This window comes from Lissotriton helveticus, chromosome 1_1 (assembly GCF_964261635.1).
Source record: "Lissotriton helveticus chromosome 1_1, aLisHel1.1, whole genome shotgun sequence".
Taxonomy (NCBI): Eukaryota; Metazoa; Chordata; class Amphibia; order Caudata; family Salamandridae; genus Lissotriton; species Lissotriton helveticus.
The window spans coordinates 30,859,150-31,147,507 of NC_136057.1; the positions used below are offsets into that span (position 1 = coordinate 30,859,150).

A 288,358-nucleotide genomic window follows, 5' to 3' on the forward strand; every position below is an offset into this window, starting at 1 on the left:
AGTATTACTAGGCTTCAAAGCACCAGACAGGCCAAGGACACATGTAGTACAGAGGTGATGTGAAAATGTAACAATAACGTGTGCATGATTCGCATTCCAAAGAAATGTGGTTAGATGTTTTTGCAGAAAGTATTACCTTTTGATATTAAAATATACTGTTGTGCTTGAGCAAACATTGATTTAATATGAACATGTATGACGTATCCGTGATTACAAAGGTAATAACGAAACTGTCCGCCACATTGTAAGTTGAAGCTCAGATTCCAGTTCCACGGAGGTGACTGACCTTCCGCAGGCTTTTTATAAACTCAGTGCTATATTGCCAGCAGAAATGGTGTCGTCTTTTTCTTTTATTCGGCAACATTATGATGAAAATATGGAAAAGGAAGGGAATCAATTAATTAATATTGCAATATATTAAGATTGTACAAATATTAAATAGTGCAAGAAGGAGGGATTGTGGACAAGGATTAAAGCGTTAGCCTAACTATAACCTCCTTCCGTCATGTGTTCAGCACGTGCTACCAATGCCCAAATGAAGTGTCCTTCTCAGAAGTTGAACTATGTCAGCAAACAATGTATACTTACTGTATGATAGTCACTTCACCCATTATTCAGATCTCATCCTAGGCATTTGTTTGCATGTTTTTTTTAATGTAACCAGGTACCTGACTATATTCAAACGTTGCTAGTGTACAAATGGGTGCTTTGCTGTTACACCACATGTTTGCACCACACCACTTTGCAGGGGATTTGGACTCACAGTTTCTGTGATTCACAGATTATTACATTTTCTTTTGTTAATAAAACCTTTCATACTTCAACTAGCATGTGTGATTTTCTTCTACATGAGTGAATTGCCAATCCAGTATTAGGTATATGTAGGAAGCTGGTTCTGTATACACTATACCAAAGTGAGGTATAGTGTGCACAGAGTCCAGAGGAACCCCAAAGGTAGGCAGAGGTAAAGCTAGATAGCACCTCACTCTCTATTTGTGGTAGTGTGGTCCAGCAGTAAGGCAGCATCAGAGGACAATGTTAAGCATGTGTTGCACACACTCAGTCAGCAAATGAATTCACACACTCAAAGACTGAACTTCAGACCAATTGCTTTTGTATAAAAATATTCTTTTAGTAAATTTATTTTCTAGAACCAAGCAAGCCTGGCACAGGTGAGCAATAAGTACTTTACAGTAGTAATGCAAATGAAATACAGTTTGAATGATGATTGTATATGCACTTTGGTTTGATTTACAGTTATGGATGCAGAGAAATGCAATACTTAGTAAATGAAGTACATAGACTTTAATAGGCGTTTTAGTAAAATACCAGGTAAGTAACTTTTGAGATTACTAGGCTTACACAGAGTAGTATACCTAGATACTGCGACATTTCCTGAAAACAGGTAAGTAAAATCGTTATTGTTAGATTATGGAATTTTAAAGAATTTCTTTAGTTTCTCAAACTCCACACTTAAAAAACTTTTCACAGAAAAACAGTCAATGTTATCCTATGGAGGAAAATAGTGTTATCGATTTTGAGGTAAGTATTTGGTAGTGGAAGTTGAGGTTCGGTGGGTAGACTCCGGGGTCCTCCAGGGTCAAGGATGCACTCTTGTTACACCCACAGCGGCACTTGGGCGGACGGGTGCAGAGTGCTGAGGCCCAATATTATCCAATGGTTTATAGGGTGTCTCCGGTTGGTGGCTGCTGGCTAGCAGTCCACTTGGCTGTGGGAGCAAAGCTCTGGGACTTTAGCTCAGGGCAAATGGGGAAACACATTAGCACGAAAGGTGCACCCTCACCGGCACTAGGGCGGACGGGTGCAGGGTGCTGTTTCGACGTCGGACACCCTGTTGGTTTCAATGGAGAACCTCTGGTTTGCAAAACAACTACAGGCAGGGAGACAAAGGTCTTCTGGGTGGGCAAACACCACTTTGAGAGATAAGTTAGGAAGTTAGGGGTTGGTTAGGCACCGTCCGTTTGGGCACACAAGGCCGTGTGGCGTCAGGTGCAGGGGTGCCTTTTGGGGTTGGATCTTCTTAACAGCTCCTGGTCGTGGTTTGGGGGACCTTAAGGATTTAGACTGCAGGCGTTGGCTGTAGGCAGGTCAGGGGTTGCCGGATCTCGGGTCAGGATTTCCGGGGTGACCTCCTCATGGTGTTTGCCCACTCGAGCACGGGCCGTGGACGGCGGGTGCAGAGTGGTGTGGATTCGCAGTTTCCGGCCAAGGCCAGAGGTTGCAGATGAACAAATTCTGTGTTCACAGGAGACAAAGTCTTTGGGGTTGAAGGCAGGCAGGTCCTCCGGGGTTTTCGAGGTTGCTGGCTGCAGGACACACTGGAATTTTGCAGGAGCAGGTTTGAGGATGACAGGCCGGTAGGCAAGTATTTGAAGCTTCCTCTTCATGAACCCTGCCCATCCTGGGGGAGGAGGCTTGGCACCTCGTTCCAGGATGTGCATTGTTTCAGGCCCCAGAGAGCAGCAGGCTCTCGACCCGGGGGTCCAGGAACATGTTTGGCGGTGGCAGCTGAAAGCGGCCACTCAGCCTGGACACTAATGGTAGGTTACTTTTCAGGGGGCATCTCTAAGATGACTTCTGTGTGCATTTTTCATTAAATCTCACACTGGCTTCAGTGTGGGTTTAATGTGCTGAGAAGTTTGATACCAAACTTCTCAGTTTTCAGTGTAGCCATTATGGTGATGTGGAGTTCATAATGACAAACTCCCAACACCATATACTCTTAATGGCAGCACTGCACTTACAATGTCTAAGAATGGACTCAGACACTGTAGGAGTACAGGGCTCTTGCACCTGTACCCACACCAATGGTATAGTGCACCCAGCTAGAGGGGTGACTGATCTATGCCAGGGCAGGGGGTTGTAGGCATGGCACACAGGGATGTGTGCCATGTCGACTCTTCACTTTGTTCTGTCCCAAGATACGCGGACTGCAAAGGCAGTGTGTAAGTGTCAGGTTACAGGGCATCTAAGGGTGCCACAATAAGTGCTGCAGCCCTTAGAGGCCTTCTCTGGTCACAGTGCCCTGGGTACCTGGGTTACCAGGGGCTTACCTGTGGCCAGAGATGCCAATTGGGTTTAGGCTTCAATGCAGTTTTAGGGAAAGAACATAGGCCCTGGGTCCCTGATTACCAGGAGCCTAGGGCACACCCAGTCAGCAATTCAGCAAAAAGTGTAAGAAACCATGCAGAAAGAGGGCCCTTTCTCACAGTATCGGTGTGTGAAGTTCCCATAAGTTGCTTTTGGGTACTTATGGCAAAATTTCACGAAATTAAATTTAGTTATGTAAAAATCAAATCAGCCATTTGGCGCTATATTTTAGCACAAAATTTGTTTTAAGGTCAGTTTGTGATTCAAGGATGCATTTTGCATGAAAAAATAGTGGGGGAAAAAACAACGTAAACAGCCACTTGAGTTCTGTTATTCCCATGTGTTCACTGAAGTGCTTAATTTATATTTAAAAAATAATAATAATAAATAAGTGCAAGGGCACTCACCAGGAGGCCAATGCAGCTTGCCACCACTTCCAAAGAAAATTCAGTCTATGCCAGGCCCCCCAAAGCTATAAGAATGGCTTGGGTGGCATTGATTGGTAATTTTTAATATACATTATATTGAGATGAAACTGTTCTTCTGTTCATCTCTAAATCATACAGATAGCGCCATCATGTGGCAGCTGTTATAAGTGCCGTTGTTGACAATTTAGTTCCGTGCGGAGCACCGGAAACCATTGGCTCAAATTAAGCACTGGTTCACAGTTAATTTTTTTACATCGAATTGCTCACGCCTGATACATTTTTAATTGGACCATAACTGTGTCATTTCAGGAAATATAAAATTTATGAAAATATGCAAATTACACTTGCGTAATTTAAATTTTGCTGAGGCGTAGTAATAAGTCAGGTCAGCGAAAAGCTCCTCTTATACCACTGCCAGAGGTTGGGGATCCTTTTTAATGATTATGAATTGACTGTCAGGGAGCAAACACTCTAGATAGTGGAGTGGTGTGGCTCACTGGTTAGAGGCGGCAGACCCGGAAGCAGAGAACGGCCCGGGACCAGAGTTCAATTACCGACGCGGCAGGGTCGTGGACCAGGGTCAGCGGACTCAATAATTCTCACCTCGGTGCCTACTCTAACTCGGCAACTCTGGGCATTAGCTTGCCTCATCTCCACAACGGCCCCCCACATGCGCCGGGGATGCCTGGTTTCATCTTGGAGATACCCAGTAGGAACCATCTCACAGGGATAGCCAGGACGGGTTCCCCAGCGGTCTACAGTGCCACGACGCCTCAGGGCAGCAGTGCGATTTACAAGACATTTACATTTAGATACTTTTTGCGGCCACATCCCAAGATATACTGCGACTGTGTGTATGAGCGGCACTACTGTCCGACTGCGGGTAGAGGTTTCATTCAGATTGTTTTTTTATGTTCCAGTGCACTGACGAAGCACCCAGCTTCATGGTCACCTACACGAAGGACGAGTCGGACGACTGTGTGCAAAAGTACCATTTCCTTACCCCATACATCATGAAGTTCCAATCATTTAAATTTCAGCTATTTCAAACCTGGGGCGGGGTAAGGGTTGCGGGTTCCAGTCCATCAAGGAGGAGGTCTGTCGAAGAGCCAGATTTTGATGTTTCTAGCAAAGATGGGGAGAGATGTGGTCTGTCTGAGGTGGAGAGGGAGGCTCTGCCCGCGAGGAAGGAGAAGGAGCGGCCTCCCGATCTGGTCTTTCTGTGTCAATATTTCACTGTCCCTGAGCCACTGTGAGTCTTCCCTTGAGCCATCCGTGCTTCCAAACCCCCTGCTCACCTGACCCAGGGAAATCAGTCATCTTTAACTTCCTTAGCCATACACCTAAAGCATTAGACGAGTAATCTGAAAACCTACTTGAACTCACACTTTTTTACTTCAACGTTTTAATGATCCTTTTCCTTATTTTCAATTCAATATTAATTGTTCAACTTTTCTTAGTGTATTAGCTCATAAATAACTCGCTATTTTTCACACTAACTTTTCTAACATGATTTCAGTGAATGTTAGCCTTGCATTGAATTCCACTTTACACTTTAAACTTTCCTCAGCTGGAAATATTGCTTCCAGCCATAGCTGGGTCCTTTGGAAGGTCTGCACCTCCCAGCTGCCAGGTCCTTGTCTCGCTGCCTGTGATCCTGTGTAGTTGTGTCCTTGTTGTCTGTGCTCCTGTGTAGTGGTTCTCCTTGTGCCATGTCTGCCTACAAAGGGTTTTGTCCTTAAATCTCTGCACTTTGTAAAAAGTAGCTTCAAAAACTTTGCTACTTCAAGAACTAGAAAACTACCTTATTCCAGGAATTTCAACCACAAATTCAGGAGTCCCAGGGGCTCCATGCACCATCTCTGTGTATTCATAATTGTGAGTGCAAACTAGATCTCTGTGCTGGGTTTCCTTCCCCTACTTCAAGTAGCTGCTGGTTGGGTGTTAGTTGAGATGCCGCAGCACTGCCACCTCTGACGTCCACCAAAGGACATAGTAGTTGTCCTGTGTGCTGGGCAAAGGAGAAATAATACAATGTGTAACAATACACCCCGGTACCTTGCAATGGGAGAATAATGCAATGCGTACCACTACAATCATGTACTGAACAATGAAGGAATAATGCAATGCGCCACACCCCAATCACATACTTTGCAATGAAGAAATAATGCAATGTGCACCGCTACAATCATGTACTTTGCAATTAGGGAATAATGCATTTTGTAGCTACAATCATGTATTTTGCAATGAAGAAATAATGCAATGCTGGCCGCTACAATCCTGTACTTTGCAAAGGGTGAAATAATACAATGCATAGCGCTGCAATCGTGTACTTCGTTATTCAGAAATAATGTCAGGTGTCATAAGACAGTCCGGGAGTTCGTTAGCAGCAATATTGGCAATGTGTATCACGACAATCAGCCTCTTCGATAACAGTTACCCCCCACACGTAACAACAATGACATAAAGTACAGCTTCTCACTCTGGCCCCAGTACTTCCACTCCTTTGGTCAGTACGGGCCCCAATCTGAGCCGAAGCAAAGGCTCACGTCACCGGAAGGAATGAGAGGCCGAGAGAGTGTCCCTCCAAGCCTACACCCTGCCCAGGCAGTGATCCACGATACCTGGGGGGCGCGACCTCACTCTCCTCTCCTCCTTCAGCGAACGGGCCTTCCGTACAGAACTTTCTCAATGGGCCTCAGCAGCTCGGCAGCTCAGCTCCTCCGGGGCTACCAGTCTGGGCCATGACTATTAGGAAGGTCTCAGGCAGCCGCAGGGCACACATACCCCAAGCCTCTGAGATTACTCCGGGTGCACGTTCACCACAGCACCCTCCGGGTCTCCTCTGGCATGAAGCCACACACACAATGCTGATGGGACTTCAAGTCGACTCAGAGTGTACGTTCACCAGACACTCCTTGCTGCAGTTTCAGTTGGCACCAAGACACGCCCACCGCGCTGCAGAGACTCATTTTCTTCCGGTGCACATGATGATCAGCCGATCACCTCCACAGTTCCAGGTTGCACCAAAGCACACACACTGCTTCACTGAGAATTAACCCAACTCCGGTGCCCTGATATCCAGGCGCGCACATAGGGCACCTTAGAGGTGCCTCCTGAAGACCTACTAACAACTAGTGAGTTGACTGACTGGTCTCAACCGCCTGCCACCACTAGACATGTTATGTTAACAGGTATTTATTAAGCGCACGGCTACTCCCCGGAGTGTGCCGTGCTCAAAACAAAAGACCTGCAACACTGAACCAAAAGTGCTCCAGTTTAAGGCTGCTGTTGGAATAACCAGGTTTTTCATTTCCGTCTGAAGGTGAGGAGATCCTGGGATTCCCTCAACGTAAGAGGCAGGTCATTCCAGAGGCGAAAAGCCATCCCTTGGAAGGATCTGCCACCCCTCCGAGTAAGCTGGATACGTGGGGTTATGATCAGTGACTGGGTCGAAGACCTCAGAGTAAGACACGGAATATAGGGTTGCAGTCGATCCCCTAGGTAAGGGGTACCAATTTTATGAAAGGCCTTAAAAACCAGCATCAATGATTTCAAGGCGATCCGATTCCTAACAGGTAGCCAGTGCAGGGAGGCTAGAAGAGGTGTGGCACGGATTCTCGGCCCGGCCAAGAAAATAGCTTGGGCTGCCACATTTTGGATCACCTGGAGGCGACCAAGTAGAAATTCAGGAAGGCCAAGATACAAAGCATTTGCATAATCCAATCTCGACACCACCAGGGCTTGGACTATCGTCTTCCAGTGGGGGACCGGGAGAAGAGGCAGGAAGTTCCTCAGCATCCCAAAACAGGTCCCGGCCACTGATTGAAATTGGGCCTTCATTGAGAGAGAGTCATCAAATTTGATGCCCACATTTTTTACGGTCTGGATGGCTGCAGTGGGAGGAGACTTGTCTTGCGGCACCAATGATGCCAGAGATCACAGGACCGAGAGCCGAAGAACATTATCTCTGACTTCTCAGGGTTGCACTTCAGTTGGTTTATCCTGAGCCAGTGCAAAACCTCAGATGAGCATGTGTTTATTTCCTTACTGTTAAATTCTGAGCTCTTTCTGCAGGTGAACAGCAATTGTGTGTCATCAGCATATGACACTATCTCAGCCCCGTATTTCTCTGCGAGACGAGCTAAAGGCGCCATATAAACATTGAACAAAGTGGGGCTAAGAATTGAGCCCTGAGGGACCCCCACATTCATAGGGGAAATGGGTGCCGAGAAAGGTGAGCACCAAATGGTTTGCAGGCGGTTATTCAGGAAGGAATCAAACCATCTCAACACTGTGTCTCCGATCCCGCCCTCTTGGAGCCTTCGTAAAAGTTGTAGTAATCAGGACAAGGCAGGTGTGAAGAAGTCAACGTAGCTTTATTGAAGAGTAGATAAACAGGTAAGTATCTTCAATATATCACAAGTGTAGATCTCTGTTGGCAGTCCCACCGGAAGCAGCCTGCTAGATGCTCAGCCCCTCCCATCCAACCGTCCCCTCTCACTCAGTCACCCAAGCATTCCACACACGGCCCACACACCAAAAATTCCACTCAGAACACTAACACAGGCTAGCAGCAAGTTATCGTAAGAGATAGATAGTAATAGGAGAATACTACAAAAGTCCACTGTGGGGCACAGTATCTCTGCCCCCATCACGTTTTCAACAGGGCCAGTCCAATCATCGCTCCCCAGCTCCGCTCCGTTATCAACAGCTCCTTCGACACCGCCACCTGCAACTCCTGGAAACACGTCGAAGTAACCGCACTCCTCAAGAAAACCAAAGCAGACCCGGATGACAACACAAACTACCGCCCCATTTCTCTACTCCCTTTCCCCGCCAAGGTCGCTGAGAAGCTAGTGAACGCCCGCCTGTCTCACTTCCTCGAGGAAAACAACGCACTCGACACCTCCCAGTCTGGATTCCGCAAGAACCACAGCACTGAGACTGCCCTCATTGCCTGCACTAACATCAGAACAAGAGTTGACAAGGGCGAGACCGTCGCACTCATCCTCCTGGACCTCTGCCCAGCCTTCAAAACGGTCTGCCACCAAATCCTCCGTACACGCCTCTTCAACGCAGGTATCCGACACAAGGCCCTGGACTGGCTCACCTCCTTCCTCGCCGAAAGAACCCAGAAAGCTCACCTCCCCAGTTCCAGTCCCCAGCAACCAAGCTCATCTGCGGGGTCCCTAAGGATCCTCCCTCAGCCCCACCCTTTTCAACATTTACATGGCCCCACTCGCCAACATCCTCCGCCCACACGGAAACACCATCATATCCTACGCAGACTACACCCAGCTCATCATCTCTCTCACCAGGAAACCCACCACCACCAAGACAAACCTCCACGCCGGCCTCCTCGCCACCTACAACTGGATGACAGCAAGCCACCTCAAATTCAACTCCAACAAAACGGAAATCATCATCTTCGGACCCAACAGGACAGTATGGGATGACTCCTGGTGGCCCACCGTGTTGAAAATGGCAATGTATGTGTACATAAGCGGCGTTCATTTGTGTTCACTGTACCCCTTGTTAGCAGAACGAATAATTACGAAACACTGACTGTGTTATCCCGCCAACATAAGACCCATGCACATATGTGCACGACAGCTATTTTAGGCACCATGGCCTCTCTGACCGTTTGCTAAAACCCCCTACACCCCTCCCCGTGCGCACTGCTCATGCAACGACCACAAGACCCTCTCCCTCTGCGTGACCCTGCTCTGGAAATAGCACTCCTGCTTGACCCACACCCCCCCCATTTCCTCCCAGGAACACCCTTCCCCTCAGCTGACAACCCCCCCGGCTGCACTTGACCTCTCGACCCGGTCCCAAGTCCTAAGACCAAGCCTCGTGGATGTACATCCCCCTTTTCCCTGCCCAGAATAACAAAACCGTGATACACCGACCGAAGTGTCCGACCTTATCACCTGACCAACCTTTGACCTGATCATCCCCCTCCTGCCCTCGTGCCCTGTAGGAATGTCCAGCTGAGAGGTCACAATCTCTTGTTACATTCAGGAGAGGAGGATGACATCTGAGCGACTGGTATGGGAATAGGCCTGAAGCTGGGATTCCAAGCATGCCTTTTTCTACTTTCAAAGCGTCTTTATTGTAATTACTCCCCCTCGGCTAAAGCTCTGTTTAGACTCGCACTGAGAGGTTACAAGGAGCAGATCAAGCAGACCAAGACGTCTTTTATACAAACATCCTTATTACAGGCGCCTAATAAATCTCAAGCCTTGTTTAAGATTGTTAAAGACTTGTCCCATCCGGTCTGCGCGGCTAACTCCGTGCGAGCCTCTCAGGCTTTATGCGACTCGCTGGCGCTAGCCTTCGAGGAGAAAACCGCTAAGATTCTGGCTGGCCTAACACTTCCTGTAACTGAGGAGGCCTGCCCTGCGAGCCCTTCTGACAGGGGGCGGGGAGCTTCGGGCAGCCAACCCCAGAGGGACATCAGGGTTCTGGATCTGGGCGCTTTGAGCGGCTCATCCAGTCGACCCCAACCGACGGCTTTGGGAGCTCCGGATGAGCAGTCCAGTCGTCCCCAGACAAGCACTGCTGTCTCGGTTCTGGGAGCTCCGGTCAGTTCACACAGTCGACCTCAACCGACGGCCTTGGGAGCTCCGGATGAGCAGTCCAGTCGACCCCAGACAAGCACTGTTGTCTCTGATCTGGGAGCTCCGGTTAACTCACCCAGTCGACCCCAGCCAGTTGGCGTGGAAGCTCCGGTGGAACAGCTCAGTCGACCCCAGAGAGGCACCAGTGTCTCTGATTTGGGAGCTCCGGCCTGCTCACCCAGTCGACCCCAGCCGGTTGGCGAGGGAGCTCCGGTGGAGCAGTCCAGTCGACCCCAAGGGAGCACAAGTGTCGCCGATCTGGGAGCTCCGGGCAGCTTATTCAGTCGACCCCAGCCAGTCGGTGTGGGAGCTCCGGGGGGGCAGCCCAGTCGACCCCAGCAAGCCGGCGTGGGAGCTCCGGGCTGTTCACCCAGTCGACCCCAGCCATCCGGCGTGGGAGCTCCGGGCTGTTCACCCAGTCGACCCCAGTCGGCCGCGGCGGCCTTTGGGGCGGGTGATCTGATCATCTCACCACCGCGGTTGGACTCCTTCCCTCTCCCGTCCTTTGAAGACTTTTGTAAAACGGCTTGTTCGGTGTCATCCGGTTCTCCGCTCGATCCACTGCCCCCCAAATTTTGGAAAACTTTTCAGGAAGAACTGTTCCCGCCTCTGTTTTCAATCTGTCGCCAATCTCTGGAATCGGCTTCTGTTCCGGGCTGCTGGAAATTAGCAGTGGTGTCGCCTCTGCTAAAAAAGTCAACCCTGGATCCAGCTGTCCTTTCCAACTACAGGCCGATTTCCTTGCTCCCCTTTCCAATCAAGATCTTGGAGAAATGGGTAACTCGCTCTCTCTCCGGCTATCTGGAACACATTGGGTGGTTCGATGAGGCCCAGTTTGGCTTCCGACCTGGTCACGGGACGGAGACCGCACTTGTGACCGTGTTGGATAACCTGCGTTCGCGTGTTGACAGTGGTCGGGCAGCCTTTCTGGTGCTGCTCGACATGTCGGCCGCGTTCGACACGGTCTGCCATCGGACCCTGGTTCAGAGGCTGGAAGAGTGCGGGATTTGCGAGGGGGCCAGAGACTGGCTAATGTCATACCTCGAGGGCAGGCAACAGTTGGTGTCACTTCCGCCTTTCAGCTCGGAGCCAAGGAAAATCGGACAGGGGGTGCCACAGGGCTCGGCCATCAGCCCGTTATTGTTTAACCTGTACCTCCGTCCACTTGTCCAGCTAATAAAATCTTTTGGGGTCTCGGCATTTAATTATGCCGATGACACTCAGCTGGTGTTTTCCTTGGAAGGAAGCAATGCAATCTCGCTGAACACCTTCCATCGCTGCATGGCAGCTACAGCGGATTGGCTTCAAGCAAATTCTTTGCAATTTAATAGCTCGAAGACGGAGGTGCTCCACTGTTCCACGGATCGGATCCCGCGGGCTTTACCCACCGACTTCTGGCCCAGCACTTTTTCCGAACCGGTGTCGGCATCGGAGTCAGCCCGTAATTTAGGGGTCATGTTCGGCCCTAATTTACAACTTGACCTACATGTTAACAAAACCACGGGAACATGTATGATGCTGCTCCGCATGCTCCGCAGAGTTTTGCCTCTGCTTCCTGCTCGATCCAGGCCGGAGGTAGTCCGCGGGACTATTTTAAGTCGGCTGGATTATTGTAACGGCCTCCTTTTGGGGGCCCCAAAAAATCTGATTGGGAAACTGCAGAGGGTGCAGAATATGGCTGCCAAACTGGCCCTTTCACGTCCCAGATCCAGCTCCTCTACTCTGGCGCTTCGTGACTTGCACTGGCTCCCGGTAGATCTACGGGTCCAATTCAAAGCGGCCTGTTTGGTATTTAGAGCGGTTCACCTTTTAGGCCCCCTTCCACTACAGAACATGTTTGCATGGTATTCTGCCCCACGGCTTCTGCGGTCGTCATCGGCTCACCTTCTAGTGGTGCCCAGGTTTCAAAGAGTGAGGATGGGCGGCCGCTCATTTAGAGTGGCGGCAGCTAAATTGTGGAATTCTCTCCCACTCACTCTCAGGAGCTGCAAGGACTATCTTCCATTCAGGAAAGCCTTAAAAACTCATCTCTTTCCTAAGTAATGGCTGCGCGTCTGCTCTAGTCTTGTGCGATGGGTTCTCTGATCAAAGCGCCAGGATGCCCTCTGGGTGACAGGTCTGCGCTATAAAAGTATGCGAAATAAATAAATAAATAAATAAATAAATAAGGAATGTTTGTGCATCATAAACATGTGTATAAAAGACGAAGCTTCAGAGAACTTGTTAGAGCACCTCCTGAAGACACTATGCGAGTGTCCGAAATGACAGGCTCTCCTCATGAGAAATAAAACTCTATTCTTGTCTTCCTGCTTCCAGCGCCCGTCTCTTTATTTGGTAATTGTTCAAGATGGGAACTAAGAGGCGTCCTGCGCCAGCAGCCTGGGCATCAGGTGTGTTATGGGCTGACTTTTCCTCAACCGCCCTAGGAACACCCCCATCACCATCCACCCACGCACGCAACCTTGGCATTATCCTAGACTCCTCTCTCTCCATGACCCAGCAAATCAACTCTATAACTTCCTCATGTTTCAACACCCTCCGCATGCTGCGTAAGACCTTCAAATGGATCCCCATAGAAACAAAGAAAACCTCACCCACGCACTCATCAGCAGCAGACTAGACTACGGAAACACCCTGTACGCTGGCACCACAGTCAAGCTCCAACAGAAACTCCAGCGGATCCAGAACGCAGCCGGCCAGCTCATCCTCAACCTCCCATGCCATGAACAGATCTCCGCCCACCTCAGACTCCTTCACTGGTCACCCATCAGCAAAAGGATCTCCTTCAAAATCCTCATCCACGCCCACAAATCCCTCCACAACACTGGACCAGTCTACCTCAACGAAAGAGTGAACTTCCACACACCCACTCGTCTCCTCCGTTTGGCTGACCTCGCCCTCGCCACAGTCCCCCGCATCCGTCGCACCTCCTCCGGAGGGAGACCCTTCTCCTACCTTGCCTCCAAGACCTGGAGCTCCCTCCCCACCAAACTACGCAAGACCCAGGACCTCCTGGCCTTCAGAAAACTCCTCAAGACATGGCTTTTTGAACAGTAACTCATCACATCCCCCGCACCCTCCCCCCCCCCCACCTCCTCAGCGTCTTGAGACCCTTCCGGGTGAGTAGAACGCTTAATACATTTGTTGACTGATTGGATCTCTCCGCGGCCTTTGATCAGCAGCACCAGAGATGCCCTGCCCCCTTGCCCAGAGTGATTTTAATAGTTTCCACGACTTCCAGGAGGGCAGTCTACGTGCTAAAATTGGCTCCTAAGCCAGATTGGCTTGGGTGGAGAAGGTTGGCCTCAACATTGTCCCTGGTCACCGAATTAACATAGCTCTCCAGGACTTTAGAGAAATATGGTAGTAAAGATATCGGCCTATAATTACTGTCCACCAAGGGATCAGCCGAAGGTTTTTTGAAAAGGGGAAGGATTTTGGAATTTTTCCAGATTTCAGGCATTTCTCCTGCCTGGAGGGCAGTATTCAAAACTGCATTGACTGCCGGATTCATTACCTTCGCGATGGCTGCCAGAATTTTGGCCGGCCATGTGTCGGAGGGTGACCCGGATTTGAGGGTTTTCATCATTGCCAGGGACTTATCCAGTGATATGGGGGGAACTAGGACAGGGCAAATCTCTGTCCCTTCCAACTACTGGTAGTTGAGCCGCAAAAGAGTCTTGGATGATCTTAATCTTGTCGTAGAAGAAACAGGCCATCTGATTAGCCCAGCCCTCACTGGGGACAAACGGGCTGTTAATAGCTTTAGGGGAAGGAAAAACCTTTAACAATATTGAAAAGTTGAAGTTGAGGTAATTTATAAAGCGCACGTACACCAAAAAGGTTTCATGGCGCTAATCAGACCGGCAGCAAAATAGGGCAACAATACTAAACCTCAAAAGCTCTAGTGAAAAGCCAGGTCTTCAGGTCTTTACGGAACTCCAAGTATGATGGGAAGAACGAAGGTTATCAGGAAGAGAGTTCCAAAATAGAGGGGGCTGAAAAGAAAAGCTCAGCCCCCCATGTTTCTTCCTAACAAAACGTGGAACAACCAGAAGGTTCTTGGAGGAAGAACGTAAGTTTCTAGAGGGAGTGTAGGTTCTAAGCCTAGATGCTACATAGAGGGGAGCTAAGCCCGCCAGTGATTTAAAAATGAGACACCCTAGTTTAAATAGGCATCTATGGGCCACCGGTAACCAGTGCAGTTGCCTCAGAAGCGGAAGAGCATGATGGTATCTAGACTGACTATAAATCAGTCTAGCCGCCTGATTTTGAATAAGCTGTAATCGGCGTAGTTCATAGGCAGGGATACCGGTGTAGACAGAATTAGCATAGTCAACCCGAGAGATGACAAGGAATGGAATGGAAAGAGAATTTATAGAGCGTGATGGCTACCCAGAGGCGTCCCTGCGCTGCAGAGGGTATAGGAGAGCAGGATACACTAGATTGAGTGAATCTGGAAAAGATTAAACAGATGTTTTATTAAAAAGCCAGGTTTTAAGAAGCTTTCGGAAGGTAAGCAGATTTGGCTCTGATCTAATTGAGGGGGGGGAGAGAGTTCCAGATTTTGGCTAAGTTATAGGAGAGCGATCAACCTCCACACCTGGCTCTTCTAATTCGTGGCAGGGGGCGATTAGGGAGATAGGCATTTACCAGGGTGCAGTTGATGGAAGGGCTAGTTCCCCAATAGGAACGGTGGGCGATACACATGCTCTTGAATTCGATCCTAGCTTTCACAGGGAGCCAGTGGAGATCTTTCAGTCGGGCTTTGACTGAAACTCGGCGAGGGATATCGAGGAGCGTTCTTGCCGCGCAATTTTGAATGATCTGAAGTCTGTTGAGTGTGGACTGTGGGGCCCCAAGATATAGGGCGTTTCCGCAGTCAAGGCGAGATAGGATAAGTCCCTGGACCATAATCCGTCTTGAGTGAAACGGAAGAAGGGGGAGGATTTTGCGGAGTAGTTGTAGAAGCATGAAACATGTGGCAGCAAGCTTGGTTGCTTGATAGTTAAATGTAAGAGTTCGGTCCAGCCAGATGCCGAGACTCTTGATTTGTTCTTTGGGTTGCGGGGGACTACCTAAGCAGAGGGGCCAGATGGGAACAATAGATTTACTGATGTTGTTTCCCAGGAGCATAACCTCTGTTTTCTCCCCGTTTAATTTCAAACAGGAGCCCGACATCCAGGCGGCAACTGCCTCCAAGCATTTATGTAGGCTGTGATAGGAGTTGAGAGGTGGATCTAGTGCTACCACCAGCTGTGTGTCGTCCGCATAGGTGACTATTTTCACTCCAAAGGGGCGGACGACATCAGCCAGGGGGCTGAGGTAGACATTAAAAAGAGTGGGGCTCAGGGAGGAGCCCTGAGGCACTCCGCAATTGAGGGGTTTACTGGAGGAGGTGGAGTCCTTCTCAAACACTTGGAAGGATCTATCTGTGAGAAAGGATCTCAACCAGGTGAGTGCAGTTCCTGAGATTCCTATCCTGCAGAGGCGGTGGAGTAGAGTGTTATGATTTACAGTGTCGAAGGCGGCACTAAGCTCGAGTAGGACGATGGCCGCTGACCCGCCACCGTCCAAGATCCTTCTTGCCTCCTCCGTCACTGCTATCAAGGCCGTCTCAGTTCCATGACGGGCCTAAAACCAGTCTGGGTGGGGTCAAGTATGTTGTTGGATTCCAGGAAGTGTGTCAGGACAGAGTTGACATGCCTCTCAAGAAGTTTGCTGAGCCAGGGTAAAAGGGAAATGGGTCGGTAATTGGAAGGATTGTTTTGGTCGAGGCTGGGTTTCTTTAGTAGTGCCTGGACCATTGCTTTTTTCCATAGAGGCGGGACGATGCCGGTCTGGAGGGAAGAGTTGAGCAAATCCTGGATGGTGGGGGAGATCTGACTGGTGATTGGGGGTGCGCACCCGTGGGGGAGCCGGATCAGTGGGTGATCCGGATTTAACCTGTCGCATGATACTTTCTAGATTAATGAGATCTAGCGGCGGGATACTATTAAGAGAGTTAGGTGGAACTTTTGTAGAGCCTATGTCGGCAATACCACTAGGTGAAGTGGTGGTGTGAGGAAAAGAGGAGTTAATGACTTCTATTTTATGGTAGAAGAACTCCGCTAGCTCCTCACAGTGGGCCTGGGTATTGATGTGGTCTTTTGGGGCCTCGGAAAGTTGCAGAAGGGATTTAGCTATCCGGTAAATCTCCTTAGGTTTTGAAGCTGCCTTGTCGATCTTTTCTTCGTATTATTTGGCCTGAGCTAGTTTGATGTTAGATTTATAGCTTTTGATAGCTGTTCTGTAGGCTGTTTTGTCTGCTGGTAGAAAGTCGAGACGCCATTTCCTCACGGTTCGTTTACAGGCACGTTTGGCCTCCCGGAGATCAGTCGTGTACCATGGGGCTGTCAGGTTACTCCGCTTAGGGTGAGTGCGTTTTAGTGGAAGTACCAGATCTAAGGAGTTGGTGATCCATTTGTTGTAGTTCTCATTGCCCTGGGTGGGATTAGGAGTATTGACGGGTTTAGTGAGCTGTAGGTTGTCCCGCCATTCTGGCTGGGGAATTTTGGACCAGTTGCGTGACTGTTGAGCAGTCGGCGGTTTAGGAGGGGGGTGGTTGGGGAGGGTCCAAGTGAAAGGAATGAGGAAGTGATCAGTCCAGGGAAGGGGGGAAGGGTATCCAGCATGGAGATTAGGACAATTACTGAATATAGGGTCCAGAAGGTGACCCTTTAAGTGAGTGGGCCCAAGAACAAGTTGCTGTAATTCGAGGGCACCTAGGCTGGAGAATAATTCTCTAGCGTTTGAGTCGTTCGGGACGTCCAGATGGATGTTGAGATCACCCAGAACTGTAACATTTGCGGAGCTGAGTGCAAGGTTTGCAGCTGTAGGGGCGAGGTTAGAGAGAAACTGCCCTTGCGTTCCTGGCGGGCGGTATATTAGCATACCGGAAAAGGTATGTGTGGGGCTGAATTTTATAGTGAAGGGAAGACATTCACTATCTGGAAGATGAATGGGGTGCTGGTGACTTCGTATCCAGTTCTATAGATCACCGCTAGCCCACCTCCGATTCCCGTTTTTCGGTCAAGGCGGAGTATTTGGTATCCAGGTGGTAAGGTTTGTACCAAATCGGGTTCCAAGTGTTCTTGCAACCACGTCTCTGTGATAAAGAGGATATCTGAGTTTGTTTCCTCTATCAGTAGAGAGATTTCCATGGAGTGCTTGGGAAGTGATCTGCAATTAAGCAGGAGCATGGAGTATTGTGTAGGTTTAGTTTTAGGGTAAAGTAAGAAATGAAATCCGCATTGGTTACAGGCGGGGTGTTTTGTGGATGGATCCCATGCATGTAGGCAGGGAGGCCCTGCTTCCTGCTTTAGTTGGCGGAGAGAGTGGGAGCTGTAGGTGATAACCTGGCGTAATGATCGGGCAGGGGTGTGGCCCCTTGCCCCGGTCGGCCGCAGACGGGCTTGCCTTAGGCGCGCCCGCTGCGCTCGTCCGCTGCGCGGCCGGAAGATGCACATTTTTATACGGGAGAGAAGGTGGTGACGGGGGGCGTGGCCTCTCAAAGGGGCGTGGCCTGTGTGCTCGGCTCGGTAATGGTGGCAATAGGGTTCTAGATTGTCCCGCAGCAGCGCTAGAATCCGCTGCGCGGGTTTAGCAGAAGTTAGATGGAGCCCTGAGCAGAGTGCAAGAATAAGGACAGGTAGGTTTTAAAATACAGAAAATATTGTGACACTCAAAGTTTACAAAGTTTTAAAAAGCGATCGTGCAGTCCTTCTCCCGGCTTCCGCCTCAGGGGCAAGTAGAATACATTTTAGAGCGTCGATGGTGAAGAACTGGGAAACCTTACGAATAGTGCGAAGACACAAAAAGCAGGATGAAACGACCATACTAATCTGAGAGTGCATTGAAAGGTCGTCACTGATTTTTATGTCCAGACTCTTCACAGATTTAACGGGAGAGGGGGCAGAGCCAAGAGAGGGGGCCAAAAATTAAAAGACCAGGGATTGGATGAGCCTCCGATTAAGACTAATTCCGTTTTATCGGGATTTAATTTAAGATGGTTTGAGCTCATCCAGTCCTGGATAAAAATCGTAATGTTCTAGAAATGAGAAATAGAATCAGGAGAAGAAGAGAACGTGAATATGAGTTGAAGGTCATCAGCGTAATTGAACACTGTGACCTCCCGGTGACGGAAAGCAAAAATGAGAGGGAAAATATAAAGATTAAAAAGAAGAGGGGAGAGGGCAGAACCTTGAGGAACACCACAGGTTACTGCCCGAGGAGTAGAAGAAAAGGAAGAAAGATGAACCGCCTGATGACGGTTCTCCAAGAAAGAGGAGACCCAACTCAGGGCTACCCCCGAAATGCCAGCAAGCCGGACACGGTCGACCAAAAGAAGATGGTCGACCATGTCAAAGGCGGCCGACAAATCAAGAAGTACCAGGGCCTGAGTAGATCCATGATCGGCACTAACTCTAAGCTCATCCAAAACTGAGAGGATGACTGATTCCGTCGAGTGAGTAGGACGGAAGCCAGCTTGGTAAGGATCAAAGTAATCAGAGGCCTCAATGAAAGAGCTAAGGCAGTGAGTAACATATCTCTGTAGAACTTTGCCTAAAAAGGGGAGCAGGGAGATAGGTCGAAAATTGGATGGAATAGTCGGATCGGCTCCTACCTTTTTCAGAATAGGGACAATCTTTACTGATTTAAAAAGATTAGCATCTATTCCCCACATGTTCAATTTTAGCAGCTAGAAAGAGTTTTTCCCCCTACGCACATTCCTATAGTGCTCCTTAAGGGCATGTTTGTAGACAGTTTTGTCTGACAGCTTGTAGTTAATATGCCATACCATTTCCAGGCATTTACAAGTGCTCTTACTTCTCCTAAGTGCCTCCGTGAACCAGGGGGCTGAGGCTCTATTTATTTTTGATTTCCGCCTAGCAAATGGGGCTAGTTCTAGGGCGAGAAGTTGGAGCCAAACTCCAACGCCAGTACATCCTCTTCCAAGCTCCCACTGAGGGGAATAGGATGGAAACAGAGAGCCATTTGCAAAGCCTCTGGAGTGATCAAATGAAAGGGCCTGTAGCTACCCTCCTGGGGCAGATTGTGTGATGGAAGGCTGCCACAGTCCCCGTTAATTCTAAATTTGAGCAAAAAATGGTCCGACCAGGCTAAAGGTAACGGGGTGTCCAATTCAATCTGTTTAGAAGAGAAGACCTGGTCCAATGTGTGGCCTTTTTCATTGGTCGTGAGATGGACATATGGGGGCATCTTAAGAAAGTCTTAGGCGTCAAACAGACCTCTAGACTCTGGTTCCATCAAGTTATTCATGTGAATATTAAAGTCCCCAAGTAACAGACAGTGACTATATTTCACCGCAATTGGAGCGATAGTGCAGCGGATTGATTCTAAGAACATCCCGGCGGACCCAGGAGGGCGATAAACAACTAACGCTGCAACGGACTGGGCAGAGATCGTAATAAGGAAGCCCAGGCTTTCAGCCCCCTCTATCTTCCCAATAGTTAATGGAGAACAATTGAGAGGGCTCCGGGCAATGATTGCAACCCCCTCCCGTCCCCGAAGGGCGGTCTTTCCTGATGATCTGGTAGCCCGGCGGGACCGCCATGGCAATCGTAGGATTGGAGGCTTCTGTTAGCCAAGTTTCTGTTACAAACACTAGGTCTGGGGAGGAGTCTGTTAACAGATCAATTAATTCAAGTTGGAGCTTCTTTATTGAGCGGGCATTGAGAAGGAGGGCATTCAACTGCCTACCTCCCGCCGCATTCGGTCTAAAAGAGTCTTAGTATTGTGGTTCGAACATGGGCTCTGAGCAGGTCTGCGAGGCCGTCCAGTTGCAATGACTACACACAGTGCCCTTCATAACCATCCAAGTCGGGAGGTGAGGGGTACAACTAATATTCTTACCTATATTTGCAAGCACTTCCCTATCGTATTTCAGATGTCCCCTCGTCTCCATAGTCAGACCAGCAGCGTTTCCAGCTCCGGACACCTCCGGGACGCTGACATGTGCAGACGGGCTTGCCTTCGGTGCGCCTGCTGTGCGCTAGCGCAGCCTACCGCTTTATGTGTTCCAGAATTGACAGCAACTAGACCGCGCAATCTCGTAAAAACGGCGGCGTCGGTACTGAGGGATGCAAGGATCAGAGTTCGATTTCCCCACCACACCCCACAGTTCAAGAGAACCAAATTCTAAGTGCAGTAGTTAAAATAAGATCATGTTTCTGGCCTACTGGGGTGAGAGCCTTCGCCCTCAAAGGTCGAGAACAAAATCTGAGGCGCTGAACCCAAGAACTCAGTGCCTGCCATTGAGTTTTGACCGAACCCCTGCTATCCGCTTCAAAACTTGACAATCGAGGTGAACGGTCTCGTTCTGCTGCTGGGTGGCCTCTAAGAACCCCAGAGAACACCCAGCCTGTGCAAATTGCCCAAGAACTCCTTTGGAGTAGAGGAGCTACTTCCCTGCATACCGCAGGCACTGAAACCGCAGAGTCCAGTCCACCGACTTGCAGCTCTCTGGTCTGACCGGTGCAGCAACCGATCAGGAAGAGGTACTCGTACTCTGGAAGGTCAGATGTGTCTCCCCACGAACGTGGAGCCATCAGGACTGACCGGAGCCATGCAGTGTCAATCCCCAGGGTACCGGATGCCCTACAACCAAGACCGACATCGAAGACTTCAGTCTGGACTCCAACTGTACCAGAGGCCAGAAGCCGCTGAGGGACATCATGACCCTCGAGACCCACATCGAGAGTGGCCCAGCAGCCCTGAATTTGCCTTTTAGCTGTTGTCCCCCGACAGCGAGGAGCACCTTTACAACCGTGGCCAGCCAAACTACCTGCTCTGCCCACAGTCCACCCGGCCTGGGTAATAACGAACTGTCTGTGCTCCCATGACCCTAAAGCCCTTGCAACCCTAGCCCCCATTTGGGAGGTCTTGGACTTGCCCCCAAATCTCTTTGTGCAGCTGATCTTTAAAGGGCCCCCCTTCTCTGTAGTGCCCCAGCTGCCAACTCCACCAACACCCTGCTCCCGGCAGAATTCTAGACGCACCCGACAAACTGTTGGTAGTACGTGGGACCTTGGCTTTCTGCTATCCTAAACCCGGAAGGTGAACCTCTACAACGGACTGTGCTGTGTGCAATATCTACCTTTTTTTCCCCCCATGGGATTGTATAGCGTGTACTTGCTCACAACTTTGAACTATTTGCTTATCTTTGAAAATTCATAATAAATACAGTACTTAACTATGACCACAGTTATTGGATCAAAAATAAAAAGAATTGTTATTTTTAGGTCTCGCCTAGGCAGTGTTTGCGCTGTCTCTTCAAGACATGCTGTATTCAAATATGTGTTTTAAGCTCCCTCATTTTCTAACCACTTTTACAATTGGCTCCTCGTCCTGTCCTTTGTATATGATGGCTTTTGATTCGTGAATAGGCTTAGTAATCCCTCCTTAGTACCTCCTTCTCTTCTGTTACCTCCAATAAGGATAGCCCCTCTTACATGTGTCCCTACACTCTAGCTTTCATTAGCAGGTAGAAAGCACCATTTACTCAATTCAGGTCTTGCTGAAGCAAGCACAACAGAGCGCATAGCCATGGAACCATCTCTATTATATTTGCAGCGCGTCATGCTCGCTTTCACTTTAATAATGGCTACCGCTTATTTTAGCTGCCGCCCCACACAGCACTCGCATCCTGCAAGTGCTGTGTGGTGGCAGCAGCTATTCTTAATGTGAAAGCGCTCATGGGGAGCTGCAAATACAAACAACCAGCCGCCATTGCCAAACAGACAGGGAGCGAAAACAGAACACAGGTTCGGCAATGGAGGCCGCCCAACACTGCACCCGCCTTGGAGTGATCGGTTTCACAGTGCTGCTCGACACAAGGTCCTTGTTCATTCATTCATGCATCCATCCATGGAAGACCCTTCGGGGGTCATGAGTGCCGAGAGCTTCCTCGTCAAGATGGTGAAGGGCCAGCTGGTGGTGATCCGCTACAACACTCAGCAGTGCCACAAATGGTGCTTGGGGTGGCTGGTATGTCCTTCGCAGCGCTAGCTGGAGCCACTGTGATCTTGGCGTTGTTTGTCTTCAATGCAATTCTCCCTCGCCTCACAGCTCGTTGAAGCACGCAAGTTATTTTTTCATGTTATTCAACTTAGCTTTATTCTTGGTCTCAATTCCAAAGGGTTGGGCTACAGTTGTTAAAAACCTTTATTTGTTGTGGTTGTCTGAGGGACCTGGGAGTTACGTTTTGACATAGAACGACAACCACCTGCAAGGACTGAGGAGCGATGTGACCGCTATTACTTAGATATTCTATAACTCTAGGAAGGATTTCACCTTTTGACAAATTTGGTTACATTTATGTGTAGTTTGTGCAAACAGAGCTTGTGGCGTAAGAGCCAGAGCTGCCGACTTTTGAAGTGGGGATCCAGGTTTGCGACTTGCAGTCGGCTCAACACCTTATGATTCTGGGCAAATTACTTGATCTCTCAGTGCCTCCCAAAAATGAATGTGTCCTTGCGGAATGTTTCTGGTGCTCATGTAAAGCACTTTACTTCGTTTGGGTCGAGTTTGTGCAATATAAAACTACAACAACAAAAACATGCATTTGCAGTGCAATAGGTCTCACATTTGGGAGAGTTTGAGCTACTGGCATTGTAAATGATAATGCCTTTAATTTATGTGTTCTGAAAACCTGCAAGTGGTGTGTTTACTTGCACTTTGTACTTCTAGTCCTTGCTTACGAGAAGCAAGGCTGGCAGTAAATGAGGCACAGATGCTGCCAGCCTTGCTTATCGTAATCAACAACTAGAAGTACAAAGTGCAAGTTGACGCACCACTTGCATGTTTTCAAACCACAAATTAAAGGCATTGTCATTTACAATAGCTCAAACTCTAACAAATGCGAGAACTATTGCACTGCAAATGCTGGTTGTAAATTGGTCTTCGATTTATTAGTGTGGGTCTCGTTTATTGCCTCTGTGAGTACAAATGCTTAACACTACCCTCCGATAAGCCTAACTGCTCGACCTCACTACCACAAAAGAGAGCGTTAGTATTATCTACTTTAGCCTCTGTAAATCAACTGGGGACCCACTGGACTCTCTGCACAGTGTACTTCTTTTATTACACTATATAGAAAGCCAGCTTCCTACAGTTAGCAGATGACAAAATGGACTGCCTTAAACTCTCAGGGACATTCATAAGTATTATTTCTCAAAAAGTTGCTAAAGGAGTACCCTACAAGTTGGTGATTCGAGTTCCAGATTTTCCAAAACCTATTAAAGAAAATTCCATCCTGGCAGATTCCATCAATGTATTCCACCAGATCAAAACATGGGGAGGGGGGGTCCTACCAAGTCCTCTTTTAGCAGTGGAAAGACAGGCACTACGGATTCCGGTCCGAGACATCTCAACTTGTTAATACTGAACATCATGTTGACCTCCTCTTTCACCATTACAGGGATTGACATGATCCCACTGCTTATTCAAACGCACATGGAAACTTTGTGAACTATGGTGAACGAAAAGGGTCTGAAAAGTCATCAATACGCAGATGATACCCAACTTTAATTGAAAATCTCCAATTCATCAAATAGTGAGTCTCTAAAGTCCTCCCTGGTCAAACTAAAAGGTTGGTTGAACATGTTTTCTCAGACTTCACCCAATCAAAATAAAGTCCCTGCTCCTATGTGTAAAAGATCCCTCCCCCATACAGTCTTTGATAATTTACTCTCCCCTCTTTGTATCTACTCAACATTGGTCCATTCAGCTACATCACTTGGATTTACCAATAACCCAAAAATAGCTCTGCGACCACACATGTCTAAAGTGTCCAAAAGTGCTCCTTTCTAGCTCTCCCTCCTCAGATGCTCAAACCTTCTACCTTGGAAGCAGATTTCAGAACAAAAAGGCACACTCTCTGACTGTATCATGTCTTGATGCTGGCAAAGCCATACTAGCTGGCATCCCCAACACCTCTTTGGCACCATCCAGAGGAATCTTACACAACACTGTATGCTTTGTCAACAAAACACAGCAATCTGACAACATTACACACATTATAAGAGGCGTACACTGCCAATGAGGGAAGAATTGACGTCAAAAAGGCCGGTCTCACTCACAGGGCAATTCTGCCTACCATTCTAACGAAGAAGCAAATTCCACAGCATGGGAGGCAGAGAAACAGCAGAGGAAAGAAACACTACTTCCTGAAACCCACAGAACAAAGACCAGGCAAATCAACACTACTTCCTGAAACCCACAGAACAAAAACTAGGCAAATCAACACTACTTTCTGAAACCTGCAGAACAAGTACTAGCAGCCAACTTTCTCCTGCAAACCTTTCAGATCTTGAAACAGACTACCCGAGGAACTTGGATGGGATTCAAACCTCCCAGCCTGTAGTAGTGCTCTAAAAAGTCACCTATTCAGACTCCACCTGCAACTAGAAAATGGGTTAGAAGTTTGCATTGAAGTATTTAATGTTCTTGCTTTTTTGGTGTTAGTGCAGCCAGTCAGCACCACACTGGAAGCCTGTGCATGGCCAGGCTGGAAACAAAAATCTGCCATTAAAGAACACCAGATAGAGAGGCCTTCTCGGTCTACACTCCCAGGATCTGGAACAAAATCCCCATCATAAAAAAAAAAAAAAAAATGTAGTGCTTATATAGCGCACGAATCACCCCCGAAGGGGTCTCAAGGCGCTGTACACATACCGCTGTGGAACTCTTCCTGGCCTTTCCCTGTGAAGTGCCCACTCCTGGGCACCCCCTAGGTGAAGCCAGGCATCCTAGCGCTGTTGGGGCCGTTGTGGAGATTAAGCAAGCTATTGCCCAGAGTTGCAGAGTGGGACCCATGATTAGAATAGGCACCGAGGCGAGAATTATCAGGTCCGGGGAAATTGAGCCCAAGACCCGCCGAGGCAGGAATTGAACCCTGGTCCCAGGCCAGACCTCTGCATCAGGGTCTGCCGCTCTAACCATTGAGCCACACTTCTCCACCAACAGCCTAACCCATGTGTAGTTCAGAAAGGATCTTAAGGTTCCTGTGATAAGAGGAAACTAGAGTTGTACACATTAGGATTTCTTACCTTGAACATTGTGCCTTTTGGTAAACAATCCTTGAATAGGTTATATCCCCGACCAAACATCCTTTTAACCTATTCAAGGATTGTTTACCAAAAGGCACCCGCTTCAGGTGAACAAAGGATTATTGGCAAAATTACCTGTGACCCCACCACTTCCACTTAAAGCATTCTAGGCCAGAAGCACCAATTACGTCAAAGACGGACTATTGCATCTGCACTAAACTTTTAAAATTAATTCAGACAAAAGAACCATGGACAGCTGGACATTCAAGACAATGCTGTGGAAGAAACTGCAACCAACGCTTGAGGACTTAACGCACCAAACATCTATATATTCAAGAAAGTCCAGACACTAGTTCCTGTTCAGAGTATTTTGGTGGCTGATTCAACACATAAGGGACACTTCTTCACCCCTTCTTTAGAAGAGACAGGAATGGACACTCAACCTCTTAATCTCCATTGTGGACCCATCAGACACCTAACCCCAGAAGGCTGCAGGTGCTACACTTAGGGATGATTTAACCAAGAGAAAATACTGTGACAAAAGCCCTATAAGGGGGACTCAAGTAAACACATTACACGTTAAGGTAAGAAAAAAGGCACATAACCTCCAACAATATAAGTCAACTTCAAATACAAGGTTTTTTTAGAAGAAGGATTGCATGCTTGCAACCTTCGGAAGTATTATTAAACGGGGTGGCATGGTTTTTCGCCTTTAAATTTTTATCCGGTCTCTCAACTCCTCCAAATCAAAAAGGCCACTTTGTCATCCTCTCTGGTCTCAGAGACAAAACATGTTTGACAGGTGGGCTTCCTCTGGAAGATCACTGACCTACTAACAGTTTTGTCTCTGGAATGCATTTATTCCCTACATTTTTAGAATTGGAAGTACCTAAACGTAAAAGAATTATGGACATTCCAACATTTTAGACGCAGAATTGAATGACCAACTCACCGACAAGTTGAAGGCCTAATTCAACACCATCTCCCACATCACCAAAGAGGCTGGCCTAATGTGCACGGGCTAAACTCCTTGATGTAACTTCCAGTACCCAAACACTATGACATCACCTACCAAAGCTGATGGACCACAAAAGATATTCTGCGTTTTTATAACCAGTACTCCCAAGCTGCCCTGGATGCAGATCTAAATACATCAGGGCAGCCCTATTCTTCCAAGGGGACCTGGGTAGAAGAGAGAAATCTATAAGACAAGGTTATCCAGGAAATTATTCATATGAAAAAACAACATTGACACGGTTTTTGTTGTTTCCTCCATTTTCGGTACCTCTTCTACATTGATTGTAGTCATAACTGATATAGATATATTCCACTTGAAGGCGGAAATGCCGAAACGTGTTGGTCGTCTTTCTCGATCTGAACAGGATGGTGATTTTGTGACGCCAACACAAAATAAAAGTTACCTTGGTTGTGAGCCACTTTCTTCTCCACATCGTGGTTTTTGCGAGAAGTTTGATGATGTGTATGTGTGCATACAAATATATATATTTAGTTAGTTATTTGGATATTACAGCCTATGTCCTAGATTAACCTTTACATTTCTTCATGTGAATAACGCCTGGGAACTATTGTTCACACATTTTGCCCTATAAACCGGTATAATTTCGTAATTCCTGCAACAAGCACGATTGTCCCCCACCAGTAATCACCGCTGCACCCACCGCCTCCTTCTGCCTCAATAAGACCTTTGCAATGCTTCAGTCTGCCACCAGCGCATGACAAGAAATCTCAAATGCTACAGATGTGATAAAATTGGGCATCTCGCAAATGATAGAAGGTGTCCTGCGGGAAGTCACAAAAATTCAAGAAGGGCCTTTTTGAGTCAGTATGCAAGAGTAGATTGGATTCTAGAATCAAAAAGGTAGATGTTTATGAAGAGGAAAATTCAGACGAGGTTTATAAGGATTTCGAATGTGGGCAAATTATTCTAGAAATTGGAAGTGGAACTGGTAAATAAAGTATCCCACTGATGAAATTCTTGTTGATGGTGAACTCGAGTTCTATTTGATTCAGGAGCAAAAATTACAATATTTTCAAGTGATTTTTATATGAAAAAGTTGAAACATAAAACTGTTGTTTAAACCAGACATAATTCAATTGGCTTATGGAGGAGAACCAATTAAATTGCAGAGACATTTTGTAGGTTTGATTGAGTACAAGGGCAGGATGGTCTCAATTCGAGTTATGTCTCCAAGAAGGAAGATAGTATACATAGTTGGATGCATCGAGGAGATTTAGGTGTATATCTTGATCCCAATTCTGATCCACCTATTTTCTTAAGAGAAAAAATATGTGCTGTGGAGACGGTAAAGGATGAGAACTTTATTGGTGTGTTGATGAGTGATTTTCCATAAGTGTTCAAAAAGAATCTTGGTTGTATGAAAGGATACCAGCCTAAGATTGTATTAAAAAAATGTGGTTCCTGTTGCATGTAAAGTTAGGAATGTGCCATTGGCAGTGAGAAGTGATATGGAAAAAGAAATAATTAAACTTAAGGACAATGCTACTTCATTTACCTTGGTTGCTAACTAATGTCATTTCTGATTTCTATGATTTTGGATTTTTGATGGTGGCACTACCCCATATATATATCTGGTTGATCACCAGTGACACTGTTGTACTCTATAACCTATTGTAACCTATTGTATGTATATGTTTCTCTGCACACTCTTACATTTGGGATACGCCGATTGATCACTAGTACTATTCTTACACCGTGTAACCTACTGTATGTTTTTGTTTTTCCTGCACATGTGTACCACTATAGTGCATTCTCCTAGTCCCACCTAAACCATCATCGCAACATGGATCCCCCCCACCCCCCCGCATTCTCAGTCCCCATTACCCTCTCACCTCCTTTCTTAGTATAACTCCCCCTCCCACAACATGACCACTCCCAATCCCATTTCCCCTCCTACTCTCAGCCCCCATTATCCTTCCTGCACCCCCACCTCGACTATCAGTCTCCCAGCATACACCCTGACCCACCCACCTACCATCATTGCCCTCACTCACACCACCAACCCCCTCCCCACCTCATCCACACCCCTCCCGCCAAAAACATCCCTTCTCCCTAACACCCTCCCGTACACCAACACAACGCACACCTCCTCGAACACCAGCCCACGCTCCCACCTGCACACGAATTTCCTGGTCAGCCATTCCCCTCAGACGGCCGCCCCCACCTCCACCACCTACCCCACGGTGGACAACATCATGGCCACCCTTGCTCAGATCAAAGATGACTTACACAACATCAAGGAAATACTCTCCACACACCCCTCACCCACCTCCCCTCCCAACTTATTCCCTACCCACCCGGTTGACTCACTCACTCAACACGCCCCAAACCGGGCGTCAATCCCCGCTCTTAGACGCAGCAAATACCCTCGTCCCCCTCGTCGGCCCTGCAACACCTCACACAACTACACCTCCCCGCCCAACGGGTCCTCCATCCTTCCGTCGAACTCTCTCACTCAACCTTAATCATTTTTATTAATTGTCTGATTCCCACATGTTTAACTTTGTAGCCATTTACGTGTGCCATTTATTTGTACTATTTTGTACATAGGTTGGCTTGTAGCCACCTATTTGTACCATTTATACTATGTGACCTATTGATTTATCCGTCTGACTATGCGTCCCCAGGTACTCCTCTTTGTAAAGCGCTCTGATATCCGCAAGGATCTTGTCCGCGCTATATAAAACTTTCAAAATAAATGACATTATAAAAGTGGTTGAGGGAACGGAGTGGTTAGCTCCGGGAGTTGCTGCGTGCAAGGCCAACGGATATTTGCGCTTATGCATAGACTTGCGCCAGCTAAACAAAAATGTAGTTGTAGACAGGTATCCACTTCCGAATATTGCTGAACTTCTTGTCCTTTTGGGTGGTGCCAAAGTTTTTAGCACGCTTGATTTAACTTCTGCGTACCATCAGATTGAATTAGAACAGTCGTGCAGAGATCTGACTGTGTTTATCACGCAGTTTGGTACTTTTAGATTTAAAAGGATGCCCTTGGGTCTGGTTTCAACTTCGTGTGTTCCAGCGTGCTATGGAGAGAGTTTTGAAAGGTTCCCTGGAGTGTGCATCTATCAAGATGACATACTAATTTTTTGTGACAATGTTGACGAACATGATGTACATCTTAGATCGGTTCTTTCAAAATTGTGTGGAGCTAATCGCACTATAAAAAAAATCGAGAAGTGCAAATTTAGATCAAACTCCATAGATTATCTTGACCACAATATTTCAGGAAATGGTGTCAAACCCAAAGAGAATTTGTTGTCCACAATTCGCAACATGCTTGCTCAATCCTCGAAGGAAGAACTTATGAGTTTCTTTGGAATGATAGAACACTATGCATAATTTGTTAAAGATTCGCAGATTTGACTAACAATAAGAGGTCTTTATTGAAAAAGGGTGTACATTTTGTTTGGTCTGAGGTCTGTATACAAACATTCTTTAGCATCAAAGAGAATTTATGTAATGCCCCTTTCTTAAAGAGTTTTGATACCAGACAAATCAATTCTCACCACTGATGCAAGTGAGAAAGGTTTGGGGGCTGTTTTACAGCAAGAGGGTCCTCAAGGAATGAAAACCATTAGGTTTCCTTCTAGAAGCTTAAAAGATCCTAAAACGCGATACTCTGGTTGAATGAGAATCTCTCGCAGTTTTTTGGGCTGTTAAAAAACATAAGACATTTTCATGGGGTGTAGATTTTGAAGTAAGAACTGACCACAAAACTCCAAATGAAATCTTTGACAAGAAAGGTCTGGATTTTATTTCGAGTCGCATAACCAAATGGATCATAAGTCTTCAAGAATATTCTTTTTCCCTCAAATATATCCCAGGGGTTGATAATGGAATAGCTGATTTTTTTTCGCGTCTAGTTTCGTGTGAAGATCATAAGGATGATGTTTATTTGGGTTATGATTGGGTATGTGCGTTAGATTCAGATCACATAACTGAAGAAAAGTGGCGCAATTAAATGGAGCTTGGTGTAACTCTTAAAGAGGTAATGTTGCTTTTGTTAGGTAATTGGTCAAGTATCAAGAAGAGATCAGAAGAAACTAGACCTTTTTGGTATGTAAAAGATGAATTGTCAGTTGATAAAAACATTTTATTTTGTGGTACCCAGTTAGTACCTCCAACGAGTCTCAGGAAAGATTTATTAGACCTAGCTAATGTCACACACCTTGATATCACTAAGACAAAAGTAAGATTATGCTTGTCGTACTGGTAGCCAGGAATGGACAAATTGATAGAGTGAGAGATACGAGAGTGTGTAATATGTCAGACAAGTCTAAATCGTCTAGGGTGCAACCCATGATATTGAGAACATGACCTACATATCCCTGGGAGGACATTGCGTTGGATATTCTGGGTCCCATTTTAGCAATGGTTCTCAGATGTTTTTATTGGTAATAATAGATATGTATTCTCGCTGGTCAGAAGTATTTTTTCTATCAAATGTGGATTCTGCCAGTGTTATCAAGTGTTTGAAACTTGAAACTGTTTTCTAGAGAAGGATTTCCTAAGACCATTTTAACGGATAATGGTGTTCAATTAGTCTTTAAAGAGAAAGAATTTTTTTGTTATCCAGTGGAATCATTCATAAAACCTGCTCTCTCTATCATCCAGAAGCAAATGGTATGGTGGAGAGACTTAACAGAGTTTTGAAAGAAACGATTACCTTGGCAAAGTCTTTATCCCTTGAATGGAGGGGAGAAGTACTTGGAAAGATTGAAGAGTATAGATTGACTCCTCATTCCACTAGTGGGAAGACTCCATTTCTTCTTTTTCGTAGCAGAGTACCCAACACTCATCTTGAGCCATTTTGGGAAAACAATTATTGTTTTGCCGTAGGGAAAGAACGTGAGTGTGATGGTAAACGGGTACAATTGAGAGAAGATAATAAAGCCTTAAGGAAGAATTACTTTGTCAAAAAAAAAATCTGTCAAGTTGTTGGTGGTAGAAGTAGGGGACGTTGTTCAGCGTCCTGGTTTTGTGGGAAATGCCAATTCTAGATATTTTGAATCGAATGGTTGTCATCAAGGTATTTAACAAAGCTGTAAAAACAGAAGACCATCGTGTGTGGAATCTTAATATAGTGGTATTAGAAGGAAGTATAACACATTGAGTAATTCTACTGGTCAAAAGTGTTCTGATGCAAACAAATGTCCTTCTTTGTGTGATTCTCGATCTAAAAACTGTCAAGGATTGATGCCTTCATGACGATCTTAAAGATTAGTAAAACATCCGTCCTATTTTAAGGAATTTGTATAAGTATAAGGTGTGTGTTGTTACTGTGCCTGTAAATAGTTTTATTGAAGAAGGGAGATGGTGTAGTATCTGCTATCTCTTATTCTATCTATTCTCTAGCTCTTCTCTATGATGCGCATTGTCTATCCTTCCATATGTATCTATTGTCTTGATTACACTGTAATAGAATGTATGTAGGTCATAGGTCAGAATAAGCTGGAGTTGGGCAGTTGAGAGTGGTGTACCTTGGATGGATGAGATCTTTTTATGAAGATTAAACTTTACTTGAACCTCATGAAAACTGGAAATTGCATTTCTTCTAAAATTACAAACACCTTTTACATCAGATCACAAAGATATAAACTGCAACATGATTACACAGCTCCCACAATCTCCCACAGTCAGAGCTCGTTCACTGCCTCTATAGTGAGGGTTCATATGCTCTTAGCTGCAGGTCACCAAGCAGTTGCCAAACTCAATGTCTTTAGAAATATGGGATTTATTTTGTGCAGAATAGCAAAATAGTTTCTCAAAAATATTGTGTAAAATATATTTGTGGACTGTTGTAGTCTCATCTTTGGTAGAGTAAAATGTGAAGTTCAGAAACTGCTTATGCTAAAAAGGTGGGATTCACACAAACTACATCCAGGACAACTGCAACACTGGCAAACAGGGACCGGGTGGAGGTGGCACTTGAAGGCAAAAGACAGCAAGGGGAGGTGATGGTGGTGCTAGTGAAAAGATGATGCAGACACACGGGAGAAATAAATCAAAGAAGAGAAGTTGGGACATTGAGAAGTGAATGAGAGGGTAAATGGTAGGAAGGGGACGATTCCTATGTTCAAATGAGGAACAGTGAGAAAAGAGGGACGGTAGAGAACATACCGCAAGGTATAGGAGAGAAAACAGAAACCAAGGCCAGAAGTAAAAAGAACAAAGGCAAGGGATACAGCAACAAGCAAAGAGGAGAAATGGAGACAAAGAAAAAGTTGGAGAAGAGAAAAGCAGGAGTTAAACACGAAACTGAAAGTTAACTGTGAAGAGATAGTTGAGAGGTACAAACTGAAGGAAAAGAAGACAGAGGATAGATTGGAGACTGATGAAAGGCAGGAAAGGAAGGAGTTGGAGGTGAGAAGCACCATTACAAAAAGATAGGCATGACAGAAAAAAGAAAATAGAAGTGCTAAGAGAATGGTGGAAATTGTGTGATGGAAGGAACATGGAAAAAGAAAGAGGCGGTATGAGAGACAATAGGGGAGGATGTGACATGGGCAGTACAAAGTTCTGATGCCGTGTAAATGTCCCGTCAGTCTTCTCTTTGGTACATTTGGACGTTACGATTATCCTTTCTGAGCTGGGCATCGGGCTGAGCGACAACATTCATGTGGCGCCCCAGACACTGCTTTTAACCCGCCCACTGGACCCTCTCCAGGCACTCAATGGTCGTCCTTCTTGCGCCTCTGCCGCATACGTAGATCCTCCACCTGCCTCTCCAGGCTCCGCACCTTGGCCTCCAGCTTTCCACTACTCCGACTGCCTGAGCTCGCCCACCCCAAAAGGGCATAGAGCCCAACCAGGCCCATGAGCGATGTGGCGAGCAGGTGGGGGTCTGAAACCGTTGTCACCAAGTAGAAGAAGGCCAAGAGGAAGAGGAAGATCTTCAAACCCCAGAGGAGTCGGGCGAGTAGGGAGAGGACCACGCCCAGCACCAGAGACAGCATCCAATAACCCAGGAAGGCCAAAGTCGCCCACATCAGGATGTGCTGGACCTGCTCAGGGGACAGCCCCATAAAGCTGGAAATCTGTTTCCCTGAAAGAGAAGAAAGAGAAAGGGCAGAGTCAAGCAGTGATGTTAACACCAGCATGGATCATGAATAAATACAGGACAAGTTTCACTCCATATACAGGGTACTTGTTCCTACGTGGTAAATGTTAAATTTGGGGGTCTCTAGCTGGCAGAGGAAGGTACCTTTGACCAATTAGGGACCCTTGAGTCTAATCAGGATAAGGGGGTACACTTCTAAAATCCCCTTTGCTCACCCCCTTGGTAGCTTGGCACGAGCAGACAGGCTTATCTCAGAGGCAGTGTGTAAAGCATTTGTGAACACGTACAGTAATACAGTGACAACTCTACAGATGAACACCGCACAGGTTGTAGTATAAAAATAAGTATTTTTATATAGACTTAAAAAGACCACACGACAAAAATCCACAATACTGCACTTTTAAGATGGTAGAAATAGCTTGGTTCTCTTTAGATGTAAAATGCAACACTTTCAGTTCAATGTACCTTTGGATGCATAACGTAATACAAGGAGTGTTGCAGGGAATGTGATGTGTCCATTCCTTACACGCAAAAACAGTGATGCGTCGGATCCCTACTGATGCGTAGGGGATACATTGGTTCTTCTCGGTGTGGGGAGGTGAGGCGTCGGTTTCTTACTGCGCTTTCCGTGGCGATGCGACCAGCAGCGCCGTAATGCGATGAAGATCAGGTGCAATGAAACAAAAATAGTAAGTAAAGTAAAGTAAATTGATACTTGTATAGCGCACTACTCACCCGCAAGGGTCTCAAGGCGCTTGTACGAATACCGCTTTGGAACCCATCCTGGCTTTCCCTGTGAGGTGTCCACTCCTGGACACCCCCCAAGGTGGAGACCAGGCATCCTTAGCGTTGTGGGGGCCGTTGTGGAGATTAAGCAAGCTATTGCCCAGAGTTGCAGAGTGGGACTCCATGATTGGAATAGACACCGAGGCGAGAATTATCAGGTCCGTGGAATTTTGAGCCCAAGACCCGCAGAGGCGGGGAATTGAACCCTGGTCCCGGGCTAGACCTCTGCATCAGGGTCTGCCGCTCTACCCATTGAGCCACACTTCTCCTGGCATCTTCTCCTTGATGCGACACGATGCGTGCATGCCAGACGGCAGTGCGGCTACTCAGCGATTCTTCTGAGCTGAGACAGGCCCTGCGAGACACTTCTCCGGTGATGCGACGGCAACACTCTTCTCCGGTGATGCGAGACGCTTTGGCGATGCAATGCGACAGCTGCAGCGGCGACACCCTTCTTCAGTGATGCGACGACAGCGGCTGCGGCTGTGACACGCTTCTCAGATTGTGCAACGGCGTCTGATGCGACGGCGACACTCTTCGGCGATGCGAGGCGCTTCTGTGAGGCAAAGCGACCGCATTCTCCAGTGATGCGACAACAGCGGCTGCGGTGGCGACACGCTTCTTCGTGAGTTGCGCTTCCAGCTCCTAGCAACGTGCAGTCCCTCAGAAGGCCCAAAACAACAACAGGCACTTCAAGAGAACTTGTTGGGGAGCTGGTGGGTGAAGTCTGTTGTCCCTGAGACTTCAGCAGGAGGCAAGCTCTAGCTCAAGCCCTTGGAGATCCTTCACAAGTTGAATTCAAAAGTAGCACAAAGTCCTATTTCCTTTCTTTGGCAGTCAGGCAACCACTGCAGGCCAATCCCCCAAACAGCACTCAGCTTAGGGCTAGTCTCCTCCTCAGTTTCTCTGGTTCCTCTCATCAGCAAAAGTTGTTCTTGTTTCCCAAAAAGTGATCTAAAGTTCTGGGGTTTGGGTCCCCTCTTTTATACTCATTTTCCCCTTTGTTCTCTGAAGGCAGAGAGGCCTTTGCCTCTTCCAAACCAGTTCTGGTCATTCCTGAAGTACTTTCTTTCCTTTCACAGAGTAGATCATGAGGTGGAGCCAGCATTTTGGAGGGAAGGCTCAGCCCTATTCAGGTCCCAAGTGCAACTCTACATGCAGATCTCTCTATTCAACCCTGTGCTGACTCACCCAGTCTCCTGGAATCCCCAGCCCCTGTCACTCAAACTCCAGACAAGGAATACACAACCTAGCAGAGGCAATTAGACAAGAAAATACCTACTTTCTAAAAGTGGTATTTTGAAACACAGAATGTTAAAACCAGCTTCACTGAAAGATGTATTTTTTCATTCGGAGTTCAGGCATACTAAACTCGAATTTCTACCTAGTTCCCTGCGTCAGTTCGGATTATAAGATGTAATAATCAAACTGCCCATTCTGGCCTATGGGGAACAGTTAGCCTTGCAATAGTGAAAAAACGAAAATGGCTGTAATTCACTATTAGGACATGCCACACACACCAGGGCATGTCCTACCTTTTACCTACAATGCACCCTGCCCTTGGGCCTACCATAGGGGTGACTAATATGCAGAAAAAGGAAGGTTTAGGGACTGGCAAGTGGGTGCACTTTCCCAGTCAACATGGCATACCAGACTACCCACAGGCTCTGCTATGGCAAACCTGAGACACACTTTACAGGCTGCTTCTGTGGGTGGCACAACCAGTGCTGCAAGCCACCAGCAGCATTTGATTTACCAGCCCTGGGCACACGCAGTGCACTGTACTAGTGTCTGACAAGTAAACAAAACCATCCAATCATGGAGCCACCAATCCATACATCAATTTCCTATAGGGAGAGCATGTGCACTCTAGCACTGATTAGCAGTGGTAAAGTGCCCAGAGTCATAAAACAGCCAACAACAGGTCAGAAAAAATTAGGCCTGGGCGGCAAATTCCGTTCCACTCGTGGAATTTGGGTAATTTTGTGTTCCGTGGAGAACGCGAAATTGGCCAAAATTCTGCATGCGGCGACGGTGCGAAATTTTTTGCTTGTTCGCGTTCTCAAAGTGCGTGTTCACGAGATATTTCCCCCCCGAGCATGCAAACAGCCATTGCGAACAGGAAAAAAGCATCGCGAACAAGCAATTCCGCATGTTCGCGGAATTTCTGCGTGTTCGGAGATTTTTTACCGTTTCGCAGAGATTTGCGTAACGCAATTACTCAAATTCCACCAACCCCTAGACAAAATACAGGAGGAAGGCAAAAAATTCAGGGATGACCCTGCAAAAAGGGCCATGTCCAACAATAAAGGAAGTTTGGTATAGGTAGTAGTGAGGGGGGTCTTCCTTAATCGGATGCGATGCCCTCACACACCCAAGCCATGTCATGCTTCATTATCGGGCTTTTTGCTCCGCTTGGGCCGGCGCTTCAATGCCCCAAGAGAGGACTCTTTCTCAGAGTTCTTTTTTAATAAAACAGCCATGATGATCCGTGTGAGTGTGTGGAGCTGGTAAGTGAACGTGCCTGTGGTCTAAAACTGCCTGAAGTATAACCAACTATAGATTTATTTAGGAGTCCCTTTGGTAGAGTTAAAAACAGTAGAAATGTGGACGATCTGTGCGAAATTATGAAGCCCGACTGTCTGGTATGTGATGTGTAACAACAATTTAATAACACTTGGTCAGGTTAACACGTTTCAAGCCCTCGTGGTCAAGAAGGGATTAGCGGCATTTCTTGTAAATGTAAATGTAAATGTACAGGAATTTATATAGCGCAAATCACCGAGCGGTTTCTAAGCGCTTGCTTAGGGAACCCGTCCTGGTATTCCCCTGTGAGATAGCCCCGGCAGGGTATCCGCAAGGTGAAAGCCAGGCATCCCACCGCGAGGGGCCGTTGTGGAGATTAAGCAAGCTATTGCCCAGAGTCGCAGAGTGTGAACCCGTGAATCAAGTAGGCACCGGAGCGAGAATTGTCGAGTCCATGGACATTTTAGGACTCAAGACCCCGCCGAGCCGGGAATTGAACCCTGGTCCTGGGCTGACCTCTGCTTCCAGGTCTGCCTCCTCTAACCAGTGAGCCACACTTCAGGACCAATAGTACATGAGTGCCCTACCCTTACTCAGGGTGTGTGTCAAAGTGCAATCATATGTAACATTCCTTACTGATGAAGCATATGGTCAAGGAAGCACCTGGTGTATGCTCACCCAATCATGTTTCATAACCCAACCTAGAGAGTAAGGAGAGAGGAAAAAAGGGGGAAAGACAACCACACAATAAATTATTCTGTGTCATGATCAGTGCAATCGGCGGGGCCAGGTGAACAAGGCCACAACATTTTGTCGCATTGTCATGCCGTAGTCTATAAGCATCACATGTAATTCTGCCAACATCAGGTGCCACCTGTACCGATATATCAAAGTGACATCACTGTGTATTTGTAAAAAGCAATACGCTGTGAAGCATATCAAGACATACCAACATATAAAAACTGAAGAACAAAAACAATATGCTTTTATGATAATTTCAGACACGAGTGCTGACATTAGTAATGCCTAGATTAGGGTTAGGGCTAGGACATCCCTTACCCCCATTAGCAGGCCTACGTGTACCTTAGGTCAAGGCAGAGGAAAACATTACTACTGCGGTTGTCAGTGGAACAAATAACAGATGGTGCAGTGATGGGACTGAGCTAATAATGTGCCAAGTACTCACGTACTTCTTTCAAATGCATCCATCGTGAGCAGTGCCATATAGATTTCGGAGTGTGATTGCCATTTGTTTTGGTTACAGTGGCCAAGCTCTAGCAGAGATCACTAACTAGCAGTCCTGATGTAAAGATAGACACACCTAAGAGGAGCAGGTGATAAGTCAGGATACCTACAGAAAGTAACAAATCATTATAATATTATGATTCTCTCGAATGTTAAATTAATGTTGTATGGCTTTGATCCAGACCTCAAGCTTTCTGAACAGTTGGCAAAACTGGTTTATATCGCAATGGCGGCGGCTAGATCGCTGCTATTACAGAACTGGCGCTCAGAGCAGTGCCCCCTGGTACAGGAATGGCTCCATAAAATGGAAAAAGCGAACAAATCTATGCTCAGAGTTTTGGAGGGGTGAGAAAATTTGAAAAGAATATGGGGATCTTACTTTGATTAATTGTTTCTCAAGATTTGGTAGAGAAAAATCAATGCTTATGTATTTTTTGCATTTATGTCCTGATTATGCTTTACGATATGATTATCCTGGTTTTTTGTGTTATGATTTATGTAGATTTATGGTGTCACTAAAGGACTTCAATAAAAATTATACAAAATGTAAAAAAGGAGGGAATAGGTGCAAAGTGAATTTGGCAGGCAAACAAAACCCAGAAGACAGCAATTGGTAGGTTCTGCGCCACTTTAGTTCCTTTTTGAAATGGAGGCAGGAAGTAGGGAAGAAAGTGTCAGCGAAGTGTAGTTTAGAACCTGGGATGCACAGGAGAGAAAGAAACACCAGCTGTCAGCTCCTCTGCCTCGGAAGGTGTTTTATGGTCTGGGATTGGGGCAGGTGGGCTGAAATCCCTCTTATGGTCTTCAAAGAATTAAAGAGTTCCAAGTCTGATTGTTAACAGGTCAAGCTTTTTTTTTTTTCTACAATGACATCTGTGAAGGTGGAAAGTGAAAGGCTGGAAAAAAACTGACATGTGAAGGAAAGCGTGATGGAAAACTACAAATAAAAACAACGACAGAGCCTTGACCACGTTACTTCTTAGCGCAGGACTGACTCTTGGCGGTTTTCTAGGCGCAATGTATGGGGGTTCTCTGTACAGATCAACACAGCCACTAAACTCACTGTGGGGCAGTCCACTGTCCACCACCAGCAATGCTGCTTTGACCCTGAATTCATTTTCTGGTTGTGGTGGTATCTTTATATTTTCACTTCCTTCTAGTATGAGTTTGCTGTGTGATTTCCTTGTAGTGTGAGTTTGATGTGTGATTTTTCATGATGTGGTTCACCTTTTCAACCTTCCTTGAAATTATTCTGTGACACTTGAAAGCAAGTGATAGCATAGACACCGCCACCTCACTGTGTGGCTGCAGACGGTCCCATTTCAATATGGCAAACTCGCAACGTTCATCTGAAGCAAAAGGCAGAAGTGACAAGTCAGGTTTTCACCCTGCCCAGCACCAGGGCTGTAGAGCGGAGAGTCACCTACTCCCCCATAGAATCCTCTCCCAATCTATGCACAGATGTTCCTTCCCACTGTATGAAGCTGCACTTTTCAAAGATTGTACTAAGATGGCCCTACCCTAATGGGGCACATCCCTCTGTCAAATGTATTCCAAAGATCACTTCCTACATTTTCTAGTTCCTGGTTCACTTTCCAGTTTCTTGCTTTGAGTATGTAACTGAGTTTCACTATTATTTTGTTTTTCCTACTTTGTGTTTTTTTTATATAACTTAAGTACAACTGGAGGGTCTAAGTTTTGCGATTCCTTGCTCTTCAGACTGGTCGTCTCTGTTGTGTATGCTTCAGCATCTGGCTGTGAATCTCAGAGAGGCTTTTCGAGCGAATAGGTTTGTATGCGCAGTCTGCGTCAATAATGACATTCAGGGATTGTGGGAGTCAGGGGACATTCTGATGCATTTACTGCCTCTTGAAATCGGTTGGCAACATGCCCGTCCCACTTCTGACAAGGAGGCGTGCGTTACACTTATGGCTGTGAACTAATTCACCTGTTCCCACAGATGAGCGATTAACTTCTAAGCTTTAGTTGGTAATGAATGAGAAAGCATAACCACATATACTGGTTGCCTTTTATGCCAATGCTTCGTTACATATGTATGGCTTAATGTACACGAGACACAACCAAGTTTGAATGTTGTTATATTAATTTGGTGTGTTCATCTGCCTCAATGTGCTACGTTTCATGATTCTCCTGGGCCCATACACCATTTTATTTCACATTGTACATCTGAACATTTTCTGCATCTCGAATGTAAAGCGTAGCCCCATTTCCAATGTTGGCCATCAAAGGCGTGGTTTTCACAGAGCAGTGTGATCAGAAGGGTGAGAAATCCTTGAAACACTGATGGTCACACAAACATTCTTCTCATGCAAATATCCTGCCCCCTGCTCATTAGCTTTGTTGAAGATTCTATCACGTGTTCATGTAACCATTGACTTGTACTCTGAGAAAAGCATATAAAATGTATCAGAAATGTGTGTGTTTAGCATTAAATTCTCCAGCTGGATTGTGAGCGGAAGCTCTGGCCCTTTGAAATGAAAGCTGTGAGACTGACCCCTCGGGAACACCACCTCAGTGGAGCGGGGAAGGGGTGTCTGGAGGGTTCAAACTGGATGGACAGTAAAAAGTTTATAACAGTGGATCTGTTGCCCAAGCAAGAGGACAGGGTGGGCACAAGGGTCTGCGCCTCTCCCCCATGCAGTGATGCCAACAGACTCAGGACAATGAGATGGCAGCACCTCTACTGTCAGGGGTACAGAGGGGGCCGCTGACTACTTTATCACTTATTGTTGCTGCACCTTGTAAGGATCTCTTATGGGAAGGAATTATTCAGTTTGCGTTTGTCCATGTGTATTTGAAATGTAAGTGCTTTTTTCATCTCCAGGATTTTGCCACCAAAAGGCCCTTGGGGCACTACTTGGACAGTTTATCAGTATCAAATCATTTTTGTTGGTTTGTGGAGTGCAAGAATGTGTTACATTTTCATTACACTGCCCGTGCTAGAGACGAGGAAGGCATTGATTTATTACAAGCACTTGAGTATTTGGAAGGACTCGAGTGGAGTATTTACAAGTACTACCCATGGAGGGTTGCCTGGCACAGAAACAGTCTCCACACTGCACCACTATTGACTGAGCACATCATACAGAAGGTACAGCAGGAAAGGCGTTCTAGCGCTTCGAGACCGCTCCCTACGTTGGGGCAGGACTGGCGGCTGTCCTTCTGTCCTCAATCATTTCTGAGGTTACCAAACGCAGAGCATAAAGGGACTTTCTGTGTCCTGACTTGTATCGTTGCTCTGATGCTCTTGCACTCAGCATCACTTTGATATTTAAATGTTGGGCGCGTACAGGACTTCTTTTGTCCTCACGACAAGAACATGCTGTTGTTACTTACAGTAATTACTGCTTTATGTGGGATACTGACTGCAGACCAGAACTGACTTAGATTCTCACACCAATCCCTACTCTTCATATTGTAGAGTTATCATCAATCCCTGTGCAGTGGAACGCGTTGCTTCACCCGAAAAGTGAGTACTGAGGGGAAGGGACACATCTCCAGCTTACCTCCACACACCACTGTCCTCCATGCCTCTATGCTCCAGAGAGAAGGAAGATCCATACTCCGCAACTCACTGCAGCAGCTGTGCCATGGCAAAGTTATTACCCACAGCCTCGTCACACGGCTTACAAGACAAATGCGCGACACAGCGGTGTTTGATCGCCCTGCGCTGGCCGCCCTGTCCCCAAGTAACTCATATGATCACACACATTTTGAAGGTAAGAGTTCCCTCCAAGCCTAGTCAAACAGACCTCCAAAGAATGACCCAGCTCCACCGCTCCTGTAAGGTCCAGACAGTGGACGGCATACACCCACTACTCACCATCGAGTCCGAGAACATCCAGGAGCTGTTGCACGAGACCGGAGATCGTGATCAAGCCATTCGAGATGCCAGTGCAGACAATCCAGATCAGATTGGAGAGAACCTGAGAGTAAAAAAAAATAAGAAAAATAACATTAGAACTGAAAGAATGCAAGAAAAAATATGGGAAGCAACTGAATTTGAAACAAGAAGATGAGATATTAAAGGGATAAAGTACACTGAAAGCACGAGTAACTGTAAGCAGACAAGGTAACGGAGGATGTGAGAACCCAAGAGGAAAAATGTGAGAAACTCAATGTGAGAACCAGAGGAGACTGAGGCCAAAGGAATAGGAGAAGAAGTTGAATAAAGCAAAGAAGAGTAAGTAAGAACTGGAAGGAATGGAAGCACCTAAGAAAACTGCAGAGTGGGATGGTATAAACTCAAACTACTCCAGATTATAAATCCTGCTAGGATTAAACACACATCCTTGAGCACATGAAGGTCCTTCTCGTGGGACCGGAGAGGTATGGTGGCCATTTCAACCCTGCCCGCCAGAACACCACAGACACTTGAAGCGCCGGGACACTCCTCGGAGTAGCTGAGAGCTATATAAAACACCCCTTAACATAACATAACTTGGGAACGCAGAGGTCTGACCGCAGCACAGCCTTGTACACAGAAATATGGACAAGAGAATTGGGTTGTCAATGCACATTTACACAGGACATTGCGTCCCCAGGTAATGCTGCAGGCACTAGATTTACAACAACCATTCACCACAATGCATATGTGTAAACGATCACGAGAGTTATACTAATGTGGAAAGTTGTTATCGATTTATATTTTTGTGCATTATCAATATTTTTCAGGGTGCAATTTCACACTATATTTATATATATGTATATATACATACATATATATATATACACATATACATCTGACTTGTTCATCGTGTGGCAAGGCACCAGGGACATGGCAGAGAAGTACATCAAATCTCTTAAGGACAACATCTACAACATACACCTATCCGGCACAATTAGTGGGGTGGCAGCCAACTATTTGGACCTCCATGTGTATGTTGAAAATGGCCATGTCCACACCTCGCTGTACCGTAAGGAGACAGCGGGGAATTCTATCCTGTTTGCTAAAAGTGGACATCCATCTAAACTTATCAATAGTATACCTTATGGGGAACTATTGAGAATTAAGAGGAACAGCACCCAAGACCGGGAATTCAAGGCGACCGCCTCAGATTGCCTGGTCCGCTTTCGTTTAAGAGGGTATGATTAGACACTTTTACAGAGCACTCTGAAAAAAGTCAAGAAGATCCCTAGGGAGGAACTGTTCAAAAAGAAACATAAAGGACCTAATACCTCTAAGAAAGATACATTTAGGATGATAACACCATATTCCACAGGTGCCGACAGACTTAAAGCAATGATGCGCAAGAACTGGCACATTTTGCTTACCGATGAGGTGCTAAAAGATGATTTGCCACCATAGCCACTGGTGACCTTTAGCAAGGCCAGGTCCCTGGGCGATATGCTGGTGCATAGCCATCTGGAAGCCCCTAGTATCCAACCTAACACTTTGAGGGAAATGAGCGGGTTCTTTCCATGCGGAAAGTGCAAAGCATGTGCTAACAGCCGTAGAATACTCCAATATGACATTCCGGATGCGGGCAGAACAAATAAAATCCACAAATTCATCACGTGCAGTACCACCTATGCCGTGTATTGTCTAATATGCCCGTGTGGCCTACGCTATATCTGGAGCACTATTAACCAACTTAAATTGAAAGTGCTGGAACACCTTAGGGCAATTGAAAGAGTAGACCCCACATATCCAGTAGCCCGACATTTCGCTGAACACCACAACAAAGATCTAAATAAATTGCGATTCTTTGGGCTAGACCATGTTCCATGCAACCCACGGGGAGGTGACAGACTTAGGAGGCTACGACGCCTCGAATCAAGGTACATTATCGATCTGTCTACCAAGTACCCGAAGGGTATGAATAGTGGGGAGGAAATGGCAGTACACCTTGGAAAATAATGAATAACATCTACAACAATCTTGGTGTACTGTATTGGGCGCGTTGGCTATATCATCTTGCCCAACTTTGCCTATTTGTCCGAGGGAGTCTATCATGAAAACAACCATATATTTTTGATCCTGACTATGTTGTGACTATTGTTCTGCAATAATTCTTGATATTAGGAAGGGATCTTCTTTAGTATCACTGTAGTTTACCTGGTGCACCGATACAGCATTTACTAATAATGGATCACTATTATTTTCCAGGTTCCATTTATGGAGCTCTGGAAATTGGAACATGAATTATGAAATGTTTTTTATTGCCATTCAGATTTTGTGTTTCTTTTTCTACAGTGTCAGTGGCACGGTAGCTTTCGTTTTACAATGGTCATTTCATTATTTGTAATTATCTGTAATATATCACAGTCTATTAATGATGGTATGAAATGTGCCGAACATCTACATACAGTTCCAAGTATTATATCAATTGTATATATTTGTTACACAATATTCACCTGTATAGGGACACATGCCGATCCACGGCTCTATTATGTTGTGACCTTTCTCTCTTGTGAATACTCTGATTTTCGGAGATATTTAACATGTTCCAAGATGGCGTCTATTTTGGTGCTTGAAGGGCTGGTCCCTTGTTGGTGTCTATTTTTGTTAAACTCCTATTTAACCGGAACTGCTTGTTAACGGTGAGAAACACCGAAGAAGGCTAACGCCGAAATGTTTGTTTGCTGAATAAACCACTGTGATTGTCACCGCCGGAGTGCTGTTTCCTTTCTTTAAGGGAGAGGATTGTGAGCGATATATATATATATATATATATATATATACACATATATTACCTACTGGCGGTCGCCAGTAGGTATATATAGTTAGGATTTTTTCTCTATGGGATTTTTGAAAATTCTATGTCTAATAACTTTGGCGTTTGTGGACGGAATTGGCTGAAATTTTCAGGAAAATGGAACATTTTGTTTCTGAGCAGCCCCTGAAAATTTGGGGGGGGGTTCGTCATGGGGGGGCCGAGAAAAAAGGGGGGTCCCAAAACGTGTTTTTAACATTGAGTTTTCCATAGGGCGGTTGGCCTCACTTTTAGCCCGAACGGCTGAATGGATTTGCACGAAACTTGGCAAAATTGTAGGGACTGGTAGCCCGATGTGCCTTTGCTAGGTCTCAATATATGTGCTCCAGTGGATTTTGAGAAATTAACGTTCAAAAAAAGATATATATCTGTAACAGCGCTCCGCTTCGCGTACTTTTCGCGTTACGGAGCTTTGCGAAGCTGATTGGTTCTCCGGCGTCTGTAAACATTCCAAACAGTCCGTAGCGGCCGCCATCTTGTCTCTCGGTAGGATCGAGAGACAAGAGGAGGCCAAAGCGAAGGGGCAAATGACCATAAGGGGGCATAGTAGATCCTCCCTGACCTCTTAGGTTTGATGTACCATTTTGCCAAGTTTGGTGTAATTCCGTTCAGCCATTCAGGCTGTAGACGTATCTAAATGTCCTATGGAAAATTGCATGGGGAAAACACATTTGAAAGTGTTGAAATTTAGAACCAATTAAAATGTTACTTTGGTTTTGTATTTGTGTGTGATGAAAGTTAATTGGTTATGTATATATCTAAAATGAGAGGAAACCACAGCCATTTTGTGATACTACTGTCTGAGGTACATTTGTGAGGAATGTTTGGTGCTCAATTTCTGGTGTTTGATTTACACAGTACTAACACTTCTCCTACTTTTAAAAAGGTGAGTTGTTAATTTGTAAGGGGAACTATGTTGTACACTTTAAGATAATTTGAAAAATGTTTTCTGTTATTTATTTACAGTCCTTCTGTTATACTAAATACTTGATAAAGTTAGTTTTATATTATGTATTACTAAAAACGATAAATGAAAGTGATTATTTTTTTCTGCAATTTACAGCAAGCAATTTCAAAATAAAATGGCTCACAATGAAGAGACCGTGGCAATTTCTTTTGAATTATCCACTACATTTATTGAAATTGACAGCACCAATAATGAAGTATTCTCACAAGGAGGAGATGACTTGAATGATTTTTTTGATCAATCTCTTGATGGCGAATTTATCGAATGTTTGGAGACCATAGAGTTACAAGAATCATCATTGCAGACTTTTCATGAGGAGATTCCTGATGAGATGATTGAAGAGGAAATTCCTGATGAGGACATGTTACTAGTTCTTTCAAATTTTGAAAATTCAGAAGAATAAATTTATATTTAGAAATCAAAAATTGTTTGAGACATTATTCATTTTTAATTTATGAGGTTGTAGCGAAGTGATTGTAGTATAAAATGAGACTTATAGTATAGAGTGCAACATTTTTATGTTACATGGTAAGTTTACTCATATTTACTTCCCTTCTCCCACTATATTATCTCCAATGTGTATTTGACATCTCTTCTTCATCTCCGGCCTCCTTTCTCTCACTGTCTGTCTCTGATGCATCTTATCGCTGCCATTTTGTGTAATTATAGAAGAGAGTAAAATAAAATAGTTCGGAACGTGAAAAGGGGGCAAAGTAGAGTACCCCTCACCCCCTAGGCCTTCTCAGGCGGTCCCAAAAGGATCAGTTTCTGTTTTCCTGAGAGATTATGGTATGAGTTCCATATACCACAATAACTTGCATTACAACATGCAAGATATCTATCTCCTATTACCAACTTTTGGAGATATTCGCGCCAAGCGCGAATATCTCCAAAAACTCACACCTGCCCTGAGCAGTTCTTAGCCATGTTATCCAATGGGAGGTGGATAACATGGCTAAGAGTATTAGCTCGGTAATGCATGAATATCGCTGACTTTTTAGCGATATTCATGCATTGCGGCCGTTTTTTATCGCATTTGCGATAAACCTTGATAATAGCAAGGTTAATCTGCGATAATTTCTGACGATGCTTAGCGGTAAACAATTCGTTGCTAAGCATCGTTAGAGATAAATATCGCTTAACTTTGGTAATATGCACCAACGTCTGTTAACGTTCGATTCGAAGGAAATGAGGAAGTGTTGAAAAACATTGTCTGCGCCATCTTGCCTTTTTTGAAATGCCACACTTTTGTCGTGCACGGCAGCCATTTTAGATGCCTTGACCAGACCCACTCTCTGCACGATGTTGATCCGTAGTATGGCTCCCCACCCTCGCAAGCATCTTCCCCAGGCACTGGTCACCCCCGCTCTCTGTCTTATGCATCGGCAATAAACCTCCCCCCATCTGCACTGCTCTTCCCTGAGAATCACACTCTGTGCCCGCCCGACACCTCCCTTTCGCCCTATTCACTACCGCACCCTCTGACACTCCTTTTCCTCTGTGTCCGATTGTCCAGGCTGGTCCTAGGGTATCAGCTAGCCCTGCAGATGTAGTTTATGGCCCCAGCTGTAAAGAATCACCCCTCTTCAAAGGAGTTATAGTAGATCAAGGCCCACACCCGATGAGATCCGTCAAACCACACGCGTTCCTACTATCTGAAAACCATCCTGTATTGTGATTGGGGAGGGGACTGAGCCTGAAGCGGAAGATTCCAGGGATGACTCTTTGTACATCAAAGTTTTTACAATTATGTGTCACATTAAAAATATATAGCACTCCAACTAAGCATGGGCGGATTTTGCGGATCCACGATTCACGAATTTGCGGATTCACGGATCGTGGATCCGCAAAATCCGCAGATTTTGCGGATCGGCGGATTTGGGGACGGGGCTTCCTCGAGTGTGTGGGCGGGGCCAAACGGACGGGGCTTCCATGCGAGCGCACATGCCTCTTGTGTGTATAAAAGGTCAGAGACCGATCAGAGCAGCAGATTAAGAGACAGAAGCTCCTGGTCACAGGAACAGCACGGGGATAGCGCTCGTGAAAGTCAAAGATGCAAATGCCTCTGGCCTGCATCACAGCGGATTTTCGATGGTATATTTGGGAAGAAGGCACCCTAAAAGGTCAGAGACCGATCAGAGCAGCACGGGGATAGCGCTCGTGAAAGTCAAAGATGCAAATGCCTCTGGCCTGCATCACAGCGGATTTTCGATGGTATATTTGGGAAGAAGGCACACCTGCCCAGCCTCCACAACGCTCACGATTGTTTTTGGGCTGATGAATGAGTCACTGAATTTAAGCTTCAACTAGGGCACATGCTTTATTGATATTGGCAAGTGTTTCCTGTTGAGGTTTATTTTTTGTGCCAGGACCGTCGTGCCAGAATGAACCCTGCCCTTCATATTTATTCAAGAAGACACCACCGTTCAAAAAGTTCAAAGCCTAATTTACGATGGCGCCGGCAAGCTGCCAGCGCCATCCTGAAAAAGTTACTTAATTAGCTTCAACAGGAAGCTCCAACTGATAAAAGAAAGCAGGCGCTCGAGCCCCTGCTTTATCTTATCTATTAGAGCTTCCTGTTGAAGCTAATTAAGTAACTATTTGAGGATGGCGCTGGCAGCTTGCCGGCGCCATCGTAAATTAGGCTTTGAACTTTTGACCGCGGAATCCGCCGCTCGCGGATTTTCGGTAAATTCGCGAGAGTTCGCGGACCGCGAATTTACCGAAAATCCGCAAAATCCGCGATCGGAGCGGATTTTGCGCTCATGCTTAACTCTAACAAAGTAGTAGGAATATAAAACTTTAATAACTTATAAATATATACAACAAAACAAAAACAGTAAAAACATTTAAACAATGAAGAGACCGTGGCAATTTCTTTTGAATTATCCACTACATTTAATGAAATTATCTCTTGATGGCGAATTTATCGAATGTTTGGAGACCATAGAGTTACAAGAATCATCATTGCAGAGTTTATGAGGAGATTCCTGATGAGATGATTGAAGAGGAAATTCCTGATGAGGACATGTTACTAGTTCTTTCAAATTATGAAAATTCAGAAGATGTTGCCTGGGGGTGGGTCGTCAGTAGCGGTCTGTTGTGCGAATAGTTCCAAGGCAGCAGAACGCGCTGAAATCTAGATGGCACGAAGGTGATGTCTAGTAAGTTGCCGCCCAGCAAATAACGGCGTGGGGCGCCGCGGGGGGGGGGTGGGGGGGGGAGGCAGTCCAAAGCTCCGTTAAAAGGGCAAAGGAAAGGATCGGTGGTTTGAACCATCAGTCAAAAAGGGGAGGGGGTGCAACAATTTTTCCTACCGGGTCACACCGTGCTTTCACCGGAACTGAGGTATGCAGGATTCTAGTCATTCAAACTGAGGCTGGCGCCAGCATGGGAGCGCCGACGTCCCGCGGCTACAGTTTCGTCACTCCACGGGCGATCATGGCAGTCATTCCCCATCGGGGGTGTCTGCGGGGGTCGGGGACTCCCGCGGCTCCTCTAGAATCTTCAAGGTCGTGGAGGACTACGGTGGTGGAGTCAACCAGTGACCGGGCCATTTCTTTATGCTGGGCCCGCTCTTGCCAGGTCGACCGCCATTTTGAGAGTTCGGTAGCTACTGGCGATCGCGGGGTCAAATGAGCGGACGGGCTCCACCCTGCCGGGCGAGACGTTGCAGCATCGCCACAGTGGAAGAACCCTTTTCCGGGCGCCTGGAGCGCTGAGGGTGCAGCTGGGAAGCCTCCACCTGGGGAGGCGGGAGAGGCCTGTTCGCACCGTCTCTCCCACCCAGTGCACCCCACGGCGTCTCGCTTGACATTTGTTATGGCCGGACCAGGCGATGAGGACGAGGGGGGGGGGGGGGGTCGGAGGCATGTGCAAGACATCCCCCCCAGTGTTGTCGCAGCCATTATAAAAGAAAGAAGAAATGTCCCGTCCGTCTTTGGGCCGGACCTCCGGTGGATGGCGGCCGGACGCCCTTTGCTCTGGCCCCCTGAACGGGTTCCTTGGCTCATCGGCTGCAGCCGGATCCCATCGGCCCCAGCCCCCGGCCGTTGGTGGCCGGACCGGGAGAGAGAGTGGGGGGACAACCTGCAACTCTCAAGTGCCACCGCGGCCGGACTGGGAGAGAGAGGGGAGGGTCGAGGACATAGACATTCCCCCCCCTGCAACTCTCCAGTGTTGTCAATCCCCCTGGCCGGGTCCCGCTGGCCTCGGCCTCTCCTCCGGCTACTCCTTACGTGATGATCTCCTGGCCGACGGTTGGCAGCAGGACCCGCCTTATATGTGTTGCTTCCGGCTGGGCGTAGCCGGAAACCTGTTGCACTTTGGAAGTTTCCAGAATGGGGCGGATGTCTGCTGACTTGTATCTTTCCCAGTTTGCCGTTATTTGGCCGTGGCAGGCGGTGGGACAGACACGTTTTGGGGCAGTGAGGGGCGATGAAGCCTCGTTGCCTTGTGGCCGTTGCAATGTCACACTTGGTTTCTCTTACTGTTTTCAGGTTTCTTATTACGGGCTTACTTCTAACGTTTCTTGTTTCTAGGACAATAATAGGTTTTATCATTACGTATTGTTATCGTTTCTTTGTTTGTTATTTAATAAAAAGTTCATTAGTGGCCTACTGATTTTCGTTTTCCTATTCCTTTCTTTCCAGGTTGTTTCATGCTAAAGTTTCTGTTAACAGGATACAGTGATCACTTCGTTATTATTGCATATGTCCTTTTCACTAGGGGTGCTCTCTGGTCGGGCCAGATGACCTATCTCTAGTAAATGGTCCTGGTGAAACAGGTGCATCAATCAGTGGGGAGTAGATAGGCATGACAGATTACAACGGGGGAGAAAGGTCCGCATTACCTACCCTTTCACTACTTGCAAAGATTTTCCTACGTTTATTTGCAAACAGGGAATACCTCCAAAAAGAACCAATTCCCAAACAGTCAATGTTCGGGCAAACAATCAATCAATGAGGAACGAAATAGGCACGACGTGTTAAAGGTTTGCGTTACCTACCCTTCACTATCTGCAAAGGGAGAGAGAATATTCCTATTCTTCCTCGTTTGCAGGCAGAGAAGATCCTTAAGAGAACCAACTTCGAACAATTCAATGCTCGATTCAAACAATCAACAAGGGGTACTGTGAACACAAATGAACGCCGCTTATGTACATACACATTGCTATTTTCAACAGGTTGTACCTAATGTTTCTATTTTAGCGAGGTCAAAAAGAGATCCCATTAGTGGCCTACTGATTTTGCTCGATTCCTTTTGTTTTTTTACACGATTTTTCGCTATCTGCAAAGACTAAACAGAATATTGCGACTCTGTGCTTGTTTGTAAATAGAGAATGAACCAAAGAGAACAATCAATCAAATGGAGAGAGAAGCAGGCACGACGGATTACAACGGGGGCAAAGGCCTGCGTTAACTACCCTTCACTATCTGCAAAGAGAGAGTACTCCTAATAGAAATGAGGGGGGGGGCAGCATTCAAAGCAGATCAGTGTCCATAAACACGAAAATGTTTTTACTTACCACGTACTTGACATTCGACAGCTTATGATATTTGCCATTAAAAAAACATTGAAATTCACTGAAAAAACCATAGGTTCTAGACCATATAGTTAGGAATTAGCATTTACAAAACCTTGAAAATTCACTGAAAAAACCATAGGTTATAGACCATATATCGTTAGCAATTAGCATTTAAAAAACCTTATTTTACTCACACAAAACCATTGAAATTCCATATATAGTTAGTTGCACTAACTATATATCGCGCACCCGCAATCCACTGCTGATGATGTCGCATATTACATCATTCATGACATGGTCAGTGACATCACTGATGACATCTCAAATGACATCACTGATGACATCACTGATGACATCTCATTTGACATCAATGACCACATCACTGATGATATCATTCATGTGACAATACAATGCATCTCCTCACACTTTAATATAACCTCTGTTACACCCAGTGTTAAATACAGAGTATAATTTTTGAAACCATTGACACACCAATACTAGTTACTACATACGCACTCACTGATTCCTACGTCTACACACACATTCACTCATTCACCCATACAATCATTCATACATACAATCACTCATCTTTACAACACTATCATATGCACTCATACACCTATACAGACACTCACACTCTGCCACTCATCCATGGAGTTACTCACACACCTAGTCAGTCCTGTAAAGAATCAATCACACTTCCATTTTCTATTTTTTCCATTTTCCATTTAAACATAGAGTACCTTACATTTTCAAACATATACTAACATACTTACTCTCTTATACAATCATTGATACAAGTACACATCGATCTGCACAGAGTCACACATCTCCCAACCAGCCACACACACACTCAGTCTCCCATACAAATACTTGGACAATCAATCAATAACCCATATAGTTACTCATATAGCTACTGATCAACACATGCAGCAGTTTACAGAACAACAGACATAATGATGCACAAATTAAGACAGTTTAGTCACTAAGCCATGCACTCAGTGAGACACATTTAATCACTCACTCATACAGTCAGTCACGCACCTAAATCCTTCATCCAGACACTTATACATCTACTCATTCTTCAATATGTAAAACATATTTAAACTTTACAGAAACACACAGTCAATGGATGATGTCATCAGTGATGTCATTTGAGATGTCATCAGTGATGTCATCAGTGATGTCATCAGTGATGTCACTGACCATGTCATGAATGATGTAATATGTGACATCATCAGCAGTGGATTGCGGGTGCGCGATATATAGTTAGTGCAACTAACTATATATGGAATTTCAATGGTTTTGTGTGAGTAAAATAAGGTTTTTTAAATGCTAATTCCTAACTATATATGGTCTATAACCTATGGTTTTTTCAGTGAATATATATATATATATATATATATATATATATATATATATATATATATATATATATATATATATATATATATATATATATATATATATATATATATATATATATATATATATATATATTCAAGCTCCAGCACTTCGTTCCATTATGACACTGACGAAGGACTTGACGTCCGAAACGAGTCTGTTTTGTTGGCTGGATTAAAAGTTTTCTGATCACCCACCTTGGAGTGCTGATACTTTGTTTGGATAATGGAACGAAGTGCTGGAGCTTGAATTTAATACACGCGGTACCGGCGTGTGAAAAGCACCCGCCCACGAGTGCCTTGGGATTTTGGTACCTTTGAGCTGGATAGATATATATATATATATATATTTTTGAAACACAAGGAGGGCGGCACAACTGGATACTTATTTAGAAGCTTTATTACACAAACACTCCACCGACGCGTTTCAGCCTCACGGCTTTTCTCACGGTGAGAAAAGCCGTGAGGCTGAAACGCGTCGGTGGAGTGTTTGTGTAATAAAGCTTCTAAATAAGTATCCAGTTGTGCCGCCCTCCTTGTGTTTCAAAATTAATAATTGGGCTTTGATCCAGCCTTTGGGCCGAGCACACACTGTGGAGCGCTCTCATGCATGAAGGATCAACTTGTGGGAATATATATATATATATATATATATATATATATATATATATATATATAGCAATGTACTGCAATTGTTTTTGAAACAAGTTGTCTATAACTTGTAGAAATGTGTTTCTGATGTATTTTAAATAGGCCACATTGTGATGCAAACAACATCTTGTGTATGAGGGAAGTCATCTCTGTCACTTATCTTGTTCCTTCTTCCCCAGCCCCCTCCTCTCCTCTCAAACTCTGCAGCACAGTCCAGCTGAGATGTAGTAGTTTATTTCCACTGTTATGGTTCTTGTGCTGTTGGTGAATTTTCCTGTGTTCCGCTGTGATTTGAAACATTTCACAAGGTCTTTCCGCTGTGCACTGTAGTCCATTCATTTCACATAACATTGTATTGTTTATGTATCGAGCTATGTTCTAGTAACACTGAAAGAGAGGAGCATCGGGGGGCAGATTAATTATTGATGTGGTGGGTTAGTGCTTAGGTGTTAAGACAAAACACTTGTGTTCCATGTGCTTTGATTTTGCTGATGAAATGATACATTTGTTTGCACCATCGTGATTTTGGACTTTTCTGAAGTTTCATCTGCAAGAATAATTTATAAAATCCCAACATTTTTGTGGTGAGCCAGGAGACGTTCCTGTTCTACTAGGGAGGCAAACACAAGGAGATGATGGACGGAGCGCTGAAACTTTTCAGACACTCACCCCCAGTCACAGATCTGGGTTGAATCCATCATTATTCTTTAGTTCAATTTGCCACCCCAGTTCAGACCCAGCCATATGCAAATCAGTCTGACCCCGTGCCTCATAGGAACAGTCCAGTCTGAACAGCCAAGCCATGTCTTCCCTGGACCGTAAATAAGCATCCTGGGACCTGTTTCAGGCTAACAGCCCTCATCAGCCAGGCTGGCTGGAATCCAGTGGCAAAGTGAGCAAGGGACCCAAGTCTGGGCATATCCGGCGAACATAGGGTGAACAAAGCAAACACAAGGAGGTGATGGACGGAGCGCTGAAACTTTTCAGACACTCACCCCCAGTCACAGATCTGTGTTTAATCCATCACCGTTCTTTAGCCCACTCTGCCACCCCAGTTCAGACATGGCCATATGCAAATCAGTCTTGACCCTGTGCCTCATAGGAACAGTCCAGCCCAAACTACCAAGCCATGTCTTCCGTGGACCGGAAACAAGCATCCTGGGACCGGTTTCGGGCTAACAACCCTCATCAGCCAGGTTAGCTTGAATCCAGTGGAAAATGAGCAAAGGACCCATCTCCATCATTTCCTTGTGTGGAATTTGACCATCAGCAGAACAGCTAGTTTCCTTTAATGTCAATAGTGTACAAGGTCCCAAAAGTATGACAATTCACAAGTCAAACATCAGTCCACACACACCAGAACCAATCTTCAATATAGTACACTAACTAGGTTAAAGATCAAATTTAATTTGTTTGTAAATATATTTTTGGTGGAAATCCTGTACATTTGGCACAGTGTCAACCCTTGGGATCAATGCCACACACCATGGGTAGTGCGAGAGAAGGAAAGGACTCACCAGCCAGTAAAAGCATCAGTGCACCAGAGTGAGGTTCCTCGGAGTGTTTAACAGGTACCTCCTTCTTTGCATTCTGGCAAACAAGCCCTGCTACCAAGAGTATGCAGCGGTGTGGGGTGCAGTTTAACAATTTAAACCGCAAATCCCAGCTCTTCCTAATGGTCAAAGATTTCTCCTAAAGGTCTAGAAGAGGACCACTCCACTGCCCTCATGCGATGAGCAAAGCTGCTTTCTGCTTATGCAAACATTACAGAAACTCTCACAGAAAGGCTTCCAAGGCCACCTTCTCAGGGGATTGGAAGTCCGCCATTTAGCCTATTCGCCATAAAAACACTGCGTTTTGCAATCCCATTCTGAGAGAGATCATCGGAGGGCGCCTCGCAGCATACAACACAAGATCAACCCTGGCATGGAACAGTGAAAACATCTTAAATTTGAACCAGGGAGGAAGTGTTGCATTACTCCTGAAGACCTGAACACAGAGGCTAATACATTTAACAAAAACGTGTTGGCTTCAGATTTCCTCGAAGACCGACTATGCAGATACCTGTACAACTCGCCCCGTTGTGTCGCATTGTTGTGTTACCCAGCTACCTTTTCATGGTTGGGCTGTCATGCTATTACGCTGTTCAGCCTGAAAAACACAAACCTAACCTGTATTGTGGTTTACCATCTCATTTGTATCTCACACTGGACCAGAAATAAGGCAAAGACACAAAAGAAGGTTGAAAAAACCCAAACTTTCATCCCACAAGACATCCCTTCCCTCCTTTCTGTCCCCTACCCACTCCCAAGAGCATCAAAATGCAATCTTTCAATCTCATAACCAGTGTTGGCAGAAGTCCAGGTTGAGGTTTTGGGTTAACTCCATACTGAACCCTTTGGAGACACTGGCTTGCAGCCTTGACAAAAACAAGATCAAATACCTGAGATAAACGAAAACAAAGGATCTTAAAAAGGAATCGAAAACTCTTTCCAACTGGTGACCGGCGCCATAAGTTATCTGAACAGAACCTTGCTGGCCTTCACTCTTACAAGAACTTGGAATACCATGTAGTGCTGAAGCTGACTGGCGAAAGGATAACGTGAGAGTGCATGCATAGAGGAATACTCCATCGCAGTGGCATCTAGGTGAGAGGTGTTGGGTGTCATGCATGCCTGACAGGCGTGTCGAGTTTTTATCCTGTCTCGGGGTGCAGCGCTTCAGAATGTACTAGAGAGAAGGGACATTGACAAAGCACACACACGACCCACGACCCACTGATGTCTCACTGTGCTTGGTGGAAGCGGAGTCTAGGGCGCCCATTGCATACGGAGAAGCCCACCACATGCATTGGGTCCAGTTCATAAGAGATCTATGTTGTCACCATAGAAGTGGCAAGTCAGCGCCCTGCACGTAAAGCATACAGGCGCCAGGGAAGCACGCCCTACTCGGTCACCCAGGAGGGAGGGCAGGGCAGTGACCCACAGGCATGCACGGTAGCCAAGATGGATGAGGGTTCTACCAAAGTGGATGAATTTACTGCAAACAGTTTCTGAGCAATGGATCACTAAAAAAAGGCTCCAACCAAATACATCTTTCACAGAAACATTGGACAGCCCACAATAGAAAGACCATTTCTTTCTAAAATGTTTCTTTTATAGTGCTGACCCTGGCACAATCTGTTAGAAATTCCATCTCTGCACAGCTCTCAGCAGGTCTTGAAGAGTGAACATTACTGTACAAGACAGACAGTCGCTTTCTAACAGTAACGACAGTGCTGTTTTCAAACTGATGCACTGGAGGACAAATGTCTCCTGCCAGCAAGTGCGGCCTTCAGAGAGGGCTTCTGGAAGATCCCTCCAGGTCAAGGAGATCCCTCCAAGAGAGTGCTGGGAATGGGTGGGATTGCATGCCAAGGTGTAAACCTCAATGCAGGTGGCATTCAGATACCAATGACACATCACGTGCTTTTCAGCGGGCCAACCAGTGCCCCGTTTTTAGCTTGAACCCTACCAAACCGCGCAGTCGTCCAGTTGGCAAAACAACTTTGGGACCTTCAGAAAACTTCCCTGGAAATACATTTGGCCCAGTGCTGCCCATTGGTTTTCTGGTTTGTATCTCACATTTGCTTGCTTTCTATTTGCTAGCTTTACTTGGTTTAGACTAAGACACTCAATGCCACTCCACTCCACTTTAATCCATTCTGTGCCACGCCACACCACTCCAAGACATTCCACTCCCCTCTATGGCACGTTACTCCACACAATGACACTCCATTAAACTCCTCTTTATCACATTCTACGTCACTCTACTCCACAACACTCCAGTCTGTCCCAGACCACATCACTATAAGCCACTCTACGACCTTACACACCATGGTCACTCCTCCATTCTTAGACACTCTGCTCTACGACACTCCACAAAACTTTAGTCCACTCCACGCTACACCACTCCACCCTATAACACTTTACTCCACTCTATGCTACGCCACTCTAAGCCCCTACTCTCTACATCACTCTACCAGACTCGACGGCACTCCACACTATGCTCCTCAACTCTACAGCACTACGCCATTCTACAACACTCTACTACGCCACTCGACTCCACAACACTCTACGACCCTCCACAACACTTTACTCTACGACACTCCTCGCACACTACTCCACAACACTCCACCCTATGCCACTCCACCCTATAACACTGCTCAACTCTACAATCTTCAAGCCTCTACTTTCCAATATTCTACTCCACAACACACTGTGCCACTACAAGTCACTCTCCTCTACGCCATAAACATTTAGCCATGTTGAACAGCAGGTGGTGTACAACATGGTTAATACATTGGCCAAGCCAACAGCTCTTGCACAGGGGAGACCTATTGACTTTACAAATGCTCGTTAGGGGTGGCTTCACAGAGCAGCTGGTTCCACACTCATTGTAACCAATTCCCTTAAATATACAAAGGGTGGGATTTGGGTCCATCCAGATGACTCTTCTCACCTGATGCCATCGCTGTTTGGTGCATCATTCCACCCCGCATTCTGCCCACGTGACCGGGTGTTTTAAACCTCAGAAGTGCACGGAGTCATGACACATTAAACCCCTCATCTCTTATATCCATTGTACACCTAAAGCAATTGGTTATTTTTTGTTGCTAATTTCACTGTATTGATTATAGTGCAAATAACTATCACACAAAAACGCAGTGTAGACTTAAGGGTGGAGATGCCGTCACAACGGGATTTGTTACAAAATACAAACAAATTAGAATATGGCTAAAAGAAGGAAAACAAAAATAACTAACCCACATTTAAAGACATGACTAGATCGGCTGCATTGCTAAGAGTGCAGAATTGACTCCATGTTTGTACAATCCCCAGTGCCCTTTCTCCAGGTGAGGGCAGGCTCCTCTCTGCCCAAGACATGCAGGCTTGGCATGACATGGTGAACACTTAGCCTCAAGCACCAGAGTCATTGTAACCTCCAAGATGAGGGGCTGGGCCAAGCACCAGTCAGTGCACCACCCGGGATAAGGGGCTGGGCCACGCACAAACACTGACCTTCCAGGATGGATGGAATGTTGTCCAACAGGACATGTGACGGAGCACCGCTTTTGGCAGGGAACAACAGCTGGTGCTTTGCATAGAGAGGCCAATTCTTTAATCCACCTCGGCTTCCGTACAGGGTTGGCTCAGGTCCCACTCCAAGTATTCTTGTGACTGTGCGACGTGTTCCCGGACAGGTGCCCCATACCTTCTTCCCTGGGCTTGTGCCTTTCGCCTTGGTCAGGCAGCCTACGCATTCTGGTCTCCTTTATCAAGATTTTGTGGGCTAAGATTGGCCTAAACATACAGCTCATTATGTCAATAGAATCTCACTTAAATTTATATTTTTGTAAGTTTGGCATAATATTTCAATGCACAGACCTCAAAAGAAACATCATAATTTTTATTTAATATTCATGATTTTTTTTATCTCGATGTGAATTACCATTCTTGATGGCAAATAAACAACGATGTGAGCTTAGAAGTCGCTCCCTGAGCTCTCCTATCCGATTGTACCAGTTTGACTGAAACTCTGCACCAAGCCTGGTACCCTAAATCAAGTTTCCGCTTTTATACTTTTGAAGTACAGCGATATCTTTTATAATCTGCACGATACACTTGTTCTGGTGACCTTACGATCTCCCTTTGCTCTATTATGTACAGGGCTTTTGCTGCTACTTTTCTTATTAATCATGTGACAGTGTATACTTTTTTTGTTAGTGGTATCTTTTATAATCTACATGATACTGTCTTTTAATATCCAAAGTATACAAAGTAATGCACATGAGTGCACTCCGAAGATGAAGGCTTACTCATCACTTGCATAAGTGCTAAACAAGTAATGAAATAAGAAAAATGTGGAAGCTTGCGCTCATGCCAACCAAAAGCAACGGTAAATAGGCCATGCTCCAAGGGCGGGACAAACCTGGAATAGGGAGGAAACCCACCAATAAAGAGGTGGGATTGACAAGAAATCTAGCAAATCACAGGCAAGGGCGGAGCTTTTTGGGATCATATATAATGTGGTTTGAAGAGAGACCACAAAAACAGAATGTAGAAATATCAACTGCCAAAATATTTACCACACAAAACTTTTATTAAAAAAGAGACATACATCTAAGACCATTAACTAATACCTGCCCAGCAAACCTGATGCGACCGAAGAACAGTAAATGAACCTAGACCTACGACAGGCAGAAGGGGAGCCTGGCTGGATTTTCTACTTTAAACCAGAGCAATCTCCTTACAGATATATTTGGGTATGGTCAAAATGTGGACACGTTTATGGTTTTGCTTTCCATATATCCAAACGCAAAAATGCAAATAGACAGTCTTATTTCAATTCGCCAATCTTTGGCCTAGCTGAAAAGCTGATGTTTCTGTGTATTTGTTCTCAAATGGATGGTAAGTTAGAAGGGTATTCTGTAAATTGAGAATGCTGCACCCCCTGCAGACTTTCATAGGTGGAAGGCGTGGTAGGAAGAGGACATAAGAGCAGCACAAAATCTATGGAAGGCATCAAGTATATGACACGTAAGGGAGAGATTTGCAGCATACGCGCTAATCGGTAACTGGCAGAATTTTTCATTTAGATTTTTTGCAAACAACAACTGTTTGGGAGGGTATTCAAAGCTATTCATTAATACTTTAGCTGTAAATGAGTTCTTGAAAGAATTTTTCAAAATCTGCAACTTTGGGACTTCATTTCAGTAAATCTTCCATAAGATTATGTAACATTTCAAAACATATTCGGCGTGCAACAGGAGGCATTATATGAAACATGCTTACAAAATGACATAATGAGAAAACTAATGTAACCAAACTTGGAAAAGTGTAGCTTAATATGAGAAACAACTTTAAATTTCAGCTGAATTAATTAGGTCCTGATAAATTCCCCTTTTTGGGAGTGCGTGCATGCTCACAAACGGAAGAAAGGAAGCAGCCCTACATGCCAAGAACAGATGCATACTGGTAAGTAGCATTTTCCGTTCGAGGCATGTGGGCTGCTGAATTCATATCTTAGCATAGACTGTATAGCAGTTTCTCCTCTAGCGGTAGTCACCTGTATCAGCTGCAGTGGTTTGAAATAGAGTTTTAAGGACAGCTTGGCCTACAGCAGCTTGTTGCTTAGCTTGCACGTCAACACAGTAGTGTTTAGTGAACGTGTGTATGGTAGACCATGTTGCTGCCCTACATATGTCTTCTAAGGGAATATTTCCTAAGAAAGCCATGGATGCCCCCATTTTACGCGTTGAGTGGGCTTTAGGGGGAACTGTTAAAGTGCGCTTAGCTTTCTGATAGCATATTTGAATGCATTTAACGATCCATCTGGCTATTCCTGCTTTGGAAATGGGATTGCCCTTATGTTGTGGTGAAAAAGGGACAAATAGTTGCTTTGTCTTCCTGAATGATTTTGTTCTGTCAACGTAATATAAGAGAACTCTTATAACGTCTAGTGTGTGTATAGGGCTCTTTCAGCTGCGGGTTTTGAAAGAAAACTGGCAATTCTATGGACTGATGGATGTGAAAAGTGGATATAACTTTTGCCATAAATTTCGGGTTTGTACGCAGCACTACCTTATTGTGGTGAATTTGCATGAATGGTTCCTGAATGATTAGTGCCTGTAACTCACTCACTCGCCTGAGGGAGGTGATAGCAATTAAAAACCCCACCTTCCATGTTAAGAATTGTAGTTCACATGAATGGAGTGGTTCAAAGGGAGGTCCCATAAGTCTGGTAAGTACTATGTTTAAGTTCCAGACTGGAGAAGGTGGATGCTTTGGAGGGATAATTCTTTTAAGACCCTCCATAAAAGCTTTGATAGATGGGATTCTGAATAGGGAGTCGTGTTGTCTGTTTTGAAGATATGCTGCTATAGCAGCGAGGTGTAGCCTTATGGATGTGTATACTAGGTTACATCTCTGAATGTGTAGCAAGTAACAGATTACATTTTGGATGGAGGCATCCAATGGATTGATTTGATTATTATTACAGTAAATAACAAATCTTTTCCATTTAGCTGCATAACGTACTCTGGTAGTGGGACGCCTGGCTTCTTTGATAATGTTCATACAATCTGGAGGCAAGTTAAGATATCCAAATTCTAAGATTTCAGGAGCCAGATCGCTTAGTTCATCTGATTGGGATCTGGGTGCCTTATTTCTCCATGGTTCTGTGTTAGTAGTTGTGGCGAAATACGCAGCCTTTGGTGAGGAACTACTGAGAGTTCTAGGAGCGTCGTGTACCATGGCTGTCTTGCCCATGTGGGAGCAACCAGGATCATTGTAAGTGACTGTTGCCTTAGCTTGCGTGCCACTAATGGAATCATTGGGGTTGGTGGAAAAGCGTACGCAAATCTGCCTGACCAGTTCATCCATATCGCATTGCCTTGTGACAACGGGTGTGGGAACCTGGCGGAGAAGAACAGGCATTTTGAGTTTTCGTTTGTGGCAAACAGATCTAGGTCTGGATGTCCCCACTTTCGGAAGAATGGTTGGAGAACTGGAGGATGAATCTAACATTCGTGTATTTGCTGACTGTGTCGGCTTAGTAGGTCTGCTATCTGGTTGTCTGTCCCTGGGAGGTGTTCTGCCAGGAGATCAATGTTCTGATGAATCGCCCACTTCCATATGCTCTGTACTAGGTGAGATAGTTGCAGAGAGTGGGCCCCCCCCCTGTTTTTGGATGAAGTGCATGGCTGTCATGTTGTCTGTCCGGATCAACACAGTCTTGTTGAACAAGTATTTCTGAAAAGCTCTCATTGCCAGGAATATTGCCAGTAACTCTAAGTGGTTTATATGTAGAGTCTTTTGTTTGGCTGTCCAGAGACCTTGGACTGTATATTAAAGGAGATGGGCTCCCCAACCTGTCAGTGATGCGTCCGCTGTTAATACTACCTGTGGAACCGGCTCTTGGAACAGTCGCCCCTTGGAAAGGTTTTGTGGGTTCCACCACTGCAGAGAGCGGTAAGTGCGACTGTCTACCAACACTAGGTCTTGTAGCTGTCCTTGAGCCTGGTTCCACTGGCGTGTAGGCATTCCTGTAAGGGTCGCATTTGAAGCAGAGCATGAGGGACGATGAATATGCAGGAGGCCATCATACCTATGAGCTGCATGAAGACTCGAGCTGGCAGGGAGTGTTGTGGCTGACATTTTTGAATGAGAGATTGTATGTTGGCTATCCTGGCTGGATTTGGATATGCCTTTGCTACGGAGGTGTCTATTGTTGCTCCCAGATATTGCTGTATGTGGGAGGGTTGCAGATGTGATTTTGGGTAATTTATTGAAAATCCTAGATTGTGCAGTAGCTGGATTGTCTTAGAGGTATGGCTGGCACACTGTGCGTACGAATTGGCTTTTATGAGCCAATAGTCGAGGTAGGGGAACACATGGATGTGTTGCCTTCTGAGGTGTGCTGCTACTACTGCTAGGCATTTTGTAAACACTCTTGGGGCTGTGGTTACCCCGAAGGGGAGGACTTTGAATTGATAGTGCTGACCTTATATTGTGAACCTGAGGTATTTCCTGTGAGCTGGATGTATGGGTATGTGAAAGTATGCATCCTTGTGGTCTAATGTGGCGAGGAAGTCGCCTTGCTTGAGTAGTGGGAGTATCTGTTGTAGAGTGATCATATGGAAATGATCTGAGTGGATGTATTGGTTCAAAGATCTGAGGTCCAATATTGGTCTGAGGGAGCCGTCTTTTTTTGGGAATGAGGAAGTATAGAGAGTATACCCCTGTCCCTTGATGTTGTAATGGGACTGGCTCTATGGCACCTTTTTCTAGCATGGATTTTACCTCCTGTTGTAACAGCGTGATGTGTTCTTTGGACATTGGACGGTGTTTTGGTGGCATGTTGGGTGGAGTAGATTTGAGTTCCAGGCAGTAACCATACTGGATAATTTGTCTCACCCACCTGTCTGTAGTAATGGTATTCTAGACTGGTAGGAATTGTGTTAATCTTCCTCCGACTGGTGTTAAGTGGTCTGGAGGGAGTGTGAGAAAGTCACTGTTGGTGGCGGTGGAGGCTCGGGTGTTATTACCACGTCCTCTGCCCTTGTTGTTGTTTCCTCTATAACTTCCTCTATTGGAGCCTTTATTAAAGGTGCCTTGTGTAGTACTTTTATATGATGAAGATCTTTGTGATGTGTTGCCTCTGCCTGAGCCTCGAAAGGAGGAGCGACGAAAAGAGCTTCTAGACTGTTGAAATTGAAGTGCACCCATGGACTTAGCAGTGTCAGTGTCTTTTTTCATCTTTTCTAAGATGGTATCCACCGCAGGGCCAAATAAGAAATCCTGGTTAATAGGTTGATTGAGTACGGTAGGTTGCACTTCATTTTTAAAACCTGAAATGGGAAGCCAGGCATGCCTGCGTAGCAATACACTAGTGTTGACAGACCTAGCAGCTGTATCAGCTACACCAAGGGCGCATTTTATGGATGCGTTAGTAATGAATTTCCCTTCCTGTATTAGGTCATTAGCTTTTGCCTTATATGGTTCTAGTAGGTGTTGTAGTAATCCCTCCAGTTCGTCATAGCGTGCTATGAGAGCTTGTGTATTGGCAATCCTCCAAGTGCTTGCTGCCTGAGAGGCCGCTCTCCTCCCTGAGGCTTCTAGAATTTTTGACTCCTTGTCAGGAGGGGGAGCATCACCCGTTGTTTGCGAGTTTGCTCTTTTCCTAGCGTTAGACACAACTAGGGAGTCTAATGGTAGTTGAGACCTGATATAAGAGGGGTCTTCAGGGGCCGGTTTATATTTCTTTTCAATCCTTGGATTGAGGACACGCCCTGGCTGGGTCTTTAAAGATGTCTGCTGCGTGCTTTAGTACCCCTTTTAGCATAGGGAGTACACGTACACTCTTCTCTGATGTTGGGAAGGTGTTAAATAGGAAATCCTCCTCTATAGGGTCAGTGTGCATGTGTACACCATGATACTGAGCTGCTCTGTCCACTAGTTGGTTAAAAGCGACAGTGTCGTCAGTAGGAGACGGCTTAGTGGGGTATGTATTAGGATCGGGTATGGGCTGTGTGTAATCTGTGTCATCGGGGTCATTATGGTCACTCCATGTGTCATCTGGGTTCCCTGGATCGTCAGGTGGTATAAAATCATCCTGAGGATCTTCCCCCATGTCTGCTTCCTGATCATAATCTACAAGTGAAGGAGAATATGGAACATAAGGCATGTTGGGAGTGAAAGGAGGAGGTGAGTAAGGTCTTGAAGGGGATGTGCCTAAGTCCTTTTTCTTAGGAGGAACGGGAGAAGGGGCTTCAGTGTCCAGTCTTCTTTTGTTTTTTATTGTAGACTATATGTCCTGTTTCAGGGTCTATATATAGTCTTTGTTGTGGATCTGGGTGAAAGAGTTCTTCCTCCTCTGTCCGTGGCGCCGAAGATTTTGCTTTTTTCGGCTGTACAGCTTTTTTCGGGTCGAGTGTCTCTTTAGGCTGGACGCTTTTATCATGTGAGGTCTTCTTCGGGTCGACGGGCTTTTTCGGTTCGACGACCTGTTTCGGCTCGATCACCTTTTGCGGCTCGACGGCCTTCTGCGGCTCGACGTGCATCCGAAACCAATGGCGGAAAAAAACAATCTGAGGAAGGAGAAGATGCCCATGCACTCTGTAGTCCAGGGGAGGAGTCACCTATCTCATGATACTTCGGAGAGTCTTCCAAGACAACAAGGTACAAACATCCGGACCCAACACTAGGCGGCGATCTTTGCTAAGATATGAATTCAGCAGCACGCATGCCTCAAACAAAAAGTTCTGCTGCCCCTGTGGCTGGGCTAAGGCTCCCTATATGTTTTAGTCCTTATTACAAGTATAAGCTGTGTGTCTGTTTCCTACAGACCCTTACCCGCCAACCCTTACCCGTCAACCTGCATGACATGAAACACTTGCCAAAGAGACCCAAGCCGAAACACCACCCTTACAACAACACGCCCTACACAGTGTAGTTTGCTATTTGTGTGGTTAAGTGCTTCAGCATCTCACGCAGGAGTAAAAAGCACTATAAATGCTACAATACAACACTTATGCATTGCAGATTTGGCTAAAGAGGAGGCGATGGAGTCTGGCGTTAAGAAGGTCGTCAGGCGGCAACGGTGACAGACGGCACCCTCTCCTTGGCCATCTCAACGGACTGAGGCTGGGTCTCCTGGCCTGTGCCAGAGATGGAAGAGCGCTCGACTACTCTGTGCAACGGGTCAGAAACACAACCATGAACAGAGATTTGGTAGATCACACGGTGCAATGAGCACTTGAGACCTTCATGTTCTAACGTGGGTGGAATCCCACAGCATGGTGCAACCGAGCCTCTGGAGAGCACCGGTGTTTGCGCCACCAAAGATCTCCAGATCCTAGCGAGCACTCCGGTAAGACCAGGGACGCGCAGGGTTCGGAGTCTAGTCCACACCTATGTCAGGAACAATTAGCAAAGGAAAGAAAGAGGCAGGGCAGCATAGGGTGGACGTGCGTTCACATATATAAAGGATGCTTTGGGCACCTTTACTTAAGAATTCCATTCTCCTAGTAAATAAATACATTCAGATCCAGGTCTTGTTACGCATGCCCCTGAACCCAAAGTCAGACCTGTACACAAATATAGCTTGGCTGACTAGTCTTTATACACCGCCTGCGGACATCAGGCAACACTAGATAAGTTACAGTACAATTCTTGACCTTATCACTATATGAAAGTAACATTACCCATTACAAAGTATGCATTATTCCATAACACCGAAGAGTTATCGTTTTCAGTGCATACACTTGATCCGAGTCGATTCCCATTTAAACCAAAGGAGACATCTATCCTCAATCAGGTCAATACTAACTTGAGGCCAATACATTCCCAGAGCAGACCATGCTTGTTCAGTAGATGTATCCTGGAACAGCTCTTACATAAGACTCCCACTCAGGATGGCCCCTGGATATATTTACTCCAAGTAAAGGGCCCTGCTGCTCTCCGTTTAATATACTTACTGCCAACTCTACATTCCAACTTACCTTTTACATTCCATTTCATCATTGCAGATTGATAAAGAAAAAGTTCTTATCAAGACTTTGGGCTAAGAGAAACTGACGTCACACTCTCAATAAGCGTGCCTTTTCTATAAGTTTCCATTTGAAATGTTTATTCGCTGCCTTCGTGTTCAAGACAAGGGTACCTACCCTTGTTCCGGCGCTCCTTTTTGGGAGCGAGGCTCTTTCTGAGCCACAGCGCCTGCCTGCAGGTTAGAGGTACTTCAGTGAGACTTCAGCTCCTTACAAAAAGCATTTTCAAAACTTAACCTGGCTGCTGTCCCTTTTCAAGTGGGTTGTATACCATAAAGGCAGAATATTTACATGGGCAGATGCATATAGCTGCCTAAAAATGTCTCTTGGTCTCAAAGATCTTTATAAGTAGTTATTAAAAAGCAAAAAGTTACAATATTTTTTCCTCGATACCTGTGTCTGATTATTTCTATTTAGTTGCCTTGATTTGTGTTCAGCCTGAAATATTGTCTTGCATCTTCCACATCACATTATACCTCCCGATCACCCACTTGGTTCTACCAAGAGTAGCGTGTGTTGTCTTGGAACTCAGAGCATTCGTCACATTCCGATTACCAAGCTCTTTATTACAGCATTTTATAAACAACAATACTGTCGCTTGGTGTATTGAAACTAGTTGTACCTCTGGTCTGTCCTACCTTGTCGAACGGAGCTGCTTCTTATGTTCTGAGATAATCTCTGGAGAAATCCAGGATTATAGCCAATTGGTTTACATTCCCAAAAAGCTTTGCACTGTATAACATCAGTGAGAGAATTTTAGTTTCCTAAAAAGTAATACACTGGTTTAGGATTGTGTTTAAAGTACAACCTTCCCTCCTCTCCGAAGGGCTAGCAGTGTGATATGGCAACTCCAACTGGCCATCACTTTTGAAAGTTATTCAAACCTATACTTAACATTCAACCTTGAAGGCTAGCAGTCGCTGAGATGTTAGTTGTGCTGTTCTTATGAACATGTAACTTGGCCAACAAGGAATTAATTTCCTGTTCTTGCTACAGTATGTAACAATATTTCAGAACGTCTTGTAATTGCCGCTCCCACCACATTTCCTCTGTTCTTGAAGTGAACAAACTAAAGATGATGGTCCAATAGGCGAGGACTTGTGGCACGCGTATGATCCCGGTGAGTCAAGCCGCTGCGTGATGACGGCGAGAGGACCTCGCCTTCAAAGACATTCTTGATCATTGAAGCCAAACTCTGTCTTCTCACCAGATAGGTTTTCCACCAGTAAACAAGTTACCTGGATCTCTGAAGGAGCTTCACACATTCAGAGTCCTCTCAAGACTTGCTAAGTTTTAGATACTTCCTTTAAAACCGGCATTGTTTGCGATTCTTCACTTTTTTTAAATGCTTTGTAAACACTCACTATGCAGCTGCACCAACAGATTGTTGATTATCTCCCAAAACATCTTATTTCAAGTGGCAATGGCTAAAATCTCCTCTCTAATGATGTGGGTCAGGTCCATAACTTGATTCTGCAAAACCATGTCTGGCCAAGAAGGGAAATTAGTCTCTCAAATGTCCCAGCAACGGATGTGCCTGTCTGTGCCACACACTTCAGGGATTTTGTAAACAACATCCCTTTCATTCTTTGCATAAGAATTAGTTGACTTTGTTTTTGAAGAGTTTCCAGCATAGAATCTGTATTTAGATATTTTCATCTAATGAATTTGCTGTGAATTAACTCTACAAAATCTCTTGCAGGTATCTGTGAAGTTATGGAGAGCTTTCATATGAAGGAACCCATCACATGGGAATATCAGCACAAAAAGGGCTCCTCAGCTGAAAACCCATGGGAAGAAAAGAAGCTTCTTCTGCTTCCCTTGAATTGGGTAAAATTCTCAACAAAGGGTCATTTTAAGAAACTATGAAAAGGTTAACTCTCCACCACCTTTGCCAGAAATCTAGAAACGTATGCAGAGCTCTTCTCCTGACAAGAACATCTATTAAAATATTTTTTTTTAAATCCCCCCGATTTTAACCATAGTGACGCAAGGTTCCTCACAAGAACCATCCCAGGGGCTCTAACGAAACAACTTTGCAAAGACTTCTTTACATATATGGGGCAAAGCACATTTTCTATCAAGCAATGGTATCTCGTGGGATTACATACAAATCATTTTGAAAACCACATGTATGTAGAGGGCGAATGGAAGACAACATTCAAGTATGCAAAGAAAGGAAGACACAACATTGGGTTCCCAGCAGAGATAGAAAGATGTATGTTTCAGACATGCTCTCCACCAGTCCCCTTGTGAATGGACCAGATACTGCAAAAATAGCTCACCTCAGTCACTGACCGCAGCATCTCTTCGCCCAGCACATACACCAGCATTTCTCGCAGAGCCCGCGAAGCCCGGTGCAAGAACTCGGGGAACCTGGTCTCCCCCCCATTTCGAGCCTGAGTCTTGGGTTGTGCAGCCACACTGGGGACGTGACAGATCGTGAAGACCAGAAGGGCGGCGACACATGCTTGAAGCAGAATCCCGCGTCTCCGGGAGCCGATAGAACCTGAGGAGAACATTGTGCACCGGGATACCAGCCTACAGCGGGTGAAGGAACCTGGGGATAAAGAGAAGAGAGTTAATGCTGGAGGAAAACACACCAAAAGACATAAGGAGTGTTGTACTGTGGTTCATCTGCATTGCACCGCGACGTCCGCCTGAAACACTGGTAGTAGTAAAGACTGCAATAAGTGTAGGGTAAATCACCACCCACAGAAGACGGTCACTGAGATAGGATAGAGAAGCTCTGAGGACAAAACGTATCCAGGTCTCGTCTCATCGCCACGAGGATACAACACAACGATTTACCTGCAGTCGACCACGTCGCTCAGCGGAGACGACCACCGAGACAGTGAACTGTAGAATGACAAAACATGCTAGAAGGCCACAGTCAATGCTACACTTCACCAGATGGGCAAGACCGCCGGTAACTCTTCCCTTCCTCACCAGTAACAGAATACCCACCCTTTACTGCAGACAACCAGTGCAGTTCTCACAGGTGTCAACTATCAAGAGACTACAATGACAGAAGAGACGGTCTCTGCAGTCTTTAGTTGGAGTGGGATCATCCGGTCACTAAAGAGATGACCACGATAGCCCTTGTTCTAGGCTTAGGGGGACCAAAACTCACTCCAGCCCTCACTTCTAGAATGTAAACACATCACCCAACCACTCCAGCCCTCACCTGGAGGGGAGTCAAGTAACCCCATCAGTCAGAAGGCAATCACTCCAGCCCTCACCTTTAGAATGTAGGAACTGCTTACCACTCTGACCCTCACCTCATGTAAGTAAACATCACTCAACCGCTCCAGCTCTCGCCTCTGGACTATAACCATATCGCTCAATCACGCCATCCCCTCACCTCGAGGGGAGACGCCCCTCCACTGAGAAGGCAACAGCCCCCTCACTCAAAAGACATCGCATGTAAACAGGGCACTTCTCTGAGAAGGAGACTTTATGACAAAATTCAATAACTAGAGTCTAAGCCACCCAGAAAATGACCAAAAAGTGCTGACTTGGATACCCCCTCCCACCGGGTGTGCAGGATGGAAACACGTCACCCACATGGGACCTCGTGGAGTGTCAGTGTTTATGTGGGGTGATGAGGGGTCCACACGAACATCTGACTACAAGGAGCCCGGAGTGCAATACACAGATGGTATGAATGAGCTCTACAAGGTTTGCCACTGACACACATGCAGTATTTAGGAGCACCTGTGTAGGTGTGTTCTTCATTCAGTTGCAAAGAAGAGAGCAGGGAGTGGGGTCAAGGACAATTGCACCTATCCTTAGTACTATTTAGTAGAGATTTCTAGGTGTCACGGACCGGAGATTCACAAGCCCCTAAATCTCCCAAGACAAAGGTCATATTTACAACTTTTTTAACACACAATGGTCCAGCACACGAATCAATAAGTACATTCCAATTTTCAATATTATTGGTAAGAAAATTGGTTCGGTCAAGCGAAGACAGCAATTCAACGGAGTTGTTTGTAGTTCAATCTTTATTCTTGTTTTGGCTTCAAATAAAAACTGTAGCCGTAGCCAACGCGTTTCGTCCTTCACGGACTTCTTCAGGGCAGAGAAATCATATAGATGTGATTTGGTCTTTATCAAGTATTTTAAGTGTTTTCCGATGGCATCAAACTTAAATTCGGATTACCTTGGAAAAAGGGTGTTTTTATCTTTTCTTTGGTTTCTATATGTGTACGACTTTCAGGGAAGTTGTCGCAAGGTGCTCCTATATCAGGGAAGCTCCTGTGTCCAATATTCAGTCCTGTTATGTGTTCCCCAATGTTTGTAAGGGATTTCGGACCGGCTCCGAGGTATGGCGTCCCACATAACAGGACTGAATATTGGACACGGGAGCTTCCCTGATATAGGAGCACCTTGCGACAACTTCCCTGAAAGTTGTACACATATAGTGCACAGCTTCCGGCCGCAGGCGCAGCTCCTCCATTGAGTCCGTGGGGCATCACCCCACTAAAAAACTGGCCCCAGAGATAGAAAAATAAAGTGACAATAAAGTTCATTTATTATCATTTTATTTTTCAAAACCCAGTCCCGAGTGGAGCGTCAGGACGTGGGCAGGCTTTTTGATTTCTGCTACTGCCAGTCAGGCAGCAGCAGAAAGTGGTGATGGGCCGGGCACTTTAAATTAAATTGCGCATGTCTCTTTGGCTGGCAGTCTTGCGAGGGCCAGCTAGACATGCACATTTTAAGTCTCTCTAACCCAGCTGTCTTAGACACCGGGGTTAGAGACAGCATAGGGCTTCAGGGTTCTCGAAAGTGGCGAGAGAGGCCACTCCCTTCAATTCTGGCGCTGCTTTCATGCAGTGTTAGAAATGGGATTTCTGGTTGGCTAAGGCTTGCGCCAAAGCGAGGCAGGGACCACCACTCATCACGGCAAGGGAGTTACACGCCAAAGATAACCCCTGCTCACCCCCTTGGTAGCTTGGCACGAGCAGTCAGGCTTATCCCAGAGGCAAGGTGTAAAGTGTTTGCGCAACACACACACACAGCAGCAACACCCTAGGTACACCACAAAAAGGAACTCCACACAAGGTTATATATAAAAATAGCCTTTGTATTACCATAAACACATTAGATCATAATCATATAATTACACTGTGCTAACTGGCACTGGGCAGTATTTACAGGGGATTATATGCACAGGACAGGGCCACATGGGCCACTGTCAGAATTAGCACTTAGCAGAAATAGCACTTAGAATGTAGAATAATTGCTGCACAAAATAATACTTGCAGAACACAACCAGTAACCACTGGTAACAGGTAGGTACACACTACGCAATCCTAACCACCTTAGGCATATATCACGCAGGGAACCAGGAACTCACTAGCATAAATTATACTAGGCAACACAACCGCCTAAGCATATAAACACAGTTAGAGGTATCACAAGCATAAAGGCCTTGCACATTACGCATAGATCACATTAGGCATCAGGTCATTACCAACATGAACACAAATGCCATCACCTTGCGTAGAATTACATTAGATACTGACCCCCCCAGACCAACTTGGCCTCTCAGGGGCTAAAACGCCCTTTGCCCAAAATGTCAGGGCAGGCTGCGCAGGCAGCCAACAGAAGAGTGCGCTAAAGAACAGGCCTACACGATGCAGCTGCCCACTAAGTGCTGGGCAGTTGGGGAACTGAGCCCGGGCACCAGCGCGCACCCTGGCTCACTTCTGGGGCTCTAAACACACAAATGCGGCTAAACACGACGTGGGAGCCACGTAGGCTCTAAACACAAAATGTGCCCCAAATCATGTTGGAGCCCTTTAGGCTCTACCTACGAGAAATGTCCCCGTGTGTGTGGGAGCCACGTGGGCTTTGAAACAAAAGGTTCCCCGAATCAAATGAGTGCAGGCATCAGGGGGGCCTCGCTCTAGGGCCCTCTGAACAAAATCAACCCAAACGTTGGAGCCACGTGGGATCTTCCTGCAATTGCGGTAGAACAACGGGGGAGCGGCCCGCTGCCATCCGGGGCCGCTCTTCCACTGACTTGGGACCGACCGAGACGCCCGCACTCACCGGCTGCTGGGAGGCGGCGTCTCCGCTGGGCTGCTCTGCTCCTCCTCAAGGGCGGCGGGCAGGGCGCTCTCACTCCAGGGAGAGCCTCGCTGGGGGAGCCAGCGTCGCCGCCCTCCTTCACCTGGTCACCATAGGCAGACTCCTGCCTTCCGCTCCCCGGCCTCCGGTTGCAGTTTCCGGATCTCGGGGGAAGCCCTCGCAGCTGGACCAATGGCTGCAAGGCTTCGTGATGATGCTACGGGACTTCCGGGGCCAATCACAGCACGGCACAGCGCTGTAGCTTCACGGCAGCTCTCTTCAGGACACAACACGGGGAAGGCACCCGTTCAAATGCACAAGTTCCTGGCAGCGTGGGCACCCGCTAGGGATTAAAGAAGTATAAATACGTGGGGTAGGGTCCCGCAAGGCACACCATGCAGTGTGGGCACCTGCCAACGATTTAAAAAGTACGGCAAATAAACGGGGTGGGCACCCGTGCCGAAAATCAAAGGGTAGGGGGATCCCCACACCGGAAGAATCCCTCAGGACGGGAATCGCAGCTCCGTGCTGCTGGTCAAACAGGGAAGCACTGCTCAGGAAAGCAAAGCGCTCCCCAGCACCACAATCAAGCGCTCCCAGGCACTACAAGGACAAATAAAGCGCTCCCAGGGCGCTACAGCAGGAATCCAAAAGTCTAGGGAAAGTCTTTTAGGAAGGTAGGGGGCAAAGGCTGGGCCCAGGGGCCAGCTCACAGGGCCCTCACACAGGGGGATGATTTATAAAAAAGGGGTAACCCTGTGTCCCTCAGAACCTGGGTATATGCGATTAACAAACAAAATGGTTCTGTTGGGTAGCAAAGACAATTCCTTTGGTAGAGGCTGAAAACAGCTCAAAAAACAAAAAACAAGCAACAAGCACAAACTCTCTGATAGACAAAGTTTTTATATGTATTAAAACAGAAAAAGAGACAATATCCTAGAATTACTTCATTCCATTACATTGCTACTCAATACGTTAACTTTGTGAAAAAGTGACAATAGTGATTAAGGTGACAAGTGCAATGTATGCAGTGACATTTATATACACAACAATTATTTACAATAAAACCCTAATGAGAAATGACCAGGGGGGGGGGTTGTTGGGGAGGAAAACGAGGTATTTTCTGTCGTTTATGAGGCCAGTTTTTTACAAGTAGATATTCCAAGGAAACCAAATGGTTAATATCCAAGTTCCTGGGGTTTTAGCTTGGCCAAGGTAATAGCGTCGACGTTTCGACCCTCGTTGCACCCCAGTTGGTGGTTGCGGCGGGTCTTTATCAAGACAGGGGGAGGGAAGGGGATCGGTCAAATGGTGAAAGTTTCCAGAAGGTAGCCCGTTGGTCAACCCTCGATGAACTCAGTTCGAGCATTTCTCCCGGACAGCTCGGTTTGGCGTTCATATCCAGATCGCTGAGTTTCACTGCGGATAAATACTGCATCGAGGGTTGACCAATGGGCTACCTTCTGGAAACTTTCACCATTTGACCGATCCCCTTCCCTCCCCCTGTCTTGATAAAGACCCGCCGCAACCACCAACTGGGGTGCAACGAGGGTCGAAACGTCGACGCTATTACCTTGGCCAAGCTAAAACCCCAGGAACTTGGATATTAACCATTTGGTTTCCTTGGAATATCTACTTGTAAAAAACTGGCCTCATAAACGACAGAAAATACCTCGTTTTCCTCCCCAACAACCCCCCCCCCCCCATGTCATTTCTCATTAGGGTTTTATTGTAAATAATTGTTGTGTATATAAATGTCACTGCATACATTGCACTTGTCACCTTAATCACTATTGTCACTTTTTCACGAAGTTAACGTATTGAGTAGCAATGTAATGGAATGAAGTAATTCTAGGATATTGTCTCTTTTTCTGTTTTAATACATATAAAAACTTTGTCTATCAGAGAGTTTGTGCTTGTTGCTTGTTTTTTGAGCTGTTTTCAGCCTCTACCAAAGGAATTGTCTTTGCTACCCAACAGAACCATTTTGTTTGTTAACCTCACACAGGGGGGGCAGCACCCAGTGGCGGTTCCTCCTGGTGCCCAGCAGCAGCAGGCCCCCCTCAAGTCAGGATCAGACAGAACATTTTCATATGGTCACATCCCCTCTTTTATACACATATTTCCTTTGTCTCAGGCTGCAGGGTTAAGGAGAAACCAGATGCAACTGGTTTTGGAGCACTCTGTTGTGCTCAACCCCTCTCCCCATTCACAGGACAGGCTAGGGACATCAGACGCACCACAGGGGGAAGAGCCAGCATAGTGGAGGGAGCCCTATTCAGGTCCCAGGTGCACTCCTCCCTCCCATCAACATTCAGATCTCTTCATTCACCACCGGGGCAGACCCATCCTGACTCCTGGAGCCAGGCACACCGGCCTGCTCCAGCCAATCACAAGCCAGACAGTCACTTCACATTTATTACACAGACATGCCAACTTCTAGAAGTGGCACTTCCACACCAGACACATTAAATCTGCGCACATCATCGCGCAGCATTTAATCACACGAGTCCGCACATACCAAACTCGACCCTGCACTCCCCACACATCAGGAACTACCATGGACACACATATCCCCCATCCATTCCTATGGGAGGGCAGGCCAATCTCACAACATGCACTCAGAGCGCGCACGCGCTTTACACTGGGACACAGTGTTAAAGTGCGCAGAAACCAAAAACCACCAACACCAAGTCACATATCAAAGCAAAAAGTTTAGAGGTGAACTTGCCAAAAGGGCCAAGTCCAACATGCAGCATGAGAGCAGAGCCAGGATTGGTTACTGCAGTTTCCTGAAGCCTGCCTGGAGAAGATCCGAGCGAGGAGGAGGACTTCATGCCAGGAAGGTAAGTGGAATTATTTTTTGTACTTTTTTTTGTCTCACCCCAACCACACTACATACATGCCAGCCGCCACTGTCCAGCTGTCCTCTGTGGGCACTATGTAGATGTCAAGACCTGCTGCCATGCTTCCTTTGTACAGTGCACATGGCATACCCTACGACTATGCATCTTGTGCAAATCCCAAACAGGACATGGCCTACACCCATGACCTGTGCATTGTACAAACAGAATAGGACATGAATGTACTGTGAAAGGGCTGATCTCCACCCATTCCCTGTGCACTGGACAAATAGAAAAGGTCATGCATGTACTGCGTGAATGACATGGCCTTCACCCATGTGCTGTGCAATGTACAAACAGAACAGGACATAAATGCATGTACTGTGTGCAGAGCTCTGACTTCAACCATGCCATGTGCATGAAAAAATAGAACAGAACATGCATGTACTGTGCGCAGGGCTTGGACTTCACCCAGGACCTGTGTATGTACAAAAGAACAGCGCACACATGTACTGTGTGCAGGGATTGGATTTCACCCAGGACCTGTGTATGTACAAAAGAACAGCACACACATGTACTGTGTGCAGGGATTGGATTTCACCCAGGACCTGTGTATGTACAAAAGAACAGCACACACATGTACTGTGTGCAGGGATCGGATTTCACCCAGGACCTGTGTATGTACAAAAGAACAGCACACACATGTACTGTGTGCAGGGATCGGATTTCACCCAGGACATGTGTATGTACAAAAGAACAGCACACACGTGTACTGTGTGCAGGGATTGGATTTCACCCAGGACCTGTGTATGTACAAAAGAACAGCACACACTTGTACTGTGTGCAGGGATTTGAATTTCACCCAGGACCTGTGTATGTACAAAAGAACAGCACACACATGTACTGTGTGCAGGGATTGGATTTCACCCAGGACCTGTGTATGTACAAAAGAACAGCACACATGTACTGTGTGCAGGGATTGGATTTCACCCAGGACCTGTATATGTACAAAAGAACAGCACACACATGTACTGTGTGCAGGGATTGGATTTCACCCAGGACCTGTGTATGTACAAAAGAACAGCACACACATGTACTGTGTGCAGGGATTGGATTTCACCCAGGTCCTGTGTATGTACAAAAGAACAGCACCCACATGTACTGTGTGCAGGGATTGGATTTCACCCAGGACCTGTGTATGTACAAAAGAACAGCACACACGTACTGTGTGCAGGGATTGGATTTCACCCAGGACCTGTGTATGTACAAATAGAACAGGAGATGCATGTACTGTGTGCAGGGCTTGGATTTCACCCAGGACCTGTGTATGTACAAATAGAACAGGAGATGCATGTACTGTGTGCAGGGATTGGATTTCACCCAGGACCTGTGTATGTACAAATAGAACAGGAGATGCATGTACTGTGTGCAGGGCTTGGACTGCAGCCATGTCTTTTGTGGTAGTCGAGCCCTGGGAAAAAGACATACATACCACAACCTGTAGCTATATCCTCTACATAGTACACACAGTGCGTGGCCAGCAAACTGGGCACGACAGCCCTTGGCGGAGCCCTATGCACTTTTACTATGCAGCATGCAATACATAAGCAAGGAGCGTGCAGGTCTCCGTGGATTGCCTGCAAACATGCCTTACGCGCAGTACATGGATTCAGTAAATGACCGGAATTAAATATACAACCTTGTCCTGTGCATGGTACATACAGGAAGAGGGTTGGCTTGAGTATAACATACAAAAGGCATGGTTGTCTCAAGCTCTGCATGAGTACTCATCACCCTTCACAATGTGCCTGTCTTAAAGACATACATGGCCCAACGCAGAGCCATCTTGGACATATCTTCTATGTGGGGGGAGGGGCATGCGTTGTGTGGGCACTGGACACACCATGGTCATTATCTTTGACTCCTACACCAGCCTACACAGCATGCGTGCCCCGAATAATGTCCGGTGGGAACAGAGAGCGCGGGCCCATACTCTGGTACACACACGTGTGCATCCAGTCACACACATGTGCATCCAGTCCAACTTACGCTCCCACACGGGTGAGCATCCAGTCCACTTTCTCTTCTCACTCACTAGTGAGCAACTCAGCGCACCTTCACATCACCCAGTAGCTCACACTATTTCTAAAGGGCACAGACAGGCTGTAAGTGGTGCACTACAAATGTCGCTTTGTAGGTGTGTGACAGCTGTGTATGCGTGTGTGCGCTGAATGAGGCTTGAAAGAAGGCAGAGTACTTTGTTGTGCATTATTTACGCGCGCCTTTGGGTCCCAGTCACGTCCATGGCCGTCCTTTCTTCACCTGGAAACACTGGGAGCACCAGCTCAGCACAGGGACAGTCTATGAATAATTAACCAACAGCAGACGGCTCATGAATTATACCTACATAGGATTTTCTAAAGCACATATAATTTTAACATTCAATATACAAATAATTATAACAAGCTCTATGCAGTCGCTTGCATCAAATTATTTAAAAAATCATTTTCACCTGAACTAATCTGTTAGAAAAAGATCTTTACACTGGTGTAACTGGTTTTGAAGAATTGAATTTATAATGAAAAAAATCATTCAAAGGATACAAAAAAAAACCAAATATAAATGTCTAAGTGAAACAACACATAGTAACTGAGGTTTCCAGATCATTTGATGTTACAAACACCTCTTTGTTACTAATGTGGATATCGCTTTACAAGAAATACAACAGGAAGCTGTGACTGTAGCAACAGATCCTTGAAAACCACTGTTCGATGTAAAAGTAGGTGCAATTGTCGACGTTTCGGTCTATATTGTAGACATCCACTAGACCATCTTCAGGACATAAAATTCAAGTGTTGGATGACCCTTAACACTTTATATGGACTATAACAAGTTGTCCAAAGCATACCGCTGACTTAACAGACTTTGACACTCCTTTGCTACCAGGGGTCACCGTCTCCACTGGTGGCCATCTCGTTTTTAATTGGATAAGCAAGCCTGCCAAATAGAAAGTCTTCTTAGAGAATTGCTTAGTCTATTTTTAAATCACTTTTCACTATACACTCACATCTACATATCCTCCAGTCTGCACTAAGGGCCTTACAACTGCACTTCACAGATGGCATTGGACAAAAGATCTCCGATAAAGAGACTCCTCGAGGGTGCCCATTGGGCATTACAGCACAGGCCCGACGAGTAGCAAGCCCGATGATGAAGCATGACACCCTTTTGGGTGTGCGAGGGCCCGAGTTCCAAAAGGAACCGTCCCCCTGCCTTTGGTTCCTTTACATCTTACCTGATACCTTCCCGCTTAGGAGCTGCATACCTTTAATTGTTAAACCCTAACCGGACCAGAGGGGGTCTGTGTATGCAGGAAGGAGTCTTGGACCTCATGGGTCAACCTGCCCCCTGGTTACTGGGCCAGGTCTGGGCGCCCCATGCCTCAGGCCAAGAAAAGAACCCCCATCCCACACCGGCAGGACATGGGAGGTTGAATGGAGGGTGGGAGACCAACAGACCAGTCAAAAACAAAAATTTGCATTTTTTTTCCTCTGTCCCAAAGTCTGTGGTCCATAGGATGCCTTTTTTCCCCTTTAAGGTGTTTTTCTCAACAGAGATTACCATTATTTACTCTCTGGACTAGTGTGGATCAATTTTATTTTAAAAATTAGTAAAATACGATTCTCTACTCTCATTTCATTCTTAACATTTCCGATGCTGGTGACAAACGTGAGGGTTGTAACCAGCTGCGTCGAGTATTGAGACTGAGTTTCAGCCAATGAGAAGGCGGCTTTTCACAATTTAAGCATGCCCCCTGTTCACACACTTAAAGCGGGATGGAACCAGGCGTACGGCAGCATCACGGAAATCTCACAGGCGTTCATTTGAGATTTCCGACAGAATCGCCATATATAGTCTCAATCGCCTTACTTCTAAGGGAGTGACCATATCCAAAGTATCAAAGACTAACAAACTCTTCGTACTTGCTTATTCAATTTTAGGACTTATGCAGATTAATTCTGGAAGTTAGGCAGGGTTTTCCCTTTATATATATATTACACTGAATAGATACTCACTATTATCAAACGACGTGGATTAACTTAAGAGCTTATCTGGGGAAGCCTAGAGGAGAGAGCCAAAGATCTGTTATACTAAGCTAAACATTTTTTTTTTTACTTTGCTCTGCCTTATTTCATCCCTCTCCACAGCACCCTTGGTTGGATAGAATACAACCTGGTAAAAACCCTCGACGGTTCAACAAGGCATGCGCACAGACCCATAGGATCCTAAAACAAGCATCAAGACCCATCCCCGAGACCTGGAAGGAATCCGGACGGTCAGGAGGTTTTTATAAGGCAGCTATTACTGCTAGAAAAAAAGAAATTAAGGATATAGGCCTGGGAAGATCTTAAGATTAAGTCCAACATGAAAGACTCAAGAGCCTTCTGGCCGGTGCTCAATTCCCCTAACCTGTTAGCAGAGGATACCCCTGAAGTTGAGACCCTTATTGCAGCTGGAAGTTGAGAGGGACACTTCTCAAATATCTTACATAATAGAGAAAAGAATGCCAATGAGTCGGGGGGAGGGGAGAGAGCGAACGTCCTACGGGTCACGACTTGGATTCAGCCATTGCCCTTAGTAAAACAATTGAAGTCTCAGATGTTATCCAGGCTACATAAAGTAGTCCATCTGATAAAGCCCGGGGTCCGGATAGGATGGCATCGATATTTATAAGTCCCTCCCACGATTTTGGGGCCCTTAACTCACAAATGTCCGTCATTCAAATTCACTTTATTCAGTTATTTAAAAGCATACTACATTAAAAATCACACAATAAAATTTCCCTTAAAAATATTACAAGACCTCGATCATCACAGAATATTAAAAAAATCTGAATCGTCACAATACATTTAATTAAATTTAAAATATACTATGTAAGGGCGTTCCTTTTTTTTCCCGTATTCGGACAGCTGCGGTCAAAAAGCTAGCTATGCTAAAGATTTCCCAAACATTGATCAACATTTGCAAATATATCAAAGCAGGTCAGGCCTGTATAAAACCTTTCCCTTTTAAGATAGGTAAAATTAACTGATTTCGGATCTGCAAAAAATTTTCACAAAATAAGACAAAATGCATTGAGTCCGGAGTGGAAAAATTGTCACATGTGCAAACATTCAGGTCCTCTTGCTTCTGTCAACCCATTGGTTCTGCAAGGTGTAAATGTAGTTGATTCAATCTAAGTCTCAACAGAGGAAACGATGTTGGTGGTTAATAACTATATTTAGGTACAGTTCAATTGATCATGAGGTGGATAACAGCTGTTGTGCCTGTACAAGGGGCTTGGTTAATTCTACAGCCTCTCTATCTGTTTCTGATAGGTTTAAACAAGCATTTACAATGCACCCCGCTCGTGAGCTGTGTGGGAGCGAGGGCCGAACGTGGAGCTGCAGCAATGGGGTCGGGCGGGGCCGGGTGCAGGCAGGAAGCAGCCCCAGGCTCCGCCTCCGGTGGCAGACCTCGGAAGCAATGCTCTGTTGAGGCGGAGGATAAACAACGGGGCGCGGGCATCGCTACACTCCTGGGTCCTCCATGCACCCCGCTTGTGAGCTGTGTGGGAGCGAGGGCCGACCGCGGAGCTGCAGCAGAGTGGTCGGAGGGAACAAAGAGGGGTCGGGCGGGGGCTGGGTGCAGGCAAGAAGCAGCTCCGGGCTCCGCCTCCGGTGGCAGACCTCAGAAGCAATGCTCTGTTGAGGCGGAGGATAAACAACGGGGCGCGGGCATCGCTACACTCCTGGGTCCTCCATGCACCCCGCTCGTGAGCTGTGTGGGAGCGAGGGCCGACCGCAGAGCTGTAGCAGAGGGGTCGGGCGGGAACAAAGAGGAGTCGGGCGGGGGCCGGGTGCATAACAGCGGCTGAACTCGAGGCAGGCAGGAAGCAGACCTCAGAAGCACTGCTCTGTTGAGGCAGAGGATAAACAACGGGGCCTGGGCCTCTGACAACACGCACGCACAGAACAGAGCCAGCCCGAGAGGTGCACAGGTTACAAGACTTACATGTTGAATGCTATGTTGTTTACACGTGCACTAAAAGCATGGGGCGAAAGTGAAACTGCATGCTGGTTTGCCGGAGAGATGTGTGCGTGCCTGTAAGTGTGCATCGACAGACCCCAATCGCCTGCGCGTGCCCTGGTCTGTACCACTTGAGAGCCAAGTCGCTGACAATAAGTCTCAATGGCGACAGCGCTTCGCGCTGCAACGCTAGGCGAGACCTAAGAATGGGTAGCATCGGGGACAACCCGGGTTACAGGATGGACAAGTGGGTACTCCCAGGTGATAGCTTCACAAGGGAACTATATTCCAGACCCAACAAACATCCCCAGACAGCGTTCAGTTCAAATCTGGCACACGATAAACTGCAACCTAGGGTGGGCCAAAAAACACTCACTTGCCTCTCCACGATGGGACTCCGAATCCCTGGGTAAACTGGGTCGAACAAAGGTTTTTGGCAAATGGCACCTAATAGGACTCCCCCCGAATTGGGGACCTCTGGGGGCAAAACGGAATGGTCTCATTTGCCTCATTACAGCAGACACGTGAGCTAGCCAGATCAGAATATTTTAGATATCTGCAGGTCAGGCACTCCCTTCAAGCTACTATCCCGGCGAGGTCCCACCTACTGCAATCTTCCCCTCTAGAAGACATACTTGATGGGCTCTAGCCCGAAAAAGCAATCTCCCTCACATACAAAAAGTTAATATGCAACACTCCAGATCCTCTAACATCATTGAGGGAGAAGTGGGGGAGGGACAACCTGGAATCGGACGATGAGGACTGGCAGGAAGCACTCTCCTCTCCAAAGGAGGTCGCCATATAAGCAAAAATTAGGCTGATCCAATTAAAGATCCTTCATCGGGTATATCTCTCCGATCCGAGAATGGTAATGATGGGCAGGAGCTGTGTAAAAGTACACTGTGGCCTACAAGGGTCCTTCTTACATATTATCTGGGAGTCTCCACTAATCCGCAACAACTGGAAGAAAATTCATGAATGTATGAGTGAAGTATGGGGGTAGAAATGCGTTTCGAAGCCCAAAAGTGTCTCCTGAATGTTTGGGAGCCCACGGACTTGAACACCAAGGGCAAACTCTGGACAACGCTTGGCTAGATGGTAGCTAAGCGGAATATTGGCCGCCTGTGGGGAGCAACAACACCACCGACACTGACCGCCTGGAAGACCAATATGGACTGGTGTATGATACAGGAGAAAACGGTATATGTAGCACGTGGCTGTCCCTGAAAATGGTTATCGCTCTGGACTAAATGGAATATTTATCACGGTAATATATGTGAGCCCCCATATGTCTCCCCCCGAACCATTGACATCTTGATATGTATAGATAACTGCTATCCTGTTTATTTCCCACTGAAATAATGTACGAAATATCTATTTGATTTGCGAATCTGTGACAACTGTAATTAATGATTTACTGTATGCACCGACCAATCTACCTAAACTGTTTAACCCCTCCCATGCTCGTGATGGAACCGTTCCGCCACGAGCCTCGGGTGGGCTGTGCTGGTGACGGAACGGTTCAGTCACGGCCCGCTCGCCGCGCCTGCGCTGACATTTTAATGGGCGGGCGGGTCCGTGACGGAACCGTTCCGTCACAAGCACAGCTCACCCGAGGGCCGTGACGGAGCGGTTCGGTCACGAGCACGGGACCGCCGCGCGGCCCGGCCTTCCCCTTAGCGCTGTGGCGGAATAGCCGCCGCAGCGAAGGGGTTAATAAAAAGAATTTTAAAAAAAATAAAAAGGGTAGCAGAAATGCACTGTATTTCTGAGGTTCAGTTTGGGTTAGGTACAGGCCTGGGCACAATCAAGCAGACTCTGAACTGGACACTTACCGTGCAGAAGTACACGCTGTAATGGACCCTTTTAACCCTAATCCTAGTACTTTTAGAGGTTTTTGGACTTTATAATTAGCAGGAAATGGCTTGAATGTTTTTGCGGTGCAAATTTGTATATTTTCTATCCGTTTTTAAATATTTGTACAGCATACTTTTATGGTTCACTTCGACCGAAATTATAGTTATATATTGATTTATTCAAGACCCAAGCAAAAATTGAGGTCTGATGAAGGCGCTCTTTAGGTTATTAAAAAAGCAACTCTTCATTTACGAGAAACACCCGGATAACTTCTCAATCATCTCAGGATTAATTCACCACACCTGCATCAGAAATGAACAGAGAAGCCAGTGCATGCCCTACTGATGCAGTGGACAACATGGGGGGGGCACAAAAAATGAACCCTCGAACGCCAACTTGAGCGCAACGACATTGGAAAATGCACCAACGCTTGCCTGTGAAACACCCAGCGGAATTGTACCTGCAAATCATTTTCAAGTCCTCCAAGATGCCAAGGATTGCGACACCAATATTGAAAATCATGGAATGGGAACCATACTGCGCCCGAAAAAGTGACTGCGGGTCCCACTAATTATTTTGTAGAACAAGTCAACTCACAGCGATCCTGTGAAACCAGTGGACGAATATTGCTCGCCTCTCTTTCACCATCAAGCCTCGGCAGGACCATGCTGAAAATTGTGCTCACGGTACCCAAAGACTACAGGAGTGGGCACAACATACTTACAGAGCACAAACTTGAATACCAAACTTCCTTGTTGTCACTGGTGAAAGCCCCACGTTTTGTACTACATGGGCTACCAGTAAATACATCCCCGGACAAATCTATCAAGAATTATATCAACTAGGAACTCCAGAGAAAAACATCACACAGACTCCTTCACCGATGAACAAGATTAAGAAGTTACCTCTGTTTATTGTAAAACTGGTAGCCCCCCCAAGAAGGGAAGCTTGTAGCCCTACTGGTAGTCACAAGGCTCTGCAGTTGCATTGTCACCACTTAAGCACATGAGATAACATGGGACCCTGCCATGTGCTACAACTGCCAACGCATGGGACACGCTCTGCATTCTGCCACCAGAAGCCATGGTGTGTACACTGTGGAGGGGAACACAGCTCCAAACAATGCAACCGCGAAGAGAGATATGGAACAAACGACGTGCAAACTGCACAGAAAATCACCACGCAAGCTATCGAGGCAGCCCCTACCTGCAGACAGTGAAGAAGGAAGAACAGAAGCAAGTATCACAGCAACCACCCAAGGTATCTCGACAACTATCATCAGCCGAATAGGGACAGCAGAAGACAACCAAAGATTCAGCAAAGCACAGAGGATCCCAAGTAAAATCTCTTCTAAATGTGCAACTAGTGAACACAGTACAGCATGTGTGGATGGAAGGACCTATGCAGATCTTGCAAGACCCAAGTAAGGTAATCCGCCAACACCGACCACCCCAGTCTTGTGCAGCAAAATAAGCATTGCATGAACTATCAAAGACTCGTTGTGAAGAATATAACGACAGTTGCAGAGATAAACATCCACCCGTGAGTGACAATAGTGGCTAACCTCATCGCCAGACTTCTCCATGGAAAGCAAATCAACCATCATGGCAGCCGAGACTAAGCGGAACTCTGTCTTCTTGATGTGGAATGGCGAAAGCATTCAAAAGAATACCGATGAACTCCTGCACCTGATGGAATCTAGGAATGTGGGTACAGCTCTCATCCGAGACCCATCTCCAAGGAGGCCAGAGATGAACCTTGCAAATGACAGTGCGCCGCTCAGACCCTTCGAATGGAGCCAAGGGACAGATGTGACCATTAACGCAAAAGCAAAGCTTCACAAGATTTAATGACCACCAAGAGAGAGCATTGAAGCAACCAGTACACCAGTCCAGACATCTGCAGGCCCACTCTGTTCGACTGCAGCCTACCCTCCCCTAACAAAGATTTGACCAAGCGATATAGAAGCTTTGCTAGACTCCAGCAAACCAATCATAATTGAAGGCGACGTCAATGCCAAGTACTGGAACCCTCAGACTGCAAACAACAAAGGACGTGCTCTGCTCGCATACTCAAGAAGGACTTTGTAGTTGCTGGCTGAACTCATCCAACACACTACCCCGACATGGCAAGCCAGACGTCTTTGATATCGTTGTCATGCAGAACCTCTCCCAGTCTATGGAGTTGGAGACTTTAACAGCGCTGACGCCTGACCGCAACCCAGTATTGATCACCGTTGGGAGATTAAATAAAAAAACACCAACAGGTTCTTCGTACAACTTCAAGAAGGCAGACTGGAGCCTCTGCAAGAGAAACGTAGCCGAAACTCTGGTTCTTGGTCCCATACACCTCATCGAAGACACTGACCAAGCTGTAAAGCACTTCACAGTCACAAGTGCTATCGAATGCAGCGTACCTGAACAGAAACCCAAACGATGTTCCGTCTACAACACTCCTGAAGGCGTCAAGCAGTCAATAGCTCCCAAACACAAAGCACGAAGAAAGTGGCAGAAGCGTCGCACCCCTGATCTGCTGAAGTACAAAACACACTCAAAACTGCTGAAAATACAAATAAGCCAGCCAAGAGGTGAAAAATGGGAAGCTGCTACAGCTAAACTGAAAGGCTGACAACTCGGTGGAAAATGACTCACGGTTTAACAAGGGGGAGGGGAGTATCAAACCCATACAAGACAAGACTTACTCAGCCATGAGCAAAAGAGACAAGGCAGAGGTCCTTGCTGACACACAAGAATCCTTCAAGGTCAGCAAATAGACAACAGAAGTAGAACAAGAAGACGCCTACCATCAGTTGCAGCACGGACGAAACGGAAGCTGCAAACACTGAGAAATGCTCAAGGGACAAAGTGCTTTCTAATGAGATTGAAAAACGGCAACGCACCGGGGAGGGACGGAACGCGGCACCGGGGAGGGACGGAACGCGGCACCGGGGAGGGACGGAACGCGGCACCGGGGAGGGACGGAACGCGGCACCGGGGAGGGACGGAACGCGGCACCGGGGAGGGGCGGAACGCGGCACCGGGGAGGGGCGGAACAAGGCACCGGGGAGGGGCGGAACAAGGCACCGGGGAGGGGCGGAACAAGGCACCGGGGAGGGACGGAACAAGGCACCGGGGAGGGACGGAACAAGGCACCGGGGAGGGACGGAACAAGGCACCGGGGAGGGACGGAACAAGGCACCGGGGAGGGACGGAACAAGGCACCGGGGAGGGACGGAACAAGGCACCGGGGAGGGACGGAACAAGGCACCGGGGAGGGACGGAACAAGGCACCAAGAAGGGACGGAACACGGCACCAAGAAGGGACGGAACACGGCACCAAGAAGGGACGGAACACGGCACCAGGAAGGGACGGAACACGGCACCAGGAAGGGACGGAACAAGGCACCAGGAAGGGACGGAACAAGGCACCAGGAAGGGACGGAACAAGGCACCAGGAAGGGACGGAACAAGGCACCAGGAAGGGACGGAACAAGGCACCAGGAAGGGACGGAACAAGGCACCAGGGAGGGGCGGAATAAGGCACCAGGGAGGGACGGAATAAGGCACCAGGGAGGGACGGAATAAGGCACCAGGGAGGGACGGAATAAGGCACCAGGGAGGGACGGAATAAGGCACCAGGAAGGGACGGAATAAGGCACCATGGAATAAGGCACCAGGAAGGGATGGAATAAGGCACCAGGCCATGAAGAGGTCTATTGCAGCAACGGAGCGCCTTGCTGACATCTTCAAAGCACGCACCCAGCACCAGCTCCTCCTTAAAGAGTTGTATTTTCTAAGCTTGGGAAATTACAAAGATCCCGCAAGCTACACTCTTACAATACTGCTATATGGCCTGCCGAAGCGCTTAAAAAAAAAAAAAAGTAATTCTTGCCAGAGTCAGCGAGTTTAAATCTGGCAAAAACTCTCTTTAAAGAACACTTTGGGTTCTGGAAACAACATTCAAATTCTCAGAGAAGTGGACATAAGATGTGGATTTGACATCAACAAATCGAACATCGAAAATGCAAACTTTTTCCTGGAAATTGGGTGAACATCTATTGACTAGGGTTATGTGCTATAAATACCTAGGCTTCCAGCTAGATTGTAAGCTTAACTTCTAATCACACTTGGACCAAGGTCGCATGAAAGCCAAACAGCTGTTGTTCGCTTTTAAAACCCTAAGAAAAAAACGTATAGGATGCTCCACCGCCCACCTGCTTAAAGTGATTGCTGCAAAGTTTTTACCTTCCATTTCATACGGCTCAGAAATTCTGAATACTAAAGATGCCACAGTCCTAAATACTTAACAACAAGGGGTGGTGATGGACAGAGTTTCTGAATTAAGCAGAATACTCTCACCCAGTCAAGAGATCAGGGCTAGATCCAACACCGTTTTTTAGCTCACTGCACCATCCCAGTTCAGAACCTGGCTATATGCAAATTAGTCTGTTCCTGTCCCAGTGCATGATGGGAACAGGGCAAACCAAACTACCAAGCCAATTCTTACACTGGGAAGGAAACAAGCTTCCGGGGACCGGTTTCTGGCATTTCAGCCGTCGTCGGCCCGGCTTGCTTGAATCCTGATGGTGCAATGAGCAAGGGACTCACATCTGAGTATACCCTTCCACGCTTAGGGTGGACAAAATATTTAACAACAAGGGGTGGTGATGGACAAAGTGTCTGAATTAAGCAGAATACTCTCACCCAGTCAAGAGATCAGGGCTAGATCCAACACTGTTTTTTAGCTCACTGCACCATCCCAGTTCAGAACCTGGCTATATGCAAATTAGTCTGTTCCTGTCCCAGTGCATGATGGGAACAGGGCAAACCAAACTACCAAGCCGATTCTTACACTGGGAAGGAAACAAGCTTCCGGGGACCGGTTTCTGGCATTTCAGCCGTCGTCGGCCCGGCTTGAATCCTGATGGTGCAATGAGCAAGGGACTCACATCTGAGTATACCCTTCCACGCTTAGGGTGGACAAAATATTTAACAACAAGGGGTGGTGATGGACAGAGTTTCTGAATTAAGCAGAATACTCTCACCCAGTCAAGAGATCAGGGCTAGATCCAACACCGTCCTAAATACAGCACAATCCATATTATTTAAGAGACTGTTTTCAATTTCGCCACACACCTCACAGGCACAAATCCACTTAGAATATGGTCTAAAAAAAAAAATCAGATCATGGCCAGACAAGGCGCCCTAGTAAAATACTACTGGAGGATGAGGGAGGCAGAAGACCACACTCTAGCCCACTATTGTTGGGTCGAGATTGAAAACCAAAAGAGCCTAGCCAACTCAACCACATCAGCCCTGAAGGAATCCCTGTCGGCATTATAGTTAGAGGATGCTTGGCTCACCCTCACAACGTACTCCGGATTTAAAATCGTAGTCAATAACGCTATCAAACGGACCTCTTTATTAACTGATAAAACGTCCTTTGCAAAAAACATCATGCCTGGGCTGTGATAAAGGATTACCAGAGGCTGAAGCCGCAACAATACCTGTTGGAACAATTCTCCCATCAGAAAAAACATTATCTGACTTTGATAGGCATGGGGTCTTTCCCCTCAAAGGATTTGACCCCAAAATGGAAACAAATATGGCCATCCAAGGAGTGTCGTCTCTGTGGTCAAGGGGAAGAGTCACTACTACATTTACGATGTACTTGCTCTTTTTTAGTGGAAGCCCGAAAATCCACCCTCCGGGAGGCTCTAAGGAAGGAACAAATAAGAACATGTAGAGCAGCGGTCATTAAATGCCTCTGAGGGTCGTCAATTCCCCTGTCCTGCAGAGCCATAATACTATGGAAAATCGCAGCAAAAGAACTGGCAAAATGCGACTCTGCCAAGCAGCCAACTAATTAGCAGATTTTCCCAAATGCATTGTTATATTCGTCATTATTTTTAAAATAATAAGCATCTCCTTATTGTGACATCGACCTTAAGTCTTTTTAGGTTTTTAAAAATGTATTTTCTAAAGCACTGCATTTTATGATGGTTGTCCATTCTTTTATGATTTTTTTAATGAATCAAATAAAAGTATATTTTGACTGACTGACTGACTGACATCAACAAATGAACCGGAGTCGTCCTTCTGGATTTAGCCAGAGAATGTGGCGGAGTACAGCACACAGGACTGATCTACAAGCTCAAATTTCCAAGGTACCGGATAAACCTGCCGGCTCGCCACCTGGTAATTTGCACCTTTCGCCCAGCAGTCCGGGAGGAGTGTTCAACGGCACGCCCTTTTCTTCTGGGCGCCTCAGGGGTCAATTTTTGGAGCATTTCTCTTCAATCTATTTACAAACGATATACCTACGGACTTAAGGACGAAAGAGCTTGTGCTTTACGCGGATGTCACGATCATCTCTCAGTCCGTCAATTAGAAGGAAATAGCATAGCGCCTAGAAACACCCCTCAGCAGACACTCTGGATAGCACCGCGACTGGCAAGTAAATCTGCACACGAGTAAGAGCACGGCAACATTATTCACCAGACACAGGATCACAGCGGATCCACCGGGCCGCCTCGAATGAGGAGATAAAATGGAAAAACAGCAGTTCCCGCCGAGGGGGGTGACATTCCGTTTCCCCCTTGACCGTCACCTACCCAGCCGGACATTGGGCACAGTTCCTCCTCGTCTCCCTGCTAAACTCCTTCCTCCCCTTCCTCCTACGAATTCTTGAAACATATGTGTACTGTACCTTACTATGCTCTTGTATCGGATGTAACTTGTAACGCAACGATCCTAAATGTAAAGCGCTCTGATACCCTCTTGGGGCAAGTTTGCGCTATATAAAACTTTATAAATAAATTCAATTCTAAACTAAAAAAAATAAAAAATAATGAGAAAACTCAGCACAAAGCATCAACCAAACTGGCAGCTTTGCACCTGCTTCTGAGGACGAAGTCACTGCCCAGGAGGAAAGCGCCCACCATCATTCGACCCACAATGACGCAGGCTTCCCAGGTCTGGAGCGGATGCCAGGGAGAAGTGTGGCTCAATGGTTAGAGCGGCAGACCCTGATGCAGAGGTCAGACCCGGGACCAGGGTTCAATTCCCCTCCTCGGCGGGTCTTGGGCTCAAAATTCCACGGACCTGATAATTCTCGCCTCGGTGCCTATTCCAATCATGGAGTCCCACTCTGTGACTCTGGGCAATAGCTTGCTTAATCTCCACAACGGCCCCCACAACGCTAAGGATGCCTGGCCTCCACCTTGGGGTGCCCAGGAGTGGACACCTCACAGGGAAAGCCAGGATGGGTTCCACAGCGGTATTCGTACAAGCGCCTTGAGACCCTTGCGGGTGAGTAGTGCGCTATACAAGTATCAATTTACATTTACATTACGTTTAACGGAAATCTCTGCAAAAACTATAAAGAAGGCCCTTGGGCTGTCAGCAGGTGGCCCTTGCTTCACAAGAACAGCAGACCTCCAGAGAGATCCGGGCGCTGAGGGTGGCTCGACCACCTCTGCAAACTCCAGGAGAAACTCGACAAGAAGGACTGGAGCAAAATGAAACCAGACTGATCAGATCACAAAGACACCGACTGCCATCTCTGCAACCCCGTTCCCCGCAGCTCTGCAACGCGCTGTGCCAGGGAACCCACCGACAGCTGCGACAAAGTGTCAAACAGAAAACACACGCTGGGGCCTAAAAACTCAAAGTGACTCCAGAGTGACGAGCCTCGGTGCCCTGGACACCCCTGCGGGGCCAGTGGGCAGCCAGAGAAGGACAAGGGTCCAGTAAATTCCCCCCCCCCCCCCCCATCTTGTGACTCCCTGGGAGCCAAGAACCAGCCTTCTCGTCGTCGGCGCGGGGGTTTCCTGCCACCGGATGGGGTTGAGTCGTTTTGTCGTCCTATATCTTGTTCAAGCTGTTAACGACGCACGAGGCTGTCGCTTTAGGAACTTTGCACGGAGCAGCTTTACTGTTTTGCTCGGTGCTGTAGATTTAGGTATTTTTTGCTCGGTGCCGTTGTTTGGTTTTTGTGCACAGCGCTGCAGTTTTTGGTATTTTGTACACACAGCTTTAGTTGTAGCTTTTTTTTTTTGCACGGCGCTGTAGTTTACTTTTTTGTGCACGGTGCTATAGTTTTAGATATTTTTGTACAGGGCGCTGAAGTTTTAGGTAATTTTTCGCGCGGCGCTGAAGTTGAGTTTTTCTGCGCGGCGCTGTAGTTTCTTAAGAGGGGGTGGAGAATATATTTTTCCGTGATGCATTAATTTACCCCCCTCCCCAGCAGGCCTCTGCGGCTCGAAGGGTGGGGGGGGGCCCGAGGCCCCCGTCGGCTCCTCTCCCAGTTCCCTAATCCCCCCCCCCCCTGATCAACCCCCCCCAGCCGCCACCCACGGGGGGGGGGGGAGCTGCGGACGGCCCGGTGACCCCCCCCCCAAGCCCAGATCGAGCCCTCACCTGTGGAGCGCGCGGAGCAGACAAAAGCTGCAACTTTCTGGGTCGCGCCGTCTGCACCTGGCGCGGGCGGGGCCGAGCCCCTCCTCCCGCGGGGCACCCTGGGAGCTGTAGTCCTGCGCAGCGCCCGCCCTCCCGCTGTAAGCAGACACCGGGGGCGGCGGTGACTGACGGCCCCAGGCAGACGGCATGCTGGGACTTGTAGTTCCATCCACGCCCCCCCTCTACTGGTCTGTGTTCCGCGGCCCCATGTGCCAGCTGTCTGCCTGTCCTTCGGTCCAGTCCATATATGCCGACTCTAGGTCTCTTTCAAGGGTTCCTATAAAAACCTTCATTTGTGCACGGCCCCCACCGCAGTGCTGCCTCTCCCACGTGTTGTAAATAGCATCGTCCAGTTTCTCTGTACGGCACGGTGTGTTCACGCCTCGTCAGCGGTAGGAACCGCTACATAAATGCAATTACAATGACTTTACCGGCCTTGGAAGGATGGCCGGCCGGCTTGGCCCGACTGGATTGGCGCCCATGCTCCGCCTATCACCCCAGATGTGAGGCAGGACACTCGTGCTTACAGTGCACTACCACTAGGGGTCCTCACAGCAACACTACACAAGATACACCCATCCCTACACAAACCAGGCCCCGCCCACCTCTCCACCTTAACACCCAGTGACCCGAGGCTGGTCTGTGCCCAGGGTCAGGCCCTGACAGACAAAAGACCTGGCACCAGCATAACAGTGGGCAACATTAGCGAGTCAGAGACCTAAAAAGAACAAGCACTGGCAAAGCCAATAGGTCTCGCCTGTGCAAGAGCTACTGGCTTTGCCAATGTGTTTTAGCCATGTTGTACGCCAGCATCAATGCTGTTCAGCACGGCTAAACGTTTGTGGCATAGAGGAGAGTGGCGTGTAATAGCATAGAATAGCAAAGTGCATTGGCATAGAGTGCAGTGGTGCAGGGTAGAGTGCAGTGGCATAGAGTGGAGAGAGTGTACAGTGGCAAAATAGTAGATTGGTGCAGATCTAGAGTGCAGTAACACAGAGTAGAGTGCTGAAGAGTGCAGTGGCATAGAGTGCAGTGGTGCATGGGTAGAGTACAGTCGCGTAGAGTGGTGCACAGTAGAGTGGCGTAGAGTATAGTGGCACAGAGTGGAGTGCTGCAAACTGCAGTGGCATAGAGTGATGCAGAGTAGAATGGCACAGAGTAAAGTGGTGCAAAGTAAAGTACAGTGCATTGGCGTAGAGTGGATTGTTTCTAAATAAAGTGCAGTGGCATAGAGGGACGTGGTACAGAGTACGGTGGAATGGTACAGGGTAGAGAGTTATGGTGTATCGTGCAGTGGTGCAGAGTTGATTGGAGTGGACTAGCATAGAGCGCACTGGCTTTGAGTGGAGTGGTACAGAGTAGAGTGCATCGGCGAAGAGTGTATTGACCTAGTGTGCAATGGCATATAGTGCAGTGTTGTAGAGGGGATTGGCATTGAGCGGAGTGGTGTAGATTAGAGTAGCCTACACTGGAGTGGTGTAGAGTGCAGTAGTGAAGAGTCACGCAAAGTGCATTGGCATAAACTAGAATGGTGCACAGTAGAGTGGAGAGGCGCAGAGTGAAGTGGCTTAAAGTGGAGTGGTGCAGAGTAGAGTGCAGTGGAATGGTACAAAGTAGAGTGGAATGGCGTAAAGTGGTGTATGCATGGCGTAGTAGCGCTGCCATTACAGACAACACATTTTCAATTGAAATGACCATTACATTTGCACAGACATACCGTTTTACTGATAAACGTATACAGCGCACTAACGATAATGTATGGAAATCTCATCACCTAGTGCATGGATTTGTTTTGATCGTGTTAAAATATTTTTTTCGACCACACTTCAGAATGACAAAAATGTGCTTCATTTGTACTTTCCTAATTCTGATATATGCTAAAATGTCTGCACCGTTCATTACAGACATTTAAACTTTGGTGTGTGCTACAAAAAAAGCCTTTCACAGCAAGATTGTCACATAAATTGTCTCACTTTGAAGTCAGAGAAAGAAAAGTAAACACCAAGCTCTCTCCAAGCTCTCTCGGAAGACAGAACCTGACATTTGACCTCTGTCTTTGAATGCACAGCAAATGTGGCAAGATGAGAACAAGATTTAAAGGCCCGTTTACATAAATAGAGCACTCGGATGGATATAGTAAACAAGGAATGCTCTTTGGGAGGGACAAACCTCAAGCTGGACAGCCTAACACAAATAAACACAGCAAATAGAAATCAAGCAAATGTGAGTTACAAACCACAAAGCCAATGGTAAGCAATGGGAGGAATACATTCCCACGAAGGTTTGCAAATGTCCCCAAGGTGTCTTTAGCGCTGTCTGTTAGGCTTCAACCTAAAAAGTGGCCCGCATTTGCAAATCAAGTCAGTTTTGAACTTATAAAGACATGCTCTGTAGGTGTTTTCCAAGGTATGGGAGACTGTACGCAGTTGTGCTTGCTGCCAGCAATGTTAGAGGTGATGCCAGAAATGAAACAATTAATTCTGTATGGTTTAAGTTTCATTTAAATTTATGTGCAAAAAACACATGCAGTAAATAGCACTTCAGAAAAACGCCTGTTACCATCAAATATAGTTATGTCATGCTATTGATGGAAATAGCCCTTTCTTCAGGGTCACCGCCATACGTTTTGCCTTCCTCCTGCCCTTTTTGTTAAATACGGTTTTGTTGGCTTTAGGACTCTGCACACTCTGCCACTTCTAACCAGTGCTAAAGTGCTTGTGCTCTCTCCCTAAAACGTGGCACCACCGGCTTATCCACAATTGGCATATTTAAATTACATATTAGTCCCTAGTAATGTGCACTACCTGTGCCCGCCCAGGGCCAGTAAATTAAATGCTACTAATGGGCCTGCAGCACTGATTGTGCACCCAGTTAAGCAGCACTTTAACTGGGGTGGGTGGCGCTGGCCTTTGTCTATTACCCCTAGACAGCCGGGTGCAAGGGGAGCTTAGGTGTTACTTGATTGGCCATCGTGGCAGGATGGGAGGGAGGAGCTGGACCCAGCCTCATTTACACCTGAACAGGCTGTGTCCTGTCCCCACACAAAGGCTGCATAACCCCCTGTAGTGAGTCTGGAGCCAGGACAGGAAGGGCCGGGCTTCTGTGCTCTTCAAAGGCTTGTCTTTGAAGTCTCCCCCACTTCAAAGGTACAACTGGGTATAAGTACTGGACCTCTGACCCCACCACTTCAGTACACTTCTGGACCTGTGGATAGTCTGCCAGGAAGAAGGAGTGCTGTGCTGCTAAAAGGATTGTCACTCTGATGGACTTCTACTCTGAAGGAGATGCTGCCTTGCTGTGCCAACCTGCCGCCTGCTGCCCTCTTGCCTGGTGAAGAAGAGCTGGACCTGCAACCCCCATCTTGAACCCAGGACCCCAGGGTGACTCAAAGGTCTAGTCTGCTGGCCTCCGGTTCTGAGCCTCAGGGACATAACAGGTTCCCCACAGCTCCTGGAACTGTCTTCAATGAGCTCCTGACTCCCAAGAAGCGCCTCTCAGGTCCTGGGCCCTTGAAAGTGGTTCTTAAGCTCTTAAAGTCAAGCTTAGGAGCTCTTCACGGACACAAACGGGCCTGTTCACTCCAGAGCTGCGCTGCTCTCACACGAAATCAGCGTGAATTACTGCACGTTCGTCTCGACGAATATCAAGCATTGTACGCCGGCGTGGATCGTCACCAATCGGCTCCAGCCCGCTCATCTGCAACACCGGCCTGTTCTCCGCGCCACGCTGACCATTGCAAGCAACACTCTCCTTGGTCCCAGCAAACGTATTTCCCACAAACGTGACTCTTGGCACAAAATTTGAGAAGGTAAACTTTCAGGAGGACTATTCTAGGACTGCATCTGAACCAAGCTTCATCGCATCGCAGTTGGCATGAACTTTTAGATTTGACCCATTCCAGCGCAACCAGATATGCCCTATTTTACAGTTTAGTCTTTAAAAAAACATAAGTCCGGTTCTATTATTGGAGATTTGTCGTTTTGGTCTCGTTTTGTTCGTTAAATTAAGCTTTATTTTCTTAACCTGGTGTGGGATCTTTTTGTGTGGTGTTTTCCCTGTTTTCCTGTTTGAAGTGTTGAAAAACTACTTTCCACATTGCCTTCAAGTTAAACCTTACTGCTCTGTGCCAAGCTACCAGAGGGTAAGCATAGGTTAATTTGGGGTTTGCTTGTGCCTTACCCTGACTAGGAATGAGGTAATGCTTGACCAGGGCTCACACCTCACATGCATCTCCTGCAAGTTTGACGGCACCAAGACCAACTCATCATCCACTAACACCAAACAAAGACCTGACACCAACCACCTAAAATGCATCCTGCTCAACACCCGCTCGGTCCACAGACACGCCATCGACCTCTGGAATCTACTAGACACCATCTCCCCGGACGTCTCCTTCCTAACAGAAACATGGATGAACACCTCCTCTGCCCCAGACATCACCATTGCCATCCCGGAAGGCTACAAGATCATCCGAAAAGACCGCTTCAAGCAAACAGGAGGATGCATCGCTATCGTCCATAAGAATTCCATCCGCATCTCAACCAGCTCAGACGTCAACCCCGCTAGCGCCGAACACCTTCACTTCCAGATCCACACCGACCCCAAGACCACACTCAGAGGCACCCTCCTCTACAGGCCACCAGGACCCCGTGCACAATTCTGTGAAGACATCACTGACTTTATCACCCCACACGCCCTCCCCTCCGAGGACTACATTCTATTGGGAGACCTCAATTTTCACCTGGAAAAAAGCAACGACAGCAACACCACCACCCTTCTGGACAATCTCGCCAACCTCGGACTCAAACAACTTGTTAATACCCCCACTCACTACGCAGGTCACACACTCGACCCTATCTTCACCTCCAGCAAACATATCTCCTTCAGTCACACCACAGCTCTCCATTGGACGGACCACAGCTGCGTTCACTTTATCTACAAAAAGACCACAACCCACAACCACCCTCAACGCATGCTGCGAAGAAACTGGAACAAAATCACCATCGACCAGATCTCCTCATCACTTCTTCAAAACCCCCCTGCCCTCTCTTCGAACGCCAACCAAGCAGCCATCAACCTCACTCAATGGCTAACCAACAGCGCCGACAACCTAGCCCCCGTGAAAAAACGTCAAATCAAACTAGGCAACAAAAACGCCCCCTGGTTCAACGATGATCTTAAGAAATCCAAGAAACTCTGTCGCTCCCTTGAGAAGACATGGAAAAAAGACCCAAACACCAGCACCAGGGACGCCTTCAAAAACGCCACCCGCATACACCACCAACTGATCCGGACTGCCAAAAAAGCAGCATTCAAAAACCGTCTAGACAACAACGCCCACAACAGCAAGGAACTATTCAAGATCGTCAAAGAGTTTACCAACCCCACTGCCAACTCCAACGACATCACTCCCTCTCAAGCCCTCTGCGACTCCCTAGCTTCGTTCTTCCACGACAAAATCGCAGACATCCACAACAGCTTTGTCAACCAACCCAGAAACCAACCCACCCAACCCTCTGCCGTACCTTCACCCCCCCTGAACATCCTCAATGACTGGAACCCAATCTCCACTGAGGACACCATCCGCCTGATGAACTCCATCCACTCAGGATCCCCCACAGACCCATGCCCTCACCACATCTTCAACAAAGCAGATTCCATTATAGCACCACATCTCCGAGACGTCATCAACTGCTCCCTCAACTCCGCCACCTTCCCGGAAAGCTGGAAACACGCCGAACTCAGCGCCCTTCTGAAAAAACCCACAGCTGACCCCACCAAACTCAAAAACTACCGCCCCATCTCGCTCCTTCCATTCCCGGCCAAGGTCATCGAGAAAGCTGTCAACAACCAACTCGCCGCCTTCCTCGAAACCAACAAATCCCTCGACTCCTCACAGTCCGGCTTCCGAGCCAAACACAGCACTGAGACCGCACTCATCGCAGCAACAGACGACATTCGAACTCTACTGGACAATGGAGACACAGTCGCCCTCATCCTCCTCAACCTCTCCGCAGCCTTCGACACAGTCTGTCATAGCACCCTGTTACAACGCCTCAGAAACATCGGAATCCAAGGAAAAGCACTGGATTGGATCACCTCATTCCTTGCCGGAAGAACCCAGAGAGTCCGCCTCCCACCATTCAAGTCAGAGGCCTCTGAAGTCATTTGCGGAGTACCACAAGGATCCTCACTCAGTCCCACCCTCTTCAACATATACATGAGCCCCCTCGCGACCATCGCACGCCAACACAACCTCAACATCATTTCCTACGCTGATGACACTCAACTGATCCTCTCACTCACCAAAGACCCAAACACCGCCAAAAACAACCTGCATGAAGGAATGAAAGAAGTAGCCGAGTGGATGAAGCTCAGCCGTCTAAAACTGAATTCCGACAAAACAGAAGTCCTTATCTAAGGTACCTCCCCCTCTGCCTGGGACGACTCTTGGTGGCCAGAGTCCCTTGGTAAAGCACCCACCCCGACTGACTACGCACGGAACCTGGGCGTCATTCTGGACTCCTCACTCTCGATGACCAGACAAGTCAACGCCGTTTCGTCATCATGCTTCAACATTCTTCGCATGCTCAAAAAAACATTTCGCTGGATCCCCACCGAAACTAGAAAAACGGTCTACTGGACAACGGAAACACCCTATACGCCGGCACCACCGCAAAACTTCAGAAAAAACTCCAACGCATCCAGAACGCTTCAGCCAGACTCATACTAGACATCCCGCGTAATGACCACATTTCTGGTCACCTGAAAAACCTCCACTGGCTCCCCGTCAATAAGAGGATAACATTCCGCCTCCTAACCCACGCACACAAAGCACTTTACGAACTTGGACCCGACTGTCTCAACACACGACTCTCCTTCTACACCCCCTCCCGCCAGCTACGCTCCTCCAACCAAGCCCTTGCTGCTGTACCTCGCATCAACAAAACCACCATGGGATGAAGATCCTTCTCCTACCTGGCGGCTAAAACATGGAACTCACTTCCCACTCACCTTCGCCTCACTCAGAACCACCTAACATTCAGAAAGTAACTTAAAACCTGGATATTCGACGAATAATTCACCACCCTTCTCCAAGCGCCTTGAGACCCTCTGGGTATGTAGCACGCTATATAAATGAAATTGAATTGAACCTCAGTCAACCAGAAACCCAATTTCTAGCAACTATATTCAGCAAAACAATGAGTTACCCTTCCTTAAAAAAAAAAATATATCTGTTTGTACAATAAAAGCTCCTTTTAAGCCAGTTTTACTACTTTAATACGCTGCATATTCTACTCTCCCACAACGTAATGGCTAAATCAAAATATTTTATAATATGTCCAAAAGTTTACGGTGTGGTCCCTTGACGCGGAATAGAATTGCTTCAAAGACTGTTCTCATCTTTTCTGTCTTTACAATAGGTTTCAGATGTTTCTTTCATGCATCAAGCAGACCTAAACACAGGCTGAATACATGTTCAATCTATTCCTGGTCCAAATTCAAATCCAACACCAGTTCCCTTCCTTTACAGCAGGTTTCCAGGAGCCATCAAATTGTCGGAAAGGGAGAAATAGAAGTCTGAAATGCAAGTCAGACTTCTTAACCTGATTGTGTGTGTTAAAATCAAGATACAGTTGTATTTCAAGAGTATATGATCCAGTGATGTAACTGTTGTTATATTTTGTCGACATTTCTATATCCATTATACAGTGATTCGCTTTAATTTCTTGTTCTAATAGCATCTTCTGAGATGCTCCAGTCATAGTTGTTAGTTCGTTCAGGGTCAGTAGTTTGTAGTTGGTCAGAAGCTTGGTACTTATCAGTATGTAACATGAGAATTGCCATAGCGTATCTCCCTCGCTTTACTTCATTGCTATTAAGATGTAGCAAGCAGAAAAAGATACAACGAACAACTGTAGTTGAATGCATCAAACACAACGCTTTGATGATACCAATCCTTCATACTCTATTGCTTCATAGAGGAGACTAACTTATAACCCAACACCTTATCTAAGCAAGTTTTCTCTTGCGGATGTCGACCAAGTAGCGAGCCTACAGATTTCAGAAATAGATGCTCCTTGCAATTCAGTCACCGTAGAGGATACGCTCCGAGTAGACCTTCCTTGAATCCCCGCTGGCTCACTCCCCCCACAGAATCAAAAGCCATGGAAATAAGGGATCAAATCCATCAGCTTCATGAAGCCGTCGTTGGCTTTTCCCCTTTCTTCGCTGGCTCATAATTCACAAAGATGTAGTTTTCCTAAAAGGCTGAACCCTGTCCAAGCTATCTAGAAGAGCCCTTCTAACATCAATTTCCTCTCCTCCAAAGAAGGGGATGGATAAAACTCAGGTAAAGTTATCTCCTGTTCCCTGTGAAATTACAAATTTATTTTAGGAACAAATGACGTGTATTTACAAAATGGGAACTTATAGGAAAGAGCACCTAACTGTCCAGGTCACCTGGCTGTTGCCACCAGAAAAAAAGATTTAAAAGATTTAAAAGTTAGAAGTTTTAAATCCAGCACTACTCAAAGCTCAAAGGGCCAGATGTAGGGGCCATTATTTTACAGAATTTGTAAATTTACCGATTCGGTAAATCCAAATGTAGGGGACACTCCTGAGAATGTCACAGGCCCTTAAGAGTCGGTATTTTACCACACAATCCTATTGTGTGGTAAAATACCGAATCCAGGTGTGCATGCACATCTGTGCATGCACCCCTGTGCAATATGACACACAGACATGCCCTTAGGGCATGTATGTGTGCCACATGGCACACATGCCTTTACTTCGGGTGCTAGAGGGTGTCAAAGTGACACCCCCTGCACCCTTGCAACAATCGGTATTTACCGATTCGGTATTTCCCATTGATTCCTATGGGCTTTACAGCCCATAGGAATCAATAGGGAATACCGAATCGGTATTTACCGAATCGGTAAATACCGAATGTTACGGATTTGGTATTTCTAATTTAAAAATTAGCTACATCTCCCTCCTTCATATTTACCGATTCATAAATACAGAATCGGTAAAATTCGGTATTTATGAGTCGGTAAATGTCCCTCACCTACATCTGGCCCAAAGTGCGGTTTAGATAAAGCATCCAAAAACACATTGCTTTTAGAAGTAGGAACCAATAAGCATATAGTGATGCTGGAGCAATTAGTATAACCTCGCTGTTTCTGACCTCAACCTCACCAGAAAGGGTCTGATTGATAGGAAGGGGAAAATGATACAACAGACCGGGAGTCCATCCGCACAAAAGTTTATCTATCGCCCACGGTCTTGTGTCGCTTCCCCTCGAGTTAAACCTCCCCATCTTTGCATCTAATGGGAAGCCTATAGATCCCGGACTGGTTGAGCCCACCTCTGAGACTATATGGATGGAGGGAGAAGTTCTGGTAAGAAGGTATCTGCCTGCGTAGGTTGTCTGCGCTTTTGTTGCGTGATTCCTGAGCGTGAATTGCTGATAGAGGAATCAAAAACCTCTGGGCCAAAGAAAAATTCTTCAATCACTTCTTGTCGATGCAAGAGATTTTGTAACCCCTGCTTGTACATGTAGGCCTTGGCTGTCAAATTGTCTGTACGAGTCAGGAGTGAGTTGCCCCTTGATCCGCTGAGAGAAGAACCTTAAATCTAGTCTCAAAGGCCCCAGTTCTCACCAGTTTGATGACTTCCGAGCCTCTATGACAGTCCAAAGTCCTTCAACCTGATGGTCAAACCAAGCACTTCAACCTGATAGGCTGGCATCCGTTGTGATGACTAGGGGGGCGTAGGTGCCAACAGTATTCCTTTCAAGATGTGCCAATACTTTAACCGCCAAGCTTCTCTTCACTCGATAAAACATCAGAATTGACGTGTTCAAGTCCAGAGATTCTGGGTACCAATTTTGAAGAATCCACGTCACCAGACCCTTCAGGTGGAATCTTCCCTATGGGTCTAGAAACACTTGGGAGGCTAAATTGATAGATTGATTGATTTGAGATTTATAAAGCGCAACAATCACCCAAAGGCATCAAGGCGTTCCCTGTACCCTCAGCCAAGAGAGAACTGATGGAGCCTCCAGAGAGAGAAGACCCTGGATGTGACCAGGAATAGTGTGGACTCGCCTCTACATTGAGTGAACCGTCCCTAAATCGGTACAAAATCTCGCACCTATGAAGTCCAGGTCTTAAGATGGCATCAGAGTTGACATTTCCCAACTTATAAGGAAACCTTGCTCCTGAAGAACTAATAACCCTCTGATTTCCCTGGAGAGGTAGATTTCTCTCGACAGAGCCTGAACCATCCAGCTGTTGAAATAAGGATGCAGGAAAATGCCCACCAAATGCAGTAAAGCCACCAGAGGAGACAGAAGTTTCGAAAAACCCTCGGAGAGGATTGTAACCCTTAGGGAAGGACCCTGAATTGGTACCTATTGTCACCTGTGCTTTGCGTTGGTCTGGATAAGTCAAAGCGCCAGGATACCCTTTGGGTGACAGTTAGCGCTATACAAGTATGCAATACATACATACATACATACATACATACCTATGGCAAACTGCAGATACTTCTGATGGAAGTCCTGAGTTGATATGTGAAGGTATGCTGTAGAATCTAGGTCGGGGGACAATCGATATTTGCCCGGCGGTATCGCCTCTTAAACCCATGAGACATTAATCAATGAAGAGGCAGGCGCTGGAGACGGGAAGGCAGGAAACAAGGTTTATTCTCTCCGGAGGAGAACACATCAGTTAGACAGCAGGTATCGTTCTGAGGTGCTCTAACCGCATCTCTGAGGCCTGGCCTCTTATATACAGGCTTTATTGCTTTATTACAGATTACATATTCATGGCAATGCTTTGATGTACGGAAAGACATTCCCGGAATCTCCCCTTCGGGCCCGTTCCCACACACATTTACAGTAGAAGTCCCCACCCCGGTCACAACAGGTGATGATTATCGTGCAGCTGGATATTCCGCCGATTCATGGAATGTGGGGGGGTTCGATCGGATCTCATGGGGTGGGGGCTTTGATCAACTCGGGGGTCCTTTGATGAGGGAAGCTTTCTACTGTACGGGGAGGGGCAAGGAATAGTATCGGCAGAGCTAGGTGTCGGCCTGGGAACGAGGAAGACAAACGGGCACACAGGGAAAAAAGGGGGTTTGCATCAAAGGGCCTGGGACCATGAAAAGGAATGAAGGGAGGTGTCGCGCTGGGAACAGGATGGGGTTCTGAGGCAGAGCTGCGCTGAAGAGGGGTTTATGACTCAAGGCAGGTGCGAGCAGGGGGGGGTTGGTCAGCGTGCAGGCTTGGTGAGGGCGAAGGGCTATGTCGGGGGCCAGTGGCATGCAAAAAGGGCTGTTCTGATCGAGGCACCTAAAATGGCGGGCGCGCACGACAAAAAGTGTGGCATCAGGGGGAAAGGCAAGATGGCGCAGATAATGTTTACCAAAATCGTACTAATTTTCCACAGTCCTCCCTTTAACATATTCAAGACATCTTGCTGGTCTATTTCCTATTCATGTCTATTGTGGTGGTCATAGGTAAAGAGTAGGAACACAGGTGAAGGAGCTATAAACATTACATTTCAAAATCGCTCATCTTAGGGGGCGGGTCCATCGATAAAACTCGTTTTGTAGGAAAGTTATAGTAATGCAGACAAAAAATGATTCTGTAGTGAGAGCATTGCGTACATTTCATAGCTACTTATAGTCGGTTGGAATGTAAACTGATAGGTTACTACATATCCGAGTTCTGTTCATTGCTGGTTGCTGCATAATCAATACATTGGTGGCTGGGAGAGAAATGAGACATAGTAGAAACGATAATTAAGGAATGTTCGAAGTTAGCGAGTTTTCAGCATTTTGTTTCCGTCTTCCGTTGGCACTGTGGAGCACCGGCGGTGGAGCTTATGGGTCCAGCTCTATTCTAGATTCCGCGTTGCAGGGCATGACCTTTTTCTTGCTTTCCCGGTCAAAAAGGTCCTTTTCGCCCCGTGTCCTTTGGAGTCGATAGTCAAAGAGTTCAGGTGGAAGAAGAGTGTGTAAGTAGTCCATAGGGTAGGTCGGAGAAAAAGGGGGATGGAGCAGGGCCAGATCGGGAACAGACCAGGGGGCGGAGAATTCCAGGTAGGCGGGCTCATGACTGAGTTCAGAGAGCGGGGACTTTTCGGCACACATTTGAACATTGAGCAGGGGCATCAGGTCAGCCCTTTCCTCTCATTTTGTCGGAAATAGTGCCTCGTCCTGCAGCTCTTTTCTGTCGCGGTCTCGCCTTGGCCAATGTCGCAGATGTTCCATAGTCTGTAGTCAGGCCACGTGCTCCCACATCCGGTCCTTCTTTCCTCCGACAGTCGTACCCTTAAAATGAGTTTGAAAAGACAGTCTTTAGAGAATTGGTAGAGGAAGGTAATCACATAAGTCTATTTCTCTCCCAGCTCCAGGCACAAAACGAAAACGTCCGTTATATTAGGGTTCACAACTAACATATAAATGACCGATGATGGGCCTGTTGGATTTACTATGACTTTCCTTCACAGCTATTTATTACAGTAACGACCGTTCATCTGATGGAGACCCACCTTCGTAGTACGAGCCTGACAAAGCTATACCGTTCTCTAGGGCTTTATATTTATAAAGGGTGCTGTGAGCTATCAACATGGTACTAATAGGTATCTTGCTGAGGGACGAACATAGGCTAAACATTTTTCATTCTATCAATGCATCTTGCCTTTCAACTAAACATTTTCGCTTTCAACAGTGTTCATTGCAATGATTTTCTTCGCTTCGGTCTAATCCTTTAACTTTGTAAAACATCATTCTGGTTCCTATGTAGCCTCTTATGGCCTGATTACTAAATTAGAAAAGACAGGGGTCTCATGGGAAACAACTAGGGACATAGAAAACTGTGGTAAGGGCGTAAGTAGACCCATCTCTTATGACCGGGGGTGAGGGACAGTTTTATAACTCTCGTCTGGGGCAGCTGATACGAAACAGGGGGCGTTCCTGGAATATGAGGATGTTTCGATCATTTTTACTGTTTGGGTATTGCGACAATTCGGGACGGGGAAGGTCGCGTATTCTGAGGCATTTTATTTCATCATAGGAGCCGCTGACATGTAGTTCCCTTATTACGGGTCAGATTAGGGAACCTCAGTCGTCTTACCTGTCCTTTCCCTCATCGCCAACTCTCGGTTTCGTTAATTTAGCAGAAAGGAGAGGCAATGACGCGGTCTCAGGGCGATTGTATTAAAGACAAGTTTTGTGCAAATACTGGCGGTATTTGAAGCCAATTGGGTGGTGTGCTAGGGGTGGCGGTTTGCCAATTTAGGTGCTAGTCGTTCGGAAGAGTGAGAGTGTGGAGGAGAGAGAGAGAGAGAGAGAGAGAGAGAGAGAGAGAGAGAGAGAGAGAGAGAGAGAGAGAGAGAGAGAGAGATGTGCAACAATAGGCTAGATAGTACACGTGCAACATAGGGAGCGGCCGTGTATTTAAGATAGATTATTCGGCGCATTACTCGATACAAGACATCGCAGGTCTGTGTTAGTATTTTGAAAGCATGCGGTTCAGGACGGACGAGCATTAGGTCGGGTACGGGGGACGTGCATTGAGAAAAAGGAAAAAGGGCACTATTGTGTCGTACTCGTTGCACTCTTGGTCCTTTGACCAGTTGAGTCGACGCCTCAGTCACGCACAAACATTCTTTCATAGTTTCAGACATACGTGGCATGTGTCCACTCGCGCAACCTGGATTAAGGGTGATTCAGAAAAGGGGGTGGTCCCCGGTAGCTTGTCTCCTTTCTGGTGAAGAATTGGCTTGGTAGTTTGGTCTGCCCTGTTCCCATGATGCACTGGGCCAGGGACAGATTAATTTGCATATAGCCAGGTTCTGAGCTGGGATGGGGCAGTGAGATAAATAACGGTGATGGATCAAGCCCTGATCTTTGGACTGGGTAAGAGTGGTCTGCTTAATTCAGACACTCTGTTCATCACCACCCCCTTTTCTGAATCGTTTTTGGCCACTATAGGTGTGGCAGGGTATACTCAGACATGAGTCCCTTTCTCACTGCTCCATCAGGATTCAAGCAAGCCGGGCCGAAGAGGCTGAAATGCCAGAAACCGGTCCCCGGTAGCTTGTCTCCTTTCTGGTGAAGAATTGGCTTGGTAGTTTGGTCTGCCCTGTTCCCATGATGCACTGGGCCAGGGACAGACTAATTTGCATATAGCCAGGTTCTGAGCTGGGATGGGGCAGTGAGATAAATAACGGTGATGGATCAAGCCCTGATCTTTGGACTGGGTAAGAGTGGTCTGCTTAATTCAGACACTCTGTTCATCACCACCCCCTTTTCTGAATCGTTTTTGGCCACTATAGGTGTGGCAGGGCATACTCAGACATGAGTCCCTTTCTCACTGCTCCATCAGGATTCAAGCAAGCCGGGCCGAAGAGGCTGAAATGCCAGAAACCGGTCCCCGGTAGCTTATCTCCTTCCTGGTGAAGAATTGGCTTGGTAGTTTGGTCTGCCCTGTTCCCATGATGCACTGGGCCAGGGACAGACTAATTTGCATATAGCCAGGTTCTGAGCTGGGATGGGGCAGTGAGATGAATAACGGTGATGGATCAAGCCCTGATCTTTGGACTGGGTAAGAGTGGTCTGCTTAATTCAGACACTCTGTTCATCACCACCCCCTTTTCTGAATCGTTGGATTAAGGGTGATCATTTCTCATCAAGTCATACTATTTATTGGCTCGTTTGTTACATGAGCAGTTGGTGGGTGTGCTTAGGTGCCACCTTGCGGTGCTAGTCTGCTTCGCGTATCAGACATGGCAAGGCTTCAGACTTTCGTCACACCTCGGTTGTGATCTCTGATGTAACCTGCAGAGGGAGGGAAAAGAGGGGAAGGGAGGGGGACAACATTCGCGCATATCAAATACATGGATTCAAGAGTCCTTTACTTACCTCATACTCGTCTTATCTCCTCGGGATAGAATCCCTGAGGTTGTGGTTTCTGGAGCCAGGGGGGGGGGCAGTGTGTCCTTATAGGCTGTGAGTAGGAAAACGTTAGAGAATCAGAAGTACTTAGGGCGAAGTTTCTAGTTGGTAGGTGTATTTAACTATCGGGGTCCTTAAATCTCTTTCAACGCTGTGATGTTTTAAGGTTTATCAGCTCTTCGGTCAACTCTGTTCCCTAGTACCTTTGAGTGTCGTATCTTTATAATATTCTATCATTTACATCGTTTCACTTTACCCATCCTTTATATTCCATTTTTCACACCATTTCGCTTTTACCCATCCCCAGAAATCGAGGTCTTCCTCCATGTGCGAGTCCCTGAGTCAGTCGCATATTTGACGGTAGGGTGTCGTGTCTCAGATTCGATCCTCCATCCGGGGCTGGGCAACCATCTTCTATTAACCTTAAAGAGAGAGCAGAGTAGGGTGCACAGAAAAGAATTCTCCCGCCGATCCCACATTTTTAAATAAAGCATGCAATACCCGTTCATAGTTTCGAAAACCTTTATTTTGCAAAATCATTTCAGCACGTGGATTATGAGGGTGCAGTCGTATTTGGCCGGACACGGCAATGGCTAAAGTGCGTACAGTGGGGGTTGTTTTGCAACAATAAAAACATTAGAAAGGCTTATCCATTCATTCGTAGGAAACTAAAACATCTATCAATTGGTTGGGGGATCGGGGGCATTTATTTCATAATTTAGAAGCATAGTCAGACTAGTTGCAATCAGATTTCCTATATGCATACCGTGTGCGTGCGTCATAAGCGAGGTTATACATCAGCTATATAAAAAAATATAATACATCGTACATTTGTAATCAACATTTTTAACGGGATCCTTTTACATGTTCGTCGAGTGAGCTCTCCTTCTTTCTTGTCAAGTGTACAAAGGACCATATATGTCTCAGAACATCAAGTTTTGTATTAGTAAAAAGGAACACCACGAGGTGTTCGTAAGTTCCTATTGATACCGGCGCCATTTTGGGCGGGGCCGGGTTAGTCCGGAAGTAGCATCAGGGAAAAATGTTTCCTACAACCGGCGGTTGGACCAGTGTCCTTTTCGGCAGTTCTAGAATTCCTGCTAACAGAAAGAGTGGCAATGTCATGCTTGTTTCATTAGTGATCAAGGCAGTCGTCCCTTACCGGAAGCCTGCAGGGGCCGAGGGCTCCGCCGGGGACCTTTGTAGACTCTTCAAGGCTGTGGAGATGCTGTCGGAGGTGGGGGCTCGTGCTCCGGTGGGCGAGCGACCGAGTTACATTGCTGTTCAAAGTTACTCTAGCGGCCGAGACCCGCCTTCCAGCGGGCCCAGACGCCATTTTGAGGCCCTGCAGCAGTCCCCTCTCGTCGAGTCTGCAAGAGTGGAAGAGACCTTTCTGAGGACAAATAGGGAATGGAACTCTGTGTTGTGGAAGCGGGACGTTCGGCTGGGGTGCAGCTGTGATGCCCCCACCTGGGGGGCGAGGGAGACTCGTTTGCGCCGTCTCCTTCTCCCGGTGCACTCCAGGCCGCTCTCTTTCATGGGCATGCACGATGGTCTCTCCACACCCTGTGCTCCACAAGGCCCATGCCCAGTGCTGTGGAAGTATGGCCACCTGCGGCGCATATTCGGTGCTGCACAAGTATCGGTGCAGCCATTGCATATTCGGTGCTCCGAAAATATGGGCACCGTTGCATGTTCGGTGCTGCGCAAGTACTGGGGCGCCACCATGGTATGTTCGGTGCTACGCAGGTATTGGCACCACCGCCTGGCTGGGGGGGGTTCGGCGCTGGGCCGGGGGCTGGGAGACCTCCTATCCATGGAGGTGGGAGAGGCTCGTCCGCGTCGCCTCTCCCTCCCAGCCCAACTTGGACTAATTTTCGTGGAGGTATGAACAGGACATCCCGCCGCCCAGAGTTGTCGCGGCCATTGTTCATGACAGAAGTGGCGTCTGGCGTGTTGCTGCGGCTGTCACGGAGGGGAAAAGGAAAGAGGTGTCTCGTCCTTCTCTGGGCCGGGCTTCCTTAGGTTATCGGCTGCAGCCGGATCCAGTCGGCCCCGGTCCCTGGCCATTGGTGGCCGGACCGGGAGGACATGTGGCGGGACTACCTGAAACTCCCATGCGCCACCGTGGCCGGGCCGGGAAGGCATGTGGCGGGACTGCCTGCAGCTATCCAGGGCCGCTGCGGCCGGACTCCGCTGGCCCCTGCCTCTCCTCCGGCTCCCCCCTATGTTAAGATTTCCTGACCGATTGTTGGCAGCAGGGCCCGCCTTATATGGGTTGCTGCCGGTTGGGCGTAGCCGTAACCCTGCCCTACTTTGGAAGGTTCCAGAGTGTGGGGGGGCGAATGTTCTGTTGACTTTCATTTTCTAGTTTTTACCGTTCTTGTTTCAAACGTTTTCTGTTGTTAGGGTATTAATAGGTGTTTATTATTACGTATTGTTATTTATTTCTTGTTCATTATGTTAAATAAAAGTTCAAGTTCATCAGTGGCCTACGGATTTCGTTTTCCCATTTCTTTCTTTCCAGGTTGTTTCGTGCTAAAGTTTCTGTTAACAGAGTTTAAGTAACACGGAAGCACATGCAGAGGGATGACGTAGATTCATGCCTCACATACACACAAACTCAGACGGGAGACAGTACAAGTATGACATACAAAGACCCAAGACAAATATAAAACAATTATTGGCCATAATTATCCTTTTCCGTCTGTTAATTTAGAGCTAGACTGGGTTCCCGTCTTAACATTGTCCGATCTATGAAAACTCGAACATGTCGCTGAAATCCGTCTGGCGAAATCTGTGCCATCGGGCATAATCAACCGTGGTGGTTCTATCTGGTCTGACCATGTCAGTCTGATTCTTCTTTGTCTGGCGCTTTTTCCCTTTCTTCCGGACTGCTATTCCTGTCGGTCCTTTATTCCTACCCTCGTTCAGTAAAGTCGGGCATTGTGCTTTCCAGTGCCCGACACATTTACAAAAAGCACATTGGTCTTGCCCTAAGTCTGGCCGTCCTGTGCGTAGTGTCGGGGGATAACTTTCGGGTCGTGGTGTCCAGGGGTTGTCCTGTTGATATATTCCTCTACCTGCTCTGTCCTCGTCTCTTCTCTTTCGTTGCATTGCCTCTTTTCGCCACATACCGAGACTGTCGAGCATAATAGGCGTTGTCTTATTATTACGAAGGGCTATTTCTAACGTTTCTATTTTATCAAGATCGAAGGATCCTACCAGTGGCCACTGTTTGTCTTGACTTTCTTTGGTATACCTGTGCCACAATTTATTATAGGCTATGGTAACTAATCCATAGTTTATGAACATGTCCTTATTAGGGGTGCCTTCCAGCGGAGCTAGATGATCCACCTCTAATAAACGGTCCGGGCTGAACCAGCTACCGACCAGTGGGGAGAAGACAGACATGACAGCTCACAACGAGGGACAAAAGTCAGCACTGCCTATCTTATCACTGTGTGCAAAGACTAGACAGAATATTTCTATTCTACGTTGTTTGCAGGCAGTGAATACCTCATGAACCAATAACAAAAAAACAACCAATAAAAATAAAATAAAATCAGTGGGGAGAATAAGTAGGGGCGCAAAAGTCTGCGTCCTCTACCCTTTCACTATCTGTAAAGAGGAATCTGTTATTTCCTGTTTGCAGACAGAGAATCTCCAGAAAACAATCCGTGAACAGTAGTTCGGGGTCAAAGAACCCAGTTAATCAGTGTGGGAGAGGGAATCTCCCGAAAACCGTTAATAAATAATAGGATTCAGTGGGGGAGAAAAATAGGCACGACGGCTGCGTTACCTATCCTTCACTGTTTGCAAAAAGGGAAAGAGCCTACTGTTTCTCCGCGTGCAGACAGTGAATCTCCAAATAAGTTAACAAAGAGTAATACTAGTATTTTCTGAACAATCGATCAATTATTTTGCAGTTTGTCGTGTTTACACGACCTTACCCGGACCGTATGGACAGTTTCTTGTCTTCCGAATCCAGCGCCCGATCGTCCTCTTTTTCTCGTATTCCTCGCAGCACTCCTAATGGTTCCCAGTCAGGACCGTAGATCACTCGAGAGAGGTCTGTTCGGAACTAGTGAAGTTCGGATGATCGGCTGCCAGACGAGGGTCTATTGGGCAAGAGCTCTCCCGATCGTTGCAGTCGTTCACTCTGTCGTCAGGACCTCTCCCACTGGATCCACGAGTCGCTGATGGGCCCCACGCTTGGGACGCCAATTGTAGAATCTAGGTCGGGGGACAATCGATATTTGCCCGGCGGTATCGCCTCTTAAACCCATGAGACATTAATCAATGAAGAGGCAGGCGCTGGAGACGGGAAGGCAGGAAACAAGGTTTATTCTCTCCGGAGGAGAACACATCAGTTAGACAGCAGGTATCATTCTGAGGTGCTCTAACCGCATCTCTGAGGCCTGGCCTCTTATATACAGGCTTTATTGCTTTATTACAGATTACATATTCATGGCAATGCTTTGATGTACGGAAAGACATTCCCGGAATCTCCCCTTCGGGCCCGTTCCCACACACATTTACAGTAGAAGTCCCCACCCCGGTCACAACAGGTGATGATTATCGCGCAGCTGGATATTCCGCCGATTCATGGAATGTGGGGGGTTCGATCGGATCTCATGGGGTGGGGGCTTTGATCAACTCGGGGGTCCTTTGATGAGGGAAGCTTTCTACTGTACGGGGAGGGGCAAGGAATAGTATCGGCAGAGCTAGGTGTCGGCCTGGGAACGAGGAAGACAAACGGGCACACAGGGAAAAAAGGGGGTTTGCATCAAAGGGCCTGGGACCATGAAAAGGAATGAAGGGAGGTGTCGCGCTGGGAACAGGATGGGGTTCTGAGGCAGAGCTGCGCTGAAGAGGGGTTTATGACTCAAGGCAGGTGCGAGCAGGGGGGGGTTGGTCAGCGTGCAGGCTTGGTGAGGGCGAAGGGCTATGTCGGGGGCCAGTGGCATGCAAAAAGGGCTGTTCTGATCGAGGCACCTAAAATGGCGGGCGCGCACGACAAAAAGTGTGGCATCAGGGGGAAAGGCAAGATGGCGCAGATAATGTTTACCAAAATCGTACTAATTTTCCACATGCATCCTGCAAGTCTATGGATACCAAAAAATCTCCTGGCTTTACCAGCAGAACAATTGTCCGGCGGATCACCATGCGGAAATATATTGTTGTTACCCATCCATTCACCCATTTCAGGTCAAGCACTGGACGAAATGAACCGGACAGTTTTTGGACCGAGAACAGAGTGGAATACACTCCGTTTCCTCCTTTGGAACTTGTTCAATTGCTTTCTTGAGGTTGAGGATAAGAGTATCTACTCCGACCAACATTGACTATTGCAATGGCCTGTTTCTATCTGCTAATGAAGGAGTTCTGGCAAAACTCCAAGTGGTTCAGAACACTGCAGCCCGGCTGGTCCTAAATGCCCCTCCCCGAACTCCTTCCAAACCTCTGCTGGCGAAACTGCATTGGCTGCCTGTTAAACAGAGAACCAAATTCAAAACATGCTGCTTAATCCATAAATGCCTTAATGGACTCGGCCCTGCATATCTAGTAAACAAATTCACTCCCTACATCCCTACACGCTCCCTCAGGTCCAGCGACCAAGGTCTACTATGTGTCCCCCGGGCAAGGAAGGTTAGACACGGTGGCAGGGCTCTATCTGTGGCTGGGCCCTCTTTATGGAACAGTCTCCCTAGAGCTCTCAGACAATGCTCAGAACATTTATCATTCAGGAAACAACTTAAAACTTTCTTGTTCCAATTCTAGCATACATTCTAGCTGGGTTTTCTCCATCTTTGTTGTTGTGGCTGCCAAAGGCGCATAGATACTCCTCCGGGAGTCGAATCTAACGCGATATAAACCCGCAAATAAATAAATAAATAAACAGTGCCCAACGTTTGGCCTCCTGTCTTGTAATCTAAGTCAAGAATATACATGTTCAGGGAGGCACACTTACAAACTCTATCGCATAGCCCTTCTGACTATGCTCAGAACCCATTTGTCTGTGACATTCCTTTCCCAAACCTGACAAACTGTTGAATCCTTCCGCCAACTGGATCGGAGCCCTCCACTCTTCCATTGTCAGACTTCTTTTTGGCTGGCCCAGCATTTTTGAAAGGATACTGCTTCTGAGATTATCTTTTGGGCTGGTACTTCTGCCTCCTATATGTTGATGACCTGGAGTCTTTCTTGGGAGAAGATTTCGAAGAAAAAGCCCAAAACTTGTGAGCGCTAGACTTCACCTTATAGGGCACAGCATTCCAATTCTTAAATGCCTTGGAAATCATTGTATCCAATTGTTCTCCAAACAGCATGCGTCCCTCAAATTGTATCATTAGGAGCACAGATTTATCCACAGTTTCTGCTTTAATGCAGGTAAAACCGAGGTGGTTTACTGCTCAAGGGACAGGGTTCCTTCTGCGCTGCCCAGCAATTTTTGGCCTACAGACACCTCGACCACTGTTCGGCCAGTGAAAACGGTCCGTAACGTGGGCGCAATGTTTGATAACAAACTTACCATGGAAGCTCAGGTTACGAAAACGGTGGCCTGTTGCTTTGCCATTATTAAATCACTTAGGGAAATGGTATGTCCCTGCGAGAAATCTTCGCTCATCGGCTAGACTGGTGAAGATACCGAGGTTTAAGAAAGTTAAGTCAGGGGGTAGATCCTTTGGTGTAGCAGCCGGCAAACTGTGGAACGAACTCCCTTTGGAGCTCAGAAAAGTCAGTGACCTCCTTCCTTTTAGAAGGAGATTAAAAACCTGGTTGTTTCCCAAGATTTAGTTGGCTGTCCATTTTTTAGGCACCGGTTATACTGTTTTCTGAGTCTGCGAGCGCCAGGATGCCTGTTAGGTGAAAGTGCGCTCTACAAATATAGTAAATATAGTCTGTCATCCACAAGCTCCATTTTGCCACTTTGAGAGTACCGGGAGATATTTCCACACTTCGCATCATATCAGTAAAACGTCAGACAGGAGTCTCAACGGTGGCTCTATTGAGGCCAAAAGGTCTGAATATTCTTGGCCTTCCTGAATAGCAACAGTCATTTTATTAAAGTCTCTCACTAAAGACTGGGCTGTGTACGCCAAATAGGTTCCAGCCTTAATAGCTAAGTTCACTGAATCCAAAGATATTTTCGTGACAGAGGGCAGCATCAGTTGGAGTCGAATCCTCAGGATTAATAGAGGTGCTGCCAATCAATGTGGTCTCATCAGGACCTAGAAATGAAGGGGCACCAAAAAATATAAACCATAGTGTCAGTAATGGTTTGGTAGTGAAAAATAAGAGCAAAGCTTGAAAAAGTGGGTCGAAACGTCATAGACTAAGTGAAGCGAACCATTGTCAGCCACTATTACTGTATTAGTAGGTTGGGAGCACATATTATGTATTGATTTAATGGTCGCTTGTGTACATCTTTGATGAAACCTTGTTTTTAGGTCACAAAAAGTCTCAACCTTGAAACATAGGTTTCACAATCACTTGGGACATCATGCACTGTATTTAAAATAATGTGATTACATTATATAAAACAACAACAAGGGGAGAGGAGTTGGCCTAACAGCTAGGGCGGTCAACCTCGTATCTGGGGAACTGGGTTCGAGTCTCGGCAATGACGATGAACAGCCTGTAATTCTGGTCAAATCACTTAATCTCCCCGTGCCTAACAAAAATGAATGTGTCCTCATGTGACGCAACTGGTGCTATGTGCTATGTAAAGCGCTCTGAAATCTTATACCAGGTCAAGTTTGCGCTATATAAAACTCCATTTAAAAAAAGCGTTTTTCATACAAAAGTTAAGTTATATGCCTCTTCTCTTTCAGACATCTCTTTTCCTTCAATTATTGTGATTGTGTTATTATATACTAAGTATAATTTGTTGATTGTCCATAGGAACCGTTGTTGTCTGTACAACTGTAAAGTACCCTGGTTCCATGTGAGTAGGGTGTCCCTTGTTTTTTCATACACGAATCCCACCACCCTGTGTCACTGACATAGAGTGGGACTCTTTCCCTTTGTGAGGCATTTAGGGCCCTAAGAGATTCCCATTTTTAATCTTCAGTACATATGTACAAAGTCTTCCCAAGGGTACTGTGACTACTTTAGGGAGCCCTTAAACCTCAGGTGAAGGTTTTCATGAGTAGGGTCACACTTGTGACTAAGGGGTGGCCTTCATAGGTTGGGACTGAACCTGCTCGGCCTGCTCCAGGTTCAAAAGGGCGTTTCTACCCTGAATGTATGTTCCCACAAGCTCCATTTCCCTCAAGCCTCTTTATCTACTTTGTGAAGTTGTCACATACAATCATTCATCTATGCCATCCCCTGCCACATAGCTATGCTAAAGCTCTTTAGGAATATTAGTCTTTGAATGACCTCTAGTTCCAGCTTGCCAGCCTCCAGCTCTGAGGGGACAAACTAAGAGAAGACAAACAGCTCCCAGCCCTAGACAACACAGTTGTAGCTGCTCACTGAGAAAAATCCTCCTTCTACACTGGCACCACAATAGCTCCATCCTCATTTTTTTCTGAGGTGAGCTGTGCTTGCTGGCCCTCTTCCCAGGTCTCTCTCATAATCCAACTTTGTTTTTTGTGGCACAGATTCCCTTTCCTTGTACAAGGTCTTCACCTCAACAAATATGAAGCCGAACAGACTACACAAATCCCTCTCTATGTTTACACAAAAACCGAAGGTGCCAACATTTTAATAAAAATTAAAAATCAAAAACCCCTCTGAATCTAGAATTGCATTCTTGATTCTTAATCTTCAAAACTGAAAGGTAACTGCTAACCCACAATGTCAGAAAGTGGGTTATGATTTGAAAGGCGAGGACCCTCACCATCTTAAAAAACACAACTTAGTTAGGTCTCAACACAAGTCTCACACAAATGCTTCTCAACCATTGGTAGCTGTGACATAAGTAGCAGACAGTTCCCCAGAGACATGTATGTAAAATTAGAGCAGTACCGACAAGTCCATAGTAAATAACGCAATACAATCTCCAAACTAATTTAGAAAAAGAGAGAAAAACGTAATGAGCAAAAAAAGACGCCAAAAGTATTACAATTGGGTATGGTAAACTAGAAAAAAATAATTTTTAAAACTTCCTGTAAAAAATACCTAGTAAATTGAAAAATAACAGTTTACACTTGACTGGGACCTAAGAGCGATTTCAGGTAGACCCCAGTGGAGTGGAGGCGGTAGACACCAAGCATTTTATGCTGGTTGAAGTTTTTACCCTAGGACGCACTGTCTCAAAAGGAAGTAAAAATCCAGTGGCCAAGGTCCATAGCACATACCCCTCACCGTTTACCCCCTACACCAGAACCACAGCTTTACCTCAGCCCTGGGTGGGATGCAGTGTGAAAGATGGTAATCAAGTGAGTGTCGTGTGCTAAGAGACTTGTTGGCGAGGGCGACCTTAAGTCGTTCATGCAACGTAAACATGCATTTGGGGCAAACTGAGCAGGACAGAATTCAATATGGCCAAAAGCTACACAGGATACTCCAACCATGTTACAAAATGCCTGCAACAGGCCATTAACTGCCTATGAAGCATTTCTATCTAACTTTAAATCCAATAAAGGTCTGAACTCAAACATATATTCCACACTCAACATTGGGGGGAACTACACAAAGTGGAACTACCAGTCAGAATTGGAGCTAGAATTGGTTAGGGAGTTTAACGAGGCTCAATGGAGCAGATGTTGTCAGGATATACTGACTCAGCATCGGAGTGCAGCCCGTAGGGAGACTGAATATAAACAGAGGATGAGGTCGGATCGTACATCACATACAGTGCATATTGTGTACCCACTAGGCCTGGGCGGTAAATTCCGTTCCGCTTGCAGAATTTGGGTAATTTTGCTTTCCGTGGAGAACGCGGAATTGCCCAAAAATTCCGCGATCCGCGTCTTTGCGGAATTTATTGATTGCTTGCGCTATCAAAATGCGTGTTCGCGAGGTCTTTCTCCCCGAGCACGCAAACAGCATGCGCGAACAGGAAAAAACCATCACGAATGGGCAGAACAAGCAATTCCGCGTGTTTGTGGAACTTTCGCGGCGTGCTCGCAGAGATTTTTCACCATTTCGCGGAGCTTTGTGTAGAGCGACTAGGCAAATTCCGCCCACCCCTAGTACCCACACCCATCAGACAAGTGCTGGAGGAGTGGAACAGAAGTAGGAACACTCTTACACATGTGGTGCGATTGTGTTAAATTCTAGATATTGTGGAAAGAAGCACTGAGTCACATAGGTGACATGGTTTAGTAACCGATAGAGGAGCCCCCTGATATAGCGCTGTTGTGAATTGCACTGCGCCTGCATCGCGCGGACATTTGATTAACAAGAGTCTATTCAATCACATGCGGGGGGGGGGGGGCAAACAATTCATTGCGACATACTGGAAAAAACAGATCCCCCTCATGTCTCTCTACAGATAGAAGAACTATGACAAACAACTGGACCTTGAAAAGCTTACGTGTGATATACAACAGACTTCTAAGAAGTCTGTGAATATATGGGATATCTTGAGCACCCAACTAAATTGAGAGAGTCAAGCCGGTTCATGATGGATTGTGTACGAATAACGACGTCTTACCCTTGCAAAAGGGTAACTTAAGGGGGGCATCGGCCAATGCAACATCAATGGTGCGGGGTGGTGTGCTCAGGTTGGGAGGGTAAGTTGGAGTGAGGAGGTTTAGGGTTTGCGAACAAGATTGGACTATCTTCGCACTGCCACCACCGTAAGTTGTAGTGGTTGATGGTTGTTAACCTTTGAATCTGTAAGCAATTTGAGTTAACAATAATTCCAGTGTGTCTTTCTTTGGTGGCATAGGCATTGTTGTATGGTTTGCTGTTTAGGAAACTGTCAGCTGATGTGCAGACTATCACTTCACTCAACAAAGCACCACAGAAATTGAGGAGATTGTTCATTGTGTTTTTGGGGAAGTCCAGCCAACATAGAGCTCACTCTTCCAGCTCTACGCGTCAGCAAAGCTCATTCAGACTTTCAACTTTTACCCCACACATAGGTTATGCAATAATAGGGGAAGCTACGTCTCATTCTTCCCTCGAAGGGGGGTTTATTGGGGAAGATGATTTCAGAAAGGCTGAGGTTGAGGTTGGCCATGCCTGAACAAAGGTAAACTTTGCACAATTTCTATTATTCCCCCCAAATGTTGCATGGCAGGGTCAATTTCTCCCCTTCAATATTGAAAGCTAATGACTTTAGATTCTTGGGTTTTACATGCATCGCTGTTGGCCATTTCCCATCCAGTGGCTTTTTCCATCATGGAGAGAGTTTTGGTGAGTCAGGCAGTTGCATAAATGTTGCCGAAGAGAGCAGTTCAGGTGGTTCTTAATCAAACTCAGGGTTTTGTCAGCAATTTCTTTATGGTTTGTAAATGAGGGAATGATTTTCTTCCGCTTAAAACATCAGGTTATCTTTGGGTTGTTGAAAGGTTTCTTTTTTTTTTACAGGCACTTCAAGATGGAAGGCATTCATCTCCAAATGATTCTCCTCAGAGGGGACTGGATGATGAAGGTGGATTTGAAAGAGGCACGCCCATCAGTTCCCATTTAGACTCCCCGCAGTTTCTTCAGTTTAATTGGGGGAGTAAAGCTTATCATGTCAAATCCCCTCCTTCCAAGCTCACATCTGTCTCCTTGTATTTTACAAAACTGTTCTAGCCAGTGGTGAATTTGCTCAGGGCATGCAACATTCGGATAGAATCCAAATCCAAAAGAATTGCCAAATCAGATCAGAAGGCTAGTGCATCTTCTTTTAAGGCTGTTATCAACTAGAAGAAACCAGTCATACGGATGTCACAAACTATCCAGTTTCTGGAGCTTCTAATAGATTTGGTGAGGACTTCTCTATTTCCTCAAAGACAATAAAGAAATAGATTTGTCTGTCTGTTTTAAGAGTGAACAGGTTATCGCTCAGGAGTTTGGCCAGGACTGTGCATCTGGTGTCTGCATCCATTCAGGCAATACTTCAGTGTCTAAAAGCTCCTCACTTAAAGAGGGCCTCCATTGCTCAGCATTAGTTTCCCTTTGGCCAAACACAATATTTGTTGACAAGGCTCAAGTTAGAGTAGTCAGGATGGGGTGCAGGGTGTGGCAATGTGGAGGTAGTGGTGCAATATACATGTTTTAGAGCAGCTCAGAGGGTCTTCAGCAGTAACAAGTTTGGTGCAAGAGAAAGCAAATTGTTGCTTTCTGTTATGCATGGACAACGTGCCAGCGGTATGTTATATTAACAAATTAGGGGCGTGCAGCTCCAATGTCTAGGGCAGAGGCCTATAAACTGAGGGGTGGGCCCCGCAGGGATGTGGGGCTGACTTTTTCTTTGGAGGTAGGGGGTTGCCAGGCACTGGCCACAAAGAGCATAATTCTGACCATAGTGTTTTGATTGTAATAATACAAAACACAAAAGATGCACTAAGCCAATCTGTAATGTGCCACCAATAACATCTTTTGTCACTCATAACCTGGCTTGAGAGTGAGTGGCAAAGGGAGAGGAGCTCTTCAAAGTCCCCACCCCAATTTCTGATTAAGAATCACACGGTCAATACTTTTACACATTAGGACAGGGGTCTCCAACCTTTTGTGTAGTCAGAGCTACTTCTGACCAGTGAAAATCGTCGTGAGCTACTGAACCCGAAGCAACTCGCGCATTTTTCCGAGAGACCCCCCACGCCCAGTTTCATTCACTTTAAGCCTAATTTCATCAGAGCCCATACTGTGGTTTGAACAAAATACCCAAGACAGGCCTGACTTAAGAGTTCCCTAGAACACCAAAAGGAATGACTTTGGATTTGTGACACTTCAAGACATTTCAATTAATAGGTCCAAAATTAAGGTCCAAAATTAAGACCTCGTTTTTTGTGCCCTTCTGCCATCTGTTCCACTCGTTTTTGTGCCTTTCTGCCCTCTGTTCTACTCGTTTTTCCCTCGTTTTTTAGGTCTCGCCTATTCCATTCCGCAGGAATGAATATGCGAGTCTAATGCCGCTAAACCACCGCTAAACCAAAACTTAAACCCAAAGCTCTCAAAAGGCTCTCAAAAAGCGGATTTCCAACAGTTCACGAGAATCACATGACCACAATTGCACGTCCTCGTGCACGAGCTTGCCCAAGCCTTCCGCCTGCCAGCAGCATTTCTCCTCCTCTTACCATTTGCTCCTGTGCTTCCCCGCCCACTGCTTCACACTTCACGGCCGCCAGGCCGTGACTCGCATTCTCCGAGAGCTTCAGAGCTCCCCTGGGCTTCTTCCTAGATCAGGATTATGCATGCGGCTCCCCCTTGTTTTTCCGGCCAGTCCTCCCTCAGAGCCGAAAACCATCAACGCAGCCGAATCCGGCGCCTTAACAAGCCGGACAGAAAGTCTGGAGAATAATAGTAAACTGTGGTAACATTGGCAGGGAGGAGAGGCTGGTAAAATATTGCTTCTCCTAAGGTGGCAGAAATTCTAGCGCAGGCTCCGCCTTTTATCTGTTGATACATGGAGCCGGCAGAGCAATTACCCCCTGCTACAGCTAAACTTCCACCACGCTTACATGTTAGACGCAGCAGGTGCTTCAACCTCATGAGCATTATATATGAGAGGAAGGAGACGCGTCAAGCTATTACATCATTAGGCCTGGAACTAAGAAATACAGAGGTATTCCATGCTTCCTCGTTTGTCAAAACTAAATGCGCGGCCGTTGCCAAGTCACTGTTTCTGGTGAACCGATTCCAGGTACCTGCTGCCACTGGAGCAGCTTAGAGACACACGCACTCACCACGATTAAGGTTTGCAGAAAAACACGCACAATTACGTGCTTCATAAAACCCGCACATTTACATTTTGTTGGCAATAGGCTCAGATCTGTACGGCTGTGCTAAGAAGCTCGTCTGATAAGAATGCCCCTGCATACTCTAGGAATATGACACAGACAGGGTGAATACTGTCTGCTGTTCGACTATCCCTTTTTTACAGCACTGACTGGCTGTTTCTAGACTCTTGCAGTACCCCAACCCATGTGCCCACTATACCACCCATTTCTCAGCAGGTGTGAAAACACTTCTATTTTCACTTTTCGCGCCCCCTTCCTATTGAAAAGGCCGACGTGACGGAACTTGTTAAGACATTTAAGATAAGCTCATGACAGATACAGACTGACATACACACATACAAACACACACAAAGGCAACACAGAAAAATAGACATAAGAATTCAGAGACACACAAATACAAACATATCAAGACAGACAAAGACGTGGGCCCACAGAGAGACACTCTTTTCTGTGTGTTTTATCTAAAATTAGTTCATTTATTCTCATTCCTTATACTGGTCTACGAAGTAGTCTGTAAGACATAGACACACACTACCGAGCGTTCTGTTATGCCACATCTCTCAGCTTACACCAAGATTGTGTTTAAATATTTTTTTAACAATATGCTAACAACACCGTGCTCACCGCTGTACCTCCGCCATCACTACTATTACACCATGACATTGTGCCCCTTTGCTCTACTCTTAGCTCTGTATTATAACAACACTGGCATGTACAAATATGGAGATTAATGTGCTCCGTGGTTGCCAAGACTGCTGCTTTGTGGTGCCTGCCGTAGTAGTTAACTTGTGAACGCGCTCATAAAGTGGTGCTAGCATCTAGTGTTAAACAACAGCACGTGTTTAGCTGGCGCCTGGCGCCAAGCCGCGTTAATTAGCTTCCTGCTTTGTTGTTTAACAATTGTGGTCTTTACAACTCCCAATAGTGTGCATGTGATATGTTAAAGCTTCATTTTGTATACTTTATTAATACATTAAGCAAATTTACAGTGTTGTCGGTATTGCTAGTGCTTGTGGTGTCCTTGAAGGCGCTCCCCCCTGTGCACCAAGACCAGCAACAAGCTCTGCAGCTGCAGGCATAATATCCATCCCCCTCCTGCACCTTTTCCGCCCAGAACCGACCCCCCACTAGCGCCATGCCTAACCCCCACCGTGTCGCACAAGCAAACGAAGGACACCAGCAGCTCCCCCCATCTTCCAAAGCCCCCGTCTGCCACAGATACTCAGCTGAGATTACAAGGAGTGACGTATAAGCCACTGCTAACAAACTCGCGTGGCAATAGCGTGTACCAAATAAAAACCGCACAGGCTTATAGTGAAATTGTGTGAACGTTTATGAATTTGTTCTGTATTATGTCACGTAAATACAACACATATTGCATTACAAATGCTATAGGTATCACATTTGCGAAAGTTATAACTATTGGCATTGTAAATGACAAAGCTATTCATTTCACTATTTTCAAAACCAACATATAAATATAAAATGTGTCATTTACAATACCAATAGCTCAAACTTTCCTAATGCGAGACCTATTGCATTGCAAATGCTTGTGCCTTTCTGCCCTCTGTCCACTCGTTTTTTTGCCCTTCTGCCCTCTGTTTCACTCGTTTTCCCCTTGTTTTTTGTGCCTTTCTGCCCTCTGGTCCACTCGTTTTTTGTGCCTTTCTGCCCTCTGTTCCACTCGTTTTTTGGGCCTTTCTGCCCTCTGTTCCACTCGTTTTCCCCTTGTTTTTTGTGCCCTTCTGCCCTCCGTTTCACTCATTTTTTGTGCCTTTCTGCCCTTTGTTCCACTCGTTTTTTGTGCCTTTCTGCCCTCTGTTCCACTCGTTTTTGCTTCGTTTTTCGTGCCCTTCTGCCCTCTGTTCCATTCGTTTTCCCCTTGTTTTTTGTGCCTTTCTGCCCTTTGTTCCACTCGTTTTTTGTGCCTTTCTGCCCTCTATTCCACTCGTTTTTGCTTCATTTTTTGTGCCCTTCTGCCCTCTGTTCCACCAGCGCTCTCTGACGCCTTGTCAGCCATCCCTCCCACGGGATCCCTAATTCCACCATTGAGCTTACCTGCGGTGGAAGGCACGTCTCTTGGCGTTGGAAGGCACATCTCCTGGCTGCTTCTGGCAGTGGAAGTCACGTCTCCTACTGCTCCGCGCTGGCACCCGTCGCACAATGGCAGACAGTGCGATGCCAGCGCGTTTTCAGTACACGATGACGTCACAAGAGTCAGACTCCCACGAGAGGAGTCTGCAGCTCCAGGAGAGAAGCGTCATCCTCTCCGCCCGCCCCCACCCCAGCTTAGCTCCAATCCGAGTGGCTGGTTTGGGTGAGGGCGGGCAAATGGAGCCGGAAAGGCTAATAGCCCAAAATACCACCAAATACTACTGACGGGCTACACGAGCTACTCCCGGGGTCTCTGCGAGCTACCGGTAGCTTGCGATCGACCAGTTGGAGACCCCGTCTTTAGGAAGTTTAAGAGGCTGATCAATGCCAACACGCTATCATGTATTTGATTGCATTTTTAAATTGCTGTATTTAAATAGTTAAATATATTTAACTACAGTATTTTAATTGTTAAATATGATTAAAGAGACAATTTCAAAGGACAATTGTGAAAAAATGTGTTTTCATTTTGGAAGGAAGTGACTGATTATTTTTACATGGAGAGGGGCAAAGCATTAAAACGTTTGAAGTCCACTGGTCTAGGTGATCTAGTTAAGTAGTTTTGGCATTTTGCCTAGACAAGGGCATTATGGTTCAAGCACAGTATGCTCTGGGTTTACTCCGGCAGGTTGGGGTTCAAGGCTTCTTCAGGACCACAGCTGTTGGGAGCTGGACCCGGCAGTGTTTCATCTTTGGGATTCCCTTGACCACAGGGATTGAGGGGTGAACCCAATACTGCCTCTTCTTACACAATCCCTTTGGGGCCGTTTACTGGTGGACCTATTTGCCATGTGTCTGAATCACAAGCTTCCAAGGTTCTTCAGTTGGAGACTGGATCCAAACGGGGAAGCAGTGGGTAGATGTTTTTCTTCAAAACTAGTTAACTTTTTTCAGTAATGATTCTCAGAGCTTTATTCCATGTCAAGAGCAACACACGAACGCTTGTGCTGTTCAATCCTTTTTAGATTCCTCCAGTGTGACAGCCACAGCTACTGAAGCTTTCTGTTGACTTTACAAAACTGTTGCCAATTTTTCACCATCTTCTTCTCAGTTCAGAGGGAGTCCTTCCTGGTCTGGTTTGGCAGGGACATTTTCTTTAGATGGTTTCGAAGACTTCAGAGATCATGGATTATTTTGGGACTTTCGAAGGAGGTATTCTGGACATGTGATCCCTCTGCTCAATCCAGTTAAAGATATGCCAGGTCAGTCTTGGCTGGAGTGTGGAATGACAAATTCATCCTGTTAAACCCCCTTTGAGACACTCACGGGTGAGAAGTTGCACTTTACAGACCCCTAAATGATTGATTGATTGGTAAACTTTCACAACTCCCCCAGGTTAAAGGAAGTCCCGAATAGTGATGGGATAAACAATTATAACCCAGCCACACTGCCGATAAGAGTGACACAAACACAGGAGGGGGTTAAATTGCTATCATGGAACATAGCGGGACTAGCAGTGAAATTTGATAATCAGAATTGGAAGCAATATATCACCAGGTTTCAGGTAATTTGTTTGCAGGAAACCTGGGTGATCGACTACAATCCTTTTTATCTAGCGGGGTATAAGTGTTTTCGGTACCCGCACAGAAGTCACCCTCGGGGAGAGCCATGGGAGGTTTGATCACATACATGGATCTACAGGTGGAAGGAGTGTGGACCAACTTAAATTAGACATCACATAATATCCCGGCCATTGGGTTACACACAAATGGGTTAAACATCATCCTGATCAATTTGTATAACGCAGTGGGAGCTCACGGGAAGGGATCCGCAATAAGAGAATTGGACACCTGTCTAAATGTTGAGACTGCCTCAAGGAAGAGCGCGGTGGCGCCGCTTGTGGTGTTAGCAGGCGATTTTAATTGCCATCTGTGCCCTACCTTGAGACCTGTCAATGAGGATTGGTCCCGTTGCATGGTGGAGGATGGCCCGCACTTCCTGCATTCCCCCGAGGGGATGGAATTGGATAGGGTCTTGAAAAGCTATGCCCTTGTTCACACTATTGATCTTGTAGCACTGGGAAGTGGAGATGAGATTAACTCCACGTTTAAGGGCAGAGGATTTGACTATAGTCATTGACTATATTGTGGTCTCCAGCCTATTTAAAGCCTGGATTAAAGGCGCAGACATTGAATGGAGCATATTCAGTGATCAAAATCCCCTAGTGTTGGAGTTAAAAGGCCTGTCTCCCAGAAGTGCTAGTAGAGGTGTAGGGGTAGATAGTATAGAGAGGGTAACGGATCAGGGGAGACGACTTAGATGGTCCAAAGTGGACGGGGACATTTTCTATAAATCTTTAATGGAGAAAGGTATAGACGAATTTAAGGTGTGTCTTGACCTCTCCGTGGGGGGGTTGCTGTTGTTAAAGCATTTGAGGAAATGGCACACCTAATTGATGGACTACTAAGGACCACTAAGAAAATGAGATTAAACACCACTCCCAGACGGTTCGATAAGGACTGCTCTCGGGCACACAAAGAGCTGATATGCCGCCTGAAAACTCTACCCTGGGACAGGTCATTTATCGCACATTGTAGGCTGGCATACAAAAAGGCACTAAAATGTAGGAAGTACTCCCTTCAATCTCAAGCCTGGGAGGATCTAAGGGAGGCAGCAGACAGAAGGGATCTGACAGAGTTCTGGAAAATTATAAATAACCCATGTTTCCAGGACACTAATGCCCCAGAAATTGGCAACACGATTCTCCCAGAACAATGGCAGAACCACTTTAAAAATGTATATAACCACACTACCGATAATAACGAGGTTGATGGGTTGGGCCCTTGGTGGGTAGCCAGAATTGAGTTTACATTGGAGGAAATAGTAGAGGCCATTTAGGGCTTAACCAAAAATAAAGTGCCAGGCCCAGATGGCATACCCCCTGATCGTTATCATGTAACAGTGGGGTTAGGCAGGGTTGCATTCTAGCCCCATTTTTGTTCTCCATATATATCAATAACTTAGAGATAGAATTACACAAACTAGGAGTAGATTCCCCCAAGTAGGTTCCCGCCCTGTCCCGGTCCTGTTATATGCAGACGACGCAGTGCTTCTAGCCCGTACTCCTAGGGGACTCCAGAGTTTGATTGATGGGTCTGTCAGCTTTATGAATACGTTAGACTTATCTGCAAATCTGGATAAGTCCTACGTTATGTTGAAAGGGACCAAACCCTGCAGGAAGTTTTCTTATAAGATAGGCACTCAAAGACTAGGGCAGGTGCAGTCCTTTTCCTATCTAGGCCTGTTATTGGATGGGTTTTTAAACTTCAAACTTCTAGTGGAAGAACGACGCTCAAAACTGGTGGCCTCGACCGGGGCGATAATGAACTACGGATGTAGGCTGGGAAGGTGGTCGCCCGAACAAGTCATGAACCTATATAGATCGATTTGATGCTCTAAAGTGGCATATGGGTCTGAAGTTTGGGGTTTTGCAAATACCCAGCAGTTACAGGCAGAGGAAAATAAATACTTTAGAAAGGTACTCAAAACCCCGCAAAGTATCCCCGCCTGTATCATTCACGAGGAACTGGGAGGGGCATACATGGAGGACCTAGTAAAGGTTAGACCTCTTATAGCCTGGCTGAAGATCTGGACTAATAACGAAGCAGAACTAAGCAGGCAAATTATTACAGACTGCCTGAAAAGGGACAAAGGAATTTGTATTCCCTGGTTAAAATATGTGAAGGGAATTGGTTGCAAGAACCTTTTTACTAACCTGTAACCGCGGGACCAGAAAAGGGCAGGAGACGTGTTTTTGTTACTCGTGCTTTTAATTGGTCATATAGTGTATCTGTACAGGTTTTTCGAACCACTGTCCTCCGTGGAGATCGGCTTCTCTCCTTGCGTGTTTTTCCTCGGCTCAGGTTAACAGCATTGAACAATGGCTCTCCTCAGCCAGTGAGTCCATTGCCCCCTTGAAACGTCTGACCTCCAAGCGGGAGAAAGATGCTAACCTGTGGTTTACCGATGACCTGAAAACCATCAAATTATCGGTACGCTGTGCTGAGAGGGCCTGGAGGAGAAACTACTGTCCCATCTTAAGAGCTGATTTTACCACCCTATTAGCTCAATATAAGAATGCCATCTTGGCCGCTAAAACGACCTATTTCTCCTCCAGGATCCTCACAGCCGAGAACCAATCAAGGGAAATCTTCTCAATTGTTCAGAACCTAGCCTTCTCAGATCGTACCTCTCTTAAGCCCTCTCCTTCCCTTGCCCTCTGTCACTCTCTGAATAGCTTTTTCATTGATAAAATTGCTGCCATTAAAGCTAATATCCCTGCACCTTCCCCGTCTTTTGTTGATCCTCAGTGCCCCCCTTCCCAAGGACAATTAAACTCTCTCCCCCTTCTGACCAAGGAATCTTTCACATCTTTAATCCCTTGTAAAATCTGGCTCTCCCCTGGACACCTGTCCCGCTCATATACTCCGTCACATTTACATCTCTTGCTCTGATCCTCCCCTTCACTTACTAAACAGTTCACTCTCTCAGGGGGTTGTCCCCAACCCCTTGAAATCAGCTATTATTTTACCCATTTTAAAAAATCCTGGCGCAGACCCCTCGATCCCAGCCAACTTTCGCCCCATTTCTCTCCTACCATTTTTGGCAAAGGTGCTCGAGCGCCATGTCACCAGGTCGCTGGGCACCTTTGTGGAAGAAAATGGGGTATTGGCTTCCCGCCAGGCTGGCTTTCGCCCCGCACACTCTACGGAGTCCGTAGTCCTCTCGGTCCTTGACAACCTCAGGGAGGGGAGGGACACCAATCAATTCCAAGCTCTGGTCCTCCTCGATCTCTCTGCCGCCTTCGACACGGTGGATCATACCATCTTACTTTCCCGTGTCGCGGCGGCGGGGATCGGGGGTACGGCCCTGGTTTGGTTGTCCTCCTTCCTGAGGGACCGCACCCAGGCAGTTCGCCTGGGTGACTTCACTGCGGACTTTCGGAAGGTCCTGTGCGGGGTCCCCCAAGGCTCCTCCCTTTCACCGCTTCTGTTTAATCTTTACATTTCTCCCCTCATTTTTTCTTTACAACAAATGGAGGTCACCGTATACAACTATGCGGATGACCTTCAACTTGTCTTCAATCTGTCCTCTTCTTCTGCCTCTATCTCTAATTTCCAGTCTACTATGATTTTCATCAGGGACTGGATGGATTTCAACCACCTGAAACTCAACCCTGATAAGACCGAGTTGGTGCTGACAGGTGGTTGCTCCAGTCCCTGGTCTTCACTTTTTTGGCCCCCTTCCCTTGGTCCCTCTCCGGTCCCCTCTTCTTCGGTAAAAACCCTTGGTATTAAACTCAACTCTCACCTTACCCTTCACTCCCAGGTTAGTTCTGTGGTTTCTTCCTCTTTCCTGTCTCTTCGTACCATCCGCAAGGTCTCTCGATTTTTCACCTTTGAGGCCTTGAAGTTGATCATCCTTGCGATGGTCATCTCCCGCCTGGATTATGGCAACGCCCTATATGCGGGTATTCCTGCATATAGTCTCAGGCGGTTGCAGATGATCCAAAACCAGGCGGCGCGGCTGGTCTTTAACCTTCCTAAATCCTCACATGTCACCCCCTTTCTGAAACTTTTACATTGGCTTCCGGTTCGGGAACGTATCCAATTCAAGCTTGCATCTATTACTTACCAGGCTCGATTGGGTACGGCCCCTGCATTTATTTCTTCGGAGATTATCCCCTACTTGCCAGCTAGGGAGCTCCGATCTTCTTCTCAATCCCTCTTGATGGTTCCCCGGTTTCGCCGGAAAAAGTGGGGGGGCTCAAAATTTGCGACCCTTGCCCCAACCCTTTGGAACTCATTACCCCTTGATCTTAGATCTTTAACCCCATATTCCCAGTTTCGAAAGAAACTTAAAGCCTACTTCTTCAGTAAAATTTTCATTTAATTCCCTGTTACCCGACCTCCCTTCCCTGTCTTTCGTGGAGATCTGCCAGTTACAGCGCCATGAAACCGCTGGTGTAAGAGCGCTATATAAGAATTTTTAAACTCAAACTCAAACCCTCTTCTTTCCTCAGAATCGGGCTCCTCCGTCTAGGGGGCTCTGGAGGCTCCGTGCTGGCCACCCACGCCGACGCCTCAGGGGAAGGAAAGAAAAAGAGAGGCACGTATCAGAATGGTATGACAGGGCGGCAGTTAGCAACCCCAGGAAAGGGTAGTGAGGGGAAACACCCAGTGCAGAACGCCTATCCCGTTATGTTAACTCAAGGAGGAGGGCGTGTGCTCGTGTGAGTCTCCCGTGAGTCTTCCCTCAGATTCCTCCCCCCCCTTTCAGTTAAACTCCTGGCCTTATTGCTGAACCACCCCAGGAAGCGATCACGCACCTCAGTGAGCCGTACCCCTCCTGGCGTACGGCTGGGCGGCGCGTGGTGTTGGCCTCCAGGCGTTCCCCTTTCCTTCTCCGCTCTCTCGGCGTCTTCTCCCTCTGTCAGTGCGCGGTCCCCGCAGCCCTCGGGGATCTGCTCCCAGCTCCGCTCCCAATCCGGCTGTTCTCCTTCTGTGAGACGTGTCTCGCCGCTCCACTTGACACCGCCGCTCAGCTTGTCCTCGCTTTCTCGGTTTCCTCCTCTCCTCCGCTCCTCTTCTCTGCTCTCCCGTCCTTCTTCTCTCCGCTCCTCCTCGCTGCTTCCCGCCTCTCCGCACCTCTCCGCTCTGACCGCTCCTCCGGTGTATAGACACACCTGGTGCTGGGCGTTCTCTGTATTTAACCACCTGCTGGGCTCCTCCTCTTCTCCACCTCAGGACCGGTTAAAGGGCCAGGCGTCTTCCTCATCACAGCTGTAGGTGTCCGGGCTGTTCCACTCGGAATATTGCGTGGGCTGTGGAAAGAAAAGGGGGGGGGGCACATTTGATCAGTTCGCGCCCTATGGCGGGGTGCGCCAGGGGGACCCCGTTACATAACCCCAATGAAATTACCCCCCATGACAAACTGAGAGTAAAAATTTTTGGGGGGGAATGGGCAGCTTCACGCAGGGCCGCTGTAGAAGAACGCAAACCCACAGTTGGTGCCTATAGAGTAATGAAAACAGAGCAAGGAATGGAACCTTATCTTGCCCTCATGCACAATGCACAGGACAGATTTTTAATGACCTGTTTTAGGCTCAACCTTTTACATCACATACTGGCTGATCCACCAGGTTTTACTTCAACGGATGAGCAGAAGGATACCTGCGGCTGCGACAATAGGTCTTCGCAGGATACCGTTAATTTTGTACTCTTATGTTTATTTTACACTTTACTGAGGTGTATTTTTTTAGTAGGAATTTTAAAACAGGCAAGGCTTACACACGCCAAGGTTGCTTTATTGTTTTTGCAAAGGGCCAATGACCCTTACACTCTGTCTTGTATTATGAATTTTATTAAGGTTTCTATAAGGCTACGGAACTCAAGATGTAAATGTAAATGTAAATGTGCTGGACTTGTAAAGCGCACAGCTGCCCGTAAGCGTCCCGCCGCTTGCTTAGGGAACCCGTCCTGGTATTCCCCTATGAGAAACCCCGGCAGGGTGTCCACAAGGTGAAAGCCAGGCATCCCGCCGCGAGGGGCCATAGTGGAGATTAAGCAAGCTATTGCCCAGAGTCGCAGAGTGTGACCCCGTGAGTTGAGTAGGCACCAGAGCGAGAATTGTCGAATCCGTGGAATTTTGAGCCCGAGACCCGCCGAGGCGGGGAATTGAACCCTGGTCCACGGTCGATCTCAGCTTCCGGGTCTGCCGCCTCTAACCACTGAGCCACGCTTCTCCACTCAAGAGGGCGGTGTTGAATGTATCTCTTTTGTCTATTGTTTAATTACTGGCACATGAATTGTATTTTATGGATTTTAACAGTTTATCATGTACTTTTATGGTATTTTTTAAATACCGAATAAAGATCTATTGACTTGACTTGATTGATTGATTGATTGATTGATTTCTGCATCTACGATGCATGTATAATTTTCTGGTGTCATTATTTACTGGCAATAACGCCTACTCAACTATTAATGCATACAGAACAACAATTAAGGTAGATCACATTTGGGTTAAAGGAGAAACAATTGAAGATATTTTCTTTCAGAAGAGCTTTTGAGTCATCTCAAAATTCCTCCTCGTCCTAATACTCTGTGCTGTGCCACGTTAAGGTAGTTTTAAACTTCACTCTGCACTGGTCTGACAATGACCATCTTTCTTTGAAGCAGAGGATTGCTTCTTCTCCAGGGGGAGTGACTTTTCATAACACTAGTAATACAAAAACTTTACTTCTGCTTTTCCTGACTGTCAAGAGATGTTTGCCAATGCCATCAAGTGTTATGAAGCACAGGCTGCTGCTTCCAGGCATAATTTAGTATCTCAGGGGCCGATTCACAGAACTAACTTAAGACAAAATCCTAAACTTACTACTTTTGGTATTCACAAAACTTAGGATTTTGTCTTAAGTTTGTCTTAAGACAGACTTAAGAAAAAATCCTAACTTAAGTCTGTCTTAAGTTTGTCTTAAGACAAACTTAAGACAAAATCCTAACTTCCGTGAATACCAAAAGTAGTAAGTTTAGGATTTTGTCTTAAGTTAGTTCTGTGAATCGGGCCCTCACATTTTGATTTCTTTAAAAAAAAACGATAATCCTGCATCTTCATCCACTTAGACAAAATGGGTCAATTGGATTATGGTAGAGGCTGGCATCGATGTTTCGGTGTTTGAGGCTCCTTCTGGAAGTTTGGAGAATCATTGTCCAAAAAGCAAACAGGCCTCTTTTAGAACATCCTAATTAAAACAGTAGCTTGTGTTTCATATAATGTGATTGACAGGCTTTAAATGTATCATACTTGAGCCTTCGGTAATACGAGAAAATGTTAACATTCTCCCGCTAACATGACAAAGAGCTAGGATTTGATTACAAGCCATGGAGTTGAAGACATCCTTAGCGGTCTCTTCTTTAATTTAAACACTTTTGTTTTCTTTTAGTTTAAATATGCAGTTTCCAGGAAGAAATATTGTGGGCAATGGTGTGATATCTGCTGTGGCTAGCCTCAGGGAGAGAGTTCTTACAGAATCTGGTTCTTGAACATGCCTCAAATTCATCATTTTAAGGACAACAGATTTTTCTTAAGGACACCATTTTGAAGTGAACGTGTAGTCAATGAGTAACATCTTAAGTCTCCCTAGTTTCACCTTATAGAATGTTTTATTCGCTGTGATCTTACAAGAGAATGTATTCGTTTGAATGGGTCATTGTATTTATGGTTGGTTTAGACAGAGTGGCATTGGGACGCCATTAACCTGGGACTGTTCCCTACTAATAAATTCTAGAAGATGAATTACTGGTGTGGTCAGTCACACAGATTAGCAATGAGTGCTGTTTAACAACCCCCCATAGACCTATATAGATAGCTATTTATTTCACATAACAAAAATTGTGATGTGGTAAAGAAGTTCACAAGGTGTAAAAGATGTTATGGATAAGCCAATATTCGCAGATAGCACGGAGGCACCTTGTGGAGGTTGGAGGCGAGGAGATTGGCGTTCCTCGCACTACCAATATTGCAATTGTAGTGGTGATTTGAATAATGATCTGTAGCTCGGCTGGGGAAGGAAAGTTCTACTGCTCTCACTCTTTACCTCCACAAGCGAAGAGAACCAGTGCGTGTGCTCTCCGCTACACTGTGTTCCATGTGCTCCGCAGTGTCCATTTCAAGAGTGTGAGCGCCTCAAGGACAATCAACGCGTCATTGTGTCAACGTGTTCTATATGTAGTAACAGACCAACGTATTGGTTGCTAGGAAGCTGTAGCACACTGTTTCTACAGTGGAACAGCACTATTTCTGTCGACATAATCATTATGTAAACATCATTGGTGCAATCACCTGTGCAAAGAGCACACAGTAAATATTCCGCTTGCCATTTCAGCATGATAATTCAACAGTTGCACAACTGGTAATGTAAACTGTTATTAACCGTCTTGCTACACCAAAGTGAAAGAGACAGACCTAAAATGATTCTTGATACATGAGGAGTAGTGGTTATTCTTGTCGTAGTTTACAGCACAATTCGCTAAGTGCCCAGGGAATAATGCTAAATGTTTGGCGTGCGTCATCGTTGGCCATTTTCAAAGAGTTAAAATAAGAAGTAGCTAGTGTTGTTTGTGGCAGTGAAAAGCACATGTGCTTCTGAGAGTGACTGCAAAAACAATACAAGACACCAAACAAGAGATGGTGTTGGCCATTGTTGTTGGTGAACACAATCACAACAAACGCTGCTGCTGCATGACCAGATGGGTAATTTCTCTGCACGATGCAGTGGATTTCGGTTCCCCTTATACAATTACTCCACTAAGTGTACAGAAAGAGAAATGTATTCACAAATTTGGGAGTAATGTTAACTCCTCAGATATTAATTCAGGAAGGTATACTGGAGAGAGCATAGAGATAGTATGTTACAGGTCATTAATTGTCAAACTCAAGACTCGTAAGGCTATTTATAAATTATATGTAGGGCCTCTAGAATGATGCGGCAGGGGGCACAAACTTATGCAGCAATGTCGAATGAATTATGCAGCAAGAAAAGGCAAATTATGCAGCATAATGTGGCACTTTTTAAATATTATTACTTAATTATTTTGTAATTTGTACACATGGTAATATTGTCTGGGCAACGATTTCACCTCATTAGTACCAGTTTAACAACCAAATACAGAAAAAAGCAAACAAAAGATGACTAGTTTATCTTTGAAAATGGCCTTTCAGTGATTGAGAACCCACGTCGCCATGTTTTTTCATTAACTTTCGTTCCGTTTGAGCTAGAAACATTTTTTTGTTAAAATCTGCAGGTTATGCACCGGGTGATGGATTGTGTGGCAAAGGCTGTAAATCCATAATTATGTGAAAAAAGCAGCGGCAGCAGAATCGCATACTTTCAGTGTCCCTGATTATACGTTGCCGTGGATGCTCTAACCATCTTGGGTTGGAGGGATCAAAGATCTTTACACATCATTATTGATCCCAATAGTGGAGACTAAGTACTTGTGGCATATGACAGCAAAGCCACATGAATTTTATTTGTACTTATATTTTATTTTATTTATTTATTGCACTTGTACTGCGCAACGGCTACCCAAAAAGGGTTTCCCGGCGCATCTTTGCTGTTTATCGATGGAAAGGGTCTTATTTATCGAATAACCAAGTTTTTAGCAACTTTCGGAAACTGAGATAGTTAGGTTCATTTCTCAGAGAAATGGGGAGAGAATTCCAGTAGGACGGGCCTAAGTAGGCAAAAGATTTTCCTCCTATACGAGTGCGCTTAAATTTAGGGATACTAAAGCGACCCTGAGTGGCTGATCTGAGGTTCCTGGATGGGGTGTAGATATTTGCCAGTGAACAGAGGTACTTCGGAGCTATGTCGGCTTTTATTTTATACATATAAGTGAGTGCTTTAAATTTCACTCGATTCTCAATGTTCAGCCAATGAAGTTTTCGTCGGAATGTAGAAACTGATTCCCTTTTTGGTACCTTACATAGTAATCTGACTGCCGCATTTTGGGCCATCTGTAAGCAATGGAGGTTGGCCTTATTTGATCCTAGGTAAAGGACATTTCCGTAATCTAAACGGGATGTTACTAAGGCATTCACCACCGTTTTTTTCCTTGATTCCGAGAGCATCCAGCAGATTTTTCTCAGCCCCCGTATGATGGAAAAACAGGTGGCTGCCACTCTAACTGATTGCGCATGCATGCTCAAGGTATCATCTAGTAGTACCCCTAGGTTACGAACTTGTGAGACTGGGTTTGGAAGGTTTCCCATTTTCTCTGGCCAATGTTGATGGATCCATAGATGTTTCTGTTTCCCTAAGATGACAACTTCTGTTTTTTCTCTGTTAAGTTTTAAAAAGTTTTCTTTCATCCAGGTTGCGATGTTATTCAGTCCAGTTTTGAGCGCGGAGATGTCATTTACATTTTGAGCCGCCAATGAGAAAATAATTTGTGAATCATCGGCATAGGAATATATCGTGAGTCCCGACTCTTCAACTAATTCAGCCAAAGGCTTAACATAAAGGTTGAAGAGAAGAGGACTCAGGATAGATCCCTGTGGTACGCCGTGACTGAAAGAATGCATTTCGGAGCATGTATTTTGAGAGAAGACTTGAAATGTCCTGTTAGAAAGAAAATCCTGGATCCACTTCAGAGCATCCCCACTAATTCCTATGTCGCTCAGAGTGTTTAAGAGCATTTTGTGTGAGATGGTATCGAAAGCAGCGCTCAAATCCAATAGGATGAGCGTTACTGTTTCTTCTCTATACAATTTCTGGCGGATCGTCTCTGTCACGCCCAGGAGAGTGGTCTCCGTTGAGAAACCCGCCCTAAATCCGGATTGTGACTGATGAAGGAATTGGTGAGTATCCACATATTGTGTCAACTGAAAATGAATATATTTTTCCAAAATTTTTGATAATATTGGGAGCAGGGAAATGGGACGATAGTTTTTTGTATCCGTTGCATCTGCGTTAGGTTTTTTCAGCAAGGGGTGAATCATGGCATGCTTCCAAAGGGAGGGGACTTTGGCCTCTTTAATTGACATGTTAAGTACCTGTGTTATAGTAGATATCACAGCTGAGTTTAACTGCTTAAGAATGTTGGCTGGGATAGGGTCTCTTGGTGACCCTGATTTGATTGAGTTTAGTAGGTCTTCAACCGTGTTCATAGTTAATAGGGGCCAATCTTTTAGTTCATACTCGATCTTTCCTCGGTTGGACTTCTGCATACTATCTGATGCAGCGACCATTGGTCTTGGGGCTTCCGTTTCCTGTAGGATGATATCTTGATAGATACCTTCCACTTTGTTTATGAAGAAGTTCACTAGTTCTTCACATTTAGATTGTGGTAGAGTAGGTGGTTTGGCTATTGCATCAGAGCCAGCCAGCGTTTTCACTGTGTTAAATAGTATTTTTGCACAGTTAGAGGCCTTTGAGATGGTTTGATTCACGAAGGTGGCACGTGCTAGCTTACATTCCTTATGATATTTACTTAAGGCGGTTTTATAGGCCATTTAGTCTATAGGGTTGTAGTTTTTTCTCCAGCGTCTTTCAAGAGTTTTACAGCTAGATTTAGACGTCTTCAACGAATCGGTATACCATGGTGCTGGGGAGTGATGTATAGTTTTATTATGTTTAGAAATCGGTAGACATAAGTCCACCGCTTTGTTTAACCAGCATTGGACATCATAAGCTAGGGGGTCAATCTGTTGCTTCATCGATGGTATGTGTGCCTCCAATCATTTCTTCATTTTCTCTACGTCTAACCTCTTCCAGTTTCTCTGCGGATTCTCTATGCGGATTGAATCACTTCCTCTGTTTGTATTATGGGGTGATATCACGGAGAAATGTATCTGGTGATTGTCAGACCAGATTGTTGGTAATGCTGGTGAGCAGATAATTTTATCTAAATTAGTAAAAATGGGGTCTAAAAATGCCCAGCTCTATGGGTAGGTCCTTCATTAACCAGCTTAAGATTTTGAGAGGCCATATCCGCGATAAGTCTAGTGCTATTTCTACAGGCAAGATCTTCTAGGTGGAGATTAAGATCTCCTAATACTGTAAAATTAACCTTATTTGTTATCTGGAATGAAATGTCTTCCATTAGAACCGGAATCCAATTTGTCATCGAGTCAGGAGGTCTATATATGAGTATTCCAGAGAAGGTGAAATAAGAAGACAGAGTGAGTTTAAAGAGGGCTGCTTCGCATGATGCAATGGGAAGTGGATCAAGGGTGCAGCTATAGAATTTTTTTTAAATTACTGCAATCCCCCCTCCTATTTTTTGGGCACGATCTACTCTTACTATAGCATAGTCTGAGGGTAAAGCTACGTTTGGTCCCGAACTTTCCTGGAGCCATGTTTCTGTGAGAAAGACTGTAGGAAGGTAGATCCCTGACTATGGTTGCCCCCAACTTTTTGCCTGGTGTTTTGCTGGTTTTCTGACTTAGTTGACCTGAGGCCCTGCTATTCAGGACCCCAGGTCCACTGCTCTCTCTGCTAAAATGGATTCCATGTACCCTAGGTACATAACCAATTGGATACTGAGTCACCTTATCAGTCCCTGTACAGTGTACCTTAGGTACCCAGGGCCTAGGTGTACCCAGGGCCTACCAGGGGCTGAAGCATGTATTATGCCACCCCTGGCTGGCCATCCAAAACTGACACAACTGGCTGCTTGACAGCTGGGGCAAGGTGGTGTAATCACCCTTTGCTTTAGATATAGTATACCTATATCTAAACCTAAAATGGGCACACAGATCTCCTATCAGTCACTTCTATGGCAGGCCTTAACAATCCTGGAGGCAGAGTGCTTGGAATCGTGTGAGATAGTGCTCTGGCATGAGCTGAGCCTGTCTGCGGCCTTCGGGATCTATCCCTTGACCGTTTCCATGATAGCGTCAGACCATATACTCTTAAGTGCCTTATAATCCTCGCGGTTATGGTAACTTTGGTCTGACATTATCTAAACATGTCGTGTAGGGTGTCATACGCTTTGGAATACTACCCCCTCGCCAGTTCTGGCGACGGGGGTAGCATTCCACCCCTCTAGAGGGAGAAGACATGTTGGTAGCTGTAACCCCGGTTAAAGTTAACTCAAGCCTCAGCTCCACAAAATGGATGCTGCCACCGAGACACAAGTCTGCCCTCCTGCTGCTGGGAGTCCTTCCAGCAAACGGAGGCCTGGACAAAGGGTTTCCTGTCAGGGGAGGTGCCAGCACCGTCCCAGACAGGATTTTGTGTGTCCCAGGTAGGCAGGGCTTTAGAGGAAGGTGACTGCAAGTGGCACCCCGGTGCTCACTGTGCATAGGCCGGCTTGAACCAGTTCCAGGGGCACTCCAGCCCCTGATATGGGGAAAAGCCCGCCAAAGGAGAGGGGTGTAACCACCCCCCTCCTAGTACCACCCATAGGGCAGGACTTAGTCGCGTGCCAGCCCCCTTTCTCAGGATAAAGGTAGGAGCAGGCCCCCTTCCAAACGAGATCATCTTTGAATCCTGAACCGACTTTCCACGAAAGGAACTCAAGACTCTTCTCAAGATTTCTCCCTTGTGACTAAGGAGTAGTCACCCTGCAGCAGCAGGCACCATCCAAGCATCGCGGTTTGCTGTAAGTCTCCTCACCGGATCAAGACTGCCCAGCTCGACGAGAACCGGCTTCCCTGGCACCTCTGACCTCTACCTGCATCATCAGCCCAGCTGAGATTCGTGGGTGTGACGAGACCTCAAGGGACCGGCCATCTTCAAGACTGCACGACGCTTGCCCAGCATGACCACCGAGTGACCCTCGCCTAAGTGCTTTGGGGTCCGAGAAGCCCCAACCCTGAGCAGCTCCAGCACCGAAGTACAGCCCCCTTGCATCCACGAGATCTGCGTGGGGCCCTTCTGCTCTTTGCTGCTCACCGCGTTGTCCAGGTCACTTGCCCGTTGGCTAGTGGCCCTTCTGACGACGAACTACGACGACAGCACTGCTGGTCTGGTTGCTCCAGACTGGCCCTTGCTCCCCTCCAACAGAGGAGCACCCTGGACCCTCCGGGTCCACTCCAGATGCCATTTTGAGTCCACCGCGTGGGCTTGCATTTGCCAAGAGTTGTTGCCCCAATCCTGGGTCCAGCGACGTCGACAGCAGATACCACCGTGGGACAGCTCGCCCCTCCATCCTGGTCGCCGACAACGCCTCCTGGTCCGAGAGACTGCAGAGCCCAGCGTCGCCCACTCACCTGGTCGAGGTGACTTCGCCCGGTGCCATCCTAGTGCCCACCTAATCACTGGCTAGTGATTCAGGACTTGGTCCCCTCTGCTTACAGGTTTCCATCTTCATCGATCCAGGCTTGGATCATCACGAACTTCTTCACTGGTCTCCTGCCAGCAACTTCTTCTTTCAGGCTCCATAGACTGCAACAAGAGATCCCGACGTCTTTTCAGACCTATGCAGCCGCAGCCCCTGGGCTAGGTAACCTAAGCACTTCGGTGCTCCAGCATAGCTTAGCTATCTAAGTGTCAGGATCCTTTGTCGTTTCAGCTCTACCTAGTCGGGTTCGCCCGAGAACACTAACTTTGCTTTTACTAGCCTCCATAGACTTTTTCCCGCCTTACGCGTGAGAGTTCCCACTCTGCACACGACGTCCCTAGGCCTCCTGCTTGTAATCTAAAGGTTCAGTAGTACAGTCCTAGCGATCCCAAAGCCTATGAGAATAGTTACTTACCTGCTAGTAATTCGCATTCCACTTTTGTAGTATATGGTTTTTCGTGCCCCTCGGGCATTTGTGTAAATTGTGCGACTTTAAGTATTTCTTCAAGAGTTTTGTATTGTGCTTAGCTCCCTGACTCATAAAGAGTTCAGGGTAGTCTTGTTATAAATAAATATACTTTATTTTCATAACAACTTGTGTGGTGTCCTTTCACTTGGTGTTCAAGGGGTAAATGTGATGGTAAAACAGCTGGCTTAACACGCCCTCTAGAGTTTAGCCTAAAGACTGCACGTGTCCATGCTACTAGGATAGCTGGTCTATCAGGTTGACTTACAACCAATCATCAATAAGGGTTGTTTGGACTGATACAAAGTGTTCACTAGAATAGTGAACATTATATATCAGGCCAACTTCTCACATTGGTGAGCAGCGGTTGGGATTTGAGCTTGCTGTTGTTTTACCACACATATCCTAAGAATATCATTTGAAAGATCACATAAGTACTAAGGTACATATAACTTAGCTTAGAATACTCTGAGTTCTACTGAACCAGCTGTTGTAGCTCCTAGGGCTTAGCACACCCTAAACTACAACTCTAGCAAGGGATCAGTAGGCAAACAAATAGTGTAGGTAAGTGCACCACTTACACCTCACTAGAAAAGCATGTCTACCCATGGAGAGTCTTCAGAGACTCCCCTAGTGGTTGGTGACCCTCCACAGGTCACTTCCAGATATGCAGCTCTCAGTTTCCAGGAGATGAGACAAGTGTGTACCTCCAGGAAACTGAAACAGGGGTCTAACCCCACCATTCCCTTTCTGATAGGTCTCTTAGAGACATATGATGCTAGGATAGCCTCTCATGTAGATGGGAATATGCCAGCCTTAGAGGGTACCCTTGGTGATCCAGACCTCCTTGACACTGAAAATGCAGTTGAGGAGGAGGAAGAAGAGGAACTCTCTGGGGATGAGGCAGACAACAGGTCTGAGTTAGTCAGCAGACTTACTAGGGCCAACTTAGACCTACTTAGGGAAGGATCTGGGGGACCCCCAGTACTGACCCTAATAAGGCCTAACCTTGGAGTTCGAAGGGATAGATCTACTTCTAGGGACTCCAATAGATCTCTGCACTCTAATGCCTCTTCCCAGAGGAGAAGGATTTCTCCCCAGAGGAGATTGACTTCCCCTCAGAGAAGAGAGCATGAAGCCAGAATGAAACAGGCTAATCTGAGGATTGAAAGGGAAGAACTTGCCCTGGCCAAAGAGAAGCTTGCCTTTGCTAGAGAGCAGCAGATGAGTGGGATAGTTCCCACTGGTGGCAGCAATCTCCCTAGAGATAAAGAAAGGAGTTTAGATACTAAACACCTGAATAAGATAGTGTCCCCCTTTAAACAAGGGGATGACATCCACAAGTGGATGGCTGCTTTGGAGAGGGTCTGCACTGTCCAGTGCATCCCCCAGAGTCAGTGGGCAGCTATACTGTGGCTCTCCTTTGAAGGCAAAGGTAGAGATAAGCTCCTCACTACTAGAGTTGAGGATGCTAACAATTACCAAGTCCTGAAGAATACACTGGTTGATGGGTTTGGCTTAACAACTGAACAGTACAGGTTGATGTTCAGAGACACCCAGAAAACTCAGTCTCAGGATTGGGCTGACTTTGTTGATTGTGCCACTAAGGCTTTTGAAGGCTGGCTACTGGGTAGTAAAGTTACTGACTTCACAGGATTGTATAATCTTATTATGAGAGAGCAAGTCTTAAATAATTGTCAGAACCAGTTATTACACCAGCACCTGGTAGACTCAGATCTGACCTCTCCACAAGAATTGGGTAAGAGGGCAGACAAATGGGTCAGAACCAGGATTAGGCCTAAGAACCAGGGTGGTGACCAGAAGAAGGAATCAACCAAGCCTCAAGAGAAGGGTGGGGATAAATCTACAGAGAAGACTTCCCTAGGGCCCCAAAACTCCAAGAATGGGGGTGGGTCCCAAGACACTTCCAATGCCCAGAAGAAACCTTATTGCTATACCTGAAAACAGGTGGGCCACTTGAAAACTGACAGCAGTTGCCCAAGGGCCAACAACAATAAGGAAAACATACCCCCAAGTAACACTCCCAAGCCTCCTGTTACTACTAGTAGTAATCCCCCAGGTGGTGGGAGTGCCCCCAAGAATTTGGGTGCATTTACTTTGGGAGCTCCTGGGGACTCTGGCCTAACCAGGTCCCCTGACTTAGATACTCTTGTCTGTGAAAATGGCATGGGGTTTGCCAACTTCACTGCTTGTCCCAACACTTTGAGCAAATACAGACAGGAGCCCCTCATCAATGGTATAAAAGTTGAGGCCTACAGAGATACAGGGGCTAGCATCACCATGGTGACTGAGAGTCTAGTCCCCTCAAGGCAACTTTTACCTGGTGCCACATACCAGGTGACCAATATTGATGGAGTACAGAGAGATCATCCCATGGCAGTGGTAAATCTCAGCTGGGGAGATGTCACTGGCCCCAAGAGAGTGGCAGTGTCATCAAACTTGCCTGTAGATTGCCTACTGGGGAATGATTTAGAGATCTCAGCCTGGGCTGAGGTAGAGCAAGAGACCCATTTCAAAATGGTAAACCTCCATGGTAAGGTTAGTGGGGCAGTGATAGCCACAGCCTCAGTCCAAGATGTCCTCCCTGAACAGGTCAGGAGGGCTGTGCCAGTCACAGCCCAATCTCAGACAAATTCCTTCCCAGAACAGGTTGGCAAGGCTGTGATGGTAACAGCCCATACCCAAACTGAGTCCCCTCCTGAAAAGGTTGGGAGAGTTGTGATGGCCACAGCTCAAAATCAGACAGATAATAGTGTTGTGAAGCCTGAAACTATGGATCACTCCACTCAGACAGAGAGCATTGAGGAGGAAGAGAAATCTCCCTCCCACCAGACTTTAGGAAAGGATCAGCCTCCTCAGGGAACTGATCTGACCCCTTGTGAAGAAACTGCCCCAGAGGTAGTCAGGCCTAGCCTGGCAGAGCCTCTGATGTCAGTGGACCCATCCAAGGTGGGACCCAGTCTGGAGCAGGTAACCTGCCGCTCTCTACCCTGCCTCAGTCAGCCCAGGGCTGTAGAGGTCAGGGAGGCCAGTGTTGGACCCCAAAGGGCCCCCTGTCCAAAAGAATTCCCCAATCAGCTGATTAAGGGCACTGAAGCTAGTAGTCCTAGCCAAGTGAAAATAAAACCAACTCCTGAGGGATCCCCCTTAAATTTAGTTAGGGACCTCCCACAGATGGACACTGTTGGGCACAGCCAAACCTGGGACCTAAGGGCCCCAAACCTGACCTGTCCCTCCAGTAAGCCAAACAGAGGGACCCAACCTCCAGCTGTAGGTAGCCAGAGGTTGACCCTGAGAGCTCAAAACAACTCAGTCTTGGAAAGAAAGGCCTCTATGGTGGATAATGATTGGAGGAAGCTGAGCCCAAAATTAGTGGAGCCTCACTTCAGTACTCCATTTCAGCACCAGCCTTTTACTTTGCCAAAACACACCACAGGTAGAGATTCCCTATGGTGGAGACCCTCAGATACCCTTAGGGTGAGGGATTGCTTAGTGGACCATGAGATAGGGGGTAACCATGCCAGTGCTGGTACTTCCTTATATGGCCACTTAGGCAATATAGGCTTACCTGTCAAGGATAGCCTTATCTCCTTTCGTTTGGGGGGGGGGTTATGTAGGAAGGTAGATCCCTGACTATGGTTGCCCCCAACTTTTTGCCTGGTGTTTTGCTGGTTTTCTGACTTAGTTGACCTGAGGCCCTGCTATTCAGGACCCCAGGTCCACTGCTCTCTCTGCTAAAATGGATTCCATGTACCCTAGGTACATATCCAATTGGATACTGAGTCACCTTATCAGTCCCTGTACAGTATACCTTAGGTATCCAGGGCATAGGTGTACCCAGGGCCTACCAGGGGCTGAAGCATGTATTATGCCACCCCTGGCTGGCCATCCAAAACTGACACAACTGGCTGCTTGACAGCTGGGGCAAGGTGGTGTAATCACCCTTTGCTTTAGATATAGTATACCTATATCTAAACCTCAAATGGGCACACAGATCTCCTATCAGTCACTCCTATGGCAGGCCTTAACAATACTGGAGGCAGAGTGCTTGGAATCGTGTGAGATAGTGCTCTGGCATGAGCTGAGCCTGTCTGCGGCCTTCGGGATCTATCCCTTGACCGTTTCCATGATAGCGTCAGACCATATACTCTTAAGTGCCTTATAATCCTCGCGGTTATGGTAACTTTGGTCTGACATTATCTAAACATGTCGTGTAGGGTGTCATACGCTTTGGAATACTACCCCCTCGCCAGTTCTGGCGACGGGGGTAGCATTCCACCCCTCTAGAGGGAGAAGACATGTTGGTAGCTGTAACCCCGGTTAAAGTTAACTCAAGCCTCAGCTCCACAAAATGGATGCTGCCACCGAGACACAAGTCTGCCCTCCTGCTGCTGGGAGTCCTTCCAGCAAACGGAGGCCTGGACAAAGGGTTTCCTGTCAGGGGAGGTGCCAGCACCGTCCCAGACAGGATTTTGTGTGTCCCAGGTAGGCAGGGCTTTAGAGGAAGGTGACTGCAAGTGGCACCCCGGTGCTCACTGTGCATAGGCCGGCTTGAACCAGTTCCAGGGGCACTCCAGCCCCTGATCTGGGGAAAAGCCCGCCAAAGGAGAGGGGTGTAACCACCCCCCTCCTAGTCCCACCCATAGGGCAGGACTTAGTTGCGTGCCAGCCCCCTTTCTCAGGATAAAGGTAGGAGCAGGCCCCCTTCCAAACGAGATCATCTTTGAATCCTGAACCGACTTTCCACGAAAGGAACTCAAGACTCTTCTCAAGATTTCTCCCTTGTGACTAAGGAGTAGTCACCCTGCAGCAGCAGGCACCATCCAAGCATCGCGGTTTGCTGTAAGTCTCTCCACCGGATCAAGACTGCCCAGCTCTACGAGAACCGGCTTCCCTGGCACCTCTGACCTCTACCTGCATCATCAGCCCAGCTGAGATTCGTGGGTGTGATGAGACCTCAAGGGACCGGCCATCTTCAAGACTGCACGACGCTTGCCGAGCACGACCACCGAGTGACCCTCGCCTAAGTGCTTTGGGGTCCGAGAAGCCCCAACCCTGAGCAGCTCCAGCACCGAAGTACAGCCCCCTTGCATCCACGAGATCTGCGTGGGGCCCTTCTGCTCTTTGCTGCTCACCGCGTTGTCCAGGTCACTTGCCCGTTGGCTAGTGGCCCTTCTGACGACGAACTACGATGACAGCACTGCTGGTCTGGTTGCTCCAGACTGGCCCTTGCTCCCCTCCAATAGAGGAGCACCCTGAACCCTCCGGGTCCACTCCAGACGCCATTTTGAGTCCACCGCGTGGGCTTGCATTTGCCAAGAGTTGTTGCCCCAATCCTGGGTCCAGCGACGTCGACAGCAGATACCACCGTGGGACAGCTCGCCCCTCCATCCTGGTCGCCGACAACGCCTCCTGGTCCGAGAGACTGCAGAGCCCAGCGTCACCCACTCACCTGGTCGAGGTGACTTCGCCCGGTGCCATCCTGGTGCCCACCTAATCACTGGCTAGTGATTCAGGACTTGGTCCCCTCTGCTTACAGGTCTCCATCTTCATCGATCCAGGCTTGGATCATCACGAACTTCTTCACTGGTCGCCTGCCAGCAACTTCTTCTTTCAGGCTCCATAGACTGCAACGAGAGATCCCGACGTCTTTTCAGACCTATGCAGCCGCAGCCCCTGGGCTAGGTAACCTAAGCACTTCGGTGCTCCAGCCTAGCTTAGCTATCTAAGTGTCAGGATCCTTTGTCGTTTCAGCTCTACCTAGTCGGGTTCGCCCGAGAACACTAACTTTGCTTTTACTAGCCTCCATAGACGTTTTCCCGCCTTACGCGTGAGAGTTCCCACTCTGCACACGACGTCCCTAGGCCTCCTGCTTGTAATCTAAAGGTTCAGTAGTACAGTCCTAGCGATCCCAAAGCCTATGAGAATAGTTACTTACCTGCTAGCAATTCGCATTCCACTTTTGTAGTATATGGTTTTTCGTGCCCCTCGGGCATTTGTGTAAATTGTGCGACTTTAAGTATTTCTTCAAGAGTTTTGTATTGTGCTTAGCTCCCTGACTCATAAAGAGTTCAGGGTAGTCTTGTTATAAATAAATATACTTTATTTTCATAACAACTTGTGTGGTGTCCTTTCACTTGGTGTTCAAGGGGTAAATGTGATGGTAAAACAGCTGGCTTAACACGCCCTCTAGAGTTTAGCCTAAAGACTGCACGTGTCCATGCTACTAGGATAGCTGGTCTATCAGGTTGACTTACAACCAATCATCAATAAGGGTTGTTTGGAGTGATACAAAGTGCTCACTAGAATAGTGAACATTATATATCAGGCCAACTTCTCACAAAGACTGCATCCACTTTTTCATTTTGAAGAAGGTCAAATATATTAGCACTATGTTTCGGAAGTGACCGGCAGTTTATACTAATCATATTGTACGTTTTGGATTTATTACATTTGTCCTTATACATAGGATTTTCCGTTCCCTTTGAGTGTAAAGAAAAACCACAGGAAGTGCAGAGAAACGGCTCCAAGATATTATGAGCTCTACCACACTTTGTCATGATGGGCTCCCTGATAGATTTTAGAGTTTCCGCGTCATATACCCTGCTCCCTGTGTTGCTTGGTTGTTTTAATGGGAGTATGGTAGATGGTAATTCCCCTGTTTTTTTATCAGGGGTTCTGACCCTTGGCCCGGGCCAGGCGGGGACGGGCGCAGACGGGCTTGGCTTTGGCGCGCCTTCGGCACGCCCGCTGCGCACGAATACCTGGATTAAGCAAATTTTCCAAGGACTTTGAGATGCAAATTGGTAAATTGGCAGGTTTTACACATAAAATAGTCTGAAGTCTCCCGCTCGATAAAGACTTCATAAAGAGGGAAATATATCATTTATAGTAAAGAAAGAGGTGAAAATGGAACTTTCTAGATTACAGGATGCAAAGATTATAGCACCTATTGAGTCTTCAAAGAGATTTTGCCATTGATTATCACACAACAGGTGAAGGATAAAGTAGGGCTCTATTTGCTGCTTAGTTGCCTCAAAAACATTGTGGAAGACCAATTTCCTTTGCCACGGATTGATGAAATACTATGATTAACCACAAACGTGAAGCGGTTTCCCACTTTTGCCTATTTGCCTATCACCAAATATGCTTACATTTTGAAAGGAAAATACTGACAGCATTTATTGCACTATTTGGTTGCTTTTATTTCTATTGAGTGCCTTTCGGTTTGGTATTGGCTGTGACAGATTAAAAGAAACGTATGAATATTCAATGAAATGCCAGGAATCATTTGTTTTTAGGATGACATACTGGTTAGGCAGGGATGGGAAGAACATGATAAGCGTTTATGTGAGGAGCTACAAGTCCTTAGGAAAAGGGGTTAAATTGCTAAGATCAGCAAATTCAGATTTGCACAGGATGAGGCCAGAAGCTGTTGGACACGACATCAGTTGTACAGCCCTGCCAAGTACCACGCATCAGGCGTTAGACTAACGCACTTTGGTGCGGTAGGCCGCATCACCGCACCAAGATGCAAAGTCATGCATTAATAGCATTTCCTGACGTTGTTGGCAAACTGAGACGGGAGCACCGCTATTAGCGCTCATTAAGCAAACCGCGGATCGTGAGCTGCTCTGGCGGCCGTGCACAGTGTATGACAGATAGCACTACACTGTGCAGTGCAACTGCACTTATCTGCTCTGGTGTTGAATTATTTGTTTACAAAATATAATCTCTTCTGCCAGGAGTTGGTTCTGGTCACGCGGACAGTCTGAGCTCAGCTATGCTCTCACTGGCTCAGGCTCCAGCACCGTGGCGGCATTCGCAACATTGTCCATTTATCGCCTGAGACAGAAGTGAAGTCAGTAAGTGGGCGGCGTGAGCGGGTGGAAGTTAGGTTTGTAAGTTTAGTTTTACAGTCTGCTGCTGCTCGCACATACGCCTGTGCCTCTTATCATGATGCCATGCGACCGGACCAGGCTGCTGGAGACTCCTCATTGTGGGCGTGAGTCTCAGTCACTGCCAGCTTTAGTTCTGCAGACCCGTACTGGCCACTGAGGTTAGTGGGTTTTTAAATAACCGCTTCCATGCGTCGGACACTCCCTGGCTGTCTGACGTCACAGTGGGCGTGTGCGGAGGACGGCCGGGGGCCGTCCGAACCGCGCATGCATCGAATTCTCCAGCACCGCAGGGAAATTCTGGCCGCAGCGAAGCGGTTACATATTGACATCATGTTGATTAAAGAACTTTACTAATTTAGTTATCCACTCTGCAACTAAAATGTTCTCACATGCTTGGGCCCCTGTGGGCTGGTTTAGGTAGCTTTGGGGATGATTCTGAATGCTACCGATCACAAGTCGCTCACACATACCGAATCTATAAATTATGTTTTTGACACTCAAGTGTTTTTTAAATCCATGCTTGTGTTTACAATCAGCAGATGCTAGCTCAGTGAGGGCTTCTGCTGTTCTTGGTCTCCCATTCCACTGGTGGAAGTGTCCGTTTGAGGCTACAGAACACCCCCTAATCTCTCATCGTGCTTCAGAGCACAGGCCAGATGCGCCTGCCTTCACTATTTTGTCCCACACTGAGGAAAATTGAATTTTGCCCTGTCATGTGTCCCTACGTGTTCCCCATTATATGTTATATGTGCATGATCGATATGCATATGTTCCCCCTTGACCGAATAAAGACGCAATTATAGTTGTGTCCAACGTTAGTATGCTAGTTACCCAGTCATCATAAAAGCAACGAGTATTAGGCCTATGTTGCCAACGTTTTACATTGTGCACGTTAATTCATCGAGTTGTCCCCGTTTCTAGGCCTCATAGGGCCCGGACACCAGATTCAAGCTCCAGTCTCCTGAAACCACTCCGAGGAGCGATGCAGCCCCTCCCGTATTCCTGACCCTTCACTTACTTTCTGCCAAGCAGCGCGGTGCCCGGCCTGGCCTGCCTGCCTGTCTGCCAAGAATATGTTATGCCTCTAGTTATCAGTTCAGCTCCCCGGCTTCACATTCCTAAGCTAACGAACCGCATAAACATCTTCATCTATAGTCTAGTCTTTCTGTCTCCATGCAAGAGAATTACTGAATTAGTATCCATAGAAGATTCATAGTACACGCAATACATGTAGAATATATGCATGCACCAGCCTTAGTGTCAAGAAGCCTTTACCCTGATAACTTTTAGATTCTATCAACATGTACTCCAAACACAAGATATCAGATATGCTATAGGTACATGTCGTCCTGACATCCCAGACTTTAGTCTCCTCTTCTAGTGCCAGAAGTCAGCCCCCAGCTCTCCCCAGTTACACGTCATAGCCCGTTTGCGCGCACCAGTAGGTTAAAGGTTCCAGCTGCCCAGGTAGCCCCCTCCATGTATCCACCCATTTATGACACTTCTGTGACGTTTTCATCACATGTCTCCGTGCACGCCCTGTGCACGCCTTCTTTGTACGCCCATATGTTCTTATCTTACGTTTGTCACTTGTTACGCCTACTGTATTCAATGCAATTGTACTGTTTTACTATATATACTATGTAATGTTAATGAGACGTGGCAGCTGCCATTCCATTCCATTGGTTGCCACTTCATGGTCTTTAGGCTCGAGCCATCCGATTAAAGCCATTTTGACTCAGATACAACGGATCCTGCCTCTTATTTATTGAGCTATCTGTTTTAGTTAATGCATAGAAAAATAGTACCGGTAATTAATTATTTATTTACCACATAAAATGGCGCCCGAACAGGGACGAGCCCCTTCCCCACGCGCCGGCGATGTAACGCAGGCCCCCTGACCCTTCTACAGCCGTGACGGAACCTCTACCGTGCACGTGCAGATATTTCTGCTTCAAGTCTCCCTCAGGCCCACGGAGGAGACGGAGACTTGCGGTCCGGCATCCAGACGAGGCGGTGAGGAAGGCGGGTCGTTCCGACCAGAGCCCAAGCCGAGAGAGCAAGGTCCGAGGTATCCGGAGGCCCACCTGTAACCGAAGCCCGAAGCCCGAAGCCCGAAGCGCATGCGTAGTGCGTAGCAGTAACCAGACGTCGTAGCAGTCCAGTCCAGTCCGAGGCCTTCAGTTTGCTTCCCGGTGAGTACCGTTGCTGGGGGTATCTAGACGGGTTCATTAATTTGTGCCCGGTCCGACGGGTTTGGGTACACAGATCCGGTCCGACGTGTTCACCTAGGTGGCTACGGTATGACGTGTCTCTTTAGGAGACCGGTATGTTCTGTACTGTTTTAGCAGTGCATCCAGTAATTCTAGTAAGTCCGTTTCTCGAGAAATTCAAGCATTATGTTTTCAATGTATTAGGTAGTATTCTGTTCGAACTGTTATTAATGTGTTCTTGATGTCGTGGTATGAGTGATTGTTTTGCTATTTCATTACTGTGTTCATTGTGTATTGTGTTCAAGTTCAAGTACGGTTCAAATATGCCTTTGTTTTCGAAGTTAAGTCAGATAAATACGAGAAAAGGGTTACTCGAAGAATCAGTTCCTGTCCCTCCCAGGGACAGTCCTGGACATTTCATGTATCATAAGCATGGCTTAGATGCCATACTGTATCTAGATTTATGGGTGGACTACACCAAACATCTTGAAGAGAAATATAGATGGCCTGTATCAGGAACATGGGATGCCGAGTGCATCATGAGAGTAGAAGAAGCATTATGGAAAAAGAAAGCCAGACAATCCCAGAAAGACGCCATAGAATTATGGCGTAAAGAATCGCATAAAAGAACAGAGAAAGAATTCAGAAAAGCAGAATTAAGTAGGGAATCCTCCGAAAAAGCCCAAGAAAGGGAATTACTAGAAGAAGGTGAACGAGTTAGAGCAGAACAATCAGACAGACAGAGAAATGCCCTTATTAAAGGTATGTATCCTCTTCTCGCCGAGGGTTTGCCTAAAGCAACCCCGGAAACATCCTGTAATTTACCGCCACCCTTGGTCCCGACTAAGCTACGCCATAAACCGACCGCGGCTGAAATTTTCCTTTCTTCCTATTTAGATGACACTGTCCCAGAATATGCTGATACGAATCCTACGCCAGTTCAACTTCCACCTCCGCCTCCTGTTAATGTAATTACTGTGCCTCCAGTCGTTGGTCCTGTTAATGTGCCAGCACCCCAGGACCAACCCACATTACGTACCCCTACTTTGCCAGTCACGTTACCAGTAGCCGCACACTCAGTATTAATTGACGATTCCAGTTCAGGAGGGGCAGGGGGAGGTATTCCTATCACCCCGCCTCAAACAAAGCGACTGACGCTGAGAGATGCAGCGTTACAACGTACCCCGAAAGTGACTACGTACGAAGCCCTCAGAAAGTATTTCAATGAGTGCGGATCTGATTGTAGCTATGATCCAGTACCAGGTGAAGATAGTATGATAATATATTCCATACGCTTACGACGAGTTGCAAGCTTCTTGGTTACCATATCAAATATGAAAGAACATCTAGACAGAATATATCACTTTATCCGAACAGGGGAGAAACCAGAAAGTATTCACGAAGCTATGGTACACAGAAAAGTCGAGATTCAAGGCATGATTTTGCAATTTTTAATAAATTGTTTAATAAGAGAACAGGATCATCCTGATAAAAATCCAGAAGAGATGAGAGTCCTGACCAGATGGAGTGACAATATAGCAGAAGGAAAACACAGAACACAGAATAGTATAGAAACCATGTACAGGAAGATTCGTAAAGAAATTATAAGTAGACACCAAAAGGAGGAAGCAATGAGAGTAGCCGAGAAAGAGAATGACTCTTCAGACGAAGAGGTAGACAACGAGAATCCCACCAGAATAGCGTATGTAGGTAGAACGAGACTTTCTGATAGACACACACGCCTAGACTACAAGAAAGCTTTTCCTCGTCCCGTACCAGAACAGTGTTCTCTTGAAGAATTATTCCAGGCTACTGATAAAGTTCTGAAATTACGAATTGGTTACAGTAAACTTAGTACCATGCACGAACAAGAACTAGCCCGATCAGCAGTCCGATGGACTAGTGATTCTACCACGTTTTCAGACGAAGTAGTGGCTCAAATGTTTCTGAAACTACCGCCAGCCGAGCAGCGACTGGTGGGTATGTACATGATCCAGCACCTCATCACACTGTACGAGAGTCAGCATTCTGATCCAGGTCCCTTATATAATGTACTGAACGAGTTACTACTAAACAGATGGAAAGGTCTAGGTACCGATTTAATTAACGTCATTCTAGAACAGCGCCACAAATACAGAACGTTCCTGACTCCGCATTTCGTTCCTGTTTCACCCCCATTCTACATAGATAGACAGAATCCATTACGAGAAGTGCATCCAGTTAAGGGAGCGGGGGGTAACCTCGAACGAGTATTTGTTTACACCCCTATCACGAAAATAGAACTACTAGAAATGAAAAAGTTAGTGCCCTGTCACGATAAAGATCCAGCAGGGTTTCACCGAGAGTTAAAAGACATGCTCCGTATGGGAGAATACACGTATCCTGATATCATCAAAATGTTAAAGGTCCTGTTGCCTGCGGGCATATATGAAAAACTCAAAGAAAAAGAATGGGAGGTGGGAGAGAAAAAGATTGACTGGACCGCGTTAGAGAACGAAGATAATATACGAGTCCCAGTTACTGGTCTTGGGGATAAAGCCAAAGAATTGCCCGAACTGTTAATACAAGTCTTGCCAAGATTACTAGCCACGAAAAAGGAGGACTGGGATGCCATCTCAGCCTGTAAACAGAAACAGGACGAAGACACTAGTGATTTTTATTCCAGATTGGAGAAATGTTTCATTATTAATAGCGGTCTGAAAACAAGTAGTGAGTCGTATCCCCATCTTTTTGTTACCAAACTAGTTGAGAATTCCTTACCGCAAGTTAAAAATAGAGTATTGAAAGTCGAGAGTACATGGCAAGCTAATACCCCGTCCCAAATGCTCCAGATGCTACAGTATCACCAGAATAGAATCAGGGAAGAGCAAGAACACGAAAGGAGACGTATGAAAGACACGAAAATGAAAGTACTAGTTGCACAGTCTGTTCAACCAGATGGTCAGAAGAAGGGTCCGAATCAGACTAGTCATTCTGCAGCTCCTGTTAAAGGGACATGCAATTACTGTAAACAGCCAGGTCATTACATAAACGAATGTGCAGTTCTGAAACATAACATAGCTACAGGTAAGACGAAAGAGAGACCGCGTCCTCCTAGACAAGAACATGTTCCGCAAAATACGCAACCGCCACAGAACGGACAACAGACAGTTACAGTACCGCAGCCTATAGCTGCCACACAACACGTTACACAACAGATGTACCAGTATGCACAGTCAGATTATCCAGAATATCAGCAGTATTCATGAAACAGCCTAGAGAGGGAGGTTGGCTTGCCTCTCATCGAGGTTCCTGTAGATCAAGAGGGTCCCTATGTACACAGTCAAGTATTAGGGAAAGACAGAAAGTTTCTGATTGATACAGGGGCAAGTAGGACTACCATCAGTCATGACGAGGTTCCAGGGGCTCCACTCTCAGGCTCAAGAAATGTTTCCCTGGGATTTTCAGGAAAGCCTATTGTTAATGAAATATCGAAACCAGTTTCCCTAGAAGTTGGTCCATTGTCCCGAACTACAGACTTGTTACTTACGAAATCCTGTCCTGAAAATTTACTTGGTATTAAAACATTGAAAGAATTAGGAGCTGTAATATGCTGCTCTCCGGAAGGAGTGAGATTGTTTTTACGTGATTTTAAAGGTCATTATGTGTTACGAGATTTTGATCCTAGATTACTGAATGTACCACAGCATTTATGGGCGCAAGGTCCAACTGATGTAGGTTGTATGCACATTACACCATATCGTGTCACTCTGAAACAAGGTGTTGTATTACCACGAATCCGACAGTACAAGTTACCCCCTGAGGCTGTAGCAGCCTTATCGAAAATTATTGACGAGCTCATTGCTCAAGGAGAAGTTGTAGAAACTGACTCCAATGTATGTAATTCTCCTATCATTCCGATTCTTAAACGTACTGATCCAAATGCACCTCCAGTATATCGATTAGTGATTGACCTTCGAGAACTTAATAAGTGTATCATACCCCAGTACCCAGTGGTTCCAGATATCTCCTCCCTATTGACTGCCATTGATTCTGAAGCTACGTTCTTTACTGTTATTGATCTCAAGAACGCATTCTTTAGTGTCCCCATTCATCCAGACAGCCAGTTTCTTTTCGGATTCTGTTTAAATGGAAGAAGCTATAAATTCACACGAGCTCCTCAAGGTTTCACAGAAAGTCCTAGTATTTACAGTCAAGCACTTAAAAGACAACTAGACAGTATACACATGCCAACTGACACTGCCCTGCTCCAGTATGTCGATGATCTATTAATCACAGCCCGTACAGAACGTGACTGCGAACGTGCGTCACTGACAGTCTTGTATTTTCTAGCAGAGATGGGGCACAAGGCTCATTTTCACTGCCGCAGGGAGAAGGAGCTCGTGCTGCCGATTCTTTCATGGACTCCTTCTAGTCCGGACCGATGGACCAATATCAGGCGTTTTTGCCCCTGCATCTGTCATTCTACTTTAACTGGGAGAAGTTGTATGTTTTCCGGATATCTTTCTTGGATCATATCCGAGTCACTCATTAAGGTCATCTGAATTTAGATTCCAGACCCTCCAGATTATATTCATCGTCCATTGGGACTGGCTCCATCGGACTCGGTGTGGCAACAGTTTAAAAGACACATGGATGCTCTGCCCTGCCTTTTTGACCCATTTTGGTGGAAAAGTTGCGTACATGAGAAGTCGTGTGGACACTCTACAGGCCATTTCTAATCCGATGCCTCAAATTACGATCGCCCATTGAGTACTTTCACAGACTGGACCACACCAATCTTTGGGAAAAAATTCAGTTCTAAAAAATTATTCTCAGTGAGGTTCTTTTTGTATCAATCCTGTGAGACTCAACCACTTATCATACTGCTAAGGTCCTTAGAACACCGACCTTCAGTCCATGCTGCTACTAGGACCGCCTTCCTGCACATTGTGTCAGACGTCATTCATTGCATTTGCGTCTGTCCAGTATTTATTCTAAGTGCGCCCTGATGAAGGAAGCCTTTTTTATGGCACTTGTCCGAAACGCGCGTCGGCGCTTTTCTGTGTATGATATGTATGTGATTGTTTGTGTATGAATCTGACTGTACAAAAGGTGTGTTTGAGTGTTTGAGTGAATGGATTTTGTGCCCCCCCCCCTTTTTTTCGAAATTATGTTTTGCGTGTCCTAGCTTTTATACTGTTTGTCTGTACAAAAAAACTCTAATGATATACATTGTTTTACTGACTAAATGAAATCAATGCTCCATGAAATCTATAATGAAAAAAATGAATAATAAAAAAGTATTTTCTGAATAATCATGCTTCTTGTTGGTGTTGCTGTGGGTTGAGCTGAATGTATGATTAGATGTTTTGCTCTCTAGATATTTAGGGAACACCCCTTTCATGTTGCTCCTTAGTCCCCTTCGAAACTGCAATTCTGTGTCCAGCAAGTGGTATACCTTGGACACTTACTGTCCAAGAGGGGTAGACAGTTGACACCTGACCGTATCCAGTTAATAGCACATCTTCCACAGCCCAAGACACAGAAGGAGGTACGAGCTTTTATCGGCCTCACTTCTTACTGCAGACAATGGATTCCTCAGTACGCATATCTAGCTAAACCACTGATACAGTTAACGACACAGGAGGCAGCCACATCGACTGTCCTCCCTTGGACCCAGGAACATACACTTGTTTTTAATGAGTTAAAGAAAGCTTTATGTAATGCACCTGTGTTAGCGACACCAAACTACAGTAAGCCTTTTACACTTTTTGTTACCGAACGTGATGGGACAGCATTATCTGTTCTCACGCAAGATCAAGCAGGACAACACAAGCCTTGTGCTTATTTTTCTAGCACATTAGATCCAGTAGCCCAGGCTTTGCCTGCATGCCTCAAGTCAGTTGCAGCCACAGCTCTAGCTATCAGACAAAGTGATTCCATAGTGTTAGGACATTCCCTGACAGTACAAGTTCCACACTCCGTGGAAGTTCTTTTAAACCGAACACAGACTCAGCACTTGACAATTGCACGATTAACAGGTTATGAACTGACACTGTTTCAGCCACACATAGAAATCAGACGCTGCAACGTTTTAAATCCTGCTACACTGTTACCCTCGAATACATCGAATCCTGCCACACATGATTGTGTGGGAGTTATCAACACCATGACAAAGCCAAGACAAGACTTGACAGACATTGCATTACCTGATCCCGACCTGACACTTTATGTGGATGGTTCATGTATGAGAACAAGTACAGGAGAACTAGTAGCCGCGTATGCAGTGACTACTGGAACTGAAGTTATAGAAACACATCGTATTGACACCCTGTCTGCTCAAGCAGCAGAGCTCATCGCTCTGACCCAAGCCTGCATACGAGCTAAGAACCTGAAAGTAAACATATATACAGATTCACGTTACGCATTCGGAGTCGTTCACGACTTTGGAGTACTCTGGCAAGAAAGAGGTTTCATGACCTCTCATGGAGCCAAGATTCAGCATGGCCCCCTCATTCAAGCTCTGTTAGAAGCAATACATTTACCGAAAGCCATTGCCATTATGAAGTGCAAAGCACATACGAAAGCCACTGACACCATTTCTCAAGGTAACGATTTAGAAGATCGAACAGCCAAGCTTACAGCTCAGACTCCAGACATTCCAGCTGACAAGACAAAGACAGACGTTTCAGTCCTGACAACTTGCATGACAGTCAAGGATCCTACACAAGACGTACTAGACATACAGTCACATGCTACCCCAGACGAAATCAAGAAATGGTCTGAACAAGGAGGGGTCCAGACAGATATGGGATGGTTGACGAAGGGAAAAGCCACATGGTTTCTCCCCGACTCTATGGTTCAAGTCATTATTAACACCGCACATAGTCCAGCACACTTAGGAGAAAAAGCCATGTTAGACAGCATCCAGAACCTTTGGTTTAACAAGCATTTACGAGCAGCAGCCAAGCAGAAAGTGCGTACCTGCATGATCTGTTGTCAATCCAGGTAAAGGTGTTCCGGTGGAACAAGGTGGATTCCATCCTCCTGACCACCCTTTTGAAGTCCTCCAGATGGATTATATTCAGATGGATCGATGTCAAGGTTTCAAGTATGTCCTCGTAGTCGTATGCGCTTTGTCCAGATGGACAGAAGCATATCCAGTTCCAGATTACACTGCCGCGACCACTGCCAGGCAGTTGGTTCGTGAGTTTTTCCCACGCTATGGTTTGCCCAGGGTCGTGTATTCAGACAACGGCCAGCCATTCTCATCCGAACTCATGAAACAAGTATCTCTTCTGTTAGGGTACCAGTGGAAGTTCCATTGTGTACGACACCCCGAGGCAGCTGGCCTTGTCGAGAGACATAATCAAACTCTGAAAATACGTATTGCGAAGGTCTGTGCCGAGAAAGGCGTAGATTGGTTGGTAGCTCTGCCAGTCGCCCTTTTTTACATGAGAATGGTCGCTCACTCCCGTTCAGGTCTGTCTCCTTATGAAGTTGTTTTCGGTCGTCCCCCGAACATGTGGGGTACACCTATGCCACGTACAATAACTGATGTTGACAGTAATATGCTGACAGATTACCTAGCTTCCTTGATGTCTGCACTACTCTCTTGTCGTTCACAGGTCGCGGCCGCCTTTCCAGACAACACCCAGGTGAAACCGCACGAGGTCGTTCCAGGTGATCTGGTTTTGATTCGAAACTTTGATCGTTCAAGTCCGCTGGAGCCCCGCTGGAAAGAGCCGAAGCTCGTACTGATGACCACAAGGACCGCCGTCAAAGTGGAGGGCCGCAAGGGATGGCTCCACTCCAGTCACGTTAAACGTTTTCATGGACTCCGTCCAAAGACTTTTTTCAAGGACTGCCCAGATACTGACTCTAAACTCCCCCTGTTAGAGAAAACTCCGCAGCAGGAGTATAAAATGAAATTGAGGTCTAGCAAGTCAGACAGTTTAATTGTTTAAGTCCCTCTCGGGTGAAGCGGTTAGACACGTTCCTGACATGTATGAGATAGACCCCCCTAGTGAGAGAGTTAGACGAAACTCTAAGAAAATACGTTATTGTAAACATTTGCGCAGCAGATGCGTAATCACTTTATTGTTTATGTTATTTCTGAGTTTTATGGTTACATGCATAAGTTATGTTTTACATGTTTATTTTCCTCCTCCTGATTCACATGTACATCTTTCCTCTAATAATACAGTAGAGCACACTTTTAGTGAACTACCTCCTCACGAGTTATCCTATCGACTTGCCATGCGCAACAATACTTTTATCCGAATGTTACACTATTCACACCAGACTAGCAATGCCACTAATTGTTGGGTGTGTGGTCGACTCCCCCCTTTCCAGACACCGAAGGGAGTTCTGCCACTCTTTCCCTATCCGTTTTCACATAATGGTTCGTGTGGAGCATGGTTTACGTTAACATCATCCTTAGACGATAAGTCCCTTCTGAATAGAACATGTTTCCCAGACAAGGAAGGACTATCCCATAGAACAGGGTTAGATCTAGAAATTGAAGTATATTATCTAGGTAATTATTCCTCGAATTTCATGGTTTTGAATGTTCAATCCGAGACTACTCCAGATTTGCCTGCTATTACAGTCCTACCGGTGAAAGGCGAATTATGCGTCCGAAAGAATGGTTCAGTACATCTAGGACACAGTGATTGTACTACTGTGGTCGAGTATAGTGACAGTGGGAAATCTAATTTCAAAGCCTCACGTCATTCGTATTTTGTATGTGGTCAGACCGCATATGTACGTCTGCCCCTAGATTGGGATGGAACATGTTACATTGCCTTCCTACTGCCACCAGTTTTTCTAGCCCCATCCGATTATCACAGAAATACACATCTAGTACACGTTAGACATAGAAGGGAGATCGAGTCCCCAATTGTCGATCAAACTGAAACTGCCTTAGAACAGTATCAAGACTTCAATAAAGGTTTCTTTTTCTTCATAGGACCTATCCAGAATAGTAAGCTAATACGTAGGTTAACCAGAACCCTTGAAGCAGTAGTGAATGAGACTACTTCCGCTCTAGGTAACTTAACAGAAGAGCAATCTGCTATGAGATTTGTTGTTCTTCAGAACCGCCTTGTTCTTGACGTCATACTGGCCGATAGGGGCGGAGCTTGTAGAGTCATCGGATCTAGTTGTTGCATTTTCATTCCTAATAACGCACCGTCTGTTTATTCAGCTATAACCAGACTTCACAAGATAGCCCATCAGTTGCACCAGAATCCAGGCACCTGGACATGGTCCGGTTGGCTCTGGAGTATAATATCTGCCTGGGGATGGAAAGTATTGTCATTCCTAGGAGTAGTAGTAATGATCATATTCAGTTGTTGTCTATGTTTACAATGTGGCCCTGCGATTTGCGGCTTGTGCGCTACCTCTTGTATTCCAAGTCCTAAGTCCCATTCCAAGCAGATTCGAGACGAGCAAATGATGCTCTATGAACAGATAGATGGTATCATGAATATTGATGTTTCCTGAAGGAAACATAGGGAACAAGGAGGGAATGAGGAAAATTGAATTTTGCCCTGTCATGTGTCCCTACGTGTTCCCCATTATATGTTATATGTGCATGATCGATATGCATATGTTCCCCCTTGACCGAATAAAGACGCAATTATAGTTGTGTCCAACGTTAGTATGCTAGTTACCCAGTCATCATAAAAGCAACGAGTATTAGGCCTATGTTGCCAACGTTTTACATTGTGCACGTTAATTCATCGAGTTGTCCCCGTTTCTAGGCCTCATAGGGCCCGGACACCAGATTCAAGCTCCAGTCTCCTGAAACCACTCCGAGGAGCGATGCAGCCCCTCCCGTATTCCTGACCCTTCACTTACTTTCTGCCAAGCAGCGCGGTGCCCGGCTTGGCCTGCCTGCCTGTCTGCCAAGAATATGTTATGCCTCTAGTTATCAGTTCAGCTCCCCGGCTTCACATTCCTAAGCTAACGAACCGCATAAACATCTTCATCTATAGTCTAGTCTTTCTGTCTCCATGCAAGAGAATTACTGAATTAGTATCCATAGAAGATTCATAGTACACGCAATGCATGTAGAATATATGCATGCACCAGCCTTAGTGTCAAGAAGCCTTTACCCTGATAACTTTTAGATTCTATCAACATGTACTCCAAACACAAGATATCAGATATGCTATCGGTACATGTCGTCCTGACATCCCAGACTTTAGTCTCCTCTTCTAGTGCCAGAAGTCAGCCCCCAGCTCTCCCCAGTTACACGTCATAGCCCGTTTGCGCGCACCAGTAGGTTAAAGGTTCCAGCTGCCCAGGTAGCCCCCTCCATGTATCCACCCATTTATGACACTTCTGTGACGTTTTCATCACATGTCTCCGTGCACGCCCTGTGCACGCCTTCTTTGTACGCCCATATGTTCTTATCTTACGTTTGTCACTTGTTACGCCTACTGTATTCAATGCAATTGTACTGTTTTACTATATATACTATGTAATGTTAATGAGACGTGGCAGCTGCCATTCCATTCCATTGCATGCCACTTCATGGTCTTTAGGCTCGAGCCATCCGATCAAAGCCATTTTGACTCAGATACAACGGATCCTGCCTCTTATTTATTGAGCTATCTGTTTTAGTTAATGCATAGAAAAATAGTACCGGTAATTAATTATTTATTTACCACAACACTCAAGCTTCCGGTTGCACACACTGCAGCCCCTTAGAATCACTTCTCCTTTTCATGTTGAGCATAAGAGATAGACGTGTTCACGGTCTCCTTGTCTTTTGCTTACTCATTTTTACATGTTTTAAAAGGCACAATTCTGCTCATGCTATAATTAGCATTTCTGAATTCATACAATTCTCAATCAAGTGGAATATTTCATTTTGATTCATATAATCTATGTATAGCATTTTAAGTGACATGTTTTTGTTTTGTAGAAACATGTAACCTTTAATTGCAGGTTCATATTATAAAAGCTATAGTTAAAACTGGCTTAAGAAACGCTACACCAATTAGAGTTTATTTCTACGAGACCATTGTTATTGTAAAAGCCGATCACTAGAGCCAATATGCGTGTACTGTGGAAAGACGTGAGATTCCGAGTAACAAAATACCTCTCTGTGGAGGTTGATTGCAGTGTAATAGCAATTATACATTATATCCGGGGCCACTGGAATTATGCGATTGTGCACACGCAGCGATTTCTGCATAATCATAGATGTGCAGCATAATCCATAATCTGTGACATAATCTGCAGATTGTAACAAAAATGTTTTATTGCTAGCTCAAACGGTTCACAAATTACTAAGTGCAGTGATCACTTTTCTGCTGCTCATTTCTATATGTGGGTGTTAAACTGGTACTGATGAGGTACATTCAATGCCCCTACAGTGTTACCAAGTTTAAAAATGGATAAATAATGAAGTAATACTATTACAAAATGTGCCACATTATGCCGCATAATTTGCCTTTTCTTGATGCATTTGCTACTTAAGCCTGCTACATAATTTGGTCCTCTCCTGCCGCATAATTCCAGTGGTCCGATTATAACCCTAGTCACTTTCAACATATACTTCACAATAAAGACATCCAACCTTGCATTTTTGCATAGCTTCTCATAATAAACGGATCAGGCCTATTGCCTACAGTAAAATTGAATTGAATTATTTTAGAGAGCTAGCAGCTGAGCTAAATTATTTTGAAAAAATGACAGCCTATGTGCCTCAACCTCTCAATCTCTTGAGGCTTGCCTGGTGCTGCGCCAGGCTGGTCAGCGATCCGGGTCCATGAGTCAACTGACTGTAGTGACTCTGAGGAATTATGATAATTTATCAGCAGGCAGCAGAGATCATCAACGCTGGGGACTCTCACATCCTGTTTGGTACAGTCGGGTCCCACTGTGCCCTACCATTTCTCGTGCTTCACAAAAAGTTTTGAGATCTTTTTGAGTTTCTTGTTGCTCAAAAGGTTGTACTTTCTGATATTTATGTGTTTTCCTTGTCTTCATTGCTTGATTCAGCTCGCGAGACAGTGTCACTCATAGTCGTTGAATGTCAATTCTATGTCAGGGAGCGGAGGCGAGGATTTTGCTAGTCCTTTCTCCATTTTATTGGACAGCAAGTTAGTAGTAAAAGAAAAAACATCACATCCAGGACTACCCAAACCAACATGGCAGCGGTAGGCCTGGTAACGTAACAACCAATCAGAGTCCAACAGTTCGTATATATGGAGTCCCAGCTGCTAGTCCTCTTTCTCCATTGCTGCCTCGGCTAGATAAGTCACGCTCTTCATATCTTTGTCGTGGCAGATTTTTGTGTGATTGTTGACAGCTTTATTTGATAGCGATTATTTGTATTTGACTTTGCCTTATTGTAGGCTGTGTTTCCATAACGCGGTAGGCTTTCAGCCCGAGCGTTCATTCTTCGCGCGTGCGCGATCTTGGTGTCGGCTTCTGACGCCGATCAGCTGTTCTCCTCAGCGCTCTTCGCGCTTGAGTAGAAACGCGCTGAGGCACTGCGCTTCTGTCATTTTCAGGCCTCTTCCCTCACACGGACGCCGTTTTTGACGGCAAGAAGTATTTTTCTGACTGAAATTATTTAAATTAATTATTTTTTCTGTCAGAATTTTGGTGTTTCAGGTTTTCTATTGTGTTAGCCTGCCTGGTACCTGTGTGAAGGGTTTTTTCCCCTTGTATTTAGTTGGGGTGTTCGTGTATGGGTACCAGTTTCTCTGCTAATATGCAGTCAAGTCCTTCAACTGTTGAGGTGGTGGCTCCTAATGTTCAGCCACAACTGACCCCTTTACACCCTCCTGCGGAGGTTGACAGGCTTCTCTCTTCGGCGATAACCCAAGCTCTGGCACCTCTGCAGGACAGTGTAAACAAACTGTCTGCCCATGTTTTTAAGAATGATACTGGTGTTTTTGGGGACAGTGGGGCAGGGTCCAGTGGTGTTCCGTGTGCTCTACCACGTACGGCCAGGAAGCGAGACACGGGGCACCTGGAGGGCTTCAGTAAATTATCTGAAGTGTTCCGTAAGAGTGCGCGCACGCTTAGAAGCGCACCCTACCGGGGGGAAGAATCACCCGGAGAGACTGGTGGTTTTGCCACCCAGGACCTTGACCCGGAGGAAGGGTCCCCCTTTGAGGGATATGATGAGGAGGACGAATACGTAGATGAGGATGAGGATGCTTCCTCAGAGGATTTTTCTGATGTGAGCAGGTCTTGGCGCCCTAAGCCCAGTGCTCCTAGTCTTACGGAGGGTGATCTTGCGCCTCCTAATATGTTTGACCCATCTACGATTGTAAGACCTAGGTCATCGGAGTGGTTTCCTGAGCAGTCTACTGCTGATTATGTCGCAGCTAAGCTTCGACAGCCTTTACCTCAGGATGTCCGACTCCGTCTGCGCTCTGAGTGCCCTCGCCCTTCCCTTCCCTTTAGAGTGGCTTGCACCCCTGAGATAGATCCCAAGTTGTGTACCTTCTTCGCCAAATATATCAAAGACCCTAAAAAGGGTATTGATAGGTCATGGAAAGCCTGTCAGGATAAACTCCTAGATGTGGTGGGCCCTCTCACTAAAATTATTGAAACAGCCCAACGCTCTAAGGAGTCGGGCTTACCGATGTCTGTTGATGACGTTGCTGGTTGGTCGCAACGGGCAATGTGCCTTCTTGGCAATGCCAATTGCGCGCTCTCTGCAGAACGGCGACGTTCCTTACTGCTTAAGATTGACCCAAAATTAGGGGAGTTGTCGTCTTCGGAGGCAGGCCCTATTGCACAGGGTGCTTTGTTTGGGGACCCCTTTGTTAAGGAGTTGGGGAAGTTTGTGGCAACCTTTTCGGCTCTGGACAAGGCTAAGGCTTCGATGAAAAAATTCTTCCCCAGAAAGGTTTTTGGCGGGGCCGGCAGAGGCAGGGGTCGCTCTTCCGGCCGTCAGGTCCAGCAAGGCCCCAATAGAGGCCAGTACAAACGAAATAACGGCTGGAATGATGGACGACAGGGTACCTTTTACCCCTCCAGAGGTGGCAGAGGCCAAGGCAAAGGACGTGGTGGATTCCAGTCCAACTCCAGAGGATTTAATGGTAAGATTTCGAATCATCTCTCTGGTTCAAATGGGGGGAAGGTTAGCGTTGTTTCCCCAGGCCTGGGCGTCAATAACTTCAGATCCTTGGGTGCTGGAGACGGTTCAGGGGTTTCACATCGAATTCTACGGTTCCCCTGTTCAGCTTTCTCGTCCTCGTCCTCTAGTGTTTTCTGTTTCAGACCAAGAACTTGTCGATTTGGAGGTTCGGGCGATGTTACAAAAAGGCGCCATTATCCCCTCGGCGCTTCACCCAAACGGTTTCCTCAGCAACATCTTCCTGGTGGAAAAGAAAGGCAAAGGGTTCAGACCAGTAATCAACCTCCGCTCCTTCAACGAGTGGTTGGTTTACAGACACTTCAAGATGGAGGGCATCCATCTTCTGAGGGACCTTTTGTTACAGAACGATTGGCTGGTTCGCTTGGACCTGAAAGATGCTTATCTTTTGGTTCCAATCTTTCCTCCTCATCGTCGATTCCTCCAGTTTCTGTGGAAGAATCAGGTTTACGAATTTCTTACGCTTCCCTTTGGTCTTTCCTCAGCACCTTGGTGCTTTACCAAACTCCTGCGTCCGGTGGTAGAACATCTCCGGACCCTAGGGATTCGTATGATTGTTTACCTGGACGACATTCTTTTAATGTGTCAGTCCAAGGACCTCCTTCTTCACCATCTTCAGGTTACTATAACCCTCCTTCAGTCTCTGGGATTCATCATCAATGCCCAGAAGTCCGACCTCTTTCCCCGACAGGAAATGACTTTCCTTGGCTTTCTGATCATAACTACGGATGCGACTCTTCACCTCCCTTCCGAAAAGATCTCCAAGATCAAGAAGGAGATTCGCAAGGTTCTTCGGCGGGATCGAGTATCCCTCCGCCAACTGGCCAGGATTGTGGGCTTACTCTCTTCATCGATCCAGGCCATTTTTCCAGGCCCTCTTCATTACAGGGCTCTTCAGAGGCTGAAGGCATTTCACCTCCGCAAGGGTCTTACTTACTCGGAACTGATTTCCTTGAATCTGGAAGCCCGATCGGAACTCCTTTGGTGGTTGGATCACATGGATGCCTGGAACGGGAAGGCGATTTTTGGTTCCCGTCCGGATCTGGTGATCGAGTCAGACGCCAGTCGCCAGGGTTGGGGTGCCCGTTGCGGCTCCCTCTCGGTGGGCGGCAGATGGACAGAGGAGGAACTTCACCTCCATATCAACTGCCTGGAGCTCCTCGCGGGCTCGTTCGCCATCCGCTCCTTCACCTCGACCAAGGTTTCGTGCTGTGTGCTTCTTCGGATGGACAACACGACTGCGGTCAGGTACATCAATCGGTTGGGAGGCACGCACTCCAAGGTTCTAGCGGACCTTGCGAAGGACTTTTGGAACTATTGCCTTCTTCGCCAGATCTCTGTCACGGCGGAGTATCTCCCAGGCGATCTGAACACTGTTGCGGATTGGCAATCCAGGAATTTCCGGGATGCCAGCGACTGGAGACTGGATCCTTCAGTATTTCAGAGAATTTCGGACCTTTGGGGTCTTCCAGTAATGGACTTATTTGCGTCCAGATGGAACGCCCAGCTTCCCCGTTTCTACAGCTGGAAACCGGATCCGGGGGCGGAAGCAGTGGATGCCTTCCTACAGGACTGGTCCCTGTTTCCAGCTTACGCGTTTCCCCCCTTCCTTTTCATTCAAAGGGTGGCGGCTCAAGTCCGCAGGCAGAGAGCTTCTCTGATTCTGATCACGCCAATCTGGAAAGCTCAATGCTGGTTCCCTTCTCTTTTGGAACTATCCTGGGACAAGCCTCTTCGGCTTCCGTCGTTCGACCACATTCTGACGGATCCATTGGGTCACCCACATCCGCTGGTTCTCCAGGGCCATCTACGTCTCATGGCATGGAGGATTTCAGGGGACGTTGGTCTTGTGACTCGCTTTCGAGAGACGCTGAGCTCCTCATTCGAGGAGCCTGGGCTCCTAACACCACTAAGCGGTAAATATCGGCATGGAACAGATGGGTTCGTTGGTGTGTGGGAAAACACCTGGATCCCATGGGCTCCTCTGTCACAGATGTGATTAACTTCCTCGCTGATCTTTTCAAGCAGAAACTGGCGTATAGCACCATTAACTCTTTCAGGTCGGCAATTTCTGCTGGGCATGCCCTCGTTGATGGCTCTCCGGTTGGTGAGCACCCTTGGGTTTGTAAACTCCTTAAAGGTATTCGCCTTTCGCGTCCTCCAGAACCTCGTTATTCAGGTTTGTGGGATGTTAATGTGGTTTTGAATTTTCTAAAGTCCTGGCAGGATAATCAATACCTTTCCCGCAAGGAGCTTTCGGCCAAATTAGCGATTCTCCTCTGCTTGATATCATGTAAACGTGCTTCAGATGTTCGTGCTCTGGACGTGTCAGCCAGGGTTTTTACCCCAGAAGGGGTTACATTTACTGTTTCCAGAAGAACTAAATGTAATACCAGGTCAGTAACTTACCCGGCTTTCCCAGATTCGCCAAAACTCTGTGTTGTTCGTTGCCTTAAGACATATGAGGATGTTACTCTTGAGCTCCGCCCTCCGGGCGAAAGACAATTACTTATAGCGATTAAGAAGCCTTTCAAGGCAGTTTCCTCTCCCACCATTGCCAGATGGGTCAGGTGGATAATGTCTGAAGCTGGGATTAGCGTCACTGACTTTGGGGCTCATTCCACTAGAGGTGCAATGGCTTCCAAGGCTATTCAGGTAGGTGGACGTCTGGAAGATATCATGAATGCTGCGGATTGGTCCTCAGATTCGACTTTCAAAAAGTTCTACTTTAAACCAATCCATGAAGCTGCTTCGTTGGTGGTGAGTAGGCTTTGAACAAGCAAAATCCTCGCCTCCGCTCCCTGACATAGAATGAGAAATTTCCTAGTTACCACAAAGGAAAGTTTCAATTCTATTAAGGAGGCGGAGGCGAGGATTTTCCCACCCAGGCTTTATCGAGCCTGCCCTCCCGTAACTGGAATATGATTGTTACTTCGTCTAAGAGAGTATACCTTTTTTCTGAGCTTTAATGTTTTCATTGTTACGCTGTGCAATGTTGATTAAGTTATATCTGCATTTCGTTCTTCTACTCCATTGCAATGTTCTTGAATTCTTCGACATTGTTCTGGACGAGATATTATTATTTGGTTCTCTTCCCTAGGCTCCGATCAAAAAACGGACTAGTGGATGGATGACTTCTTCCCTGCGGCAGCTCCCACGAAAGAGGAAGGACTAACAGCTGGGACTCCATATATACGAACTGTTGGACTCTGATTGGTTGTTACGTTACCAGGCCTACCGCTGCCATGTTGGTTTGGGTAGTCCTGGATGTGATGTTTTTTCTTTTACTACTAACTTGCTGTCCAATAAAATGGAGAAAGGACTAGCAAAATCCTCGCCTCTGCCTCCTTAATAGAATTGAAACTTTCCTTTGTGGTAACTAGGAAATTTCTCATTATAACTGCACTAAAATTATGAAAATGTCACACATAAGCAATCTGAAACCTTGGCTGCTATGGTTGTAGAAAGCAGTAACAGACTACAGGAGGTAGCCCATAAACCCTAAAGAGACAAGGGCAATAATCTGTAACAAACAACAATGTCTCAAGGGTAATATTCAAAGGACAAATATACATGTAAGTGTGGCGACACAGTTAATTGCACAGGATTGAATCCATAGGGGAAAAAACAGGGTTATAGTTCATGTAAATGTAGAGAATATTTCAAATAGCAAACATGTTGGACATATTAAACTTCATATATTCAAGCATATGGGTCAGTAGCACTGCGTTACATTAAATGACATATAACCAACAAAATACTGTGCACAAGTGCTTGTGAAGTATAGTGACGGCACAAGTGACAAGTGACGTGGTATAGACAGCGAGCATGGTGGGCGCAACAACAGGCAAATGAGATAAAAAACATGATTTACATGTTTAGGATACCACGACAATTAATGATATGAGACTTCTAATTTTTCAAATGAGTAGGGTATCCGTGAGTAGGGGCGCCAAGAGTTCTGCTGTGGGAGTCGACATCGTTTTGCCCTGCAGAAGTCTTAGGCCATCATCAGGACAAGGCGGCAGCCAGCCGGACTCCTGCCGGCGTACGCGATCGATTCCTGCCGAACATACGGATATTCAGTATCCATCCATTGCAGCTCTTCAATAGCATTTTCAGCATCCCATCTCTGGGATTACAAAGTCCAGTGACAACTAACCACTTCTTGGATTAATCCCCATTGGTTTTTCTCGACACTGAAATGTAATTAATGTAACCTGGTCCTGATGATGGCCTAAGACTTCTGCAGGCCGAAACGCAATCGACTCCCACAGCGGAACTCTTGGTAACACTTGAAATTACACTTTTTCGAAAGTCAAACCAGGCAATGAAGTGTATTGAAAGAAAGAAATATCAGAAATTACACACTGTCGAACAATGAGAAGCTCTAAAAAGATATTGAAACTACTACAAAATACCTGAAAAGGACTAACCTACTGCCCCTTTCTAAGATGATCATACTCTAATCTGTCTGGGGCTCAGTGATGCAGAGTGTTCTGACATACATTACACTTGACTGTTGTCCTTTACCGTTGGTATCAGTGCTGGTGCTCACAGTATCAAAGAGGCTGAGGTAGGAAATAACAAATAGAACATCAGAACTGGCTAGTTTGACACGTGTGTTGCCGGACGGTCCGGCAGAAAAACGACCAGACCATCCTTCCTTTTAGCCAGCATGTGCTAATCGGCCTCCTGGCTCCTACCCTGGCATTGGCAATCAATAATAATGGCATGATCATGCATTACAGCACTTTGAACTCCAGGCCACTCTCTGACAATCAAGTCTCCAAGACGATGTTAAAGACCACAAACACGGTCTGATCTCATCATCAGCTGCTGCCTAATTAAAGAGTCAGACTAAGTCAGCTGACTTACTCAAGCCGTCCAGCACTGCAGACGACACCGGACATTAATCATCAGAGAGTCAGTCAACCAATCAATCAATCATTTTTAAGCGCACTACATACCCGCAAGGGTCTCACGGCGCTGGGGGGGCTGGGGGCGCTACTGATCGAACAGCCAGGTCTTGAGTATCCTCCTGAAGGTCAGCAGGTCTTGGGTCATTCGTAGGCTCAGTGGGAGGGTATTCCATGTCTTGGCGGCGAGGTGGGAGAAGGATCTCCCACCGGTGGTTGTTCTTTGGATGCGCGTGACGGTGGCGAGTGAGAGGTCGGCAGAGCGTAGTTGGCGGTTGGGGATGTAGAAGGAGAGCCGTCTGTTGAGATAGGCTGGGCCAGTCTTATGGAGTGCCTTGTGTGCGTGGGTGAGGAGCTTGAAGGATATCCTCTTGTTGACGGGGAGCCAGTGCAGGTTTCTAAGGTGGGGGTGATGTGGCTGTGGCATGGTACGTCGAGGATCAGTCGTGCCGAGGCGTTTTGGATGCATTGTAGTCGTTTGATGAGCTTGGTTGGGGGTCCTGCATAGAGGGCGTTTCCGTAGTCGAGTCTAATGCTGACGAGGGCCTGGGTGACTGTCTTTCTTGTATCTGTCGGGATCCATCTGTAGATCTTGCAGAGCATGCGGAGGGTGCTGAAGCAGGAGGAGGAGACGGCGTTGCCTTGCTTTGTCATTGAGAGCGTTGAGTCGAGGATGATTCCCAAGTTGCGTGCGTGGTCAGTGGGTTTCGGGGCTGCCCCCAGTGCCGTCGGCCACCAGGAGTCATCCCAGGCTGAAGGGTTGGAGCCGAGGATGAGGACCTCCGTCTTGTCTGAGTTCAGCTTCAGACGGCTGGTCTTCATCCAGTCGGCGACGGCCTTCATTCCTCCGAGGAGATTGGCTTTGGGGTGATGGGGTCCTTGGTGAGGGAGTGGATCAGCTGAGTGTCGTCGGCGTAGGAGATTATGTTGAGGATGTGCTGTCATTCTATTTGTGCGAGCGGGGCCATGTAAATGGTGAACAGCATCGGGCTGAGGGAGGATCCCTGGGTGTCCATGAGGCTAAGACAGACTGATCCACATGTCACTCAGTCACAATATAGGTCACAGGCAGACGACCTCAGGCTGGCTGTATTTAATAAACACTTAAGTTGTTTATTGATTACAGCTCACGGCTGCACGGCTCAGGCAGGCAGTCAGCCAGTCACAGAGGCCCGGCCGCAACTGCACCAGATCACACAAGCTGCCGGCACAGTGCCGCCAGCAGCCATTCGCTCACAAAGCTGCTGGGGCAGCTCTGCTGAACTTTAGTGACAGTAGCAAATGCATATTTAATATAAGCAGCAACTGATACTAAAAGTCATTGACACTCGCGAGGCACTTACTTCTTAGCAGCGAGGTGAACGGAGTAATTTGGTGAGGCTGGTGCGACTTGCCGCAACGTTACAGCTCAGCTCGGACTAGAACCACCAGCTGGCCATTGGAAATGAATAGAAATGCCTGGCCAATCATGTTTCTGATTAACAACCACAGGGGCTGTCCGACAACCCTGAACCAGGGACAATCAGTCAATACACCTAACAATAGGTTCAGGGGAAGAATCACCTAAAAATATGTAATCCAGCACATTAGTTTTAGGTTTACAAACAATAAAGAAAAAAACAGTAATAAATCAGTGAAAGGAAAAGGAAGATAAATGGAGAAGCCCGTCAAACAATATTTCCAGTGTCAAAAAGTTATTATTTATTATACATAGTACAAAGGATTTCTAAAAACAGTTACGCTCAAAACAAGGTGCTGGTGTACAAAAAAACATATCACAAACCAGACAAGTGGCAAACAAAACCATTACATGTTACAGTAAAGGAACAACACAAACATAAATGATGTTATAGCGGGTGGAATTTATCCTTTGCACTATCTCCGTGTGTATCCTAATGGAGTGGCCGATTTAATGGGCGACCAGTATGGTGGAATTGTGACACCACTGACACGACTCCACTAAGTATCCATGACACAGTGTGTCCTGTTCTAAACACGCCTGGGCTATATATTTTTTAGAATTCCTGTGGGCGACCATAATGAATGATTGGTCTAAATGTGTTTATACAGATACATAACGCTAAAATAAACTGCGAGTCCTGAAGATGATTGTGCAATAATATAGCGGTCGAAGCGCCATTGACGCACTTTTGTGGCCAAATTCAATTAAGGACACATTATAAATGTTGAACCTCGTCAAACTTGAAGGCTTAATATTCCGGTTTCCAACTGCACACATAGACATCCCAGAAACGTTAATTTTGCCCCTTGTGAGAAGCATAAAAGGTGCATTGTGTCAAGCCCAGGTCACCCCGTGCTTTTAGCCCTGATGAAAATCCCTTAAATTGTGATTTGGGATTGGAAACGCGTCTGCAACTTTCATTCTCTTTTTGCCACAAAGGGTATTCATAAAAAAAACTTTGGATCTCTGGAGAGGTCTCCCAGAAGCGAATGTACCCCACAGAGTAGTACTTATCCCATGTAGCGGCAGTTCACTTAATCTTGCCAAATTGTAGGGCCTTTTGGAACTGCGCTGTATTTATACTAAGATTTTGCTAATGTAATTGTTGCATAAGTTGTACTAATTTTGTGTATTATTCATGAATGTCCAGTATTGTATTAACACGTTTTTGTTTTGAAGCACTTTATATTTAACAAAGATGTTTAGATTTGAGTGTTTAACTCTGACATGTGACAAATGGTTATACAAATGTGTCAAACATGATAAAAAAAAAGATGCGATTGAGACACTTAAAGCTTAAGAACTGATTACTCTTAGCTTTTGAAAAAAATAGTGGTTCAAAAATTGATTGCCAGGTTGTTTCCTCTTTTTGATAACTGTAGTCATACGTCCATACCTGGTGTCTTCTGGACGAAAACCCCTTCTTTTTGTCCTGATCCGTGATACTTGGCAGGACTGCACTCCGCCAAATGCTGTGTTCCCCAGAACCTGGGTTATTTACACCACAACGGTTCTGATGGATAAAACTCATTTAAATTAACTACTGATAATCCTAAAACGGAAGTTAAAATACACTTTTTTGAAGTTACGAAATCGAGAAATGCACAAAACGACCGAAACAGATGCTGCTCCAGCCAAAAGAAGAGGAAGTGAAGCCAGCACGCGCTGACCAATGAGGAGTCAGGAAATAAGAGTGACCATGAAGCCACCGAATGTTAAGCAGTGGGCGGGCTGAAAGCCCCTTGTTGTACACAATAGCTCTCACAAGCAAGCGTGCACCCAGCGCATGCGCTGCTGCACGTGAGACCTAAAAAACAAGTCGAATCTGCCCGGCTGGGCCTGCTCACCACGCCGACGGCTGAGCGGTGATGGAGGCGTGCAGCGTCCCCAAGCCATCATGGCCGCCACAAGGCTGACGAGCGCTTCCTGCGTCCGCGGCGCCCGACTCAACATGGATGCCGGCTCCCCCTGTATCGTACGTCACACCGACTCCTCCTCCTTGTGACGTCGTCAGAACGCGCGCGGGACGCGTAGACGCATGCGCAGACGCAGAGATCGTGGTTTGCGCGAGCGAGGGGACCCTGCCCGCGAGCCGAACCCCCAGTCTACCGACAGCAGGATTAGGGGCGCCCCGGAGGAGGGGGGAGCAGGCAGCGGCCGAGCGCGAGGAGCGTGCAGAGCAGGCCCGGGGAGCCGAGGCAGCGCGGGGCCCCCGCTGAGAGAGAGCCCCCCCCTGAGGAGCCATGTCTCTGACCTGCTCCAGTGAGTACCACGTGACCCGCCGCCATAGAGCTGGAAGAAAGACTACACACCGGGGGGGGGGCAGTCTGTCCACCCCCCACCTGGGCACAGGTGGAGGAGTCCTGGAGGAAGGAATGCACCTATACCCGTGGGGTGGGGGTATCACACCCCCCCAGGGGGCAGGGCCCACCTCTTACTGTGCCCCCCCCATCTCTTACTCACTGTGCCCCCATCCAGGGGGCAGGACCCACCTCTTATTCAGTGTGCCCCCACCTCTTACTCACTGTGACCCCCACCTCTTACTCACTGTGACCCCCCAGGGCTCCACCCCTTACTCACTGTGACCCCCCCAGGGCTCCACCTTTTACTCACTGTGACCCCCCACTTCCCTGTGACCCCCCCGGGGGCAGGGCCCCACCTCTTACTCACTGTGCCCCCCACCTCTTACTCACTGTGACCCCCCCAGGGCTCCACCTCTTACTCACTGTGACCCCCACCTCTTACTCACTGTGACCCCCACCTCTTACTCACTGTGACCCCCACCTCTTACTCACTGTGACCCCCCCAGGGCTCCACCTCTTACTCACTGTGACCCCCACCTCTTACTCACTGTGACCCCCACCTCTCACTCACTGTGACCCCCACCTCTCACTCACTGTGACCCCCACCTCTCACTTTGACCCCCACCTCTCACTCACTGTGACCCCCATCTCTTACTCACTGTGACCCCCCCACCCCCCAGGGCCCCACCATTTACTCACTGTGACCGCCCACCAAGGGGGCAGGGCCCCGCCTCTTTACTCACTTTGACCCCCCCAGGGCCCCACCTCTTACTCACTGTAGCCCCCCCGGGGGGCAGGTCACTGTTAATCACCCTGATTCTCACGGGGGGGGCAGGACCCCACTTGTTACTCCTTGTGACCCCCTCCCCCAAACCTCTTACACACTGTGATCCCCCAGGAGTCAGAGCGTCGCCTGTTACTCACTGTGACCGCCCCTAGTGTGCAGGGCCCCATCTCTTACCGTGCCCCTGGGGTAAAGCCCCTGCCTCCCCTCCCCCCAGGTGGCCTGAACTCCATCTGTCACTCACTGTGAGCCCCCCACCACCTACAGTTTATTTTATTTAATGCAATTTTATATAGCGTGAACATTACCCGAAGGTGTCGAATGCTTTACAGAAGAACCAGTTGCGTTACATAAGGACTTTGGATTACATGAGTTACATAAGAGATATAAACAGGAAAAAAATAGCAAATATACAAGTGGAGTGAAAGGAGGGGAAAATTGCAAATGTACAAGTTGTAAAGTCACTCAAGGAAGAGATGCAAACAGATAAACTCTAAAATCACATAGGAATGGTAGATAGCGCTAGCTTGACCCGTGTGTATCAGATCGCTTTACATACATGAAGGAAAGAAAAATTGCATTACATCGCAGGACATAAGGATGCATAAAGATATAAGCAAAACATAATACTTAGGCATACAGTTAAGGTGAGAAAATGCAGGTGGTTGAAACAGTCAGATAACCACTCACCCTTGATGGTCAAGTGAGGAGAGGGGAGTCCACTAGGTTATTGAAGTCTAGGTTAACTGACCTGGTCGGTAAAGTATTTGTTGTGGAGAAGGAGTTTCAGATCCCTTTTGAAGGAGGGTTTGCATCCGAGGTCTATAGGGAGTGCATTCCACATCCTGGGTACGGTACCAGAAAAGGATCGGAATTGAGTCGTTTTCCTTTTCAATTTTGGATGGGTGAGAAGATGTGAGTTGGTGCTTCTCAAGAGTTCTGGATTTTCCTGCTTTTACCAGTTTGCTGTTTAGGTAGTTGGGGAAATGTGCATGAAGGACCTTGTGTGTGTTGTAGGCCAATTTGTAAATACATCTACCTTTCCAGTTGAGGGCTTTGAGGGTTGGTGTGGTGTTCAAATCTTTTTACACCAGTTATGAGTCGAGCTGCCATGTTAAGGACTGACCTTAGTGGGGCTAGGTGAGCTTTTGGTGTCCCTGTTAAGATGGCGACCCTATAGTCCAGTTTAGAAAGGACTAGGGATTGTACTATTGTCTTGAGATCATCCTGGGGAATGAACGGTTTAATTTTCTTGAGGTGTTTTAGTGAGTAAAGCGCACCATTTGCAGAGTGTTTGATGTGGTCCTTTATTGACAAGGTTTTATCTAGGTTAATGCCTAGTGACTTTACCAAGTTGGATAGGACGAGGGAGCAGTTTAGGGCATCAAGATACTTGAGCTAGTCTTGGATTGGTCTGTGGTTACTTTTCGAGTGAACTGTATTAAATCAGTTTTGTCCGGGTTCAGCTTTAAATGGTTTGTGTTAAACCAAGTTTTGATCGTGGTTAGAGTGACATTGAGGTGTCGGATATCACTGGGTGATTTGATTTTGTAGTAGATTTGTGTGTCATCTGCATATATGAGGTATTTAACTCCGGCTTGTTTCAGAATAATTGTAAGGGGTTCCATGAAGAGATTGAAGAGGGATGGTGAGAGGATCGAGCCTTGCGGGACCTCAAGAGTGACTCGTGTTGGCAAAGAGAGACAGGAGTTGATTTTAATTTGTTGCGAACGGTTCTGAAGGAAAGAAGTGAACCATTTTAGTACTATGCCATTAATGCCAGAGCGCCTCTTTAAAGTCTCAAGTAAAGCTGGAGGATTTATTGCGTCGAACGCCGCTGACAAGTCAATAAGGATGAGGAGACCGGCTTCACTTTTGTCTAAGACTCTGAATATCGTCTGAAATATTGAGCATCGCTGTTTCAGTGCTACAACCTTTCCTGAATCCCGATTGAAAGGTGTTGAGGAGGTTGAAGTCATCAATATGTTTGTTCAGTTGTTGAACGCACTTCTCCAATGTATTAGCTAGGAACGGGAGGGTGGAGATAGGTCTGAGGTTGTTGAGTTCGTTAGGGTCGGCCCGTGGTTTCTTGAGTATGGGTTTGATTTTGACCTCTGCTCCAACCCTTCAGCCTGTGACGACTCCCTGGGGGCAATCCGGACACCCACCGACCACGCACGCAACCTGGGAATCATCCTCGACTCAACGCTCTCAATGACCAAGCAAGTCAACGCCGTCTCCTCCTCCTGCTTGAACACCCTCCGCATGCTCCGCAAGATCTACAGATGGATCCCGACAGATACAAGAAAGACAGTCACCCAGGCCCTCGTCAGCAGCAGACTCGACTACGGAAACGCCCTCTATGCGGGAGCCCCGACCAAGCTCATGAAACGACTACAACACATCGAAAATGTCTCGGCACAACTTATTCTCGACGTACCACGCCACAGCCACGTCACCCCCCACATGCGAAACCTGCACTGGCTCCCCGTCAACAAGAGGATATCCTTCAAGCTCCTCACCCACGCACCCAAGACACTCCACAAGACTAGCCCAGCCTACCTCAACAGGCGGCTCTCCTTCTACATCCCCAACCGCCAGCTACGCTCCGCTGACATCTCACTCGCCACGGTCCCGCGCATTTGAAGAACAACCACCGGTGGGAGATCCTTCTCCCACCTCGCCGCCAAGACATGGAACACCCTCCCACTGAGCCTACGACCGACCCAAGACCTGCTGACCTTCAGGAGGATACTCAAGACCTGGCTGTTCGATCAGTAGCGCCCCCCATCCCCCCAGCGCCTTGAGACCCTCGCGGGTATGTAGTGCGCTTTACAAATGATTGATTGAAGGGAGTCTGGGACACAGCCTGATGTGAGCGGGGAGTTGATGATTTTTGTCCAGAAAAGGCCAATGTGGTTGAGTTTTTTTTTTTTATTGGTGTGGATGGGCGGGGGTCCATAGTGTGGGAAGTAGGCTTTAAACTTGCAATTATATTAAAGACTTCGTTTTCCGACATGAGTTCGAAGTTTGACCAATTAGCATAATTTTTCAGTTGGAGGCGAACCTGGTTGTCCGTGGTATGTTTTTGTTCTGTTTGGTCAAGGTGATCCTTGGTTCCTTTTATTTCGTGTGGTGATGTGCAGTTTGTTTGACTTTTAACAATGTTGAAGAGTTCTGTAGGTCTATTCTTCGCCTGGTCTAGTTGGCTTCGGAAGAAAGTGGGCTTTTCTCTAAAAATGTTTTTTATATGCCAACCGGGCCGATCTAAGCTGTGCTAGGTGTAGAGTCGAAGGGTTTAGTCTCCACGTCCTTTTCGAATTTCTGAGTTGTCATCTCTCGTTATTAAGATCCATGTGGAACCAAGATTTAGATTTGATAGATCTTACATGTTTGAGTTTTTGAGGTGCTACTTGATCTAACACCTCCGTTATTGTCTTGTTGAATTGAAGTGGGCTGTGAGGTCATTCTGTCATAGTGGAAGGCTGGAGTAGTAGATTGGCATGAATCCTGGATTCAAGTTCAGTTATAGGGACTTCCTTGATGTTCGTGGTCCAGTGCTTAGGTTTGTCAGATCATATTGGTTGGTATCTGATATGTGAGTCAATATTAAACAGTATGAGGTGGTGGTCAGGCCAGTCAATAAGAGAAATTTATTTGAGAGACCAGCTAATTTTTGGTGGTGATCGCATCCAGAGTTGCTCCTTTGATATGTGTTGGTTCATTGCAGAGTTGTTTGAGGTTGGTAACTTCAAGCAGGCTGGAGAGGGTCTGGGCTGTGGTGTCTTCTGGGTTGTTCCAGTGGATATTGAAGTCACCCAGGAACACATCTTCCGTGCCTGTTGGGGAGCAACGTGTTATTAGGTCGATTAGTTTTTCAAGGGGTACGCTCACCCGGAGGATGGTAGATGGTGTGAAATTTGATGAGCGTGGTGCCTTTCTAGGTTCAACACCTAGGTACTCAAGAGTCTGGTATTCTGTAGCTTTTAATGGAGTAAGCTGTATTCCTTCTTTGTGTATGAAAGCTAGACCGCCATCTGTTTCGATCGGTCGGTCGGTCGTGTCTGATGATGTTGTAGCCTGGAGGGGTGAGAAGGTCTAGAATGGGGAAAGAGTGTATTGAGCCAGGATTCTGTGAGGAATGCGATGTCTATTTCTTCGGCGAGTATAACTTCGGCAATGTCTGTGGCGTTGCACTGCTGATCTACAGTTGAGGAGCATGCAAGATAGAGATCGGGGAGCCTCAATGTTGGTATGTGCTGTATGTATAGAAGTGTATTGAGCAGGGGGTCTAGGCGTGAGGACAGGTCTAGGGATTCTATTTGTGCCCACTATAACTGGGATTGTGATAGCAGTGTTCTGGCTTATTGCGAGGGAAGCGTCGTTGATCTAGTCTGCTTCTCGTACTGAAAAGGGGCGTAGAGCTCATCTAGGTCGATGTGCCTGACGTCTCTTAGGAATGGCAGGCCATGGGGTGCAAAGTGGGGCCATGGAAGAGGCTGTGTGGGGGCAAGGTGCGTAGCTACCTGGAGTGTGTGAGCAAGGTGGTTCAATCCGGTTGGGAAGGTCTTGTTGTAGGTGTAGGATATTGGCAGCTAGGGAGTCTATTTTCTGCTCCATTCGGGTCAGTTGCTGAGTAAGTGAAATAAAAAGGCATCTTGCCTTCGGCTGGAGCAGTGTATGACTATGGTCTGTGGAAGGATAGAGTGCTGGGTTATGGGATTGAATGGTATCATTGGGATTAGGAGTGGGGATAGAATGGACATGAGGAGTCGGGTCATTGATGCTTCCCGTCATGAGGTTAGGATGAGGTGTTGTGGGTCTTAGGACCAAGGGAGGAGAGTGAGACATGGTTAGGAGGAAGTCAGTGTCCAGGGGATTGACAGTGGGATTAGAAGTGGTAAAGGTTTGGGCATGTGGTCGTGGGACCGAGGAAGAAGAGTGTGCAGTGGTTTGAGGGAGTTCAGTGTCCAAGGGATTCTCGGTGACGTTGGATATCCTGATGGTTTGGGCAGGTGGACTGGGGTCAGTAGTGGAGTTGGGGATAGTTTGCGAGGGTAGAGTCAGGTCTCCTGAAGTCACAGGGGGAGTGCCTATAGCGAGATCAGTAGCAGAAAGACTGCAGTTTGAGACCGATCTGCTTAGCTCGAGATCAGCATTGCAGTGTTTATTAACTATGAGTTTGATGGCCCTGGAGGGATCGGTTGTTGCCATTGTAGTGGGTGTTTGACGGCGAAGTGTGATGATAGGGGTAGTGAGATTGTAATGAGTGATGGTGGATGTCCATGTAGAGTGGGTCGTCAGGGGAGGGCGATTGGATCGGTTCAAGGTTTATTGTCAGGGTGGAGGGGGATAGGGGAGATTGGGTTTGCTGGTTCTGTTGAGTTAATGAGGAGAGTAATGTTGGGAAGTGGCAATCAAAAGTGGTGAGGTGTGGGTCAGTGGCCTGTATGAGAAGGTTTCCTGTTCTGAAGATGGAAATTGTGAGTTCCCCTTTAAAGGTAGGGGAGATGGTTGTGGAGATTTTTTCGCCATAGGGACCATCCCAGGGGGCAGAACCCCACTTTTTACGCCCTGTGACACCCCCCACCCCCCAGTGGCCACAACCCCACCTGTTACTCTCTGTGACCCCCCCCCCCACCTCTTACACACCGTGATCCTCCAGGGGGCAGAGGGCCACCTTTTACTCACTGTGACCCCCCCACCAGTGCACAGGACCCCATCTCTTACCAAGCCCCCACCTCTTACTCTCTGTGACAACCGTTGGCATAGCTCCACCTGTTACTCACTGAGGCCTCAGGAGAAGAGACCATTTGTTCTTCACTGTGCCCCCTCCCAGAGGACAGAGCTCCAACTCTTTCTCTGAAAGACTGCAGCCTGCGTCCTCCCCAGTGCACCCGGAGAGTAAAGAATGCAATATGCCCTACCTGATGCCCCACTGCCCCTTCAGCGCGGGCGACTGCTACTGCCTTCATTACCTTAGGGGCACAGTTATCTAGGCCCCATTAAACCTGCCTAGCCAAACTCCTGGTTGAATTGTGTGTACTAAACAAATGCACTCGTTTCAAGGGAAGATTTCAGGTTTCTAGCACTGTATAAACAAAGGGGGATAAAAACACTTCAGTCTCCTGTGGGAAAACCCATCTTTCCCATGCTCATCTCTGTTCTCTGGGTGAATGGAAGATGACAAAAGTCAATTTAATTTTGCAGTGCTGCTGGTGCACTTTCTTTCCCCGTGATTGTACATTTACATCACTTGCCCCATAATCCATCATCTGCTATATAATGCACAGCTTTCAACAAAAATGTTTCTAGCTCAAATGGAGTTGAAAATTAATTTTAAAAAATGCAGCCATTCTTCATTTGTGACAATATATCGAAATAATACTGCTACAAAATGTGCTGTTACGCCACATAATTTGCTGTATCTTGCTGCATGATTTCTCATTACTGCCACATAATTTGGCCATCCAGCTTTCATAATCTAAGTAGCCCTGGTTGTGCTCCTATCATCCTGCTTGTGTGACAATAGGCTGGCCCGGTGTCCTGTTTGTAAACATCTTGGAATGACAGCGTTATGCTTTCGCTAGTAGAAAGATTTGTTGAACAGTACTGTACTACCTTTCGCAGAAGCTGGTTTGGTGGCACCACACTTGCACCTCTGTGGGTGGACTGGTTGCCAGGACAGCACTCGACTTCTTGTGCTTAAGATATCCTTACTAGAATTTTTTAATAAACCGGTATGGTCGCATATAATTTCAGAATATAGTGTTTCGCTTAATTTTCTCCAGCGATTGGTGGTTTGATTTGAAAATTTCTTGCAAGAACTGTTAGATTGATGCACCTTGGTGGTGCATGGCATTTTCTTCTTCAACCATGTAGCTAAGAAAGTTAAGCTTCTTGTCTAGGTTTTATTTCCTGGCAGGGTTCTCATGTAATAGTATTTTATTGATTGCTTTGTATCTTTCAGGAGAGGGATTTTTTTCTCCACGTTGTCTCTTTTTGAAGAGGGGATTTATTTGGGAGGCTTCAACTCTTGGAACTCAGAAACATTTTTGGCTGTGTCATCTCTTTAAGGGGAGATAACTGTGGTTGTCAGATTCTCGTATTGGCGGCCACACATCTGCTGGCACTTGACTTCCCACTTATGAAAGTACTCATTTTATCCATGACATTTTCGTATATCTTCAGAACAAGAACTTCCTGGCCTGCCCTATCTCTTGCTGAACTGTGCATAATTTCCCCTCCGGCTGACGAACCCCTCTTTTGCAATTTCCAAAACCCCTTCCCATATCCGTGTTGTTTGGGAATACCCCATGTTTAATGCGACCTCACAGCATTCTAAACTGTAAGTTGATCCCTTGAAGGGGAGATGCCTGGTGTCAGCTGCAGGGTTTCCATTCATCAGTACTGTACAACATTTGCAAATTTTGTCCAGGACTGTTGTTGATCAACTGTACAGCAGCGCTCATTCATTGAGGTTTGGGTGAAAGCTGTGTGTAAAATCCAATAGTGCTAACATAGAGTGTTGATTACCATGGATAAGGCGAGTTCTGTAGCCTGAGCATGGCTGCTCGCCTCACCCAAATATGCTGTTATACTTACCTTTGTTGACCCTGCAAAATATATGGGATTCTTCTTTTAATTCAGATTTATGACGCATACAGCCAGGAAAGTCTTAAGCCGCCCTGTATCCACTACCACATTGTGATTCATTCCTATTTTTCTTGCTTAAAGAGCTTTTAATCTGTAGTTCACGCTCTTACTCTGTCCCTTCTGGATGCTGTGGCTAGCCTTCTTAAAAGTACATTGTTGCCTTTGAGGGGTGCCTTTAATTGCGAGTGCTAGAAGATTTGATATGGTTACCTATAATCCCTATCGCTTTGAAACGGTTATTACTTAGTTTGTGTTACTTTAAATTATGTTGTGTGGTTTTTCTGAACATTGCATCTGGCAGCCAAATTGGAGAAAAAACATTTACAGTTTGTAATTCTTTTCCCATGAGTTCTCCTTTGTCTTCTCTCTGCTGTGTTTCAGACGGCAGCTGAAATTTGCAAACTCATTGTCTATTATGTACGTGTGTGATATTTCTAAAGCATGATTCGGCTCTAGATCACTGTTCAGGGTTGTTACATTTTACGTAAGTAAGGTATTTCTAAAGAGCGCACATGTCTAAGTGCTAAACAATACTGTGGCTGATCAGGGAAATAAAAAGTCTTAGCCCTTTGTGAAAGATCCAGGTCTTCAGTGATTTTCTAAAACAGAACCTGTTCGATTGAGACCTGCGGGTGAAAGGTAAGGAATTCCATAGTTTACCCGCCAAGTAGGAGAGACTTTTGCCACCCTACTTGGCCATCCTCACCCTAGGGATTACCATCAACGAGCATTGTAAGATCTTAGAATACGTTGAGAAACATACCAAGCAAAGATTTTCTGGAAGCCCTGGGTCCGGTCCTTGCAGTGCTTTGTGCACAATGCCTTGAATTTAACCCTGTCTTGACCGGGCTACCGATGGAGGTCTCTGATGCTGCTTGATATGGAGTTGAATTTTGGGAATTTTAATAGCAGATCAGTTGCTGCGTTCTGCAGAGACTGAAGCTTTGGTTTAAGACATTTGTCTATTCCTAGATGGAGGGCATTGCAATAGTCTATCTTGGACAAAATAAAACCAACTATTTCCGTTTTTTACATATCAAATGGAATGAATGGAACCTCTTTTTTGTATCTTCAAAAGATAAAAGCGCGAGGATGTAATGTTGATTTGTTCAGAGAAACGGAGCTGGTTGTCAAACATGACCAGGGATTTTTCACTTTACAGACTGGCGCTGGGCAAGGACCAGAATCAGCAGGCCACCAGGACTTGTTCTGGAAAAATACATCGATTCAGAAAAGTATCGCCTCCATCTTCTCAGTGTCTAACTTTAAATACTTCTCATGCATCCAGCTAGTGATGTGCGCTAGACAGTTTTTAAGTTGTCTGGCCACATTTTTTACATCAGATGTAATTGACACGACTGTGCATATCATCAGCCTAGGATATGGCAACAAAACCATGAGATTGAATAAGTCTAACCATTGATGATAAATAATGTTGGGGATAATGACTATCCTTGAGACACCCCATGAGGAAGAGAAAACAGATTGGAGGTGTGCCCTCCGAACATCAGTTTACTCTCTGTGTGATAGAAAAGAAGAGAGTAGGGTTAGGGCTGCACCTTTTATTCCCACTGTCTTCCAGCGGTTGACTAACACATAATGATTAACCGTATCAAAGGCGGCTGAGAGATACAGTAGGGTTAGAGCAGCCCTCCTTCCCTTGTCCACCTGCATGCAGATATCCTCCTCCGCAATAACCGAAACAGCAAATTCTGTGCAGTACTGTGGCCTGAAACAGGGTTGAGATAGATCCAAAAGATCATTGGTCTCCCAAAACACCACCAGGTCTTAATTTATTGTCTTTTCCAATATCTTTGTGGTGAGCGGCAAACAAGATATAGACCGATAATTCTTGACCTCAGCAGGGTCTTGGAAAGGCTTTTTAAAAATAGGTTGCACTAATGCTTTTTCCATGCTCCTGGAAATTGCCCTGAGCTAAGCACGTTATTTAAGAGTAACACAGGATGGGCAGCAATTGTATCTGGAACCATTTGCAATACAAAAGTCTGGCATGGATCTGTGGGAGAACCTGGTTTGATGGTTTCTAGCAGTCTCGTAACTCTTTCCTCCGTTAATGGAGGAAAACTATCCAATCCATTCAATGTGTTAGGATTATCATCTGGTTTAGCAAAAGGAGGAGAGGCCGAGTCAAACGTGTGTTTAGCCTTCTGGTTGGCCAAGAATTCCTCATAAACAGTATTTACATTTGTTTGAAAAAACTCCGCTATTTTATTACAAAATACTTGGTCAGGAGTCGCATGTTCAATATAGTCAAATTTGGAAAGAGCGGTGACTGTTTTGTAAAGTTCCCTAGTGGAGTTTTTAACCAGACCAATTTTCACATAAAAATATTTGGTTTTCGAAGCAATCGCAGGTTTGTATTCTGCAATCACTAGTTTGTATTTATTATTCTCTTCTATACTATAGTTTTTCCTCCATCTTTGTTCTTGCGCCCTGCATTTTATTTTCAGTTCTCTTAGTTCCGTTGAATACCGCAGGGCAGTCAGACTTCTACTGTAACATACTCTTGTTTTTACGGGGGTAAACTGAGTAATTGCGGGGGCAATCCAGTTAGAGAATCTGGAGGCGGCGGCAATGTTATCATCAGTGTCTAGTAGTGGGCTATGACTGTGTAGAGCAAGCTCCAACTCAGTTTTATTAATTTCTCGCCAGGGACGTATTTTGATATACTGGCTGAGATTTTCAGAAAGTGAATCTTCCTCTGGGACAGCTATCTTAAAAATACGGCACTATGATCCCTCCAAATTAATGGAAGCGCTTTATCGAAACTAATTTCTGTGTTGGTGAAAATTCCGTCTAGGTTATGATTAGCCTTACACTTGGGTTCAGTTACAATCTACCGTAGGGCAGAGCAGTTAAGGCAATCAACCAAAGGATCGGTTTCATTGTTTTACTCGAGGTCGAGGTGAACATTTAATTAATCTAACAGAGTAAAACTTGTTGAGTTCATGCAGGACTCCACAAAAGTCTAAATGGACCTTGCAAATCTGTCTCTAGGGCCGGCAGATGATATATATGTTGAAGCCCCTGTGAATGCAATCCTGTTGCTAAATTGTAAAGTAAACGGAGCTTCTCCCTCTAAATGAGTTGGGGGTGAACACAGCTTTGATGTGATTACAATAAATAATTGCTCCCCCCTAACCAACCATCTCTATCTACAGTGAGCAAATCGTATCCTACCGGAACAGCTACTTTTCTATCAGAATCTGACGCATTATTCCAGGTTTCCGATAGAAATACAAAGTCCGGATTATGATCTTGCATAAAGTCTGCAAATTCATATTTGTGCTTTACAGGGACCTGGTGGCCTGGTCCTTGAAGTATTTGATCTGATGGTATCTTTAATACCAGAGATCTCACTGTAATTGGGGTTGAGGACATGTTTACATTCCGGGCAGCAAAAGTGGTTAATGTTCAAATTCCAATCAAGGGGAACACAGCTGCATTGCTTACCCATATTGCAGATTGATAGCAGCTCATCCCTCGTATCCGCCTGGGTGGGAAAAGGACCAGGGGTCCTGGTGCACAGCGCATTGCGGCACAAGCAGGCTAGCCTTTGGCGCACTCGCTGCATGGTTATGTCGTCGTGTGCATTTATTCTCTCGTCACCGCAAAGGCTAGATAGTGTCAACAAAAATGGCGGAACCATTCTAACAGGCGGACACCATCAAAGTATAGAAAATGTAGTTAGCAGCGATCCCCTCTGAAACCAGCAAGTATTAAAAATACAAAAAATGTCATCAATATTTCATCCATGTTTAACAACCCAAAGGTGAACTCTTCCCGCTCAGCAGCAGCGAACACTTGTTGATATTTTGTTGACCATTCTATTTTGTATGTCTGTGCTGTACTCATTTAGTTACTTATTGTATAGTGCACCACTAGCCATTTTTACACTGGCTTTTTTAATGAAACAAAATCACAAAATAAAGGAGGGGGCGCCTCATCAAAGGTTTCCAAAGCCTTGCCACGTTATTGAACCGTTTTGCCCACTGTTAATATCTATTAAATGCGGTCATTGCAACCAAAACAAATACCTCTAATAAACAAAGTGCATTGCACAGTTAATTTTACCCATTACAAATCAAAGCGCCAGCACACACACAATCTGTTTAAAAAAAAAAAAAAAGCCCTATCACAAACTGCAAACCTGCATGACATTCTGAAAGGTGCACAGATGCTCAGGAGACACGTTGAAGTAACAGATAATCCAGCATTGGTAAAGCCAATAGGTCTAGTCTTTGCGAGAGCTATTGGCTTTGCCAATGTGTTTTAGCGATGTGGTACTTCAGTGTGGCTGCTGTTCAGAATGGCTAAAAGTTGGTGAGGTGGGGGTGATATATTGGGCTAGATTGAAGGGGGGTACATTAGGGCGATTGGCCTAAATTGGAGGGGAGTACATTGGGCTAAATTGGGGCAGAGTCGAGTGGGGTAGACTTGGGCAGAGTTGATTGTTGGGGCATGTTGAAATATTCGGAAAAATTTGCTTTATTTATACTTTCCCAATTCTGATATATTGTGAATTATCAGCAATGTTTATTTACATTTTTTGTGTTCTAGAAAAAAGCCATTCCTTTAACAGCAAGATTGTAACTAGAATAGAGTCTGACTGTTGACCTCTTTCTTTAAATGCACAGCAAATGTAACACAATAAGAACAATATAGTAAGGCTTGAAAGTGAACACTTGGAAGAATATAGAAAACTGGGTTTGCTTCTCAGGATGGACTAACTCAGGTTGGACAGCCTAATTCAAAACAAACAAAAATTCAAACAAAGCCAGCAAATAGAATGCAAACAACTGAGTTTTAACCACAAAAACAATAGTAAGCAATGGGCAAAATGCCACCAAAACCATCAACGGCCCAATCCATCAAAACTCAAAATTGGTCGAAGATTAGGCAGGAAGCTTTTCTAGCTGCCCTAAGCAGTTACCCTACTTGCCTAGAAAACTGCCTGCAGGACGCTAACCTGCAAGTCTCGGTGTGGTTAGAGGAAGCATTAGATATGAAAGCACCGTGTAAAACACAAAATTTCTCTCATTCCAGACCATCAGCAGGTTGGTTCATGGAGGACTACACACAAAGAAAAAAACGATGTAAGCGCCTAGAACGAAACTGGCGGAAGAACTATTGTTCTGAAGCAAAGAGACCTACCTGCTTGCACTAAAGGAATATTATAAAGCGGTGAGGGCACCTAATATGAGCAGCTGTAATGAGATCGTCAACTTCTTTGTGGATAAAATCTCCTCGCTATATGCGTCTTTTCCTGAAACTGATAATCAGGGCCTCTACTCTATGAGGAATCCTGGTCCCCTCCCAGTTGGTGCCTTCAAGATTGAGAGTAGCTCCGTGGAAAAGCTATGCTCCCCATGCGGTTAAAATCAAACTGGCTCTCCGGTGGAGTGGAAATATACAATGGTGATTCCACTGCTCAAAAAACCATCTCTCGAGTCTTCCAAACCAGAGATTTTTTGCCCCATCTCCCTGCTTCCTTTCCTGGCAAAACTGTGACCCCTATGGACGGTCAAACACCCCAAGGGAGGTAAGCCACAAATAAAAGCAAGGCAACTGATATTGACACGAAAACCACCCAATTTTGAGCAAGGATTGGCTATGTGTGGTATACAATACTATCTTTGGACAGACAGCTGAAGCTGTTTGTAGTAAGACCGCAATAACAGGGCTGCAACAATGTAATGGGGGTGTCTGGAAGAGTCTATTCACAGCTCCTTGGCGCTCCCTCTTGGCAGGAAGCTTGTCGCTCATGTCTTGCGCGGGAAAGGGTTTAGTTTTGAGCACAGTCTCTTGTTGTAGAATGAATAATAGTTTTAGTGCTCATCTATTTTAAAAAGGTACTTAGAAGTGCTTTCTTCCCTTGTTGGATAATGTTTGTCTTGACTGTTCCATTTCCTGTGCGACAACTGGATGAGTTGAATGCCTCCCATTTCCTGTACAATACACATTTGTTTTGGATGCCTTCTATCGTAAGGAATAAAGATTTGCTGTGGGACCTTCACCTTTCTTATGGGTTTTTCAGGACAAGTTATTCTTCCTGGCCTCCATCTCTTAGAAGAGAGAGTATTTACTCGGTGGCATGTTTTCTTTTCAGTAAAGGTGATCTTGCCCATTTAGTCTCTGATAGAAGAAATGGTTGACTTGAATAGAAGGATTAACTTGAAGTCAGATGCTATGATAGGCTAAGGCCAGAATACACTGTTTCTATTGGCTGCTGCATATTTACCCCTTACTCATTTTGATCACTTGTTTCTTTTTCCTGCAGTTTCCAATGAGATCCCAGATCACCCCTGTGTCTCTCCTGTTTCCAATCATGTCTTCGAGCGGCGGCTGATTGAGAAATACATTGCAGAGAATGGGACCGACCCGGTGAATAACCAGCCACTTTCCGAAGAGCAACTCATAGATTTGAAGGGTGAGAATTGGTAGTTGGTTCACAGTTGAAGGTGGGGCGTTGATTGGAGGAGAGACGGGCAATCGGACCAAGCTATACATTGAAATAAAATTATGTTTTCCATACCTCTCCTAACTTGTTCTCTCATTTTCTTCATGTTCTTCTTTTTTCTCCCTTCCCTGGCATTCAGTTGCTCATCCAATCCGACCGAAGCCTCCATCCTCCACTAGCATTCCGGCAATCTTGAAGGCTTTGCAGGACGAATGGGTAGGTGTGTGCTGTGGGGGAGTGTTGTGTTGTGTGCAGATGTAGACGACTGCGAGTACATTTGACCGATATTCCTTTCTGTAGGATGCTGTGATGCTGCACAGCTTCACCCTTCGGCAGCAGCTGCAGACCACCCGTCAGGAGCTGTCTCACGCCTTGTACCAGCATGATGCCGCTTGCAGAGTTATTGCTCGTCTTACCAAGGAAGTGACAGCTGCTCGAGAAGGTAAGAGGGTAGAGGTATAGCTGATGGAGACGGTATGAGGTACAGCTGATGGAGAAGGTTTGGGGGTAGAGGGGCAGCGACTGGAGAAGGTATGAGGGTAGAGGTATAGCTGATGGAGACGGTATGAGGTACAGCTGATGGAGAAGGTTTGGGGGTAGAGGGGCAGCGACTGGAGAAGGTATGAGGGTAGGGGTATAGCTGATGGAGACGGTATGAGGTACAGCTGATGGAGAAGGTTTGGGGGTAGAGGGGCAGCGACTGGAGAAGGTATGAGGGTAGAAGTATAGCTGATGGAGACGGTATGAGGTACAGCTGATGGAGAAGGTTTTGGGTAGAAGGGTAGCAGCTGGAGAAGGTATGGGTTGCAAACTTCAGTGTTCTCTGAAGTCCAGTGAAATCTCATTGTGCCAGTGTGTGTGTTCGGCACAGAACAAGGACTGCGTGCATAACAAATGCTTGGCTTCAGAGATCGCTGCAGTAGAGAGTACATACGTTGTTACAAATAAGAGATGTTTAAGGTCTTCCTCAAAATGTTTCATTCTTTCTCAAAAAAAAAATGGGCACATCCTTGATAAATGTGATCATTCAGTTTAAGTGCTAAAGTAAAGGCAAACGTCTTTGTCCCTGGACATTGTATAGGAATAGTATTTCCATACTATTCTCCAACGCTTGTGGGTGTGATTCTCTGCATACAAAGTGAATATTCATCTTGCAGCCATGCCCGGTTTTATTTTCATTATTTGGCATTAATAAAACCAAAACCTATACCAGAACTGAGATGACCCCTTCCCCTCAAACCCATATTTAAGTTGTTTTTTTCTCACTATGGAGTTTCTGGTAGATGTTTGAGTATTACCTTTGAAGGGGATAATATAGGCAGACAAGAATAACCCTCCCTGTCAGCTACGTGTATGTAGATTTTCATGATAGATTATTTGTTTGTCGCAGAAAGGGAGATATAACAATGGGTTATTGTTAGAAAGGAAACGTGGTTCTATACATATCCAGAGTGGTTCTTGTGGTTCCCACTAGTGTTTCCTCGAAGAACCACCAAATTCTAGTTGTTACTTCAGTATCTAGCCATCTTACCATGTTGTTTCTGGGGTTTAGAGACTCTTATCAGACCACCTCATGTCATCCTTGGTGCATCCCTTTTTATGACATTTAAAGCCCACGTCTGAGTTTCTGCCACAAGAATTTAAAGGACCTTCCCTGGTACCTGACGGGCTGAGAGCACACTTAAGAGTACCCTTTTTTGTACCTGTGGATGCTTAGTGCCAGTCACATTGTGTATCCTGGTTGTGCAGCACTCCAGCTGAGATGGGCCTATTTGTATTCTCCGTTTCTTTAATAGAAACAGCCCAGTCTGTACGTGGTACCCATCTCTGCGGCATATTTTGCCCTATCAATGCAGCTTGAGCCGCATCGCTGAATTGGAGGCGGTCAGTCTTGCATCTTGGAGTTGAAACCTTTCTGTGGGTGCAGTGGAGGACCACTCGGGTAGGGCATGCTCCGGTGAAGACACCAGAATGGAGACTTGTAAAGTGAAGGCCTCACGATGCAGCTTCTCCTCTACCATCAAACCTCTGTAGCTCTTGTGTGGCATTGTCTGAGGTTTGTTCTCTGTGCTGCTCATGTCGTTAACTTGTGTATCTTACCTTTCTCATCGCAGCTTTGGCTACTCTGAAGCCCCAGGCTGGCCTCATCATCCCGCAGGCGGCACCGGCTGCACAGCCTGCTGCTGCTGTAAGTATGGAGAGACAAGTACATGTTGATGGCTCCTCTGCCCTCCGTCTCATATTCCTTTTGCTTCATCCCATTACGCCTCACTCGATTGTAGATGTGTCTCTGAGTTATTCTTTTATCTCTCTTGTGTCTCTCTGCAGGGAGCTGGCGAACCCATGGACCTGGGAGAGTTGGTGGGAATGACTCCAGAAATCGTCCAAAAGGTAAAACGCAACTTCCAAGTTCATGTAGGGCATTGCGTGCAGGAGGAGTGCAAACTACAGTTCACTGCTTTACCCGTACTAGCCCTGGGTACGAATCCTCCCTTAAGTTTGCCAAACTAAATATTGGTGAACTCTGCACATCACTGGCATTCTCTAGCACTGATCTGGCAGGCAAAATGGCATATGGTAGTATCTGTAAATAGAAGTTACGCCCCATAGATATAAATGTGTGAGTTCTGAGTAATGTGATCAGTTCCTTCCCTAAAATATTTGTGATATTGGCCAAATCACTTTGGCTACCTGCATGTTGCAGTTTGTACCTTTTATCTGCTTATCCATGTGCCGCTCATTGTTTCATAGCAATCTTTAGCTCCCTCAGATGTGTCAGCTCTACACGGTTAGCATCAGCCTTACAGTGGCATCAGATTTGAGTGAGTGAGTGCTGGTATTTGTAAAGCGCACTAATGCCGAGGCGTCTTGGCGCTGTGTAGGGTAACATGCTGAAGTACTTGCCACTCTCCTATCTAGTGAAGAGCCATGTTTTAATTTCCTTCCTGAACCGCAAATGATTGGGGATTTGCCTTACCTGTTGAGGTAATGCATTCCAAAGCTTCGAGGCCAGATGTGAGAAGCTTTTCCCTCCACAACGTTGTCTGTTAATCTTAGACACCAAAACCAGCCCGCGAGAGGCAGACCTCAGCGGACGGGTTGGCGTGTACCTTGAAAATAGATGTTGGAGATCGGAGGCCCCCCCTCCCGCCAGTGCTTTGTGCACTAAGCACAGCGCTTTGAAGTCAATTCTACTCTTCACTGGGAGCCAGTGTAGCTGCCTGATGGCCTGTGAAGTGGAATGGTATTTGGGCAGACTGAGTAGCAATCTGGCAGAGGCGTTGACTGCTGACTCATTCTAAGGCTGCACACCTGGCTAGAGTAGCACTTTAATGAAGTTTGCAGCTGTGCCAGTGCAGGAGATTGGTTAGGGAATTCACGGGTCTCTTTGTGCTGTAGATCAACTATGAGAGCTCCCTCCATGCTCACCTAGGTGAAGCAATGAGTGCAGCAGAAGAGCGATCAGTGCTGCACTAGGGCAGAACGTGCAGGTGCCAGTGGCATTCACCATCGATGGTGCAGTGTCTACAGTAAAACAGTTGGCACTTCTGCACCATAGCAGGAGGGAGAGCTTGCGGAGTGCATCTCGGGGGTGCAGGATATATGATTACAGCATTAGAGCATGTGGCAGGTCGCGAGAGTCCTTGGAGGCCAGCATTGTGTACCACAGTTAAAGTAACAAGTACAGTAAAACCGAACGCAGGAGAACAACAGCAAAAACTGAATAAGTGATGGGAACTAGAGTTGTAAATCCTAGTTAATATGCAGCTTCTGAGCGCACTCATTGAATTAATAGCTTGCTACTGAGATTGCTTCGGAACCTTTAGTAACAGCATTGAACCCAGACAGCCTTTTTGATAGTTGTGCTTATGAGGGTTGTAAGTCAATTTGGACTGTTGTAATCCATTTCCTAATGTGCTGCGAAATGAGAGCTCTGTGATGCCATGCATATAGTAAAAGTAAATAATTTGCTATACCAGTGAGCACAGTGACAAACGGATCCCTGCTACAACAGAGCAGTGTGCAGGATACAAACCTACTTAAATCCTTGCTAGCTGTGTGTAACATGGCTAACACCGATGCATCAACTGCTGGTCGTTTCTGTGCTTCTGACTGTTCTTTTCACATTTCAGCTTCAAGACAAAGCAACGGTGCTCACTACAGAGAGAAAGAAGGTAGGTGGTTGAAATTTAGCATACTGGGGTGAGAGTCAAGTAACGTCAAAGGTATCGGGGTCATGTGGCAAGAGGAGTGCGCTTACACCTGCTCTTTATTTTGTCCCGACTAGAGGGGAAAGACTGTTCCAGAGGACCTGGTGAAGCCGGAGGAGCTCAGCAAGTATCACCAGGTGTCGTCCCATGTGGTAAGTACTTGGCAGGGGTGTCCGTGTGTTGTACTCCTTGATCCGGGTGAGTCACAGCTTTGTTTGGTATGGTCAGGTTATTGTGTTATTGTTTGTGCTCACAGAAGGTGGCGCAGTCCTCTAATTTTACGGCCAAACTAAGGTTTCTGGCGCTTGGATGGTTATGGTTTCATCCTCTGACATAGAGTAGTTTTGTGGTCCTAGTATTCCGAATGGTGGCCACATCTCACAATTCAAGAGTAACAACCTGATGTCTTCGCCAATACCTGTATCGCTAGGCGTCCCACAAGGATCCTCCCTATCCCCTACTTTGTTTAACCTAGTTATGGAGCAGCTCACCACCTTGCTACAAGCATCCAATGTTCACTTCCACATGTACGCCGATGACACCCAACTTTATCTCAAACTACAATCACCCAAAGACATTATGCTCTTGAATTCAACGATCAGAAGCACCCAATCATGGCTGGCCGCTAATCATCTCAAACTCAATGCCCTTAAAACAGAGTTCCTTCTGATCTCACTTCCCGCGAAAATCACTACCGCTCAAATTTGGCTTAAACACCTAACGGCACTCAATGTTCATCCTACCATCGTGGACTCAGCAAAATCTTTAGTCATAACACTCGACACCAACCTCAACATGCAGGAACACATCAACAAAGCAACTAAGGGTGCGAACTACCAGATCAATACCTTAAGGAAACTCAAACCCTTCCTCCCAGCCAAAGATTTCCATACTGCGGTACAAGCACTAATCATCCCTCGAATAGACTACGGCAGCATCGCCCTCTGCGGTCTCCCCCTCACTACTACGGCACCCATAAGAGCTTCTCTAAACGCCGCAGCGAGACTCATCACTGGATCAAAAAAACATTCACACATCTCCCCTGATCTGAAATCCCTGAACTGGCTGCCTTTTGAAGCCAGAATACATCTGAAAATCGCCTGCATGACGCACAAGCCTGTCCACCTGAGCTCACCTGGATACCTCGCTCAGAAGCTGACGATTTCTGGAGGCTCCAGGAACACTAGAGGCACAAACAATCTCTTGCTAAAGCCCCAAATATTTCGCAAGGAAAAAACCTATAAACGCTCCTTCTCAGGAATGGCACCCAGGATCTGGAACTCACTCCCCCCCGAAACCAGGCTCATCTCCTCTACCATACTCTTTAAGAAAGAAGTAAAAGCTATCCTCATGGCTAAATACACCTGAATTATTACTGGGTATGATATTTACAGTCAATGTACCATTCAGTTCCACTGATCTTTTGCATTTTTGTATGACTCGTATTATTGACCTTCCTGATTGTTTACGCTATTACTTATTTGTACTTGTATCATAATTGATGTATCTGTCTGATCTGACTATGCTGCTGAGTCGGACTATGCTCCCACATGTACCTTCCCCACCCCAATTGTTATGTACTCACATGCTATAACCTTCGTTTGTAAAGCGCTCTGATATCTGCAAAGATCTTGTTCGCGCTATATAAAACTTTCAAAATAAAAAAATAAATAAATCTGCTCACATCTCCTTTACATCTAGATGGAGTGGAGACATAATGTGGATGAGAGTTATAGTAAAGTCCCTTAATTTATGGCCGTAGTTGGTTTAGTTTAAATTAAACATCATTTCACTTAGAGGCTATGAAAATACATGGATAAATCCAGCTACTTTAACAATGCCTCGATTAAACATTGATAATTGATGATGCCTAAGCATTACAAATTCACATGCAAGGTTAAATCCTTGACGAAGAATACGATGTACTAAAACCAACATATAGATGCATTTAATCTTCTGTGGTGCAACTCTCACCGCTATGGACACTGAATGAAGAGTAATTTTGCCTTGTGTCTACAACTGTCAAAAACTGGTCAACCTATTGGTGTAATGTAATTGCTGCGTTACCGACTGTTCATATTTATACAACTGAAGACAATCATGGGATACATCCCTACTTCGTTGGTCACCCCCGTCTTCCAGCCTGACCTAAGAAAATATCACACGTCTTTAACCATCGGTTTTGTGTGCAAAAATGTGCAAATATAAAGTGCTCAATCGTATCCATTAGAATATGACTACTGTGAATAAAAACACGTGTTGAAACCTGCTATATATATTAGGGTAAATACATCTTGCATTAGGTTGGGCTGAGCCCAGTCACACACCTCTAATGACAAATAAAGTGCCAATAATGAATCGCTGTCTGATTAGATAACCACAATCGTATCACAGTAAGCATACTATTTCATCTAGTTGACAGTTAAAATGCAATTTTATCTTTCAAAACTCAATATGGACATGAGCAATACCATATATGGTTTGAGTGCAGAAAGGCTGTACTTTATGAATTGATTGTGTCGATCCCACGTTTCTTCCAGTTGTTTATCCTTTGACAGCATTTTGGTATCCATCATTCAAAAAGTTGCACAGTGCTTCCAAAAAAAGGGGCCATCGAAGTAGTGCCTGGGAGTCAACAGAAATGAGGGGTGTCCTCAAGGTACTTAAAGGACAAGAGACTACGTACATATTGGATTTGTAAGCAGTGAACTGCTACATCAAATCTTTTCAAGATCGTTATAATACAAGATGTCACCCCACTTCTAACGGGGAGATTACGTGGCATAGTTGAACCAAAAGATGTATATTATTGCATCCCAAGATTCCCAATGCATCAACAGTACCTTGCGTTTGTTGTTAATGGAACATTTCAGTTCCAAGTCCTTATGTTTGGAACAGCCACTACTTGCCACAAAATGTCTAGCAGTAGTGGCTGGCAGCGCCCTTAAGGGGCAAATTAATTTCCCTGTATTGGCTGGTACATAGTCCTAGTTATGCTCAGCAAGGTACGCTCCTTCTCCACCTGTAGGGCTTCACAATCCCTGCAGAAAAATATATCTCCTTGTCCAAGCCCGGCCTTGTTTACTTACAGAAAGCCTATCTCAGCAGTGTAAAGTGCTGGGATTTCCATTCAGCAGATGGTAATGAAACTATTAAGAATGACAGCGTCATGTATGGTGGTAGTCCTGAACCCAGGATCACACACGCGTCTACTTCAGACACAGTGGTCACAAGCAGCTAGGAAGTGGTGGGGGGTGGGGCTTTAGTGTTTGTGGAGCCCATATGGACACATCTGTGACATATTTGGGTATACACATGGGCCCTCTTATTATACAGAGCCAATGTCTGCGCAAAAGCAACTCCACATCAATGTGCTGTAGTGTAAGGTGGTGCATGTATTTTTTTGTGCTTTTCAAATAACAATTTAGTCTTAATTTAAAGAGGAAATATAACTAAACTCTACTCTGTAGAATAACAATGGGCCTGCACTATCTGCAACTCTCATAGACATTACAAACAATTTGGCATTGGGCCTTTACACTGTCTAAGCAACTGCCGACAGAACATCTTCTGGGCTAGACAATGCTTTTGCCCATCTCTTTGGGAGAAAACATGAACATCACATGCTTGAGAGATCAACTCTAGGGCATTCAAACAGTACTTTCAATGTCTGGGATGCCAACTCTAGATCTGTTTGCCACACATGCAAAAACCTTGCATGCATGCATCAACTAGTGAATGATATCTGTTTGCATTCTTTCCTCTGTTATCAGATATTCAATTTGTAGTTTGGAAACTGCACCTCGAACCTGTTAAACTAATTCTTATTGCCCCAATGTGGCCATACCGAATCTTACTGACCCGTAGAGATCTGTTCACCCGCTCATCAAACTACACCTCTACCAAAACCACCTCAGTCACAATCAAGAGATGCTACTCCATCCCAAACTCAGATGTCTCAATCTTTAGTTTTGACTCCTCAAATATTGGACTTGGGATGTTGGTATTAGCAACTAATTCAAACATGCATGCAAGTTTTAAGAGAAACCAGAAGCCACTATGTTGGCATGTTATGTTGCAAAGGAAATTTAGTGATGATTTCTTTAACTGTTTGTAGCAAGAGTCCCAGACTCACAGGAGCACCTATGAGCCTCTCCATTCCTGCTCGCTGCAGTTCCTATCTTTGAATTTAGTCCACACTGGGCCAGTTGAGGGACCTTTTGTATAGGTTCATAAAGACAAAGTTGTTTTGAGCTCTCATGCTCTGTTTTGACATAGAGTTGTACTGCCATTTCATGTCAATCAGAATATAGTATTACCTTCCTGTCCAATTGGCTTCAATCACTGATCGTAAAACAAATTGCACAAATAAATTGTCCAACGTCCATCATGTGTTTCGATGGCTGTAAGTTTCCACTCCTGCATCTCTAACCCTCACTCAAAGATAGAGGTTGGCAGGTAGAAGGGAAAATGGTTACATGTTAAAATAATGAATTAAATGTGTTTAAACTGGCTTAGATATATCCCCAACAACTTTTATTCATGGTTTCCTGGTCAGGGTTAAGAATACTATACAGGACGGTGATAATGTGTGACTATAGGGAGATTCTGCGGCTCGCATGCCAATTTCAGAGGCTCATTAGATGAAACTGTACTTCTGCAGTGTGATTTTTTTTTTATGGTGACAGACCAGATTGGGTCAGACCTCAGTCTACTGACAAATACAGGTGGGAGAATATGGGCTCTATGGGATTCATAGTCCTGATGAAAGGCTAATCGACCCTTATGTGCAACAGAAAACGGCTGAAACATGTCGACAGTTTTGCAGATGGGAGAGATGCACGGATATTAACTTTCCATATCATAACCATCTTGTGCAATATTTTCAACTCAGACCAGTAAATCCATGAAGAAAAGTTGTTTGGGATATTCCTGAGCCAGTTTTAAACACATTTATTTTAGTTTCTCCATATTAAGATCCCTCAGATTTATTTGTTTGTATTGTCGTCCTCTCCCTTATGCTTGATCCCAGGTATTGGTCTACGTAGGTATGTTGTTAGCAAGCACAATGATGAAGCATACCACTATCAGTGGGTGAGGGCACTTTTAACACATTTTGCAGTTTAGTTTGCTCCGCACTCATGCATAGATGCTCTTCTTTCCTACAATTCCTTTTTGTGTGTGTAAGGCAACACCAGTTCTCCTCAGAATCAGAATGTGATTAGAGATATGGATCTGATTTTTTTTATTAATATACCTCACCCTCTTGTCTGAAGTGAAAGTCTGTTCTGTTGCGGAATGTATTTTTAATTTGGAAAATTAAAGTGAGGCTTGGTGATTCACCCCTCCCCCCAACTATCTGAAAGATCTAGAGCCTCCTTTAAATCTTCATTGCTTTGCACAGTTTGGGATTCTGCCCACTTTCAGTTCAGTTTACGTGGATGGATCGATGCAGATCAGAGTGAGTCGCCACAGGCAGACTCTGACAAACTGTCCTCTTTGTGTCCGTGTTGGCACTTTGGCAACAGTTCTTAGAGCTGCAGTGAACACTGAAGACCATGAAAGAACCATAGCTCTGTTGCAGAAGGAGCTGCCACTTTACCCCTAAGAGGCAGCTGTGCAACCTTGACAGGCAGCCTGGTGACCCAAGGGCACTCATTACAGAATCAGTGCAGGTATTCATGAAATCACATTGTTGTGTCTCCTAGAAAGCCATTTAAGGGGGATACCCCTGTTGCAGTGATGATCTGGGGACAGTTTTAATTGCCATCGCTGGAGTTGGAATTGATCTATGTGACCTGAAGACCAGACTGTAGAAACACTGGTTGGAATTTGCCCAACCTTTTAAATTCATTAAAATCTGATCTTGATTGTATGCTGTCTGCCTCCCAAAGCTCTGTACTTGTACTCCTTACAGTATGTTCCTTGTGTTTGAGCGTTTTTTCTTCTCTTCTTCCTCCTGCAGGGGCTACACAGTGCCAGTGTGCCAGGAATCCTGGCCCTCGACCTCTGCCCTTCCGACACCAACAAGACACTCACAGGTGAGTTTTCAAACCTCCAGAAGAAATGCCATAGGATGCTTGCAGTATAAAGGATAGATTTATTTCTGCTGTGTTGAGTCTTCAGTCTATTTGCCGAGTAACCTGGGATGAAATTCTACAGTTTGCATCATGAGCATGTAATATGGGTCATTTGTACAGCCAAACAGTTAGCGGTTCTGTAGTCTTATCACTGAAGTCTTTAACGGTATTGTAATTTGAGGAATTTCTGTGCTAACCTGAGATTTTAGGATTGATGCGACCAGAAAGTAAGTTACACTTTCTGGCTTCTTCTACAAAGGCCATTCTACCCACACACTGCCTTTACACCCACTCCTCTGTAAGTAAGTAAAGTATTTATAGAGCTCACGAATGCGAAGGCATCTTGGCGATGAGTGTAGCTTGTGGCGTGTGCTGTTTCCTGGGACAATGGCAATTCACTTTGAGCGGAATAGCCACGTCATTTTCCTGAAAAGGAGTTTATTGGGTTGTAACCTAATAGTGACCAGCAACATGTTCCAGAGTTTGACCACCCGATAGGATGAGCTTTTTCACCCCCATCTGGCCCTTTGAATTAAGGGGACCTGAACTAGTCCTATGTTAGCTGATCTAAGCTGATCTAATGGAGTGGTGTGGCTCACTGGTTAGAGGCGGCAGACCCGGGAGCAGAGGACGGCCCGGGACCATGGTTCAATTTCCGATGCGGCAGGGTGTTGGCCCAGGGTCAGCGGACTCGATAATTCTCGCCTCGGTGCCTACTCTAACTAGGGATCACACTCGGCAACTCTGGGCATTAAGCTTGCCTCCTCTCCACAACGGCCCCCCACAAAAGCCGGGGATGCCTGGTTTCACCTTGGAGATACCCAGTAGGGACCATCTCACAGTGAAAGCCAGGACGGGTTCCCCAGCGATCCATAGCGCAGAGATACTCCTTCGGGAATCGATTCTAGCGCGTTAGAAACCCAAAATTAATTAATTAAAAGGTCCTGCCGCGGGGAGTACCATAGAAAGAGCTTCTGCATGTCCAATGCCCCCCCACCATACAGTGCTTTGTGTACCAGGCAGAGAGCTTTGAATTCTACGTGTCGCTGGACCGGAAGCCAATCAAGCAGTCTGATGCTGCTGGAGAGATTAGTATTTGGGAATATTGAGCAGCACTCTAGCTGTGGCTGTAAGGATTGCAGGCTGGTTCCACAGGAGCGTCAGGAATCCGAAGAGTAATCCACAGCCTTCCCCTACGGTCTTCCGACTCTATCAAGCACTAGAGCACGAGAGACACGCCAGGGGAAAACAGGGAAACAAAACAAGGAAAGAGGGGGAAGACAACGATGATTGATGGTACTCTCCAGTAGTGAATACGATGGTGTCTTTATGTAAGGAACCGGAACAAACAGGTAAGCTGTAATAACAAGAGGAGGTCAACAATTCTAGCTCTAATTCGGTACTAATATACCAACGTACATATACAACCATATCACATACCCCGGTTTCTTAGTATGTAGCAGATGTAACAAGTGAAGATGAAGAAAATGGCACAGCGTCTGGAGCTATAATAGAGATGACACAATAGACTGTTGAGCCCTTGCATGTGAGATGATATTAGGTACAATAATGGCCCATTAAACTCCCTTCTTACATCAACTACAATAGAGCAGTCTTCGAAGATACTTTCACTACTGTGTGGCATATAATGATCTTTCCACCCAACACTTCTGGAGATGTTTTACACAGTGTATCACCATCTAGAGGAACCAAAGCAAGACATTTAATTCATACATACGTATAGATAGTACTAGTAAAAGATTGGTAACGCATGTGCGTTCTTACCGCGATTCTTGGTAGTGTGGAATATAAACCCACCCTGGTCCACGCAAGAGTGCCACCAAATATCAAGGAATAGGAATCCAGTACTCTCACAGCGATGAATGGCTGACTGGACCAGAATGGGGAAATCAATAGGGACTAGTGGGAAATAGGATGGGAACAGGTAATAAGTGATAGAGAGGAGCTAACTAACTAGCTAAGAAACAAAGAGTGACCTGGGAATCTACTGACACCGGACAGCGGAGCAAAGCCCGGCCGCCGGGTGGAGATCACAACCAGCGGAATGACAAGACGTATACTACAGTGCTGTATACGGGCTCTCAGTCAGCAACAGAAAATGCTGTGTCCGGCCGGATGGCGGAGCTAAGCCCGGCCGCCGGGCGGGACACAAGGAAAGGGGGAGAGAGGAATAGGCGTTCGTGAGATACGCCGAAGGCAGTTGAACACTGCCAACAAATACCGCGTAGGCGTCTCCCGAATATGGAGAAGGCAGGGGACGCATACGCTCTTCCCGCGAAGAAATCAGGGATTCAAAACAGGAACTGCAAGGACAGGCAACAATGAAGCGACGGAACCGGAAACAAGGGAAGCTTGACGCAAGAACGTGAAGCGTCGTTCCCTGTTTCCTGGTTCTTTAAATAGCTTGCCTCTTAAAGGGACAGCGTAGGGGAGTCCCGAGGCATGACAGTGGCGTTCTGTAGAGACTGAAGGTTTACTAACTTGTCCCCACCCCAAATGCACCTTTTGCACCAGTGCAAGTCTTTTTGTAACACTACACCCTGTACTTCCATCACCCAGCCCAGGATCTCTACTGCCTCCTATTCTTTCATCTCTACTGCCTCCTATTCTTTCATCTCCAGTTAATTCTCGCCCCTCCTTACTCCATCGGTTCTCCTCCTTTACATTTTATCTCCGTGCCAGTGCCCCTACCACTAGTTCAACACTCCTTCTGCTGTACCCCTCCACCCCTCACTTTCTTGTCTTTTCTCGCTCCTTCACCACCTCCTTCATTGTCATATCTGCTTACTCCTACATTTTCGTCTTTGTTCTTTTCCCTCCAGTAGGGATTGAACGCACCTCTTTCCACCTTTCTCTCCTCTCCCCTTTCTCTCATCCTGTCCTTTGCATGCCCCATGCCTCGCCTCTTCCTCACATCTCTTCACTCCAACCCATTTCTCATTTCCCATTCTCCTTCCACAGTTAAAGGCCTCTCCCCACTTTCTCGATTCTCCTCTCCACACGCTTCCTCACCTTTTCACCTTCATCACCTGCTTTCCCCTTCACTCCTGCTTTCCCCTTCACTCCTGCTTGTTATCCTCCACTCACCAGGGCCAGCTCCATTCTCGTTTTGCTTCACAACCCCATGTATCACACAACTCAGACCCCTTCAAAGCCTCCTACTTCAAGCTGTTACAACAGGATATACCAAAATCTGTCCTTTGACACATCAAACAACAACGGTTAAACCTTCCATGCCACCCTTACTTGTGGTGTACGCACCTTCAATAAAAGGTCCTTCCAGGGGCATGAGCTAGGGATAGCTGCCTTTCAAGGACACAAGCGCAGAAATTCCCAGATCAAAAGCCCTTGGACAAAGGTAGAACGCCCAGTTAAATATTAAAAAATAAAAAAAGTTTGGTTGAGGAGAAATCTGCATGTATGCAAGGAAACCAAGGGAAGAAACCAAACATCAGTGACCCATATGGGTTCAGGCTACTTGCTCTGAGGTCATGCCTAAACCATGCCAGACAAGTAACTGGTCAACAAAAATACTGGGTATGCTTGCTCTTACTACATAGGACAGTATAAAACATGAGTATTCGGTCGTAATGACCGCCATAAAGTTAAATTTGTCTTGAGTTTAAAACATGAGCGTTCCTTCCGGTCATACAGAGCGTGCCTAGACCCCATAGATTTAAACAGAAGGCATAACCTTTGGTGACTGGTTACATTGAGGACTGAAAGCTGTGAACCTTACACTGCAAATCCCCTCCAAGTCCTCAGATTACAATTACATAATAGAGGATAAACACAGATAAGGGTGGAAAGTTACAGCACTACAGTTGGAACCAACCTCACATTAAACCAGGTCAGCCTAATTCACTCGGGTCAGGAGACAGTCTCCCCAGACCAACTCCTCTCAGGGAGAACCCGTATGTAAACTAAATAACATAGAGTGAAGGGGCCTTAGATTGTATAAGGAATATATCTGTGAGACAAATGTGCCCATGTTCTCTTCTGGAGTCCTATGAATGACTTGTTTTGTGACTCTTCACGATATCTCACTGTATCGTTCTCTCTCTCAGGTGGGGCGGATAAGAATGTGGTTGTCTTTGACAAGAGCTCTGAACAAATCCTTGCAACTCTCAAAGGTCACACAAAGAAGGTCACCAGCGTGGTCTTCCATCCTTCGCAGGTAAGGTCGTGGTGCCCCATTGATTGTGGTTTATCAGTGTTTCCTTTCGGGCCAAGTCTGTGGCTCTCCTTGTCTTTCCAACTGGGTTTTGTGGTACTATCCGTTGTATGTTACGCTTCATGAAAACAGTCTTACTTGCTGTTTGCACAAAATAAAGTCTTCCTTTCTCGCTTGTTTGTTTGACATACATAGTAGTGCAGACAGTGAGTGGGTTGCTTTAATTTTGGGATAACCTTCACCCTACCGTTGCCCCTGGCATTGACTGACCACCTTGTGATGAAGATAATGGCTGTTTCCCCATCTAACAAATCATTTTCCTGATAAGGACTTTATTCTCTTATATGAAGAATAGTCTGGACCCAGAACCACCCCTCTGTTCTAAGGTTGATCACTTTCCATGCTGTTGTCTGATTTATCCCACAGGAGCTGGTATTCTCAGCCTCACCCGATGCAACCATTCGGATCTGGTCTGTTCCAAACACGTCTTGCGTCCAGGTCCTGCGTGCTCACGAGAGTGCGGTCACCGGCCTGAGTCTTCACGCCACTGGCGACTATCTGCTCAGCTCCTCCGATGACCAGGTACCTAGAGTATATTAAAAGACTAACTGCAACGCCCATGCTTGTTCAACAAAGAGATTAATCTGGGCAAGGGAGAGGCAGGCATAATGCTTTCTATCCAGCAGGGAAATATGTGGTCTGTGAATGATTGTGAACTCAGGTGTTTAAGTGCGTGGGAGGTTGAAAGTTGTGGACATCTGTATGGAAGTGTTTTCATCGGGTAAGATTTAGGGTCATAATTTTGCAGTGGTACAGAAGTAGGTAATTGAAGAGAAGTATGTGCTAAACCTTTCTTTCCTAAAACATGAAAAGTCCCAGTATATATCACTGTTGTCATTGTGATGGTACTGAGCAGCTGTAAACATAACTGTGGTCTCCAAGCATGTGCACATGAGTCAAGGCCTCTGTGCATATGCTGTGACCTTCAACCACAAATGCAAAAAAGAACAATTGATGGACAGAATGCAGAACAATGTCATACACCCCAGTACAGAGATCTTCCACCTTCAAGTTTCAAGGAACCTAATTTCCAGATGTAGTCTGTTGTATCTGATCAAGTTCCTAAATTATATTATTGCATCCACTCCTTCGTGTAAAAGCAAAATTATCCTGAATATTGCAGCAGTAAAAGCAGTATTTCTAACATGCTGGAAGTTTGTCATTGATTTGCTGCTTCTCTTCCTTAAATGGACCGTAATTGAGCACTTTGCACTGTTGTCTGGACCAAACATTTCCCCTCCGATGCTTATATCAATTGTTCTGTTTTTCAGTACTGGGCGTTCTCGGATATCCACATGGGACGTGTTCTCACCAAGGTGACAGATGAGGCGTCTGGCTGTGGTAAGGTTCATTCAACCCAGAGAATCCTGCTCCACATAATCACAAAGAATGTAGACCCTTTTAGTCCTCTTAAGAACATACACATCCTGCACATTGGTTTCTAAAACCTGCAGATTTTTACATCGACTTATAATCCTTTCTCCATCCTTTTCACTTTTCTCCCAACGCTTTTTCTCCTACCCATCTTTAGTTTCATGCACAGCTTCTGCAGTTGTAAGCGCTGAATGTCTCATAGGCTCTTTACGCCTCAGCCAGACTCATCCTAGACATCCCCCGCCAAGCTCACATTTCCGGTCACCTGAGAGACTGGCTCCCCGTCAACAAGAGAATAACTTTCCGCCTCCTCACCCACGCACACAAAGCCCTCTACGACCTAGGACCCGAATACCTCAACACGCGCCTGTCCTTCTACACCCCCACCCGCCAACTTCGATCGTCCAATCAAGCCCTCGCCGCAATTCCACGCATCCAAAGATCCACCATGGGAGGAAGATCCTTCTCCTACTTAGCGGCCAAGACCTGGAATTCCCTCCCCACCCACCTCCGCCTCACACAGAACCACCTCTCCTTCAGGAAACAACTTAATACTTGGATATTTGATAAGTAAAGCTCCCCCCCCCCTCCCTCAAGCGCCTTGAGACCCTCTGGGTGAGTAGTGCGCTATATAAATTCAAACTTGACTTGATAACTCTTGTACTTGATTGGACATTCTCATCAGCATTTTATTTAAAGAATAACCAGGATCTGCAATTGAGTAAAATAGTTGATGAGGAACTTGATGATAATGAGACCTCTCTTTTCCTGAAAGAGTAACTGTGCTAGGACAGAAGATTTATTGTGAGTATTGAATGTGCTGGCTTAACTAGGTGTCCTACCCCGAGACCATCCTCCAAGAGTAAGCCTCGACTGCTCAACCCCACTTTGGCCTAAAGTCTGCCTTAAAGGTTTAACCCGGAAACGGTTGCCCTTGATATTTCATTGAGCTTTCTGTAGTGTTAGATTTTTTTGCATTTTTATTGAACTATGAGAGAGTCATATAGGCCCAGTAAAATTGCCCCGAGAGCCGTCTACAGATTTCGAAAGATCTCCACTTCTGGCCACCAGAGGTAGAATGCATCTGCCGGATGTAGGACCAAGATCCATCCTTCAGTTAGAAGAATTTTCAGTCTAAGAATTTCTAATATTTGCATTAGAGTTTCTTTGAACAAAATCTGTTCCTATTTTCTTCACTGGTTTATTTTCAAACCCGGAGATGTTTTAATTTTCCCTCAAAACCTTATCATACTAGAAACTATCTTTCATCGCATGAACATTCTTGATTTATTGATCTCATCACTATCCAGCTTCCCACCATCTTTGATTAGCCTTCACATGGCTGACCCCTCCTGCGCATTGACACCGTTCAGTTCCCATGACACTCTAACACCTTACACATAGACACTATTAATTCTGTCTTCCACCATTTTGGCACTCTTCCTTTCTATTCTTTTGTCTAGTCCTTTTATGCCCTCTAGCACACCTCCAGCTCATTTAGTTGCTAGTCTACTTTCCTGGCATTGAACCTATCTTCTCTTGTCTCTCCCCAGCCCTGACTTGTGCGCAGTTTCATCCTGATGGTCTCATTTTCGGAACCGGCACCATGGACTCTCAAATCAAGATTTGGGATTTGAAGGTATGTGAAGACTGCTACCCCAAGATGGACATTTACTAATCACTGAATGCATAAGTTTATCAGTGGGTCTGCAGGCTTGTGTGGTGGGCACTTGCAAGCCAGAGGTAACTGTCCACAAGTTTTTCATTATGCAGTTTGTGAAGTGGTCATTTCTAATGAGTTCTTCGTGTTCATGCAACAGTGGCTCATACCACTGGCCCTCCAGCAGATTTACTCTATGGCCTGGCTGCACAAAGCAAACTCTGGGGAGCAGGGCTTCCTCAACACATGCACAGCTCACATTGCCGCTTCCTCTGTATCTGCTGGACTCGGCCTGCTGTTTAGTCAAGGAGTTTGTGCCGAGGAATAGCGCCTGTAAGCAGCGTAGATTTACGCATAATCTTCTGCAGTTTCAGGAGTGATATCAGTGCTTCAAATATAAGAGATACTGGGGTTCCGAGGTAGAGGGTTCGACTGTACCCAGATCATAAATGTTTTCTACTGTGGGTACAGAGCAATGCTCTCTACTTGCATTAGGGTCCGTGGCACCCTTGCTATGCTGTCTCATCTGTGTGCATGTGCACTTTACATACTAGTGCTAAGCAGGTAAAAGGATGTATTTGACTAGACTACATTGCTGCTACCATGTACACTCTGATATGTAACTAAGCCTCCACCTAATAGGCCTTACCTCGCATAGCTGGTCACACGGTGTAAGTTGACTGCTACCTTGTATATAGGATACATCTGATAAGATGCTCCCACGCACTGGCTGTTCGGGGATCACACTGACCTCCACCCCCTATATCTATGCTCACTCACAAGTGTCCTCCTTGGCCTTGTAACTAGCGGCTGACAGCGTGTACTATAGCCCTAGTTCAGACACCTAACACCACAGCCTCCCTAAAATGGAGCTCAACGGCAAGCACACTTTTAGAATCAACTACCCCTCCACCCCTCTCTCCAAAAATGCCACTAAACGTTTCAAACACAACTTCTTGAGGGCGCACCCGGAAACACCCTTTGCCGACACCTACTTCTCATCGGGCAATGGAGCCCTGAACACTGATTTCATCTTCCACACCTCACGCAGAGCCCAATGGAGAAAAACTTTCCTATCTCTACTCACAGTCTCCATCACCAAGAAAACAGCCCATGGCTCAACTCTCACCATCACACCTTCCCACCTCTTCCCTGGCAGGTCTACCATTACAATCTATAATACCGGGATTGTCCTGATCCAAGCCACGGACAAGAACCTGGAACTACTAGACAACCTGTTCCCCAAGTTCAAAGAGCACCTCTCCAAGCTGCGGACCCGAACCCAGAAGTCCGCCAGCACTATCCCCCCTGACCTCGCAGCCACCACCTACTACACCTCTACCCCCAGCACCCCAGTAAATGGCCCACCTGCTGTTAACGCACGCCACTCCCCAAGGACAGTCACGAATATCCCCGCCGCACATACTAGTAGCCCCTCCAACACGACACTTCTTATCCCCACCTACACCCCCTCCATCCATCTCCCCTCGGACAGATCATCCCCCATCCACAACACTCCACCATTTGAACAAGCCATCGCCCAAAGTTTATCCACCCCCTCTCATCCCCCCCTTGACAGACACCTTTCCCTCCCCATCTCTCTCTCCACTCCCACCCACGTGTCTCTCACACCCGACACAACAACTCCCACCCACAACACGCCTACATCTGCACACACCATCACGCGGAGTTTATCCACCCAACAACCCCATCCCCCCCACGGCAGACTCCTCTCCCTTCCCCGCTCCCTCCCCACTCCCACTCATAACATTATCCCCCTCCCAACTCAAGATACAGAACATACCTCCTCCCTTACTCTAGCACCCCCCTCTCTCCCACCTCCTATTCTGAGCCCTCACTACCCTCCTGTCTCCCCCACTGTCTTCAACCTTCACTCACTCTTCTACTCACCTGTATCGTCTCCCACTGAAGTCACTATCTATGCTTCCCACCCACCGCCTGCCTCACCTTCACCACTCACACCCCTCGCCCACAAACACGTCCACACCTTGAATACCATCCCACCCATTAGCACCGCGGAACACCTCAGCAACCCTCCTGACTTGACCTTATCCACACTCCAACAAGTCAAGGAGGAAATTTTACAAATCAAAAAAGACATCCACGCAATCAAAGACCTTCTCTCCTCACAGCCCAGTCTACCTCCCACCATCCCATTACCCTACAAACGACGCACCCTTCCTACATACACTCGCCCCCGACGACTCCAGCAATGGTCCACTATCCCCGTTCGCAATAACTCCCACCGCCCCCGTCGTGTTCTCAGCCCCTTGTCTGACCTCGACCTTTGCTCTCTCCTACACTCTTATGGCCCAGGTCCGGTAAAAGGTTTTTCCAATTCACACATCCCCATACCCACAATTCCCACAAACGCTCTGAGGCTCCCAACACTCAACAACAGAGGCTCCGTCCCTAACAACCTCAGGAAAGTTCCCCTCACACTAGAAAGCTCGTCCACCCTTCTCTGTCCCAAACTCAAATGCATCCTACTAAACTGCAGATCGGCCCAGAGACATTCCTCCGACATCGCGGATCTTGTCTCAAATAGGGAGCTAGACCTAGCCTTTCTAACGGAAACGTGGCTCACTGAAGCCTCCACCCCGATTATGGACATACTAGTCCCCCCCAATTATCACATCATTAGGTTGGACAGGCCTCCTGGCAAGACGGGCGGGGGAATTGCATGCATTGTTAAGAGCAACATCTCCGTTACTCAAGTCACCTCCCCCTCCCTTTCCTCCTGTGAACTCCTCTGCCTAGACATCATCAGTGAGGGTAAACAAGTATGTACTTTGCATCTCATTTATCACCCGCCTGGTGACAATCTCATATTCACCCAACAAGTCATGGACCTGATCACTTCCAACGCCGGTCGGCAGACCACTCAAGTCTACCTGGGTGACTTCAATCTCCACTGGAACGATCAGAAAGACACTGCAGTGAATAGTCTAAAAACTTTCCTCAATGCGCTTGACCTCACCCAATTATGCGATAAACCAACACACGACAAAGGCGCGATACTCGATCTCATCATTGCCAAAGAGAACGCTATTCAATTGGAAGCGATTCTACCCTGCGATTGGTCAGATCATCACATTATCACCTTCTTTATCAACGAAAAAGTTAAACCTAACCCTACTCAACCAATCAAATCCAAAACATGGAAAAGGGATTTGAAGAATCTTAACCCCTCCACCCTACCTCCCCACATCGGCAACCTCCTCCTTCCCCCTTCAGGTGCCTCAGATGTTCAATCACTGACTGACCACTACCTTGACTCTATGAATACAATAGTCAATGAAGTCGCCCCTCTGCAACTGAAGAGAGTCTCCACCAAAATCTCTAACCCATGGTATGATGGCAGTCTCAATGACGAAAGGCGTAATATGCGAATGGCAGAGCGCACCTGGAGATCGGACCCTTCAGCACTGCATCTCAAAAAGCTCAAGAACAAGAGAAATGCCTACTTCAGGAAAATAAAGCGCACAAAGTCGGACTTCTTCAGCCGCCAGCTGGACCAAGCGAAGAATAGGCCAAGAAAGCTGTTCGAGTTAATCAAGACCCAAACAAAGGCACAACCCACACAAGCAAATAGCACAACAAATGACACTCCACACTGTGAAGCCTTCTCTGCTTTCTTTAAACATAAGACTGACAACATAAGAAATGACCTCATAATGGATGTAAATCGATACTCCAACTACACCAGAATGGCTGACACTCAACCTAAAAACAAGGCATCTTGGCAGTACTTCGACACCTACTCGGAAGAAGCTATACACAAACTGCTCTGCACTTTGAAGCCCTCTAATCACCTCACAGACCCTCTACCTGCTAATGCGGTAAAAGACTTTACCCCCTTGCTCCTCCCTCTCTGGACCAAGATCATTAACAGCTCGTTGCGACAAGGACACATTCCAGACTCCCTTAAGGTGGGGCAAGTCACGCCTATACTCAAAAAACCTACAGCTGATCCGTCTGACCTAAACAATTATCGACCCATCACCAATATCCCCACCCTGGCCAAATTGTTGGAGAAATGTGTCCAACTCCAACTAACAAAACACATTGATAAATTTGACCTCCTCAACCCTCATCAATCAGGTTTCAGAGCGAAACATAGCACGGAAACAGCTATGACACACATAATTGATGACGCCCTCCAAATTCTGGATCGTAATGAGTCCTGCCTCCTCATCCTTCTTGATCTCTCGTCAGCATTTGACACGGTCAAACATGAGAACTTGTTGGAGCTGCTAAGTACTAGGATGGGGCTATCGGGAACTGTTCTCAAATGGTTCTCGTCTTTCCTTCACAACCGGTCTCAGAGGTTCAAGATCGACAATGTATTATCTACACCGGTGCCTGCAGATCTTGGGGTTCCACAAGGATCCACCCTCTCTCCTACACTGTTCAACCTCGTTATGGAACCCCTCGCCACCTTGCTTCAAGCATCCAATGTTCAATTCCATATGTACGCTGATGACACGCAACTCTACCTAAAGTTACAGTCCCCGGAAGATATCAAACAGCTGAATTCCACGCTTATTAACACCCAATCCTGGCTGGCCGATAATCACCTCAAACTAAATGCTCTAAAAACTGAGTTCCTACTCATCTCACCTCCGGCGAAAATCTCCACCACCCAAACCTGGCTCAACAACCTAACAGCACTCAATGTCCAACCTACCATCGTGGACTCGGCGAAATCCCTAGGCATCACACTCGACGCCAAGCTCGACATGCAGCAGCACGTCAGCAAAGCCACAAAAGCAGCTAATTTCCAAATTAACACGCTGAGGAAAATTAAACCCTTCCTCCCTGCCAAAGACTTCCAAACTGCTGTACAAGCTCTAGTCATCCCTCGAATAGACTACGGAATTGCGACCCTCAGCGGTCTCCCGCTATCCACAACAGCACCCTTAAGAGCCTCCCTGAACGCTGCCGCGAGACTCATTACTGGCTCAAGAAAGCACTCGCACATATCCCCAGACCTAAAGTCTCTAAAATGGCTGCCTTTTGAAGCCAGAATACAGCTAAAAATTGCAACTATGACACACGCGGCCGTGCACCACAAGGCACCCTACTACCTCGCTCAAAAGCTGTCTATATCAGGAGGGTCGAGATCCAATAGGAGTACTAAAAATCTACTCCTGAAACCTCGTAGATTTCGGAAAGCGAAAACTTACAAACGCTCCTTCTCAGGAATGGCACCCAGGATCTGGAATGCGCTCCCTCCTGAAACAAGGCTAATCACCTCCACTGCACTCTTCAAGAAAGAGGTGAAAACAATGCTTCTGGCCAAGTTCTCCTGATCGCTACAGATGTTGGGTCAGAGACTCTGCATTGCTTGTATCGCTGCTCTGCCTATCCTCGACTTGTTGGGGGCACTATTACGCTACTCTATTACTACCGACCAAGATATGATACACGTTGGTTTACTGATCCACCTGTACGCCATGGTAGGGGGTTCAATGACCTGTGCTGCTATATACTACTCCCTTACCTGATCATATATGGAGTGGTTTTATGTTTTTTTTTTTTTTTTTTTCATCCATGTTATTACCATGTTACTTACCATGTTATTACCATGTTATTACCATGTTACCATGTTACCTACCTGATCATATATGGATTGGTGTTATGTTTGTTTTTATCATCCATGTTATTACCTTGTCACTGATTATTATACTGTTCCCATTATCTCTGTTTACTCTGTTGCCCCTTCCCTGTCTTTGTGAAGCGCTCTGATATCTGTAAGGATCTTGTTCGCGCTATATAAAACTTTGAATAAATAAATAAATAAATAAAATTTGTGGATACTGTGGTATTAGGGCTTTACAGGTACAGGAGATAGGAAATTGCATACTGGGCTATTCCAGATACTGCCAGAGATAGTGCTGTACATCCTGGGGCATTGTAGATACTGGTGTAGAGATGGTGCGATACAAAAGGGGATGATGGACGGAGCGTTTGAGCAAATCAAACACTCACCCCCAGTCAACTGATCTGGGTTTAATCCATCACCATTCTTTAGCCCACTCAGCCACCCCATTTCAGACATGGCTATATGCAAATCAGTCTGACCCTGTGCCTCATGGGGACAGTCCAGCCCGAACTGCCAAGCCATGTCTTCCATGGACCGGAAACAAGCATCCTGGGACCGGTTTCGGATTCATAATCCTCATCAGCCAGGCGATCTTGAATCCAGTGGCCAAGTGAGCAAGGGACTCACGTCTGAGCATACTCCTGGGGCATTACAGATACTGGCGTAGAGATGGTGCTTTACATCCTAGGGCATTGAAGATACTGGTGTGGAGATGGTGATTTATATCCTGGGGCATTACAGATACTGGCGTAGAGATGGTGCCTTACGTCCTGGGGCATTGCAGATATTCACCTGGAGATAGTGCTTTACATCCACACTAGTACGTTGCTGATACTGTCCCAGAGATAGTGCTTTACATCCTGAGGCATTGAAGATACCGTCCAGCTTATGTTTCTTTACACTGTTGTTGCCAGAGCCCACTTGCCTCCACTGAAACCAGCCCCTTGACGCAGCGGTTGGACTTCTCGTTAGCACCCCAAAATTGGTCCGCATTACCCTAATCCAAATCCCCATTAAATGGCTTCCCATTGAAGCATGTCTGTTTAAACCAGCCTGCATAGTGCACAAAACCTTAGATGCAAAATAGACTTAATACCTCATTCTCAAATGGGCATCTTGGTTGGCTGCCACTCTGAGAAGCGTAGAATCTGTTCTGCTCAAAACAGATCTCTTCAAATAAAGGAAGCAATCGTTCTTAGGAAGTGAGTCCAGGATATGGAACTCCGCCCACCATTAATTACGACAATTCCTTCCTACAAAATATTAGCTGCAGGCACCTCCAGTTAGAACAAGGACTTATTGAAAAATTGCGATCCAGTCTCCCTACGTAAACAAACACTTTCAAACCTTGTATCCTCAGTAGCAAATGTCAGTACTAGTTGACGAACCCTGACTTTATCAAAATGAAAATCGCAACACTAATCAACCACTTCTGATCGATAGTTTAACCACAAATGACTCCACTTTGGGATACCTTGAGGGCATACACCAATACGTGGCACCGTCCGACTCTGCAGCAATCTCGTCCCACCTCCAGATGTGACGGTGCAGAGCCTTAGATGCGCTCCACTCTCTTTTACTTAGGACAGTTTTTTTCCCTACACCTTGAGACAGGTATCTGGAACTCCACTTCCAAACATACGATTTTTCACCAACTCCCAAAACGGTTGTTGGTGACTGTGTGTGAGGGATATGTGTTCCCTGAAGACTACTGACTTGCTGTGCCCATATGTACAGAAAGGAAATGTGTGTTACGGGCTGTATGACACTTGTTTTTGATGCCTCAGATCCAACCTTAATTCAAGGTAATTCGACAAATGCTGTCTGATGCATAGGGAGCAAGAAGGGTAGTTGTGTGTCGCTGAGCACAAGAAACCCGGCCACTTGCTCTCCAAGTCTCCGACCTGTTGCCATTACAATTGTTGGCCCAGGTCTTTGTCCTCAGATGTGCCCAAGACTAAGTCGAAGGACAGTTCTCCGAACAAGCACAGTCCAGACGGGAGTCTTCTCCCCGTTAGTCTTTTTTCATGGAGAATTTGTGCAGTTGGAATTCTGAGAGCTCAACTCCCTGCCAGTCGTCTGTCTCTGTGACCCCAAACCACAGCTGGAGCTGATGCGCCCATCTATCCCGACCATTTTCCCCTTCACAGCAAATGGAGGCCTAAACAAAGGCAGTGCTGCGACTTTCTAGGGCATTGAAGGGTCCTCTTTGAGCTCCTCCGAGCCCTGTTTATTCTCTGGGGCTCAGTCGGGCGTTTTGTAGACAGAGACTTCCCAGGCACTAACTGACCCCATTTGCCTCCATCTGGCTCTCTGCAGGCTCCAGGCCATGCCATTGACTCTTTTACCAAAGGATATATTGGTTCAGCACCAGCCTCTACTTAAGAGACTCTGGACCCATCCCTAACCTCAGTCTGGGGCAGGCTTTGGCTACACATCTGCCAATATCTTGTTACGAGATCACCAAAGCACAGGCCATGGTGTCGGAGGATTCTCCGGCATTACCTTAACCGCTGCACAAGTATTTTAGTACCATGAAGCCTAGTTTTTGCAGTTTTATATAGCGCGAACTAGACCCGAACCGAATCGGGTATCAGAGCGCTTTACATAGCACCATTTACGTTACATGAGGACGGACACACATTCATTTTAGGCACGGGGAGATTAAGTGATTTGCCCAGAATCACAGGAGGATTTTGGCGTCGTTACCGAGACTCGAACCCAGATCCCCAGGTCCGAGGTCGAGCGCCCTAGCCGTTCGGCCAGCTCCTCTGTTTCAGACGGATGCAATACAAGCTCTTCAGAATATTCAACTTGATGAGGAGGATGCTAAAAATGTGTCTCCCCCTTCACTATAGCGATGCTGGTCCCTATGTAAATCTTAAAAATGCTAGTCGTCTTGATAACATACTAGGGACGGAACTGAACTCCACACTGGGTGCCCCACTGAAGAAAACTCCTCTTTCGCAGAGTTGCTTCCTAGAGCTGCGTAGTGTTGGAACTACGGTTGCCACCTATGGAAACTACTGCAAATTTCCCTATTGAAAACACAGACTTTGGCTATTCAACTTCAAAGTTTGTTACCTTTTGAATGAAGCCCTGCCAGAAACCATGTTAGGAGCTGCAAGAAAGTCGTCTCACTGCTAGAGTCCAGAGACATTCCCTGGGTGGTCAGGCCTTTTTCCTCCAAGGAGGAAGAGGGTTTACTGGTTGGATTCTAGCCGGTGGATGAAAAACTCTTCGTGTAAAAGAGGGTAAGGCAGTTCAGAAAATAACCTTTTTGATATGGATTGTCATCTGTTTATGCCTTGCCCATGGTGAAGCCTTCATAGGGGCCTGGGGCTCATTCCATCGGAGCCAAAGTGGCCACTATGGCTTTAATTAAGAGTGTTCCAGTGTGAGATATTGGCTAGGCTCCTACATTGGCGTCAATCCACACCTTCACCGGGCAATACTGTACCGAAACTCAGATACACATGAGGGGTAATTTACCCAGTCGGTCCTGCAGTACTTCTTTGTGTAAAGCCCAACTGCAGACCCACCACCTTAGAGGATACTGTTTTGGTATCTATTCAAAAGGTAAGGAATATGTACTTCTAAGTATTCATCAGAAATACAAGGTTTGAGGCATATGAGCTGTAAATCGAATACTTGTGCATAGATCGCCATCTAGTGTTGGGCTCGGATGTTTGCACTTTGTTTTTGTCTTGGAAAAAGTCTTTTGTAGTCTCGAGATAGGTGACTCCTCCTTAGGACAATGGTGTGCATGGGCATCGACTCCATCTCCAGATTGTTTTTTTCCGCAATCGGGTTCGGAAGTGTATTGCAACACTCCGGTTCGGGATAGTCTTCAAACCTTTTTGACACGCAATCCTTACCACTTGACGGTATTGTTTCGATCGCGGTATCCTTTTCGACGCACGTCGTAAAATCCAAGTACCTCGATCGACGCTTTGTCGCAGGCCGTGAGGCCTACCTGCACCGACCACGCAAGCAGTCCATGGAACGGACTCCATTTAAGAAATGCCCCGGGTGTGGTGCTAAGTTCCCACATACAGACTTGCATGAGGTCTGTAACCTCTGCCTCTCCCCAGAGCAAGATGAAACCAGCTGCGAGGCCGGACTATCATTTCGATCAAGGAAAACTATTTGTGACCATCGGGCTCGACTGCACGAGATGAGCTGCAGCTCTAGTCCGGTGCCGGATATCTTCAGAGAAGAATCGGAATTCCAACCCAGCACCGAAGGAGGAGGCCACATTTCCGCGTCTGAAGCAGACGACTCCAACATGGAAGAGGACTCGAACATCACTCCGGCTCAATGAACCGGGTGTAACGAGCCCCAACAGCCCACGAAAACACCAAAGACTCCGGTTACACCTCAGCCCTCTGGCTCAGGTCGACACCATGATACTGTTTCACATGCCCCGCCTTCGAGCCCGGCTATGAAACATAAAGACAAGCCTTCCGCCTTGGAATCGAGCCAACCCCGTCCAGGAGTCGACCCCACATCTTCGGCACCAAAACACAAGGCCAAGTCTGACGCTCCGCTGTCGTCACCGAAGACATCTTCGGCACCGAAAGATTCACAAAGACTTCGAAGCCGATACCCCCGAGACCGAAAGCTTCGGAACCAACACCGATTAAACCAAAAGCATTGGAGCCGAAACCAATTAAAGGAAACAATTCGGAAACAAAACCAAAAGAGCAACCTTCGGATCCAAAACGGAAAAACAAAGCCTTCAGAGTCCAAACTGCCCGCACCGAAGGGCACAGACCCTAAAAAACACGGAAGCCCTCATAAACGGACACCATCCAAAGAACTTCCTCCACAAGAGTCTTTGGATCCAAAGCAAAAAGTTGCATATTGACCCTGACACAGGGAAACTTCGAGCAACACTTCCCAAAAAACGGGAGCTGGACCTCCCTGAAGACTACCACACACCTTTTTGAGAAAAAAAGACATGGGTACTAACCCCTCTCCCCCTTACATGCTTCCCTCTCCTCCACCTTTTAACCCACATCTAATAATTTCACCAGCAAATTCACCACCATCCCATTTTTTAAGTCGACAACAGGATAATAAGGATGGGGATGAAGATGATGATCAGGACAACATTCCACAATACCCAGACCCCTGGGATGAAGATAAGAACCCGGATCATACTAATGACCCTGATCTATATCCCTCCAGACCATCACCACCCGTTGACAATATTGGTTTTGCACAGCTCATTACTAGAGCTGCTCAATACCATGGGGTGGAACTACACACTGACCCCTTGGAAAATTATTTTCTAGTGGAAACTTTTGCTCCATCACAAAAAACCACAAACACACTGCCCATGCTTAAGGGTATGATAAAACATGCCAATGAGGTATTTTAAGACCCTATTAGGGGTAGCTCAAAGACGGCTGCTTCAGAAAATACCACCTCGTCTTATAAAGGCCCCAATCAATCCTCTTCATCAAGAGGATATTTTCAGGGAGGTTACAGAGGGAATAACAATAGAGGAAGAAGCAGAGGAAACTTCACCTGCACTTCCCCTACCAACAAACAGTGACTTCCCCCTCACTACCCCCGATCATTTCACTCCTGTCGGGGGGGGGGGGCATCTAACACAGTTCCTACCTGTCTGGAATTCAATCACAACAGACAAGTGGGTAAGACAAATTATCCAGTATGGTTACTGCCTGGAACTCGCTCTACCCGCCCCCAACAATCCTCCCAGACAACGTCCAATGTCCACGGAACATCTAACACTTCTCAAACAAGAAGTTCTTTCTCTATTACAAAAACATGCTATAGTATCAGTTCCCCTGCCTCTTCAAGACACAGGGGTTTACTCCCTCTATTTTCTTATCCCAAAAGAGGATGGCTCTCTCAGGCCCATATTGGACCTCAGACTACTAAACCTCTACATTCAGTAGGACCACTTCCACATGGTCACTCTTCAACAGGTGCTCCCACTACTTCAACAAGGCGACTTTCTCTCCACTCTGGGTTTAAAGGACGCCTACTTTCATATTCCCATTCACCCCGCTCACAGGAAATATCTCAGGTTTGTGGTAGATGGTCAATACTACTAGTTCATGGTCCTCCCATTCGGGGTGACTACAGCACCCAGAGTCTTCACCAAAAGTCTCGCAGTGGTTGCAGCCCACTTAAGAAGACCGCACATTCATGTTTTCCCTTATCTAGACGACTGGCTCATAACCAAGTCAGACAGCAGCTTTGTGCACCATCCACACAAAACAATCCCAACTGCTTCACCACTTGGGATTCACGGTAAACCTCACCAAATGCCACCTCCAACCGACCAACATACAACAATATCTAGGGGCTACAATAGACTCTTCAAAATCTCTAGCATACCCCAATCCAGTCAGGACAAGTGCCATACAATCTCTAATACTAAAATTTCTACCTCAACACTCACTACCAGTGTGAGTGTTCATGCAGTTAATCGGGATGATGGCATCTTGCATTGTCATCGTCCTTTCTACAAGACTCCAAATGCGTCCCTTACAGGAGTGTTTGGAACGTCAGTGGAACCAGGCTCCAGGTCAGCTAACAGATCTGGTGTTGGTAGACGACCGCACCCATTTCTCTCTGCAGTGGTGGAGCGCACAAAACCTTTCCAAGGACAGCCGTTTCTCGACCCGGTTTCAGATAGTGCTAATAGACGCATCGCTCACCGGCTGGGGAGCTCATCTTCAAACCCATACCATTCAAGGCATATGGACTCCTCAACAAAAACAATTCCACATAAATTACCTGGAATTGTAGCCAATCTTCCTAGCGTTAAATCTTTTCAACTCCACCTCGTAAGCAAAGCTGTCCTGGTCCGTACAGATAACATGACAGCAATGTACTACATACAGAAACGGAGGGACAGTCTCTCCAGCTTTCACACCTAGCTCATAGCATATGAAGATGGGCCATTCCTCAAAAAAAATATCTCCTTGCAGAACACCTCCCAGGAGTACACAATCAAATTGCAGATCTACTCAGTCGCAAGGAACACCAGATCCACGAATGGGAACTTCATCCTCAAGTTCTGCTTTCATTCTTCCACATGTGGGGCCCACCCAGAAATAGACCTGTTCGTCACACACCGAAACGCAAAATGCCCAAGCTTCGCATCCAGGTATCCAAACCCATTGTCCAAAGGCAATGCGCTATGGATGAACAAGTCAGGCAAATTTTCTTACGCTTTTTCTTCCTCTACCACTCATTCCACAAGTGGTTCGGAAACTCAAATATCATTCCCTCTCAATGATCCTCGTTGCTCCAACATGGAACCGACCACCAGGGTTCACAACCCTCTTGGAACTATCAGTAGTTCCTCATCAAAAGCTAAGTCTCTCACCCAAGCTTCTCACTCAGAACCATGGAGAGATAAGGCATCCAGATCCCAATCAACTCAACCCTGCCATCTGGCACCTGAAGTCCTAGAGTTTGGTCACCTTAATTTACCGCCAGACTGCATGAACATCATTAAGGAGGCTAGACGTCCTACTATTAGCTCATGTTATGCAGCAAAGTGGAAAAGATTTGTAATTTACTGTACAGATAACAATCAACCCACTAGATGCTTCCATTCAAGACATCTGTTACCTTTTGCATCTGCAACAAAGTAACCTAGTGTATAAATCCAGTAGACTACATCTTGCGGCAATAGCAGCCTATCTCCAAAACAGACAACACTAGTCTTTGTTTAGAGTACCAGCTATCAAGGCATTTATGGAAGGACTTAAAAGAATGATTCCACCTAGAGTTCCACCCTCTCCAGTATGGAACCTAAATGTGGTACTTAACAGGTTCATGGGTCCCCCATTTGAACCTATGCATAAATGTGAATTGCAATTTCTGTCATGGAAAGTAGCTTTTCTAGTTGCGATCACCTCTCTCAGAAGAGCCGGTGAACTCCAGGCATTAACCATCCAAGAACCATTTCTTCAAATTCATCATAATAAAGTGGTTCTTAGAACTAAAACACAATTTCTACCTAAAGTCGTCTCTGCTTTCCACCTTAACCAATCTGTAGAGTTTCCAGTGTTTTTCCCTCTACCAGACTCGGTAGCAGAATGGGCTCTTCACACAGTAGACATGAAAAGAGCAATACTTTACTCCATTGAAAGAACAAAATCCTTTCGAAAGAATAAACAACTTTTTGTGGCTTTCTCCCCACCTCATAAATTCAATCCTATCTCAAAAACCGGGATTGCAAGGTGGATTATTAAATGCATCCAAATATGCTATGCGAAAGCCAAATGCACCTTAACCATTCCCCCTAGGGCTCACTCCACACGTAATCTAGGAGCATCTATGGCATTCTTAGGGAACATTCCCCTAGATGACATTTGCATAGCAGCAACTTGGTCTACACCTCACACGTTCACAAAACACTATTGTGTAGATGTGCAAGCAAAACAACAAGCTAGTGTGGGCCAGGCTGTATTAAAAACACTTTTTCAACCAACTGCAACAGATACAGGTAACCACTGCTAAGGGGGATAACTCCTGTGTAGTCTATGCACAAGTATATGATCTACAGCTCATATGCCTCGAACGGAAAATGCTACTTACCAGTATGCATCTGTTCTTGGCATGTAGAGCTGTAGATTCGTATACGCCCACCCACCTCCCCGGATACCTATATCTGTTCCAGTACTATCTTACTTAGATACATTACACATGGACATCCTTTTCTATTTCTTACTAACTCCATCACAACCCTACATGGCAAAAGAATCTGGAGATGGGGCCGATGGCCATGCACAATATCGTTCTAAGGAGAGGAGTAACCTACCTCGTGACTACAAAAGACTTCTTCCAAGACAAAAACAAAGTGCAAACATTGAAGCCCAACACCAGATGGCGGTCTATGCACAAGTATACGAATCTACAGCTCTACATGCTAAGAACAGATGCATACTGGTAAGTAGCATTTTCCTTACTTAGGTTCCATATTGACTCTTTCTGTTAGTTTCCATAATGACTCTGTTAGTTTCCATAATGACTGTTAGTTTCCATAATGACTTTCTGTTAGTTTCCATAATGACTTTCTGTTAGTTCCTGTAACAGCGGATTCCTCACCACCCTCTGTTCCGTAGACTGGTCTTCCAGGTTTTAATAAGGTTCCATGTCCACCTACTCGTGTGAAAATGGTTTGCACTGTAGAAAAAAACGCAAATGGGCTGCAAGAAGTGGCTGAATACAGACTTGAAAATCTTTGCATACTGTGTTTAATTCTTTCTGGGTTGTAATGTGTATCACTCCTCCCTCCATAGGAGCGTACCAACGTGGCTAACTTCCCGGGTCACTCTGGCCCAATCACTAGCATCGCTTTCTCTGAGAACGGATACTATCTTGCCACTGCTGCAGATGATTCATCGGTCAAACTGTGGGATTTGCGCAAACTGAAGAATTTCAAGACCCTTCAACTGGATGACAACTTTGAGGTGCGTGGCTCTCTGATTTACAGACACACTTCTGGTCTCTTCAGTGGCTTTGTTGTCTGATATTTGACCCAATTTTTAATTTTGTTTGTCCCCAGGTGAAGTCCCTGATGTTCGACCAGAGTGGAACATACCTTGCACTGGGTGGAACCGATGTGCAGATTTATATTTGTAAGCAGTGGACGGAAGTGCTCCATTTCACAGGTATAACTCAGACTGCTCATTTATTTGTGCATTCTATTGGGCTTGCGTGTACAATCCTTGTGCTCACCCCGTCTTTTTCTCTTCCATTTCCAACCCTCCCATATTGCCTTCCTTCTGCCTCACTTGATATGGAGTTTTAATTTGTGTTTTGATTAAAACCTTTTTTTCTTTTGTCTTGGCTAGTTAGTTTTTCTTCTACCTTTTCCTTGTTGGCACATCTTCTAGTCCTTTTTTTCCAAGTTTTCGCTTCCAGTTATATCGTCTCTACGTTTTTTCTTCGAGCTTTCTAGACTTGTATATATTTTGTATATACCTCTTTGTGGGTGGGTGTAGGAAGGTGGCTACCTGACTATGGTTACCCCAGATTTTTTGCCTGTGTTTAGCTGGGTTTTTGACTTAGTTGACCTGGTTCCCTGCTAATCAGGGCCCCAGGCCATCTGCTCTCTCTGTAAAATGGATTCCATGTACCCTAGGTACATACCAATTGGAAATGGACTCCTTGTCAGCCCCTGTAGAATGCACTATAGGTGCACAGGGCACAGGAGCCACTAAGGCCTACCAGGGGCTGCAGCATATCTTTTGCCACCCCTGGCTGGTTCTTAAATTGACACAACTGGCTGATCACTCAGCTGGGGTAAGGTGGTGTACACACCCCTTGCTTAGATATAGTATACCTATGTCTAAACCTATATCTGGACACATGTAAACCTGTGAGCCACTCCTATAGACAGGCCTCACCAATCCTGGAGGCTGGGTGCTTGGTTTTTATGTGAGATGGAGCTCTAGCATGAGCTGAGCCTGTCTGCAGCCGTCGGGAACAAATCCCTAAGCTGTTTCAGGATAATGCCATACCATATACTATTAAGTGCCTTATAATCCTCGCGGTTATTTAGCAACTCTGGTTTGGCTTTATCAACACATGTCGTGTAAGGTGTCATACGCTTTGGAATACCATCCCCTCGCCAGTTCTGGCGACGGGGATGGCATTCCACCCCTCTAGAGGGGTAAGACATGTTACTTCACTTTAATGCGGTTGATTTCTCCAAAGGCCTTAAGATCCACAAAATGGATGCCTCTGCCACAGACAAATGTCTGGACCCCTGGAGCTGACCGAAACCCAGTCAAGGGGGTCCTGGACAAAGGGTTTCCTGTCACAGGAGGGTGTCACCGCCCTCCAGACAGGAGATAGTGTATTGTAGCAGGGAGGTTTGAAAGAAACCAGACACTGCCTGGGGCGCACAAGGCTGCCCCTTGCATAATCCGGCCAAACCGGTTCTGGGGCACTCCAGCCCTCGTGCCAGGGCGGCCTGGATCAAAGGAAGGGGGTGTATCCACCCACTTCCTGGGTCCCACCCATAGGAGGGGACCTAGCAGGTAATCACGCCCACCAGATTCGAATAAGAGTGGGAGCAGTGCCAATGCACATCAGATTTCCTGGAAGAAACATTTGAAACGATATTCTGGACCCTTCGCCCTCCATCTCAACGTGGAAGCCCGAAGAATCTCCCTTGTGGTCAAGGAGTGACCACCCTGCAGCAGCAGGCACCATCCAGCCCTCGACGTCTACTTAGTTGCAGTTCCCGCCGGAACTCGAGCGACTGAGATCGACGAGATCAAGCCTGCCCAGCTTCTAACAGCCCGATCCACAGTCCCTGCAAAGCTGAGACCCGTGGAGGCGACCGGAAGCGTGGGGCACGCCATCTTGAAGTGACCACGAGACGCTGACTGTGCAGCCCACGAGTGACCCTCGAAGCTGTACACCGGGGTTTGAGAAGCCCCCACCCTGAGCTACTCCTGAGCCGAAGTCCAGCCCTCCACACTCGACGAGTGCTGCGTGGGGCCCTTTGGCACGATTTGGCTCAACGCGTTGGCCCGGTCACTTGCCAGCTGGCTTGTGGTCCCTGTGCCGACGAACTACAAAAGAAGACTCGTGATTCTGGTTGCTCCAGATCCACACCAGCTCCCCTGAAAGGGAGCCCCGACTCTGACCTTCCTGGTCCGAGTAAGACGCCATCTTCCAATCCCGCGTGGATTGCTCTTACCAAGGCTTGTTTGCTCCAAACCGGAAGCCGACTGCACCGACGGTGAGAGCCTGCGTGGGACAGATCGTGACCTGCTCCTGGACGTCGCAGATGCCCCAGAGCCCACGTGACAGCGAAGAGAAGCGCCTCGACGACCACCTGATTGCGCCCGACATTGCCTGGTTCCGTCCTGGTTCCACCCTGGTCACTGCTGAGTGACCCAGACTCTGTCCCCTCTGCTTTCAGGTACTCTACAACTTGAGTCCACCCTTGGACTCCACCGGACACTTCGTCTTCACCCTGCCTGCAGCCCTTTCAGCTTCAAGCACCAAGAGCCTGCGTGTCAAAACCCGACGCCACTTCGACCCTGTGCACCCACTTCCTGTGGGTGAGGTAACTTTGCTCCGCCGGTGTTCCCACACTGGTGCACACCTCTAGGGTCTGTGTGTTAAGTTTTGTTCCTCTAGGTTCAGCGGAAGTGTCCTTAAACTTTAACTATTTGACTTTTACGCACCATTGGTTAACATTGGTGCATGCGTGCGCTTTCCGCACATCTCCCGAATCCCGAGGGCCATTCCCGACTTCAGCATTGCTTGTCCTGACTGCTCCCAGCGATTCCCTAGGCCCTAGGCCTAACCACTGTTCGAGTGGCCTCTCTTATACCACTTGTTTAGTATATGGTTTGAGTGGCCCCCTGCCCTCATCCATAATTGTGCAACTTTGTATGTTTAAACAGTGCTTTTGATTTAACGCTTGTGCCCCTTTATTCATAAAGAATACTGGGGATTGTTTTTAGTAATAAACACATATATTTTTATAATATATACTTGTGTGGTGTCCTTTCATTTGGTATTACAGGATTGTATGTGGTAAAACAGCTCGCTTAACACGACCTCTTAAGTTAAGCCTTTAGGCTGCTTAGTCCATGCTACCACTAGGATAGCTTGTCTAATAAGGTTGACTTACAACCAGACACCATAAGGGGATTGTTTGGTCAGGTAGTAGGTGGTTCCAGAATTGGAAACATCCCCTACCAGGCCAACTTCTCACATTGGTGGCAGCGGTGGGATTTGAGCTTGCTGTTGTTTTACCATTGCAATCTTTATATCAAATTGAAAGATCACATCAAGTACCTCTAGGTACATATAAAATCAAAAGCTTAGCATATTAAGTTCTACTGAACTTAGTAGTTGTAGGTTGAAGGGAGTAGCACACCCCTGACTACAGCTCACTAGCAAGGTCCAGTAGGAAAACACTTAGTGTAGGTAAGTGCACCACTTACACCTCACTAGTAACCATGTCCGACACAGGAAAGGCCTCAGGGTCTAGTCCTGTGACAGTTGACCCTACCCAGGCAACTTCTGGATATGACAAACTAACCCGCAGAGACTTGATTGTCTTGTGCAAAGCAAGAGGGTTAAAAAGGGGCAGAAGCCCCACCTGCCTAACCCTGATAGGACTCCTAGAACAGGATGACTTAGAGAGGGCAAAAGCAGCTTCCCTAGATACAGGAACTGAAGGGAACCCCCCTGCAGTTGATCCCCCTGAAGAGGAGGATGATGATGACTTGGATGAGGACTCAGAGGTTGAGGACTTAGAAGTACAGGATCAGGGTAGCCAGGTTCCAGTTGGTAGGCTTAGCCAGGCCAACTTGGACCTACTGGGGAATGGAGAGGGCCAGCACCTCCCCAGAACCCAACATGTGATTCTCCCAGGCAACAGAAGAGTGAGATCTCCCTCAGGGGACTCTCATCTTTCTAGTGCCTCCAGAGAATCAGAGAGAGGCATGAGTGCTTCTCAGAAAGCTGAGCATAGGGCTAGAATGAGGGCTGTCAGACTCCAGATAGAGAGAGAGGAGGTAGCCCTGAGTCAAGCTAAGCTTACCTTAGCTCAAGCTAAACTTGCCTTGGCAAGAGAGCAGAAATTGTGTGGCTTAGATGCCAATGGTGGCAGCAATATTCCTAAAGAGAAACCCAGGTCCTATGATAGTAGAAACCTGACAAAGATTGTGCCCCCCTTCAAAGAAGGGGATGACATCCACAAATGGATGACTGCTCTTGAGAGAGCCTGCATGGTACAGCAGGTTCCTGAGGAACAGTGGGCAGCAATCTTATGGTACTCCTTTTCAGAGAAAGGGAGGGACAAGCTCCTCACTGTCAGACATGAGGATGCAAACAATTACAAAGTCCTGAAGAGTGTTCTGATAGATGGGTTTGGCTTAACCACTGAACAGTACAGGTTCAAGTTCAGAGACACCCAGAAGACACAGACTCAGGACTGGACTGATTTTGTAGATTGTGCTACTAAGGCTCTGGAGGGTTGGCTACATGGCAGCAAAGTACATGACTTTACAGGGTTGTATAATTTGATTATGAGGGAGCAGATCCTAAGTAATTGTCAGAACCAGCTCTTACACCAGCACCTGGTAGACTCTGATCTGACCTCTCCCCAAGAATTGGGAAAGAAGGCAGACAAATGGGTCAGAACCAGGATTAGGCCTAAGAATCAGGACAGTAACCAGAAGAAGGAGTCTACCAAGCCTCAAGATAAGGGTGGGGATAAAAGTAAAGAAAAGACTTCCCCAGGGCCCCAAAACTCCAAGGATGGGGGTGGGTCCCAAGACACTTCTTCAACTGAGAAAAAACCCTATTGTTATCCCTGTAAACAGGTGGGGCATTACAAAACAGACAGCTGTTGTCCCAAGAATAACAATAAAGAAAATATACCTCCAAAGCCAGCTTCAACACCTCCTGTTACTGTCCGCAGTAATCCCCCAGGAAGTGGAAGCACACCCAGGAATCTGGGTGGGTTTACTTTTGGAAATCAGGTGGACCCTGGCCTATCCAGGTCCCCATCACCCAATGATCTTGTTTATGAGGCTGGCATGGGGTTTGCCAACTTCTCTGCTTGCCCAAATACTTTGAGCAAGTATAGACAAGAACCCATCATCAATGGTTTAAGAGTTGAAGCTTTTAGAGACACAGGGGCTAGCATCACCATGGTGGCTGATGGCATAGTCCCCTCTAAGCAACTTTTACCTGGTGCCACATACCAGGTAATAAACATTGATGGCATCCAAACAAATCATCCCATGGCAGTAGTAAGTCTCAGCTGGGGAGGTGTCACTGGCCCAAAGAGAGTGGCAGTGTCCCCAAACTTGCCTGTAGACTGTCTACTGGGTAATGATTTAGAAATCTCAGCCTGGGCTGGGGTTGAACAGGAAATCCATTCTAGAATGGTAAATTCCAATGGAAAGGTTAGTGGGGCTGTAATGGCTACAGCCCCAATTCAAGATGTCCTTCCTGAAAAGGTTGGTAGGGCAGAGATACTCCCTGCCCCATCTTTAGCAAAAGCTCTTCCTGAACAGAATAGCAAAGCTGTTATGATAACAGCAGAAACCCAAACTGAGTCTCCTCCTGAAAAGGTTGGTGGGGCTGTGATGGCCACAGCCCAAACTCAAACTGACACGTGTGTTGTGAAACCTGAAATGATGGATAACTCCACACAAACTGAGAGCATGGAGGAGGAAGAGAAATCTCCCCCTCACCAGACTTTAGGACAGGATCAGCCTCCTCAGGGAACTGATCTTACCCCTGATGAAGGAACTGCCCCAGAGGTGGTTGGGCGTAGCCTGACAGAACCTCTGATGTCAGTGGACCCTTCTCAGGTGGGACCCAGTCTGGAGCAGGTAACCTGCCCCTCTCTCCCTTGCCTTAGCCAGCCCAGGGCTGCAGAGGACAAGAAGGACAGTGAGACCCAGAGGGCCCCCTGTCAAATAAAGCACCCCCATCAAAAGATTAGGTGCACCAAAACTAGTAGCCCTAGTAAGGTGAAAACTTTAAAAACTCCTGAGGGAGCCCCCTTAAAAACAGTTAGGGACCTCCCCCAGAGGGATTCTGTTGGGCACAGCCAAACCTGGGACCCAAAGGGCCCAAACCTGAACTGTCCCTCCAGCAAGCCAAACAGAGGGACCCAGCCTCCAGCTTTAGGTAGCCAGAGGCTGACCCTGAGAGCACAGTGCAACTCAGTTAAAGAAAGAAAGGCACACCTGGTGGAAGATAATTGGAGGAAACCAAGCCCTAACTTAGTGGAGCCTAACTTCAATACTCCATATCCAAACCAGCCTTTAACTTTGCATAAACACACCCAAGGTAGTGATTCCCTATGGTGGAGACCCTCTAATACCCAAAGGGTGAGGGACTGCTTAGTGGACCATGAGACAGGGGGTACCCATGCTAGTGCAGGTACTTCCTTATATGGCCACTCAGGCAATATAGGCTTACCTGGCCAAGGATAGCCTTATCTCCTTTCGTTTGGGGGGGGGGTTATGTAGGAAGGTGGCTACCTGACTATGGTTACCCCAGATTTTTTGCCTGTGTTTAGCTGGGTTTTTGACTTAGTTGACCTGGTTCCCTGCTAATCAGGGCCCCAGGCCATCTGCTCTCTCTGTAAAATGGATTCCATGTACCCTAGGTACATACCAATTGGAAATGGACTCCTTGTCAGCCCCTGTAGAATGCACTATAGGTGCACAGGGCACAGGAGCCACTAAGGCCTACCAGGGGCTGCAGCATATCTTTTGCCACCCCTGGCTGGTTCTTAAATTGACACAACTGGCTGATCACTCAGCTGGGGTAAGGTGGTGTACACACCCCTTGCTTAGATATAGTATACCTATGTCTAAACCTATATCTGGACACATGTAAACCTGTGAGCCACTCCTATAGACAGGCCTCACCAATCCTGGAGGCTGGGTGCTTGGTTTTTATGTGAGATGGAGCTCTAGCATGAGCTGAGCCTGTCTGCAGCCGTCGGGAACAAATCCCTAAGCTGTTTCAGGATAATGCCATACCATATACTATTAAGTGCCTTATAATCCTCGCGGTTATTTAGCAACTCTGGTTTGGCTTTATCAACACATGTCGTGTAAGGTGTCATACGCTTTGGAATACCATCCCCTCGCCAGTTCTGGCGACGGGGATGGCATTCCACCCCTCTAGAGGGGTAAGACATGTTACTTCACTTTAATGCGGTTGATTTCTCCAAAGGCCTTAAGATCCACAAAATGGATGCCTCTGCCACAGACAAATGTCTGGACCCCTGGAGCTGACCGAAACCCAGTCAAGGGGGTCCTGGACAAAGGGTTTCCTGTCACAGGAGGGTGTCACCGCCCTCCAGACAGGAGATAGTGTATTGTAGCAGGGAGGTTTGAAAGAAACCAGACACTGCCTGGGGCGCACAAGGCTGCCCCTTGCATAATCCGGCCAAACCGGTTCTGGGGCACTCCAGCCCTCGTGCCAGGGCGGCCTGGATCAAAGGAAGGGGGTGTATCCACCCACTTCCTGGGTCCCACCCATAGGAGGGGACCTAGCAGGTAATCACGCCCACCAGATTCGAATAAGAGTGGGAGCAGTGCCAATGCACATCAGATTTCCTGGAAGAAACATTTGAAACGATATTCTGGACCCTTCGCCCTCCATCTCAACGTGGAAGCCCGAAGAATCTCCCTTGTGGTCAAGGAGTGACCACCCTGCAGCAGCAGGCACCATCCAGCCCTCGACGTCTACTTAGTTGCAGTTCCCGCCGGAACTCGAGCGACTGAGATCGACGAGATCAAGCCTGCCCAGCTTCTAACAGCCCGATCCACAGTCCCTGCAAAGCTGAGACCCGTGGAGGCGACCGGAAGCGTGGGGCACGCCATCTTGAAGTGACCACGAGACGCTGACTGTGCAGCCCACGAGTGACCCTCGAAGCTGTACACCGGGGTTTGAGAAGCCCCCACCCTGAGCTACTCCTGAGCCGAAGTCCAGCCCTCCACACTCGACGAGTGCTGCGTGGGGCCCTTTGGCACGATTTGGCTCAACGCGTTGGCCCGGTCACTTGCCAGCTGGCTTGTGGTCCCTGTGCCGACGAACTACAAAAGAAGACTCGTGATTCTGGTTGCTCCAGATCCACACCAGCTCCCCTGAAAGGGAGCCCCGACTCTGACCTTCCTGGTCCGAGTAAGACGCCATCTTCCAATCCCGCGTGGATTGCTCTTACCAAGGCTTGTTTGCTCCAAACCGGAAGCCGACTGCACCGACGGTGAGAGCCTGCGTGGGACAGATCGTGACCTGCTCCTGGACGTCGCAGATGCCCCAGAGCCCACGTGACAGCGAAGAGAAGCGCCTCGACGACCACCTGATTGCGCCCGACATTGCCTGGTTCCGTCCTGGTTCCACCCTGGTCACTGCTGAGTGACCCAGACTCTGTCCCCTCTGCTTTCAGGTACTCTACAACTTGAGTCCACCCTTGGACTCCACCGGACACTTCGTCTTCACCCTGCCTGCAGCCCTTTCAGCTTCAAGCACCAAGAGCCTGCGTGTCAAAACCCGACGCCACTTCGACCCTGTGCACCCACTTCCTGTGGGTGAGGTAACTTTGCTCCGCCGGTGTTCCCACACTGGTGCACACCTCTAGGGTCTGTGTGTTAAGTTTTGTTCCTCTAGGTTCAGCGGAAGTGTCCTTAAACTTTAACTATTTGACTTTTACGCACCATTGGTTAACATTGGTGCATGCGTGCGCTTTCCGCACATCTCCCGAATCCCGAGGGCCATTCCCGACTTCAGCATTGCTTGTCCTGACTGCTCCCAGCGATTCCCTAGGCCCTAGGCCTAACCACTGTTCGAGTGGCCTCTCTTATACCACTTGTTTAGTATATGGTTTGAGTGGCCCCCTGCCCTCATCCATAATTGTGCAACTTTGTATGTTTAAACAGTGCTTTTGATTTAACGCTTGTGCCCCTTTATTCATAAAGAATACTGGGGATTGTTTTTAGTAATAAACACATATATTTTTATAATATATACTTGTGTGGTGTCCTTTCATTTGGTATTACAGGATTGTATGTGGTAAAACAGCTCGCTTAACACGACCTCTTAAGTTAAGCCTTTAGGCTGCTTAGTCCATGCTACCACTAGGATAGCTTGTCTAATAAGGTTGACTTACAACCAGACACCATAAGGGGATTGTTTGGTCAGGTAGTAGGTGGTTCCAGAATTGGAAACATCCCCTACCAGGCCAACTTCTCACAGTGGGCTTAAAGCCCACCTACTCCCTCTTATTTGTTTATTTCAGTGTCCTTGTTCTTCTCTTATAATACATTTCCTTTCTTGGGTCAGTTTGCTATTCGCCTGTTCCTCCTTTGTTTTTTGCCTACTTCAACCCCCCTTCTTGATCATTTTTGTACAAGATCCTGATCAGTTTTGTGATGAGTCGCTAAAATAATTCATATACCCATTCTTTCTTTACAGAGCACAGTGGCCTCACCACCGGGGTGGCCTTTGGACAGCACGCCAAGTTCATTGCGTCCACGGGAATGGACCGAAGCTTGCGCTTCTACAGCCTGTAGAGTTCGCCACCCTGCCCGGGGCAGCCCCGTTCTTCCTCTCTGGCGTGACTATTGTGCCCCCTCCTACTGTTCCTCCAGCGGGGCAGGGTGTTTGCTGGGGTGATCGTGGTTTTGTCTAGTGATTGATTTTTCCGTGATTCATGGATGCGCCTTTCCCCCGAAACAAAGGAACGTGAACGACAGACTATAATGTTTTTCCTTTCTGTCCCTCTAAAAAAACACGACGGGACAGTGTCATCGAGCCATCCATTGAAGCAGGTATCGGTACATGCTGCAAAAATCTACCATGGTCTCTCTAATGTTGCTGCAGAAATTCTTGATCTGTTCCTTTTCTCTCCGCTGTGATTCTCTCACTTGACAAAGGTGGGAAATTGGGACCGATGGAGAAGTCCTACTCTTTCCCCTAAAGTGCCTCTTCCCACTGGACCCCTCCTTCAACCTATTCAGCAATCACAAGTTGACATTTGGCACTTGCAAACATAGCTCACTCCCAACAATGTTCAGACCTCCTGGAGACGAATAGGCACATTCAGATGTTCTCTGGACCTTTCACAAGACTTACCCTCATCCATTCACATTTCAGTGTCTGCTGTGGGCATTGTTAGAGTGATATCAGTCCTTGTGGTACTAGGCAAAAGGAGTCCGACCATGAAAAGATCTGCTGTCCCAGGCGTACCTAGTCACCACAGTAGAAATGATAGCCCAGGTTTTTAGACCACCATCATGAAAATGCAACTTTGTGGCCCCTTGTATATAAACCTAGTCAGAGAGCCCAGTCTTGGTGGTTCCTGTAATACAAACCCCATTCATCAGATTCTCCTCTGCTTCCTGTACATAATCATACGTGTTGGATATCCCGTTGACTCTATGGCCCCACTATAGAAACTCCATCTGGGAGTTGTAGCCTTCACACCATGTCTACTATCAAAATGCCACTTCGGATCCAGTCTACTTGGCACCTGCCCGAGAAGTCTCCGTCTGAGACTGCGGCTACTGCTCAGCCTGCTGCTGAATCTCTGCTGCATCCATACATGTGCACATGTCACTCTCTTGTGTGACCTCTGCTGTATGAGCAACTGAAATAGTTTTTGTTTTTCTTTTAGTTCCTGCAACATTGCCTCTTCTGAGTTTAGGAAACATCTAGGCTCTTACGGCTTCAGCTATGCAAGTCCTGCTTAAGCTCTTACCCCAGGTGCACATGTACTCCTTTCCAGCCTGCTGTGACTTGTCACAAAAGCTACATGACTGTTCTGCAAGATCACCTAATCCCTGCTTCTTCCCCATAAAGTTATTGAGAGCTTAGAGTAACTTCTGCTGCTCCTGCTATATAAATCTCACAAGCTTGTCTGTAACCTTGTTAAACACACACCAGCCTGCAAACAAGATAGCGTTTTCATTTTGTACGCATACTCCACGTGCCCTCATGAGACTCCAGTTTATGCTGACGCTACTGTATATGTCTGCGTGTATAGGGACCCCAGCATCTTCTGTGACTTCTATCCAAGCCTCCCCTGGCAAGGGTTGTTTTCTCTCCAGCCTGCACTCTACATATCCAATTCCTCTTTCATCATGCGATTCAGGTCCTTTCTGCTGAAATCCAGTGCATACAAGCCCTCCTACTACCCTGGAGTGGTTTCATATTCTAGTTTCCTCACAGTACAAAAGCTCCAGTGTTCAAGTAAAATAACAGTTGTTGCTGTTGCCGCCTCTGCATTCTTCAAGCTTGTGCTGATGCTTTTCAGTAATTGCAGTCTCTGTTCTGACCCCAGCTAAACAAACCTCACTTTGAGCACATTCTTCTACATGGATAATTAAGAGGGCTAACTTTTTATTTTTTGATGAATTTTATTCTGAAATTGAAGTTTGAAGGAGAGTTGTATTTTGTAAGGCAGTACGTACATAGTTGAATAATAAAAAGGATAACTTGAATATTGTCTCTGTGGTTTGTCTTGCTCCTTATATTTCTGGACCATTATCATACAGAGGACAACTCGAGAGCTTTTTAGAAGCAGTGCAGGTTTTGTTTAGAATTGACACGGCAGATAGCTTTTACGGAAGGAGTAAACCGGATTGGAGTTGAAAATGCTATAAGTGTTTCTGGAGGTAGGTTCATAAGGTAAGTCCATTCCCAAAAATTACAGGAGGGTGCCTTATAAATACGCTGGGTATGGTTTGAAGGGTTCAAAGGAGGAAAGATGGAAAACAGTCAACAGCACAGCATGACAAACTAAGAAATTAAAACACTTGTGTACAATTAAAAGTAATAATAAAAAGTATTATGTTCTTCTTAGCAACCTATACTAAGGGAAGCAGAACTCCTGCAAAACGAGTACAATATTAGCTGCCGTTTGTCTAGGCTCACGCTATAGAAATTCTATAGCCATACCTGCTTACATATAAGAATAAAATTATGGCTCAGTCTGAAACGGAGGGTGGCAGACCAGCGATTTATCATTGCAAAAAGACTCTGCCCCCCCATTTTTTTATTTACAATGTACACAAGATATATCAAAATCCTGCTGATTCTTGGGGCCCCAGTAGGAATCCACTTTCTATGCACCTGGGACTACTTGGGTCAGAAATGGAAAAATGGTCGATATACTGGAGCCTGAGTGTGGCACACTACATTTTCTAGTGATTGTGCTCCTTATTTGGTACTACACATATAGCTGTCCCTTGCAGGCGTCAAAGTATCCCATATACAGCACTTGCCTGAGTGTCTGTAGATTTACCATTTTTACTACACTGCTTAAAAGGGTATGCTGCTGCCAATCATAAGCTCAGAACCTCTTGACTTATCTTTGTCTACCATATACAACACCTCTTTGGAATACAAAACCAGAGCATATGTTCTAATGAAAAACATTTTAGAAATATTGCATGGGGTTTTCTAGAGGGTGATCTTTAAAAGGTGTTTGCAATATGGAGCTCATAAAATGTAATTCAATTTTCTTAGAAATCACAAAAAAGTTCAGACGTTGAAAATCCTCATGTTCGTATTTCAAGCATAAACTGAGCATCCATAACAATAGTGGTGCCTTGTTGCCCTTACTTTGCTGCAGTGATGCTGAAATATCAAGAATGAATGGCTTTTTAATGCAGATCGAGGATGCCTACTGTCCTTTTGGAGTACAAAACCTGAAGGAAGAATCAAGTTCATAGCTTATTTGACTGTAGATCGCATGATCTGCATACTTCTGGCATCTAGTGTTGGCCTTGGATGTTTGTAACTTGTTTTTCTGTGGAGAAGTCTTTTCAGTCACGAGGTATGTTGTGATGCCTCCCTTTGTTTTGCTTCGTGAATATTTCTGGACCCACTCTCTTTACATTCCACCATCTAGTGGTTGGGTCTGAAACTGTCCCTATTTTCTCTGCCTTTTTAGGTCGAGCCTAGCGCAGCGCGCATGCGCTGCTCTAAGAGATGACCTTTTGGAATCACTCAGGACTTTTCTGAAACTTGTGTGTGGCTTTTTTTGTTGCATTAATTGTATTGGCCTTTGCGTGCTTCTTTCCAAAAAGAAAGCACGCAATTGGCCAAAGGGTGGGTACATGTCCCACCTTTTTAAGCAAAAGTTTCCTCCCACGGCATCTACATTGCGGAAGCGAGCAGCGGCTCGCAGGGTGCCATCTGTTTTAATTAGAGCAGTGTCTTTCAGTTTTCACTGCCGTGCGTTCAGTTTTTTTTCCCCCATTTCTTCTCCCTAACAGAGCAAAGGCATACAGTATATGTAACAAAGTGGTAAAGTTATTTTTTGGGAACTTTGACGTACTGTTTCGAGTGACTTAAAATTGTGTTGAGTTAAAAAATCCTTGCATTAAAACATGTCATACTGCATTGGCTGACAGGGATTTTTTTTGTATGTTTGGTTGAACACTTTGTTATATATACTATTGAAACCTTGTGTATGGAACTGTTGTCTTGTGCAACGGGTGCCCCCAAGTGTCTTTTTGGCTACGTTATAAAGACAGTGGTAATCCTGTGACAATTATGTAACATGCCTCTGTTTCTTTGTTTCTGTGTATATATCTGTCTTTTACTGTATCTGGTCAGGTATTTGTATACCCTTTCTAATTGCCCTTGTTTTGCTTTATCTCTCTCTATCCCTGTGTATGTATCTATACCTGTCCCTCGCTCACTGTCCGTGTCTTGCTCTCTCTGTTTGTATACACAACTATTTATGATGCTCATTTGTGTTTGCTTGCTTGTTCGTACGTTTTTCCCTTTCCATTGCTTTGTGTGTGTGCACTTTTCAGGGCATGCTAAATGTACAACATTGAGAGCATAAACAACCCTCTGGATACGCTTGAAAATCCTTCTTTTTATATAGTATTTACATACCACTTTTTATAAGCTGTTAGTTTTTTTTACTGTAACATTACGTGCTGTTATTACCTAATGTAATGGTAATGCCCTAATACTTTTTGAACAGTGGGAAGGATGAAAGTCTGAGTCACCCCTGCTTTTATTTGTACCTATGGCTGCTACGTACACACACATTTCTTTTGTACACATGTTTCCTGTTCGTGGACTTTAAAAAAGACTGACATTCTGACCTAAGCTACTTTTAAAAAGTTGTTGTTTGTGGTGGTATTTAAACAGTAGCAGAAACAGGCCAAAGGTTAGCTTTTCGCTCTGCAGCAAAGTGTGGAAAAAGGTAACAAAATGCGTTTTGCCACTTTTCGAATGCACTCTACCATATTCAATCCTTGGCAGGCACAGCGACCCTTATATATAGGCGCACAAAGCGCACACTGACTTCAGGGAACATAAATTGGATTTGCGAAGAATGTAAGCCTGTGAGGTGGAATCAAATATAACCCTGATGTGAGCGGGTTACCAAGACTTGAGTTTAGTTGCTTAAAGTGCATACATTTGCTTTATTAGTGAAGAAATATATTTTTAGTATGCAATTTAATTTGAAAAACATTCCGCTCATATACAAATGTATTCACATATTTCTAATATATGTATACAGAAGAACGTCTTAACCATGTTATACCAGCTGCTGTTGGCATGGTTTTATATCAGCCCAATCCTTCTGTTAAATTATCTGACAGTTTGATTTGGTATCCTATTATTAGTATTGGTGATATGTAGCCTGCAGTTTAGTTGTACAAAAAAACAATTTAAATAAGTACTTCTCAATGCAGTTCTATAATATGTATGTATGTATATGTATAAACCATTTTATAGCGCGCTCCGTTACTGGGGAGTATCCTGGCGCGGAAAAAGGAAAGGCAGACAGCAGAGCACGAAGAAAAGCATCTTAGATTGCACTCTTGAATAAATGAGTTTTCAGGTGTTTTTTGAAGGCAGCTACTGTTGGCATGGAGCGCAGATGGAGAGGAAGAGCGTTCCAGGCACGAGCCACAACCACAGAAATCGACTGGCCGCCAAGTCTGGCACGTTTAAAGCGGGGAAGGGACAATTTAAACAAAGTGGAGGATCTCAGGGTGCGTGCAGGGGCATAGTTAGTGAATCTTTTTCTCAGATACAGGGGACCCTGATCATGAGTAGCACGGAACGCCAGCACCAGAGATTTAAACAAGATGCGCTGTGCAACAGGAAGCCAGTGGAGTGTGCGCATCTCCGCGCGGACGCTCTTCCATCTGGGGATATTAAATAATAGACGGACAGCCGCATTCTGGATAATTTGCAGGCGTTTCACCAGATATGAGGGAATGCCACTGAACAGTGCATTTGCATAGTCTAACCTAGCCAGTATGAGCGCCCGAGCAACAGACTCCCTAGCATCCCTCGGGAGCAAGGGAAAGAATTTGCGGAGCATTCTTAGAGTGGCAAAGCAAGTGCCAGTAAGCTTTTTAATGTGGTACTCGAATCTGAGATCCTCTGCGAACCAAATGCCAAGATTTTTGGCAGGTCTCCCCATCTCTTTCGGACTGGGAATGTTAGAAGGCCACAGAGTGCTCATAAACGAGGGGGGGAAAGAACCATAAAAAAGCACTTCGGATTTGTCCTCATTGCATTTCAACTGGGCCTGCGTTAACCAGCGAAATGCAGAGGACAAACACAGATGGACTGTAGACGTATCCAGGTTATCATCTGGCCAAGTGAACAGCAGTTGGGTATCATCTGCATACCCTATGATCTTAGCCCCAAACTGTTCCGCTAGATAGACCAGGGGGGTGATGTAAACATTGAACAGTAAGGGGCTAAGAGTGGATCCTTGCGGGACCCCTGTAAGCAGAGGTTTGGGCTCAGAGGCATGGGGAGGCATCCAGACCTGCTGGGTCCTATCAGAAAGAAAAGAGGACAGCCAGTCTAACACAACCCCCCCAATGCCTATGGCAGACAGCCGGCCAAGGAGAAGCTCATGGGGGACGGTATCGAACGCGGCAGAGAGGTCCAATAAAATTAGGACCGCTCTGCCACCTCCGTCTAAACAGTCCCGAATGGCCTCGCTCATCTCCAACAGGGCCGTTTCGGTGCTGTATGCAGCCCTAAAGCCCGATTGAGCAGGGTGGAGGGCGTTGGAGGTTTCAACAAAGCTCTCCAATTGTTGAAATACCACCTTCTCACAGATTTTCGTGAGTGCCGGTAAAAGGGAGATGGGACGGTAATTCCCAGGAGCCGACCAGTCCAGTCCCGGTTTCTTCAAAAGCGGCAGAAGTTTGGCCTGTTTCCAAACAAGAGGAACCTCGCCCGCAGCCAGGGAGAGATTCACTATCTGCGTGATCTCAGTGCAGACTGTTTCTGCTACCTCCGAAAGCACCCGGGCTGGACACGGGTCGGCTGGAGAGCCAGATTTCAGGGACTGGAGTAGGGGGAGAGTAACACCCTCCATAATTTGCGCAAAGTTCATAAATTGCTGTCCAGAACATGGGCATAGGGAGGGACTCATGCCAGCTGCAGAGCAGTCGGCGGGAAGAGCCGCTAAAAGGTCTTGCTGGAATATGCTTAATACGTGTGTTAAAGCTTCCACCCACGATAATGTAAAGCATAACTAAAAACTTAAAAGGTCAAAGGGGAGACCTATTGGCTATGCCAATGCTTGTTTATTTAGGAGTGTGCATTTTCGACCTTGTGGAGGTCTATCCCTCATCTACTTTGCCAGACATATTCACCGGAAGATCCATTGTATGGTTGTCCTCTCCAGATTATTTTTCCCGCCATTGGGTCTAAAAGCATCGGAGCGAGCTCCGAGACAGATTGGAGAAATGTTTTTGTACTAAAAAGCAGGAAAACACCTTTCCAACACGGGAAAACTGAGGCATATCAATGAGAATCGCCAAAGACCTCTGGGTTGGATAAGGCTACAAAACCACAATGTCTCAACTGCAGCGTGCGGAGAATGCATGTGGGGTGTGAAGCATATGCTGTTCAGGTTCTGCCCTAAATGTTACCACAAGTTGGCACAGAAGGCTAGTCCTCAAGTCAACTTGTGCCTGCGTCAGTGATCATGCGTCTGCGACACCTTCAACAAGTTTCAGCCAAAGACCTTTAAAGTCAGACCGAAGAGGTGGGCACACTACGCCAGGGCGAAGACGCAGAAAACGCAAAGACGGAGGTGACCTACTGCAACGGCAATGCTGAAATGGTGCAATGGTAGGACTCTGGACATTCAGGTGATTGACGCTGAGGAGTGCCAGATGCAAGGAAACAATTGCCTAAAGAAGCAGAAAGCCTTCCTCGACTTTGAAAGCCCCAGGGGACAAATAATTGCCCAAGAAAACCAAAGCGCCCTTTGGGTCCGACACCGAAGCTACCATAGGAGGCAAGTCCTCAGAACTGGCCTCCACTTCAAAAAGCGATCACAAGCATGGGAGGCAGAAGCTGACCTGAGATTGGGAAAGTTTTGTGCCGAAAAAGAGGGCCCCTGTGGCTGACAGTGAAAAGAAAGCGCATGAAGTTGAGAGAAAGAAGACTCATCGTGGCCGAAATGGAGGCCCTTAAAAGAAAGAAGGAATTTGAGGGCTGCCTGAAAGATTACAGGATTCTTCAACATTTGAATGTAATAGTGGGGATCGGCTAAGAGCAACCAGAACAATCGCAGATGGCTTTGCCGGCATAACCCAAACCAGTGGAAGAGGATGATCAAGCCTTTGAGTTCAAGCCTTGGAATTCGATGGCTAATTAGACGTTGGCCAGTACCAGGATAGTATCTTTGAGGCAGAACCACGAGGACTGACGTGAAATCGAAATTGAGTCCCAAAGGCATGCGTGTACACACATCCCTCGATTCCCTCACAGCCTGATGACATCTGGGTGTACAACGCAGAGGTGAAATGCGCAGCAGACGCGTGGTGTCAAGTGGAAGAGGGACAAGGGGAATCCTGTGTTTTTTGCTTGAGACCCTGACTACCTTCTCAATGAAAAAGCCATTTCCTCACAGGACCAGGGAAGGGAAGCTTTTAGAGAACCAGCCATGTCAAAGGCTGTTACTCCTTACGTGGAGAAAAAATACAGGCACTACACAATGAACTCTGCCTGACTCAGGGGTCATAGACTGCAGACTCCATTGTATCCTCAGCTTGAAAGAGGGCTTGGAATTTACCAGCTTCTATGGGTCCATGACCCAACAGAGAAAGCAAATGGGTGGACATTGTGGGCAGGAAATGGAGCACTCGGCTGCTGTCCACGGGAGACCCTGACATTCCAACGCCTTCCTAAACAGTAGGTCCACCAACAGTGGGAATAGATGGAGACTTCTCCAGCACCTCCTTGAACAATATCAGAGGAAGGGTAAGGCGTTAGTACAGCAGGGGAAAACAAGCAAAACCTGTCTAAAGTCTGCCTCGAATGCTGCAGAAACCGAAAGCAGACGGGTGCAAAGAAGGCGTGCCTGGCTTAGTGTCCGGCTTCAGGTAAGCAAGAAGTGCATGCAACTGTGGTTAACGTGCCCTACTCAGGAGAGTGTTTGGAACAGCAGTGGAGGACGTCCTCCAGAGAAGGAAAAATGGTAGTGTCGGTGTCACAGTGAGATCGATGGGCACCCTACAGTTGAGAGCAATTCAGGAAGAAGGCGCCCCTTGTTGGAGAATGCCTCTCCGAGGGGCATCACAACCAACAACGCCGCATGCAACCTCCGCTGTACATCAACCAAGCCACAGCACTAGAGCATCAAGGCATTGCGCAGATCAAAGGCAGCTTTTTCGTGGTAGTTCACGCTGAAGGGGAGCAGCACAGAACGAGCTGTGCACACCACCCTTGACATTCAACACCAGTGGGGGGCACAATCGGAGGATTCCTCAGAAAATGGATAATCAACATCATCCGAAACGCCAAAGCAACAAGGACACCTTGCACCTAAAGAAGTGGCGGATCTGACACAAGACTATAGAAAGAGTACCAATTTCAGGAAAAGGACAAGGAGTTTACTCTGAATACTTCCCGGCACCCAAGGCAGATTTCTCATTATGACACATCCTGGATCTGGGGGCCCGCAACAGGCACATCAAACTCAGGGATACATCCCCACACGCGCCAATTAACAAAAGGTAAGAAGTTCCTAAGATTTGTAATATACATGGCCCACAGTACCTCCTTTTATAATAAAATCTGCATAGTGGGTCTACACGCAATGCCTATCATACCAGCCCACCTGCAACGGAGGATCCCCTCGTGCACCTATCTGAATCTTATAAGAGTCATAGCAGTGCAGGGAAAACACACTGTGATACAAACATTGCACAAACCTGGATTCTCTAACAATTTGGAAATGTCGTCCACACAACTAGAAAAACAATGTCTTGGGAGCCACAGTGGACTCATGACAGTAAAACGCCTTCCCAGTACAGAGGAGTGCAGGCAATGGCGGATCAAGTTCGCCTCTTACCAGACGGGACGAGCTTAGATGGTGAGGACAGGGGGGAGTATCAGGAGTATGATGACATCCTACATACCATTGGTACCGATGCCAGTCTCCACATGAGACCTCCAGGAGTTGCCGCAGATATGGTGGTCACAATCGACCGGCAGTTAGGAGCATCAAGTGGTTGTAACAGGCAGGACATTTTATCCACCTGTGGGGGGTGGGCTCTAGATAACAGAATAATGCACCTAATGTGAATCCAGAAAGTCTTCAAGCTGTAAAACTACTTCTACAGGTAAGTAACCATTCCTTAGCAATGCTCATGGGAACCAGCTCCATTAATGCATTCCACCTTAGATGACTCCCAGGCTTGAGGCATTTGGCATTGAATGTTCTCGGTCCAGGACTCGTTTCTCTCCACCTCCGTCACAGAGAAGGTTTCTACATTGACAGTCATCCCTTTCCTCTTCTCCCTCAGTACACTTCTTTCTATGTAGTGCATTACTGACCTCCGGGGCCCACTACTTTCAGTACCGACTCCAGAGGCCCTCTGGACTTCCTTGAGGAAATGCCCACAATGCCATCCAAAATACTCCTGGGCCTCCCTCCGCAGTGTCTAACCTCTGCCTCTTCCTAAACCACAACAACACCTCTTGCACCTTGTGTTTTGGCTTTTAGGTGCAAGAACATCCTTCATTGGAGAAGCAGACAGTGGGTCCACACCAAGAAGCATTGATTGGCAGAGTAGTGTGCTGAGTTTTCAGGCCCTCCAGCACATCAGCCCACCCGTGATTAGCTCTGATTCTTCTGAGCTGGAGAAGGAGGAAAAAGAGGTGATGTACCGAGGTGCTCTGTTCACCTCAGTTGACACAGGTCCTTGTAGCATGTCCAAGCAGAGAGTAGCACGTACCATTGAAACTCAAGCTCCCAAAACACTCAAGAGGCTGAGCACTGCCCCCCAAGCATCATGTCCATTGCTTAAACCACATCAAGACTCTCAAGCACACAGCGTAGCAGAAGGACTTTTCGGTGCCTCACCCCCAGTCCACTATGTGTTACAAACACTTTTAGAAGCCTATTCTTGAGAAGCTTCAGTGGGAGCTCTTTGATTGTCATCCGCACCAGCAAGATGTCTGCACAAGGCCCTACACTACAATTCCCCGAGCTATCTAGCTCAGAAATGGGTATTCTCGGCTGGTACTAGAGCCTTAAGAAGTTCCAAGAATCTTCTGCTGAAACCACAACGTTTTGCCAAGAAAAAACATACAACTGTTCCTTCTCTGGAACGGCTCCCAGGATCCGGAATGCTTTGCCTACAGAAACAAGAATGCACCCTTCCACTGCATCCTTCAAAAAAGGAGTGAAAGCTATTCTCATGGTGATATTCACGCGAATTACTTACCTACGACTAGTCGTTAATCACTAGTAGATATTAGTGAGCACCATATTGAATTACTAGTTTGTATTATGGAGCACCCTATTTCTGAATCGCCTACAATTGTATTTTTCTATGGTTATACTTGTTGTCCAACATATGACATGTAAAGCGCTGTGATACCCATAAAGGTCTTGTTCGCACTATATAAAACCTTCAAATAAAAAAAATACAAAAATGCCCCCAGAGAGACTTTGCTCAGGAAGAGTTGACTTCCCTTCGAGGACACATCACAATCTTATGGCCTTACACAACCTGTGTCCGCTAAAAGGCTCAATAACAAGGTTATCAGCCTCCCAACTCCTCCTACACCCACTTCACCGCCTACACATCCTCCAATTCCTAGTGGCTCCCCACAGGAGTCACCACAGTCTTATTCAGACCAGGCAGCTCTAGCCCCTATTTCCCGATAGAGGGTTTTAAAGCCACTCTGTACCCCTGTCCTCCAGATGGTCCGTGGGAGGACTGATGTGGAACCTCAGAAGGCCCAGAACTTGATCATTTCTCTGGAGCCCCCCCTTCCCCAGCCGACATCTCTGCATACCATGGGGTCATTCATTTTGCGTTCCGCTGAGAATGCGGAATTGCCAAAAATTCTGCAGCTTTGCAGATTTTTTAGCTTCTTCGCTCTTTCAAAACGCGTGTTTGTGAGAGATTTCTCCCCGAGCACGCAAACAGCGTTCGCGAACAGGAGAAAAGCATCGCGAACGAGTGGAACAAGCAATTCCGCATGTTGGCGGAACTTTTGCGTGCTCGCTGAGATTTTTTGCCATTTTACAGAGCTTTGCGTAGCGCGACTACGCAAATTCCGCCCACCCCTATAAAGGATGTGATCAAAACTGACCCAGACACCTTTTGGAGCCAGTAAAATACTGAGTGGTGACTTCCAGGATGTAGAACAAATTAAATGTTCTCCCTCTGACCTCTTGTAAATCGGAGGACACGTACCTTAGGACTCCTTGGTGGTCTCTACCGTTTGTAAGTGAGCTGTGACCAAGCTAGAGGCGATGCGCCCATTCCTGACATTCTGTGATTTCCTGTCACGCTATATCTGAAAGAGACACGTTAGTGATGGATTACTTACCGTAGAATATTCCCCAGGCATCAGACTGGATCCGGAAAGTTTTCTGCTTTGCAGTACCCCTGCACACCAGTAGGTGGCGTTGTGCGGCTCTGCGCCTGTCACTGGCGTCGTAAGCTCCGGTATGAAGTCACGGAGGCTACTTAGGCACCACCCATGCGTGCTGACGTCAGTTCTTTTTCAGCGCCGAAAGCGCAGATCCAGATTGAGCACGTACCTCGGCCATTTTTTTTTGGCCACTTTTTTGAGACCTTTGTCTCCTTTTCTTGCCTCTTGGTGCACTCAGGGATGCCCGGCTTAAAGTCTTGCGGGCCCTGCCACTGTAATATGTCGGTGGCGGACCCCCATGATGTCTGCCTGTACTGCCTGGAGCATGACCATGACTCCAGGGATTGTCGGGACTGCCGTGCCATGGCCCCGAGGGCCTTGCAGGAGCGGCGCTGGAAGTTTCTGGAGGTCCGGCACTCCTCTCACCGCCACTCCGTGTCTAGGGGCCATTCGGGGGACCGCTCGCGGGACCGGAACCGTCGTTCCTCGGACTCTTAAGTCTTCCCCTTCAGATTCCAGTAAGCAACGCTATAAAAATAAGTCGAAGAAGCGCGTTCGCTCTCCAACGTCCCCCGTCGCTCCCCGGAGGCTGATGTGGGGGACAGTGGCTCCGCCTCTGCGACTCCTTCGGAGCCTGGGAGTCTCGTAGCCTACCTGTTATACCGGGGTCCGTCGGTGACTCCCGAACAGGTGCAAGAGTTCCTTGCTGCCTTGGACCGCCTTTGCTGGCTCCGGCGCCGCCCTTGGCTCCGGCCCCAGCGCCGCCCCTGACTCCGCCGCAGGTGCCGCACTGGGTGCCGTTTATCCCGCCCCTGCCCCGGTTCCCGGACCATTTTGTTCCGGCCTGCGATCCATGTTGGGATGCGGCTCCGGTGCGGCCCCGATGGTGCCGCTGACCCCGGGTGCGGCCCTGCCGCCGCGGCTGGCTCCTTCTACCCCGGAGCCAGACGAAGACTGGGACGGCTCTGATGAGCCCCTTGCGTGGCAGTGTGACTCCGAGCAGGATTGGGTGGATGACCTTCAAGATGCGGGTGAACTGGATGTGTCTTCTGACCCGCTAAAAAAAAAAGAGGATAGGTGAGTTCTGTAGTAGGGGATCTCTGTCTATAGTCATAATCTAGTGAATAGTCCCGCTCATGTGCGTGGACCCCGGCAATCAAAAATAATCTCTTAAATTGTCCGTCCTCCCTTATCACACCTCAGTTAAAACTGGTGACGGTAGCACAAAAATTACGATAAACGGAGTGGACATTTACCCGAGCTTTATTTGTTCTTTCTCCCTTCCTTACCCGACGGCCTGAGGGAAAAGCAGACCCCGGGAGAGCCACAGAAGACTCGGACAGTCCCTGAAGAAGCCTGATTTATTGTTTTCTTTGTTTATGAACTTGAACTTAATAGCAAGAGAACTTAACAGCAAGAGAGAGAGAAATATAACAAGCTTAACCAAACATTTGGTATATACCTTCAGAGCATGAACAATAAAAGCTAAGGAAGCTAAGAAAGGAGTAGTTTCTGTCCTGTACCTCCAGTTCTGTAGTAGGGGTATCTCTGTTATAGTCATAATCTAGTGAATTGTCCCGCTCATGTGCGTGGACCCCGGCAATCAAAAATAATCTCTTAAATTGTCAGAAAATTGCAGAACTGCAAAGACACTTAAGAGAAAATGTAAAGACAAATAATGCAGCCTATATCCACAGGCTACACTGTCCAGTACTTCGACTAGAAATTCCACCAAAAAAACACACAAATAGCACAGCCTGCCCAGTTTGCTCCATAGAGAAACTTGCCTCTACCAGAAAAAACCTCTGGAATGATAGAGAGGAAGGCATGGACAGACAAGCCCCATAGGCTGCCATTATGTAGCTTAAATAGGATACTGTGCCTTTAAGAGAACTTTCCAGAACTTCTCCCAGTATCCCAGAATACACAGCAGGTCCCTCTTACTTTCAGTTCTTTTTTCCGGCTCCTGCTAACAGGACCCTGGTGCATTGAGCTCTCCCTTTTTCAAGGGTTTATTGGAATTTTGTGCACTTTTGTCTTTAAAGGTGTTTTAAGTTTGTGTACTTGGTGTTTCCCTTCACTCCTGTGTATTTGTTCAGACTTTTTAGGGCTCTAAAATGCCTGCTCTCTTCGACAAGTGCCCAGCATGTGGAAGGAAGAAAGCCAAGACTGATCCACACGACGTCTGCATACTCTGTCTCCCTGAAGCACATGTCCCTGAAGAATGTGACATCTGTCAGACCTTTTCATCAAGGACCCTCAGGGACAGGCTTCAAGGCTGCAGGTGAGTCTGAGCAGGCTGGGAAGGCTCCCTCTGCCTCTGCTGAGGCCTCTGGGGGGCTGCCCAGAGGCAGGAAGCCCAGCAAACGGTCCCTGTCTCCGTCGACGTCGATTGCATCGACGACGACATCGAGAGGGATGAGGACGGTGTGTTCCTCATCTCCCCGGGGCTCCGGGTCGAGACAGCGTGGAAGTTCGACGTCGAAACGCCGGGGTAGGCCGCCGTCGAGATCACCGTCGACGGCCTCTTCGACGTCAGCGTCGAGCCATTGACGTCGAAGAAGGACGGACAGGCACCGGCGCTCGCCGTCAAAGCGACACCGCCGGTTGCCGTCGACTGGACGGTCGGCGTCGAGGGGACCCTCGACGTTGAGGACCTCGGACAAGCGGTCGGCGCCGAGAAGGAGTCGACGCTCATCGTCGAGGACTGCGCGTTCGACGTCGCGGAAGTGGCGTTCGGCGTCGAGGAAGAAGCGCTCGACGTCGCGGAGGCGGCGTTCGACGCCTGAGTCGCGGAGGCGACGTTTCGATGCCGGAAAAGCGACGCTCGACGTCGAAAAGAAAGAGATCGGCGTCTGAGATTTTCCAACTCTCCTAAGCGGCGCAGAAGGATTTCTGGCGCCAGAAGTCACCTACTGGAGGGGCTGATTCGCAGTCACCTCCCCCGAAGAAGTCACCGGACTCGGTGTACTCGGTGGTTTATACACTACCTCGGCCTAAGACGACCCCGCCTCCTTTACCTAGAGAGGATCCTCCCATCAATCCTCCTCTTCCACCACTTCCTCCCGCGGGGCAACCACCACCACCGCCTCCGCCACGTAGGCCTGCTCCTCGGTTGGAGATACCTCCTGTTCCTCCACCAAAATCGGTGTCACTGCCTCCGCTCCCTACACCGCCTAAGGGGACTCCAAAACCACTACCCCAGGATAGGCCAAGGAAGACGCCTTCACAGAGGCCTGCGGAGCGTCCACGAACTGGGAGATCGCGCTCTCGCTCCAGGAGGAGGGAACGTTCGCGCAACAGGTCGTCCACGCGGTCGAGACGACGCCATAGGAGGCGCAGGTCTCGTTCTCAGACGATGTCCTCGGGGACCAGGGACTATTCTCCGACTTTGTCGGAGTCACCGGAGACAAGGGTGTCCTTTCATGATCTCCTTTTAAGAGGTGCAGCAAAATTGGGCATCTCGTTGACTGTGCCCACGCCCAAGACATCGGTGATCTTCGAGACGCTTCACCTGAAACATCTGTCTCGGCCATTACTACCACTGGTACCGGGCCTGGTGGAGCCGGCCATGGACCTTTTCCTCACCCCGGCGGTGACTAAGGCGGCCCCCTCGAGACTGCAATAAAAAAACCGGGCTCCCGACTTGGATCCGGCTTTTCTAAGGGTGGAACCCCCTCCAGACTCTGTGATAGTGACGGCGGCTCGTAAGCAGCATGCCACCACTCCGTCATCCACAGTTCCACCAGATAAGGAATCTAGGAGGCTAGATTCGTCTGGGAGAAATGTTTGTGGGACATCGGCGACTTCCATGAAGACTGCGAGTGCCACGGCCTTGTTGGGGCGGTATGACCGAGCCCTCTGGGAATCCCACCAGCAGTTTGTAGAACATCTGCCGCGTGATAAGAGAGAAGATTTCCAAGAGGTGTTGAATGAGGGGATGTTGGTGGCGAATCAGGTCATCAGTGCTGCAGCCGACTCTTCCCTGCTGGCGGCGCATGGTTTCTGCCATGGGATTAACCAGCGAAGACATGCCTGGCTCCGCCTCACGTCACTAAAACCTGATACACAACAAAGGGTTGCCAATCTACCATTCTCTGGCGAAACCCTATTTGGAAAACATGTGGATGACGAAATGGCCCGCATGAAGGTGGACGCCGAAACGCTCACGGCTGTGGTTCTGGAAAAACCCAAGGATAACAAGAAGTCGTACCGCCCGTTCCAGAGACGGTTCGGTGGACAGGGCAGAGGGCGTGGCCAGTCTTCGGGACAGCAGCAGCAACAACAACAGCAGCAGTTCCGAAGACCGTTCCAGAAGCGCCAGAGAGGCAGAGGCGGCCAACAGTCGGCAACAGCGACTAAAGGCCCGGCCGGGTCTAGGCCCTGAGCTCTTACTTGCCCTACATCAGTTACCCACTCCGGTGGGGGGAAGCGTTCAATTTTTTCTGGCAGAGTGGAGAAAAATGACTCCGGACAAGTGGGTGCTGAATATTGTTTGCAATGGATACAGTCTTCGGTTCACCAGCCCGCCTCCATCAATCCCTCCGGTCAGCTCGCAGTTTCAGCTGCGCGAGCTCCAGGCGGAGGCCGATATCTTGTTAAGGAAAAGGGCGATAGAAGACGTACCTCTGTCTCAAAGAGGAAGAGGTCTGTACTCCCGGTTCTTCCTGGTTCGCAAAAAGGACAAGAACGAGTTCAGGCCCATTCTGGATTTGCGGCAAGCAAACAAGTGGATTCGCAGAGAAAAGTTTTGCATGCTGTCGTTGCATCAGATTTATCCTCAGCTGCAACGGGGAGACTGGCTGTGTGCCATAGACCTACAGGATGCATACTTCCATGTGCCCATTGCGCACAAACACAGAAAGTTCCTGCGATTTCAAGTCGGCGCCAATCATTATCAGTACACAATACTACCATTCGGGCTCAAGTCTGCGCCCAGGACATTCTCGAAGTGCATGGCAGTGGTAGCCGCACACCTAAGGAAGAACAAGGGGTTTGTCTACCCTTACCTGGACGATTGGTTGATCAAGGCCTCCTCCTTCTCGGAAGCTCAAGCGCACTTCCAGAAGACGTGCGTTCTCTTGAACAAGCTGGGGTTGCACATCAACATGTCCAAGTCTGTCCCGACTCCGGTCCAGTGCACACAGTACTTGGGAGCCACCATCAATATGCTGTCAGCAAGCGTGTCTCCTTTGGAGGAACGACTATTATCACTCCTTCGGAAGGCTCAGGCTCTTATGACCACTCAATCTACAACAGTGAGGACGGTGTCTTCTCTACTGGGATCAATGGCCTCTTGTATCTTCCTGACGCCTCACGCACAGCTGCACATGAGACCATTGCAGGAGTGCTTGGAGGATCAGTGGGATCAGAGGAGAGGATCTTGGGACGACAAGATACGACTGTCTCTGCGTGCTCTTCAGTCTCTGAGGTGGTGGTGTTCGGCGGAGAATCTCCTGAGAGGGGTTCCCTTCCACAAGGACATTCCCACGCAGACTATCGTGACGGATGCATCTCTCCACGGCTGGGGGGCGCACTCCGGAGACTTACAGATTCAAGGGACGTGGTCCCAGACGGAGTCCACGTATCACATCAATTTCCTGGAACTCAGAGCTGTTCACTTGGTGCTGAAGGCATTTCTTCCGTCCTTCCAGACCAACTCTCTGCTTGTGCAAACGGACAATACGACCACGATGTATTACCTCAACAAGCAGGGGGGCTCGAGATCGCGCACCCTGTCACAGGAGGCGCAGACGATCTGGCACTGGCTTCTGGCCAGAGGACTGACGATAACGGCCACCCATCTACCAGGTGTGCAGAATGTTCAGGCAGACGCACTGAGCAGACTGATTCAGGAAAAACACGAATGGGTCATAAACGACGAAGTACTAGGAGAAGTCTTCGCAAGGTGGGGGACTCCAGACGTAGATCTGTTCGCCACTGCCGAAAATAGCAAATGCCGAGACTTCGCCTCCAGGTACTACCAGCCGGGGATGCTGGGGAATGCGTTATGGATCAACTGGTCGAACAGCTTTCTGTACGCTTTTCCACCCATTCCCCTGATTCCGACGGTTCTCATCAAGCTGTCCCAGTCCAGGGCACGGATGATACTGATTGCCCCGGAATGGCCCAGACAGTGGTGGTTCACGGACCTGCTTCACCGGTCTCTCCTTCCTCACATGCGGCTGCCGTGCAGGCCGAACCTTCTCACGAAGTTCGGGGGGCAGATGTTGCATCCCAACCTCTCGTCTTTGAGTTTGGCGGCATGGCTCCTGAGATAGTGCAATATGGCCATCTTAATCTCCCAGAAGATTGCATGGACATACTGAAGGAGGCTAAGCGACCTTCCACTAGGACTTCTTATGCTTACAAGTGGAAGAGGTTTTGCATCTGGTGCAAGTCCAAGAACTATGACCCGACGACATCTAAGGAAGATGTCATCCTTCCATATATTCTACATCTGGCGCAGTCTGGCCTTAATGTCCATTCCATTAAGGTTCATCTGGCTGCATTGACTGCCTACAGGAAATGCCCTTCACAGACTTCCTTCTTTCAGATCCATGTGATCAAAGATTTTTTGGAAGGCTTGAAGAAAGTGTTCCCTCCTGTCCGGCTTCCTTCGCCTTCGTGGGAATTGAATGTGGTGCTGTCCAGGTTGATGAAGGAGCCTTTTGAACCTATTCATAAGGCTTCGTTGCAGCACCTGTCCTGGAAGGCGGCGTTCCTCGTGGCCATTACATCGGCCCGCAGGGTGATTGAAATTCAGGGGTTGTGTTGCCAAGAACCTTATACTGCATTTCATGCTGCTAAGGTTGTTATGCGTACTCACCCTAAATTTCTTCTCAAGGTTATTTCTGATTTTCATGTCAACCAGACCATAACTTTGCCTACGTTTTTTCAGAATCCTTCATCTCCAGCGGAAAGGTCTTTACATTCCCTGGATGTTAGGAGGGTGTTGAAATTTTATCAGGATAAAACCAAAGATATTCGTAGGTCAGACCAATTGTGTATCAATTATGGATCGGTCAGGACGGGTCTTGCGACCTCTAAGCAGTCTATCACTAGGTGGATTGTGTCCTGCATACAGCTGTGTTACCTAAAAGCTAATAAGACCTTAGGGGGTAAACCTAAGGCTCATTCCACCAGGGGCAAAGCTGCCACGACTGCTTTGCTCCGTAATGTTCCAATTGCAGAAATCTGCAAGGCGGCCACTTGGAAGTCGGTCCATACCTTTGCTAAGCATTACTGTCTGGACACTGATGCCAGGGCAGACGCTCAGGTTGGGCAGGCTTCGCTGCGAAATCTGTTAGCACAATAGTAGTGTTGTTTCTCTTTTCTCCACCGCCGCCTTGGTGTGGGGATGGGCTTGCCATTCTATTCACTAGATTATGACTATACACAGAGATCCCCTACTACAGAAGGAGTAGTTTCTGTCCTGTAACTCCAGTTCTGTAGTAGGTGTATCACTGTTATAGTCATAAGCGCCCTCCCGCCTCCCCGGTGGAGAGAGATATTCATGTAAGGAATGCTACAGGTCTGGCATGTTACGCCTTCAAAAAGAACTGAAAGTAAGAGGGACCTGCTATGCATTCTGGGATACTGGGAGAAGTTCTGGAAAGTTCTCTTAAAGGCACAGTATCCTATTTAAGCCACATAATGGCAGCCTATGGGGCTTGTCTGTCCATGCCTTCCTCTCTATCATTCCAGAGGTTTTTTCTGGTAGAGGCAAGTTTCTCTATGGAGGAAACAGGGCAGGCTGTGCTATTTGTGTGTTTTTGGTGGAATTTCTAGTCGAAGTACTGGACAGTGTAGCCTGTGGATATAGGCTGCATTATTTGTCTTTACATTTTCTCTTAAGTGTCTTTGCAGTTCTGCAATTTTCTGACAATTTAAGAGATTATTTTTGATTTCCGGGGTCCACGCACATGAGCGGGAATATTCACTAGATTATGACTATAACAGAGATACCCCTACTACAGAACTGGAGGTACAGGACAGAAACTACTCCTTTCTTAGCTTCCTTAGCTTTTATTGTTCATGCTCTGAAGGTATATACCAAATGTTTGGTTAAGCTTGTTATATTTCTCTCTCTCTTGCTGTTAAGTTCTCTTGCTATTAAGTTCAAGTTCATAAACAAAGAAAACAATAAATCAGGCATCTTCTTCTTCAGGGACTGTCCGAGTCTTCTGTGGCTCTCCCGGGGTCTGCTTTTCCCTCAGGCCGTCGGGTAAGGAAGGGAGAAAGAACAAATAAAGCTCTGGTAAATGTCCACTCCGTTTATCGTAATTTTTGTGCTACCGTCACCAGTTTTAACTGAGGTGTGATAAGGGAGGGGTGTAGGGACCTTTCTTTTACCAGTACACCGGAGTGCCCTATTTCCCCAAACCTCCCCACCACCCCCACCAAAATGACCCCCTAAACGGTACTCGCCTCAGGCCATGACCCGTCTCCAGGGTCGCGGCGCCAGGACCCGGGGCGTCTTCTCTCTTCGCTGGCCCGCCGGGTATGGTCGCAGTCTATAATGCTCCTCCACCTCGGGTACCGTCTTCCTCCGCCTCGCTCCGCTCCTTGTCGATCTCCCGCATGCCTTCTCCTGAACCGCTCCACTCCTTGTCCGTCTCCCGTACGCCTTCTCCTGAACAGTTCCACTCCTGGTCCGTCACCTGTATGCCGTCTCTTCCGATGCTACTGCCGTTGCGAGAGAGGTCGCCGTCCGTCCTCTTTTTGGTAATCTTCCTGCGTAAACGTTGACGTCGCAGGACGCTCCTCTTCCTGCCCAGCCACTAGACCACTGTCTGCCTCTGTAGCCGTCGAGGGTGTCGGCTCAACATTCCGCTTCCGGTCCGCCCCTGGCGAGTCCTCCTGACACATCTCCCCCCTTAGAAATGGTCGATGGGGCCATTCAGTGAAGGGGTTTCTGGATAGATAGTCAGCACAGATTTGTCTGGAGCCGGGTACATGCCGGGTCTGAAATGAGAAGGGTTGTAATGCCAAGAACCACCTTTAGATACGTGGATTGGAGTCTTTGTTTCGTACTAGCCCGGTAAGTGGTGCATGATCCGTGAGCACTGTAAATGGTCATCCCAGTAGATAATACTGAAGAGCCTCGATCGACCATTTAATAGCCAGCTGCGCGAGTCAGGCTGGCAAAGCACGGCCCCTAGATCCAGACCTGAGGCATCAGTTTGTAGAAGAAATGGTTTATGGAAATCAGGGCAGTGTAGTACTGGGGCAGTGCAAATGGCGTATTTTAGGTCCTGAAAGCTTTTTTCATGGGTGGCATTCCAGGTGGTTATTCGGGTGGAACAGGCTTTTATCAAAAGGTTAGGTAGAGGACTGGCTATTGATGAAAAATTGGGGATAAAACGTTGGTAATACCCGATGAATCCCAGGAAGGAGCGTATGTCACGTTTGGTTTTGGGGGCAGGCAGCATTTTGATAGCCTCAATTTTGCTCATTTGGGGTTTAATAAGACCTTTTTGGATTGTGTAACCAAGGTATTGTATAGAATTAGTGACCAGTAGGGACTTTTTTGGGTTTATTTTGAGGCCAGCTTCTCGAATAGCTGAAAATACAGCAGCCAAGTGCTGTAAGTGCTCTGTCCAGCTTGAACTAAAGACGACTATGTCGTCTAAATAGGCGGCAGCATATTCAGTATGGGGTTTTAACAAACGATCCATTAATCGTTGGAAGTGCGCTGGTGCCCCCATGAAGGCCAAAAGGAAGCACCTTAAACTGATACAGGCCAGAAGGAGTGGTAAAAGCGGTTTTCTCTCTGGCCTGTGGGGTTAGGGGTATTTGCCAGTATCCTTTGGTAAGGTCTAGCGTAGACACGTACTTAGCGTTCCCCAGTCGTTCTATTAATTCAGCAATACCTGCCATTGGGTAAGAATCAAACTTAGTAATGCTATTTACTTGGCGAAAATCTATACAAAAACAAAGACTCCCGTCTGGTTTTGGAACTATTACAATCGGGGGGAGCACCAGTTGCTTGTGGATGGTTCTATGATGTGTGAGTTCAACATTGTTGTTACTTCCTTCTCTACAGCCTCCCTACGGGCGGCAGGGATGCGATACGGTTTCTGCTTTACTATGGTGGGAGTCAAGGAAATTATATCATGGTGTACCAACGTAGTTAACCCAGGGGTGGAAGAAAAAAGACCGGGAAACTGTTCTAACGTGGTCTGCAGTTGGGACTGTTGTTTGGGACATAATATATCTCCTGTGGGGGGTTTTTCTGTTGGAGATTCTTGAGTACCCACTGTAGGGATGTCTAAAGGCCTTTCCGTACTAACGGTTAGGACTGAGCTTCCAGCTTCTTGGGCTCTATGGCGTCTTCCCATTTTTATTAGCAGATTTACATGATAAATCTGTTTGCCCCCAGGCCGATGGGGCAGTAAGACTCTGTAAGTGACTGGGGACATTTTCTTTTCGATAACATAGGGACCTTGCCATTTTGTCAAAAGCTTGGTATCTGATGACGGAAGTAAAAGAAGTACCTTTTCTCCTGGTTTGAACTCTCTCAACTGGCTGTTCCTATCGTAGTATCGTTTCTAAGAGGCCTGCGCCTTTTCATGTTCTCATGGACTAGTCCCCAAATCCTCGTGACTGCTGACTTCAAATCAGCGGCATATTTTGTTAGTGGTTGTCCCTCCTCCTCCTCCCCTTCCCACAGTTCAGCAGCCATGTCTAGCAGAGTTCGCGGTTTTCGCCCAAACAATATTTCGAATGAGGAATAGCCGGTTGATCTCTGTTCATGGGTTCTTATGGCAAAGAGGATCAGTGGTAGTTTATGATCCCAGTCCCTCCCTGTGTCTTAAATGACCTTGCGCAACATGGCTTTTATGGTTTTATTATAGCGCTCGACCAGACCATCGGTTTGCAGATGGTTGACAGAGGTGCGGAGTTGTTGGACACCCAAGATGGTGCAGACCTGAGCCATGACACGGGACATAAAAGGAGTTCCCTGGTCAGTAAGGATCTCCGACGGAAAACCCACCCAGGAAAATAACGATACCATGGCCCTAGCAATAGCCGGGGTGGTCATCGTTTACAAGGGGAATGCTTCCGGATATCTACTTGCGTAGTCTACAATGACTAATATATATTTGTGTCCTCTGGCCGAGGGTGGGAGTGGACCCACTATATCCATGCCAACCCTTTTAAAAGGGATATCGATAATAGGTAAAGGACATAGAGGAGCTTTCTTTACACCTTCAGGGTTTGTATACTGGCATCTCACGTAGGCTGCGCAATGTTTCGCCACATCCTTATATACTCCCGGCCAATAGAATTTCTCCAGGAGATAAAGAAGGGTATTTTCTTTCCCTTAGTGTCCTCCCCCGGTTTGGTTATGTGCGAGCTGTAATACATGGTTGCGAAAAGGAAGGGGTACCAGTAGCTGTGTTTTGGGGTTTGTCCCCCCTTTCATGGCTCTATACAACAACCCCCTTTTTATAAAGAAATAGGGCCCTACCTGGTCTGGCTCTATCTCTTTTACTTGGTTCCAGGCATGCTTCAGTGTCTCATCTTGGTGGAGAAGTGTGGCTCAATGGTTAGAGCGGCTGACCCTGATGCAGAGGTCTAGCCCGGGACCAGGGTTCAATTCCCCGCCTCGGCGGGTCTTGAGCTCAAAAACTCCACGGACCTGATAATTCTCGCCTCGGTGCCTATTCCAATCATGGAGTCCCACTCTGCAACTCTGGGCAATAGCTTGCTTAATCTCCACAACGGCCCCCACAACGCTAAGGATGCCTGGCCTCCACCTTGGGGGTGCCCATGAGTGGACACCTCACAGGGAAAGCCAGGATGGGTTCCACAGCGGTATTCGTACAAGCGCCTTGAGACCCTTGCGGGTAAGTAGTGCGCTATACAAGTATCAATTTTATCTTCTCTCTGAGCTGATCCGAAGCTGACCGGTGCTGAGTCGGTAGGATCTGTGGTGGAAAAAGGGACGGCATGATGGGAAGATTGTATATAGTTCTTTTTTTCTTTTCTTTTTAAATTCTTGCTTTTCCTGTCTTTTCCTACTGTCCCGTCTAGGTCACTATCATGAAAAGAGGCATCAGATAACGTCATATCTCTTTTTTTTATCTCATCTAGGTAGTGTTCAAACTTGGGGTGTTCAGTGCCTATGATTACTGCTTAGGGCAGGGAGGGAATAACCCCTACTCTTCGTATTTGTGGGTCATGTAGGATCTCCATCAGGACTTCTGCTATAAGGTAGGTTCTGGTGTCCCCATGTACACAAGTAACATGGACCTGTTCGTTTTCCTTGATTTGAAGTTGGGGTATCAACTGTCTGTCGACCACGGTCACATGACACCCAGTGTCCAACAGGGCACTTTGTTTTTTTCCATTTAGAAGGATGTCTATTTTATAACGCTGGGAATTTTTTCCTGTTACCATTACTCTTCCCCTAGACTAGAGTAACCCACATCCATGGGTTCAGCTGCCGGGGCTTTGAGGACTTTGTCGAGCAATTTGACCCCATTCACCACAGTGATAGCATTGCAGACCTGATCCACTGGTTCCGGGTGTGTGCTGTAAGGGTTTGGGAACAGCACGGGGAAGGGCCTGGGGTTGAGGTTCGGGCCAGGGTGTGGTCTTGGGAAGAAAAACAGGGTTCCGTGATATGCCTGCCTTGAACTCAGGTGATCTGTGAAAAGCACATGCCAATGCCACGGTTGAAGTAGAGGTCAGGTTAGGGTGTTGTTTTACCCATGAGTGCGTAGGACTAGGTAAAGCATCCAAATATTGTTCCAGAATCACTTTTTCCGTGACTTCCTCCATTGTGGAGACTTGGGGAGATAACCAACGTAGTACCAAGTCTTTGATTCTGTAGTACAGGGCACGCGGGTTATCCCCACTGGCCCACTTTTCTCTCCTGAACTTATTCCTATAATAGTCCTGGTCACAACCTAGTCTCTCTAGGATGGTCCTCTTCACTTCCTCGTAGGGGATAGTACCAGCAGGGTTAGCTGCCTGATAGGCTGCTTGGAGTTCGCCTGATAAAAGAGGGGCTATATACTGGCTCCATCTCTCCTGTGACCATGCAGCCGTAGTGGCGACCCTCTCGAAGTTAGTAAAAAAAATAATCAGCATCCTCCCCTTCCTGGAACTTTTGGAGGACGAACCCTGGGACATTGGGACGTACTCTGGTGCTTACTATAGCGTCAGTAAGCCGTAGTATTGCTGTGTCCTGGACCTGTTGAGTTGACGTTAGAAGGGCTGCTTGTTCTCTTAAGACACCTTGTAATGATTCCTTGTCTTGTTTCGCGGTTTGATCCTGCTGCTCAAACACCAGTTGCAGATGTCGCTGTCCTTCCGCTAGTTGGTTGATTATGCTTTCGAGGGGCACGGGTTGTGTCATGATTCGACACTTGGGGAAGTTATCCCACTTCTGACACCACTTTGTGGCCGTGTGGGCCGCTGTGAGGTTATGGGGCGCTAAAAAAAAAAGAGGATAGGTGGGTTTCTTAGCTTCCTTAGCTTTTATTGTTCATGCTCTGAAGGTGTATACCAAATGTTTGGTTAAGCTTGTTATATTTCTCTCTCTTGCTATTAAGTTCTCTTGCTATTAAGTTCAAGTTCATTAACAAAGAAAACAATAAATCAGTCTTCTTCTTCTTCAGGGACTGTCCGAGTCTTCCGTGGCTCTCCCGGGGTCTGCTTTTCCCTCAGGCCGTCGGGTAAGGAAGGGAGAAAGAACAAATAAAGCTCGGATAAATGTCCACTCCGTTTATCGTGATTTTTGTGCTACCGTCACCAGTTTTAACTGAGGTGTGATAAGGGAGGGGTGTAGGGACCTTTCTTTTACCAGTACACCGGAGTGCCCTATTTCCCCAAACCTCTCCACCACCCCCACCAAAATGACCCCCTAAACGGTACTCGCCTCAGGCCATGACCCGTCTCCAGGGTCGCGGCGCCTGTACCCGGGGCGTCTTCTCTCTTCGCTGGCCTGCCGGGTATGGTCGCAGTGTATAATGCTCCTCCACCTCGGGTACCGTCTCGTCTTCCTCGCTCCGCTCCTTGTACGTCTCCCGCACGCCTTCTCCTGAACCGCTCCACTCCTTGTCCGTCTCCCGCACGCCTTCTCCTGAACAGCTCCACTCCTGGTCCGTCTCCCGTTCGCCGCCTCTTCCGATGCTGCTGCTACTGCTGCTGCGAGAGAGGTCGTCGTCCGTCCTCAATTTTTGGTAATCTTCCTGCGTAGATGTTGAGGTCGCAGGACGTTCCTCTTCCTGCCCAGCCACTAGACCACTGTCTGCCTCCATAGCCGTCAAGGTTGTCGGCTCGACATTCCGCTTCCGGTCCGCCCCTGGCGAGTCCTCCTCACACCCGGGGTTTGCCTCGCCTCCGCCTACTATGGAGGAAGGCGCTTATTATACTATGGCGCTGCGGCGCGACGCGGAGGCCCTCCATCTTGACCTACGGTGGACCTTAAGACCAACCTCCTTATGGAGGTGCTCCAGACGGCGTCTACGTCGTCGGAGCCGCTGCTTCCTTTCAATGAGGCCCTTACGGAAGTCCTCGTGGGTACTTGGTTGCGGCCGGCCTCGGGGCACCAGTGGATAAGAACGTCGCTAGGTGTCATAGTCCGGCGCCTGGTGATCCTGCCTTCTTGACTACTCATCCCACGCCTGAGAGTCTGGTCATTCAGACCTCGACATCCACAGAGTGCCTTTTCCTCGGCTCTGCCGGAGAAGGACTCTAGGAGGCTGGACCAATATGGCAAGAGGTTCTCGTTTGGGGTGGAGATCGGTTAATACTGCCTGCTTATTGGGCCGTTACTCCCACGCAGTGTGGGATACGGTGGTGGAGGTTCTGCCTTAGTGCTCTGAGGAGGTCCAGGCTGTCCTTTCCCAGGCGATTGCGGAGGGCAAGGATGCAGCGAAGTTTGTCATCAGGTGTGGTTTGGACACTGCTGATTCAATGGGCAGGGCTATTTCCACGACGGTGGCGTTGCGGCGCCATGCCTGGTTGTGCTCTACTGAGTTCTCACCCGATGTCCAGAGCTCGCTCATGAACATGCCCTTTGATGGCTCCCGTCTATTTGGCGACAAGGCGGACAATGCCCTGGAGCGCTTTAAAGACTTGCGCACCACGGCTAAGTCTCTGGGTCTTTCCACGAAGCCCCTGCCACATCTGGGTTTCGTGGCCAGGGTAGGAATACTCAAGTATGGTCCTTCACTAAGCCTGTGCAGAACCAGCCCCAGCGTGGCCGCGGTCATGGCTTCCACAGGGGTGGGTCGGGTAACCAGCGAGCTGTTCAGTTTACCTCCACCCCCGCTGCTTCCGCCTCCAAACCTTTCTAATCTAAGCTTCAGGGAGCACCCCACGCCAGTGGGTGGCAGGGTTCGCCACCACCTCCACCACTGGCACGGAGTTACATCGGACAAATGGGTGCTGCAGATAATCTGTCAAGGTTACTCGCTCCCCTTTCTGTCCTCCCCTCCAGCCATGCCACCTCGGTGCCACCGCATGTTGGGTGATCATTTGGTTCTTATCCGTCAGGAAGTCACCGACCTCCTAGCCAAAGGGGCCATCAAGTACGTTCCCGATCAGGAAGTAGGGAGTAGTTGTTATTCTCACTACTTTCTGGTTTCCAAAAAGGAAAAGTGGGGCTTGCACCCTATCTTGGACCTCCGGGACGTCAATCGCTTCATCCGGAAGGAGAAGTTCAAGATGCTGACTCTGGCTCATGTCCTGACTGCCCTGGAGACTGGATGGTAGTGTTGGACTTGCAGGACGCTTATTTTCATATCTCCTTCCTGCCGGCCCACCAGCATTACCTGCGGTTCATGGTAACAGGAGCATTTTCAGTTTGCAGTGCTCCCCTTCGGCCTTACCAGCACCCCTCGGGTGTTCATGAAAGTGATGGTGGTGGTCGCAGCTCATCTGCGCAGGTCTGGGGTGTCAATCTTCCCCTACCTCGACGACTGGCTGCTGAAGGCAGGTTCGCCCCAGGCAGTCTTCCACCTCCAGACTACGGCCGACCTCCTGCATTTTCTGGGTTCTCCATCACTTTCCCCAAATCGCACCCGAGTCCCTCTCAGAGGCTCCCCTTCATCGGAGCGGTTCTAAATTCGACGCTGTTTCGGGTTTATCCTCCCGAGCAGCGAGTCCGGAATATTCAGGCTATGATTCTGCTCTTTCAGCCTCTATCCCGGGTTTCGGTCAGGATGACCCTCCGTCTGCTGGGCCTGATGACCTCCTGCATCCTGCTGGTGAGGCATGCCATATGGCATATGCGGGCTCTGCAGTGGGACCTGAAGTTCCCGTGGGCACAGCATCAGGGCAACCTGTCCGATCGCATCCAGATCTCGGAGGGCGCTGCACGACAGTTGCAGTGGTGGCTCACGAACCTCGATTGGGTCAGTTGCAGATCCCTCTCCCTACCCCAAAAGGAGCACACAGTGGTGACGGATGCGTCCCTCCTGGCAAGGGGAGGCCACATGGGAGAGGCAGAGATGAGAGGCCTCTGGTCTCCGGCGGAGTCACGGCTCCATATCAACATTCTGGAGCTGCGGCGATCCGGCTTGCACTGAAGGCGTTCCTTCCCTCTGTCCAGGGAAGTGTAGTGCAGGTGTTCATGGACAACACCACCGGCATGTGGTATTGCAACAAACAGGCCAGGGTGGGGTCGTGGACCCTATGTCAGGAGGCTCTGTGCCTCTGGACTTGGCTGGAACATCAATGCATTACCTTGGTGGTTCAACACCTGGCAGGTTCTCTGATTGCCAGGGCAGACGAACTCAGCCTTCGGTGCATGGTGGCTCACGAGTGGCTTCTGATCTCGGACGTGGCGCAAGGTCTCTTTCTGCGATGGGGAGAGCTTTGGTTAAATCTATTCGCCACCGAAGAGAACGCGCAATATCATCAGTTATGCGCGTTGGAATTTCCAAGGAGGCACTCGCTCGGAGACGCTTCTCATCGCGAGTTGAGTTGCGGTCTGTTGTACGCCCTTCCGCCTATACCACTTCTTCCCAGATCAGGCGTGACCGGGCCAAAGTCGTTCTTGTGGCTCCGGACTGGCCTCGAAGAGTCTGGTATCCCGAGCTACTCAGTGTGAGCATCGATCCCCCGATCCGTCTGCCTCTTCGGGAGGATCTTCTGTCGCAGCAGCAGGAGACGGTCCTCCACCTGAACCTGTCCAGCCTCCACCTCCATGCGTGGAGATTGAGCAGCGGCAGTTGACACCTTTTGATCTTCCTCCCGAAGTCTGTGATGTCATTCTGGCAGCCAGGCGTCCATCCACTAAGACGGTATACGTCTGCAGGTGGAACAGGTTTGTGGCATGGTGCACAGCAAAGGCTGTGGATCCCCTTTCTGCCCCTCTTTATCAGGTTTTTTTGTTTCTCCTGTCTTTGGCCCAGCAGGGCTCCGCTCTGGGCACTATCAAAGGTTATCTTTCTGCCATTTCTGCCTTCCTGAGGCTTCCTGATCAGCCTTCTCTTTTTAAGTCCCCAGTTGTTAACCGCTTTCTCAAAGGCATTACGCACACGTTTCCTCCCGTGCCTTTCATAATGCCTCAATGGGACTTAAATCTTGTCTTGACTTTTCTGATGTGCGCTCCCTTTGAGCCTCTTCATAACTGTCCTTTGCGTCTTCTTACTCTAAAGACGGCTTTCCTCGTTGCTATCACCTCTGCCAGAAGAGTGCGTGAGCTCCAGGCCCTTTCTTCCAAACCTCCTTTCCTTTCTGTTCATCCGAACAAGGTGGTTTTTATGGATCCGTCCTTCTTTCTTGCCAAAGGTTGTTACGCCCTTCCATCGGGCACACCATCACTTTGCCCACCTTCTTTCCGCCTCCTTCCAGGGAAGAGGAGAGGCTCCACCGTCTGGACCCAAAACGTGTGCTAGCATTCTATCTGCAACGTACACAGCAGTTCCGGGTGGATGATCAGCTTTTTGTTGGCTACTAGGCCGCCAAAAAAGGTCGGGCTGTGCACAAACGGACCATCTCTCGTTGGGTTGTTTTGTGCATCAAAGCATGTTACTCTTTGGCCAAGAAGGAGCCTCCTGTGGGGCTGCATGCCCATTCAACCAGGGCAACTGCAGCTGCTACTGCCTTGGGACATGGTCTTCCCTTGCAGGACAATTTTCGGGCAGCTACGTGGGCCTCGCTGCACACGTTTATCAAGCACTACTGCCTTGACAGTCCGGTCTGGAGAGACAGCTTCTTTGGCCGTTCTGTGCTCCGTGACTTTTTGGTGTAATCCTGTTCGCAGACCCACCACCGGGGTTGGTATTGCTGGGGTATCCTAAGGTAAGGAATCTATCACTAACGTGTCTCTTTCAGATGCACAAGTTACTACTTGTGTAACGATATATCTGTAAGAGACATTAGTTAGTGATAGATTCCTTACCGCCCCACCCATCCTCCTCGTTCTGCAAACTGATTACTAGGGTTAAGGTCATCCCCTTTTAGGGCCCTAGTTTTATGCACCAATGGTCAGTATCTTGCATGGCTCTGCGTTTCGGTGCGGTAAGTCGTGTACAGAACTGACGTCCGCGCGCATGGGTGGCGCCTAAGTAGCCTCCGTGACGTCATCCCGGCACTTACGACGCCAGTGACCTTCCGTCTCTAGTCGTTCCTGAAGGCTTGGGTATGTTCTCCACATAGGCTGTGATGCAGCCTGCATGGAGAACATGTGAAGCATGCAAGATTGTTTTTGGCGGCCCGAGATGGCCGTCCAAGCAGTCATTGCACACTTTAGAAGGGTGCTACCACTCCTCTCCTGCCCCACTGCCTCATGCAAAGCTGTGGGCGGAAGTAGGAGAAAATAAAATTATAACACAAGTTATTATCATTTTATTTTCTCTGTCTTACATTGCAAAAAGCAGTGGGGCGATGCAGGTAGGTCGCTCCCCCTCCGCACAGCACCGCCTGTGTCTCGCTGCCGCTGCTGAGGAAGTTCGAGGCCCTCCACCACCCGCAGGCTACCACCTGCGTCTCATCCATGGGAGCCGGTGGTACGCCGTAGGTAGGTTTGCTCATCCTCCGCTTTATTGCTTTTATTGTATTGCCTCTATTTTCATTGTTGTGTCTGTGACTGCTGTTGTCAGTCTTTCCCCGCTGCCTGTAAGTGGTCTGTGCCCCTTTTTCTTCCCTCTGTTCCCCTTGCGGTCCCTGTTCTCTCTCTTCCCGGTCTTTCCTTCTGTACCCCTCGCTGCCCCCGTGTCCCTGCCTGGGTTTCCCTTCTGTTCCCCTCGCTGCCCCCGTGCCTCTCTGCCCGTTCTGCCTTCTGTTCTCAGCTGCCCCAGTATTTCTGTATTCTGTATTTTGCCTGTGTGCCACTCGTTTTCCGGTATTTCTGTGCCCTTTTTGCCTTCTGTGCGACTCGTTTTTCCCTCGTTTTTGTGCCCCTTTTGCCTTCTGTTCCACTCGTTTTTTGTGCCTGTCTGCCTTCTGTGCGACTCGTTTTTTCCTCGTTTTTGTGCCTCTTTTGCCCTCTGTTCCACTCGTTTTTTTGTGCCCTTCTGCCCTCTGTGCCACTCGTTTTCCCCTTATTTTCGTGCCCCTTTTGCCTTCTGTTCCACTCGTTTTTTGTGCCCTTCTGCACTCTGTTCCACTCATTTTTTTGTGTCTTCTGCCCTCTGTGCCACTCGTTTTTCCCTCGTTTTTGTGCCCCTTTTGCCTTCTGTTCCACTCGTTTTTGTGCCCTTCTCCCCTCTGTTCCACTCGTTTTTTTGTGCCCTTCTGCCCTCTGTGCCCCTTTGTCCTTCTGTTACCTTAGTTGTTCCTCACCACCCTCACCGCTGCGACCCCTGCGGCCCCGTCCCCCTGACTGCCCACTGCCCATTCGCTGCACCCGCCTCCCAGCTACTCCTACCTCCCACCTCCCCATATATGCCGGCCGCTGCGCTGCCGCGCCGACGGCAAGCCCGTCTGCGCCTGTCCGCGTCTGAACCGCGCCCAGCACCAGAACCCCTGGCCCCCGCGCCCGCCACGATGACCGCAGCCACTTCGACGCCCGCACTCTGCACGCTCTCAACTCCAGACGGAGTCACACCTGCTTCAAGGCCGCCCCAAAATGCACAAACGGCACCTTCCCCTGCCAGAACTGCAGCTACACCAGCCTCAGAGCCGCCGAACCACCTGCCAAGAAAGACCCCAACCACCTCCGATGCATACTACTGAACACCCGCTCTGCACGCCAGCATGCCGTTGAGCTCTGGGACCTGCTCGACACAACATCCCCGGACGTTGCCTTCCTGACAGAGACCTGATTTAACTACTTCTCCGCACCCGACATCACCATAGCCATCCCAGACAGCTACAAGAACACCCGCAGAGACTGCACCAATGGAGTCTGAGGAGGAATCGCTATCGTCCACAAGGACAACATCAGAGTCTCGACTAGCACAGATGACGCGCTCAGCACTGCCGAACACATGCATTTCCAGATCCACACAGACCCTAACTCCACCCTTAGAGGCACCCTCATCTACCGACCCCCATGTCCCAGCCCCCAGTTCAGTGACTCCATCGCCGACTTGATCAGCACGCACGCCCTGACCTCCACTGACGACATCCTTCTCGGAGACCTTAACTTTCACCTTGAGAACAACAACGACAACAACTCCACAACCCTGATCGATAACCTCGGACTGAAGCAACTCGTCACAACGCCCAGCCACTCCGCCGGCCACACGCTTAACCCCGTCTTCTCCTCAAGCCTGCACGTCTCTGTCAGCCACACCACCGAACTCCTCTGGACCGACCATCGCTGCATCCACTTCGCCTTCCAGAAACCCACCACACACCACTGCACCCAACAGATACCCCGCTGCTGCTGGAGCAAAACCACCGAAGACCAACTAGACGCAAACCTTGCTCTCAGCCCACCCACTGAACCCTCCAACACCGACGCTGCCCACAGCCCCAGACGCTGGATCAAGGACTGCGTCAAACACCCTCGCCCCGCTGAAGAAACCCCCTCACAGAGACACCAGCAGTAGGGCCACTCCAGAACTCCTAGCCTCCAAGCAAGCCTGCCGGACTCTAGAGAAGAAATGGCACAGTGAACAAACTCCCGACAGCCACGCAACACACAAGGACGCCATCCGCAACCACCACTACCTCATCAGTGCGGCCAAGAGGACCTCCTTCAAAAACCGCCTCGACCACAACGCACTCAATAGCAAGGAGCTCTTTAACATCGTGAAGGAACTCTCCAACCCCAGCTCCAACACCGACAGCTCGCCGTCGTAACCCTATGCGACTCCCTCGCCACCTCCTTCCACCGCAAGATAGCAGACATCCACGACCGCTTCAACACCCAGACAGCCCCAACAGACAGCAACACAACAGACCCTCCGCACACCATCGACCACGACCCCCTGCTAGCCTGGGCCAGCGTGAGCATCGATGACCCCATCAAGACCATGCGCACAATCCACTCCGGCTCTCCGTCAGACCCATTCCCGCACCACGTCTTCAACAGAGCAAGTAGCTCCATCGCACTCCACCTGCGCAACGTCATCAATCTCTCCCTCGAAACCGCGACCTTCCCAGAGATCTGGAAACACGCCGAGCTCAACGCCCTACTCAAAAAACCTAAGGCAGACCCAAAAGACCTTAAGAACTTCCGGCCCATCTCTCGGCTCCTCTTCCCGGCCAAGGTCATTGAGAAAACTGTCAACAGACAGCGCACCCGATACCTCGAAGAAAACAGAATCCTGGACCCTTCCCAGTCAGGGTTCCGCAGCAACCACAGCACCGAGACTGCCCTCATCACCGCCACCGACGACATCAGGACCCTGCTGGACAACAGCGAGACTGCAGCACTCGTCCTCCTAGACCTCTCCGCCGCCTTTGACACCGTCTGCCACCGCACACTACGCGCACGCCTCCACGCCGCAGGGATCCGAGACAAGGCTCTGAATTGGACCACCTCCTTCCTCTCCGGCAGAACCCAGAGCGTCCGCCTCCTCCATTCCGTTCCAAAGCCTCCAAGATCATCTGCAGCGTACCCCAGGGATCCTCCCTCAGCCCGACGCTGTTCAACATTTACATGGCCCCGCTCGCAGAACGTAGCTCGACAGCACGACCTCAACATAATCTCCTATGCCAACGACACTCAGCTGATCCTCTCCCTCACCAAGGACCCCATCACCCCCTAAGCCAACCTCCACGAAGGAATGAAGGCCGTCACCGACTGGATGAAGACCAGCCGTCTGAAGCTGAACTTGAACAAGACTGAGGTCCTCATCCTGAGCTCCAACCCTTCAGCCTGGGACGACTCCTGGTGGCTGACGGCACTGTGGGAAGCCTCGATACCCACCGACCACGCACGCAACTGGGAATGATCCTCGACTCAACGCTCTCAATGACCAAGCAAGTCAACGCCGTCTCCTCCTCCTGCTTCAACACCCTCCGCATGCTCAGCAAGATCTTCATATAGATCCCGACAGATACAAGAAAGACAGTCACCCAGGCACTCGCCAGCAGCAGACTCGACTACGGAAACCCCGACCAAGCTCATCAAACGACTACAACGCATCCAAAACGCTTCGGCACGACTGATCCTCGACGTACCACGCCACGGTCACATCACACCCCACCTGAGAAACCTGCACTGGCTCCCTGTCAACAAGAGGATATCCTACAAGCTCCTCATCCACGCACACAAGGCACTCCACAAGACCGGCCCAGCCTACCTCAACAGACTGCTCTCCTTCTACATCCCCAACCGCCAGCTACGCTCTGCCGACCTCTCACTCTCCACCGTCCCGCACATCCGAAGAACAACCACCGGCGGGAGATCTTTATCTCACCTCGCCGCCAAGACATGGAACACCCTCCCAGTGAGCCTACGACAGACCCAAGACCGGCTGGCCTTCAGGAGGATACTCAAGACCTGGCTGTTCGATCAGTAGTGCCCCCCCCCCCCCTGCGCCTTGAGACCCTCGCGGGTATGTAGAGCACTTTACAAATGGTTGATTGATTGATGCTCCTCTGCCTTAGTGGAGGAGCCGCCACTGGTCCAGAGCATGGTTAACTGCATTGACTCAGGCTGTGAACTGGCTCAACCTTGGCCGTGGCCGAGCCTTAAAAGCAATTTCAAAGTTTGAAATCTTAATCGAAGTGTCTCGATGAATAAATGTCCCACATTCCATTTCATCTTACCGATTCACTCACAGTACCAATGTTACACAGATTCACTGGCATGACATGGAGTGCAGTAATTAATCTTATCCTTCACCCTACAAGCAAAGCACAGCTCTTCGGATGGCGCAACTCAACTAAAACCCTCTATGGCTTCAGTACAGGCGTCTCCTAAAGCTCAAAATCTGTCCCGTCCATGTAAGAGCTTGGCGGGGACTTACAGAAGCATAAAGAAGCGAGAGCACCATGCGCTTCTGGGAGTGAGTCCGATGGGCTTGGTAGGGCGGGCCAGAGATCTGGAAACTAGTATTGCTACCAATTCAGTTACTGTTCATCATTGGGCAGCACTGGCAGACACGAAACACCCCTTTTTTAAGGTGACAGGTGAACCCAGGCCTGGCAGACAAGGAATCCTGTCTGGTGGTGATATGAAGACCCCCCGGACATGTAAATAGAAAACCTGCGTTGCGTAATGAATTTACTGAAGGTGAAGTTGAAGCAGGAATTCTTGGCCAGAAGCAAAACACTACCCTGGCGGCGTACCATCTGATATATATCGATCTGATCTCACAGCTTGAGGATCTGTATTAGTGTCTGCCTATAACGCAATTTGTCTCCAGGAGATGGTTCGGTCCTCACGGAAAGCAGCCAGTATTGTACCACTCCACAAGAAAGGACCACAGGATGATCCGTCCAATTATCGACCAATCTCCCTACTTGATTCAACCGGATGATCTATGCGAGCAGGCTTCAGAAAAGGCCAAGGCACAATAGACCAAGCCCTGCGGCTTTCCAACATCTGCCGGAAATACACCTATATCAAAAAGTCAAAGCTATACATGACATTTATCAACCTCAAAATGGCCTTTGAGGTTGCCGCTGCTTCCAGACTGAAACAATAAAGATGATGATGATGATGTGATAATGGTGATGATAACCCAGGCTGTGAAGCAGTGTCATTTTAGAGCATGACCCTGGTCCAGAAGGCTCAGAAAATGCAAACACATGACAGTTGCTTAGGGATGGACGGATGGACATATAGATTGATAGAAAGACAGATAGACAGATAGACAGATGGACGAACCACTGCCTACTCTTAAAAAATGAAAAGAAAACTTCTTTTTTTTGTTGTTAAACACATCCAGGGGCGTGACACAGGCAGTGGTGTAACAAAACTTGAGGGCCTTCCCCCCCCCCCCCCACGCTTTAGGCTCAGTCAGGAGCTCTCAGATCAGGGGCCCGCCGTCCATTCAACAGTGGCGACTCGTGGATCCTAAAAGAGGTGAAACGAAAAGCTGAGATCCAAGTTGAAGGAGCAAGTGAGTACAGCAAGCACGCCAAAGTGAAAGAGGAGGGTTCCGAGTTGGCCTTCCCGAGTGGAACAGGAGTTTGATTTGTACATTTTTACAACACCAGGTTCAGGAAAATCAATTAGAAGCAAGTTGAAAGATACTACTGGAATAATACTGAATAGCCTGGTTTGCAAAATCCTGTCCCTTCATGGCTCAGTACAGAGTTCTTACTCATAGTAGGACACCCTTCTGAATACAAATCTCCATCCATACTTTTTAGAGTGCAGAGCTCTAGTTAGAATAAAACTCACTTCCCCAGATACTCAGTGTAGGACTACTCTGCTAAGATGAATGAATGAAGGGAATTTATGAAGCGCAAATCAGCTGCTCCAACAGGAGCTTCCTTGCGCTAATTGAAGACCTTTCTGCACAGTACATACTACATGTAGGTTCAGAGCTCTCCACTCAGCAATTAGCAGGGTGCATTGCTCAGCACAGAGCCCACTGAACAGTATGTGCTCTTCTATACAAGACCATCTACTCACCAAGGGTTCATTGGTGAGTGCAATGCTTCCAATCAGCTCAGAATGATCTTCACAGCTCCAGTCTCCATGCACAATCCTATCTCTACATTTGCTGGTTGCTTCATGTTAGGCTTAGTGTGGTTTCCCCTGACTTTTTGCCTCTACCTCCTGCATTTGTGACTGTGTACGTGACTTTGTTTTTGCTGGTTTAGATGCTATGGGCACTTTGCCACTGCTGATCAGTGTCAACGTGCAAGCGCTACCTGTGTAATTTGCGATTATGATTGGTTATCCATGATTTACATATTTGATTTACTGGTACGTCCCCGTTAAAGTGCACTGAGAGTGCCAGGGTCTGTAAAGCAAATGCTATTAGTGGGCTTGCAGCACTGGTTGTGCCACCACATGAGCATCCCTGTAAATGTGTCCCAGACCTGCCACCACACTGTCTGCATGCACAGTTTTAAACTGCCATGTTGTACTGGCAAGTGGACCCACTTGCCAGGCCCAAACTGTCCCTTCACTTACATGAAAGGCACCCCTCTGGTAGGCCCAAGGTACCCCCATGGGCATGGTGCAGTGTAGTTGAAAGGTAGGACATGTACTGGTGTGTTTTATATGTCCTGAGGATAGAAAATAGTGTGTATTTCGTTTTCCACTGTTGAAAGGCTGTTTATCCCATAGGTTAACATGGGAGCTGCCTTGTAATATTTTGTAACTTGCCATTGGGGCAAAATAGAGAAATGGAGTTTAGGCTCTCTGAACTCAGAATTTAATAACTCACCTTTTCGTGAAAGTTGTTTTTAATATTGTGTGTTTAAAAGTTCCACTTTTAGAAAATGGGCATCTTCTTGTTTAATCATCCTGTGTGCCCCTGCCTGTTTGTGTATTCACCTTCTGGTTTTTGAAGTAACAAGAGCTGGGCATGTGCATTCACATTAGACAGTCACAAGGGGGTCTGAGGTGTGCCTTGCCTTGCCTGGGCGACTCATAGCCAGGCTGAATAGACCGTGTCTTCATTTAGAGAGCTGGGAGAAGTTTCACTAGTACCTGAATAGGCTGTGTCTCCTTTTCACAATGCGGTCTCCACCTTCTGTTGTCCAGCTGGACAAAGAGACCAGGACTGGTTTGGACTGGGTTTAAAGACCATTGCCACAAAGAGACCAATGAGAAATTGGGGTATGAGTATTGGACTTTAAACACCAAGACTTTAGATCACTTCTAGAAACAAGAGGACCCTGACAAGAAGATCTGTGTGAGGAGCACTACCGTTTCTGTTTGAGGGGTGGGTTGGCCTGCAGTTGCTGTTTCTGTCTGTGGCAGAGGAAAAGGTCTGACTCTTTTTGCTCTACTGTGGTATCCTACTTGTGAAGAATCTCCAAGGGCTTGTATGTGCTTGCCTCCAGTTTTGGAAGACTAAGGGACATCAGAGTCTTCCATGTGCTTTAGGGGGAATTTCCTTGAGCTTTGCTGGAAATTCCCTTGTGCTTTACTGAGAGCTACTCTGTGCTTTACTCATTTGGGGAGTTTTTCTTGCATTTCCCTTCGTGGAAACCTCCCTCTGCTTCGCTCATTGGAAGCCGAGGGAGCGTTTATCTTTCTTAAAGTTCTGGGCTGAGTCCCCACCCGCTGTGTGCATAGGCCAAGGTCGGAGAACATCTGGAAGTGCAAACGTGGCCGCTCATCAAGGAAATCAACGCGAAGGAGTCCTCAGCATTGTGAGGCAAACGCACTGCCGACAGGATTTCCAGGCATTGCCTAGCAAAACACCGGAGGCCGAAGAAGACGCAACGTCATTGGCGGCCAGCCAGCCAGCACTGCTGAGAGGAGCACCCAGGCGAGGCAGAGCAGGATGCTCTGCGGGTGATCGGAGCATGAGCCCCGCCCTCGCTGCACAAGCCGCACGGGCCAGCATGCCGTACACCACTACAAAAGCGGCGCCTTCCACCTCTGTGCAAATCTGTTGGGGGCATTTTCTTTATTTGTCTGCATTTGGCTTTCGTGTTCAGGCAGGTGGGTTAATTAACAGAAACAGCAATCTCGCACCGGAACGGTGTGCTCAAAGATCATCGGTACTATAGTACTAACAACAACATGGTAATCCTGGTGGTGTTCCTTCACTACACATGCTCATTGTAGATGGTAATAACTGGTATTTCTTTACCCCTCCCGAAGACCATAGAACAAGTGTCCTGTTTGCAGGCCCTTCCTATAATGTGCAGTTGAAGTTATTTAATTAAATAAGCAATCTAAAAGTGTCTATTACAATGTTCTAACTTTTATGCCTATGACGATTGCCTAGTTGGCAAACTGATTGAAATGTATGTGATTGTGTTGTAATGTGTTTATATACAATATAGGTGATATTTTTATATACTACTGTGTGGAGTCTCTTTTGTAGTGTGTGTAACTGTGTCACTGGAGTGTGTGTGTGTGTTGCACAAAAACGCTTTGCACATTGTCTCAGGGATAAGCCTGACTGCTCGTGCCAAGTTACCAAGGGGATGAACAGAGGTTATCTTGGGTGTGTAACTCCCTTATCCTGACTAGAGTGGTGGGTTCTGCCTGACTTAGATGCATAACTTAGCCAACCAGAAACCCCATTTCCAACACTTCATCTCTTGAATGTTATACCTATTCGTTAGGAAGTCTTCCAAGATTTAGGAGAAACAGAAAAAACAATGAAACACTTCGCACAAATGACTTCTAACCTGACAAAAGAGACAAACATGCACAATGACATACACATAGAGAATAGAACATCTGTCTATGGAGAGAAGCAGCTTCCGAAAGGAAGCAGGAGACTTCAGAGACGATATTTGGAGGGATTCTGGCACAAGGAATATCTGTCTCGAATTGAAGGAACTTGTTCAGAAACATCTTAAAGATTTAGGTGACTGAAGTGCAAGGGGCACAATGGCTCTGGTACAGGGGCATAGAGAGAGGACCCATCAAGAAAAAAGACGCACTCTTTCAACGAGTGGAAGGAAAAGTGCAAGTTCAAAGGGAGTGATAATTTCAAATCAGAATGAGGGTGTCGTAGTGCAGAAGAGATCCTGTGACATGGGTGAAATATCAAGGAGCATGTCCGGAGAAAGCGAGGAAAGGTGGGCGTAGAGAGAATGCCAGCTCTCAGGGAACATATCAGTAGGGAGGGGGTGGTTGCAAGGCAAGTGAACATATCTTGTGAATCAATCAGTTGAAGAATGTGGATCGGGGAGATGGTCTGTCAAGTATTGAAGATGGTGAGAGAACATGCACAATATATTAAAAGCATGTGTCTCGACACCTGCGACATCTCTGAAGGCAACGGCGATAGGGTTTGTGTTCAGGCGTGTTAGGTATTTGCTCAGAAAATGCATGTATTGCAAAAATGGATTGGGAGGGGAGAGGACCACCAAACTGGATGAGGGCACGGAGAGTAGAAAAGATTTCAAGCCCTAGGGCCTAGCTTGAAGTGATAACTGCAATCACACACTGCTCTTTAAATAATTGTGCTTCACACACTACACGAAACTCGACAAATGCACACAACACTGTAAAGTAGTCTGTAAATGCACTGCTGCCATGCTCTGTATCAGTGTCAATGCTACTCAAGCACTGAAACACTGGCATAGCTCGTGCAATATACCTTAAGAAGCCCAAGTTGAGCCCAGTGGTACTGAGGCCCAGGCAAAGCTCAAGCAATTCTTCTAAGTTTTAGCCTGTAGCACCCACTGATTTCAGAAAACCCCCTCAGCTCACATATAGACTCCCAACATCTGGGCGCTCCCTTGCTATGCAGTACCTCTTTTACTATATTTTAGGGACCGGAGGCCACAGGTGTGCAGTGTGGACCTTCACAGGAATGTGGGAGTGACTGTAAGTTACACATGTAGTGGAGGAGAACGATTGAGAGAGATGACGCTGAGGAGGTAAAGGAGTCACTGAAAAAGGTAAGAGAAGTCAGGATGGTGTGGGAATGGCGTTCTCTTTCTTTTACATATATAGATAGCTAGAGACAGCTACACATGGACTCACACCTCCGCCGTGACCAACTCATGTGTCACAAATCTTCTATTATTTGGTCACTCCTGATTTAGATTGATGTTGGGACTCCTGTCACCTCAGAGTAGGAACGGGGTCTAGTATGTGTCAGAGCTATAATCATGGACGGGGGTCTGTTTTGTGAGACCTTTTTTTTTTTTAAAGTTTTATATAGCGCTGGCTAGACACGGAGGTATCAGAGCGCTTTACATGAGCATCAGATCATAGTTACAGGTTACATCATTACAAAGGTTACACAGTTCTTAGAGCATGGCAACATAGGTACATGTAAGGTCAAGATAAACAATAAGCACAAATTCGAAAGGGGAGAAGCAAGCAAGGTGAGAGATTCAGGGGAGGGGGGTTGGAGCACGGGAAGTAGACAGATAATGAGGGCGGGAAAGGGGAGGGGAGGGTGAGAGACACAGTATGGGAAGAGGAGGGGAAGGGTGATGGGGACACAAACCGGTAGACGAGTAAATTGTAAAAAAAAAAAAAAAAATCTATACTGTGCACTTCCCTCCAAACTTTAAGCATTTTTTACTCTGGGACTCGTTGGCTTATGGTTATCAAAAAAATTAAATACCAAGTCCAGATACGCAAAATGCTAACGGCCGAGCAGCCTGCTATAAATAAGGTATTGCAGATGTCATGAGATCACTTTACATTTCTGTGTTCTAACATGGAGATGGGTAGCTGTCTCATGAAAATCTAATTTCAAACCTTAATACATGATTGTAAAGTTTTTTAAAAAGTGGGCTTTTGTCAACAGCAGGTAACATTAGGCCTCCTGTTCGGTTTAAAAATTGTGGGCAATGAGGGCGACTTCACATAGTGATAAAGAAATTTCTCGCCTGACTTCGCATGGACATTCTCACCTCTCCTGGATCCAAGCTGCCGCAGTGCCAGTTAGGCACTGCTGGCGAGTTCCCAGCCAGTAAGATATCCAGGGCCTGGGATCAAAAGGGAAGGCTTCAGCAGCTCTTAAAAGTGATTTAATATTCTTATGGCGCTCTCCCACTGTTCGATCATCGGGAGCAGGGGAATGACGGGAGGTGTGGCACTGCAAATCTTTGACGGTCTACAAGTTCCCCGTTCAGCAGCAAAGTCTTTTTTTTCCTGCAGATTTATATAGCGCGAACTCGACCTGACGGTATTGGAGCGCTTTACACGATCACCGTTACATTACACAAGGACTCATTCATTTTTTGGTTGGCACGGGGAGATTAAGTGATTTGCCCAGAATCACAGGGTGCTGAGCCGACACTGAGGCTCAAACCTGGTTCCCCAGTTCCAAAGTCGGCATCTCTGGCCGTAAGGCCGCATCCTCTCCTCAAGTTTCGTCTCATCCTCTCAAGTCTTGCACTGGCTAGGCCTTTCAAGCAGGATAAATAACAAGACACCAAAGTGCCGACAGAACAGTAGAGTGCACATTCAAGCTGCCTGGCTCTGAGCTAGGGGCCATACTGCACGTGCGCGCACAGAAGTTGCTGCATCATGACGCTTACAATGGCCACGCCCACCATCGTGACATCAGTAAGCTGGACTGTGCCTCAAAGGCGAATCACTCCAAATGCCTGCCCGGTGCGTACGTAGCTGCCCCAACCCCCCAAAACTCGGACTATTTTCTGTGATGAGCATCTTTCTGTTATTTTTCTTTTGCTGCTGACTCCCACATAATTTTTAGAGGAACGACCCTTATTACCATTCCATAGCTGCCAAGGTTTCGGATTGTTTATGTGTGATATTTTCATAATTTTAGTGTAATTGTGATGAGTGACATTAAACGACTATGAGTGACACTCCCTAGCATGCCAAATCAAGCAATGAAGACGAGGGAAACATATAAGTATCAGAAATTACACCCATTGAACAACAAGAAACTCTAAGAGGATCTTAAAACTGCTACAAAGCACCAGAAATGTAAGGGCACTAACCTAGTGCCCTTTCATAGGGGTGCTACATGGAGGATGTGCTTTGCTGCAGCCAGGCCCCAGAGACAGGGGTTTGAGGAAAGCGGGAGGTGTGAGAAGGCACCATACGTGGGGTTGCTACCTGGAGACTCTGTGTCACTGCAGCTAGGCCCCAGATCCTGTGGTTTTGAGGCAAGCAGAGGTGTGTGAGAAGACTACATACACATAGCTGCTAAGTTTTCAGATTCTGTGACATCACCATGGATTCAGTGCACTTGTGAATGACACTCAACTCCCAAATGTGTGACACAAAGGGGTCAATTCCGATTTTGACTGGAAAACGTTCCACCCAACACAGACCCATTAATATTTCCGACCGAACCGTACACACGTCTTCCGAATAGCTAAGTACGATGCGATGATTGAAATTCACGACTGACTCGTCTAGAAATAATATTATACGTCTGAGTCAGCAGGAAAGGATACTGACGCGATAGACTCGTACGTGACCGACTCCATGTCGCCAAGCATCAACACGACACGACCGAGTTGGACACGACCGAGTTGGACGCGACCGATGCCACATAGTCCAGCATTTTGACAACCCAACAGACACGTACACGAACGATTACACACAGCCAAGTACATGTACGATGCGAAGACTCCGTCTCGTAACAGTTGGACATGTTCTGGTGCGATTCGGAGCTAAAATACGCCTCGTCCTAATGCTTTGAGCAGCCGGAAGAATAGCCCTGTCTAACGTGTACATAATACGTATCGTACTTGCACATCCATAAACTGCTTGTGTGATGCCCCCATACGACTCGTTTTCTGTGTTACCTTAGCCTGTTCGCTACTGACATAGTGCACGAATCAGAGCAGACGATTCGGTCGGAAATTTGCCTGTTAGACACATCGTACTTGCTGGTTTGTAAGAAAAACCTCCGGATACGATTTGGTCGTCAGGTAAGCCTATGAATAGCATTGGGAAAGCATTTTTAGCAACATCGGAATCGACCTCTTAGTGTGACATTTTCCTGCGAGTAAAACAAAGCAATGAAGTGCACAGAAATAAGTTACACCCATTTGATCAATGAAAAGCCCTAATACATCTTTCAACTGCTTCAAAACCTTGAAAAGGAAGGTTAAAATACTGATACACAACTATTTGTGTACTAAGAAAATAGAAAAGTAAAGCAATCATCATAAAATGTCTTACACCCAGATGTCATTGAACTTTATTGCGTCCTAATAATTAATACAGTGAAATACGTGCTGCTGAGATCAAATAAACACAGGGCTGATTTGTTGATGTTCCAGCCAGTAAAAGAATAAGCAAAATCAAAGCTGGTACATATTTTTTTTACCATTTATTAATATACGTCACACATATAAATAGAAAGGGCGTTTAAATGTGTTCTGACCAACTGATACTTAAAGTTACATTACAAATGGCTAAATAGGATTTTGTTTCCAGTTGGTATAAGCCATAGCGGGCACCGGTCAATCCCCCGGTGCCGCCGCACGGGTGGGGGCCAGTTTTGGGCCCCTGGGGACCGTTTTTGCAGCAAAGGCCCTGTACCAAAATCAGCCGAAAACCGGACCCGGCTAATAGCTCGGTGGCACCTCCAACCCCCCGAGTGGGTTTCAGTGATTCAAAGAGACTCCCTGAATGTTACTTTCCAGCGTGCCTGCCTTAAACAGCTATTGTTATGCCGCTGAACACAGGCCCCCGCGGAGTAGGGAGGGGGCTCTGAGCTGCAGGGGCCCCCCTCAACACAGTACTCAGGCCTGAGAGCTCCGGATTAAATCCCGAGCAGGGGCCCTTCCGTGTACCTTGCTGGGGGGCCCCCTCAACATTCAGTACGCTACTGAACACATCCCATTTTTTTCTTCAAGGAAAACAGGCTGCATTTCAAAGAAAAAGATTATTGAAAAAGCAATCACAGACATGGTGCTCTGCTGACCCCCGCAGGCCACCATCCCTGTTATGTATGCGATTCCAATGAGTGGCAAACCAAGACCTACCTCATTAATATTCATGAGGTAGATCTAATTGCCACCCACTGAGAATCGCAAAATGTGTAAAACACATATTTGTACATGGGTGTTTGCGATTACCAAATTGTGAAGCAAAAATTTGCTACATGTCAATCGCTAACGATGACCTACGTACATCTGGCCCCAGTGCTTCCAATCGAAGTTCAGCCTTTAGACTTGGTTGTCTGTCTCCATATAGGGTGACCAGGCGTCCCGGATTTGCCCGGACGACCCCTGTTTTTCACCAGGTGTCCCGGCAAATTTCAGGAAATTTAGCTCCTGTCCCGGTTTTTAGACTGAAAACTGTAGGAAGTACTTTTTAATGTTTTACAAAGCAGGGATAGTTAGCAGTTGTTTCAAGAAAGGAAGTTAATTAACAGGCAAGCTTCTGGGTTTAAAAAATTCATTTTATGTATGTTCTAGCTGCCTGTTCTGTATTTCACTTGCCATATGTCAGCAGAGAAGTGGTTTGGTAATTTTCAACTTCACTTCTTTATATCCGTGGTATTCTGCTGCCACCCAGTGTTCACTTTGTGTGTTACAGGCACGCAAGCCTGGTTGGTTGGTGCACAACATTCATTTCTTTTTGTTCGTTTTTTTTTTTGGGTCAATTAAAGTTGGATTTTCATCCAAATGAAAATGTGTGTCCAAGTTCAATTCCAATTGACCCTTTTGAAAAGTAAATGAAAATAGGATCTGCTACGGGCGTGTTTAATGGACGAGATCTTAATTGAAAAACGAAAATTAGAGCTATTGAGATAAATTCCATGATCCTACAGAACTATTCTAAAGTTTATGAATTCAGATATTCCCCTCTGATGAAAAACTAGGACTTCAGCTGCATAACCAACACTTTAACGTGATCACCTCGACATACTGCTATTCTGTTTTTCTGAACAATTCTGCTGTGGAAAAACAAAATAACTTTGGGGCATATTACCAAGCTATAGCGATAATTATCGCTAAGCTTGGTTAGCGAGCATTAAAATATCGCCGCGCTCCGATGATTTTTATCGCTGAGATACCTTGATATTATCAAGGTTTATCTCAAAAGCGGTAAAAATCGTGGGAAATGCATGAATAGCGCTGTAAAATCAGCGATATTCATGCATTATCGTGACAATGCTCTTAGCCATGTTATCCACCTTTCATTGGATAACATGGCTAAGAACTGCTCTGGGCAGGCGTTAGCTTTTGGAGATTATCGCGCTTAGCGCGAATATCTCCAAAAGTTGGTAATAGGGGATAGCGATGTTAGCGACTGTTTCCAGTCACTAACATTGTGGCACGCCCACTTTGCATGTCATTAGCGATAATCATCTCTGACATGCAGAGTGGGCCCCTAAATGCCCGCTATCGCCTATAAGCTGTTGCTAACTGATGTTAGCGACAGCTAGGTAATAGGGCGATAAAATTATCGCCGCTTTAGCGGGTAAAATTCCCGCTAAATCGGCGATAATGGCCTTGGTAATATGCCTCTTTGTGTTTTATACAATTCTTAAAGCCTCGTTTGTAATTGAATAAAATCCGTTTTTTATGGAGTAAACATGAAGAAAAACAGCGGTTGGACTGCGCACTTTTTCCTCATATTTTAAACCATGACAGCTTTGAAAGGTAAAGAGCGGTAACAATAGCGTGAAAACGCGGACTTCCTATGTGTAAATTGTGGAAAATATGAGTAAGAACAGCCTTTTTATTCAGCTGTTTACAAACGCTTTCCACCTCCTACCACTATATATAGTTCCAGGACAGTGCTTAATTAGTAAAAAAAAAAAAACATTTGCAATGCAATAGGTCTCGCATTTACATGAGTTTCGTAAATGCAGCACCTATTGCATTACAAATGCTAGTTTGTAAAATTGCCCATGCGGCGCTTTAACTTTAATATCGGCAGCACTCCTTTCTTTAGACGAGCCGAGTCTAAGGTAAGGGGCGTGGCAGCCTTCAAAGGGAAAGCACAGTACGGTGCGATTTTATTAAAAAAAACATGTTTGTCAAGTTGACAGACAAATGCTTTTTTTTAAAAAAGCGCCCCATACTGCGCTTTCACTTTAATGGCGGCCACGCCCCTTTTCTTAGGCTCAGTTCGTTTATGGAACGGGGCGCGGCCGACATTGAAGTGTAAGTGCTGCATGGGGCAATTAAAATAAATAAATAGTTAAAAAAAAAAACGCTGCCACGTTTGGCGCAGCAAGTAAAGCAAAGGCACGGCTGCCTCTATCAGGATGTGTAAAAAAAATAATAAAGCGGTTGCAAGAAAGCGTGTCCTGCCTGCAACAGCAGACATGTGAAAACCATTAAACAAAATAGTGCTCGGAGACTGTAATAAAAAGCCTCCCGAGCAACAACACATGTAAAAGGGGGTGTCCACATGGGAGGTTACAAATGAAGACAAGGCGGTACTAAGGAGGGGCTAACAAGCCTATTTACAAATCATAAGCCAGCATTTACGAAGGACAATAACACAAGCCACTGACAAATATGGGCGGAGAGTGGGCGGGGCTTCAAGTGCCTCGTCCAATACAGCATGCCTCACAGCGCATGCGCTGCCCAGGCTCGATCTCATAAGTGCCAGGGCTCTCGTCAGGAGGCCACTTCAGCTCGCACCACCCATTGCCCCTGCCAGCCCTACCAATGATAGTAACAACACAACTACTAACCATCACACTCCTGCAAGTGTGACAATTCGGACTATGTCAGGCCCCCAAACTATAAGAATGGCTTGGGTGGCAGGTAATAGTCATTTTGTATGTATATTAAATTAATAATTACCTCTTGTGGTCATCTCTAAATTAGCCAGACAGCGCCACCATGTGGCAGACTGTCACAAGCGCCCATGATGATAAATAAGTGCCTCCGCCTGTGCCGAAATGGTGATCACACACTTCGCCATCAACAGGAGTTGAACCCATGAGCAGCCTTCAAGCATTGTCTATTTTGAATATTCAGTCAATCAGGGATCAGTGAAGTGCACTACTCACCCATGAGGATCTCACGGCGCTGGCGGGATGGGGGATTTAAGCGCCTCCGTCTCATCCGAAGAGCCAGGTCTTGAGGCTATTCTTGAATGCTTGCGGTGTGGGCATTCGTCTGATGCTGAGGGGGAGTCCGTTCCAGATCTTGGCCGTGATGCAGGAGAAGGCTCTTCCTCCCGTTCTGGTTGCAACGCGCTGTGATTTTGCAGTTCTGTGGACCAGGTCTCTTCAGAGTTTGAGTTTCGGTTCTTGCAGGTGGTTTAAGATGGGGCGGTTCTTTGTTGGTATTTGAGGCATCTGTTGCAGTAGATGAGGGAATTACTGCAACGGCCTTCTATTAGGAGCAAATGAAGGGCAGTTTAAAAAGTTACAGGTGATCCAAAACACAGCAGCAAGGGTAATCCTCAATGCTCCCCCTAGGACTCCCTCTCTCCCGCTGCTGACCAGGCTCCACTGGTTACCAATACGGAAGCGAGTGCAGTTTAAGACCCTGTGCACTATCCACAAAAGTGTGATAGGTGAAGGTCCAAAATATCTAGCCAAAATGTTCCAGCCATATGCCCCTGGACGAACCTTGCGCTCAGGCAACCAGCAGTTGCTGCAGGTGCCTAGAATAAAAAAATCCAGACAAGGAGGGCGAGCACTAGCCCATCTGGGACCAAAGCTTTGGAATTCTTTACCTCTGGAGATGAGATCACTTACCAGTCATCTGACCTTCCGAAAGGTTTTAAAAACACACCTATTCCCCAGCAACTGATCCACCTCTGTTAATATGTACCATTTTATCTTACCATAAACCATCCAAGGACATTCTTACTGGCAAAGCGCGGAGATACCCCTTCGGGGGTCTATTCAGGCGCTATAGAAGAATATAAAATAAAAAATAAAATAGGTCTAGGTGAGTGTGGTGAGCTGATCCACTGTGATGCCAGTGGAGTTTGTGAAAATAGGGTCTAGCAGGTGGCTGGTGGTGTCGGTGGGGCCTTTCACTGATTGGGAAAGGTTGGGTGTGTTCATGTTGTCTCAGGAAGTTGGTGGTGTTTGGGTCGGTGAGGCCCATCAAGTGGAATTGATGTCACCACGTAAGATGAAGGCGCTTGAGTTGAGTACAATGAGGAGGATAATATCTGTGATGGAGTTTCCAAAATCAGCTCTTGGCCCAGGTGACTGGCAGAGCAGGCCTGCTCCCCAGGTGGTGTTGTTGGAGATGCTAGGTTTCCATGCCAGTTTTTCCAGTTTGTCGCAGAAGTCACAGTCAGTGAGGGCCATTATGATATAACGGGGTAACCCAAAGGTGTCCACCGACCTGGGTAACTATTGATATAGAAAAACAAATGGTCCTAGACATTTAACCTTTTCTGTGCTGATGACGGAACCGCTCCGTCATCAGCCGCGGTGGCGCTGTGCTGATGACGGAACGGTTCCGTCATGGCCCGCCTGACACGCCTGCGCGGCGCTGATTTCGCACCTCCGCGGCGCGTTCTATTGAGCGAGCGGGGCATGACGGAACCGCTCCGTCATGAGCACAGATCAACCGAGGCTGGTGACGGAGCGGTTCCGTCACCAGCATGGGCGCACCGCGCGGCCCCCCGCCCCCTTAGCGCTGCGGCGGAATAGCCGACGCGGCAAAGGTGTTAAATCACAGTTTAGTTGCCAAAATATTAATCATTCAAAGAATACATTGGGAATACATTATAGTTAGCATATGATCATTAATGTATAACAAATTCACCAACATATACGAACGCACATCCTCAAAAAAGTGGCACTCAAAGTAATTCAAATAGTGACTTTTTTATTTTCACAAAAAAGTTTAACATATCACGATATTAATATTCAATGTTGGATATGGAAAGGTTGCTCCAAATGGAGTGTGAAAAGGGAAACATGCTCGTGTTGGAGAATAGATGAGGGAAAAGAGGATCGAGATATATTCAACAGATAGTTAGACACAATTGTATGTTTAGCAAACTGGCTATGTATTTACAATGACGCCACTTTCCAGTTAAGCCTGTCCCTCTTAGATTTGCTGATAAACTCCAGTTTATGCGATTTCATACAGATACACGGAGAACCATCTTCCGTGAAATGGGCAGGACATGGGTGGTGTCAGGTACAGGTCCACTTGGGGAGAATGTTGACGTTTCGACCCTAGCGCATAGAGGGTAATTTACATCCTCTGCATACGGGTCTTCTTCAGGACAGGGGGAAAGGGGGCAACCTGTGGAATACTTCAAGGCCGGATACAGCCCCTCTGTGGGTGGTCCCCATGGTAGGTTGCGGTGTAGCTTTGAGTCATTCAATGGATACAGCTTCAAAGGAGTGAGTTAATTACATTAGTAAAGGGTGAATCAATCGCCCAAATGATATTCAATGAGACATTGGGTCGCAGCCCGGGGGAACCAGCCGTACTCAGAGTGCTCAGAGCAGCAAAAGTGGTCAATGAAAGGCAAAAGTGGCAAAAGTGAGGCCAAAGGTGTGAGAGAAAGAGAGTGAAAGCACAGAGAGATTGGGAAGAGGGGGGCAGAAGACACAAAAAAGCAGCAAAAGTGGTGATGCAAATAAAAGTAAAAGGTGGCAAAAGAGAGGCCAAACGTGTGCGAGAAAGTGGGTTAAAGAGTGGACAGACAGACTAGACCTGAGGACGAGCAGCAGCGAAACAAAGTTCAAAAGGGCCGGGCTTGGCTGGAACACCTGAGCGAACAGGTAAGGAAGCCAGGCAGGGCCAGGCAACGCCTTCTCAATGAGAACTTCCTTTTTGGAATGCCTCTGCTCCCAGTAGTCCATGGGCCACACTGCAAAGGCTCCCTGAGTCCCCACTCAATCCAAATGCTGCTCTCATGCTGGTAATGCTATTACTCAGCATGAGAGAAGCACCAGCATTGGTCTGAGCAGGCTGGTTTGACGCTCGCTGAGGGACAGGGAAACTGACTCTTTTCCACCCGGCTGCACAGCGCAGCGCAGCACAGACTGAAGAACTCTAAGTGCGCTTGTGTGTTTGGTCTTGCCAAGACAGCCAGCCAACTCGACATGCGCACTTGCACCACTCGTTCCCTATTCTGCTGTAGAGGATGGCCCTGCCTGCCCTGGACTCGGCTCAGTCAGTGAAAAATAAAATTTTAATAAAATTATTTTATTATGTTTTATTTTTCACCTGCTGGTGCTCAGCAGTGGGGTGATGCTCCTCTGCCATTACAGAGAATCCGCCGCTGAATAACTGCTTACATTGCATCGCTCGGGGTAGAGATTAGGAGAGAAGTAAAGAGAACGGTCAGCTGATTCGATACGTGACGAATGAAGTGACATACATTCATTTTAGAACGGTATACATCAGTCAAAAAAAGTGACCCTCCTTTGGCGCTTGTAAATATGCCCTCAAGTCTTTACGGATTTTTTAATAATTTGAAGAGGTTCTGCTCTCTTGCTAACGGGAGGGCGTTTGTTCCACTTCATGGCATTGACTATTCAGTAATATTTTCTGCCCATTTTGACCTTTTAAACTTGGGGACTAGTAATAGCCTCTGAAGTGCTAACCATGGTGTAGAATGTGGCTGGTATTTACAACAGTTCACAGCACAGGTGTAGAGTTAATAAATGTAAACGATTCAATGCACTAGATATTTCAAAACAAGCATTGGCAAAGCCAATAGGTCATGACTTTGGGACTTATTGGCTTTGCTAATGGTGTATAGCAACGCGCTTCAACATCCCCGATGCTGTAGAGCCTGTCTAAAGAAGAATAAAGAAAGCCTGTGACTTGGCCGCCCATGTCATTTAGTAGGCGGTATGTAAAGCATTTAAAAACACCAATTCAGTAAATAATTAAAACACAACACAAAATAAAAATCCAACACCAATTTATAAAAATAGGAAATATTTTGATCTTTTAAATGACACCAAAACAAAAAAAAATCTACTGTAGGGAATCAGAGATATGAATTTTTAAAGATTAGTCACTTTCTAGTGCTTACAAGCCAACAGTGCTCGTTTTCTCTGACAAGGACACACCTTTAGAAATTGTTCTGGAGAATCTCACCACTCCGGGGCAGCCTTCTCCAGCAGGTGGGTCCAGTTAGAACACCTTCCTAAAGTTCTGCTGGCGGGCCCCCAAAGTATCCAACACACAATCCAAGGCTCTGGAATCTCCTAGAGGGTCCTTGAAAGTGTGAAACTTCAATTCCGCAATCCATTTGAACAAAACCCGTACAAATCCACTGGTACTACAGGCTGGGAATTCTTTGGGGATGTCCAGGTGAGCTCTGTTAACCTGTAGCTTGCAGGGAGTCCACTCTTTAGTTCTTTTACCGCAAGGTAATCCACAGGGCTGCAGTTTCAGATGGTGCAGTCTTCAGAGGGCAGGCCTTAGAAATTGCACTTAAAAATTCTCAGCATGGCAACGTCTTGCTTTCTTAAGTTTCAAGCAGCAGATCTGGAGGGCTCTGCCCCTGTCAGATACTTATTCCAATTTCTCTGGGTCAAGAAGGAGGTCACTTCTGACCAATGGGAGCAGGGTAACTCCTCCAAGATATGACCACATCCTGTAGAGTGTGGCATTATTTTGTCCGAGAGTACATCACCTCTTCCAAATCCATAATGGCTGATTTTCCAGCAAGAAGGTAAGAGCTGGCTAAACACACCCCCTGGGATGGCTAATTTACTTCGACTCTCCCCCCTGCACCTGCTCATACCTTACTTAATCCTGCCATCTGCCTAAGGTGGGAAGTTCAGAGTTGTAAATGACACTGTTCTCTGCTCTCCTCTTTGAAGAACACACGGGAGACCCAGCAGCATGTGTCGGCTCTGCCCTGCCCACAGGAGCCCCGGCAGCATGTGTCGGCTCTGCCCTGCCCACAGGAGCCCCGGCAGCATGTGTCGGCTCTGCCCTGCCCACAGGAGCCCCGGCAGCATGTGTCGGCTCTGCCCTGCCCACAGGAGCCCCGGCAGCATGTGTCGGCTCTACCCTGCCCACAGGAGCCCCGGCAGCATGTGTCGGCTCTGCCCTGCCACTGCCGACCTCCTGAGGAGCTCAAAGAAGGCGGAGCCTGTGGAGACAAGTAGAAGGAACCTAAAGGACAGACTATGTTTCGTGGGACACAAGTGACAGCATTTATTATTTCTACAAAATCTTTCTTTATATCACATAAATAGATAGAAACTCTTGGTCCAGCATTGATACTCTAGTGGGCTAATGCACCTGCCTCTGAGATGCTCCAACAAGCGGTTGCTTTACAAGCTCGAATCTTGCTACTCAGCCTTTCATTTCTTAGACAAAAATGGTGCACCAAGAACTGGAAAACAATGTATGTCCTGCCTCAAATAAAACGAATTCTGAGCTGCTAGTTGTAATGTAATGGCTAAGACCTGGAACCGTCTCCCCCTCCCCCTCCCTGCAGGACTTCAGTAAGGATCGGAAAACCTGGCTGTTCAACTGACTCCACCCAGCAGCAGAAACCCCAGTGCCTGGATACCCTCACTGATCACAAGCAGCGCTACGCAGATGCCTTTGATTGATTGATTGATTGATTGATTGATTAAGATGAGGCAAATGGGGTATACACAGGTTACTTACCAGTAATCTTCACTACACTCAGTCCAGTTAGTCCTCGTCCCAGGCGTTACATTAGGGAGTTAGGAGTGATTGTGTGCAAAGTCGATGATGGGCGGTGAGTGGGTGGCACAGAGTAGGTAAGGGTGAAGGTAAAGGATGAGGCTGCTGAGAAAGGAGGGGGTCAGAGAGGAGAGTGATGATCCAGTGATGAGTGATAAGGAAAAGGTGTGGCGCAGCGGCCAGGGCTGCTGACTCTGGAGCTCGAGGCTCACGGTTCGATCCCGGCGCCAGCGTCAGATCAGCTCAGCACCATGTGACTCTGGGCAATAGCTCATTTAATCTCCCCGATGACCCCCAGTGCCTAGATACCCTTAAGGGTGATAAATTGCACTTTACACATCAGGAATTAATTAATTTAATAAATTAATGAGTGGTCGGGGAGGGAACAGAGAAGCAGTGTGTGGAGAGGTAAAGGAGAATGGAAGAACAGAAGTGAGGGAAAAAGATGAGTGGGGGTGACAAACAAAGATGGGGTGATGTCCATGGAGGAGACTAGTGGGAGACAGAAAGAGAACGGACGAGGGAACATGAAGGGCATTGTTTTTGGGAGACGGTTCCATCATAAGGCTGTACATTTCCTCTTTGTTCTCCTTAAAATACATTGGGGCATATTTACAAGCACCTTGCGCCACTTTTGCTTCATTTTTAACATGGGACTGACATCCACCATGGCAAGAGCAGAGTTTCCGAGATTAACGGCTCTTTGGTAGTTATTTTTCTCAATCAATATTGGATGTCAGTCACTGAAGCACAATGGGGCAGATTTACAAGCCCCTTGCGCCACTTTTGCGTCATTTTTCCCATGTTAAAAATGACGCAAAAGTGGTGCAAGGGGTCCCTGCTTGAAGTTTGGTCAGTTTTGCGCAGGCTGCCAACTACATTTCTGGTGTGTGGTGGGGATAAACACCATGGGGAAGGTTTAGCCAGGGGTCTGGATTGGCTTGAAGACCCAAAGAACAAATCGACCCATAAAAATGTCAAACAGGTGACAAATGCCATGAGGAAATATGATAAAACGACTTTAAAATGCAAGAAACATATTTTTCAGCATTTCTCAGTGTTTCAATTGACTACATGCAATTATATCGCTGAATTGAGTGACATTTATGAAAAGTAAACATTTTTATTTTTTATTTTTAAGAGAAATATTTTCGAATAGCACATTCCCTGCAGTGGTGTAGAAAGAGCGTCATGGGCCCTAGTGCAAGCAAGGATCTCAGTTCAGGATTTAATATTATGCACTTCAAAGATTGAGGATTACATACTACTGTCATCCATTTAACACTAAGGTTGGTGCTTAGTGTTTAGTTATTCCATTTGTATCATTCAAGTACTGTTAGTGTGCGAGGTTTATTAAATACACTTATCACACCTTATATCGAACTGACACTATACACACATACATGTAGTCGTATGATTTAAAGGTGTGCTTTTCTGTTTGGAGTCTACCAGAGCATATAAGCTCTGGTAGACTGAAGTTCAAACAAAGTGAGCCTCGAGGTCCCGTGACTTCCTCAAAGCTTAGTCCACTTTCAGGTTTGTTAGAAAAGGTGGCGTAAATATCCCTGACCTTTCCTGCAAAGTATTCTGCTACTCTGTTACACTCTGCCACCGAGTCGTTATCTGGGGCATTAGAGCTTGCTACCAAAGAAATCTCCTTAAAAATCTTTAAAAGTTCTTTCGAGGAGTTTTCTGCCTCCCCGATACGATTTTTATAGTGGGTGGCTTTAGCTCCTCGCACCATAGTTTGGTACTTCCTCTGTGCCTCCTTATAAGTTGTCTTCATCTGAGGGCAAAAGTCCACCCGCCATCTACGCTCCATTCTTTTGCAGTCCGATTTTGCAGCCTGCAGATTGGGTGTGAACCAGGGAGCGGACTTTTTACCTCTGCTCCCTGCCTTAGATAGACACATCGGGGCCGCCGCATCGAGGGCACTAAGAATGCGCTCCTCTAGCTTATTATTTGCGCTTTTGCAGTCAGCGCCCCCCGGCGGGCCCCCTTCCTGCAGCAGTTTGCTGAAGGTGTCTTGTGAAAAGTGCTTCCATTTGCGACGCGGGTAGCTCTTATTCTCCCCTCTTTGTGTGTCTATTGCTAAGATGTTTATTTTAAAGGGGACTAAGTAGTGATCCGACCAAGGTATAGGAAGGGGAGTATCCACCCTCACTCCGTCCCAACTTCCAAACACTGGATCCAGTAGATGGCCATGCTTGTGGGTCGGAGTAGTGTTTTTCAGTTCTAATTGTAATGCCTGCAGTTCTTGCCTTAAGTCTATGGCCTCCTTGAGCTGCTCATCTTCAAGATGGATGTTGAGGTCTCCTAACACCAGAAGTCTGTTCTCTTCCTTATAGCTAAGTGAGCAATACCCTCCACCAGACTAGTCTTAAAATCTTTAAGCCCTCCTGGGGGTCTGTATACGAGAATCCCCGACGCAGAGTATTGAGGCCATAGTTTCAAATTAAAAAGTCCGGCTTCGCAGCTATCAATTTTTAGGGGCTCTAAAGTGCATTCAAGCGGAGCCTTGATAGTAATAGCAATCCCCCTCCCCCCGTTCCTATCTATTCTGGCCAAGGAGTAGCTAGGCGGGATAGCTTCTATTATGTCCGGGTCAGAGTTCTCCCCCAGCCAAGTCTCCGTTAGGAAGAGAAAGTCCAGCTTCTCATCCAAAAGGAGATCCCAGATCTGATTACTGTGCTTACTTAGCGATCTGCAATTCAGCAAGCCTCCCTGGACTCTCTTATTGCATATCCCACTAGCCAGTTCCCTCCTGCCCTTAAAGGAACACAGTAAGCAGTCTCGGAGTGTTAATGCCTCCATAGAGTGCCAACATGGCCCCGCCCTGGGTGGACGTAGATTTAGCAGTTCCTGTCTCCCATAGTGAGTGTGGGTCCACTTAATTCGCACAGGGGTCGTGGCCCCAGGCCCCATCCGGCCACGGATCCGGTACGTCACTTTTTCCCATATTAAAAGTGACGCACCAGCGGCGCAAGGGGCTTGTATATAAGCCCCATAGTTCCTATGTCTAAGCCTTACCGCTCGAAGGCACAGCTACGCAAGGTTGAACCGCAGGTTTTACTGGACCCAATAAAGGTTTCACGCATGTATTCCACTATAAGGCTTCCGAGCCATATTATATGATACACCCAGATCCTCACAGTATACCATTTTACCATGGACTAATAGGTAACTTAAATATGTCAACTACATGGATGCCAATCAATGTTAAGGGGAGCGAGCACACGCACGTTAGCACTAGTTAGCAGAGGTAAAGTGCCCAGAGCCCTAAGGCCAACAAAAACGAAATCCAGCAAGAATTGGAGGTAAGTAGGCCAAAAATCTGGGGTAGACCACCCTAAACTAAGGCTGACAGGTCGAACAATCATTTAAATAAATTTCAGACGATCCTTTCAGGATAATTGTTAAAAGAAGCAATTTTTTTTTTATAACAAATTTTATTGAGTTTATAACACCCAGAGGGCGAACCCCTAATAAAAGGGTATACAGACAAATGATGGATTGTAAATACAAAAGGTACCAGAGAGGACTGCACCTGAGGATCTGTAAAACATTTGATCCAACATCCCACCCCTCCCGCCTCCCCTCAACCCCGCACCACACTTACCACATGGAGCAATAAATACATACATGAACATAAAGGTATGTCCACCACAATGGCCAATAAGTATATTAGATTGGGAAGTCATTCATGATTAGTCTTTCAATAGGGTCTGGATTCACCGACTGTGAAAGGATGGACAGGTCAATGCCCCTCCAGATCTTTCCATGTTTCTGCGGGCAGCCGCGTGCCTGAAACACCGCAACTTCAGCCGACGTACATTTATCTACGGCTGATTTCCAAGCCGCCAATGCTGTGCAATGTCACGCTTGTCCAATGTGAGACCCAGGAATAGAAGATGTCTTTTATATCTGTTTCCCCCGATGTCCTCCGTGCCATGAAGAAGGATTAGTCGTGGATCCGCAAGGAGGTCTCAGCCCAACACCCGCCCCAGACAAGATAATGCCCCCGACCATAAGTGTTGTAGTGCAGTGCAGCCCCAGACCGTGTGGAGAAAGGACCCATCGTCAGAGTTGCAACGAAGGCAGGTAGGAGACTGAATAGCCCCCATCTTCCAGAGGTGAAGGTGGGTGTAAAATACTCTGTGAAAATACGTAAACTGTATCAACCTGTACCTAGAGGACACAGCGGCATACCTAGGGCTGGCAAGGGTGTCAGTCCAGTCATTGTCAGTGAGAGCCGGTAAATCCGCCTCCCACGCTGCCCGAGTCCAGTGTATGTTTGTCTTGGAGTGCGTGGTCAGAGTCTGGTATAGTTGGAGGATTTTGTGTCCTCCCAGATCACCCATCAACAGTCTACCATCTAGTGGGTGGAATTCGGGTAAGGACGTAAGATGCTTTATCAGGGGGGACAGGGCGTGGCGGAGCTGAAGATATTTATAGAACTGGAACTTGTGTAGGCCAAACTCCTCCTGCAGCCTCTGAAAGGATTTAAGCGTGGGCCCGTGCATCACATCACCTAGTGTAGATATTCCTATAGTATCCCATCTACGGAACCCAGATAGGGCTGAGACAGGCCGGAGGTGCGTGCCCCGCCAAAGGGGAGTCGTGCCCGTCAGCATACCCCACTAGCCTATAGACCAGGAGACAGGAGACACTCCTCCAAATGTGGATAACTGTGCGGCAGGCCGGGGGAAGAGCCTCCAACGATGAGTTACTGTATAAGAGATCCAGCAGTGGGTATTCCGCCAGGAAGAGCTGCTCAACTGCGTAGGTCGGGTCATTCTGCGGGTTATACCACCATTCATTAATGACTAAGAGCTGAGACGCCCAATAATACGCCCGTACGTCCGCTGCCACTATGCCACCACAGTAGGTGGATTGGATACAGGTCGCTAGGGCAAAAGAAGCAATTTTTAATCAGAGTCAGTTTTCTACTTTATATTATCTGACTTAAATGTATCTTTTAAGTTATAGCCTGACAAGTGGAATTCTGAGAAAAAGTGGGAAATGTTCTGTCTGGGTCACTAACATATAAAAGAATGTCTTCTGCGTAAGCCTCATATTTCATTTCCTCCTTCCCATATGGTTATCCTTTGATATTTTAGTATATTGGGTACCAAAGAAGAGGGTAACAATAAACATCCCTGATTCTGCACCAAGATGGCCCAGGGGTGAGCATGCACTTTACAAAATACATGTGTTAATATTAGAATTCTGATTTCATTTAGCCAATAAGAGAACTATGGGTAAAATAAACAATAGGAGTGAAAGAGAACACCCCTGTCTAGTCCCTCTTCTGAGGACAAAAACTGTGGATTGAAGACCATTAATTAAAAAAAAACATCAGCTTTTGGAGTGTCATATAATAGAGAGACAAAGCTAGCAACATTAGGGCAAACTCATGACATTTTAGAGCATTAAACATAAATCACAATTTAAATGATTGAAATCTTTTTCAGCATCTAAAGTAATAGCTGCAAAATAGGAGATTTAAGAAGTGGGGATTTACTGGCT

At 46.9% G+C, this 288,358-nt stretch overlaps 2 protein-coding genes across 5 annotated transcripts; one reads left to right on the forward strand and one right to left on the reverse strand.

Moving 5' to 3' along the window:
• Positions 1-32,038: 32,038 nt before the first annotated feature.
• On the reverse strand, positions 32,039-171,138 carry TMEM109 (transmembrane protein 109). Of its 4 annotated transcripts, none has more exons than XM_078676698.1 (4): positions 170,884-171,138; positions 68,598-68,872; positions 41,782-41,884; positions 32,039-33,365 (listed from the first exon to the last, which is right to left on the reverse strand). In XM_078676698.1, exons 2-4 carry the CDS (start codon positions 68,832-68,834, stop codon positions 32,992-32,994), a joined length of 714 nt encoding a protein of 237 aa, XP_078532824.1. In that variant the 5' UTR covers positions 68,835-68,872; positions 170,884-171,138; the 3' UTR covers positions 32,039-32,991. The 4 variants fall into 4 exon arrangements, with proteins under 4 accessions (XP_078532824.1, XP_078532999.1, XP_078532743.1 ...); XM_078676873.1 differs by lacking the exon at positions 170,884-171,138 and adding an exon at positions 91,929-92,126; XM_078676617.1 differs by lacking the exon at positions 170,884-171,138 and adding an exon at positions 91,580-91,717.
• A 355-nt stretch (positions 171,139-171,493) lies between these two features.
• Positions 171,494-230,927, forward strand: PRPF19 (pre-mRNA processing factor 19). Its single transcript, XM_078677001.1, has 16 exons — positions 171,494-171,749; positions 186,532-186,681; positions 186,851-186,927; positions 187,012-187,153; positions 188,826-188,899; positions 189,040-189,102; positions 190,845-190,886; positions 191,000-191,074; positions 196,888-196,963; positions 201,091-201,200; positions 201,624-201,779; positions 202,529-202,598; positions 204,185-204,270; positions 219,217-219,387; positions 219,483-219,588; positions 228,902-230,927. Exons 1-16 carry the CDS (start codon positions 171,731-171,733, stop codon positions 228,997-228,999), a joined length of 1,515 nt encoding a protein of 504 aa, XP_078533127.1. The 5' UTR covers positions 171,494-171,730; the 3' UTR covers positions 229,000-230,927.
• Positions 230,928-288,358: the final 57,431 nt, after the last annotated feature.

What these genes read in the sequence shown, in the direction of transcription:
- TMEM109 (XM_078676698.1), bottom strand. Translation starts at nt 68,834, where the DNA reads ATGTTCTCCTCAGGTTCTATCGGCTCCCGGAGACGCGGGATTCTGCTT. An exon ending in TGCTGCGGTCAGTGACTGAG is followed by an intron (nt 41,885 to 68,597) that starts GTGAGCTATTTT and finishes TTTTACTCTCAG; the next exon opens with GTTCTCTCCAATCTGATCTG. An exon ending in GGATGTTCTCGGACTCGATG is followed by an intron (nt 33,366 to 41,781) that starts GTGAGTAGTGGG and finishes CTTCTCTTTCAG; the next exon opens with GGAAACAGATTTCCAGCTTT.
- PRPF19 (XM_078677001.1), top strand. An exon ending in AGTGACAGCTGCTCGAGAAG is followed by an intron (nt 187,154 to 188,825) that starts GTAAGAGGGTAG and finishes TTCTCATCGCAG; the next exon opens with CTTTGGCTACTCTGAAGCCC. An exon ending in CTCCAGAAATCGTCCAAAAG is followed by an intron (nt 189,103 to 190,844) that starts GTAAAACGCAAC and finishes TTCACATTTCAG; the next exon opens with CTTCAAGACAAAGCAACGGT.